The 250,278-nt window shown below is 37.0% G+C and overlaps 8 protein-coding genes across 11 annotated transcripts; 4 read left to right on the plus strand and 4 right to left on the minus strand.

Annotated features, from left to right (window-relative positions):
- The first annotated feature begins 9,968 nt into the window (after positions 1 to 9,968).
- LOC127432172 (receptor-type tyrosine-protein phosphatase eta-like) lies at positions 9,969 to 12,515 on the plus strand. The gene is made up of 6 exons (XM_051683028.1): positions 9,969 to 10,047; positions 10,392 to 10,647; positions 10,773 to 11,039; positions 11,330 to 11,356; positions 11,580 to 11,676; positions 11,951 to 12,515. The coding sequence occupies exons 1-6, from the start codon at positions 10,000 to 10,002 to the stop codon at positions 12,168 to 12,170; spliced, it is 915 nt and encodes a 304-aa protein (XP_051538988.1). The 5' UTR covers positions 9,969 to 9,999; the 3' UTR covers positions 12,171 to 12,515.
- A 15,513-nt stretch (positions 12,516 to 28,028) lies between these two features.
- rmc1 (regulator of MON1-CCZ1) lies at positions 28,029 to 43,631 on the plus strand. Its single transcript, XM_051683018.1, has 20 exons — positions 28,029 to 28,210; positions 28,877 to 28,953; positions 29,043 to 29,127; positions 29,234 to 29,290; positions 29,371 to 29,457; positions 29,569 to 29,709; positions 29,835 to 29,938; positions 30,079 to 30,168; positions 30,330 to 30,435; positions 31,088 to 31,196; positions 31,362 to 31,406; positions 31,488 to 31,541; positions 31,629 to 31,757; positions 32,115 to 32,221; positions 34,132 to 34,251; positions 34,736 to 34,813; positions 37,251 to 37,355; positions 39,286 to 39,354; positions 41,389 to 41,614; positions 41,850 to 43,631. The coding sequence occupies exons 1-20, from the start codon at positions 28,112 to 28,114 to the stop codon at positions 41,927 to 41,929; spliced, it is 1,968 nt and encodes a 655-aa protein (XP_051538978.1). The 5' UTR covers positions 28,029 to 28,111; the 3' UTR covers positions 41,930 to 43,631.
- A 434-nt stretch (positions 43,632 to 44,065) lies between these two features.
- Positions 44,066 to 60,629, minus strand: LOC127432175 (epidermal growth factor receptor). Its single transcript, XM_051683030.1, has 8 exons — positions 60,580 to 60,629; positions 51,768 to 51,931; positions 51,495 to 51,533; positions 50,926 to 51,306; positions 49,095 to 49,189; positions 48,712 to 48,882; positions 48,508 to 48,577; positions 44,066 to 45,247 (listed from the first exon to the last, which is right to left on the minus strand). The coding sequence occupies exons 5-8, from the start codon at positions 49,182 to 49,184 to the stop codon at positions 45,042 to 45,044; spliced, it is 537 nt and encodes a 178-aa protein (XP_051538990.1). The 5' UTR covers positions 49,185 to 49,189; positions 50,926 to 51,306; positions 51,495 to 51,533; positions 51,768 to 51,931; positions 60,580 to 60,629; the 3' UTR covers positions 44,066 to 45,041.
- dnah5l (dynein, axonemal, heavy chain 5 like) lies at positions 57,011 to 151,144 on the plus strand. Its single transcript, XM_051682203.1, has 78 exons — positions 57,011 to 57,169; positions 81,438 to 81,626; positions 82,879 to 82,953; positions 83,050 to 83,124; positions 83,945 to 84,016; positions 84,100 to 84,207; positions 84,661 to 84,847; positions 85,388 to 85,553; positions 85,697 to 85,790; positions 86,594 to 86,692; positions 89,082 to 89,263; positions 90,011 to 90,124; positions 91,004 to 91,205; positions 91,297 to 91,392; positions 91,675 to 91,848; positions 92,513 to 92,602; positions 92,701 to 92,856; positions 101,627 to 101,766; positions 102,204 to 102,355; positions 102,475 to 102,682; positions 103,390 to 103,477; positions 103,674 to 103,797; positions 105,293 to 105,459; positions 105,927 to 106,019; positions 106,131 to 106,334; positions 106,897 to 106,977; positions 107,665 to 108,069; positions 108,690 to 108,808; positions 109,578 to 109,714; positions 110,174 to 110,336; positions 110,432 to 110,543; positions 110,660 to 110,788; positions 110,905 to 111,005; positions 111,084 to 111,182; positions 112,858 to 113,011; positions 113,787 to 114,053; positions 114,357 to 114,485; positions 114,997 to 115,212; positions 115,404 to 115,550; positions 116,227 to 116,399; positions 116,537 to 116,715; positions 117,364 to 117,551; positions 118,229 to 118,423; positions 118,535 to 118,669; positions 118,767 to 118,956; positions 119,410 to 119,627; positions 120,717 to 121,028; positions 121,424 to 121,513; positions 122,249 to 122,485; positions 122,609 to 122,776; positions 123,794 to 124,000; positions 125,081 to 125,410; positions 126,152 to 126,358; positions 126,762 to 127,004; positions 127,684 to 127,838; positions 128,491 to 129,155; positions 129,433 to 129,713; positions 129,817 to 130,032; positions 131,239 to 131,406; positions 132,024 to 132,128; positions 132,599 to 132,712; positions 132,840 to 133,016; positions 133,505 to 133,699; positions 133,971 to 134,126; positions 134,279 to 134,461; positions 134,903 to 135,073; positions 135,700 to 136,078; positions 139,091 to 139,362; positions 140,949 to 141,113; positions 141,371 to 141,638; positions 143,525 to 143,646; positions 144,178 to 144,333; positions 146,837 to 147,028; positions 147,325 to 147,513; positions 148,267 to 148,399; positions 148,489 to 148,697; positions 149,361 to 149,582; positions 150,324 to 151,144. Exons 1-78 carry the CDS (start codon positions 57,011 to 57,013, stop codon positions 150,540 to 150,542), a joined length of 13,857 nt encoding a protein of 4,618 aa, XP_051538163.1. The 3' UTR covers positions 150,543 to 151,144.
- A 118-nt stretch (positions 151,145 to 151,262) lies between these two features.
- On the minus strand, positions 151,263 to 155,849 carry LOC127432170 (caveolae-associated protein 4a-like). The gene is made up of 2 exons (XM_051683026.1): positions 155,370 to 155,849; positions 151,263 to 152,598 (listed from the first exon to the last, which is right to left on the minus strand). Exons 1-2 carry the CDS (start codon positions 155,733 to 155,735, stop codon positions 152,008 to 152,010), a joined length of 957 nt encoding a protein of 318 aa, XP_051538986.1. The 5' UTR covers positions 155,736 to 155,849; the 3' UTR covers positions 151,263 to 152,007.
- A 1,857-nt stretch (positions 155,850 to 157,706) lies between these two features.
- On the minus strand, positions 157,707 to 193,282 carry LOC127432169 (tomoregulin-1-like). 2 transcript variants are annotated; one of them, XM_051683025.1, is made up of 10 exons: positions 192,646 to 193,282; positions 168,375 to 168,484; positions 167,122 to 167,251; positions 164,771 to 164,797; positions 163,885 to 163,984; positions 163,136 to 163,284; positions 161,578 to 161,634; positions 160,858 to 160,978; positions 160,583 to 160,744; positions 157,707 to 160,056 (listed from the first exon to the last, which is right to left on the minus strand). In XM_051683025.1, exons 1-10 carry the CDS (start codon positions 192,797 to 192,799, stop codon positions 159,972 to 159,974), a joined length of 1,095 nt encoding a protein of 364 aa, XP_051538985.1. In that variant the 5' UTR covers positions 192,800 to 193,282; the 3' UTR covers positions 157,707 to 159,971. The 2 variants fall into 2 exon arrangements, with proteins under 2 accessions (XP_051538985.1, XP_051538984.1); XM_051683024.1 differs by having other exon boundaries at positions 168,375 to 168,487.
- A 2,106-nt stretch (positions 193,283 to 195,388) lies between these two features.
- On the plus strand, positions 195,389 to 216,099 carry si:ch73-173p19.2 (V-type proton ATPase 116 kDa subunit a 1). 2 transcript variants are annotated; one of them, XM_051683015.1, is made up of 20 exons: positions 195,389 to 195,570; positions 198,240 to 198,318; positions 198,588 to 198,685; positions 199,994 to 200,122; positions 201,683 to 201,804; positions 202,936 to 203,062; positions 203,745 to 203,830; positions 205,381 to 205,474; positions 205,778 to 205,990; positions 206,405 to 206,555; positions 206,647 to 206,780; positions 206,915 to 207,075; positions 208,580 to 208,673; positions 209,445 to 209,563; positions 210,259 to 210,466; positions 210,540 to 210,647; positions 212,057 to 212,134; positions 212,293 to 212,410; positions 212,711 to 212,882; positions 214,075 to 216,099. In XM_051683015.1, exons 1-20 carry the CDS (start codon positions 195,403 to 195,405, stop codon positions 214,154 to 214,156), a joined length of 2,541 nt encoding a protein of 846 aa, XP_051538975.1. In that variant the 5' UTR covers positions 195,389 to 195,402; the 3' UTR covers positions 214,157 to 216,099. The 2 variants fall into 2 exon arrangements, with proteins under 2 accessions (XP_051538975.1, XP_051538976.1); XM_051683016.1 differs by having other exon boundaries at positions 203,748 to 203,830.
- Positions 216,100 to 218,235: 2,136 nt separating this feature from the next.
- Positions 218,236 to 249,600, minus strand: nrbp2b (nuclear receptor binding protein 2b). 2 transcript variants are annotated; one of them, XM_051683021.1, is made up of 19 exons: positions 249,440 to 249,600; positions 248,955 to 249,246; positions 230,751 to 230,873; positions 230,479 to 230,580; positions 228,307 to 228,396; positions 228,078 to 228,118; positions 227,763 to 227,857; positions 227,468 to 227,491; positions 227,041 to 227,127; positions 226,876 to 226,931; positions 225,372 to 225,467; positions 224,957 to 225,089; positions 222,519 to 222,621; positions 222,303 to 222,353; positions 221,812 to 221,947; positions 221,659 to 221,712; positions 221,492 to 221,555; positions 219,949 to 220,004; positions 218,236 to 219,690 (listed from the first exon to the last, which is right to left on the minus strand). In XM_051683021.1, exons 2-19 carry the CDS (start codon positions 249,072 to 249,074, stop codon positions 219,607 to 219,609), a joined length of 1,515 nt encoding a protein of 504 aa, XP_051538981.1. In that variant the 5' UTR covers positions 249,075 to 249,246; positions 249,440 to 249,600; the 3' UTR covers positions 218,236 to 219,606. The 2 variants fall into 2 exon arrangements, with proteins under 2 accessions (XP_051538981.1, XP_051538982.1); XM_051683022.1 differs by having other exon boundaries at positions 249,528 to 249,546.
- Positions 249,601 to 250,278: the final 678 nt, after the last annotated feature.

The raw sequence follows: 250,278 nt of genomic DNA on the forward strand, positions 1-250,278 counted from the left end.
ATTTCATATATTTTTTTAAATGTGTAATTATGATACATCTCCACTTTATACAGAGCACCCCCACTATTTTCAGAAGCACCCTCAGTGATTTTAATCTGGAACCAGGCCTGAAGGTTCCATTTGTTAACATTAGTTAACCATATTAGTTAACATAAACTAACATTGAACAGAATTTTTAAAGCATTTATTAATCATAGTTAATGTTAGTAATACATTTTTAAAATCTAAAGTTGTATTTGTTAACATCAGTTAATATACTATGAATGTACATGAACTAACAATGAACAATTTTATTTGTATTAAATAACATTACAAATAACAAAGATTAATAAATGCTGTAAAAATATATTGTTAATTGTTTGTTCATGATACCTAATGCATTAACTAATGGAACCTTATTGTAAAGTGTTACCAACAAAATAAATGAATAAAACAAAAAATGTGTAAATATTTTAAATATATTAAAGATTTTATGTTTTATTAATTTAATTTTGTTGAGGATTACACAAATCAATTGGCTGAAAATTTTTATGAAATTCAAATGCATAAATCTTAAAAATAGGGTTAAATATGAATGTAAACTTGGCTAATGTGGTTTGACACCATGTAACCAGCATAATTCATCATGCGTTTATGCTACTGGTTGCTGTTGTCTTCCATATATTTTTGTGTCATTTATTCTCTCATAGTGCCAGATGTACAGAATGTTTCAGTGGTGGCACGCTTAGAGTCTGAATTGACTCTGGAATGGTACTATGACAGCAGTACCTACAGCTTTATCCTGACAGTCAGTAATGGAATACAGCATCAGATTCCAAATCCAAATCCAGGTGGAGTGATGACACACACAGTCTCATCGCTCTATCCTGGGACTGAATACACCATCACACTCTACACTGTGTGTGAAGGAACGAGAAGCAATGGATACACCTTCTCTGCAGTTACCAGTGAGGTTTCTTTCTCCTTAAATCTCTTCTTAAAAAAATTATTCTCAAATCTATTGTAATAAAGATATGAAGCATATACTGGTCTTATAAACGGGTCTAATTCATTCCCATTCCTCATTTCTCATTTGTATGTCTTTCTTCTACAGTGAATTTTGTCTTCACAACATCAAAAGACTCTTTATTTCTCTTTTCCAGCCCCAAAGAATGTTGACTGGGTGTATGTACATGAAGAGGATACAAATATAGAATTGTCGTGGTCTAAAGTAAATTATGACCCCAAATATGATTATGTTCTGAAATATGAAAAAACAGATAATTTCATCCCTGGATATTTTTGGCATAATTATTTCACACATAGAGTTTCATCTCTCTCTCCTTTAACTCAATACACCTTCACTCTCTACACTGAGTTTAAAGGCGTTAGGAGCCATGGATACAACTTCTCTGCAGTCACTGGTGAGATAAAGTGTTTTCATATTTTGCATCAAAATGAATTATTAGTTCACTAACTGACTGACCATAACTGATCATCATAACTGGTTATTAACCTACACTGAAAAAAAAAGGGAAAGCAATACTAAACCAATACACTTTAAATCAACTTAATACATCTGATTGAGATGAGAGCATAATTATATGGCATAAAGTACAAGTGATATTTAACACAGTTGTCAAAAAGTTATATGATCACATTGCTATGGAATGTTTTTGGCTTCAGACTTCTGTGTTCTCTCAATGATATTTTTACTGCTAGCTCAAATTACAATCCATCTACACTCATTGAGCACTTTATTAGGAACACCTGTACACCTACTTATTCATGCGATTATCTAATCAGCCAATCGTGTAGCAGCAATGCAATGCAAAAAATCATACATATATGGGTCAGGAGCTTCATTTAATGTTCACAGTTTGTTGGAACTATGTGAATAATATTTGTTGCATCAATGTATTTCTGAAATCGGACAGGGGATTTCCAGATCCCAGCATGCTTTCCATTGGACTGGATTAGGATAGTACATTTTAAAATTAAGGGGCAGATTCACTAAACAGCTGTGCCACTTCTGCGCGTGGTATTTCAGTGCAAATACCTACTTCTTATTTACTAACCACATGCAAACATGTTTAGTGGGCGCAATCAGTGCTAAAATTGCAAGATCACAATGGTGCATGCAAATTGTGCTCAGCAGCATTTTGTGGGTGCGTTTGCGCCGTTGCCTGATCTGCACAATTCCTTTAGTGAATCGGGTGCTAAACGAGCGCAGTTAGCGCCTGCAAAAAAACGCCGCTTTTAGCGGGTGCAATTCATTCTTAATAAATCTGCCCTTAATTTTAATGTATTTCTACTTAAAATGAAACAAGTAGGGGATTTGTTAGTGTTTAATGTTCTGTTATATTGGGATTTAGAGGAGTTTTTGTCATGTTGAATTTTTTTGGAGGATATAGCTACCATGGTGGATAGGATTGGAGCTAATCGTTAGGTCGAGGATGGGTACATTACTACTGAAACATTTAGCTTTTCTCATGAAGAATATATATATATATATATATATATATATATATATATATATACAGTGTTGGGGAGTAGCAGAATACATGTAACGGGATTACGTATTTAAAATACAAAATATAAGTAACTGTATTCCACTACAGTTACAATTTAAATCATTGGTAATTAGAATACAGTTACATTCAAAAAGTATTTTGATTACTGAAGAGATTACTTTGCATTTTATTGTCATTTGTTTCATTTAATATTTAGTCCTTTCAGATGGAAAACATTTATACATATAAATGATGCGATCCAAAGTGCTTTTGAACAGCAGTGAAACACTTTCTTATGATGTGTTACATTCATACAAGCAGACAGAGAAGTAAGTTTGAAGTAAGTTTGGAGCACAAGAAATAGAAATAAATCTTGTGTAAATTTTCAGCTTTACGCTAAGCTAAAATGATATTTCTAGCCATTTTACATGCACATGTTACCAGGCACAATCATATGTTTTTATCAAGAAAATTCACGTTGGATCATAATTTATTTTTTCTAGTAAGACCTTTAATATTAGGGCAAAAATTTTGTTCTTGATAATAATTTTTGTATTGTTTTCCTGTAAAAATCCTTAATCCTTAAAACAAGATCAGTTGATTGATCTTGTTTTAGAAACAACACTGCATAAGATATTTTGGTTTTTCAGAGAATGTATTTTTAACATGTGTATTTTGTCTTACTGAGTTTTGAGTTTTTATAGTCAAAACAAGTGAAAAAATCTACCAGTGCTGAAGAAGTAATCCAAAGTATTTAGAATACGTTACTGACCTTGAGTAATCTAACGGAATACGTTACAAATTACATTTTACAGCATGTATTCTGTAATCTGTAGTGAAATACATTTCAAAAGTAAACCTCCCAACCCTGTATATATATATATGTGTGTGTGTGTGTGTGTGTGTGTGTGTGTGTGTGTGTGTGTGTGTGTGTGTGTGTTAATGTGTTTGTTTCTAGATTGGACAAATTTATGTCAAATTTATGTCAGATTAACTCAATTCATTTGGGTTTTAGCAACACAAAGTATTTGAGTAGAGCCCACATTTTAATTTCACATCAAAGTAACTCATTTTCATTGTGTGGAACCAATATTCACAATTGAATTAATACAAAGTGTATACAACTGTTAATCACATTGGCTCAAATGCACTCACTCAACAATCATACTGTATCATTTATTATTTTGTTCTTGTTTGTTTCTCTCTCTCTCTCTCTCTCTGTCTTTGTATCATGTCTACATACAGCTCCTTCTAATGTTGATCATGTCTCTGTAACTGTTCGCACTGAAAATGAAGTAACATTAGAATGGAATAAAGTGAACAACAGTAACACTTACTCTTACATACTGAGATATGATCATAGAAGGGATTATATGACTTTCATTGCTAGATCTAACAACGATTCTGTAGTCAAACAAACAGTTTCATCTCTATCTCCTGGGCTAATATACCACTTTACTATCTACACTGTTTATGAAAGAAGATTGAGCAGTGGATACACCTCAACTACAAATACGGGTGAGTTTTTCTTTCATTTCTAGAGTATATAAATTCAGTTAAATTTCAGTTCAGTTACAAAAATATGTTGTGTGTGTGGATGTGTGTGTGTGGGGGCAGGTTTAAGTGGTTTACGAGGACTTTTTTTTTTTTACAAACTGGTAATTACAAGGGTATTATGCTATAAATGTGGTTTATGAGGACATTTCTAGTGTCCCCATAATTCAAATCGCTTAAAAAACATACTAAACAATGTTTTATTGAAAATGTAAAAATGCAGAAAGTTTTCTGTGAGGGTTAGGTTTAGGGGTAGGGTTAGGGTTAGGGGATAGAATCTATAGTTCGTACAGTATAAAAATCATTATGTCTATGGAAAGTCCTTATAATGATAGCTGCACCAACGTGTGTGTGTGTGTGTGTGTGTGTGTGTGTGTGTGTGTGTTTTGGTATAATTCATTCATGTCAGCTAATATGCAGCTAAATTCAGTTGTCACTCCTCTTTTGAGTGCTTTATCCCATTCTGTACACACAAAGTTATAAAGGGGAGTGACAACCTCATTTTACAACCAAATTCGCTCCACAAAAATCCAGGCAGTGACATCAACATTTTTATTAAATCTGCAAAGTAATATCAACCATCACAAGTTCTGTGTAGTAAAAGTAACTCTTGTATTCTGTACACACAGAACGGTATCTCTGATGATTAATTCACACAAATAAATGTGGTTTTCACTCCCAAAACTCTGCAGTGTGTATGTGGCCTTTCGTCTAACAACGTAAAACATTCGTAATGTATATCTCTTTTTCAGCTCCATTGAATGTTGACAAAGTGATAGTAGCACATCAAAGTGACACAAGCGTAGTCCTGTGGTGGTCCAGCATAAAATATTATTACTATAAAAACGAATATGTTCTGAAATATGGAAACAAAGAGACTTTCATCCTAATCTCTGATTATCATTGGCATGATAATCCAATGTATGTAACACATACAGTTTCATCTCTCTCTCCTGGAACTAAATACACCTTCACTCTGTACACTGTGTTTGAAGGCTTGAAGAGTCGTGGATACAGTTTCACAGCTGAGACCAGTAAGTCTTGAGAAATGTATCAGTATTTATAAATAAATATATATGTGTTCACTTTTATATTTCAAAACCGCATAAAGGGATATTCTTATTTGATTTTTATGTTAAAGTGTTACCCACAAAACGAGTGCATGTATTCATATTCTAACAAAACTTTTCTCTACAAGGCACTGTTTACTAGGTTGAAGCAGAATATTGGAAATATATACTGTATTGTGCAAAAGTCTTAGGCACATAAGAAGTTTCACAAAAATATTTGCCTTAAGATGGTTATCTACAGCAAATCTTCAGCTTTAGTGTTTCAATAGGAAATATACATTTTAGACTCCCAAATAATCCTTTTGCAAATAGAACAGAATAGAATAGAAGAACAGGGAGCCCTGCAACAGATGAAATGGCTTTCACAGATCCTCCCATTGAACATCGAGTCAATCTGTGATTACATGAAGAGACAGAAACAATTGAGACAGCATAAATAGATAGAAGAACTGTGGTGAAATCTCCAAGATATCTGCCAACAACCGAGAAAAACTGTGTCCAGGTGTACCTTGTAGAATTGGTGCTGTTTTGAAAGCACACACCAAATATTCATGTAGCTTTTTTGTGTATACTGGATTTAGTATGACGTTAATTGAGAAATGAAAACTTTTTATAGCATTATTTTTGAAGAAATCCTCACTATGCAATTTATTTTACAAGTGTATAAAAACTTTGCGTAGTACACACTGTGTATATACAGTATATATATATATATATATATATATATATATATATATATATATATATATATATATATATATATATATATATATATATATATAAACACACAGTATGTATATATACTGTATATACACAGTGTGTACTGTGCAAAGTTTTTAGACACTTTGCATAGTGAGGATTTCTTCAAAAATAATGCCATAAAAAGTTTTCATTTCTCAATTAACGTCATACTAAATCCAGTATACACAAAAAAGCTACATGAATATTTGGTGTGACCACCTTTGCTTTCAAAACAGCACCAATTCTATTTATGCTGTCTCAAATGTTTCTGTCTCTTCATGTAATCACAGATTGACTCGATGTTCAATGGGAGGATCTGTGAAAGCCATTTCATCTGTTGCAGGGCTCCCTGTTCTTCTATTCTATTCTATTCTGTTCTATTTGTAAAAGGATTATTTGGGAGTCTAAAATGTATATTTTCTATTGACACACTAAAGCTGAAGATATGCTGTAGATAACCATATATTTATACTGTATATAATTATTATTATTATTTTACAGCTCCACCCAGTGTCACTGGTCTTCACTGTGAGCATTCATGGTTGGGCAGGGCTCTGGGTGTGGTTTGGGATTCTTCATATGGTAAGCAATTTGAATATGAGGTGCAGGTAAATGGAGAAATTCAGAAATACATAAATAAATCAAGGCTTCAGCTCGATTATCTGCCATCAGCTGAGCAGTACGACATCACTGTTACATCACTCTCTGGAGACATGAGAAGTAACCCAGTCTCAGCCAGGTGTACAGCCAACCCCATCGGTAAGACTGAATCAATAGAGTTCCATCAATTGTTACTGTTTTACAAAATGACATATGAGGTCCAACCACACAATCTGATTATTCATTTAAAAAGCACAGTTTTATTCACCTGCATCAATGCACTGACTACCTGGACCATGATTTTTACAGTTACTGTAGGTGACACCAATGTTACTTGTGGGGGAACTACATTTTTGTATAAGTAGCCTACACAAAAACATGTTGTATTGATTAAATAACACTTAAAATGAAAAGGCTTGATTAGAATTACATTTCTATGATAGTGACATTATCATTAAAGTGACCTGACAATAATAAAATATCACATTGCAATTATGGCACTACAAGCAACTTACACAAGAAAAACCAGTTATGTGCTATGGTTTGGCATCAGAAGCCAAAAATAATCAAATGTCACAACAATTGCAATTGCAATACTATTATTATTGAAAATGATTTAAAATACTGTCTAAGAAGCAGCTATCGATGGGTTAATTAAAATGTTTTATTTTTGTTTCTTTTCCCTAGGATTCATTACAGAATCTGTGTTGGCTATTGTTTGTATAATGTTTCTATCTGTGTGTATTGGAGTTGTGTGGAAGTGCAGAAGATCTTGTCTCAGGAGGTAAGTTTTGTTTATTTATTTACTTATTTTATAGCTTCTCAGGTGGCCAACAGGAACATTTTCACAGGATAATTCACTGGTTAGTTCTGCAGGTGGAATCAGTTGTATTTTGTATAGTGTTTTCTTCAGCTGAAAGGTAAAAAGATTTTGTTGGGACATGTAATGCAAGATGGTGTTAATGGGTTTAAACTATGCATTAAAGAATTTTTTTTACATTTTTTTTTATTGGAGGGCCATTGTTTTCATATTGTTTTCACAGAAAACCGGGGAATGCTGATAACCAGGAAATGGACCAGACCTATGTAAACACTTCTACTCTCAAGATGCAAGAAAATCAGAATTTGGAATGTCTTGAATCACAGTGTAAAGAAGTAAAATATGAGGAAAACAGTCCCTATGAGGTCCCAGATATGACAACACGTGTAAACGTTTAGTTCTCAGTTAGTCCCTAGTGAGTCATTAAGCAAAAATATACTTCATTAATGGGTAGTAATTGCAGCAGATTCACAAATTTTCACTCAAATAATATTTTGAATGTTTTAATTCCACTAATATTGTGGAAAAAAACATTTCATTTTTTATGTGCTTTTCATGTTTTTCTATGTAACCAGCTAATTTTAGGTGACAGCGTGTTGTTCCCATCCCCACCATAAAATATTAATTTCCTGTTTATGGAAAATGCTCTTTATAACAATAATATAATACTTTTATGGTTTTAAGCAAACAGGGATTATTACTTATATTTTTTTACTTATTAAGTAGGGGTCTACCCCTTAATATTTTAAGTAGTACTTTTCAAAATGTAATGAATTTTGCATGTTCACTTGAAATATTTCTGTTATTTATTCTTATAATAATTTACTGAACATTATTTTTATTTTTTTTATTATTAATCTCTGTTTGTATCACATCATTTAAAACTATGCTAATTTTTGACACTGAACACTGTGTTGATTTATAATGAAATAATGTAAAACACACACAGTACTAAAAATCCTTCTTTGGTTTCTTAGAATAATTTTTCCACAATACGTAAGATTTTTCTGCAATGTCACATATGTTTTTTGTATCTTTGTTCAACTTCTTAAATGGGTCCAAAACTGTACTTGTATAACAACAATGTGCTTAAATTTATTAAAAAATAATACAGTTTCATTATGGTTTGAAATTAAGTTCCATCTCTCTCTCCCGAAACTCTCTACATTGTATTTGAATATTTTTACATTAAATTAAACTAGGTCACACATTAAAAATTGTATGTTTTGTGCAACACATATAATATCATATCTTACAATTTTGTTAAGGGGTTAACTCAAATTATTATGAGTTTAATATGAGATCGTATTAAAAATATTGAATATGTTTATTAAAGTTGTGGAATATCTTGTTTAAATTTGTTTCCCTCATTAGCTGGCAAACAAGGTAACAAGTCTCATGTCTTGCCTACTCAAACTTTTGTAGGTTTATGGTTAATGTAGCTTCACAGGTTTTATTGCGGGCCCACTTCAGGTACTGGAATTTGATCTTGCCAATTTTTGTTGGAAATGCAATCATCACCAAGCCCTGCTATGTTCTGAAAGCAATTTACTTCCTTCAAGGATACCTGCCGATAGCCTTCAATAGATATCCTATTATGCTGTTTTTTTCTCAAGTATGGCATTTATACGTGGCATAAGTATGGGGTGCTGCAGTAATTTAGTTGTCTGTGGCTTCTTAAAGAGGATTATGACTTCAGCATTTAATATTATTTATTACCATCCTTAACATCCTTACTGTTAATGAATTCATGAATAATATTGCTAATATTGCTAAAACTGGAATAAAGTCTATATAAATATTTAATTGTAAATATAAAATATGTGAAAAGAAATAGTGTTCATGTTTACTCTTGGTAATGATAATCTGACCTCAGTCAGGGTAATCCGACCAGGAAACTAGACTGTTTATAAAATAACTGAAACATGAAGGGGAAACCCGAAATACTTCTTACACATTTCTGTTTCAACGAAATACTCTGGGCTATTAATTTCATTTATTGTTGTTTTTTTTTGTTTTTTTTCATATATTTGTGGATTTTTATTTATTTATTTATTTATCTATCTATTTAGTTTTACATACTTTAATTTTCTCTACCCAAATGTAGTGATGGTGGTGAACTGATTGATTTACAGTCTAGTAGTCTGACCACAGTTAAACAGAGTAGAATAAACAAGCATTTACGAGAATAATCTTTCTAGTTTGTCTCATTTTGTCCCATCTTATGCGATAAATTCGGATGATTTTATAAAAGGGCTATTTGCAAAACAATCTTGATAATGTGATATCTCTATTTGCTTATACTCTAATACAATTGATACTACTTGTATTTAAAAACAGTTTTCTGCATGTATAAACTATAGCTCTGTTTCATTTTCACACACAAAAAAATAAAAAATAAATAAAAAATAAAATTGGTTTATAATCTTGTGACTGTCAATATTTCACTATTCCCTGGGGTGTGTACATTGTCGTATTCCAAAACAACCTGAAAATATGGTAAAACTGTAAATCAGTGAAAATTTTTGCCACTGGTCAAATTAAATAGTAAGAGGAAATTCCCAGGCAATTATTCATGTGTGTGTGCGCGTGTGTGTGTGTAGGTGGGTGTGTTTGTGTGTGTGTGTTAACCTTAGCAGGTGTAATATAAGTGGAAGGTGTATGCAGTATTCTGCTCAGTACTTCATAAAAGCAGAAGTTTGTTGACACATTAGATCTGAACATGTGGAGAGTTCTGCTTATACTGTTTGTGTTTGTGGTTCCTATATGGGTGAGTTACTGTAGTGCCTTATGAATACTGTAACTTGTAAATGAATGTCAATTAAATTTGACATCAATTGCACAATTGCTATCCTTTGCATTTATAATCTGAGGCTGTATTCACAAAACATTGTTATGAATAAAATCCTTCTTAAGTAGTATTTTCTTCTTAATTTCTAACTTAAAGTTAAGAAAATTTTGTATTACTGAAAAGACTTTCTTAAATTTTTGTCTAGATTTTCATGAACCCAGCCCCTGTTCTCATTTTCAGAATCTATTTTCAGTCAAGAAGGGGAGATGATTCTCTTATTGTTTATTATTGTACTTATTGCTCTATTCTTTTCTTTTTTTCAGAATTTGACAGAAGTACATAATGTTGATGTGGTGGCACAATCAGAGACTGAGTTAACACTGAAATGGTTTTCTAACTCCAGTAATCTCTATATCCTGAGAGACAGTTACAGAAGGGAAAATAACATATCTGCTCCATATCAGGGTCTTGTTAGGCACACAGTTTCATCTCTCTCTCCTGGAACTAAATACACTTTCACTCTCTACACTGTGTTTGAAGACGTGAGGAGCAATGGATACAATTTCTCTGCAGTTACCAGTGAGGTTCTTTTCTTTGTATGTTTTAAATTCTTTTAGCTTTTAACCTATAAAATGTGCTTCATGTGGTAACATCTACATTAACTGGTTTTATTCGTCAATTTATTTTATTTATTTTTTTTGCAGCTCCATTGAATGTTGATAGTGTAATTGTATCACATCAAGATGATACAAACATAGCTCTGTTTTGGTTCCATGTAAATAATGACCCACAATATGATTATATTCTACAATATGGAGACACTGAAACTTTCATCAAAGGATATTATGAGCGACGGCCTTTATTGATATATACAGTTTCATCACTCTTCCCTGGAACTACGTACACCTTCACTATCTACACTGTGTTTGAAGACGTGAGGAGCAGTGGATACCGTTTCTCAGCCACAACAAGTACGTCTTCAAAAATGTTTTACAACTTTAAAAAAATACTATATACATATTTGTTTTATTTCAAAACATCACAAAGGAATCTACAAATTTGACCAACAAATCAATTCCCAGTATATAAAAAATAATTTCATCCTAAAAATTTTCTTGTTGTTTCACTCTGAAATAAGTTAGAATTTGAAGTAAAATGGGTTGCAAATGCAAATTGCAAATATTTAAGATTTCAGGAATAAAAGATCAAACAGTTTATGTGCATATACTTTTATTTTATTTTTTTAATTTTTTTTTTCCAGCTCCATCAAGTGTCTTTGGGCTTTACTGTAAGTATTTTTCACATACAATTTAAAGTAAAATATCCTATATCAAAGAATTGGCAGCTTGGACTTGAACAATCTACACAAGCAATACTAGTGAAGTGCTAATGTTAGGCCTCTTGGACAAGAAGAACAATATAGGGATGAATATTACAATAACTGCAAGTACTGTTGATTTTCCATAAAGCTAATCTCAGCAAATCAGCCTTTTCTTGTCTTTTTTCCTCAGGTGTCATTGCAATATCTGTGCTGGGTGCTCTGTTTATAATCGTTCTGTCTGTTTGTCTTGGTTTTTTCTGCCAGTTCATGAAACTTGGCCTCAGAAGGTTAGTTTTGTATGACCTTTTTTTTTTTTTTCTAACAATACTGCCAGTGTCCATCAGAAATAAGTGTCTAAGTGAAATGTACTGTTTTTTGTTTTTTTGTGGTGGTGGTGTATTTTGTTTTTTCTGCTGAAAGTAAATGTTTTGGGACAGGTTATTTAATAAAAGAGAATACTGTCAATTGTGCATTTAAGACAAGGTTTATAGTAGCTTAGAGAAGAAGCTTGCAATTTTTGGAGGGCCTTTTAATTCGTATTTTTATTTTATTTTTTTACAGAAGTTCTTCAGAAGAATCGAGGAAAGTAAGTAATGACCAGCCAACGGTGATCTATGTGAATGCATGCAGTCACAACACACAAGGAAGTAACAATCCAAGTCTTCAATCAGAATGTAAAGAAATAAAGACAAATGACTTGGAGAATCATCAATATGAGACCCCAGATATGATAATGCCTGAAAGCACTGCTGATATGAGTTTCAGTCAGCCCTCAGTTTAGTACTTATGTTTATGAGAATAGGTAGAGAAGAGGCCAAGTAACACCGTTGAGCAAATCAAATAATCTACAGTAAATACCACCTAATCACAACAATATTATGTTATGTTCCCTCTTTATTTTTTAATTAAGCACATTTCTGGCAGCTTATGGATGATCAACACCAACACTTTTCCCGTTTCTATGCACCTTACTTATTTGCCTTTCTGCTTGCAAAAGAATGCAGACTATTAGAGTTTAAGACATACAATGGCAATAATAAAATAGCTAATAGATCAGTGAATAGAAATGAAATATGATTATAATTGCATGTAATGTAACAGTCATGTAATTGTTTACTTCAATAAATCAGGAATTTATCATGAATATTTTGTTTCCTTCACATCTTTTAGGAAGAATGTTTCCAAAATTACAAAATCAATTCTTGTCTTATTCCTAAACAAGGTACTATAAAACAGATTTTGGTCTGAAATAGGGCTTTGGGCAGGATTAAAATAAATAAATAATATATATATATATATATATATATATATATATATATATATATATATATATATATATATATACAGTACTGTGCAAAAGTTTTAGGCACTTAAGATGGTTATTTATATCTTCAGCTTTAGTGTGTCAATAGGAAAAATACATTTTAGACTCAGAAACATTACTTTTGCAAATAGAAAAGATTAGAATAGAAGAACAGGGTGCTCTGCAAGAGATGGCATTGCCCCCACAGGGCCCCTACTTTACATCGAGTTAGTCTGGGATTACATAAAGAGACAGAAGCAATTGAGACAGCCTAAATAGATAGAAGAACTGTGGCGAATTCTCCAAGAAGCTCGGAACATCCTATCTGCCAACAACCAAGAAAAACTGTGTCCAGGTGTACCTAGGAGAATTGGAGCTGTTTTCAAGGCAAAGGTGGTCACACTGAATATTGATTTAGCTTTTTTATGTTTACTGGACTTTGTATGATGTTAACTAATAAATGTAAACTATTTGTGTCATTATTTCTGAAGAGATCCTTCCAATGCAACATTTTTCACAAGTGCCTAAAACTTTTGCACAGTACTGTATATATATATATATATATATACACACACACACACACACACACACACACACACATATATATTAATATATATAGGTGTAAGGACTATGGAGGAGGAACCAGAGAACTTACAATATATACAATTTTGTTCTGTAAAGAAATATGTTCTGGGAGGGATGATAAAGAGATGTGTCCATAAATTACTCACTGTATTCAAACATGTGTCCAGAATTGCTGGATGGTTTGATCATAGCTCAAGTTGTTCCGTTGCTATTTCTGTGTTTATTTTCAATGTGGGTAAGTCAGTGTGCTAAATACTGTATACATAGAATATAAAATGAAGTTAAAGTTATGAAATGTTAGGAACAGAGGAATGTTTATCAATCAAAACAGTATTTGTCAACTAAACAGTATTTCTCAACTAAAATGTCGCAGCCCAAAAACTGGTTGCAGGTCTGTTCTGACAGGGTCATGGACAAGGACAACAGTGATAAAAATAGTATTTGTTATTTGCAAATCATAAAATGCAACTAACAAATAATATTAACAGTTTCGATAGTAAACCAAACAGGTTTCTTGACATTTAAAAGGGAAAAAAAAAAAAATTTGGGTCCTAAGTCATAACCTGAAAAAAAAAAAAAAAAAACCTCTGTAAAATTGACTGTAAAATTCCGGCAGTGGTGGTTGCAACAAATTCACTGTAAAAATACAGTGAGCATGTTTTAGGCAATACGAGATGTCATGGACTGCCGTTTATATTATTAAAAGATATAACCTTAATCCACTAACCTTATGGAACCATAGAAATCTGCTTTTCACTTTATAATGTATTGCTAAACACTGTAGTAAATAGAGAAGGTCACATGATGACATAAAGTTAATCAAGATTGGACCTACCAGGAGCAATGACTTCCAGGAGGGAATGCTCAATTATTGTTTTTACCGTAATTTTAACAATAGTTTACTGTAAAGTACATGTTTTCTCTTGTTAGACATGATACATTTTTTTACCGTTAATTATATGGTAAAATCATACTTTATACATCTAAAAAAAACTAACTATAAAACACTATTTTTTTTAACTATTTTTTTCCATTTCACTGTAATATTACATGTATTATCTTGTTAAATATATATATATATATATATATATATATATATATATATATATATATATATATATATATATATATATATATATATATATATATATATATATATATATATTTTTTTTTTTTTTTTTTTCTCGCTGGGTAATTCCCCGTGGACCTCCCGTTACCCAGCACACTCATCTGCCACCGTCGAGTTCCGAGATGAGACCAGCTCGCCTCACGGCCAGCTTAACATCTCTTTTGGGCCTCGCGAACAGGATGAGTCCTTGATCGCTGCGTCAGAGAGCGCATTGACATTGTCGGACGACGAGGACTCGACTGGGCTGCCACCTTCAGGTCTACCTGCCCAGTCTGAGGCCGACTCAGAGCTGACCGCCATGCTTGTCCGGGCCGTCGCGAGTGTCGGGTTGGACTGGAACCCTCCACCCTCCCCTGAGCCCTCGCAGCTAGATGACTGGTTCCTGGGCTCGACCCCTAACCCCACCCCCTGCCGGTTCCCTACTTCCCGGAAGTGCACAACAAGCAGACGAGGTTGTGGAGGGCACCTTTTTCTGCCTGAACCCGACTTCCCAGCTCGTCCGCTCTCGCTACCCTCGACGGCGGGGCAGCCCACGGGTAGCGGAGATCCCTCAGGTGGATAAGGCGGTTGCGGTGCATCTCTGCCCACAAAACGTCACCAACTGGTGGGATTGTCTGGCGCTCCCCTCCAGGGCCTGTAGGACTATGTCGTCTCTGGTGACTAAAGCCTACAGTGCCGCTGGACAGGCCGCCTCCACCCTGCATGCCATGGCTCTCCTGCAAGTACACCAGGCCAAGGCACTAAAAGAGCTGCATGTGGGTAATCCTGATCCTGATGTGATGCAGGAGCTGTGCTCGGCGACCGACCTCGACCTCCAGGTGTTGAAGGTCTCGGCGCGAGCACCCGGGCAGTCGATGTCCACCTTGGTGGTCCAGGAGTGCCAACTGTGGCTGAATCTGGTCGAGATGAGGGACGCCGACAAGGCTCGCTTTCTCAACGCTCCCATCTCCCAGATTGGCCTATTCAGTGACACCTTCAAGGACTTTGCCCAGCAGCTCTCAGCGGTGAAGGAGCAGACTGAGGTGATACAGTACATCTCGCTCTGGCGCGGCTCAAGATCCCATACCCCGTCTGCTCACCGAGGGCACCCCCCTGCGGCGGCGAAAGCCCAGGCAGCTCCACCACAGTCCTAGCCCAGTTCTCGGCCCCAGCGAAGAGCCCCCCGCAGGAAGCTGATGCCCCCTGCCTCACGACCGGGCGCAAGGACCCGGAAGGCTCCTAAGCACCACTGAGATGGATGACCCAGGGAGGGAGATGTCCACTGCTATAATGGAGCTGGTATCCAGTCCACTCCGTCCCCCAGTGGAGGGCCGGGAGGTAAATCTTATGTTCCCTTTTGTTTTGTGTTCACCATTTTCAAAAAAAGAGAGGTTTCCTCACTCCTTGGGTCACACAGTCGGTGTTTGCGACCGCCATTATCACAGTGACTGGACACTGAGCACCTGCGACTTGGACATTGCGAAAGCGGGCCCCCCACCTTCGCGCACCTGACCGCACCACACTCACATCCACGGCTAGGCGGTTGTGACAAGTTAAAAGGATGGTCAAAAAGTCCCTCCTCCCCCGTCGTCGATCCCCCCCAATGCTGGGTACATGGAGCAAGGTAAGTGCTTCGAGGGCCCCCTCAGTGCAGCCACGATACCGAGATGAAGCAAGGCTCCTTGACGTGGCGTCCCCTGCCCCCCCGCCACGAGGCCCCACCCGCAGGTACGTTAGACATGATTGTCCCCTTAGTGCCCCTCCCCCGGAACTTGGATGCATGGTTAGCACTTTCCAACCCATCGCAATGGCTGGCCAAGACCATCCGACTCGGCTACACGATTCAGTTCACCAGGCGCCCGCCCCAGTTCAGCGGCATCCGCTTCACCTTGGTGCAGGGCGAGAACGCCACCACCCTGCATGTGGAGATCACGATCCTTTGGCGCAATAGAGCCTGTCCCTCCAGCCGAGATGAGGAAAGGGTTCTACAGCCCTTACTTCATTATGCCAAAGAAAACGGTGGGTTGCGGCCAATCTTGGACTACGATTTTTGAACCGGGCCTTACACAAACTCCAGTTCAAGATGCTCACGCAGAAGTGCATTTTTGCATACGTCCGGCATCAAGATTGGTTCGTGGTGGTAGACCTGAAGGATGCGTACTTTCACGTCTCAGTTTTACCTTGTCACAGACCCTTCCTACAGTTTGCTTTCGACGGCAGGGCGTATCAGAACAAGGTCCTCCCCTTCGGCCTGTCCCTGTCCCCTCGTGTCTTCACGAAGGTCGCAGAGGCAGCTCTTGCCCCGTTAAGGGAAGTGGGCATCCGCATACTCAACTACCTCACTCTCGAGAGTTGCTGTGCGCACACAGGGACCTGGTGCTCAGGCACCTCAGCCATCTAGGGCTTTGGGTCAACTGGGAAAAGAGCAAGCTCTCCCCGGTTCAGAGCATCTCTTTTCTCGGCATCGAGTTAGACTCGATCTCAATGATAGCGTGCCTCACAAGCAAGCACACGCAGTCGGTGCTGAACTGCCTGAAGTCATTCACCCGCAGCACCCATGACCAGACCTCTGGAACCTCCACGTCTGGCCCTTGGATGGGACACGGAAGACCTAAGTGTCCTGGGCAGCTGTCCCCCTCCACCCTGAAGGTGTATGTGGCCGCCAAAGCGGCATACCACGACGCAGTGGATGGTAAGTCCTTAGGGAAGCACAACCTGATCATCAGGCTGAATCCTCCTAGGCCACGCCTCTTTCACTCATGGGATCTCTCCGTGGTCCTCCTGGGCCTTCGGAGAGCCCCGTTTGAGCCGCTAGAGTCAGTCAAGGTGAAAGCCCTCTCTTTGAAGACGGCTCTCCTGATTGCGCTCATTCCATCAAGAGGGTTGGGGACCTGCAGGCATTCTCTGTCAGTGAAACCTGCCTGGAGTTCGGTCTGGTAGACTCTCACGTGGTCCTGAGACCCCGGCCGGGCTATGTGCCCAAGGTTCCCACAACCCCCTTCAGGGATCAGGTGGTGAGCCTGCAAGCGCTGCCCCAGGAGGAGGCAGACCCAGCCCTGTCATTGCTGTGTCCGGTGCGTACTTTGCGCATCTACTTGGATCGCACGCAGAGCTTTAGACACTCTGATCAGCTCTTTGACTGCTTCAGCGGACAGCAGAAAGGGAACGCTGTCTCCAAACAGAGGCTTGCCCACTGGATCGTGGATGCCATCGCTCTGGCATACCAGGCCGTGCCCGCACCTTTGGGAATACGAGCACACTCTACAAGGAGTCTGGCATCCTCGTGGGCACTGGCCAGTGGCACCTCTCTAGCAGACATCTGCAGAGCAGTGGGCTGGGAAACACCCAATACCTTTGCGAGATTTTACAATCTCCGGGTTGAGCCGGTTTTGTCCCGTGTTTTGTCAGGAATGAACAGGAAAGTTTGGTAATATGGAACAGCTGGCCGGGTGTATCGCTTGCATATAGGGCCTTTCCCCTCTGTGAGGTGAAGACGTGCGCTTCTTCTCCCATGCAAGTTTACAAACCTGACCTGTGGCTCATGAATTCGGCAGAGGAATTCGTAGCTGAACCCACTACGGGTACTAATATGCCCTGTACTAGAATAGGTGCTACACAGGTGCCAGTTACTCCGGTAACCCTCTGTGATGTATTTTCCGCGGTACGGTCTCCCTGTCGGCAGAGCCTTCTCTACCCCCTGTCGCTGTGTTTGTAGAGCTCCTCCCCTTCCAGGCAGGACCTACCACCATGCCTCTTCCATGTGCGGCTGGTGAGCCCACGTGACGTATTGCCACATTTTACCTCCCCTTCTGGCAGGATGTGGTCTCTGCAGGGTCTTTTCCCCCTGAAAGAATAGGAAACGAAAAGAACACCTTCCCCGGCGCATGTAATAGCATTAGATGGCCCCAGCCGAATCTAATACTCTGTGGTGAGAAAATATAGAGAGAAAAGGCCGCGGCTAGCATTACATGCTAGTTACATCGCTTCCCCCCTCTGGGATGTGGAGAACTACATGACGCCTTGTGGGGCATTGGGGGAGGTTACGTGCGGACTGATGCACCTGCTATTACGCATGCAGCAGCTTGCTTGCACCTGCATCGGCTGTTGTGGCATTTTTCTATAGGGACCCCTAGTGTCACTACATCGACACAATGTAGAGTGAGTGACAGAAGGTGAACGTTTCGGTTACTGTTGTAACCTCCATTCCCTGATGTCCCTCTTGCCACAACGCTGTACTATCCGCTGAAATGGCCGGGACCTTGTCTTGGCTCCTCAGCACAAAACCTAAATGAGTGGTTGCGAGCCAGCTCCTTTTATACCCGTATGTCCGGGGGAGTGGCATGCAAATTCCACTCGCCAATTCTCATTGGCCTTTTTTCAAAGATTAGAGGTGTTTGGGGCTCCCAAGAGCGACCCCTAGTGTCACTACATCGATACAATGTCTCATTCCCTCCATCAGGGAATGGAGGTTACAACAGTTTTTTTTTTTTTTTCAAAAATCTAGAATATTACAATAGTTACATATCCCATATAAAGAATTGGTAGTTTGGACATAAAATCTACACAGTAATATTAGTCAAATGCTAATATTAGGCCTCTTAGACAAGAAGAATACTTTATTTTACTGCAAATAATGTTGAATTTCTATAAAGCTTATCTCAGCAAATTGTCTATTTTCTCCTTTTCATTCTTTTCAATACTTTTGTAAATTATGCATTTAGGACAAGATTTACAATTCCATAAAAAGCTTGCCGTTTTGGGGGGCCTTTTAATTTGAAATTATTATCTTTTTTTTTTTGCAGACATTTTATAGGAAAACCAGGAACAGAAGGTAATAATGACCAACCAATGGTGATCTATGTGAACGCATGCAGTCACAACACACAAGGAAGTAACAATCCAAATCTTCAGTCAAAATGTAAAGACAAAGGACTCAGAGAACCATCAGTATGAGACCCCAGATATGATAATGCCTGTAAACACTCCTGGTATGATTTTTAGTCAGTCCTCAGTTGAGGAAATATCGGATGTGTCTTAATCAGCTCCCTAGTTCAGTAGTCAGTGCACTGACCAGGGTCATTTCTAGGGCTGTCATTCACAAATTGTTCCAGTGCACTGAAACATTTACTCCATGAAAATTCTTAGCATGCACCAAAACGTGTTTTTGAGTTCATTTAGATGGTTCATAACAGCTTGCCAACTCAAACTTTCAGGAAAACTTCATAATGGCAGCTAAACACCGGCTTACTGCCATTGATCCATGTTATCGGTAGGCGTGACCTGGAGCTCCACCTATTTTGAGGCCATTCAGGTTACTTTGTTAAGTCAGTTAAAATCAATCATTATGAACACACCGGCATGCAGAGTTATTAGTAAGTCTTTATAATGCTGACTTTAAATTTCTAGTGCAAAACAGACTGATCATCATAGTCTACTTTACCAGAAGTCACATCTAAGATCATGTATATGATCATATCACATATATAGATATATTTTTTAATGCCACATTATCTTCCATAACAAAAAATTCACATACATTTGTATAAAAAGATGCTTTATATATTCAACATTTGCTGAACAGAAATTAGCTTAACCTCCTGAGACCTGAGCATGACTGATGTGTGCGATTTTCATTTCCCTTTTCATTTGTAACTTGTAGCACCTAATAAACATGCAAAAAAAAAGTTTTAGTTTTCCCAAAAAAAAAAAAAAAAATAAATAAAAATGTCCTCTGCAGCGGGTCTAAGTTGTGAATTTTAAATAATACCAAGCTATAGAAAGTGAAAAAGAATTTCTTTTCAAATTGCTTATTTCAGTATGTTTCTAGGACTGTTGGTTTTTCATGTTTTTAAGACATTACAGACATTACAGCTGGTTTTCTGTGAAGCTGCTTTGGAACAATGTGTATTGGGAAAAGCACAAATAAAAAAAAACACATACAAATAAAAATGATTTGATTTTACTTTCACTTTTATGTTACAATGTTTTGGCAACAATATCTCAATGTTCTCTCTTTGCACTGTCAAACAAACAAGTGATAGACAGTGCTGAAGCATTTTACCAATCAGAAATTAGCATAATTAATTCTGATTCAAAGTAATGGCCAGCATCATCCAATCACTGCCAACAATGTTAAAATAAAATTATACATTACAAATTCTGAATCTATGTACTGATTACCATTGTCCCATGTCTGCCAACCATGTTGAGTGGTCCAAACATCATCTGCAGCCTGAAATTGAACTTTTGACCAGAAGTTAGAAGTGAATGCATTTGGCTGCAAAGCTATAGGATGCTCCCTTGCTCCCTAATAAGTGAATGACTTAACCTCCAGTGTGCTGTCTGTCTGCATTGGTCTCAGAATAGGTGAAAGGCACCTTCATCCTAACTTCATATGTAGCCTCTGAAAGCAACATTTTTCCACTTTTAGATGCACTCATTGATTCTCAATGGTCACAGTGAATATAAGATTTCTAAGATAATAAGGCTTATAGTCCTCGCAGAAGGTGATTGTGTTTAACAGTGTGCCATTTCTTGATAAATCACTTGAATATTTAAAATGTCATATCGGATGAAAATAGCAATAAAAACTTATTTAGGTTTCACCAGATGTTGTTATGTTGGGCATTTCTCCCAAAGACTTCAAAGTCTTAGTGCGTCAAAAGTGTTACTGACAGCGCTGAGCCTGAACTAAGATATTTTGGTTTAAATGAAATTAGTTTATGCATATCGTATAGCAAATCTAAAACACAATGCACGTGCATGAGGATACGTGGTCACATGAGGTTAAAAGAAAAAAAAAGGAAACAAAGTTTTAATTTAAAATATTTTAAAACAAATAAACATATTTTTAATTTTTTTTATTTTTTTTTTTTATAATATTATTTTTGTTTGGCCAATCATCCTTATGTTTTTGCATGACAAATTTTGCTGTTTAGCCTTGGTCAACTTGAGGAAAAACTCGGTGTCTGCTGCATTCACCTGAGCAGGTGTAACGCCTGTTTTTATGTTAGCAGTATTGTGCACACATCAGGTAGAAGCAGAAGTTTGTAGGTACAGTAGATCTGATCATGTGGAGAGTTCTGATGATTGTTTTTGTGGTTCCTGCATGGGTGAGTTTCTGTTTTGTCTTTTACTTATTAATACAATAGCAAGTTTATAAATGTTAATTGTGACACAGAAACTCAAAAAAGGCAAATGTACTTTTTTTATTATTATTATTCTCAACAGTGATTCTTGTTACTGTAATACATAAATTTTACTGTTATTCAATACAGTTTGAGAATAAATTAAAGGCAGCACAACAAACACTTCTATAATGTATGTATACACATATGCCGTGCAATCGGCAATTAACGATGTGAGGGTCTTTTGCATTAACTGCTGTTTTCTTTTTTCATTACATCTAGCATTTTCTACCAATGCCAGGTAATGGAATATTTATTTGTTTCTATTTGTTTACATGAAAACATATTTTACTGTGCTCCTATTGAAACTGGAGTTCTTATTATGTATGTGTGTGTTGTTCATTCATAGAGCCAAATCCACAAAATGTTTCTGTTGTGGCACAATCAGCTAACTTTGGAATGGTACAATGACATTAACATCTGTGACTATGTACTGAGAGTCAATGGAGTAAAACATCAAATCTTAAAACCAAAAACAGGAGTTGTGGTGACAAACAAAGTTTCATCTCTCTTTCCTGGGACTAAATACACCATCATTCTCTACAGTATTTGTAATGGAAAAATAAGTAATTTCATCTTCACTGCAGTTACAAGTGAGGTTTCCTTCTCTTTTTAAATAAATTGTACTGCTTTGAAGAAAAAAAAAGCATGTGAACATTTAATAATTAGGCATCTTCCTAATTTCCCATTTATACTTCTCAGTTTTCTAAGTGAGAATATACATTCATTTTCACTAATCATTTGTTCTTTGTTTCCTTATTTCAGCTCCATTGAATGTTGACACAGTGAATGTAACACATCAAGATGATGCAAACATGATACTGCAGTGGTACAAAGTAAATAATGACTCCAAATATAATTATGTTCTGAAATATGGAGATGTTGAGACTCTCATCAATGGATCTGACAGAAATTCTGAAGTCAAACATACAGTTTCATCTCTCTCTCCTGGAACTACATACACCTTCACTCTTTACACTGTGTTTGAAGATGTAAGGAGCCGTGGATACAACTTCACTGCAGTTGCGAGTGAGGTTTCTCAACTGTCCTTTATTTAAACCACGTATCTTGTGTAATTAGAATTTTATGTAAGCTTATGGTGGTTTTATAGAAGACCATAATCTTCTACAGTGCACTTGTAATCTTTATCCTGTATTTTATTTTATTTATTTATTTATTTATTTTTTCAGCTCCATCAAGTGTCACGGGTCTTCACTGTGAGTATTCTTGGTCGTACAAGGTTCTGGTGGTTCTGGTTTGGGATGCCCCATTTGGCGTGTGGTCAGAATTTGAGGTGCAAGTAAATCAACAAACTCCTAAATACGTGAATAAAACAAGGTTTGAGATTGATGATCCTTGGTCGGCTGAACATTATGGCATCTCTGTTACATCACTCTCAGGAGACATGAGAAGTAACCTAGTCTCAATCAAGTGTCAAACTATACCAGTAGGTAAGACTTAATTAATCGTAATACATAATTGAATACAGATTAAACAAGTTATTAAGTTTAAATATCTTCAAGTGTTAAAGTGTAAAAAATAAAAAATAAATGCATAAATAAATTCTGTCATCATTTACTCAACCTCATATTGTTCCAAAACCCATATGACTTTCTTTCCTCCTTGGAACACAAAAAGGAGATGTTAGGCAGAACATTCACTTTCATTGCATCTTTTTTCTTTCATACAATGAAAGTTAGTCAAGACTGAGTATGCCAATCCCTAAAATCTAACATCAACTTTTGTTAAAAAAAGAAAGTCATCAGGTTTGGAACAACATGAGGGTGAGTAAATGATGACAATTTTTATTTTTGGAAATCTCAAGAAATCTCAACAATCCGGTATTCCCCCCATTGTTCTTTTAGTTTAAATAATTTATTTATATCTGTATTTTTTCTTAGGAGTCATAGCAGGATCTGTGGTGGCTTTTCTGTTCATTCTGTTCATCATTCTTCTGTTTGTTGGTCATGGAGTTTACAAAAGGTTCAGAGGATCTGTCATTAAAAGGTTTGTTTTGTAGTGGGTTCACTGTGGTACTATGTAATTTTTGAAACCATATAATTTATAACTACATCAGTAATGCACAATACAAGTAAACAAACTCTTAATCTCTGGAAAGACCAGAAATCTGCTGCTTGCATTTTTTCAATAAGCAAAAAAAAAAAAGTGTCATTTGAGCTGTAAAGTTATCTAAATCATAATTTTAGCATTGCATATAGGCTAATCCATAATGTTTAATCCTCTTTGTATTTTACATGAGTTCCTGTATGTAATATACAGTAGTTTCTGAAGTTTCTTTTTTTTGGTACCCACATACCATAAAAGGCAATGACCTATATTTTCACAGAAGTTCTTCAAGAGACCTGAATGTACATAAAACTGAAGATCTCCCAAACGACCAGATCTACGCAAACATTTCTACTCTCAAGATGCAAGAAAATCACAATTCAATTCTTGAATCAAAGTGTGAAGACAAGAAGAGTGGGGAGAATTATTATGAGACCACAGACACAAGTATATATGTTAACGCACCTTATGGGAATTGCCACCAGCCTCACAGTTTCAGTGAACCTTCAGTTAAGGAAAGAAATACTCCTCAGGAGGATATTTATGAAACTGTGATTTATTAAATAAAGCAATTGTATGGTGAATCCCATAAATCTGCCACAGTGCAAAAAAAATTATGTATACTTTTATTTGATTTTGGGATGAAATATTTGGGGTGAGAGTTTCATTTAATTTTAATATGTTGTGGCCACAAGATCATTTTGTCAGTGTAGCCTTATCTCATGGCCGATGTGAAGTTGTGGCCTCAAAAACCTATATTGAACTTATGACATCCTATTTTTGTGGCCACGGCTTTTTATGTTGGTGGATTGACATCGTTTTCTTGTTGTCACAAGTTTATTGAGTAAAATGTTTATACAGGGATGCGAACTGCTCACCTTTCAATGAAAACCATTCATTTTGTGATGAGAATTAATGCAGATTCAACCACTCTCTGCATCTTTTTTCTTGCTTTTCCAAGAGCTTGAAATTTGCAAATGTATAATTTCCATAGATTTTCCACAACAATAAAACTGAAGTAATCCTATCCTGCTCACCATGTTAGACAGTGACAGAACAAGTTAACCAACATTTTGTTTTTTATAAAGTGTTTTAAAATGACACTGCTGTAGTTCTGTAGTTTCCTAAATGTATGTGCCACTGTTAAAATAGTAAAACATTAAAGGAATATGCTGTGTTCAATACAAGTTAAGATCAATCGACAGCATGTATTGCACAATGTTGATTACCACACAAAATAATTTCGACTCGTCCCTCCTTTTCTTTAAATAAAAGCAAAAATCTGGGTTACAGTGAGGCTCTTATAATGGAAGTGAATAGAGCCAATATGTAAAAGTTAAATACTCTGTTTCAAAAGTATAGCAACAAGAAATAAACACTATACATGTTAACGTTATTTTAGTGTGATATAACCCCTTAAAAACCTTTTCTGTGTAAAGATATATCCAATATTACAAATTTGTTGCTATGATGCCGTAATGCTGTAAACCCTAAAATGACAATTGAAACAACTTTACAGTTCAAATAATACATAGGCTACATTTTAATAGAAGAATTAATGTAAGTGCTTTAATAAAATTATAAGCTTCACATTTTTGACTTAAAACCCTCCAAAAATTGGCCCCATTCACTTACATTATAAATGCCAGTTGCAATGCATTTCTTTTTTGCACAGATAGATTTTGTTTGAATTTGTCCAGTCTGCTTAAATACTATCTTTAAGCTAATTTGTAGAGGTGTTTCCCGATAACAAGTACTGATCTGGAATCTTAGAACAGTATATATATATATATATAAACATACTAATATTTTTTACTAATATTCAGATTTACAATTTGTTGTCAGTCAAATGTGGATTGGGTTGTCAACCATCTCTCCAATATCACTGTCTTTCTAACAAACTATACAAAAATAAATAAATAAAAAATGATTTGGAAAAATGTTTATTAATTGGTGTGACTACTCTATATTATATATTCGTGTATAATAAAACATTGCATCCATACCTTTATCGAATACTCATTCTTTATGTTTTAATTTACAGCTGTATTATAGTAGGCCTTTTATTCTACCCTTACCAAAATTTACTTGCCAAGGCTGAACATTTTAATATACAAATATTTAAAGGGTCTTCCATTGTAGGGACTCATATTCGCCCTATATGTGTTTCATCTCGTAAATATATGCTATTTGTGTATTAATTAAATGTGCTTGCTTGCTGAATATTCAGATATTAAGCACCACATTCCATGTAATTGTAGCTGACCACTAGTGGACATCTTTAACATGGTCGCTGAACAACACAAACAGCATCGCAATCTTTGTCATAATATTCTGTCGTTTTCATGCACAAGCTACAAGTGTGCGGAAAAAGTTTTGATTGGTGATCAAATTACTTTAATATTTTCTGTAAATTATGATTTTCATCTATATTTCTGAATAGTCATGACATCACGTTATGCTGTGATGTAGGCTACATACATGCATTTTGCTGGGTATTTTTGTTCAAACACAACTGAAAGCTATTTGGTTCATTAAATGAAGCTTAACATTATCTTTGTGTTTGTTTTTGAGTTGCCACAGTATGCAATAGACTGGCATGTCTTAAGGTCAATATTAGGTCAGAAATGGCAAAAAAGAAACAGCTTTCTCTAGAAACTTGTCAGTCGATCATTGTTTTGAGGAATGAAGTCTATACAATGCTTGAAATTGCCAAAAAAAAAAAAACTGAAGATTTCATACAAAGGAGTACACTACAGTCTTCAAAGACAAAGAACAACTGGCTCTAACAAGGACAGAAAGAGATGTGGAAGACCAGATGTACAACTAAACAAGAGGATAAGTACGTCAGAGTCTCTAGTTTGAGAAATAGACGCCTCACATGTCCTCCGCTGACAGCTTCATTGAATTCTACCCGCTCAACACCAGTTTCATGTACAACAGTAAAGAGAAGACTCAGGGGTGCAGGCATTATGGGAAGAATTGCAAAGAAAAAGCCACTTTTGAAACAGAAAAACAAAAAGAAAAGGTTAGAGTGGGCAAAGAAACACAGACATTGGACAACAGATAATTGGAAAAGAGTGTTATGGATCTTAACCCCACTGAGCTTTTGTGGGATCAGCTAGACTATAAGGTGCGTAAGAATTGCCAGATAAGACAGCCACATCTATGGCAAGTGCTACAGGAAGTGTGGGGTGAAATGTCACCTGAGTATCTGGACAAACTGACAGCTAGATTGCCAAGGATCTGCAAAGCTGTCATTGCTGCACATGGAGGATTTTTTGATGTGGACTCTTTGAAGTAGTTTAAAAAGTTCTGAACATTATTTATTTTTTTATTTTTTTCAAATTGTATTAGTAATTTTTCACCTTATTAATGTCCTGACTATAAATTGTGATCAGTTGAATGCCACTTTGGTGAATAAAAGTACCATTTTCTTTCCATAAGAGCAAAGCCTGTAGATTATTCCAAACTTTTGGCCGCAAGTGTATGTCTCATATAAAGGGTGGTGTGCAGCCAAGTATTATTTTAAGGTGGATGGCTTGCGCCCTGTTTCACAGAGATATTTGTGATATTTTGCATTCTACATGCATATCACCACCAACTAGGCTGTTGTGCAATCATGGTTTATTTAGGTTCTTTTTGTTTCCTTTATTCCTCCTTTTTTCTACATCCATCTCTAAAAAAAAACAACAACTAATTGACACTGCCCCAACTCCAGATCCATCAAGGCTCAGGTGTCAGCTGGCGCTGCATTTTCAGCTCCTCCAGCTTCCACACAGGACCCCTCAAGGTCCAAAGTGGAGCAGAACATCATCAATCTATATATAAATTCTTACATCCAAACTTGTACTATATATATATATATATATATATATATATATATATATATATATATATATATATATATATATATATATATATATATATATAGATATATATATATATAGATAGATAGATAGATATATAGATAGATAGATAGATAGATAGATATACACACGTATTGTATAAGAATCCTGTACCCTGTATCTCTATTAAACTCTCATCCCAATAAATACCCCAAATCTATATATTTTCGACCCTCTTTTTCTTTCTTTTTTTTTTTTTTTATAGATATAATATTAATGCCCTTCTTCATCATATATTACATGTTCTACTGTTTCTTTTTCACCACAATAAGAATTTTCCGTCTTATCTTTTTTTTTATTTTTTATTTATTTATTTTTTTTTTTTGTGATTTATTTTTATTTTTTGTTTTTTTTTTATTATTGAAAAAAATATCAAAACAAACAAATACAATACAAAATTTTCCGTCTTATCTGGCTCAATTCATTGGGTCGCATGACGTCAGAACACGCGACCGAAGGAGTATCACATGACTGTCTCACGTTGACGGATACGGAAGTAGCAACGCCATCTATAATAAAACAAATTGTTGCGAAATAAAAGTTCTTATTTATTTACGAAACGACATGAGTGACGAATATTATCTCGAGCTCAGCGATAACCCCGTTCAGTTTGAGAACGCGTCGAGTGTTAATAATGTGTTTTTCGACGAGGCGAACAAGCAGGTGAGGACACATTTTAAAAATCAATTGTGATAATATAAATGTATGTGTCTCTCAACTAAGTGCCCTGCACTACCCAGACAACATTTTGGGGCATCATAGAATCCCTTTCGCGCCTATGATACCAGAAAATGTTGTCTAGTTAGGCAGCTCACACGGTTGTTGTTGTTTTTTTTTTTTTTTTTTTTTTTTAACATGTCACTGGTGTAGAATATTTAATGTCAATATATAAATTAATATAACCAAAAAAAAAAACAAAAAAAAACTGGTCAACAGATGATTACTGTTGCACATGAGACAATGGTTTCATTAAGTGCATGCAGATTTACTTGAAACAGTACTAGATCCATTAATGTTAGCAGTATTATTATTAAACTATGTGCATTAATTATCTATCATGTGTCTATCTGTTATATGCTGAATGATTGGTAAGTTCATTTGCAGTGGTATTTATATGGTACAGGAAGGACTTACCATGGTACTACCATGGAACATGTCCAAAAAACATGGTACATTTTGGTACTTTTTGTTCAGGCAATACATATCACTCCTCATCTGTTTTGTGAATTACTCACATTATCACCTTTTTGTATGCTTGTCATCTGTCATGATATGAATTGAATAAATCCTATTTTCTGATGTAATCGTTGATGTTTCACATCATCATAGGTGTTTGCTGTGCGATCTGGTGGGGCCACAGGTGTTGTGGTTAAAGGACCAGATGACAAAAGCTCTGTGGCTTTCAGGTAATCAACTAGTATTCTTGTGTTTATATTCTATTATGAATCCAGACATATGCAAATATTCTCAAATTTGATTCTGCTTTGCTTTACAGAATGGATGACAAAGGTGAAGTGAAGTGTATCAAATTCTCCTTGGGGAACAAAATCTTAGCCGTGCAGCGCACTTTAAAATCAGTTGTAAGTGTCATTGGTGATTGCTGTTGCAGTAGACGCAGTAGCAATAATTGCACAAAGGTTCTTTTTAAAACAATTTCTGTTTTGTTGTTTTGTTTTGTTTTTTCAGGATTTCATGAACTTTATTCCTGATTATCCACACATAGAATTCTCCCATGAGTGCAAGGTATGTCCCCAAACAAACATAAACGTTAATGCCCTTTACATCAGGGTTTTAAATTGTCATTTTTAATTTACAAACCACAGACGAAGAATGCCAGTATTCTTGGGTTTTGTTGGACCAACTGGAATGAAATTGTGTTCGTCACCGACCAGGGAATAGAATTCTATCAGGTGTGATTACGTCTTTATATGATCACATCTGTTAATAAACAGATTTATTTATTTTTAATAATACAAGCCATTTTCTTTACCAATGTTAATATATTTTTTGTCTCCATTAAGGTACTTCCTGATAAACGGACACTGAAGCTCTTAAAGAGTCAGAACATCAATGTGAACTGGTACATGTATTGCCCAGAGACAGCTGTGCTTCTCCTTTCCACAACTGTACAAGGCAATGTTTTACAGCCATTTGCTTTCAAGGTGAGTTCATCCAGAGAGGGAGAGTACTGGTACTTTTATGGATAATTTATAGAAAAGTGTGGACATTAATAGTTCTGTGCATGCAGATGCTTACTATACTAATTGTCCTAATGTATTTTCTACAGAGTGCAACCATGTCAAAGATGTCCAAGTTTGAGATTGAGCTGCCAGCGGTGCCCAAACCAGCCAAACTTAGCCTTTCTGAACGAGACATCGCCATGGCAACAATGTAAGATTTTTGTGAACCACATGAGTAAATACTATCTGAATGTGTACATGTATGCTAATTATACTGCAAATGTCCATTCCATTTTAATCTCTTCTCTACCCTCTTTTTAAATTTTTATTTAAAAAAAAAAAAAAATTAAGCTATGATCAGCTGTATGTGATGTATCTAAAGCATCATTCCAGAACCACTAACAGCCCAGGAGCAGAGGTAGTCCTGTATCATTTACCCAGGTAAGATCATCCAGCTCCAAACTGAGCTAAATAGAAATCATGTTGTACAGTTGTGATAAGGAAATTACTTGAATAAAAGCCTTACCTAATCTTTTATGTTTAAATCCTAAAAATAAAATCCTATATGTTCATTTCCTGTACCTGGGTTCATATCACTGTAGAGAAGGCACCTGTAAGAAGACTCATGTGCTCAAACTGAACACCACAGGCAAGTTTGCCCTGAACGTTGTTGATAACCTTGTTGTGGTGCATCATCAAAGCCCTCAGGTGAGTTTAACAACCATTAAAAACTTTTAATCACATGATATTGACATACATGGAGCATAATTCATTCTGAGTCTTAAATGGTCGATCGAAATGGTTTTTTCAATGGCGATGGCAGTACCGATATCTAGAGAACAGGATGGCCGATATACATGCCGATAAGCATAATACAATTTAACACCACCAAATCAGATGTACACAAATTTTCTAAAGTTAACCAAACACTTATTTTATGCAATATTTACTCAAATATATCGGTCTATCACTACTTATAATTGTTCTCGCATCTCATGATTTTGTAAAATGAATAAAAGGTAGACTAATAAATCGGTTTTACCGATTAATCGCTTCCGATAGTTGCTTTTTGCGTCTATTTTAAAAAAAAATTTTTTATTATAATTACATGTTCCTTCTCATACATTTTGAATAGCTTGGTTCTACATTGTAACAGTAGCCTCTAGAGGTGAAATTAAAATAATAACTGACACCTCGTGGGGATTTGCTGTATCTAAATCTTTTATCATTGACAAACATTATCCATATTTTTATCTTATCTTTTACCTAAAAATAAATACACAGTCTCTATTTGGTAAGTCTGTGTAAAATAAACACCTGATCTTCTCTGTACCTTGTATTGTGTCTTTTCTCATCGCAGACTTCACTCATCTTTGATATTAAACTGAGAGAGTCAGACGGTAATGTAAACACTCATCAGCCTGTGCTTCCTGCTCGATCCATCAACCCTTTCAAGATCCCTCTAACAGGTGAGGAAAATCAGGGCAAGAAACGTAATTAATATAGAAAGAGACACCACACTTTTGGAGATAAGCCATAGCACTGTTCTAAGAAGGCTTACCTGTTTGACTTCTGGTCTTTGTGACACTTGAGAGTGTAGGGAATGTGACTTTTTTTTTTCCACACCCTTACAGGACCTGCGGCTGCTCCGAGTCAGGCCCCTGTGCCCTGTGAACTTTGTATCCTTATGTAGGAACTGTCAACTTAGACTTTTTCATGTGTATTGTACTATATTTGCTTGTCTTTCCTTAATATTCAAGACTCATCTTCTTGGAGTGTCTTTCAACCAGATATCATAATCAGTGCCAGTGAAGGTATGTAACCAAACTGATAAAGCACATATAAAACACATAGTATGATTGAAAACCATTCATTAATGTTGTGTTCTTTGTGTCTATCAGGTTATCTGTGGTACCTCCAGGTGAAATTGCAGCCCACACTGAATCTTCTGCAAGATAAAGGCAAACTCATGGACTTCCTGTTGCGCAGACGAGACTGCAAAATGGTTATCTTGTCTGTATGTTCACAAAGTAAGACCACTTTACAACAAACATGATATCAGCAATAGTTTTATCTTAAATTGTTTTAACCAGATGTCCTATATGAGGCAGAATTATTTTCTTCATTTTGTCCTAAAGGCCTAAATATATTTTTTAAGGTATTAAAGGTTTTATCAAACGCACATTAAAACGGCATGTAGCGGTAAAATAAGTTTTACCATAAAACATTAAGTGTTGAATCAAAGTTAAACATGTTAAAAAAATCTTTGAGAGGAATTGAATGTCTGTGTAACTTTTCCCATTCATAAATTTGACAGCGTGATACAGTGTCACATGATGTTTTAGATGTAATGTTGATATTTAATGACCGAATGTTCTGCTTTTCAGTGCTTGTAGGGGGAGAAAAAGGAAACCTGTCAGTGGTGGCCACAGTGTTTGATAAACTTAACCAAGTGTACAAAGAATACCTGGATGCAGAGCAAGCATACACTGCGGTCAGTATTTATTATTTTTATAATGCTCCTGCATTAATGCATATATTACATAATTTTTTCCTCATTAAAAAAGGTTTACTCCTTAAAGGAATAGTTCACCCAAAAATAAAAATTCTCTCATCATTTACTCACCCTCATGCCATCCCAGATGTGTATGACTTTCTTTCTTCTGCAGAACACAAATGAAGATTTTAGAAGAATATTTCAGCTCTGTAGGTCCATACAATGCAAGTGAATGGGTGCCAAAATGTTGACACTCTAAAAATCACGTAGGTCTGCTTAAAGTAATCCATATGATTCCAGTGATTAAATCCATGTCTTCAGAAGTGATATGATAGGTGTGGGTGAGAAACAGATCAATATTTAACTCCATTTTTGCAATAAATTCTCCTCTCTGCCCAGTAGGGGGCGAATGCATGAAGAATGTGAATCACCAAAAACAAAAGAAGAAGAATGTGTGATTGTCTGAGATGGGAGGAGAATTTAAAGTAAAAATTGACTTAAATATTGATCTGTTTCTCATCCACACCTATCAAATAGCTTCTGAAGACATTGATTAAACCACTGGAGTCATATGGATTACTTTTATTCTGACCTATGTGATTTTTGGAGCATAAAAATGTTGCCACTCATTTACTTGCATTGTATGGACCAAAATAGCTGAGGAATTCTAAAAATCTTAATTTGTGTTCTGCTGAGGAAAAAAAGTCATACACATCTGGGATGGCATACGGTTGAGTAAATGATAAGAACATTTTCATTTTTGGGTGAACTATGCCTTTAAAGGGATAGTTCACCCAATAATGAAAATTCTCTCATCATTTACTCACCCTCATGCCATCCCAGATGTGTATGACTTTTTGTCTTCTGCTGAACACAAAAAAAGATTTCGAAGAAAATATCAGCTCTGTAGGTACAGACAATGCAAATGAATGATGGCCAGATCTTTGAAGGTCCAAAAGCACATAAAGGCAGCATAAAAGTAATCCACACATCTCCAGTGATTAAATCTATATCTTCAAAAGCAATTATGATAGGTTTGGATGAGAAACAGGTCAATATTTAAGTCGTTTTGTACTCTAAATTCTCCCCTCTGCTCACAAGGTGGCGATATGCACAAAGAATGTGAATCGACAAAACAAAAGAAGAATGAGAAAGTGAAAGTAAAAGTGGAGCTTGATAGTAAAAAAAAAAAAAAAAAAGGACTTAAATATTTATATATTTTTTTAACCCACACCTATATATCGCTTCTGAAGATATGAATTTAACCACTGGAGTCTTATGGATTACTTTTATGCTGCCTTAATGTGCATTTTGGATACCCATTTACTTGCATTGTATGGACCTACAAAGCTGAGACTTTCTTCTAAAAATTGTTGTTTGTGTTAAGCAGAAGTACGTAAGTCATACACATCTGGGAATGAGAGAATTTACATTTTTGGGTGAACTACCCCTTTAAGAAATTAATTATAATTTTGAAATATATGTATAAAATCATGAGCACTCACATGAGATGAAGACTCAGTCATATAAATAACCTTATAAAAGCTGTTTTATTCTACATGGAGAGGGTCCCCTCATTAGGGTGGCAATGTAAGGATCACATGACCAGCCGAAAACAACTACTTTAATCTCAGCAACCCCCCATTTTTGCATAATTTCTCTCTTTACTTTCACAAATCATAGCTGACTGTGAATAGTGAATTTCTACAATGGCACTGGTAACAAAAAACTATTGAGTTTGAATGCTGCTGCATCCAAGCCCCTAGGTGTCAGTAGTCCAAGATGACATAAACACACCTTTAATATTTTGTTAATAGAATGTTTTTAAGTTAAAGAATTTCTGAAGTTGCATAAAAATGTCTTTGTTTTATATTATGATTAAGCTTGTTTTATTCATTTCTCCCCAGGCAATGGAATCTGGGCCCAGTCGCTCCAGCAATTCCTATAAAAGGCCTGTCCGGACACAGGCAGTGATAGACCAGTCAGACATGTACACACATGTGCTCTCTGACTTCACTGAAAAGAAGGTGAACAACAGTTTTGTTATTTTTCAGTAGGAAATAGCTTTAGTTGATTTAGTTAATGATTTTCTTGTAATAAATAAAAAGTGTAATAAATAAATAAAGATAAAGAGCTATAAGGTTCTGTATAAGGTTCTGTTTGTTAACATTAGTTAATGCATTAGGTATCATGAATGAACAATAAACAATAAATATTTAAAGCATTTATTAATCTTGGTTATGTTTACGTATTAATACAAATACAATTGTTCATTGTTAGTTCATGTTTATTCATACCGCATTAGCAAATGTTTACCTAAACAACTTTTAATTTAAAAAATATGTTAGTATTTGTTGAAATTAACATTAACCCAGATTAATAAGTGCTGAACAAGTATTGTTCATTGTTAGTTCACATTAGTTAATGTAGTTAACAAATACAACCTTATTTTTAAGTGTTACAGTTATTTTGTTTATTATTATAACACTATGAATTGTCTTCCTTTAACAGGGCATGAACCATAAATTTATCATCGCAGTCCTCATGGAATACATTCGCTCCCTAAACCAGTTTCAGATTCCTGTCCAGGTACAATAGCACTACTTAGTGCACAGGTCTTTAAGAAATCACTATTGTAACCTTTGAATTTTTTGTCAATATTGATATCTGGATTATAATTCAGAGACACAAGATTTTCAGTTCACATCTTTTGAAGTATCTGCAACATAGCCACTCTTCTAAATGTTCCTAAACAATAATCAGAGTTGGCAGTTACACATGTTGGTGTGTTGCATTTGATCTATTCAAACATCTGAAATATTCATTTCATTCATAAACTCTGGGATAACTGTAAATTATATCCCAGGTTAACCTTAAACTGACCCAGGTGTTGGGGCTTGTTGGATGTTTTGCTAGGCAGAGCAGTTGCTTACAGTTGAAGTCAGAAGTTTACATACACTTAGGTTGAAGTCATTTAAAGTAATTTTTTAACCACTCCACAGATTTCATATTAGCAAACTATGGTTTTGGCAAGTCGTTTAGGACATCTACTTTGTGCATGACAAGAGTAATTTTTCCAACAATTGTTTACAGACAGATTGTTTCACTTTTAATTGACTATATCACAATTCCAGTGGATCAGAAGTTTACATACACTAAGTTAACTGTGCCTTTAAGCAGCTTGGAAAATTCCAGAAAATGATGTCAAGACTTTAGCCAATTAGCTTCTGATAGGTGTACTGAATTGGAGGTGTACCTCTGGATGTATTTTAAGGCCTACCTTCAAACTCCGTGCTCTTTGTCAAAAGTAATCAGCCAAAAAAAACATTTGGACCTCCACAAGTCTGGTTCATCCTTGTGAGCAATTTCCAAATGCCTGAAGGTACCACGTTCATCTGTACAAACAATAGTTCGCAAATATAAACACCATGGGACCACGCAGCCATCATACCGCTCAGGAAGGAGACGCATTCTGTCTCCTAGAGATAAACGTAGTTTGGTGCGAAAAGTGCAAATCAATCCCAGAACAACAGCAAAGGACCTTGTGAAGATGCTGGAAGAAAACAGGTAGACAAGTATCTATATCCACAGTAAAACGAGTCCTATATCAACATAATCTGAAAGGTTGCTCAACAAGGAAGAAGCCACTGCTCCAAAACCGCCATAAAAAGCCAGACTACAGTTTGCAAGCGTACATGAGGACAAAGATCTTACTTTTTGGAGAAATGTCCTCTGGTCTGATGAAACAAAATTGGAACTTTTTGGCCATAATGACCATCGTTATGTTTGGATGAAAAAGGGTGAGGCTTGCAAGCCGAAGAACACCATCCCAACCGTGAAGCATGGGGGTGGCAGCATCATGTTGTGGGGGTGCTTTGCTGCAGGAGGGACTGGTGCACATCACAAAATAGATGGCATCATGAGGAAGAAAAATTACGTGGATATATTGAAGCAACATCTCAAGACATCAGCCATGAAGTTAAAGCTCGGTCACAAATGGGTCTTCCAAATGGACAATGACCCCAAGCATACCTCCAAAGTTGTGGCAAAATGGCTTATGCTACCAAATACTAACAAAGTGTATGTAAACTTCTGACCCACTGGGAATGTGATGAAAGAAATAAAAGCTGAAATAATTAATTCTCTCTACTATTATTCTGACATTTCACATTCTTAAAATAAAGTAGTGATCCTAACTGACCTAAGACAGGGAATGTTTTCTACAATTAAATGTCAGGAATTGTGAAAAACTGAGTTTAAATGTATTTGGCTAAGATGTATGTAAACTTCTGACTTCAATTGTAGATACATTTTGCTTCCAGTCCCAAGTAATGATGATAATCTTTGTTGTGGCCTCCAGCGTAGCACTTCAACACATTTGTTTTTATTGGGGGCGTTGCATAAACTGAGCCATTGATCAAAATATGTACATGTATTATAAAGTGCATATTGCTTTTTAGTTGTTACTTGGTTACTTTTCATTTAGAAGTCACTTTACATCCAAAATTACTTAAGGGTAAACTTACTTCAGCCACAGTCCACCCTGGAATGACCTTATCTTTTTAGGCAGCGATGATAGAAAATCTCAGTAAATATCTACCTCTGTACTGAATTTTTGAACGTCTTATGAGCCCTGGCCCATTTCCATTACATTCAGTTTGGGGTGTAAAAATGCATCAATCTGACAATAATTCATGCATCATTTGCAGAATTTAGTAATCAATCATAATTACTACAATAATACATCATATATTATGCATTAATTTCTTATCTAAAATACAATTCTTGACCTAGTTTTAGTTCAAACTGAACAAAAAAATTACATAACTGATTGTTATGAATCGTATAAAGTAGTCATTCCGAATTGTGTCCAAAGAATCGTAATTGAATCAATTTCCTATTCCAATGTTCAGAGCAAATATTTACACCCTTACCACCTGTGAATTGTATTGTATATGGCTTTTATCATTTATCATTGTTCTGTCATGTTGTATCAAGTTCTGATTTCTTTATTTTCCCTGTCCAGCACTACTTGTATGAGCTGGTTATCAAAACTCTGGTCCAGCACAATCTCTTCTACATGCTTCACCAGTTCCTGCAGTATCACGTCCTGAGTGATTCCAAACCACTGGTGAGATTGTTTACAGTTCAATGTAAATTCCATTCTTATTACAAACCTTCTGAGTTTCAAAATACTTGAAGTTATCGTGTGATATTAGGAAAGTTAAAGCTAATTATCAGTAGAGTTTGGTAAATCTGCATCGAACCATTGTGAAACCCAACACTTTGGGTCTTTGATGGGAAAATGTATGTGTTTCTTCATGCATATACAGTGCATCCGGAAAGTATTCACAACGCTTCACTTTTTCCACATTTTGTCATGTTACAGCCTTATTCCAAAATGGATTAAATTCATTATTTTCCTCAAAATTCTACAAACAATACCCCATAATGACAACATGAAAGAAGTTTGTTTGAAATCTTTGCAAATTTATTAAAAATAAAAAACTAAACAAATCACATGTACATAAGTATTCACAGCCTTTGCTCAATACTTTGTTGAAGCACCTTTGGCACCAATTACAGCCTCAAGTCTTTTTGAGTATGATGCTACAAGCTTGGCACCCTATGTTTGGGCAGTTTCTCCCATTCTTCTTTGCAGGACCTCTCAAGCTCCATCAGGTTGGATGGGGAGCGTTGGTGCATAGCCATTTTCAGATCTCTCCAGAGATGCTCAATTGGGTTCAAGTGGCTGGGCCACTCAAGGACATTCACAGAGTTGTCCCGTAGCCACTCCTTTGTTATCTTGGCTGTGTGCTTAGGGTCGTTGTCCTGTTGGAAGATGAACCTTTGCCCCAGTCTGAGGTCCAGAGTGCTCTAGAGCAGGTTTTCATCAAGGATGTCTCTGTACATTGCTGCATTCATCTTTCCCTCGATCCTGACTAGTCTCCCAGTTCCTACCGCTGAAAAACATCCCCACAGCATGATGCTGCCACCACCATGCTTCACTGTAGGGATGGTATTGGCCAGGTGATGAGCGGTGCCTGGTTTCCTCCAGACATGACGCTTGCCATTCAGGCCAAAGAGTTCAATCTTTGTTTCTCATGGCTGAGAGTCCTTCAGGTGCCTTTTGGCAAACTCCAGGTGGGCTGTCATGTGCCTTTTACTGAGGAGTGGCTTCCGTCTGGCCACTCTACCATACAGGCCTGATTGGTGGAGTGCTGCAGAGATGGTTGTTCTTCTGGAAGGTTCTCCTCTCTCCACAGAGAAACGCTGGAGCTCTGTCAGAGTGACCATCGGGTTCTTGGTCACCTCCCTGACTAAGGCCCTTCTCCCCTGATCTCTCAGTTTGGCTGGGTGGCCAGCTCTAGGAAGAGTCCTGGTGGTTCCAAACTTCTTCCATTTACGGATGATGGAGGCCACTGTGCTCATTGGGACCTTCAATGCTGCAGAAATTTTTCTGTACCCTTCCCCAGATCTGTGCCTCGATACAATCCTGTCTCGGAGGTCTACAGACAATTCCTTGGACTTCATGGCTTGGTTTGTGCTCTGACATTCACTGTTAACTGTGGGACCTTATATAGACAGGTGTGTGCCTTTCCAAATCATGTCCAATCAACTGAATTTACCACAGGTGGACTCCATTCAAGTTGTAGAAACATCTCAAGGATGATCAGTGGAAACAGGATGCACCTGAGCTCAATTTTGAATGTCATGGCAAAGGCTGTGAATACTTATGTACATGTGATTTTTTTTTTTTTTTTTTTTTTTTTTTTAAATAAACTTGCAAAGATTTCAAACAAACTTCTTTCATGTTGTCATTATGGGGTATTGTTTGTAGAATTTTGAGGAAAATAATGAATTTAATCCATTTTGGAATAAGGCTGTAACATAACAAAATGTGGAAAAAGTGAAGCGCTGTGAATACTTTCCGGATGCACTGTAATTTAACATGGGCTCATTTACAAATTGAGTTGTAATGTACTCTGCATGAGTAAATCACGTCTTATTGATGTATAGCTGTAAAGTCAAATGTTTTCACATGTGTTCTTCTGTTATAGGCCTGTCTACTGCTGTCTCTAGAGAGTACCTATCCACCTGCTCATCAGCTCTCTCTAGATATGCTCAAGGTAAACAAAAGTGCTTCTCAATCTTTTTGACTCCAAGGCCCCCCAATGTCCAATACCTTTATATGTTTTTGGCCTTCATTTTTATTTTTAGTGCTTTTTAGAATTTTTATTAAAGTAGATTGTTTTAATATAACTTATCATTTTTAGTCATCTTCCTTGGAAGTTTGCTGAGCCACCCTGGTTAAAAAAAAAAAAAAAAACTTTACTCTTACATGTCTGTTGAATGCAGAATATTTTGGGCTCTTTTTTCGTGAGTTAGCAAAGCGCAGTGCTACACGCTACGACCGTGTGTAACGTTTTATCCAATTTTCATGACAGCGCTAATTTTCCGTGCCAGTACAAAGAACAAGTGGCCGTGGGTAGGAGTGTTTGCACTACTATGGGTGTATTGTATGTAAACGCGCAATTTGCTATTTTCCTGAGAAATTAGTCGTTGTGCCAAGACATTCAATACCACGTGTTATCTTAGCGCAAAGTCCAAATTCAGTTCCTGCATTTGCAGTTTGGAAATTCCACCAGCATGTGGTAATAAAGATCATGTCCAAATTCTTAAAATATAGTGGAATATTAAATTAAGTCCCTGGATGTGTTAAAACTAAAGGTCATGGCTTTTTTTTTTTTTTTTTTTTTTTTTTTTATTTTACAATTGTATTTATGATATAATTTATATTGGTATTTTTCCTTCCATTGTCGTAGAGTGATTTTTAAGTCACTGAAAAGGGGGCCAGTGGAAGAAGTTGTATAGTAAACTGTTTGGATTTGTTATGATATTTTGACCACTTCATTATATTATATTTTCGCTTCGTTTGAACTGTAATTTGAATTTAGAAATATATTTGGCTGAATTTTCTAGTGTTTCAGTAAATTATTTTTTTCAAAATCGACCGGTAGAAGTGAAGTACGTTCCGATACAATCACTGTTAACACTACATGAAAATGATTAATAATACTTACATTCTCTATAATTAAACAGAATATACATCCATGACGAGGATCACTTTTTCTATGCAATTAAAAGGAGCGTGTCACTGTCATAGAAGTATGCCTGGCATTTATCAAGGATGCAGTTAATGCACAAATGAACGTTAGTCCATATTTCTAATCTTCTAATTAATTGCATAGTCCATTTATACTACCAACTTCTTATGAATGTGCTGTCTTTGTTTATATCACATGTGCTTGAGGGAATTAACTATATAACAGGATGCAGACGTACCGGAGAAGAACCTCAGAATTAAGTTGTACTTGATCCAGCCTTTTTGCGCATTGCATGCTCTATTTAGTCAAACCTCCTTGCGCCTAGACTTAGCGCATGCTTGCACGAAAATACCAAAACATCATGCGATCTTAACATAGGGCCCTTAAACTTCTGTGCATATAATGTTTTGGCCATATTATCTTTTGATTCTGTCATGTGTTGTCCCTTTTAATCTTTAAGCTAAGACTGAAAGATTTTGAAAAATAAAAGAGTAAAGTCGTAACATTATGAGGTTAAAGTATTAATATTTTGATGATAAAAGTTCAAATTATTGGAATAAAGTTGTAGCATTATGAGAAATCAAAGTGATGTGGTGGAGAACAGCACTTGTTGCCATTTCAGATTGCACAAAAGAGACAATTTCCTGAATGTCTGGTTCTTTTTCCTGAATAAATTACATTTTCCAAAAAAAAAAAAAAAAAAAAGCATTTTCAGTTTTTGGATCCATATGATAACTCTATGCTGATGCGCCAAAGACCAAAGATTATGGAAGTATATTAATGATAAATGTGTATGTAAACTTTTGACCCTCTGGGAATGTGATGAAAGAAATAAAAGCTGAAATAAATCATTCTCTCTACTATTATCCTGACATTTCACATTCTTAAAATAAAGTAGTGATCCTAATTGACCTAAAACGGGGAATATTTTCTACGATTAAATGTCAGGAATTGTGAAAAACTGATGTGTATGTAAACTTTTGACTTAAGCTGTATATATATATGTTTGTGTGTGTGTGTGTGTGTGTGTGTGTGTGTGTATGTGTATTGTGACAGAGGCTCTCCACCGCTAATGATGAGATCGTGGAGGTTCTTCTGTCCAAGCAGCAGGTTCTTGGAGCTCTGCGTTTCATTCGGAGTGTCAGTGGCCACGACAACGTCTCTGCTCGAAAATTTCTGGATGCTGCACGGCAGACAAGCGACACCATGTTGTTTTATACCATCTTCCGCTTCTTTGAGCAAAGGAACATGAGATTACGGGGTAATCCTGGATTTAACCAAGGTATGTCAAAGTGGTAGGACATTTGAATGGCTGTTAGGTGGTGCAGAGTCCATGTTCACATGGGTTAAAATGTACAAGAGTAGAAGTATCCTTAATTGATGTGATTGGAATAAAAAATACGAGATGACACCATCTAAGACATTTAATCCAACAAAAGCAGCACTACATTACCAAATTGCCTCCACACATGATGTTCCATGAGTGGACTTTCTCTGATATCATCTTTCTGTTTCAGGAGAACATTGTGAGGAGCATGTGACCTTCTTTAAACAAGTGTTTGGAGAGAACGCTTTGATGAAACCAGCCACCGTATGAAAAAACGAATGAATGAAAGGTCGTCCTGCCAGATCAATTGATGGTTTGACCCTGGAAGAAACTGAATAACAATGACTACCAAAATTGAAGCTTTCATTCACAAACACTAGAGTGAATCCAGTTTTTATATCTTTTAGAAGAGATAGTGAACTTCTTTGAAACTTTACACAGTCTGTCTGCGCGTTTCAACCATAACGTTTGCAAAACAATAGGTCTATAGTGACAGCAGTTATAAATTGGTCTTAGAATGCACAAATACTAATATCGGCCAATATGATTTAAGCCTTTGCTTTGGCCACATCACAACATAGTGTTCAACTTCTGTATGTGAATGTTGATTATGTATATATTTAAAAAAAGAAATGTCTAAATTTTACAATATAATAAATATTAAGTTAATAATGAATGTTAATATTATTTGCATTGCAAGTTTATTATATGCAGCTTTTTCAACTTACAACAAAAGAAACGTACAGTGTTACAGACTAGGCTACTGGATTAAGTCAAGGCAATTATTTGAAGCATGCGGAAACTCAACAATAATTTTTGGGTATAATGATAATCCTTAGAAATGCATCAACAGTACCACCCACAGATCTTTTTAGGATTGGTAATTATATGTTTATGTATGCTATTTGAAACTTACTTCTGCATTCAGTCCAATTTCACTTCCTTGGGCTATCTTACATCATAGATATTGTGCCAAGAGGTGTTCTTCTTAAACAGTTTTATGGAATTTAACATCACAAGGCCGCATTTTCACATTTCAACATTTAATAACACTGCAATGTTACAAAGCATCCATACAGAATTAAACCATAATTACATTCCTAAATTCTTACAGGTAGTGTCAGACAAATGGATTGACATTCACAGGTGCCTTATACAGAGAAGTACAGTATACTTGTTCTACTTTACATACTAAATTGATGCTAATGCCTTTTTTTGTCTCACATTGGATGCAAAATCAAAGGTGATCGGGTTTTACTGTCATTTTATTTGCATTTAAAGGCAGTGTTATTGAATATTGTTAAAGTTGGTTTTGAATAGTTCTGGGGTGTGACAAATTTATTTTTAAAAGTGCATTATAATTATACAATAATTAGAATTTATTATCTAAAGTATACCAAGTCCTTGCAGGACACTATCCAAATGTCAACGATCCAAAAATGTAATTTCAAAGTACTTGTTGAAAATATTCAGCATTTTCCTTGCATTTCATAATTCAGTGCCTTGTAAAAATGGATGTGGCCGACATATTTTAGGTAACTCAGTAAGAACCTTCAATAATCTTCCAGCTGAACCCTGCGGGAGTTATAAAGAGTCATAATGGCCTGTTCTTTTCAATTCTGACATTTAAAGTAGTTTATCTGAGAAGTGTACACTTGCAGGGAACAAAACACAAGCAGTCTAATTTGTCAACTCAACTCTGATAAGCAGAACGATAAAAAAAAAAAAAAGGATGCCTTTTAGGTTAAAAATGCAACACCAAAAAGGACTTTTGCCCTCTGTTGTTTTGTTTAAATTAGTGTAGTGTGTCAAAGCCCCAGTTAGTGAATTATTAAAAACAAATGCATACGGTTGTCACCAGTCATTTTAAAAATGTATTTTTGTGATGCAGATCTTTCCACTATGTGCAGTCCAACACCGTCCAAATGTATGACCAGCAAATTCTTGATTTATAGTCCACACAATACATAAATGCGTGATGTATTGTGTGGACTATAAATCAAGAATTTGCTCAATGTATTTTAGATTTTGTTGACAATTTATTTTTATTTAATTGTTTTTTTTTTTAATACTGTTGATATTACAGTGCATATTGTTATATCTACAAGTATGCAGTATAATAGTGTATTCTTAAACTGAGAATATCCTATTCATTCATAGGCAGTTATTATTGTACAATTATAAAAGAAACCATACATTTTTTAATTATGTCTGTAGAGCCTTTTTTTGTTTTGTTTTATTCTGCTTCAATAAATTAAGTTCAGCTATTTTTAAAGACAACATTGATCAAAAGCAAAAAAGAATGTTCTTATTATTTATGTTGTTTTCCAGCAAACATACGTAAACACGCTTAAAACAAGACATATTTTCTTAAGCAAAATGACGCTAGATATTAAGTTTTGTTATTAAAATTTTGTGAGGTTTTGCCTTTGGAAAATAGTTTTTTCTTGTTTTAAGCATAAACACCATTAAACAATTCTCAGTTAAACTCAACTGACAGAATTTGTGGCATATTGTTGATTACCATAAAAAAAATAAAGGTTACCGTGAGGCACTTACAATGGAAGTGAATGGGGACAATATTTGGAGGGTTTGAAGTCAGAAATGCAAGCTTATAATTTTATAAAAGCACTTGCATTAATTCCTCTGTTAAAGCTCATGTATTATTTGAACTGTAAAGTTGTTTAATTCATTTTTTTTTTTTTTTTTTTTGAGGGATTACAGGATTTACAGCATTACGTCATCATGGCAACAAAGTTGTATAATTAGATATAACTTAACACTAAAAAGGTTAGTAAGCGTTCTTATCACACTAAAATCAGGTCAACATACATATTGTTTACGTCTTGTGTCTATTCTTTTTAAACAGTGAATATTTGAACATTTACGGATTGGCCCCATTGACTTCAATTGTAAGTGCCTCACTAATCCAGATTTGTGGAGGGGTGGGTCGAAATTCTTTTGTTGTGGTAATCAACATTATGCCACAAATGCTGTCGATTAAGCTTAACTTGTATTTAACCCGGAATATATTTTTGTGCTTTGCAGTTTATGACTCACATTATGAAAAGACTTAAACTATTTAAAATATTGAAATGGATCCTGACTTCATATTTAACACAATACTCACAGCTTAATGTCTAAACAACCACACGCCCTTACAAGAAGAACAAATTAATTACGGCAGCGATGTGTAATTTCAGCCCCATTAATGTTCTCAGAGTAGCTGCAATACTAACACATGTTGTGTGGACTCTGTCAGAAGTTCAAGCAGTGCAATTAATAATTTCACTCCCTGTTTGTCTAACGCAATGGGACTGCAGGGCTGTACTGAGCCCAAGGTACTGTAAGTTCTCTGCTGCAGGCAGGAAAAGAACACGTGTCAGGAGAGGGCAGGAAGGTCTGCTGGCAATCTGGGTTGTTGAGATGGGAACGTGGGGAGCAGGGAAGAGTAGCACAGGTACTCTGGCCCCTCTGGTTTAATGCCGTAGGTGTCTATGTAATCATTCTGCATCTCTCCATTGGCCGTTCCCTCATGGTTTGGGTTTATCATATTGCTTGGAGAGGTAACATCTTGGTTCATGTATTCTGTGTAAAAGAGAATATTAAATATTCTGATGAGATATGATCATTATATATCTATATATCTATCTATATATATATATATATATATATATATATATATATAAATATAAAAAATTTTAAAAAAATTGTATTTAGAAAATTGTTGATTGTTATATTTGTTTACATTATACAAATAATTAAAAAAATATATTATTGTTTTTATATCTAGCTATGTACACTGATGGTCAAAAGTTCAGAATACTGTACAGATTTTGCTGTTTCGGAAGGAAATTGGTACTTTAATTCACCAAAGTGGCATTCGACTGATCACAGAGTATAGTCAGGACATTACTGATGTACAAAACAGCACCATCACTATTTGAAAAAAGTCATTTTTGATCAAATCTAGACAGACCCCATTTCCAGCAGTCATCACTCCAACACCTTATCCTTGAGTAATCATGCTAAATTGCTAATTTGGTACTAGAAAATCACTTGCCATTATATCAAACACAGCTGAAAGCTATTTGGTTCGTTAAATGAAGCTTATCATTGTCTTTGTGTTTGTTTTTGAGTTGCCACAGTATGCAATAGACTGGCATGTCTTAAGATCAAAATTAGGTCAGAAATGAAAAAAAAAAAAAAAAAGAAACAGCTTTCTCTAGAAACTTGTCAGTCGATCATTGTTTTGAGGAATGAAGACTATACAATGCTTGAAATTGCCAAAAAACTGAAGATTTCATACAAAGGTGTACACTACAGTTTTCAAAGACAAAGGACAACTGGCTCTAACAAGGACAGAAAGAGATGTGGAAGACCAGATGTACAACTAAACAAGAGGATAAGTACATCAGAGTCTCTAGTTTGAGAAATAGACGCCTCACATGTCCTCAGCTGACAGCTTCATTGCATTCTACCCGCTCAACACCAGTTTCATGTACAACAGTAAAGAGAAGACTCAGGGGTGCAGACCTTATGGGAAGAATTGGAAAGAAAAAGCCACTTTTGAAACAGAAAAACAAAAAGAAAAGGTTAGAGTGGGCAATGAAACACAGACATTGGACAACAGATAATTGTAAAAGAGTGTTATGGATCTTAACCCCATTGAGCTTTTGTGGGATCAGCTAGACTATAAGGTGCGTAAGAATTGCCAGATAAGACAGCCACATCTATGGCAAGTGCTACAGGAAGTGTGGGGTGAAATGTCACCCGAGTATCTGGAGAAACTGGTAGCTAGAATGCCAAGGATCTGCAAAGCTGTCATTGCTGCACATGGAGGATTTTTTGATGAGAACTCTTTGAAGTAGTTTAAGAAGTTCTGAATACTGTGATCAGTTGAATGCCATTTTGTGTAATAATATATATTACACACACACACACACACACACACACACACACACACACACATACAGCACTGTGCAAAAGTCTTAGGCACATAAGATGTTTCACAAAAGCATTTGTCTTAAGATGGTTATTTATATCTTCAGCTTTAGTGTGTCAATAGGAAATATAAATGTTAGACTCCCAAACATTACTTTTGCAAATAGAAAAGATTAGAATAGAAGAACAGGGAGCCCTGCAACAGATATCATGGCCCCCATAAAGAGACAGAAGCAATTGAGACAGCCTAAACAGATAGAAGAACTGTAGTGAATTCTCCAAGAAACTTGGAACATCCTATCTGCCAACAACCAAGAAAAACTGTGTCCAGGTGTACCTAGGAGAATTGGTGCTGTTTTAAAGGCAAAGGTGGTCACACCAAATATTTATTTAGCTTTGTTTACTGGACTTGTATGACATTAAGTGATAAATGAATACTATTTATGTCATTATTTTTGAAGACATCCTCACTATGCAACATTTTTCACAAGTGCCTAAAACTTTTGCACAGTACTGTATATAATGCATAAAAAAAATTATACTATATCATATTATAATTTTTATATAATTGAACAAACAAAATAAATTATATAAATAATACTATCTGTCTGTATATACATACATTTTTTATTTGTATATCATTTATTATGTTATGCTTTTGTGGTTGATCACTCATGATTTACTATTTCTATGCATGCCGTTTTTGTGACATATTAAAGGTGCAATATGTAACAATTTTCATGTAATATTCGCCTTTTTTGCCAATGTGTGAACGGCTTGTAACGCAACTTAAAAAATAAGCCCTTCCTGGACTTCCTAGGTTGCCTATTAAATCCTGTAGACTGATTTTCATGCGAAGGGAGCGGGTCGCTTTTGCCGGGAAAATCCAAAGGATGTGACGTTTATGCGCTCTCCAGAGCCTTGCCTCAGTAATAGCTTCTGTTCTGCTATTCAGTGACAACAAACAGTCTGCAACACTAGGTAACGTTATCTTAGAGATGGAATCCAGCAAACATCCGGCTCCCAGCACAACACGGACTCCTACACAAACTCAGAATAAGCCAAAAAAAAAAAAAAATGTATCTATTGAATCCCATCTGGCTAAGCAGGAATGTGATCATGGTCGAGCGAAAACTAGAATGAACATCGGCAGGGCATTTGATTCCTGGAGGGACCTTCGTTCGGTTTTGGGGATCAAAACCGACCCTGAATTGGCATTCTTCTTATTGGACAGGTAAGCTTACATAACTGCAAAGCATGTGAAATATAGTGCCAAAAGGATTGATCTGTGCAATTTTAGCTAACTTGATCTTGCCTGCTAACGCTGACGAATTGCAAGCTTCCTTGCTTCGTAACATTCAAATAATTTCAACGATCTTCTCTTTATACTAAATGTCAGGTATACAGGATCAGTTTAAGCAAATACGCTGGTTTCTTATTCGTAGTACAACATATGACATACAAAACATACAACAGTGCAACATAACTGCAGTGCAACAGTAAACTGTCTGGTATAGTTCGGTAGTATGTAGCTGTATGTGTGTATCAGTATGCTATGTTAGCAGATAAGTAGATTTAGTTTTGTCTCAAAGTTTATAGTAAAACAATCATAACTGTGCAATTTCAATTATGCTACCTCATCTATCAGCATGATGCCAGTGAATCACATTCAGTCTCTTTGTACATTACATCATTGTTTAGGCTGATGCTCGCTCTCATCCTTATGGAGTGTGTGCATGAGCACGAGCAACAGGTAGCTGGCTACAGTTCACTTAACGACCACAGGTGTCATTAATAACAAGGGTTTCTGAATGTTACATACTGCAGCTTTAACTAATAGACCAAAAGGTGATAAAAATGGTGAAAATTAAAGTAATTATCAAATTACATTACAATCATAATACCTGGCAACATGAGGTCTTTCTGCATCAGATCCGTTATGTAGCGCACAATCAGACTGTTTGTATAGTCATCCTTAAAACATCACAAACAAAAGATGAATTAATTATATTGCAACATATTAGGTCTAGATATAAACTCAGTAATCTTACAAATATTAATATTCCATAGAAAGACATATTGTCCAGGTCTAAGTCAGAAATACTGACTGTTGTTGCATTGTGACATTGAGACTGTGATCTTTGAGATCCACTGAAGAATCTTTTGTTGGGTAGCAGGTACTCCTCTGCTTCCACTACACAATCCATATATTCTGTATTGATCAGGGACCTATAGAACGTAGAATCTGTCGGGCTGGGCTGGTACATGTGCTCATCACCCTGTGAGCAAAGCCAAAATAATTTGTCTAATTATAATGAAAAACAACTTCTCTCCCCTTGGACAAGAATGATAATGACAAATGTTTGTTAAATTAGTGTATAATTTATTCAAAATTCAGAAAATAGGAATAAAAAGATTTCAGTGCCATTTGAAGTGGTGGATTTGTTCACATGCTTTAAGAAAGTAGTTTCAAAATGCATCAGTGATTTACCTGAATGACAAGGTAGCGAGATGGATCAAGCCATTTTTGAGAATTCTGAAATAAGTTCACGAAAGCGAGGTCTGCTGTCTGCTTTATCATCCAACCTGAATGGAACAAAGTTGAATTATATATATATATATATATATATATATATATATATATATATATATATATTTAAAAAAATCACATGTACATAAGTATTCACAGCCTTTGCCATGACACTCAAAATTGAGCTCAGGTGCATCCTGTTTCCACTGATCATCCTTGAGATGTTTCTACAACTTGATTGGAGTCCACCTGTGGTAAATTCAGTTGATTTTACATGATTTGGAAAGGCACACACTTGTCTATATAAGGTCCCACAGTTAACAGTGCATGTCAGAGCACAAACCAAGCCATGAAGTCCAAGGAATTGTCTGTAGACCTCCGAGACAGGATTGTATCGAGGCACAGATCTGGGGAAGGGTACAGAAAAATTTCTGCAGCATTGAAGGTCCCAATGAGCACAGTGGCCTCCATCATCCATAAATGGAAGAAGTTTGGAACCACCAGGACTCTTCCTAGAACTGGCCACCCAGCCAAACTGAGCGATCAGGGGAGAAGGGCCTTAGTCAGGGAGGTGACCAAGAACCCGATGGTCACTCTGACAGAGCTCCAGCATTTCTCTGTGGAGAGAGGAGAACCTTCCAGAAGAACAACCATCTCTGCAGCACTCCACCAATCAGGCCTGTATGGTAGAGTGGCCAGACGGAAGCCACTCCTCAGTAAAAGGCACATGACAGCCCACCTGGAGTTTGCCAAAAGGCACCTGAAGGACTCTCAGACCATGAGAAACAAAATTCTCTGGTCTGATGAAACAAAAATTGAACTCTTTGGCCTGAATGGCAAGCGTCATGTCTGGAGGAAACCAGGCACCGCTCATCACCTGGCCAATACCATCCCTACAGTGAAGCATGGTGGTGGCAGCATCGTGCTGTGGGGATGTTTTTCAGTGGCAGGGACTGGGAGACTAGTCAGGATCGAGGGAAAGATGAATGCAGAAATGTACAGAGACATCCTTGATGAAAACCTGCTCCAGAGCGCTCTGGACCTCAGACTGGGGCGATGGGTCGTTGTCCTGTTGGAAGATGAACCTAAGCACACAGCCAAGATAACAAAGGAGTGGTTACGGGACAACTCTGTGAATGTCCTTGAGTGGCCCAGCCAGAGCCCAGACTTGAACCCGATTGAACATCTCTGGAGAGGTCTGAAAATGGCTGTGCACCGAAGCTCCCCATCCAACCTGATGGAGCTTGAGAGGTCCTGCAAAGAAGAATGGGAGAAACTGCCCAAAAATAGACCACGCCCCCCATGCCACAGTGATATTTACAATGTGGTGCAGATGAAATATAACACAGAAAGCAGTTAAATTTAAAGATGTGATCTTATGTTTCATCATCAACTAAAGGGAAAATCTTGGATTATCTACTTAAATGTTGAACACTTGAATGACATTGTGCTGGATCACTTTTATTTTATTTTTTTTACTTTGGCAGTGTTACATACTGTTTACATCATTACAAAAGTCTCTTGAAAGAGAATCTGACCTCTGACATATATTTCAGTGATACAGTAAATGACAAAAATAAAATGAGAACAGACAATTGTGTTCATTTGGTTCATATTCTGTTTGTGATAATATTGTTTTAAATCGATATGGTGTGCTGACAATTTTCCTTAAAGATTATTTTTGAGAATGTAGCTCTTAAGAATACACAAGATCATCCACAGTAAGGAGAGCAAATACAGTAGATAAAAAAAAATGCATGATGGTAAAATAAGGATTATTAATCCCTCATACCCTTTTCAGATCAATGTAAATGGAGCCGCTTGATCGTTCGCAATTTAATGAGCCGATCAGAGCCTTCGTTCGACAGCGAGAGCCAAGTAGTTTCTCTTCACAGTGTTCCACCAAACCTAATGGAACAATAATGTTGTTTTATGTTGTAAAAACATGATGAAGAGATGATGCACTGTCGGTCTCACCGCCATGTTTGAAGTTTTTCTAAGTATGACAATTGTAGTCCTGAAGCGAGCGGTCAAACTCCTTTAACCACTGGAGTCTTATGGATTACATTTATGTTGCCTTTATGTGCTTTTGGAGCTTCAAAGTTTTATTACTTATTCACTTGTATTGTGAGGACCAACAGAGCTGAGATATTCTTCTAAAAATCTTTGTGTCCTGCAAAAGAAAGAAAGTCATACACATCTTGGATAGCATGAGGATGAGAAAATGATGAGAGAATTTTCATTTTTGGGTAAATTATTCCTTTAAGGACGTAAACAGGGTCAGTTCTGATTTCATGTTGACTTTAATTTAGGGGCTTCATACTTCAAAGTCTCATAATGGCAACTCATAAACTGCAGTACCTGTTAGATTCACAACCTTCCAGTCCTGGTCCACCGCACCTAAAGTAACAAAAACATTATGAAACAGTTCGTTTTTTAAATGCGCTGTAAATGCGCTGTAAAACCCTATACTTTGAGATTCTTTTATGTTTCAACATTTGATTAATAACAAAACTGGATTGCATTTGACACAAAGCTGTATCAATACTGTTATAAATATAAAAATCATCATAACTGTTATCATCTGAGAGGATGAAATGCTGGTTTGTGTTACCAGGTTTAAATTGTTCCTACCCTTGGGTACAGTTTGCATGACACAGCTGGCACTGTCCATTTTTGTCTGGGTACTTCCAGACATGTCGGTTATTAAGGCCTTGCATACCTTGGGCACACCGAGCAGCACAGTGCAACCCATATTTAAAGTGAGCACACTCAGTACACTGATCAGCTCCCTAGAACTGGAGAAAGAGAGAACAACATATGCTTTATAACCCATTTCATAAGTGATGCATTGCCATTTATGGTTCACATGTTTGAATTAGAGTCCTACGTTTTCTGAGGAAGATGTGAGTTGTGCTTGTCCATGCAAAACTCACTGCCACAATGCTTGTGTTTTGTGGGTGGTTGTCAGGGCATTGCTATTTGGTTACTGTACAAAGTCAAAACAGCCCATTATATTCTAGTGCTAAAATAGGGCTTGGGACTCTCCTTCATTGCAATTCTATAGGATTTTTTTCTGTCTGGGTTACAGTCTGCCGGGTGAAAATCATAAGCGTTTTTGCATGATTATAGCTTGCTGTGCTCAAAAGTAATTAATATGCACCACAGTAAAACCCTGCATGAAGTTTCGTCTCTTTAATGCTTAAAGTTTACTCCATTTATGCACCGCTGCTGTTACAGCCATCAAAGCACCACATCAGTACTGCATTACAAGACGATCACTAAGGGCGTAGATTTGGCTTGAACATTGGGGGTTTGCATCATGAAGCTTTTACATATTTCCATTGATCATGGAATAAATAATGTGGGAGGAGGGGGGTTGTACTTGCATGTTTTGATTACTAGGGGGGGTTACCTCCCCCCACCCCTCCTGGAATATATGCCCCTGACGATCACAGTCAGATGTTAAATCCTCTGCTGTGAGCAATGTTCCCATATTTTTAAGGTGTTGTGGAGAGATTAAAGTCTTTTGCTGATTCTGTCTGAAACTGCTTAAATAAATAGTTGCAGTAAAATATGTTTAAACTGCTTGATGTCATGAACTAGATGTGTACCTGCGTTATCTTGCAGTTCTGCGCTTTTGAGTGCGCAACGAGGATCGCCTTGAGACTCCCAAGCTCTCTGTTTACATTGAAGCAGGTTATTGTGGGTTCAGGATGCGCATGATTTTGTGCTGTTCTTTATTGAAGCCTTTCTTATTTTATTTTTACTTATTTTTTTACTCTGATAGTTTTGTGCAAAAGATTGGTAGTTTTGCACATCCCTAGTTAGAACAGCTTGGTTCTACAGTATAAATCTTTCATCATTGACAGTATTTATCTATATTTTTATTCTCACATCAGTGCATATTTAGATGATACAGTATAATCAAGCATTCTAAATGAAAGCAAAGGCATACAAAGAAAAATGCGTCTATATGGAAATGTGCCCTGTCAGCATTATACATTTTGTCTCTAACTTCATATATTGTGAATAATAATAATAAACCTAATTTCTCATTAAACCTCATCCAGTGAAATATATATATATATATATATATATATATATATATATATATATATATTGATGTGTGCTTTAAGGTCAAATACTTTTTGGGGCCACTGTATAAAAGTACATTTGTAGCCTTCCTAAACGAATCTCAGCTATTTCTTCTGCATACGGTACATATATTAATACATAAGAAGATAAAAGTCTGAGTCTCAAGTTCAAATCCAGGGCGTGATGAGTGACTTCAGTCAGGCTTCCTAAGCAACCAATTGGCCCAGTTGCTAGGGTGGGTAGAGTCACGTTGGGTTAACCTCCTCGTGGTCGCTAAAATGTGGTTCTCGGGATGCCGCGGAGAATAGCGTGTGTGGGATGTTGAGCGCGTTACCGCGGAGAATAGCGTGAGCCTCCACACACGCTAGGTCTCCGCGGTAACGCGCTCAAGTCTTTCATTTGACATGTTATTCTCATATAGGTTCAACACAATCAAGAAGTATAAATTACATGTAAATTTAACCTACTGGGCCATGACTACAGAAAACCCAGGAAGCTATTTTATATGACTGTGGAGGGGGACATGGTCGTGTGTCTGTCAGTGGGGAGAGAGGAAGCGGTAAGAGCCATCACCTGGTGATTATTGACTCTAAACACCTGTGTCTCATTTCAGTGACGGCGGAGCCGGGCTTTAAAAGGCCGGCAGAACGCCAGACTGGGAGAGAGTGTCTGAGTCACACACACAGTGGCGAATTCTCAGGGCCAGCAAAGCCTTCTCTGCTGGCCTAGCATGCCAAATAAATAAATATTTTTCATCCTTTCATTCTCAATCACCTTTTTGCCTATGTATTTTTAATCGCTTTCCACTCTTAATTAATCTACAAACAAATAGAGAAAAATGAAAAGTTTATCCAGTCAGAATTTATTCCTTGATGCTTACAAGCGAAGTGTGACAGCTGTTTCACAAATCGCATGCCCGAAGCTGAGCTCATTAGCAGCAGCAGCACGTGAGTTTGAGCTCCACCCCCTCAGGCCTTCAGAATTTCCACAGAATCCCTCAACAGTTCAAATGAATGAGCAACTAAAGTCAGATTGTCAGATTCATCATCCAGTCAGATTGATTTATTTGTTCTTGATGGGTGTGATCTTTAGGATATGTCCCGGTCAAGGCCTTCTAGCTGGCCTTGAGTGTCGCAATCACGCTTTAAGTGATGTACGTTATTTGAAAGCGAAGAGCACGAGATCATCATCACTGCTGCTATCGCCATTGAGAAAGAGATCCTTATGAATTTAAAAACACGAGATGTTCTGCATGACTGTGTGATTGCTTAATTTATTAAACAGGAAATGAGAACTGATTTTCACTTCAAGTAAACTGGTAAGTCGGATTTTACAAATTCTTTCTAGGAAAAGTGCAATGGAATGCATCCTGAAGTCAGAATTACTACTTGTAGGCTCGTGCAGAAATTCTCAACTCCGATTTCGCCAAGATGCAGGGGCATGATGTCACACAAACATGTCGACACTCAGGAGATAAACAACGTAAGTGATAAACATTCACTTTATTAAGTAATATCGATAAATGAGTTAGTTTCCACATTACATGATTTTAAAGCTTGTTTAACAAACGCCTGCAGAAACAGGTGTATAAAATTATAATCTCTTTTGATAATCGTAAACCTGAAGCACAAATGCTAGCGCTGCAGCATTGTTTATCAGTTGGGTTGCTAGGAGACATCTCTAATGAGAGTCAAACCCCTGCTAAGCTAACGGGAGCGTTGCAGTTCCGAATATCGGGGAATGGAATACATTTATGGTTGAAGATATCAAGTAGGAATATTCCACATCCAACTTGAATGGAATGCAGCATTACCGTGTACCCTGAAGAAATGAAATTTATTGCAAGCAACATTTAAATTGAAAATATTATTAGATATATTTTTCCATGTATTATAGACCTCCTTGGTAGATTCATATAAAAAAATATTATTTTTGACGTTCATTTCACAAAACAGTCATGCTGCATTTAAAATTAGGCTTGCTTGACCATTAAGTGTCGTTTCAAGTTCTGGCTTTCGTGCGTGGAGTTGTTTTTAAAATGTCAGTTGGTATTATTAGTTGAATGCCACGTAATATATGATTACTTATTCATTGTGAAACTTTGTTTTCTTAATGGCATGAATCACACTTAAGGCCTAGACTTAAAATGCACGGCCCGCATCTGCACACATACAACCCTAACTGGAGCTGAATGCTGTAAAGCTGTTTATTTTGAATCTAATAAACAGCTATAGAGTTTATGTTGACTGTTATCACTGAAGCTGATGAGTGTGAACTAAAGTTCTTGTTGAAAGACAAAGTTTGAGTGAAACCTTGAGAATAAAAAGAACACTCAAGCATCCTCCTTTCAATCCTGATACTGAGAACATAAACCCAGGACTGGGAAGAAGGTTTGTCGCCATGGACACCTCACTGATGGGCGAAGTCATCTGCACCTTGGCTAGCATCCAGGAGACTCACCATCAAGCTCTCCTCGCCCAGGAGTGCCGCTTCCAGGAGCTCCTTCAAGCTCAGGCCGAGGATCGGCAGGCCTTACGGAGCTGGCTAGTTGCAGGCAAGTCCTCCGCCATGGCCCCGGAAGCAGCGATGAAGCTGCACATTGTCCTCATAAAAATGGGGCCCCAGGATGATCCAGAGGCATTCGTGAGCCTGTTTGAGCAGTCGGCCACAACCTCCATCTGGCCGCAAACTCAATGGGCCCTCCATTTGCTGCCATTGCTTTCCGTGGAGGCCCAGCTCGCGGTGCAGCAATTACCCGCCGAGGACCACCTGGACAACCTGAAAATGAAGTCAGCTGTCCTGCAACAGGCTGGCCGCACACCGGAACATCATTGCCAGCGGTTCCGATCCCTCACCTTGAGCGAAGCCGGCCACCCATTCACGTTTGCCCAGCAGCTCCGTGTTGCCTGCCGGAAGTGGGTGCTAGCTGAGGAAAGCCATGACATGGAGGGAGTTATCGATCTGATGGTGTTGGAACAGTTGACCGTTCTCCTGCCCCGAGGAACCACGGAATGCGTCCAATGCCATTACCCCACATCAGTGGATGACGCCATCCAGTTGGCCAAAGCCCACATGGTGGCCTATCCGGAAGATGGCGAGCAGGAGTCCACATCTCTCTCTCACTCTCTCCCTCTTGCTGCTCATCCCCCTCTTGTCACTCCCTCTCCTCCCTTTCGCCCTATACCCACTCCCCGAAAAGAGGGAGTTCTTCCACCCAAATCGGCGCCCCGCTTCTGCGAGCTGCACTATCTGCCAGTCCCCTCTACCCCTCTCCGTCGCCATTCCCAGGATGATGTCTCTGCCACCACGAGTGCAGCTGGGAAGCCTGGGCCGGTCTGCTGGAGTTGCGAGGATCCGGGACACGCCCAAGACCGGTGTCCGGTGATGGAGGTGGGGACGTGGGTCCGGGTCCCTGACATGCCACAGATGTTCCCTGATCGAGCAGGGACGTACCATATACCGGTAAGAATACATACCAAGCCCTGGTGGATTCTGGCTGCAATCAAACCTTGATTCACCATGGCTTGGTTCATGACGGGGCTTTGGGTGCAAATCACAAGGTGATGGTGAGGTGTGTACATGGTGATGTTCACAAGTATCCGGTAGTGACATCCATTATTTAACCATACAAAAAGCATAGAGTGGAGGCCGCGGTTAATTCCCGTCTCACCCATCCACTGATTTTGGGGACCAATTGGCCAGGGTTTAAAAGTTTATTAAAAGCATTATGTGTGGATGGGTCCTGTAAACCGAAATCTCGGTGTGTGATGTGTGACACGATGGCTGTGGAGGCAGAGCTGGGGCCGTCTGTAGCTGCTCAGCATCAGAGGGACACAAGAGGGGAATCCTCCAGCATTCCCGCCCTTTGGGAATTCCCAGAGGGGGATTTCCCTCTAGAGCAGTCACGTGATGAAACCCTTAAGCACGCCTATGACCAAGTGAGAGTGATTGATGGCCAGCAGCTCCAGCCAAACGTCGCACTCACATATCAATATTTTTTCAGTCATCAGGGACTGGTTGTATCGAGTGACGCAGGACACTCAAACCCATGAAAATACAACCCAGTTATTAGTCCCGAAGGGCCATTTGGAAACACTTTTCCAGGTGGCTCACCATAATCCTATGGCAAGTCACTTAGGACAAGAAAGGACACTGCACCGGTTAAAGGCCCGCTTTTATTGGCCTGGCATTTGCGGGGATGTTTGCAGATGGTGTGTCAGAGCGCCATTGCAGCGTTACCGTTAATTGAGGCCCCCTTCAAAAGAATTGGATCTCGTCGGGCCATTAGAATGGTCAGCACACAGATATCGGTTTGTATTAGTCCTGGTGGATTATGCAACGCGATATCCGGCAGCAGTGCCTTTGCGCAACATCTCAGCACACAGTGTTGCGGAGGCACTCTTCAAAATTATCTCCCGGGTGGGGATTCCGAAAGAAATCCTCACTGATCAAGGCACAACATTTATGTCATGTACACTGTGCAAACTTTATGAATTGCTGGGGATTAAATTGATTTGCAGCAGTTTTTATCACCTACAAACTGATGGGCTGGTCAAACAATTTAATGGAACCCTAAAAAATATGATTAATACGTTTGCACGCGAGGACGTTAGAAACTGGGACAAATGGCTGGAACTCTTATTATTTGCAGTCCGGGAGGTCCCACAAGCCTCCAAAGGGTTTTCCCCCTTTGAGCTCCTGTATGGATGTCAGCCCCTTGGGGTGCTTGACATCATAAGGGAGGCTTGGGAGGAGGGACCTTCCCAAAGCAAAAATTCAGTATGTCCTTGATCTTCGAGCAAAGCTACACAAGCTGGGTCAGTTGTCACAGGGAAATTTGCTCCAAGATCAAGTGAGACAAATCCGTCTCCATAATAGGGGTGCCCAGCTACGGGAATTTGCACCGGGAAACAAAGTCCTTGTATTACTGCCCCCTTCGAGCTCTAAATTACTCGCCAAGTGGCAAAGACCCTTTGAGGTCACACGGTGAGTTGGGAATCTCGATTATGAGGTCAAACAAATGGATAGAGGCAGAGCAAAATTTACCACCTTAACATCCTTAAATTATGGAGAGAGGTGGTCCCAGTGTCCATGGTGACAGTAGTTCTGGAGCTCGGACCAGAGATGAAGTTCAAAGCCGATCCATTCACCCCGGTCCCTGGCGGAGACCACCTCTCACCGCCCCAGCACGCTGAGGTGGCCAAGTTGCAAAAGGGATTTGTGGGTGTGTTCTCCCATCTCTCCGGTCATACGAAACTCGTACAACACCATATTGAGACTCCGCCAGGAGTAGTAGTACGTAGTCGACGGTACCGCTTGCCCGAACACAAGAAAAATGTAATTCAGGATGATTTAGAGGCAATGCTCTGTGGTGGGCCAATATTTGGCCCACCACAGAGAAAGAGTGCCTGGCCATCAAATGGGCTGTCCTAACCCTCCACTATTACCTGCTGGGGTGGGCCTTAATCCTCTGCTTGGACCATGCCTGCTTCAGTGACTCCACCACATAAAGGATACCAACGCACGGATCACTTGTTGGTACCTGGCGCTTCAGCCATTCAAGTTTAAGGTGATCCACAGATCTGGCGGTTAGCAGGCTGGACATGGCCCAGGCCTGAGTTGGATGGTGGGGGTACTCCGAGTCCCACACACACAGCCCTAACTGGAACTGAATGCTGTAAAGCTGTTTATTTTGAATCTAATGAGTTTATGTTGACTGTTATCACTGAAGCTGATGAGTGTGACCTAAAGTTCTTGTTGAAAGACAAAGTTTGAGTGAAACCTCGAGAATAAAAAGAATACTCACGTGGACTGCAACGGCGACTCCCGCATCCTCCTTTCCACCCTTATACTGAGAACATTACAATGACTAATGAAAACTGCAACACTCACCAGACAGTCTGTGGGTTTGGGTCCAGTGCAGCCCGCAGCACAGTGTTCATTACAGCAGTCGACGTGTAATGATGTAACGCTTATTTTTTTTGTCTGCATCTATTAAATTATTTAAAAATACATTACTTAAGCAATTCACACAAAACAATTACTTGAATACACCTCTACTATGATGAACATATTTTCAATTACTGAGTTCAAAGTTATTTTTAAACATTTTCTGGGGCTTAAAGTATAAAATGTCATGTGGTATAACTCTCTTGAGACAGTAAAAAAATCTAAGTCTCATTAAAAGCTTAAATTCTTGAAAAAGAAATGTGGGCATGACTAGTGCAGAATAATCTTATTATTTCTTTAAAAAATAAGCAGTGAACATTTTTTATTTAAAAATATGAGTAATATTTGAAAAACTTTTGTCCATGTGGTTCATGTGGTTAAGTGGAGTCATGTGGTTTAACCATTTGGTTGTCATGTGAGAAAAAAACAACATAAAATAGAGAGGACCCCTTTAGACCCATTGGCTATTTGTGAATAGACTTGTGAAATTCTTATGAAAAAGCATATTTTGTTCAGGTCATTTGGTGTACCCTGAGAATACTTCTTGATATTTTTGACTAAAAAAATCATGATTTTGTAAAAAAACAAAAAACATTTTACCTTGAAAAATATGTCAGAAAACTTGTGAAATTAATCTGAAGCAAATGTCCCCCACCCAAAAAAACTAAAATTTGAACAAGTTAAAGTTTCACATTTGACTTTTTATCCAACATGATCACACAGGAAAATTCAGACATTAAAAAAACATACACTGATTGTTGCAGACAAAACATTCTACCAGTTTTATATATATATATATATAATTTATTTATTTATTTTATTTTTTTTGGTGATCAGTTTTATCACAGTTTAACCTTCCCAAAAATGATAGATATTGCACAAAACATTTTTTAAACTATACATTTGTTCAGACTGGTCTCTGTGAATTTGGCAAAAGTAAGTCTAAAGTTCTTTTGCTGAAATCGGTCTGTGCCTACTGAAATTCGAACTACTACAGCCCCCAGTGGCCAAAGCTAGAAGTGTTGTTGAATGAATGGGCATGTGTGAGCCCCAGTTTCTAGATTAAATGTCCACAAAGTGGTGCCAAAAGGGAGTTGTCTTTGCTCGCACAAAATGTTATCAGTTGCGCCACAGGAAAAGGTAAGCACATTTTAATTGATGCAGAGATGGCGCCTGTCAATAACTCGGCAGAATAGGGTTGATTTCAGGGTACTGGAACATTTGGTAGCAATATGTTGAGTTCTTGTGTGATGTTGATTTGTTATATTATTCTATTATTAGTATTATTATTATTACCAATAATCTTTTCTTATAGTTGTATACAGTATAAGGGCTGCAAAAATATATTCTGTTGTCGTATATATATTGACTATATATGGTATAAAGTGATGTCACTTACCTAAAGGAAGGAGAGGTCATGGTACTCATGAATGTGAGTTATTTCCAAGTTCTCCAGCACTACTGTACAATTACTGTACATCCATACCATGATCTTGTAGTGGTGGTCTGGATCTCCATGTAGAGTGAGCTCATTACTGGTTCCCTGACATACTATAGAATAAAACATAGATTTTTTTCAGTAACTCTAGGTAGCAGAGGTGATAATTAATAAATTACATAAAAAAAACATCTAGAGCATTTACATTTAAAGAACTCCATATGACACTCAGTTCTAACCTGCTATGTTAGATATAGTCTTTGTTGTTAAATTCTATTGTTTCTATATGGCAATTCTGTGACTAAATGCAGTAATGTCTACTATCTTATAAGGTATGATATTCCATAAGAACAATATACAATTCACACCACTCTAATAAATAATCAGGCCTGGCTTGGTGAAATTAAAATATATAAAATGATATCTCTCAACTGTATACCACAATGAGCTAATGAAAATACAGTAGATGTGACAAATAGTATTTGTTTTAGTTTCATACTGTAGCAGGCAATAACTAGAAATTCAGTAAATATAGGCCTACATATTCAGAGTGGATCAAATCGTGATGGCAACAGTGTAGAGAGAGTTCATTCTTTGATGGTTTCAGATGAGAAGATTATTAATTATTTTATACTAAATATTTGCATTTAAAATGTAAACAAATGAAATGCATACGCTTATGCAGCTATATTTGCAGAGCACCTCTAAATCATCAATGCCACATTACCCAGTTACCCAAATAACTGTATCTCTTACATCACTAGGGACATCTGACCTCAGATAATGATAACATCAGACTATCCCAAGTGCTTCTTATTATGATAAATTTTTAGATCAGAGTATTATTCAGTTCTTCATGCCAACATAAGCTCAGTCTCATCCAATCTCCTCTAGCATAGCAACACCAAAACAGGTTCATATTACAGATATCACATAAATGCTCTACATCCTTGGTAAACATAGAACTTAAAAACCTTTGTGATTAAAAACAAAAAGTGCCCGTTACATTGTGCTCATAGTACCTTAATTACATATTTTCACATATAGTAGCCCCAAAAAATATTTGCACAGTTAAGCCAAACTTAAAAATGCATAACTAAGACAATGTGCTATATCTCTGTCAACTAAACATCTATACCAACTCTCTATGAAAATTTACCCCACATGCATATTTGTACATGACATGTGTTCAGTTCATTAAAATTTTGTACTTTCCAAAATATACAGTAAATTAAATTTAATACATGTATCATTTGCAGTTCCCCTTTAAATGAGCATTCAATTGAAAGTGAGCTACATTAGAGAAAATAACTTATTCAGTCTCATCTGTCTTTCTCCTGTCATCTAAGTGTTGCATTCCTGTAGTCATTGCTATTTGACTCATTGCTAGAGGAAGCGCAAATTCGGGGGGCGGGCGACATCATGATCAGTAATGTGATTCACCAAGGGTGAGACTCAAATATTGCACACAAGTGTTGCTCAGTATGAGAATGGGACGAATTCTTGCCTGCCACATGCAGGACGTGGTTTGTGTTCCCTGCCAACGCTTGTAACGCCCTCAATTATTCTGCATTTCCCCTCGGGGATCAGTAAAGTAACTATCTAAAGTGAGGTCAGGGAACTAATAGAAAGGAAATTCTCAGATTTGTATGGAGGGCCAGTTACTCAAAATTAAACCATTAAATAAATATTTACATAAATCATAAAACATCATTAAATTAATCAATAAATCACTAAATAAAATCTATAAATGTCCTTGTTAGCACTAGTTAGCAACAACCCTGAAAAACACACAAAGCTCTTTCTTAAATGTAAAGACACACCTACTTGCTGGCGATGCCGGTTGGAGGATGGGGACATGGCCCATGTTTTTTGGTCCTGTGTTGAGATTCAGGAGTTTTGGTCTGGGATTCAGAGATTTGTCTTGGACACTCAGATTTTATTCTGCCCCAGACTTTGTATTTTGGGTGAAGGGGCGGGTATTAATATGATAAATATACACATAAAAAACTGGGTCCTGTTTTTCGACACTTGAGATGGTCTTGGGGCCACTGAACACTGTTAAGACATGCAGTTCGTCCATAAATTACCTTCTCAAACCCGAACTAGGGAGAATGTATTCTGTGTGACAGCATGGTTCACAGTTCCTATGGAAAAATAATAACATTAGGTGCCAAATAAATAAAATGACTGATATAATCAACACATATACTGGCTTTTCAGAGCATAACAGACTCTAGGGCAGTTTCAGTTATGGATTAAAGGGACAGTTCACCCAAAAGTGAAAATTCAGTCATCATTTACTCACCCCCATGTTGTGTTGGCATGTACAGATAACAAGGGTTATCGAGTTTTCATCAGTGCAAATAAACGCAAGAACAAAGATGTGCAGTACTGCAAAGTTATTAATCATTCTGTCATTGTCTTGGGACAGTGTTAGCAACATGTGACGGTAACAAAATTACCTTGAGTATTGTCTTGCTCAAAATACAGGGGCCCAAAAATGTATTTGGACACTTAAGCCATGCTTAAAAGTGTTGATAAATTTGATGGTAAAATATCACATCAAGTGCCATTTTTTTATTTATTAAAAAGATTGCACATACACACTTTTCAAGTGAAAAATTTCACAAAGAGGTTTTTAGGTTTTAAATTATGAACAATATTCAGTATACATGTTCAAAATTAATACAACAAGTATTTGGACACTTTAAGGTGTTTAAACGTAGATGCAACATGTCCATTGATAATGTGGTTACTCTGTTAGGTCACCTGAGTGAATTTGTGGGGAACTGAAAGTTAGTTTAAAGTAATTGCAAAAATTGATGTAAAAATGCAGGTAGTCCTGAGAAAAGCATCCTTTGTTTGCAGATGCCACTTGGTTTGATATTTATTTCTAATGCAGTCATATTTAAAATTGTCCAGATAAATTTTAATGGCACTACATTAAAATCAATACATTATCTAAAACATCCTGCATGTATGGCTTATTTTCTTAAATAAAAAAAAAATGCTTAGGCTGGTTATAACGATAATAGATTAATTGGGGATCTTTCTCAAGGCTGTCTACGCATATCATTATTTTTACAAGGCCATGCAGTCGTTCCCATGCAGAAGACCTTCCTCTCTTTATAAGGCTTTCTTTTCTTACTTACTTAGCTTTTTACAGTACGTCTTGTTTTCTCAAAGTTTTTTCTTATTGTTTTAGATATGCCTTTGCAGGAAGTGGATTAACTCTTAAATAAGGTTAATTTTGAAATGGTATTCATTTCACACTGTGTATTTTTAAAACCTAGAATAGATTGATTTTAATGTAAAAAAAAAAAAAAAAAACATTGTCCATACATTCTGAGAATGTATTTGAGAACAAAGGAACTTGCTGTTGCATTGTTATTTTTTTTAAATTAAAGTTGATGCTTGTCATTTTTTTCGATGTTAAAATAATTTCTCCTATCCATGCTTAATGTGTCAGCTGTAAGTAAACTATTTATAGGTTCTCCTGAGAAGTGTAAACACTGTCACTGTCATGTGGTGTTATAAAAATATAGCTCTGTTATGTTTTTGTTGTTTGTTTCTTTTTTTGTTTGTTTTTTTTGTTTGTTTTTGTTTTTTGTTTTTTGAGAATCTGACCAGTCTGACATAGCAACACTGGCTCAACCAATAGCATGAGTTTGAGGCGGGGGGTTGTCTGTTTATCCAACCATTGGTAGATACACTATATGGCCAAAAGTTTGTGTACACCCCCTTCTAATTAACAAATTTGGTTACTCCATTAAATCCAGTAAAGAAAAATCTTAAAGTTTCTTTATGTAATGGCTTGGGCTTTATGTGCTTCCAAATTTGTGGCAACTTTGGTGATAGCCCTTTTCTGTTCCAGCATGACAATACCCCTGTGAACAAAGTGAGGTCCATAAAGAAATGGTTTACTGTGTCTGGCGTAGATGAAATTGACTGGCCTGCACAAAGCCCAGACCTGAACCCCACTGATCACTTTTGGGGTGAACTGGAAGAGCAACTGTAAGTCAGGCCCATCGACCAACATCAGTTCCTGACCTCACTGATTGCCTTGTGTCTGAATGAGAGCAAATCCCTGCAGCCATGTTACTTCATACAGTATAGTGGAAAGCCTTCTCAAAAGAGTGAAAACTGTTATTACAGCAAAGGGGGAAATTGATGCCTAAGGTTTTGAAATCAAATGTTCATCAAGCACATATTTGGTGATACTTTTGGCACAGTAATTAAACACTTTAGCATAGTTATTGAATGTACAGTATATGATACAACGAATGAAACCTGAAATGACACTTTTTTACTAAATCACTCAGAAAGTATTAATGTGTAATACTTAAATGCCTTGTAACTTTGGTGATAATATATATTGACATCTTGCATGTGTGAGTGACTAAAGTTTGAAACAAATCTGGACAGACAACTGGATCGATGTTGTTTTTGAGTAAGTTTGCACTGTTGCAAAAAGTATTGATCTGCATGAGCAAAAAAAGTCAACAGCATTCATCATAATGCATCCTGTTTTCAATCTAAAAGGTCTTTCCTGGAACATACCTGTAGGGAAAATCTCATTTCCAATGTTGATACACGCTCCTGTTTTACCAGAAATACCTAAATGAGTTGGCTTTGGAAAATTGGATTTCAGATGTGTTAAATGCATGTCTTCTCCAAAAAAATAAAAAAATAAAAAGCGGATACTGGATAATAGTGCAGTTGACTCGACAGAGATCTCACCTATCTGTCTGATTCAGAATACTAAAGGAAGAATTATGTTCAAAGGTGATTATTGGCCATGGATATTATGCAATTAACTGTACTTTGATCATAGTAGTGGTATTTACAACCATGCCTATTAGATACACACAGCATAAGAACTGTTAATGTTTTTAGTAGCCATATGTTCCTTACATTATGCCACAACAACATTATGCCACAAATACTTTTGATTGAGCTTAAATTGCTGTGGGGATGGGGGTGTGGACGTGTGTCTGTTTGAGAGGGAGTGGTGTGGCTTGTCAACCTGGTTGGCATATTTTCAAACAGCTTTTTCTCATTACAGTGATGGCGGAGAGAGGCTTTAAAAGCAGCCAAACATACCAGAGAAGACAGAGAGAGAATGAGTCGAGCGTACAGCATTGGTGTCTGTTGATATTGAGTGTTTATTCTACTTTTGTTATTTTGAGAGTGTTACTGAACTGAGTAAAAGCACAGAAAGAGTGCATACGCTGTGCACAGAGGCAAAGGAAATAAAAACCTACCTGAAGCGTGTCACTGCTCCCTGTCTCCTCCTTTCCATACCCAAACCTGAAGTAGTGTTACACTTGCATTGAACCCAGAATATTCCTTTAAAGCTAAAATGTGTAGCTTTTCTAAATTTAAATAATTTCTCCTATTCCAGCTTAATATGTAGAGGCAACTATAAGTAAGCTATTTGTTAACTGATATCTGCAAAAACTGCAATCACTATGACTTTGTGGCACTATCAAAATATTGTTCTATTTGTTTGAGCGTCCCGACCATCCGACACAACACTGATTCAACCAATGGCGTTAGTTTGGGGTGGGACTTTGTTTGGTTGATCAACGGCAGATGAGGGGAGTATTAGAAAGATGTTGGAAAAACATTTATTTTTTGCAATTCCTTTTGATGGTGCAGAAATAACTCACTTCAGATTTAAAAAATGAAAGATAAATGGCTTTTTACTTGGGAGTAACAGTTTCACATGCTTTTGGTTCTTAAATCATCTGTTCACACACACTCACACTGGCATTATGTTCTTTCCACAGTAGAGTGTCTATAAGTTTACTGTTGTCACCCCAAATGAGAGACATGTGGTTACTAACTTAACTGCAGTAAATACAATTTACAGCATCTAAATCCAACAGAGATGTCTCACTTCATTGTGAGTCTCTAAATGAAATAAGCCAACATATTGTCTATTTGTGACTTCACTGTCAAAATACAACCATTGTATAAGTTCTTTGCTGACTGCAAAAATAAATAAAATAAATGGCATTTTCCTGCATTTGGTAAACAGCATGGCTTGTTTAATACAATGCAGATATCTAGATAGAGAAGTCACAAATAAATAACAAGTTGGCTTGTTTGATTTTAGAAAAAAACTATATTTTGTATTGATCACACCATGTTTGTATTTTGCAAATCACTTATACAATTGTACATTTTCTGAAGAAAATATGAGTTGTACAGTACTTGCCCATGCAAAAGTTGCCACTTCTAAGTTAGTGTGTTATGGGCGATTGCCAGAGCATTGCTGAGCAGTTGCTAAGGTGTTCTGAGTGGTTGTTAGCACGTTGCTATGTGATTGGTAGGGTGTTCTGGATGGTTGTTTAATGTTCCAAGTTAAAAGAGTCCATCCCTTAGTATCTGTGAGATTTTGCTCCCTAGATATGTTTCAGGTCCCTTCTTGAATGTAAATCTATGGGATTTTTTCTTCCCATACAGTATGCTGGTAGTTTTTTCCTGCACTGTTTTCAGAATAAACACATTCATATAGCTTCAAGGCAATTACCTTGTTTCATCGTTGTCCATGAATTTTACGCCATCAAAGAATAAGAGGATTACTCCGTTTTGAGGTTTGAAGTTTGAGGTAGGCTATTCATCTCATAAATTACACAAAGCCTAGACTCAAAACTTAAAAATAGGAATATGATTTTATTTGCAACAGAAGTACACTATATTGCCAAAAGTATTCGCTCATCTGCCTTTAGACGCATATGAACTTAAGTGACATCCCATTCTTAATCCATAGGGTTTAATATGACGTCGGCCCACCCTTTGCAGCTATAACAGCTTCAACTCTTCTGGGAAGGCTTTCCACAAGGTTTAGGAGTGTGTTTATGGGAATTTTTGACCATTCTTCCAGAAGCGCATTTGTGAGGTCAGACACTGATGTTGGACGAGAAGGCCTGGCTCGCAGTCTTCACTCTAATTCATCCCAAAGGTGCTCTATCGGGTTGAGGTCAGGACTCTGTGCAGGCCAGTCAAGTTCTTCCACACCAAACTCGCTCATCCATGTCTTTATGGACCTTGCTTTGTGCACTGGTGCGCAGTCATGTTGGAACAGGAAGGGGCCATCCCCAAACTGTTCCCACAATGTTGGGAGCATGGAATTGTCCAAAATCTCTTGGTATGCTGAAGCATTCAGAGTTCCTTTCACTGGAACTAAGGGGCCAAGCCCAGCTCCTGAAAAACAACCCCACACCATAATCCCCCTCCACCAAACTTCACAGTTGGCACAATGCAGTCAGACAAGTACCGTTCTCCTGGCAACCGCCAAACCCAGACTTGTCCATCAGATTGCCAGATGGAGAAGCGTGATTCGTCACTCCAGAGAACGCGTCTCCACTGCTCTAGAGTCCAGTGGCGGCGTGCTTTACACCACTGCATCCGACGCTTTGCATTGCACTTGGTGATGTATGGCTTGGATGCAGCTGCTCGGCCATGGAAATCCATTCCATGAAGCTCTCTACGCACTGTTCTTGAGCTAATCTGAAGGCCACATGAACTTTGGAGGTCTGTAGCGATTGACTCTGCAGAAAGTTAGCGACCTCTGCGCACTATGCGCCTCAGCATCCGCTGACCCCGCTCTGTCATTTTACGTGGCCTACCACTTCGTGGCTGAGTTGCTGTCATTCCCAATCGCTTCCACTTTGTTATAATACCACTGACAGTTGACTGTGGAATATTTAGTAGTGAGGAAATTTCCCGACTGGACTTGTTGCACAGGTGGCATCCAATCACAGTACCACGCTGGAATTCACTGAGCTCCTGAGAGCGGCCCATTCTTTCACAAATGTTTGTAGAAGCAGTCTGCATGCCTAGGTGCTTCATTTTATACACCTGTGGCCATGGAAGTGATTGGAACACCTGAATTCAATTATATAATTATAATTCACACATTTGCACATATACAGTGAAATTCTTTTTTTTCACATATCCCAGCTAAGCTGGGGTCAGAGTGTAGGGTCAGCCATGATACAGCACCCCTGGAGCAGATAGGGTCAAGGGCCTTGCTCAAGGGCCCAACAGTGGCAACTTGGCAGTGCTGGGGCTTGAACCCCCAACCTTCTGATCAGTAACCCAGAGCCTTAGCCGCTGAGCCACCACTGCCCGAAGATGGGTGGGCGAATACTTTTGGCAATGGAGTGTATGTGTGCACTGTAAATAATGTTTTTATTGTTATAAAAACATATTTGTTTCCCTTTATTTAACTTACACAATAATTTCTGTCATTTCTAATGGATATTACTGTGCAATGAACTTATCATTGCAGGTTGTAACTTTGGCACATTTTTTTTACACTGTGTAAATAAATGGAAAACTAATGTTATTACCCTATAATCTGCTTTTCATATTTTTTTATTTTTTTTATTTACTGTATAAGCAAAGAAATATTATGGGTTCAATACAAGTTAAGCTCATTCCACAGCATTTGTGGCATAATGTTGATTACCACAAACATTAATATTGACTTGTCCCTCGTTTCTTAAAAAAAGCAAAAATCTGGGTTCTAGTGAGGCACTTACAATGGAAGTGAATGGGGCAAACCTGTAATCATTAAAATACTCACTCTTTCAAAAGAATAGCCATAAAACGTAAACATTGTTTGTTGAACTTTACAGATCAAATAATGCATGAGTTAATGTAAGTTCCTTTATAAAAATTATAAGCTTCACATTTCTGCCTTTAAACCCTCGAAAAATTGGCCTCATTGACTTTCATTGTATGTGCCTTACTGTAACCTCGATTTTTGCAGGGGTTTTTTAAAGGAGGGACGAGTCGAAATGATATTTGTGGTTATCAACATTATGCCACAAATGCAGTCGATTAAGCTTAACTTGTATTGTTCACAGAATATTCTTTTATCTCTCAAACATGCCCAACAACTGTGGACAGAGATAACCTGGAAGTTATCTTTACATAAAACACACTATTCAGTATATGCTGCCATCTCACAGAGTATGATTGACTTTGCTGTCAATTATCCATCAAAATGCTGTCTATTATACAGTATCTAAACATGTATGACATCTTATATTTTATTGATATTAAATTAGATTGAATTACTATATCCAGCCATAAAATTCACAGTGCAGGGATTAAACTTCACCATGACCTTCCCCTGATGGAGTGGGCCTACTGTAAAACATTAAACATTTCATACCACTTACTAGATCAATAAAATATGAGGTTTAAATGGATGACAAGAACTAAATTGACATTTAGTCAAAATCGAGAGTAAAGATTAATGTTTGGCACAGTTATTCATCTAGAGAATTCATTTAAATTGATTTGTTATTTTTCATTCAATTTACCCTGCATAGCTTCTAGCTGGTGGTCACAGTGGGGGGGCTTTTTCTATGTAAACATGCACTAGACAGATGACTTTGACCATTGCACAGTGTCTCCCTGTTTTTTCAACATCTCGCACAGGAGCATTTTTGAATGCAAGAACACGTTTGGTCTGAACGCCCCCTAATATGATCAGATGTATTTATACCAGCTCAGATGTGCGAGGGTCAGTGTGCCAAATAGATATTTCGGAATGTAACTAAGTTGTTTTTCATTAACAATGTAAAATAGATGCAATTCATAACAGAATGCTAGTACGCCTTGCAGTATGTGTCAGTGTTGCAGAATAGTAAGCATTAGCATAAAAAGTCTGTGGCACTGACTCTTCTCAACTCTTTGAGCAAGCATTCGCATCAGCATTTGCATACTTGAGTGTTTCTGGCCTAATGCTCTGAAGAAACTAGTGCCAAGTAAATGTTCTGACACATTTAGCCAAACTCTGGGCCTGACTCTGCATGCCACAGATTCTGAATGATGAAATCCATGCACATATGAGCGATTAGATAGTGACGCTATGATACCTTACTAAAATATTTAACTTTGTTGCATGCACATTTCCTTTGTTTACTTTCAGTACACAGTGATGCACACTCACGGCAACTCTGGTCCACCCACATTCATGTTTCACGTGAATGGGAACAATTTATTTCCAGTAAATGAAACTTGCTGTCATTCAGACAAAATGGGTCAAACAAATGTATTTACATGTTGCAATGGCCTTTTCTGAGAGAGCTGCCATCGGCTGTGGGAAAGAATGAGATGCCCCTGAGACCATACTGATTGACAGGTTATGCTGACACGTGCATACCATGGGCCCATGGCTGCAGGCTTTCCACACACTAAATTGACAGGTCATTAAGAGGGAAGTCTGTTAAAGGGATAGTCAACCAAAATACACTACCAGTCAAAAGTTTGGATACACTTTACTGCATTTACAGTATATAGATTATCTTAAAAACCTTTTGACCTAAGGCTTGTGCTTAAACACAAAGTTAATTGTATCTGGATGGAAGACCTCCTAGGGAGAACTATGGTTGCTGCTGGAAGAAGTATTAGGGAGGCCAGCAGGGGGTGCTCATCCTGTGGTCTGTGTGGGTCCTAATGCCCCAGTAGAGTGACATGGACACTATACTAAAAGGCACCGTCCTTCGGATGAGATGTTAAACCGAGGTCCTGACTCTCTGTGGTCATTAAAAATACCAGGGCACTTCTTGTAAAGAATAGGGGAGTAACCTGGTGTCCTGGCCAAATTCCCCCCATTGGCCCTTATCTATCATGGCCTCCTAATAATCCCCATCTCTGAATTGACTACATCTCTCTACTCTCCTCCATTAATAGCTGGTGTGTGGTGAGCGTACTGACACACTGTGGCAGCCGTCGCATCATCCAGGTGGATGCTGTACACTGGTGGTGTTTGAGGTGATTCCCCCTATACTATGTAAAGTGCTTTGAGTGCTTAGAAAAGTGCTATGTAAATGTAAGGAATTATTATTATTATCTATGTATGAATTTCTTTACAAAGCCAGTTTTTATTTTCTTTTATTTTTTATTGGCTAAGTTGGACTGAATATCGAAAGAAAATCAGCCAGCAAGTGCCCAGCATACATTTACATTACATTTACATTTATTCATTTAGCATACATGGGAACTCCTTCAATACTGTTTCAAAAAAGCATGTGGATATCTTATGAAGCTGGTTGAGAGAATGCCCAGAGTGTGCAGAGCTGGAACCTAGACAAAGGATGGCTGCTATGAAGAAAATATAAGATAGTTTTAATTGGTTTTGGTCACTACATAGGCTTAATTTTTGTGGAAAATAGACCTTTTTCACACTCCGGGTTTTGGAACGCGGAAGTAAACATATGCAGGGTAAACTTCAACAGTGGTGAATGGGATATCACAGCAAATATTATTTTCACTTACCCATTTGCTCCAAGACCAAAAGAAAAATCCACTATTACATCTGAATGACATTCCAGAAGAGGAAAAAAATAGAAAGCTGTGGATTAAGACAGTACAATGGGAGAAGATGCCAAATTTACTGTCACTCTCTCAGGCAGCTCTAATAGAAACCCCCTCGCAGCTGTGTAAGTCGTTTTTTTTTTTTTTTTACTAATTCCAGTGTAATATAACACAAAGCATAATGTTATAAATTTCCACTCAATATTTAAAAAATGTATAATATTTTTAAAAAATGCAATATATATGCTGCTAAATAAGGCGGAAACGCATCATCACAGTCTGTGCCAAAGGTCTATAGTGATAAGAAAGCATTTGTGGATATGTCCAAAGTTTTGATTTCTAGTGTATGTGAATATTTGCTGCCTGGTTCTGTCTTGAAAGGTTAAACTTTCTCTGTAAACCTGACCCTTTTCATGAGGTCACTAAATGACATCACTGCGTGTTTCTTGACATGGGATGAAGCAAGTGAAATATTAAATGTTCTTATTGTTCTTCACAATTTACAAACCTTAGAGCAGCAAAGAGATCAAAAACTGTAATTTTTTCTAAGTTGAATAAAAAAGTGGCACTACTGCGGGAGGCTGGCAAAAAACAGTGAGATGCGGCGCGACTTTAAAAAACTATGAATTTTACATAGAAAAACTAAAACATTAAAACATTAAAGCTTCTCTCATTGGCTTTATTTAACCAATGTTTTGCCTGATGAGTGTCAGATGCAGGACTGTTTTGGTAGCCATAATCTGCTGTTAATTTCCAAACTGGCAAGAAACCTTCAAATTGTATGCTGAACACAGTGTACCCAAGTAGACCAGATACCAGACCACAAACAGACGCTAGCTAAGGGCCCGGACCCCACTCAGTGGGGCAACTGTCTAGAGATACCATCTGCTGGTGTTGAACTCTTGGCCCTCATCCTGTGGTCACCAGTTTCAAAAGTTCAGCATTTTAAATATGTTTGCCAGTGTTTTATTCTTAAAAACTTTCATTACACTTTGCAACACAAGAGACTCCTTGACTTGGGTCATTTTTTTGAGGTTAAACAAACCTGCAGCCTATGAGTCATGGAGATGACTTACATCACTTCAACTAGGATAGTATAAGATGTAATGTGAGTGACAATAACTGAACTTTATCACTAACAAATAGATCGATCTGTAGGTAACACTTTACAACACAATAAGTCTGTAATAACAATCATAAAATGTGCAATAGATCAGTAGTTGATGGAATTATATGGAATTACTTGAATAAAATCTATCTATCATCTATCTATCTATCTATCTATCTATCTACCATCTATCTATCTATCTGTCTGTCTGGCTGGCTGGCTGGCTGTCTGTCTGTCTGTCTGTCATTCTATCTGTCTATCTATCTATCTATCTATCTATCTATCTATCTGGCTGTCTGTCTGTCTGTCTATCTGTCTGTCTGTCTGTCTGTCTGTCTGTCTGTCATTCTATCTATCTATCTGTCTATCTATCTGTCTGTCTGTCTGTCATTCTATCTATCTATCTATCTATCTATCTGTCTGTCTGTCTGTCTGTCTGTCATTCTGTCTGTCTGTCTGTCTGTCAGTCATTCTGTCTATCTATCTATCTATCTATCTATCTATCTATCTATCTGTCTGTCTGTCTATCTATCTGTCTGTCTGTCTGTCTGGCTGTCTGTCATTCGTCCGAACCTGCGTACAACTCCTAAACGAGAGAGCGCTCCAGCAGCGCAACGTGTCAGAGCGCTTCTCCAATATACAGCTGTGACGTGACGCAACGCTTCAAAATTAGTGTGCGTGAGCGCGCGTGGTTATATAGCCACTTACTGAAACGCTGGTGTAATTTTGTGATGTCATCTGACCCTCATGCACTTTGCCGATTCAGATGTTATCTAAATGAGAGGTACTTGTTAGCGAATATGCTATTTTATTTCCTTTTTTTCACCATGAAACATTGGTAACTATACCAAAAAAAATAAATAAAAAATAAAATAAAATACAAATACAAATAAAATAAAATTGTATGGTGACTTAGTTTCCCCATGTTAAGTTGTAAAACATACCTATTAAGCATGTCTTATTAAATATATACATATTTGCTTATATTATAACAAACACATCATGCCATCCCAGATGTGTATTTCCTTCTTTCTTCTGCTGAACACAAACAAAGCTTTTTAGAAGAATATCTCAACTCTGTAGTTCTATACAATGCAAGTGAATGGTGACCAGAAGTTTGAATCTCCAAAAAGCACATAAAGGCAGCATAAAAGTAATCCAGATGACTCCAGTGGTTAAATCCATGTCTTCAGAAGTGATTATAATAGGTGTGGTGTGAGAAACAGATCAATATTTAAGTCCTTTTTTTTTCTCTATAAATCTCCACCTTTGACCAGCCCTAAACAGTTGGTGACAATATGCACGAAGAATGCTTTTGCCAAAAAAAAAGAAAAAAAGAATAATGTGGAAGTTAAAGTGGAGATTTATAGTAAAAAAAAAAACGACTTAAATATTGATCTGTTCCACTGGAGTCGTCGGGGTTAATTTTATGCTGCCTTTATGTGCTTTTTGGACCTTCAAAGTTCTGGACACCATTCACTTGCATTCTATGGACCTACAGAGCTGAATTTTTTTTCTAAAAAACTTTGTGTTCAGAAGAAGAAAGCAAGTCATACACCTCTGGGATGGCATGGGGGTGAGTAAATGATGAGAGAGTTTTCATTTTTGGGTAAACTATCCCTCTAAGTAAAAGACTACACTACATATACAGCAATTAAAAAGGTAATGAGGATAAAAATGTATACAGATTGAAGGAGAAGTCGTCCTTAGTCAGTGCAGGGTCCCATGGATCAAGTGAACACTGAAAGAAAATAATATATGATCATTGTTAATGTTAAAGTCATGAAGTCATCACATCCAATACTTCCCAAAATCTCCTTTAACTGTGTGGCTGTTCACACAAGACGCGTTCTTTTGCCCAAAACAGCAAGATGGAGCGCAACGCAATAGTGAACACGTGGGTCACAAGACGCATTGTAAAACCGCACCATCTTAAAAACGCAACTCTCACAACGCGAGAAAAAACAGCGAGACGCGACGCAACAAATAAAGACGTACCAACACTTAAAAATAACGCAGATGGAAAGCAAGAACTCTGTCTATGTGCGTGTTTATGCAAATAATTACCGGGATCTATTAATATATATATATATAAAGAGTATGATCACAGAAAGACCTACACCCCTCAGGAAAATACGATGTGGGTTTCGCGCCGATATACATCTACAGTAATTTGCTGTATTTAGTTACAGTTTGTTACTGGATTAATTAGATAAAAAGTCATTACTCTTATTAATGAATGACGTCACAGAAAAAGGCCATGATGCAATACATATTACAGTTAAATACTGTATTATTATATTATGGTAACTTACAGCTCATTTTACAGTTATTTACCCTATAAACTACAGTAAGGGTTAACAGTGTATTTAGTGCTCCAAAATGGTAGCATAATAACTGTATTATTATGTTATGGTAATTTACTGGCCATTTTACAGTTATTTACTGTATCATTATATTATGGTAATTTACTGGCCATTTTATTACCATAATATGATAATTTTGGGAGAGCAAGATGCTTTTATGAGTAACAAAGTAAGATAATGCTTACTCAAAATAACTACTTCAGAAAAGGGTGCTAATTTCAAACACATTTGAAATTGTATAACATCTCAAGTATTCTATAAACAAATCAATCACCACTGTGAATGGATCAATCAATGTGAGCCCACTTTGAAAAAATGTCAAAACTGTATTATTATATTATGGTAATTTACTGGCAATTTTACAGTTATTTACTGTATTATTATATTATGGTAATTTACTGGCCATTTTAAAGTTATTTACCCTATAAACTACAGTAAGAGTTAACAGTGTATTTAATGCTCCAAAATTGTAGCATAATGGAAAATAACATTTTCAAATAAATAAATAAATTACCAGCAATATCATTTAAGAAGCAAAAATACCTGTCTGTACGCATAGGACATGATTAGGGTAGGCTACAACGGGGCAAAAGGCTCCTTTGATTTTATTTTCTCCCAAAATGCTAAATAGAAACAAAAACTACTACAGCACCTACCTGTTTGTCACTATGTACTGCAAAATATTCCTGATCTATGAGATCTTTCCGTGTAATGTCTAAAGCTTGATTTTGAGCAATTTGATCTCATTTTTCATATTTTTTAAATGTTGCAGATTAAATGTAGCTAATTAAAATCCCAAAATTAACACATTTGTTTTGAGACAAAATGCTTGTTTATCATTTTCAGTTTTGATCAATGTCATTAAATCAAGTGTTTTATTAACTGTCCAAAAAGTGAAAGGATAGTGTTTGGGGGTAAAAAAAATAAAAAAAAAAAAAGGAAAAGAAAAAAAGCCCCCTGTTGCAGGGAACTAAAGGCCCCTATAAAACACATTGTTTTTATTAAGTGGGGCAAATAGATTTGTTCTGAAAAATGTTCAAAGTGTGCCCATCACATTGACTGATCCATTCACAGTGGAGATTGATTTGTTTATAGAATACTTCAGATGTTATAAAATGCCAAATGTGTTTAAAATTAGAACCCTTTTCTGAAGTAATTATTTTGAGTAAGCATTTTCTTAATTTGTTACTCAAAAAAGCATCTTGCTCTCCCAAATTTATTTGGGAGATATACAGTATAGTTGACAAATTTTGCACTATACTGTAACTAATGCAACCCAATATCTACACGATATCACTATAACCCTATAGGTGCATTTTACCCCAAGTGTGTCAGCCTATGGGGTGGGGGAAAAGGCTCCCTCACCACCTTTTTTTACTGAATTTTAATCAAAACAACCTTCAGTTATTATTTATTTTCACACTATATATTGCGCATCAATATTCAATAAAAATAAATAATTTTGTTATTATCTTGATTTTGTGACCAGAAAAAAAAGCGAATCTTCCTTAAGGTGTGCCTTTTAGCCCTGTTGTACCCTACTGATATTGATATGCTCTACTGTACACATGATGAAATATGATATTACGTTTAATGTATGAGCAAATGCCAGGTGTAAAAATCTGCATTGAACATGCGAACTGATGTAAAATCATAAACATCAAATGTGTATACATTTTGCTGGCTGTTATGTTTTATGTTTTCTTTCCTATGCAGTTTAAGTATTGTGTAGAGTCAAAATTGAATAACAATGTATGCTTGTACTTAAAAGAGGCTTGTCAAGTTTGAAGGAATCATATTATGTTCTATTGTTGAATTGTCTTTGTGCGCGTGCCTTTTTGCCATGGCAACATCAAACTTGGCCTCAGGCTGTCAGTGCACGCGCACAGATTAGAGTTCCCTCAGGAAAGGTGAGTGCTCTAAAGTACTGCAAGTGAGAAAATAATGTCATTAATTATTCTAAATCGTGTATTTTCAATAACTTGAAGTTAGATTTGAGTGTGTTTATGCAGGTTCTAATATTAGTGAGGTATTAATATAAACAAAACCAACTTTTTATTTAACTTTGACGCGTTTGATTTGTACTTAACAGTCATCGTAAACGGACCTGTCATGTATTTTACATGACATTAGCTTGTTTTTTAACAGTTTAACAGTTTTTGATCAAGACTCCTTCAAATATATATGACTGCAATTCTTTCTTGAGCTTTTAAATTACATCCATCTAACATTGAACAGTACTTCAGTTTAATCTGACTTTTTAGTTGCTATATTTGATCCAAATGTAACTTTTAAATTGGTTTTCGAGACGTCCCATAGACCTTCACTGACAGAATGACCGTTTTTTTGTTTTTGTTTTTTTTCAAACCCCAACTATGGCACAATTCAAATGTTCAAACACATACACGGCCACTGGCTAGACAACGCTGACAAAAGTCTCATTTGAATTTCTTGTCTTTATGAAATGTTTTATTTTTCTCTCCAAGGAAGAGATTCAGAACACGTGTCAGAAAAGTTTGAAGTGAGTGAAGATAAGTTCTCTCCCCCATGGATGACAACAACAGTGAGGGAGGGTCGGTGGTACCTGACGTGCTCCTGGAACAGAACCAGAGCTCTGGATCAGGGCAGGAAAGCGATATGTCAACTAACCCGCTCCAAACCTCAGATCTGGACCTAGAAGTGAAGCCACCTCTAGTCAATGAACAAGGTTTAATTAATGTTTGTGTGTGTGAGATCCAAAAGTGTCATTTAAAAAAAAAAAAAAAAAATGTATTTATCTATATATCAGCCATATATATATATATATATATATATATATATATATATATATATATATATATATATATATATATATATATATATACTTTTTATTTTTATTTTTTTATTTATGAATAAAAATATAAACATCATAGCCTAAAAATATTATCACACCATTCATTTTATGATGCAGAATAATGTTTGTGTGTGTGAGACATGCAGTGGGATCCAAAAGTCTCATATAAAAAAAAAAAAAATAAAAAAAAAAAATAAATTGTTTTTCTTTAAATTATATTATCAGCATAACCATTTAAGTTAAACGTTGAATTGAAAAATGTACATGGATTTTTAGATGTATATGGGCAGTTGTGACATTATTTTTCACTGTCCCTTCATAAAAAAAGATTACAAATAAAATTGTTAATAATTTTAAGAAATTTATGAATAAAAATATAAACATCATAGCCTAAAAATATTATCACACCTTTCATTTTATGATGAAGAATAATGTTTGTGTGTGTGTGTGTGGTGGGGGGGGCAGGTTTGGGTGGTTTGCGAGGACAATTGTTTAGGTTACAAACTGGTAATTACAAAGGTATTATGCTATAATTGTGGTTTATGAGGACATTTCTAGCGTCCCCATAATTCAAATCGCTTAAAAAAAAAAACAAAAAAAAAAAAAACATACTAAACTATGTTTTTTTGAAAATGTAAAAATGCTGAAAGGTTTTTGTGAGGGTTAGGTTTAGGGGTAGGGTAGGGTTAGGGGATAAAATCTATAGTTCGTACAGTATAAAAATTATTATGTCTATGGAGAGTCCTTATAATGATAGCCGCACCAACATGTATGTGTGTGTGTGTGTGTGTGTGTGTGTGTGTGTGTAAATGATCATCTTTCTCAATTTCATCATGCAATTTTGAGCATAATATGGAAATATAACTTAAAGTTTAATGTCCCTAGTGTTGAATGGTAAATAAGAATCTTTTTGTTCAAGTAATACATATTGTTATACTCATATAATAAATATTTCATATTCAATTTTAATCACTTTTTTTATTTTTTATTATTATTATTATTATTATTATTATAAAACTTTATTTCCAGGTTAAAAGATTTTGAGTCCCAGATTGTGGACTCAGACATTTGAACCCCACTGTATACATTTAGATAGATACACTCACTGAGCACTTTATTAGGAACACCTGTACACCTACTTATTCATGCGATTATGTAATCAGCCAATCGTGTGGCAGCAGTGCAGTGCATATAATCATGTAGATATGGGTCAGGAGCTTCAGTTAATGTTCACATCAACCATCAGAATGGTGAAAAAATGTGATCTCAGTGATTTGGACCGTGGCATGATTGATGGTGCCAGATGGGCTGGTTTGAGTATTTCTGTAACTGCTGATCTCCTGGGATTTTCACAGTTGACAGAAAGGGCACGGTAACTCAGATAACAACTCTGTACAGTTGTAGTGAGCAGAATAGCATCTCAGAATGCTAAACACCCCCAGTCCCTCTACAGTTGGCATTACATTTTTATTTGCATGTTATATAAATGTTTACCATTGTGATTATGTTTTCATGAAAAGAAATGCCAGTACTAGGCTACTTATTATGTCTTTGACAGCATGGGGGCCCTCTAAAACAGCCCTGCCTAAAGCCCACCCATACACCCACCCCTATAACTGGCACTGAGATAGATAGATATGATATTACAACAAAAATGCTTATTAAAGGTTGAATTCTATGTGTTGTTTACCTAAATATATTTAATATGGATATATTGAAAATAGGTGTGGTTAGACGCAAAACAGGGAAAAAGAAAAAGGAAAAATACACCAGTCCGACGACATTACCACCTGCCACATTCCCCACCATCAACACTGCTGTGAGTATTATTTTATTTAATTGATCTGAATGAATATATTCAGATTTTTTATTTTATGATTACAAGGCTTTTAATAGTCTCGCCAGAGCTTTGACCTTAAACATATCTATGGGCAGGTTGTCTGAGGCTGAGACAAGGTTATTAAAAACTATTTTCATTATTCAGTTAACTTTTTACTGAGGACACGTATTAATGCATGTGGTGAATTTCCATTTATCCATAGGGGGAAAAAAATCACAATTGAGATCTCCCAGGGGGGCCTGGGTAGCTCAGTGGTAAAAGATGCTGGCTATCACCCCTGGAGTTTGCTAGCTCGCTAGTTCGAATCCCAGGGCATGCTGAGTGACTCCAGCCAGGTCTCCTAAGCAATCAAATTGGCCCGGTTGCTAGGGAGGGTAGAGTCACATGGGGTAACCTCCTCGTGGTCACTATAATGTGGTTCGTTCTCGGTGGGGCATGTGGTGAGTTGAGCGTGGATGCCGCAGTGGATGGTGTGAAGCCTCCTCAGATGCTATGCCTCTGTGGCAACACGCTCAATAAGCCACATGATAAGATGCACAGGTTGACGGTCTCAGACGCAGAGGCAACTGAGATTCATCTTCCGCCACCCATTTTGAGGTGAATCACTACGCAACCACGAGGACTTAAAAGCACATTGGGGATTGGGCATTCCAAATTGGGAGAAAAATGGGAAAAAATCCAAAAAACAAACAAACAATTGAGATCTCCCTATTATTTCAGTTATTTTTCCTCAACAGATTATATGGTGAGAAAATGGAGGCTTTTTCTTATGTCTTGTGCTTCTCAGATTTTTCTTCTGAGAAACACACTTTCTATTGATCTCACATTGGTCTCCTCAATATTCAGAAGAGATCCTAACAATGTCACACTGCCAGTGCGATAATGTTTGCCTCTCAACAGGTCCGTAAATTGTCCTGAATTGGTCAAACTGGTACAAATGTATGGACTAATTATATAGTAAACAATTCATCACTCTGACATCACCACTATCAGTCACGTCCTAATCGATATGAATTTAATCTGTGAGTGAGCTGGTTTTTGGTGAAATCTCAGCTTGACGTCTCAGGTTAAATGAAAGCTATACCTCTGTCTCTGCAATTAAAAGGGATCCTATATTTACAGAGGATTTGTTGACTAATGGTCCAAAAAGATGGCTAATAATAATGATAGTCAAATTACAGTTAGTATTAACACATTAAAACTTCACAAAAAAATATGCTTTTTACTGTATTACTTAAGTTATTATTTTGAAGCAAAGTAAAAACAAATATGTTCATGAAATTTACATCAAGCACTTGAGCAAGGCTGACTTGTCCTTCTGTTTAGGTATCAAGAAAGCGCTCTGTGATACTGTCAAGTGAAGACACAAAGAGAAAGGTTGAAAATGTTAAAGCTCTCAAAGATAAACGGAGAGCAGCTCTTGATGACCGACACAGGTACCTCATCTCTTTGACTGCACTAGTAATCGATGTAGAGGAGGCGGAAGTCGAGGAGGCTTTCATATCTGATGATAAGGTGGGCAAAATATGACACCATTGATCTCTAACGAAAATCACAACATAACAGAACATGACGTTGTCGTATATGAATGAATGTATGGCCCTGTTTACACCTGTTTTTAGCATCCACCTCAGGTGATTAGATCAGAAGTGGTCAGGTGAAACACATCATGTACAGTAACACATCTCAGTTGTGCCTCCTGTGACCACTTGTCTTTGAATTTCATGAGGAGGGTCTCTGATTTTATGACTGCATACTTCTCTCACTACATCAATGTTATTGCAAAGAAAGTGCAACAAACCTGACATTTTGAGCAAAAGTCTCTATTATTGTAGCTTAGCACCTCTATTATCTGAGATGTACATGCACATCACATCAAGGTTATAATCAAGGTATATAATTAACTTTTTGAATTTCCAATTTTACCAGCTACTTTGATTTTTCACACATTTACATATACAGGTATAAACTGTATAAACTTTTGCTAAATGGTTGCATTTTGCATTTAGCTGGTGCATCTAAATTTTGTTTTAGGTCGCACTGGTGCAACTACAGATTTGACCAACTCTCTCTCTGTCTCTGTTAATGCGCTGCTGTTTTCTGTTAAGCAACATCAAATGACAAACGCATAAAAAGCGAAACGATCTGCTATACAAAGCAGATTTAAGCTCCAGTGCACATATTGTAATAAAACATAATTGTTTTGAATTTTAAAACGCACCATGTCGTCCAGTGTGCTAACCCCTTTAATTTACCCTGCTGCTCACACTTTACTAAAGTTGCTTTCAGAAATACAGTATTTTTTAAAGACGAATATTGTGCAACGAGCAGCCTTATACAGTATATGTCTGAATAAATTCCTGAGACATAACGATTATCATCAGGTAAAATCCAATTATTGATATGTGAAAAATGCACCGATCCCAAGCCTAATATTTATATGCCTATATCGTGAATCCCTGTGTTAATAAAAATAGAAATAAAACTAAAAACTAAAATATAATGATAGACTAAAGTGAAGCGAAAACTACAATTAATTGAAAAAATAACTAAAACTGACAAACACAGTTTGCATTTAACTAAAGCTAAACTAAATAATCTTTTGAAATTGGAAATTAAATTAAAATTAAAAACTCAAAACTATAATAATCTAGCTTCACATGATCTGTGTCACTGCATGTTGATATCATAAATTCTAAAAAGGGCCTATGTGCGATTATACAAGGCATTTCCTCACTGCTTCTATAAGAAATGGTTTATTCTGCAGTTCCACATGTTCCAAGAATTCTTTGCAGCCAACGGTTCAAGAAGACTGATGTTCTTCTACCAAGCCATTCAAATGGTAAAACACGTGATGTGATGATAATTGTAAAATATCCCAAAATCGCTTCACCTTCCTGATAATAACAAGCCAATATCTGCCTGTATTTCTCTATAGCTCAACACTGGGAACGAATCCACAAATTTAGCCACTGGACATAAGAAACTGTTTCTTACAATGGGCTCTGAAGAGGTACAATACATTACATGATTTGCATCTTTCCTTGGTAAAGCAACGCAAACAGCACAAGCAAATAAGCAAAGCTATCAGCAGGCACAGTTCCTTCTAAGTGAATTCCTCCATGTGATTGTTTTGTGTGAGAAACAGACTGAAGTATAAATAGTTATTTACTGATAATCTTCCATTCTGCTGTAGCTCTCAAATCTCATTAATGAATGCTCATATTCAAACTTGGTGTGTCAAACCTCGCAGTGCCAGTTTTGATATAACTGACACTAAATGTAGTTGGTTCTTGCATGTCTCACAACCAATCCTGACATGACAAATTTGAATATGATATGAACATTTTTATGAGATAGATAGTAGTTAATAGCTACTTTGTAGGGGAACATTATGAGGGTGAGTAAATGTTGACAGAATAGTCATCATTTTTAGGAGCACTGTTCCTTTAACTGACTTGTTAGGCAGAATGACAGCCTCTGTCACCATCCACTGTCATTGTGTGGAAAAAAAGATGCAAAGAAAGTGAACGGTAACTGAGACTAACATACTGTCTAACATCTCCTCTTGTGTTACACTGAAGAGAGAAAGTCTAATGGGTCTGGAACAACATGAGGGTGAGCAAAATATGACAGCATTTTTGGTGAACTATCCCTTTAAACTTAGCAGTGGTGACTACAGATGTTTTGTCATTACAACCAGGCTGATTTAAATGATAACGGTAGAAGGCACTATGACAAGATAAGTTGGTCCAGATACTGTATATATGCATGTTGCTAAGGAGAAAAACAATGAACCGGGTCACTTCTTCACTCATCTGTATTAACTGCAGAGTCTGAACGGGCTGTGTGTGCTTTTCCTGAGGAGCTCTGAGAAGGCCGTAACAAGTACTAACATATCCCAGGTCAGTTGGTCTTTTTCGAGTGTAACTGATCCTGTCTGATATTGTCTATTAGTCAATCAATTGTCTTGTGACGGTCTCTGCAGGAGGTGACTTTCACAAAGCTCGATGGCACAGATGGCTCGGAGGGCTTGCTGCAAAATTTTGAGTTACTTTTTTCTGGAGTCATGTTACCAGCATTAAAGGCGAAAGAGGTACATGATTTCTAGAATTTTATGAAAGGTACTGGAAAATAAGCCTATACAGGATGTGTAAAAATGTGTACAAAGCCAAAATGCAGTAACTACACCAACACTGAAACTAAGAGAAATGGCTTCAAAGTTTTTTTTGATTGCCCTGCAAATTAAGTCGACCTCATCTCTTACAGGACAGATCATAATTAAAGAGACCCAATTTTAGTCAAAACTCAGTTTTGACAAAATGTGTAGTTACTGCATTTTGCATTTGCATGGTACAGTTGTTTGCTGTACACCTGGCTTCATCTCTGTAAGCTAATAATTGGTAATAATAAAAAGTCTCCAAAATAAAAAATACACTTTGTTTACACTAAAAAAGTGTTTTGTCCGGTAACCTAAAAAATTAGCTTAATCTGTAAAATAAAAACAGCTAAACAAATAATTTTTATGTTAATCAAACATTTCTTTCAGGACTGGGGGGCTTTGCGAGGTGGCCAAACGAACCCAGAGGTTCAAGACTTCCTGAGTTCAGTGGAAAAATTCACTTCTAATCTTTCTTCATTGGTGAGATGCACAGAGCAAAGGTTTCGTCTTCATAGCATCCCATCAGATCCAGATCTGAGTCACTTACAGAAGCCTGCAGACTTTGACAAAGCAGGTAAAGGAGAAAATATGAGAATAAAAGACTTTGATGTGTCTGTGATTATTAATATCAAAGTATTAGTGGTGAAATTTGAGGCCGATACTATCGCCGATATTTTAACACTGTAATCGGCCGATGAGAGCTGAGACAGCCATGTTGTCTTTTCCATACAAAGCTTTAATTGTGTGGAAAAGACAGCATGTATATTCTGCAAGAACATCTTTTTGTTTTGTCAAATGTTTTCACTATAGGGCTGGGCGATATATAAAATGTTGTGATTATTTGAATGCACTTTTGAAAGGCCGTTACATACTGTATATTTAAAGCCGTGCAATTAGCCTAATCGGGAATATTTAATTTTGTAATTTTATTTTTTTTATTTTTTTATTTTTTTGCAGTGCCTATACATAAATATTGAGATTTACTTTATACCAAATATCATAAAAATTATTTAAAAAATATTGAGATATATGTTTTTAAGCTATTTGATCCAGCCCTAGTTTGTGACATTGACAAACCAGTCCCAAAAATTTTTGTATTGGCTTTGGCCCTAAGTTAAAAACTCAGAGCTGATGCAGAGTCTGGAAGCACTGCTGTTACACTGGGCTGAGCAGATAGAACAAGTACTGACAGAGAGTGAACACATCAGGAAAGAATCAGATGACATTGGGCCCTCAGCTGAGCTAGAGCATTGGAAACGCAGAATGTTCACATTCAACAGGTACATACTGTATTTATCTAGCAGTGTCTGTATATTCAGTAACAACTTCTCAACAACATTTGTTTTATTTAGTGTTAATTAGAAAGGACTTTCTTGTTTGTAAATATATGGCTATTAATTTGACCGTGTATGTGTTTTTCCAGCCTTATGGATGAAATAAAGAAACCCGATGTAAGAAAGGTCATTGGTTTATTGTCAGGGGCCAAATCCAAGGCACTAAGAAAGTGGATAGAATTGGTCAGTCCAGTGGATTTTTGTTTTGTTTTTGTTCTGCTTTAGCATAAGCATTTATTTAATACATAATACAACATATAATATTCCAAATTGATTTTATGGGCGAATCTCACCACAAAATCAAAAGTAAGAAAACAAGAAATTATATTTTGCATAATTTTATGAAATTATTTTCATGACAGTTAAAACTGAAGTGTGAAACTTCTGCGCCACCAAACGGAATTGTAAAAATAAACATTGTTTTCAAAACAGCTTTCTGAATATGCCGTTGATCAAATAAACAGATAGAGCCACCCATAACTCACACAGAATTTTCACAGATTTTACAGTTTTCAAGAAAATTAACTTATGAATGGCTTACTTATAGTTGTCTTTTCATATTAAGCTGGGAAAGGAGAAAGCATTTTTAACCAGAAAGGTTACACACTTTAGCTTTAAGCACATTATCCCCCGAATTCTTATTAGTATTATGCAAAAAAATATCTTTCCCATTCTCAACATGAATTAAATTGTGTATAACAAATACACTAAGATGTATAAATATTTAACTAATTAAATAATATATCATTACTTTAAAACATTACAGTAAAGAGAATGTGAATTTTTGGCATTACAGTAATGAGAATTGGGGAAATGTGCATAATTTTCATTAAAATGATGTCAGAATGCAAAACATCTTAATGGTCTTAAAAAAGGCTTAATTTTTTTTTTTTGTGTGTGTGTGCAAAATATAATTTCTTATTTTTAGGGGTGAAATATGAACTAGACCATAACAGAATTTTTATGATGCTATTTTCTATCTGTAGGATAGAAATATCACGGACGTGTCCAATGAAGCTAAAGATAATGTGAAATATCTGAGCACTCTGGAGAAGTTCTTTGATCCTATGGGAAAATGCACTCCAGTAAGGACCAAATTTATATCTATCCTGCAGAAATGCTTTTATTGAAATACTAATAGCATAAATGGCATAGATCTGAAATGTTGGATTCCTGAGGCCCATCTCACAAAGTTTAAGTGGCAACCCATTTAAGTTTCAGTTTAGTTTGAGAAACTCTGATCTTATCCGCTAATCCGTCCAGTATGCGTCCTGGCAGCAGTGAACCTTGCCTGTCAATCAACTGCTGCACTTGAACGAGCGATTTTAAAAGGAATTAACCTTCCGATCTGAACATTTTAAAAAGCGGATACATACACAAAGACGAGAGCTTCACGGATCTTCTTTAGTGTGTCTGATATCAACACAGATGACAAGCACGAACACCTGAAGCTCCTTTAATACAAGTAATCCACTAAAATAACGGATCATTCTGCATGAAATGTTGCATTTGTGCTTAGATTAAATTTCAACTGCATCTGAGAGAAACAGCGCACCATTTTTCTTTGTGCTTTCTTTGTCTTTACTTACTGTACTTTGTTGCGCTTTATTATCATGCATTAACACATTGACACAGTGATTGATGTATGTTGTCATGAAACAGAGACCCTCCCCTCCAAATCCGAACACAAGTGGTCACAGGAGATGCATTTAAGTGACCAGGTGTAAACAGCGATGTGTCACACCTGACCACATGTAATCGGATCACCCGAAACGCATCTTAATACCAGGTGGAAACGGGGCCATGATCTCAAGAAGGTGGATTAATTTTTAACAGGTGATCATCTCCATAGTAACTTGCACTACACGGCTAACCAGCTCCGGAGCAGGTTTTGTTTTGGGTACCAGATCGCTAACAGATACTAAACAAATCAACTGTGAGCAAAGTGACTATGGCTACGTTCACACAGTCAGTGTTTGGGATTGACAACCACATTTACTTACAGGTGTGAGTATTGAAATATCCTGTTAATACAACAGCTTACAGTAGTGGCTTGAATACTGTCTGTATGAATGAACAACCGAAGTCAAGCCCATATTCCAACACCTGTAACCATAGTAACAATGTCAGTATCAAAGATGGTGACGTCTATAACACCAGCATATCTTATCACAATTGATGTTATTAAATAAACAAGTCTAAATGAGGCTCGAGTTCATACATCACATTATAATTATTAACCGACAGTGGCTGGCATGGAGCGTTACCTTTAAGAACGAGTGCTTACTAAAATCAGACTCACTCACAGACCATTTTATGTTTCAAGTCATTTTAATTTGGACATGATCAAAAGTGGTGTTGTTTGTGCCCATTAGTAACTTACTTTGTAAATAAAATTTGTCTCTCACCTTCTATCAATTCTTCCCACTCATAGTGATTTACGGTGACAGATCAGAATGACAAGCTAACCAGCCAATCAGAGCTACTGTAAGTGGAGGCATTGTCTCCTCTCACGTGACTTTTCACCTGTATTTTTGGAGATGGTCATGACGTGTAATGATGTCTTAAAATTTTAATAAAAATAATAAATTGATGTCTATGGTTTACAGTGAAGAAATTATGTGGATTCTTTCAAAATATCGGCAAAACAAGTCTAGACTTGGTTCTATAGGCCTGTATGATTATGTTGGACATGTAGCAGGCTGATAAATACACATCCTCACATGTTTAACACACTTCTTAAGCCTGAAAAATTGGGTATTTATAAAGGAAAAAATTACTTAAGTCTTAATTACTTAAATTATTAATCTGCATACAGTAAATAATATTTGACTTCAGTATCACCATATATTGAATATTCAGATTTAATAACAGCCTTTTTCGATTGAACAATTGTTACTTACTGCATTCAAAATAAATGCAAAGTCATCAGTTAGCAGAATGACATAATTTTTTTTCGCATATCTTTTGATTCCTTTCACAAACAGTGATCCGACGACCATGGTGGAAATTTAAAGAAGTCCAAATCTCCAATGATCTGCAGGAAATGTGATGTTTCAACCCCATAAACAGTACTTTTGGGGCATTTTTTAACTAAATTTGAGCGAAGCGCCCATAGACAACAGTACTTTTCGGAGCTGCTAAAAGAATCCAAGGTGGAGCGGAGCGTTTGTTTATAAACAGTAACTTCATCTATTTGAGCTCACATTTTACAATATTATTTTTTTTAATTTATGTACAGTCGATTATTTTTCTCATCCCAATTTTTTCTGCAAGTTGTTTAACTCTCTTTGTGAGATAGGCCTCTGGTGGATTGCTAAAAACTAAACTTAATAATATGCCTCTTTCAAGAAGCCACATGTCCCTTAATAAAGGCATTATGTCTATTTATGCATCTTTATTCATACAGTGTATTTTTAATTGAATATTGAGGCTAGATACTGTTATGATCCCCTTATTGTTTGTTTTCTTTAGGCCATCATGTTGGAACACATTCCTAAAATGATGAACAACATTCGTATGATCCACACTGTTTCCCTGTATTACAACACCTCCGAACATATGACACCACTCTTTGTGAAAGTCACCAATCAAATGGTCACCACCAGCAAGACTTATCTCTTCCAAGGGGTAATGAAAGTCTGGGACTTGGACAGGTTGGTCTTATGTGAACTGGTGTCAGAGTTCTTTCCATATAGAGCTCCATAATGTTTAAAGTCCTTTACACCTTTAAACCACATTTAGAGTTGGACAGAGACTTATTCTGAACACATTCGACTAATGTGTAAATGTAAAAAGTATATGAAACGTGGTTGTGCTTCAATCAACTGCTTTTAAAGTGTTGTGTTGTGGGTTCTTGACTTTTTTTTTTTTCTGCGCTGACAATGTGAAAAAGACAAAAGTTGCGTTCTTTTGATCAGGTCATCTTATTTTAACATTTGGAAAACACTTGAATCTCTTGTTTCTCTCCCCAAATTTTCATTCAGTGTGTTTTAAAACTGTATTTTCTATATTTGTCTTCACTTTTAATCCCTATTCCTTTACTGTGTGAATGTTTTTTATTCAGGAAACATAAAAGACGAGACCTTATTTATTTCTTTTTTTTACATTATTATCTTTTTTTTTATCTGTCAAAACGACGGACAGCATTTAAATTATCTGACAGTGTTTTTAAAATTTGGTAAATGACAGAGAATTTATTAGTTAATTATTGAAACCTCTAAAGAAATACAGTATGCAAGTGGCGTTTTCTGTATCCGATCACATTAGAGATGCATTGAAATGAAAGGTATAAATGCGTATCCAAATACTATCCGCATACAAAACACATGTTAATGCCAGGTGTGAAGGGGCCTGAGTTTGAATATGCTGTAAGAAATAAATTGGTCTGTATTCCCATTTAGAAAAGAACTGCTCAAGAGGATCACAGAATGTGTTCAGTTAAACCAGAAGTACCAGCAGTGCTTTCACTCAATGAAGGAAAGACTACAGCAGGACAAACGGCAATTGGAAGTTAGGTCTGTAAGCCACAACTTCAAAGTCAACATGAAACCAAAATTGAGCTAATTTAATACGTTCCTAGACCAATTTTTACCAAACGATCTTTAATCAATTCCCATTAGAAAAAAATCCTCCCTTTTATTCTTGAATAAAGTTTTACTCGGAAATGCGTCACATTAAGTAAGAAAAATAGGCTTCAAACACCATTTCATGTTGACTTTAAGTAAAATTACACATCTTCTGTCAAAAATGTTTTAATAGACTGTGTAAACTGTTTGTGGTCATGGAGAAAATATTAATAAACTTGATTTCCAATAATTGAAAACTTAGATGTTTGGGATTAATAATTTTGCAGAATACTTAACCTTTAGCCTTTAAGTGGTTTAGACATTTGAGTAAAGAATGTTTTACGTTCAGTTAAAGGTGCTGATTTCAGCCGTTCTACAAAACTAAGCCATTGAATTAGCCACGCCCCCTCTTTCCAAAACCCAAAACCCCAAAGAAACGGTTATTTAAAACAACAGCAAAAAAAATAGCACCCTCAGCAGACAACTGTTATGAACAACATGACTTAAAAATGGCAGTAAGCCTCAATAATTCACTGCAACTACAATACTATGAGAACGAGCAAAATAATTGACAGGTGAAAAGCATCAGTGTCTGTGGTCCGCGGACACATTTTTGTTTGTTGTTTACAAAGCCTTCAGCTGTCACAGAGGCTGGTGAGATATCTCAGGACACTTCATTAATATCATTACAGTAAGGGAGTAGGAAAATTTTTTGCAAACCTTTCCATGAAAAAATTGCTTACAGCACCTTTAAGCTTATACTTCAAGGATAAGGACATTATATTGTTAAGTGGTTAGATAAAACTGTCTTCTGTTTCAAAACAATAGTGAAAATTATATCTTTGGAAAGTTTGACAAATTCTGCAAACGTCTGGAGAAAATAGAAGACATGGCCACAACTCTTGAAGATTTCTCAAGCCTGCAGTTCATGAAAGTAGAGGGTATTGAAAAGATATGCATGAGCTACCAAGCGATTGTGACCAACATCAAATCCAAGACCTACAATGTCCTTGACCATCGCAAATTAGAGGTACAGAAAGACTTCTTTCTGTCTCAATTGTTTTGTCTTTCATTTGTTTGAGTTCAACAACATCTTATATGACAGGATTTTTCTCTTTCAGTTTGACAGTGACTACACAGAGTTCAAAAGTCAAATCCAGGTCCTCCGTCACTCTCTTGAGGCACTGATTGACAACTGGCTTCAACGTCCACTCACTGTAAGGCCATTTTAGTCACCTAAATAAAAACATTTTTATTGGTTGGTTGGATGACTGTCTAAATACTTGTTATCATCATTTTGAACAAAATATCTATTGTTTTATAATTTGAAACATAACAAACATTTCAAAATAAATGTTTTGCTTCAAAAGTGTTTTTGTGATAATTAAAAAAATAAAAATAAATGCCAGTTGGTTTGATATTGTTTTTTAATGCAAAGACATGTGTTCAAATACTTTTTAAGCATGACATTTTCAGTAAAACATTTACTGCACCCACAGACTCTGCAGATCCTTGAACTGTTGTCCAAGTTTGAGAACGGTGTGGGCAAACAAATAGACATCAGTCAGAAGTATATGGTTGTTCTTGAGCGGTACAGTAAAGACCTTGATTTTGTGCGCAACCACTACCAAAGTGAGAGGAACGACCCCCCTATTCGGCGTAACATGCCTCCGGTAAGTTAAAAAAAGATGTGGAGCAGATAAGATTGCCATTACAGTGGTTCTCAACTGGTTTTGTTCCAAGAACCAGGTTTTACATTGGACATGAAATGGCGACCCAACAGCTGTTTATCATACAAAAGTAAATCAACCCTTGAAATTTGTTAATTTTTCCAAGAACAGCATTGACTCCAAAATGTGCAATATTATTAACATGACATAGGATGATTTAGGAATAGGAAAATTTACAGTTTCGGAAATGTTTAACTGAAGTGGGATTTACAGCCTATCACATGGAACAAACACTAAGCCAAAAATATACTGCTTCTACCAAGTAACAGACAAATTTGTATATTGTTGTTTGATTGGATGTATATAAACTTTGATGGCAACAACAAAAGATAAAGGAAGTGTTTTCTCCTCACTTTAAAAAATGCATAAGCCTATTTATTTTGTTATCCTAACTATGCGCTATTAAATTGTTAGTTGCATTTTAATATTTACATTTAGCATTGTTTTTGTTAGTTTTTTCAGAACAAACCCATTTTTGAATCTTGAACCACAAAGTTGAGAACCTTTGTATATTACATATTTAAGTGAATTCTTGAGAATAGAAACATGACCACTATTACTAGGACTAAACTATTAATATTGTTTCACACACATCTTTCTTTTGCAGGTGGCTGGGAAAATTTTGTGGTCACGCTATCTGTTAAAAAGAATTGAAGAACCAATGTTTATCCTGAAAGACAAAGTGGACGTTAAGCAGGTAATTTACAAGATTACAGGATTGCCAAACTTTACTGGAGTTTATTCCTAAAAAAAGCATGCATTTAGAAACTCAGTTTCCTCCACCTTAACCTTTAGAAGCCAGATATGAAGAAGATTATTCGGGCATACAATCAACTGGCTGCTGCGCTGGTGAAGTATGAAGTGGTGTATCACAATAGTTGGTTTCAGGGTGTGGAACTGAAACTACAAGGTCTTAATGCTTCACTGCTGGTCAGACATCCAGAAACCAAGGTATCTATCTGCTTTTCGATAGTTTGATTTTATAAATTGAAACCTATTGGTAACATGACTGCACTTGGTTGCTGTGTTTTAGAAGAATTTATTTTTTAAATCAATTAAAATGGTAACACTTTACAATAAGGTTCCATTCGTTAATATTAGTTAATGCATTAGGCATCTTAAACTAACAATTAACAATATATTTGTTACACAATTTATTAATCTTTGTTAATGTTAGTTAATAAAAATACAATTGTTCATTGTTAGTTCATGGTGCATTAACTAATGTTAACAAATACAACATTTGATTTTAACATTAACATTAACCAGGGGTGGAAAGAGCACTGAAAAATAATACTCAAGTAAAAGTACTGTTACTTCATAAAAAATATAGTTTGAGTAGAGTAAAATTACCTGTCCTAAAAACTACTCAAGTAAGAGTAAAAGAGTAGCTCATTTAAAAGTACTCATGAGTAGTGAGTATTGAGTACTGGGTTGCGAAAGCTATGCCCCTTTATAATAAAAACTCTATGCTGCAATTTAAAACTGTAGCACACATAACGTAATTTACATTCCCTTTTATGGCTGTTTGCCAGAAAGAATAAAAAATATAGGTATTTTATAGGTGTTTGTGATTGACAGCTTTTAAAATACATCACTTATCTATGATACTGTAAACACTACACGAATTTGATTTAAAAAAGAAATAAAAGGGCGACATGATTACAGAAATTAAAATTTGAAAAAGTTATTTTCAATATCATAATGTATGAAACAATTACATTAAAATCAGTTTATGTGTAGGGTCTAAATTTCCCTTAATGCAGACTAAGAGAGTTATTATTGCACATGAAACTTGTTCAAAACAATGCAAGGAATGCAAAAAAATAACACTAAAAAAGCAGGGTCACTTGGCGCATCATGTCCCGCACGATAGAAGCAGTAGAGCAGTTGTTCCCTATCTGTCACTCACTCGAAGTTGTGTCGATGTAGTGACACTAGGGGTCACTCTTGGGAGCCTTTGATAAAAGGCCAATGAAAATTGGCGAGTGGTATTTGCATGCCACTCCCCTGGACATACGGGTATAAAAGGAGCTGGCATGCAACCACTCATTCATATTTTCTCTTCGGAGCCGAACGGTCATGCTCATTGAGCTGAATACTACTGTTCATTCACCTCTGCTGGATCTGACGGCACATTTCAGTGGCTTCTCCCTCCTCTGCAATGGTGCACTGCAGAGAATGCCCCTGGGCGCTTCGGCAGAAAAACAAGAGAGTATATTCTCTGAAAGAGCTTTTCCTCCTCTAGAAGAGTATATATTTCTCTAAAAGAGTGGCACACACGGAACGTCTTTTTAAAGACGCGTCTTTTTAAAGATGCCTTTCCGATTGTGTGTTATTCCTGGTTGCGGTCGTTATCTCTCAACTTCGGATGGTCATGATCGCTGTCTTTCATGTCTGGGTGCGACCCACATGGAGGCAGCATTTGTGGATGGTTCACGTTCTCACTGCGAGAACATGACCATTATAACGTTGCGGTCGCGGCTTCCCGCCTCGGTCCTTCTACCAACGGGTATGAGGCCAGTGCGGCTAGCACTGGGGACGATTTGGGGACCCCAATGGGATTGTCTCCACCGGGTATTTCCCCTTGGACCTCCCATTCCCCAGCATGCTTGTCTGCCCCAATCGGGCTTCCAGATGAGTTCGCCGGCTCGTCTCACGGCGAGTCTGGCTTCTTGTTCGGAGCCCGCGAAGACAATATGCTCTCGAGCGCAGCATCGGAAATCGGGCTTGTCCAGTCGGATGTAGAAGCCTCAGCTGGGCTTCCCCCTTTGGGGACGATTGCCCAGTCACAGGCCGATGCCGGAATGGCGGACATACTTTCCCTGGCGGCCGCGAGCGTCGGATTAGAGTGGAACCCTCCGCTCTCCCCTGAACCCTCGTGGCTTGATGATTGGTTCCTGGGCTCACGGCACCGCTCAAAGCAGCCACACCCTGCTCCAGTACCATTCTTCCCGGAAGTGCACGAGGAGCTGACGAAGTCGTGGAAGGCACCTTTTACTGCCCGGCCCCGATTCCGCATTTCCCCCGCTCTCACTACCCTCGATGGCGGGGTGGCCAGGGGCTATACGGCGATTCCCCCAGTGGATAAGGCGCTCGCGGTGCACCTATGCCCGCAGAGCGCCGCCACCTGGTGCAGACGCCCTAAGCTCCTGTCCAAGCCCTGTAGGCTTACGTCGTCCCTGACGGCTAAAGCCTACAGCGCTGCTGGACAAGCCGCCTCTACCCTGCACGCCATGGCTCTCCTGCAGATCCACCAAGCCAAGGCGTTGAAAGAACTGCACGAGGGTAGTTCCGCCCCAGATTTGATGCAGGAACTGTGCTCGGCAACCGACCTCACTCTCCGAGCGACGAAGGTCACGGCGCAATCTCTCGGGTGGACGATGGCCACACTAGTGGTCCAGGAGCGCCACCTTTGGCTCAACCTGGTCGAGATGGGTGAGGCCGACAAGACACGGTTCCTTGCTGCCCCCATTTCCCAGGCGGACCTATTCGGCAACACCGTCGAGGACTTTGCCCAGCAGTTCTCGGCGGTGAAGCAGCATTCCGGCACATCCTGCCCCGGCACGGCTCAAGATCCCACACCCCGTCTGCTCGTCGCCAAGGGCGCCCCCCTGCGGTGACTGCACCTGCTCCACCGCAGCCCGCCCTTTCAGCCCGGCCCCGGCGTGGAGCCCACCGCAGGAAGCAGCCGGCACCTAAGAACCCACGGAGGTCCTCAAAGTGCCCCTGAGACGGGCGACTCAGGGATGAAGGAACCCACTCACTTGGAGCTGGTAAAAAGACCACTCAATCCCCTGGTGGAGGGCCGGGCAGAAAATCTTTTGTTGCCTTTTTGTTTGATTTCGCTGCATGCCCAAGTGGCTGCGGTACCCAACAGTTCAGCAAAAGAGTGGCTTCCTTTCTCCCTGGGTCACATACCCGGTGTGTATGGTCATCACCACGACTACCGTCCACAGGTTTTTTCTTGCAGGATTGGCGCTCCAGCGGTGGCCTTTCCGCCCCTGAGCGCCCAGCTGTGGCACACAGCTGCCCCCGATGTGGAAGTCTCCACGGGTTACGAGGACAGGCCTCTTCCTCCCCCTTCCCAGGCTGTTCCGGGAGTGGTCACAAGGAGCCAGGTAAGTGCTTCGATGTCCCTAGACTCAGCAAGGCCACGATGTGGTGTGGTTCACCACGTGATTCAGTTCGCCAGGCACCCGCCCATGTTCAGTGGTATTCACTTCACCTTGGTCAAGAGCAAAAACGCTGCCACCTTGCGCGCGGAGATCGCTACCCTCCTATGGAAGGGTGCGATAGAACCTGTCCCTCCAGCTGAGATGAAGAAAGGGTTTTACAGCCCCTACTTCATCGTACCGAAAAAAGGAGGTGGGTTGCGGCCAATCTTGGACCTGTGAGTACTGAACCGGGCTTTACACAGACTCCCGTTCTGTCCGTTAGTTTGGACAGACAACACGGCAACGGTAGCATATGTCAACCGCCAAGGCGGTCTGCGCTCTCGTTGTATGTCATAACTCGCCTGCCGTCTCCTCCTCTGGAGTCAGCAGCACTTCAAGTCGCTGCGAGCCACTCACATCCCGGGCAACCTCAACACTACAGCGGACGCGCTGTCACGGCAGGTTACCCTCAGGGGAGAGTGGAGACTCCACCCTCAGGTGGTCCAGCTGATTTGGAGTCGATTCGGACGGGCAAAGGTGGACCTGTTCGCCTCCCAAGAATCCTCCCACTGCCCGCTCTGGTACGCCCTCACCGAGGCTCCCCTCGGCATAGACGCGCTGGCACACAGCTGGCTCCCTGGCCTACGCAAATATGCGTTTCCCCCAGTGAGCCTGCTTGCACAGACCCTGTGCAAGGTCAGGGAGGACGAGGAGCAGGTCGTCCTGGTAGCACCCTACTGGCCTACCCAGACATGGTTCTCGGACCTCACACTCCTCGCGACAGCTCCCCCCTGGCGAATTCCCCTGAGGAAGGACCTTCTTTCTCAGGGACGGGGCACCCTCTGGCACCCGCGACCAGACCTCTGGAATCTCCATGTCTGGCCCCTGGACGGGGCCACCTGTGGTGGTAGACACGATCACTCAGGCTAGGGCCCCCTCTACGAGGCACCTGTATGCCTTGAAGTGACGTCTGTTCACTAAGTGGTGTTCTTCCCGACGGTAAGTCCTTAGGGAAGCACAATCTGATCATCAAGTTCCTATGAGGCACCAGGATGCTGAATCCCTCCAGACCGCACCTCGTTCCCTAATGGGACCACTCTGTAGTTCTTCAGGGTCTACAGAGAGCCCCCTTTGAGCCTTTGCAGTCAGCCGAGCTTAAGGCACTCTCCTTGAAGACTGCCCTCCTAACTGCACTCACTTCCATCAAGAGGGTAGGTGACCTGCAAGCGTTCTCTGTCAGCAAAACGGGCCTGGAGTTCGGTCCGGGTTACTCTCACGTGATCCTGAGACCCCGACCGGGCTATGTGCCCAAGTGTCCCACCACCCCTTTTAGGAACCAAGTGGTGAACCTGCAAGCACTGCCCCAGGAGGAGGCAAACCCAGCTCTGTCGTTGCTGTGTCCGGTGTGTGCTTTATGCATCTATTTGGATTGCACGCAGAGCTTTAGAATGTGTGAGCAGCTCTTTGTCTGCTTTGGTGCACAGCAGAAAGGAAGTGCTGTCTCCAAGCAGAGGATCACCCACTGGCTCATTGACACCATAACTATGGCATATCTCGCCCAGGACATGCCGCCCCCAGTAGGGCTACGAGCCCATTCTACCAGGGGTGTAGCGGCTTCCTGGGCCCTGGCCAGAGGTGCCTCTCTAACAGACATTTGCAGAGCAGCAGACTGGGCAACACCCAACACCTTTGCAAGGTTCTACAACCTCCTGGTGGAACTGGTTTCGTCCCAGGTAGTGGCACGCAACACAAGCGGATAAGCCCGGGATAGCCGGCCGGGTGTATCGCTTGCACATAGCGCCTTCCACCTCCTTTTGAGCTGAAGACGTGCACCATTAATTCCCAGTAGTGTTCACAAGTTTGTCCCCTGGTTGACTTCCTCCGAGCCCTGTGGCAGTCGAGTTTTCGGAGAGATTCGCTGCTGGCCCAGTACACGTGCTAACTAAGAGTCCTGTTCTGGGGTAGGTGCTCCGCATGTGGCTGTTCCCTGTAAGGCTAACCCCATGTGATATATATATATCTTCCGCTAATTTGTTTCCCTGTCGGCAAACTGCGTCTTCCTTGGGCAGAGCCCCTCTGCCCCAGTCTCCATGTTTGTAGTAACTCCTCCCCCATTGGGCAGGATCTACCTTGAAGACTCTCCACATGGTTGGAAAGACCATGTGACGTATCCTCCCACTTAAATATCCCCCCCTCTTTGGGTGACGTGTGGTCTCCACTGTGTCTTCCCCTTGGGAGGGACACCCCCCGACTAGACCTGGTGGCCCTGCCAGATAATCCCCCTTCTTTTTTAGGGAGTGGAAAAAAGAGAAGAGGAAAAGAGGCCACGACTGGGTTAAGCCTGTCTCTATCTCTTGGGTAGTCGACTTGTCCCCAAAAAGGGCCGTTCGACACTCATAACTATGTTGGGGGAGGTTAAGTGTCGACCTGGTGAGCTGGCTATGAGGCATACAGTAGTCTGCCCACCACACACCACCAGTTCACGTAACACAGTTCAGCCAATTGTGACATTTTGTATAGGGACCCCTAGTGTCACTACATCGACACAACGTCGAGTGAGTGACAGATAGGGAACGTCATGGTTACTTGTGTAACCTCCGTTCCCTGATGGAGGGAACGAGACGTTGTGTCCCTCCTGCCACAACACTGAACTACCCGCTGAAATGGCCGGACCTTATATCGGCTCCTCAGCATAAAACCTGAATGAGTGGTTGCATACCAGCTCCTTTTATACCCGTATGTCCGGGGGAGTGGCATGCAAATACCACTCACCAGTTTTCATTGGCCTTTTATCAAAGACCAGAGGTGTCTCGGGCTCCCAAGAGTGACCCCTAGTGTCACTACATCGACACAACATCTCGTTCCCTCCATCAGGGAATGGAGGTTACACAAGTAACCACGATGTTTGGTACAGGGGCCACATCAGGCTTTAAAGGAATAATTCACACAAAAATTATCTCATCATTTAGTTACCGTTTTGCCATCCCAGATGTGTATGACTTTCTTTCTTCAGCAGAATACAAATTAAGATTATTGGTCCATACAATGCAAAAATCGGGTGCCAAAATTTTGAAGCTCCAAAAATCACAAAGTCAGCATAAAAGTAGCCTAATCTATGTGACTCCAGTGGTTAAATCCATGTCTTCAGAAGAGATATGATAGGTTGGGTGAGAAACACATCAATATTTAAGTCAATTTTTACTATAAATTCTCCTCCCTGCTCAGTCAATCTCCACTTTAACTTTCACTTTCTTCTTTTTTTGTTTTTGTTGATTCACATTCTTCATGCATATCGCCATCTACTCCTGCAGGGATAAGAATTTCTAGCAAAAATGGACTTAAATATTGATCTGTTTCTCACCCACACCTATCATATCACTTCAGAATTCATGGATTAAACCACTGGAGTCATATGGATTACTTTTATGGTGCCTTAATGTGCTTTTTGGAACGTAAAAATTTTGGCATCTATTCACTTGTATTGTATGGACCTACAGAGCTGAAATATTCTTCTAAAAATCTTAATTTGTGTTCTGCTGAAGAAAGAAAGTCATACACATATGGGATGACTTGAAGGTGAGTAAATGATGAGAGAATTTACATTTTTGAGTGAACTATTTCTTTAAGTAGCACATGGGGGGCCACATTGTACTCCTTTTGAGATACAATGTTCCACATTGATTTAGTTCTTGTATCTTTTAAGCCCAGCAATAGTTGTGTTCTCACTGTAATGCATGATGCACAATTTTCTGAAGTTTGTGACTGGTGGAAGGTTTTGCCTGAAGTATTGCTCTACAAATGTTGATACTTTTCTATCAGACATTAGAAAAAACTTGATAAAGGCTAAGTATAATTATAAATTATTTTATCATCTCTACTTTCCTGGTAATTTATTATACAAATTAACACACTCTCTGCATCAGGGGTCGGTATTATTAAAAAAACTAACAATATTATTAAAAAATAGTATTATTAAATATGTCACTGTTTTATTCTATTACATTAATACTTTTAAAGCTACTCAAGTTATTTAGCCAAAAGTATTAAGGGGTTTTCTTGTTTCCTTGTTACTGTTGTTTGATTAATAGCCTTTTTATGACATAGCCTACTAGAAAGTGCTCAATTCGGTTACATGTACACTTCAAGTCCGACATTTTGATGCAAATACACTTTTTGTCCCACTGTTTACATTCACTTTAGACCAAACCGATTGCGTTTACATTAATGACTCACCAAGATGGGCATTGGCGGAATTATGAAGTGCATTTGACCATTTAGGCGCGTACCCGCATTAGTGCACAAACATTAGCCGCCTGTCAATCAAACAGCACACAGCTACAGGTGCCCTGAAATAAAAAGTCAATCTTTTATATTTTATCTAGATCAACCAACCAGTGGCTGTCTTGTTATCGCGACTGATGTAATGTACACCCCTGGTCTAGATGTAGAACATAGGCTAAGTATAGAAAATTACTCAAATGTTTATTATCGATATCGAGGACATCTCTCCTTTTTTTTTTTTTTCTCAGATAAACATCAAGATTGCTTTATCGCCCAGCCCTATTGATAACATTGCCTTAATCTCTCACATCAACCCAATAATCTCAATGATATATAGTTAAATTACAGGCTACGTTATAGACACGGAATCCAGTAAGCAGAAATATGAAATTTACCTTGATATGTTTCTTAAAATTAGAGGCAGGATTAATGCTTATATCTGGCTTGAGCAAGATAAACTCACATGACACAGTCAAGCAATTGGCATTTTTCACTGCAAAAATCCCTTTCAGGTGCAGCCGTGATGTTCAAGTGTTGAAATGTGTTTGAGGCATCCTCCACATCCATAACAGTTGGTACCCGATCTACAGCTGTCATTCAAGTTTTTTACGTGTGATATGATTTGACGGGAGTCACGAGACTTTCCCTAGCCAATCATGTTGATAGATAAAAATAAAATCAGGACAGGGAAGTAGCAAACACAGACGACGGGAAAATAGCACATAAAATGTACTCAAGTAAAAGTAAAAGTATAAAATTTTTAAACTACTTAAAAAAGTACATTTCCTTGGGAAAACTACTTAATTACAGTAACGTGTGTATTTTTAATTTGTTACTTTACACCCCTGACATTAACTAAGATTGATAAATGCTTAATAAGTGTTGTTCATTGTTAGTTCATGTTAACTAATGTTGTTAACTAATGTTAATAAATGGAACCTTATTGTAAAGTGTTACCATTAAAATATATACAATCCAAATTGTAAGATCATAATGGGCCGTTTAGACAGGACACTTGCGAGATTGAATGCAATAGAATGGAACCGAATGCAGGGGTTTCGAGACTCTTTCTTAAAAATTTTACTTCTTTTAACTTGATGGCAAGATACATAAAAATGGTCAAAAAAGTAGGTCTAGCACATGTATACACAGAAAAACAATTAAAAACAGCACAGACAGACACAAAATTGAATCCTGTGTGAATGGCCCCTGCAAGTATTCGAATTGTCCATGAATTTATAGTATAGATTTGTTAAGTGAATCTTTTGTTAATTGTCATTCAGGTGTTCTATGTGAATATTGATCCCCTGGTCCTGGAGGTATTGGAAGAGGCAAAGTGGATGAAACAATTAGGTGCTGATGTACCCAAAGATATTCTGGACAAGTGTCCCAATGAACAGCAGCTGAAGAAGTGTCGGAACAGGCGAGTGCATAAAAGTTTTGAACCCTATATTAAATATAAAGCGGTTGTATTACAACTGTAACATGGCTGTGCCAATAAGGTAACCCCCCTGCAGCCTAGGTCTCACGAGAATCTCATTCGATGTTACTTAGGTTAGATTTAGGGTTAGATTTAGTGGTAGGGCAAAGGTTAGGCTAGGCTAGGTGTAGGGTTTCTGTAGGGCTCTAAATAAACACAAAAAACACATTGTATGTACATTCAATGCGGCTCTCGCAAGACTTTAGATAACTGGAGGGTTACCTTCTGGACACGACCCTGAAATATTCACCTTATTGCAATGATAAGCTGAACCCACAAAATACATAAATTATTATTCTTTATATTCTGTATTTTGTTATTGAATTAAAATGTAAATGTAATATATTTATTAGAACAAAGTGGAATTTCTCTGTGTTCAGATTGCAGATGATGCTGGATGACTTTGATGCAGCAGTCAAGAGGATACCCAATGTGTTACAACCCCTGATGAATCCCTTCATTGGGCGTGTAGTAAAAGCCCTATTCCCTGGACTGATTGTAATGTCATGGAAATCCCTCTCTATCAACTTTTGTAAGCAATTCATACAACAGAACATACAGCAGGCCGAAGATGGCTCAGAGGCTGTAGTTTGGGGACAACCCTGCAATGAACAATATACTAATTTACTAAGACTGTTTTCATTGTTGCAGTCATAGACGGTGTGTATAAGGCCCTGAAAGAGCTGGAACAAGTAGCAAAGATTGCCATAGATATTCTGGAATGCCGGATTGAAAGTGTCCTAGAATCCATGTCGTCCACTCCTCTACTTACACTGCCTGTGGAGGAACCAATTCCGCCCCAGAACTTCCTGACCAATACAGAGACTACCATCAGCACAGCAAGACAAACACTGAAGATGTGAGTGAATGAAAGCTTTCAGAATGTTTCCACTGATAATATGCTGAAAACAGATGAAAGAGCCTCATTCAGGGGCAACACTATATTTAATTTGACACTAATGAAAACATGGCTGTGAGGAGGTGTCTGTTTAATAGGTGCTTAAAGGGGCTCTGGAACTTCTGCCAGAAAATAGACCAATCATGAATATTGAATATTGATTTTGCAACACACAGACTTGTGCCCAATCAAATGCTCTCTAGTATGAGAATGCCCCTTGCTCTAATACCACTTGCAATTGACTAGCAAGTAGCGAACTCCGGTTTATGGCTGTGACCTAACTAATGCCTATTGGCTATTTTAAAATGAAGTAACAAACCCTTTTATATGTCTCACTCGAACTTCCTGTTTCAATAGGAAATACGTTAACACAGCAAAGAAAACTGCTCTCATCAAGTAATTTCTTGAGTTCTTTAAGTTACAAGGTCGCGTCTGAATTTCATAACTCATGTTTTCCATGTCTGTTATCCACTAGAAATGTTTTAGAATGACAAATTTATGATGTTTCATCAGCTGAATGATCAACACCACAATACAAGACCTTGAACAGACTGTACATCTATACCTTTCAGCCTCATTTTCATTTTATGTCAAATGAAATATGGCTTCTCCTGACTCAGGTCCATAGTTAAGTATTTTGAGGATTCATTTGTCTGTCTGTCCTAAAGTGCAAGTCAGCAGGTGGAGTGCTCCATGTTTGAGATGATTGAGGAACTGAAAAGAGTGATGACACCTTCAGAAATGGTCAACTTGGAGGTGCTGTAACCACATCAATTATAAACTCCTTTTGAGAGTTTCTTGAAGGCTTTTTTGTTATGTATTTTAATGAAATACTTTATTGAGCACTTGTTTGGAAGGCTTGTTCCACATCAAGTGTGACATGTTTAGTGTGACAGAATAATAAATGAGTCTGATGAGAAAATCCTCATGTGCATTTGTACTGTATGTTCAGGACCCGTATGAATGTCTGCACCCCGATGCTAAGCAGAAGACGCGTTGTCTGCAATGCCTGCCATGTGCCTACTACATCATGATGGGACAGTTGTGTCAGAGGAACACAGAGGCCCTGGTCAGAGGTACATATGCATTCACACACCCTTCAGCAGAAACATAGTCTACATGAGTGAATCTCATGAAACCTGTCCAGAATTGTCCAGGTCACATTTCACCCCAAAATCAAAAGAAAAAAGAAAATATAGTCTGCTATTTGGTAAATTGGCAATAAAATTAGGTAATTGTGCTGAAAATAACGTCACAATGCAAAAATCTTAAGGGTCCTAATAGGAAACTTTTTAGTTTATGCAAAGTATAATTTCTTTTTTCTTTTTCTTTGGATGTTTGGGGTAAAATATTACCTGGACACCTTTCTGTGATATTCACCCACCCACCTAGGTAAGCAAATGCAGATGTGAATGCTTGGTCAATGCATGGCAAGCATACCTAAAAGCTTTAAAGGAATAGTTCACCCAAAAATGAAAATGCAGTCATTGTTTACTCACCCCTGTGTTGTTATAACCCTGTTATAACACTGTATGACTTTCTTTTTCTTAACACAAAGGGAGAAATTGTGAGAAAATGTTGTGCTCAGTGATGTCATACAATGGCTGTTTATGGTGACTACCTCAAGCTTCAAAAGAACGCAAAAGTATAATTCAGAAGTCTAATAAATGATTCCACGAGGCTTGTAATTGTTATGAAAGCATTCAATAAGGTTTGGTGAGAAACAAACTGAAATCGAATGTATTATTTAGTGAAAATTTTCACTGACTGTTGATCTCTTGTGCACGTTCATGATAGGGCACGAGAGCAACGGTTCACGCAGCACCTTCACAACTTTGGGGTGTTTTGTTTATCTAAAAACAGGTCCTCCACAGCGATAGCAACAACAGAACACAACACAGCTGCACACAAATCAGAGAACAGAACTTACTAAACATGTCTTAAGAGTTTGTAGTTGAAGAATTTATGCATTTCTATGACCAGCCTTATTTTTTTGAACAGAGTACTTGGAAATCAAACAGAAACACAGAGGAGGCTACAGGCAGCCACAGTCACACCGTGTCCTAAACTGACGGCAAACGATACGCTGAATATTTTCTATGCTAATCAGTGTTTTTGTCCTAACCAGTAGTGACGAGGAATGGTACATTCTATTGATCACTTGTTTTCTATTTTTGGCATCGCGCGGGTAACTCCGTCCACTGTGAACTGGCACCAGTCCAGAAACTGGGCATAGAATGGCTGGGCATAGAAATGCATCAATTCTTCGACTACAAATTCTTCAGACATGATTAGTAAGTTCTTTTCTCTGTTTTTCATGTTTAGGTTAACTAATCCTTTAAACAATGTTCTTAAAATTTTGTACACTTTATGTTTTATTTGGGAAGGTAGACAATGACTTTTCAGGGCACGGATTGCTGAATTTCAAAAATTCCTGAATTTCCCTATGATTCCCTTATAATGAGGCTCTGAATGAAAGTCTGATTCAAATCCAATCTCATGATGCAGTTCTTTATTTGTAGATATCTGTAAGGATCGCTTAGAAATATTTTTGTTTTCCTCATTTGAAAGCTACCAAACTCTCTCTGGATTCTCTGCGGCTTCGACTGCATGTTGCGAGCACAAAGTATCGGTCTTCCACTCAAAGGGAAGCTGCCATTCAAGTTCCACTTTTCAAGGCTTCCGTTGAGCTGGCCATTCCCAACATCACCCTCAGACCAAGATTAGAGGAGATACAGGTACTGATTTGAAAAAAACAGTATAAAACACAATATTGATATACAGTACATAATTAATACATATTCAATAATGTGAATGAGTTGGTATGATCAACACTCTTTGGTCACACTAGACTTTGAACACTTATATTCATTAAAATGGCATGTAAACGCGGGAGAGCAGAAACGCAAGCTCATGTGAAGAAAGTTTGTCTTCCATAGTGTACAAAAAGTTTGGTGAACTCTGATCTGCAGATTTGCATAGCCAAAAGACATATGACCAATGAAGGATCTGAGCATCATAGAATGAATTCAAAGAGCCCAAACTTCAAATCTGTATGCTCAAACCTATCGCGGAATTAGTGGTCCAGTTTTTATATTCCAGTGGAAATAGAAATCCTTGTTAGTTTGCTTTTACAGCTACTGTATATGACATGTATCAATCATCAAACAATTCCTCACTCATTTGTCTCATTTGTGTTGTGCAGGGCATTCTTAATAAAGTTGTAACCACAGTCCTTTCAACGGCAAATGATATTCCCCTCTGGAAATTTTCCCATCTCCAGCTAAAGCAATTGCAGGTAATGCTCTACAGCACTACTATATTTAATATTATGCATGTATTACTGTAATAGAATGGAATGATGGACTTAATACTGTAAGTTCACTATATAAGTCCTGTGACTCCACAGGTAGAGCAGTTAGCAGCAAAGGAGCTGGGAGATGACAATCTGGTCACTAAACAGATCACACAGAGGCCTCTGGACAGACAGTTGGCAGAACATAAGGATGTGACCAAGGCTGTGGCCCAACTAGGCGCTGTGATAGCCTCTCTCAAAGTGGACACAAGGGACATTGTAGAAGGGTTGTCTCACTTTTCTGATCTGTGGAACCAGGTAATGAAAAAAAATAAATAATAATAATAAAAAAAAATGTTTAAATCAATCCAGTCCATTTCAGTTGAATTACTTAATTGAAATACATGCTTTGTTTTGAAACACTGTGACTTTCGCTCTTCCATGGAACACGTATCAGCCTAAGTCACCATTCACTTTCATTGCATCTTTTTTTCATACAATGAATGTGAATAGTGACTGAGGGTGTCAGTTCCTAATGTTCTGCCCAAGATCATCACCTTTTATGTTCCAAAAAAGAATGTTAAATGGATTTGGAACAACATGAGGGTGAATAAAGACAGAATTGTAATTTTCCTTTAAGTTGTAATTTGCAGAAAATCTTGCCCTCAAATCTTAGTCATGCTTGTGCAAGATGCATCTCAATGGTTTTGACAGTGATGTCAAACAGCATTAGTTCTTGCTTGTCTCATAATTGATTGTGGTGCAGCAAGTTTGAAACTGCTCTTCCTCAGATTCAAGTTTTGGGACATAGATTTTATGAGTATAATTCGATTAACATATTGAAATCATATTTGTGACATGACACTTTTTTCCAATCCAGAATCCAACAGAGCAAGTGAAAGCATTTTTGGAGACCAACCCATCTTTGCCAGAATTCAGCAACCAGCTCTCTCTGTACTCTGTATGTAATTGTTAAATACATCACATACTAGCAAAGGCCCTTATTGAAATGTTATAAAGTTTAACGTCAACATGAAGCCAAAAATTGACCCAATTTGCTTTCTTAAATTTTTTTTGTATTTGTACATCTTTCATCAATATGTAATAACAATTTAAACTACTTTCTTTTTCGAGTGACGTCAGCTAGGCCGCATGGCTGTTGGTTAATGTTAACAATAGCCTAATAGCTATTTAGTTATTGTTTTAGGCTACTGTTGTAGGTAACACAGCCTGTCTAAAATGTTGCCATTTGCACAGTTATTTAATGGAGGATAGCATTAATGTAATAAAAGTTATTATTAATTAAGGTTATTATATACCATTGGGATATCAATATGCTCTTGAGGGTTAATTTGACCATTAGCCTCCACATCTCAGACAAAAAGCCTCCTCAAAAGTGGGTGTCGGTGGTGTTTCAGTAGTCCCGCTTAATCAACTGCAAACTCGCATTCAGGTCTGGCTCCATTCTGGTATAGAACACCCACTTTTCAAAAATCAAGTCCACTCGACATTGTTTTCTCTTTGAATATCCTATTTTACTCATAAATACGTCACATTAAAATGGCTTGCGAATGGTGTTTCATGTTGACTTTAAGACCTGCAGTCTACCTGAGAGTGACCCCAACTTCCTCTTCACATATTTGATCAGAAACTTGAGGCCCAGATTGAAGAACTTCCTGCCACATGTGCTGTGGGCTCCATCCTCTACGAGACAGACTCCCTCAAACTGTCACTCACTCAGGAATGCCACACCTGGAAACGGGAGTTTGGGGCAGCTTTAAATAAGCAGGCTTCTGCAGGCATGGCCGATATTAGCTCTTTTGTGGAAGGGGTGAGCAGGCAGCTCCAGAGACCCATCTCTGACCTGGATGACGTGAGGGGGGCCATGGCTGCCCTACATGAGGTGCGAGGACATGAGATACGGATAGACACCATCATCGGACCGGTTGAAGAGTCATTTGCCCTGCTTAATCGTCACGAGCTCTACTTCAAAGATGGAAATGCAGAAAAGATTGATGGACTAGTGTTCACTTGGAAAGAACTCAATGTGATGGTGAGGGAAGTGTTTTTAAGAACCCCACGTAAATTAAATTGGAGTTTTGTATCTTTCAGTCCATGTCTGTATGTTTTGAGCCCATGTAGATGACAGTGTACTTCTAAAAGTTGACAAAACACACTTTTAACAGATATATACATTCAAAATGTGCAGTATTTCTCTTCCTGGAGAACAGACCAAAAATATTGATGACTTTTGTTGATGGGGATATATAGAGATTTTGTCCAATAAATGTTACCTAGAATGAGAATGTCTTTTCCCTCTAAATAATTAATACCACCTGCCCATGACTAGCAATAGCAAGTACCAAATCATGGTTTTTGCTGACTATGACAGAAACTAAATCCTGTTGGCTATTTAACATTTTTTACAAGTCCTTAGATGTGCCCCCACCCCAACTTCCTTTTTCAATAGAAAATATGTCAAAACATGAAAAGAACATAACTTTTATGCCATATACTTGCAGACAAACAATGTTCAGCTGTTCATGGTCATATAATCCCCTTAACTTGCTGCTTTAGGTAAAGGAAGTAGAGTATCATCCCTATCTCCATCAAGTTTTTGTTGTGTAAACATTTACTTTAATGTTTTACATTTGTTCTGATTTTCATTTAAAGGTGAAAAAAACACAGAATAACCTTGAGGAAATTCAACCTCACATGAAGGCCGAGCTTCTTGCTGGAGTTGAGACCTTCCAGAAAACAGTGCAAAATTTCTATACTGACTATGACAACAGGTAACACAGAAAAGTCAGATATTGATATAAATATTGATTATCTAATTTTATATTTGTATCTCTAAAAGCAGTTACAGTGTCTTAAGGTTTGTCTTATCTCACTCCCTGGAGTAGCTCCTTATGACATAAATCACTATATTGCAAACATGAATTTGGACAATGGCAAGGGTGTTGATCCACTGAACATTGGGACACTTAACTCAATTTCCTGTGACACGATTAGGAGGTCACGCTTTTAAATGCAGCTGGTTTTAATCAGCAACATCACTGTATAAATGATACTGCTGTGTGTTTTTGTTATAGATATTAAAACGTACAGTGTTATTATAAAACATAAATTACATAAATGAAGAAATAAATATACAAAGGAAGGTATTTTAGGGTACTTTCTTCTTACAACTCTTATGTTTAAAGTATTGTTTCCCTTTAATGAACGTATTTCACTTTTAAAGAGAAAATAAGGCTTTGACATTGTAAATTTAAACTTGCGCTCATCCTCTAATGATTTGAAGACTTCAGAAGACATGACAACATTTCCGGTAAGGGAACCCTGGTTTGACGGTTCATTCTGGGAATTTTAGAGCGAATGTTTTAGTGTACTGGAACGATCTCACGATTGGGAGAGCCCTAGAAATGTCTAAATCCCTGACCAATGCCCTGACTAATGAACTAGGGAGCTGATTGGGACATACCCTTAATATAACACTTTGTGACTTTGTGCGTTTGTGTGTGTGTCTGTGTGTGTGTGTGTGTGTGTGTGTGTGTTCAGTGGTCCTGGAGTACCTGGTTTGGCCCCTCGTGAAGCCAGTGACAGGTTGCAAGTTTATCAGGCCAAGTTTGAGGAACTGTGGAGGAAATATGTCACCTTTTCCAGTGGTGAAGAACTTTTTGGCCTCTCTGTTAAAGGTGCTTGTTTTTTTCTAAATATATATATATATATATATATATATATATATATATATATATAAACAAGGGTGTTCTTGTAGGTGGTTGCTCAACAGCCCAAGAACACACCCTCAAGTGTCTATGATATTCCGGTAAATAAATATTGCTCAGGTTCCTCTTTCAATGTAAGTTTACGACATATTTTATTTTCCCTGTGTTATCATCCTTTAAGTAAAAATAATAAATTTGATTGCTTAGAAAAGTAATATTACATCTCTCCTACTTAAGCCACATGATTTGAGGTATCATTCATATCCGTAGCACAAATAGTCCAAGATCATTTTTGTGCCAAAGTTTACAATTTCAAACTTGCATTAAAATTGCTGTGACAAGTATGTGTCCTAATTGTTTGTGTACACAAATTCCTGGATCTAAAATCACCAACTTATTTTCTCTCTTTCCTTTTTCTCCTCCTTTCAGAGTATCCTGATCTTCACAGAATCAAGCGAGAGCTCACCCTTCTGTCCAAGCTCTACAGCCTCTACAATTCTGTCATTGACAACGTTACCGGCTACTATGACATATTATGGGCAGACCTCAACATCGACAAGATTAATAGTGAAATGCTGGATTTTCAAAATAGGTTTGTTATGTTTTCAGATTTAAATTTTTTTTTTTTTAATGTTACAAATATGGTAATACTTTTATTTGGGAGCTGAATTTGTCATTATTTTGAAGGATTCGTAAGCTACCGCCGGCCTTGAAAGACTGGCAAGCTTTTAATGATCTGAAGAAGACTATTGATGACTTCAATGAAACCTGTCCTCTACTTTACATGATGGCAAATAAGGTGAACTTAAACCAGCCTCAGTTCACTGACGTCATATCATTTGTACAAAAAGCATGGAAATTGTGCTGTACCTTACAGAAGAAAATATTCTCCTAACATATGCTATCACAAAATAGGCACTGCTGCCCAGACACTGGCAACGCTTAACTGATATAACAGGCCACAAGTTTGAAGTGGAATCTGGGAATTTCAGCTTGCGGAATGTCATGGAAGCACCTCTGCTGGAAAATAAAGAAGATATTGAGGTATTGTGTGGGCAGTATATTATGGTAATATATGTACAGTGCCATTAAACATATAATCAATGGTTGGATTCAGATTGAGACATTTTGAACATTTATCATCTTTTTCTGATTACCAGGATGTGTGTATCAGTGCTGTGAAGGAACGAGACATTGAGGCCAAACTTAAAGACGTGGTGACCGAATGGAACAGCCACCAGTTCACGTTTGCATCATTCAGGTCAGAGAAGGAATCCATCTTTGATTAAATGTATAAAAAATGTTAAGCATTTGATATACAAAATGTAAATCCTCTTAGGAGCCGTGGAGAGCTGCTGCTGAAGGGGTCTGATACCATGGAGAAGGTGGCACTAATAGAGGACAGTCTTATGGTGCTTGGGTCTTTAATGAGCAACAGGTGTTTTGTTTTATGCAATTATAAATATTTTAAATTTTTGTATCGCCCTTGTTTTTTGTTGTTGTTTTTTTTCCAATAATTTAACCCTCAGGTGTCGACAGACGTGCCGGCGCATCCTGCTGTATTTTTTCCTCATAACAGCGGAAACAACTTAAAATACTCCGTCATTTTTGGGCACCACCGAGGGTAGTGAGAGCGGAGGAGCTCAGAGACCAGGTCCGGGCAGTGAAAGGTGCCCGCCACGACCTCGTGGGCTCCTCATGCACTTCCGGGAAGAAAGGGACCAATCGTTAGGCTGCGAGGGTTCGGGGGTTGGAAGGTTCCACTCCAGCCTGACACATGCAGCCGCCTGGGCAAGCATGGCTGCCAGCTGCGCGTCAGGCTGTGACTGGGCGTCCGCACACGAAGGTGGGAGTCGAGTCCTCAGCATCAGACTGGACAGCCCGCTCTCCGATGCTGCAATCGAGAGCTCATCCACTTTGCAAACGCCGAAACCAGATCGCGAACTTGCCCTGAGACGAGCCGGCGGTCTCATACCAGCGGGGCAAACGAGCGTACTGGGGAATGGGAGGTCTGTGGGGAGTTACCCGGCGGAGTGGATCCCATTAGTGTCCCCAAATCGCCCCAAAGCTAACTGACATGGCCTCAAACCCGTAGGTAAAAGAACCGAGGCGGGGAGCCGCTGGGGTGGTCTTTCCCTCTAACGAAGGAAAAACCGCGACCGCAATTTTGCCATGGTCACGCTCTCACAGTGAGAACATGACCCGTCCACAAACGCTGTCTCTGCATGGGCAGCGCCCAAGCACATAAGACCGTGATCGTGGCCATTGGAAGTGGAGAGGTAATGACCGCAACCAGGAAATACACACAAACGGAGAGGCATCTTTAAAAAGACACTCTCCGTTAATGCCACTCTTTTAGAAGGGAAAATATACTCTTTCAGTAGGAAGAATATTCTCTTTTAGTTGCTGAAGCGCCCAGGGGCGTTCTCTGCACTTCACCAGTGCAAGAGGGGGAGAAGCCACTGTAATGCACTGTAAATCCAACGGATTTTCGAGGTGAATGGATCGGCAGAGTAATTCAGCTCGCTGAACACAACCGCTTGGCACAAAAAAGAGAAAATCTGAATGAGTGGTTGCGAGCAAGCTCCTTTTATACCCCTATGTCCAGGAGGAGTGGCATGCAAATTCCCATTGGCCTTTTTTCAAAATCAGAGGTATTTGGGGCTCCCAAGAGTGACCCTTAGTGTCACTACATCGACACAATGTCGAGTGAGTGACAGATAGGGAACTCTAGGCTACAAGATCCAGTTCTCAAATGTCTTGTGAACAAATGTTTAGTATGTGTTATATGGCCTTATTTCAGTGATTGAAAATTTTTGTTTTTTCAAAAACCATGCATAAACGTTATTTTCTCAAAAATACAAACATGTACATACATTTTGCTCACATATTATTGTAGCCCATTTTGTGCTGAATACAGTGTTATCAGACTTTAGACATTAATATGTTTTTAAGCAACTGAAAAAAGCACAAATGTCAAGGCATGTCAAAACTTCTCCAGGGCCCAAAACAGCCTCAGACCCCAGAGGGTTAAAATATATATTTTTTAATCTTGTAAATAACTGTTTGGGTCAGTTGGTTGTTTAACATTAATGGCTAAATTCTTGTGGTAGATATAATGCTCCGTTTAAGCCCACCATCCAGCAGTGGGTGCAAAAGTTGACAAACAGCTCAGAGGTTATTGAAAAGTGGATAACAGTGCAGAATCTGTGGCTGTACCTCGAGGCTGTATTTGTGGGAGGAGACATTGCCAAACAACTGCCGCAGGTAACGTGAATCATAAGTATAGATTTAGGGTCCCCCCCCCCCATTGATTGAAAGGGAGTTACTTGTCCCCATTTTTAAAGGCTTAGTTCACCCAAAATTTTTAATTCTCTCATCATTTCTTCACTCTCATGTCATCCCAAATGTGTAAGACTTTCTTTCTTCAGAAACACAAACAAAGATTTTTAGAAGATAATCTCAGCTCAGTAGGTCCATACAATGCAAATGAGATGGAGATCAACACTTTAAAGCTCCTAAAAGCACAGACAGTCTTTGTAAAAGTAATCCATATGATGACAGTGGTTAAATGAATGTCTTCTAAAGTGAAACGATCGCTTTGGGTGGGAAACAGATCAATATTTAAGACCTTTTCACTATAATTGTGTACTTCCGGTCATTATCCGATGCGTGTCCATGTGTGGACTCCGTTGATTACTATGCCGCTCGCCTGACATAATCGCATTGGCATGTACTCTTCATAAATTATGTGATACAACCGAAAGTGCAGCTCGATTTGTTTACAAGAGAACACTGTTCACAAGCTTCATTGGTTTTGCTTTCATTTGAATATGTCAGCGTGCTTACGTCACGTGAGAGGCAGCATGAACCGAGTCCTCTCATCTGGGATGGCATGAGGGTGAGTAAATGATGATAAAAAAAATATTTTTGGGTGTCCGCACCCATAGAAATGATTGAAGAATTCGAAACAAACATGCTCTGACATGTTGGCCGAAACATACCCATTTCACCCACCTATCTGAAAATGAACTGTCCACAGGAGGCAAAACGCTTCCAGCACATTGATAAGTCCTGGCAGAGGATAATGCAGCGGGCACATGAGATTCCAGGTGTGGTTCAGTGCTGTGTTGGGGATGAGATGCTGATACAGCTGCTGCCCCACCTGCTGGAGCAACTGGAAGTGTGTCAGAAATCTCTGAGCGGATATCTGGAGAAGAAACGCCTTGTCTTCCCTCGCTTCTTTTTTGTGTCTGACCCTGCCTTGCTGGAGATACTAGGACAGGCATCTGACTCGCACACCATACAGGTGGGTTCATCTAACTGGGTTTAGAATTTGGTATTTTAGCACCATATAATGGTGCCATGAAATAGTTCTCATGTCATTATGGTGGCCATAAGCAGCATTCAGTGAATATGAATATGTGTGATTAAGGTCATTCAAATACAATATGGGTTTTTATCAAAACTGTATGAAAAGGAACAGACAGTCGCTAACATTCTGCCTAACATCTCCTTTTTTAATTTTTAGATGAATAAATAAAAAGTTAAACTTTTGCTTTTTAATGCTCTTTTATGCATCCTCCTTATTTTTACTTTAAATGCTTTTCAGAGTCACCTGTTAAATCTTTTCGATAATGTGAACAGAGTTGTGTTTCATGAGAAGAACTATGACCAGATACTCAGTTTTCAGTCGCAGGAGGGGGAAACCGTGGATCTGAGTGAACCAGTCAATGCCCAGGTGCAAACCCCTGACCCTCTGACCCCTTTAAACTTTGCCGTGTAACTCATCCCCCACCAATGTACAATGTACAATGTACAAGAGTTGTTCCCAAATTGTTTCCCAATAGCAGCTTGTTGAGGAGAGGTGTGCTATTAGTTTGCTAGGAAACTGGGCTTGTGATTTTTTCCTGGTGGTTAATAAAATGGGTAAAAAAAAAAAATCATAAACTTTTCAATTGACCAGAAAAATATCATGGAGACTTAGGCAGTAAGAAACCATCTTGCAACCACCCAGAACACCTTACCTACAACCAAGCATCTCCTTAGCAACCACTCAGCAGCCACATAGCAATATGCTTACAACAACCGGATAGGAATGCCATTCACAATTTATTGACAAATATTGACATTACATTAGGGTAATATAAAGTACATCACTGCAATGAAATTGTTTGATGTTAAAGGTTTTATTTAAATATATTATAATGATAAAGATCATATGTTATAAAGTTATTGATGTCATACCACAGGGTAATGTAGAAGCCTGGCTGGGTCTGTTGCTGAATGGAGTGAAGAAGACTATTCACAACATCATCCGACAGGCCAACATGGCCATTAGTGAATCTGGGATTAAACTAGTGGAGTTCCAGTCCATGTTCCCTGCTCAGATCGGACTGCTCGGCATACAGCTCATCTGGACTAAAGACGCTGAGGAGGCACTTAGCCTTAGCAAGACAGACAAAAAGGTTCAAACTTTGTTCTTGTTTTGGTGTTTTCTTTTTAAAATCAGTAGGTTGTTGGATTTATGCATGAATAGCCTTTTTTCTTGTTCATTTATGGTTTAACCAAAAAATGTATTTGTGTTCTAAATAGTTCTTGAGATGAAGTACTGGTTTGACAATGTGTTGTTGTTGATCATGTTGTCATCTTTGTACAGATAATGCAGACTACTAACCAGAAGTTCTTGGACCTGCTGAACGAACTGATAGACATGACCACCCATGATCTGACCAAGATGGACAGAACCAAATATGAGACGCTCATCACCATACATGTCCATCAGAAGGACATTTTTGATGACCTGGTGATTTATCTTTAAATTTACCTTAAAATACCTTTGCAATTTCATGCACTTACAAGATCCTTGCTGTCTACTGCCTACATTTCAGTGCTAACCTTCATGGAACCTCATAAGTAAACAATTTGTAATGCTCTACATAGGCAGATACTCTGCCGTGCATGATAACGTTCCACATGGGAGATGCAACACACAATATATTTGGACATTAGCTGTTAAATGTTATTAAAACTAATGTCACGGTACTCTAATAAGCATTATTGGCTAAAATGTTATTACACTGAACTATTTTTAAAAACTTTTCAGTGTTGAATAACTGAGCTTGTCATAATTTGTTCTGAGATCCCTTTTCTGTAAAGGATACGTGTGATGCTGTCTTAAAATTTGGGTAAAACAAGGTATTTTAGGAGGTAGCAAATAAGTTGCATACTTTTTGGAACAGACTTTGTGTCATTAGTGCACCTACAGTATTATGTCAAAAAAAAATTTGGTCTCTGTAGGCATCTCACTATGTTTTCTAACAGAGCAACAGACTTGACTGCACTTGCGCACAAACAGCACTTGTATAATTGTTGGGAATTATTTCTGTTTTAATGATTAAGAAACCATAAACAATACAAGTCAGTTTGTTGCACTTCTAACCTTCACACTGGAACACTAAGCTTTTTATTTCCCACTCAAGGTGCGAATGAACATCCGGTCAACCTTAGACTTTGAATGGCAGAAACAGTCTCGCTTCTACTTTGAAGAGGAGACGGACAGATGCCTAATCCAAATCACTGATGTGGAATTTGATTACTGCAATGAGTATCTCGGCTGCACTGACCGACTAGTTATCACCCCTCTCACTGATAGGTGAGCATAGAAACATTGAAGAATTGATGCATCTCTCTCAGGTTTAGATTGGAAAATAGAGTGGAGTCAGCAAAATGGTAGTTAATGAGTGGCACGCATTGTCTCCAGATTTTTATTTTCAGTTTGTCCCTTTGCAGATGTTATATCACATTGGCCCAGGCTTTGGGGATGAGTATGGGAGGGGCCCCCGCTGGCCCTGCTGGCACAGGAAAAACTGAAACCACCAAAGATATGGGCCGCTGCCTGGGAAAATACGTAGTTGTCTTCAATTGCTCAGACCAGATGGACTTCCGTGGACTGGGCCGCATCTATAAAGGTTCAGTGACTTGCATGAATAAAGCAATCATCCTTATATATTTAAAATGACTCCAATAAGTATTTGGACACTTAAGCCACACTTAATAAAAATAGATTTTTAGGGTATGTATGAAATCAGTGACTCTCAAGTTCACACAGGTGTTTTAACGAGTAACTACAGAGTTCATCACATTAACTACGTACAAAGTTCCACTAATGTTTGACAAACAGGTGTCCAAATACTTTTTGTCTTAATGTTAACATTATAAAAATTATTTTAGCATTTAGCAAACCTACTGAATTTTGCTTGTAAAGTGTGCTTGTGCTAACTTTCTTTAAAATACATGCCATTTGGTTTTATATTGTATATCTAATGCAGTGATGTTCACACATTTTTAAATGTGGCTTAAGTGTCCAAATACTCTTTGGGGCCACTGTTGAATAAATATTTCACAAATGCCATTTTATTGACACTTTATTTACTTTTTGAGCAAACACAGAAGAAAAAATCCCCTGCAAAACTGTCTAGAAGAACAGAATAACAGATTAACCTTACTAACCTTAACAGAGCCCCTTTTTTTATGCTTAATCAGGATAATGGTCTACATATTTAAATTGTGTGACCATTCTTACATGGCTCTTCATGTTTATAATGTTTGTCAAACAGGATTAGCCCAGTCTGGTGCATGGGGCTGTTTTGATGAATTCAACCGCATTGAGCTGCCTGTGCTCTCAGTGGCTGCTCAACAAATCTACATCGTCCTGCAGTGCAAGAAAAACAAGAAGTCCCAGTTCATATTCACAGATGGAGATGTGGTGGACATGGACAGAGAGTTTGGCATCTTCCTTACTATGGTAATGTGGAAGAATAAATTTCAGCCTCCAACTTGTTCATTATGCAATATTGCAGTCATCAAAGTAGTTTACAGGTGATACACCTAATACAGTGGTTATCAACCAAAGGAATAAAGGAATATTCTGGGTTCAATACAAGTACAACTCAATCAACAGCATTTGTGGCATAAATTTGATTACCAAAAAATATATATATTTGGACTTGTCCCTTCTTTTCTTTAGAAAAATAAATAAAAAATAAATATGGGTTACAGTGAGGCACTCAATGGATGTGAAAGGGGCCAATACGTAAATGTTAAAATACTCACAGTTTCAAAAGTATAGCCACAAGACAATATGCTTGTTAACATGATTTTAGTGTGATAAAATGGCTTACTAACCTTTTCTGTGTACAGTTTTGTCCAATTGTACAACTTTGTTGCTGTGACATAACAAAATAAACCTTAAAACCCTAAAACAACAATAAAAAGGATAGTTTAAAAAATGTTATAGCTCGAATAATATACAAGTTTTAACAGAAGAATTAATGTAAGTGCTTTTATAAAATTATTAGCTTCACCAAAAAATGGCTCATTTACTTCCAGTGCATTTACTTCCAATATTGAGTTTTCAGTCTTGCTCTTTAATCATTTTTTCCACCACCGAATTTCTATCATGTTCCTCTTTTCACATCACAGAATCCAGGTTATGCCGGTCGACAGGAGCTTCCAGAGAACTTGAAAATTCAGTTCCGCACGGTTGCCATGATGGTACCTGACAGAGCCATCATCATGAGAGTGAAACTGGCCAGCGCAGGCTTTCGTGATAATCAAGTTCTCAGTCGCAAATTTTACACCCTGTACAAACTATGTGAAGAGCAGCTTTCCAAACAGGTGACCAGAACACATTTGAAAGATAAACAGTATTTGCTAATGTTTGATAATATGGTCATTTGTGGCTACAGTTTTGTTAATAATTTTTTATAAATTGTAATTACTCAACAGGTCCACTATGACTTTGGCTTGAGGAACATCTTGTCCGTTTTGAGAACTCTTGGTGCTGTAAAGAGATCCAACCCAACTGAGCCAGAGCAGACTGTGGTTATGAGAGTGCTCCGTGACATGAACCTCTCCAAACTGGTGACTATGATAGATCCCAAACTGATCTGAAATAACCTTCAAGCATGAGAATAAATGTCACATTTGCATCTCTGTTCCCACCTTTTTCCTCATACAGGTGGATGAAGATGAGCCTCTGTTCATGAGTCTGATCAATGATCTGTTTCCGGGCATCAATCTAGATAAAGCAGGTTACCCTGAGCTGGAAGCTGCTATCACCAGACAAGCTGAAGAGGCCGGACTAATTGCACACCCACCCTGGATTCTCAAACTTGTGCAGCTCTATGAGACTCAAAGAGTGAGACATGGTTAGTAATCATCCATTTTATTTTTCATTCATTGTATCATTCCCTCATCCTCATGTTGTTTTAAACCTTTATGTCCTTTTTTCTTCAGTGAAACTCAAAAAGAGATATTAGACAGAATGTTCACCATTCACTTTCATTATATGTAAAAAAAAGATGTAATGAAAGTAAATGGTGACAGATGTTTTGGAACAGTGAACAGCAGGTAAATAAATGAGGACAGAATTGTAATTTTTAGGAGAAGTATTCCCTTAAAGATTAAGCAATAGAGGTTGTTGATTGTGATAAGCAATGTTCTAGTGTGCTGAGAACATTCCTACAAACAAACTGCTGTTGAATTATTAAAATTATTACCAAGCTACATTCAACTAATAAGATGGACAAGATCATTTTGAGGCACAGCACGTTTTGTCCATTGTCTCACGTTTTGGCCATGTGTTTTTTCTCTTTGTGTAGGTATGATGACTCTTGGCCCCAGTGGAACAGGAAAGACCACATGCATCCACACTCTAATGAAAGCCATGACTGACTGTGGAAGTCCTCACAAAGAAATGAGGATGAACCCCAAAGCCATCACTGCCTCCCAGATGTTTGGCACCCTCGATGTGGCCACAAATGACTGGACAGATGGAATCTTCTCTACACTGTGGAGGAAAACTCTGAAGGCCAAGAAGGTGAGATGGTGAACCTCTTAATGACTCTACTGGCAAAACTTTCTTTTTTAGGCAGAAGCTATTTGCATTAAGTGTGCAAACTTAATACTATGACTTCTCCCAAAAAACGTGGTTACTACAATATTACTATAGTAAAACCATGGTTAATTTTACCCAGATCAAACATTTTTCTCAAATCCTAGACCTTCTCTGTGATCAAATCACTGTGAGGAAATCAACCTTTATATTAATTTTATTAATTATTATAACAAGTATTACAGAATAATATTAAGAGTGGAGACAGAAAACAGGATGGGGAAAAGTGGGACAAAAGGGGGAATCAAACCCGGGTCATCCACATGGAAAAGCATACCTACACAATTTTAACACACTACGCCATTGCAGCAACACTTGAGGGTGCATTTTCTCTTTTATATCTTTGTGATAAAATTTCTTATCTGTGTAAAGTTATATTCAATATTACAGGTTTGTTGCCATGACAACGTAACACCAGAAACCTTGTGATCTGGTAAACCGTGTAACGATTTTATCACACTATAAAACCACGTTAACCCGTATCATGTATATATCTTGTTGCTATACTATTAAAAAAAAATTTATTTAATTTTTATGGACTGGTCCCATTCACTTTCATTTTAAGTGCCTTACTGTAACCACAATTTTTTTTTTTTTTTAATTAAATGAGGGACGATTCAAAATAATATATATATATATATATATATATATATATATATATATATATATATATATATATGTGTGTGTGTGTGTGTGTGTGTGTGTGTGTGTTTTTTTTGTGGCAATCAAACTTTATGCCACAAATGCTGTTGATTGAGCTCAACTTTTATCAAACCCAGAACAATCCTTTAACATGGGGTCAACTCTTATTGCTGTAATAATAATGGTATATTACTTATAATCATAGTAATGAGTGATGTGAAATTTCAATTAGCTTGACACAACTTCAATTGCATAGTATGCATTTATTGTCTGGTTTCATGTACTGTACCACTAAATAGCCTGCTACACATGACATTCACTTGTACCAAAAAAATTGTGCAATTAATTTGCATTATGGTAAACATTCCACAGGGCGAACACATATGGATTGTTCTTGATGGCCCAGTTGACGCAATCTGGATCGAAAACCTCAACTCCGTTCTAGATGACAACAAGACCCTTACCCTTGCTAATGGTGATCGTATACCAATGGCACCAAATTGCAAGGTGGTTTTTGAGCCACACAACATCGACAATGCATCTCCTGCCACTGTGTCCCGCAATGGAATGGTCTTCATGAGCTCCTCTGTTCTGGACTGGCAACCCATACTACAGGCTTGGCTGCAGAAGATTCCAGCAACACAAGCTGATGTGCTTCTAGCCTCTTTCAACTCTGTCTATCAGGTGACAGCTAGACATGCAGGCAGTGTAAAAGCTGCGTTGTAATTCATCCAAAAAAGGTTTACTCAGCCTCATTTTGCTCGACACCTGTACAACTTTCTTTGTAAAGCGTTTAAGCCACATGTGCTGTTAAGTGGTTTATGAATATGAAAAGATCCATTGATTTATATATATATATATATATATATATATATTGTTTTAAGTGTACATTGCCTAGGGGAAGGTCAGAGAGGACATTTTGTACACTCTGACTATTGACATATGATTTGAACATAAAGAACAATTCAATGTCTAACACCTAAAATGTTAAAAATTAACTTTGGATTATATTTTCCTTTTCGTTTTATTCACATGCTTATTGTCTGCCTGCACATGCTAAACATCTATGTTTTTCACAGGATCTGATGAATTTCATCTCCACTGCAGTTTCCCCCAAAATGCAGCTACTGGAATGCATGTACATCAAGCAGACCATTGATCTACTACAGGTAAACTGTGATGCTAAGTCACAATAATTTTCATGCATCATGTAATAAAGCATTTAGCCACAGGAAACAGTGGTGAAAAATAATCTTAACACACTGCCTCATGTGACGGCAACAGCAGTATGATAAAAACACACATTTTTTGTAAATATTTTCATTTATTAATCATTTATTAAAAATAATCGTAATAAACAATTCTTCTGCTAATAATAGGTACAATGCATTAGCATAACTGTAACTGATGAGGATGTTGTACATATACAGTATAGACTTGTAATGTTAATACAGAATTCAATTGATATGCGATCACATGTGTGCGTATATCATTTTAACCAGATTTGTAGCTCATCCAATCACATTTTAGAGACAGAACTATCCATTTTATAAGTTCAAAGGGATAGTTCATCTAATGATGAAAATCCTCATTTTCACTTTCATTGTATGGAAAATATGCAATGGTGACTGAGCCTATCCATATCAAAATTGAAGGAAATAACGAACTGAGACTTACGTTATGCCTTACATTACCTTTTGTGTTCTATGAAAGAAAATAAGTCATATGGGTAAAAACATGATCATGAGTAATCATGAGGGTGACAGTAGAATTTTAATTTTTAGGTGAACTATCGTTTTAAGTTTTCAGTCTTCAACAGAATGGAAATTGTTTGACTGTATTATGTCTTTATATGCAACTGAAAGCACACTGCTCTTTATTTGTTTTACATGCTGAAATTACAGGGCCTGTTGCCAGCTGTTGAGGAGAAACACCTAACAGCGGCTCACATCAACCGTCTCTTCCTATTTGCTGTCATGTGGTCTGTTGGTGCTTTGCTGGAACTGGATGATCGATCCAAGATGGAAGCGTTCCTTAAAAAGCACTCTGCCAGTCTGGACCTGCCCAACACACAGGGGGAACAGACTATATTTGAGTTTGTGGTCAATGAGACTGGAGAATGGGAACTTTGGTCAAAAAGGGTAAAATCATGCTATTGATGACCGCAAATATTAATCAGTGTTTTCTGTATAATGTATGGATCATGCTTTGGCATGTCATTAGTTATAATTAATTATATATTTTGATTGTAATGTCATGATTAGGTGCCAGAGTACCACTATCCCAAAGACATGGTTCCTGACTATGGCTCCATTCTTGTACCGAATGTCGACAATATACGGACTGACTTCCTGATGCAAACCATAATGAAACAAGGCAAAGCTGTCCTGCTCATTGGTGAACAGGGAACTGCCAAGACTGTCATGATCAAGGTGTGTGTCTTTTTTAAATAATCCATTTTATTTTATTTTTTTATCAGCAGAGTAAGCGGCCGGTCACACCTAACTAATTTTTGCATTCGTCTGCACTATTTTGCATTTTCCTTCACTATACACTCCTTAAAAGTTAAAGTGAGTCACTTACAATGGAAGTGAATGTGGCCAATTTTTGGAAGGTTTAAAGCAGAAATGTGAAGCTTATAATTTTATAAAATCACTTATATTAATTCTTATGTTAAAACTCATGTATTATTTGAGCTGTAAAGATGTTTAATTTTTACAGTCATTTTAGGGTTTTAGGTTGTGTTGACATTATATCGTCATGGCAACGAAGTTGTAAAATTGCCTATAACTTTACAAAGAAGAGATTAGTATGCGATTTTATCATTCGAAAATCATTTTAACACATATTGTTTACTTCTTGTGGCTATACTTTTGAAATAGTGAGTATTTTGATGTTTATGGATTGGCCCCCTTCACTTCCATTGTAAGTGCCTCACTGGAATCCAGATTTTTCCTTTTTTTATATATATATATATATATATATATATATATATATATATATATATATATATATATATATATATATATATATAAAGAAGGGGCAAGTCAAAATGAATTGGTAATCAATATAATGCCACAAATGCTGTCGATTGAGCTTAACTTGTATTGAACCCAGAATATTCCTTTAACTGAACTCAAAAATAAAATTAAAATAATTCAGTGTGGATCGAGCATTTTAATGGCTATGTTCTAAAAAGTAGTAACCTTCAGTTGTTACCTTGAGGTTCTATTTCAACTTGAACCATTAAAAATGTGTAACATAATGGTTGATTCAAGTTGATTTAGTCTTTTTAAGTTATATTTTGACATGTCTAAAACCAGTTCATTTATACGTTTTAAATGAAGCATATTTTTAGGTCACTGTGTATATTTTTGTATAGTGTATATTTATTAAAGAAAAAGGCATCTGAGTAATGGGTGAATCATGTTATCCAAACCTCTCTGCAGGGCTACACCAGCAAGTACGATCCGGAAACATATTTAAGCAAAAGTCTGAACTTCTCCTCTGCCACCCAGCCTGGCATGTTCCAGCAGACCATTGAGAGTTACATAGACAAACGCATGGGCACCACCTATGGACCTCCTGCAGGGAAGAAGATGACCGTCTTCATTGATGACATCAACATGCCAGTTATCAATGAGTGGGGCGATCAGGTCAGGTGTCAAATGCTGTTATTTTGGTCAAGATCAAAAAGCGTCCATTGAAAGCCCAAAATAAACATACTTTGGGCCTAAAAGTATTTAGACACTTAATCCACACTTAATCATTGCATTTGATAAAATATCAAACAAAGTGCCATTTATTTTCAAGAGAGATAGCACAATCACACTTTTCAAGCAAAACATTTCACAAAAAGAAGTTTGTTAAAGGTGCTGTAAGCGATTTTAGCCATTCTAGAATTTCCACAAGCTGAGCAGTTGGATTAGCCACGCTCCCCCCCCCTTTCCAAAACCTGCATTTTCAAAGAGACCAAATGATTTTTATTGAGACAGATATCGAGCAGAAACGGTTGTAAAAAAACAACAGCAGCAAAATAGCGCCCTCAACTGACAACTGTTATAAGCAGCATGGCATAAAAATGGCTTTAAACTTCAATAATTCGCTGCAACTACAATACTACGAGAATGCGCAAAATGATTGACAGGCAGAAAGCGTCATTGACCGTGGACACATTTTTGATTGCTGTTTATAGAGTCTAGAGCTGTCACAGAGACAGGTGAGATATCTCACGACACTTTTTTCATTAATATTTTTCAGGGAGTGTGACATTTTTTTGCATACCTCTTCATGAATCACTTACAGCACCTTTAAGTTTTAAAGGTCCACACATTGGTTATTTTGCTATTGCTAAACTTTTAAACAGAACGAAATAGAAATAGTAGAATAGTATCAGATGACACGACATATCAGTCTAAGAGAAAAAGCTGCTTTATTTTAATTATGGTGCTGTGTGCATATTCATGAGCATCGCCATGTTGAGTTCAAATGACCAGCCGAATATTTCTTGCTTGATCTTATTAATCCCTTGTAATTGGACGCTTTTACTTGTGGAATAAATTAATCATGACTATCTATGAGTCCACCCTTAATGATGAGAGCAAAAATGTCCCCTTCTGATTGAGGTTATATCAACTCTAAACAAGCAATCTTTTTCGTTTGCCTTAACTGAGCCTCCTTATTTGTGTGTGTGTGTGTGTGTGTGTGTGTGTGTGTGTGTGTGTTTCATCTCTCAGATCACTAACGAGATTGTTCGTCAGCTGATGGAGCAGGGAGGCTTCTACTGCCTGGAGCGGCCCGGTGAATTCACCAGCATAATTGATCTACAGCTGGTGGCCGCTATGATCCACCCCGGTGGCGGCCGCAATGACATCCCCCAGCGACTCAAACGCAAGTTCAGTGTGTTTAACTGCACTCTGCCCTCCAACTCCTCCATAGATAAGATCTTCGACACATTGGCCAGTGGTTATTTCTGCCCGGAAAGAGGTTTCTTACAGGAGGTGTGCTCACTGGCGGCTGCCCTCGTGCCCACCTCCAGGAGAGTGTGGCAGGCAGTCAAAGCCAAGGTACTGCCATAATCAAAAGTCTTTATTGAAGTGTAAAGGACTGCTCACCCCGAGCTGTGTTTTTGCCTCTGTCTGCGCTGTTTTCCAGTTGTTTATTTCCATGTAAACAAGCGCTAGAAGGACAACTTTGATTGTTGCCATTCATCGTGTAGTTTTTTCAGCGTCTATTGCAAGACTGTCAGATGTATCTGAAGGCTCATGCGTGTGTTTCTTTACACAAACACCATCGTGCTATAGCCTATATGCAGCTTCATATGCATTCTTCTATATGGCACATATCTGTATCTGTAATGTTTTCTCCTCCATATGTGTTTTCCATTAACAGAATTAATAATAATGGGTTTGAAACCTTAATTATGAGTATTCAGAATAGATACAGGATCGTTTGAGAAAGAATATAGATATACAATACAATATAGGTAAAACATTATTATTGTTATTGTTAAATATTATTAATAAAGAACATGTATATATTTGGCCAAAGCATCAGTATGTCCAAATGATTAGAGAATGGCTCCCTCTTGTGGTCAGTCTGCTTCAAGGTTAGCTGTGAGCTCCAATACAGTGCTCAGCTTTAGTTAAACTCCTGATCACCCTGTTTGTGTTATTTTGCGATAATGACCGGTTGACTGTACATCATTCCTTAAATTCTTGACGACTGGCCAGAGAGCTCTGCAGTAAACAGTGTTTTTACCAAAACATGATGAAAAGTTAATATTATCTTAACATGTTTGTTCTCAGATGCTGCCTTCCCCGGCAAAGTTCCACTACATTTTTAACCTGCGTGACCTTAGCAGGATATGGCAGGGCATTCTCACTGTGGGAGCAGAAGTGTGTTCGACACCTCAACTGCTGGCGTCTCTGTTCCGCCATGAGTGCTCACGAGTCATTGCAGACCGTTTCATCGATCAGAAGGACAGAGACACATTCAATTCCATTTTGGAGAGGGTGAGTCAAGTAAATCCTAAAGGGATAGTTCACCAAAAAAAAAAAATGTAATTACTCACCCTGTTTGTCATTTACAAACCATATGAGTTTCATTCTTCTATGGAACATAAAAAGCTGAATGTTAAGGATTGAACATCTCAGTCACCATTCACTTTTGTTGGATCTTTTTACATGCAATGAAAGTGAATGAAGCCTTAGGCTAACATTCTGTCTTACAACTCCTTTTGTTCTCCACGGAAGAAAGAAAGTGATACTGGTTAATTATGTATATAACAGAGAATATAATGGAATAACAGTATACTATATATTAAATTATGCTAATATTACTTTTATCAGGTATAGATGTACAGATGTTTTAGTTATATTAATTGTGTAATTTCTTTTCTGCTTTGATGTGGTTTAGATCACAGAAAAGGATCATGGTCCTAGTATTTTGGAGTGTGGGTCATGGGAAGAGTATTTTGTGGACTTCCTGCGGGACGCTCCAGAGATGACGGGAGATGAACCTGAAGATGCAGAGGCTGAGACACCGAAAATCTATGAGCCCATTCCCTCCTTCAAAGCCCTGTCAGAGCGCCTCTCTGTATTTCAACAGCAGTATAATGAAACTGTTAGAGGAGCGGCCATGGATCTGGTCTTCTTTGAGGTTGGTAGAAAAACATTATAATGTTTCTCAAGTTATTTTATAATAATAACAGCACTTATTACTTATGATTTTTGATAGCTTTTGAATTGTTAAATTATAATTGACAAACTATAATTTATTTGTCTCTTTTTAAACACTTACTGTATATTGTACTATTGGAAATATGCATCTTAATTTTCTGCATATTTGGGGTGAAACAATTATTTAAAAAAAAAATTATTTTGACATGAAGAAAACTCCCTTAAACTCCAAATAATAATATTATATATATTTACAATCTTAAGTCTTAAGACTTTTTTTTTTTTTTTTTTGTCCTAACTTTGTAAGCATGTTATTTCTGGTTCTGTTCATTGCAAAAAGTCTTATTTCATTCCACTAGATGGCAGGAAGTACTAGGATTTTTTTTTTCCTCTATCACCTTTCATCACAAAATGCAGATCTGAAATGTAGGTGGCGCTCTAACACATCTCAGCCATCACAGATGTGCTCATCCATAGACATTCTGCCTATTTTTAAGTTCATGCACCACCCCCATTGTTTCATCCAACATTTCGGCCCAAGTGGACTAGAAGCTCAGTCTAGGTGTCATTAGAAAGCTGAGATCCTCCCCTCTGCGATGAGATACTATTTTATCATCAATAGTTGATAATTGCAAGCATGCCTCCTTTTGGTTTTACAGGATGCTATGATCCACTTAATGAAGATCTCTCGGATAATCCGGACACCTCGAGGTAATGCTCTGCTGGTTGGAGTTGGGGGTTCTGGAAAACAGAGCCTCACCCGACTTGCATCCTTCATAGCTGGATACCAGAGCTTTCAGATAACAATGACACGGTGAGAACACTACAGCTGCTTTTATATTTGAATTCCGCTATTCTCAAAGACACAAATAAAGTTAAATTAATATTCATATTTAAGATGTAACAAGAACTTCAAGATCTAAAAACACGTCTTGTGACACCTGCATTCTGTTCCATTTTCTGCGCCGCATCTAGCTTTGTTTAATGGAAGAATGTGTTCTGTCTGAACGACCTCTGCCCTGCTGAAAAGACCAGCCTAGCTGGTCACCAGCTTATGTTGTGTTTTTGGTGCTGGTCCGCCAGCATGGGATGCTGGAGTGCTGGTGTCCCCACCAGGCTTTTAAACTAGCTTGACCAGCTGTATTAGAAAGACCATGCTGATCAACCAGCTTCACCAGTTAGGTTTTGCTGATGAAAAGCATGGCTATGCTGCTCCATCAGCTAGACCAGCACCAAACCAGCACTAGCCACCATAAACCAGCCTAGACCAGCATGGTAATTGCATGCTGGTTAAGCTGGTCTTTTTTAGCAGGGTAAATGGCCTCTAAATCAGAGAACCCATTTTTACTCATTTTTTGGTACCAAGGTAACAATGCAGTAGCTTTTTACTTCATTGTGCTACTAAAATTATCATATCATCAAAACAACATCTTTTAACAGATTTAACATAATTTCATCCCTTACAGAACATATAATGTGAGTAATCTAATTGAGGACCTGAAAGCCCTGTACAGAATTGCAGGTTTGGAAGGGAAGGGTGTCACTTTCATCTTCACAGACAACGACATCAAGGACGAAGCTTTTCTAGAGTATATGAACAACGTGCTGGCATCTGGAGAAGTTTCTAACCTGTTTGCTCGAGATGAGGTTGATGAAATCACACAGAGTCTTATTCCCATCATGAAGAAGGAACTCCCACGCTGCCCACCAACCGTAGACAATCTTTACAACTACTTCCTGTCCAGAGTGCGTAGTAACCTCCATGTGGCTCTTTGCTTCTCTCCGGTTGGTGAGAAATTGCGTTCCCGGGCCCTGAAGTTCCCCGGGCTCATTTCCGGCTGCACTGTTGACTGGTTCCAGCGTTGGCCCCGAGATGCTTTGGTGGCCGTGGCTCAGCACTTCCTCTCCAACTATTCACTCAAATGTTCAGATGAGGTGAAGAAGAGTGTTGTAGAAACAATGGGAATGTTCCAGGATATGGTGGCTGAGATCTCGACAGAGTATTTCCAGCGCTTTAGACGTCAGACCTATGTGACCCCCAAATCCTACTTGACATTTATCAAGGGGTACCAGACGGTTTACTCTGAGAAAATTGAGCATGTGGGAATGCTGGCAAGCAGAATGAACACAGGTTTGCAATTATGTCTGTTTTAATTTTGTTTTTGCATTTATTTTATTTTTTTCTTTATCGTGATATGGATTAAACAAGGGCGGCAATGCTCTCAGTTTGGTTTCTTCAGCATTTTCACTGTCAGATTTATGTCTAGAGTGGTGTACTTGTGATCATTTCAAAACAGCAATTCAGATAGATACAGTTGATAGAGATGGATGGATGGATGGATGGATGAATAATTGAGCCTTCTTGACTTCATCTGTTTATTTGAGAAACTCTACAAACTCATCTGCAGGTCTCGAGCGACTCATGGAGGCAGAGCAGTCTGTTAATCAGCTGTCTGTAGAGCTAGCAGAGAAGGAGAAGGTGTTGGATGTGGCCACCCGGAAAGCAAATGGGGTTCTGGAGGAGGTCACTGTCAAAGCACAGGCCGCAGCAAAGGTGAAGACTCAGGTACAGAAGGTGAAAGACAAGGCCCAGGCCATTGTTGACGAAATAGAGGGGGAGAAGAAGGTGGCTGAGTCCAAACTAGAGGCAGCCAAACCGGCATTAGCAGCAGCTGAGACTGCACTGCAGGTAGGTGCTAACATGCACTAGATGGATTTCTTTGACCATTTCATGTTGACTTTAAGACCATAAATGAATTTGTCACCAACTTCATTTTAAATGCGGTTTCTAGACTTTAAAGCCCGCTGACATTGCGACAGTGCGTAAGCTGGGGAAGCCTCCACATCTCATCATGCGAATCATGGACTGCGTGCTGCTGCTGTTACAGCGACGGATAGATCCTGTCACCATGGACCCTGAGAAACTTTGCGTGAAACCTTCCTGGGCTGAAGCCCTCAAACTGATGAACAATACAGGGTTCCTCAGCATGCTGTTGAACTTCAACAAGGTCAGGCAACACTGTGGTATTGATCAAATCTTCATTAAACATGTAGGTAGGGCTCTCTATAAAGGGATCTCTATAAAAGTACCCTAAATTTAGTCTATATGACCCATGCTCTGTATTCCAAATCTTTTGGTCTGTTCCTCAAACAAAGCCATGGTGTTGCATCAGAAGACTTGTAACACATGTGTAGCACATTCGTCTAATAACCTACTTTTAAGGTGCTTTTCTGGTGCCTTTTTTGGAGGTTGACAGCCCCTAGTAATTGCCTGCTTTCGTTGTGTGGAAAAGATCAGCATTAAGATGTACAGTGTACAGTGCATCATTTGGGACACAGCTACAGTATAATGTCACCAATATGGAACTCCATGAATTCTTTTGTTACTGCCATTCAATATCTTCAAAGCTGTTTCAGTGGAAACCCCCCTTCTCATATTTATCATTTATTATATATAGACTTCTGCCATTCAATGTCAGCATGTCTATTTTTAGAAGGGGTGCATTTTGGGAAATGGATTAGTGGTTTCTTAAACATGCATCTGTTTAGACTATGTAAACAGAATTATAGCGGCTGTCATCTGTAGAGAGATGAACACAAAGTGCCCTGGTAATGATCCATGTATAGAGCAACCTTAGGCCAGTGTGACAGTGTTTTATATATAAAGCCATCAAAGTCACATAGTTTGCACAGTTGAAGTGAAATCAAGCAATGATTAGACATCTTGATTTATAGCTGACTTTTTTCAAAAACCCATACACAAAATGTTTAACTTTGGCTCATATTTTGAATCATGCAATCACTGAGGAGAGGTTTACAAATGCTTTTCAAAGCGTTCACTTTTTTCACCTGCTGGATGAAAAAGTGGATAAAAAAAAAATCTCATAGACTTACATTGAAGGATGGACCTTTGCCATATAGAAACTATAATATCATCAAGATCATTTGGGTAAGCCAGTAAGCAACCATCTCAACACCAATTCCCTAACAACCATCCTGAAGCCCTAAAAACCACATAGCAATATGCTTAAAGCCACTCAGAAAACCCTTGTATCCATGCACAACACTGTAGCACTGTGGTGGCGATTTTCTGAAAAAAAATTAAAATCTTAATATGGTTACTAATGATGTTCTGAATTAAAAGTCTGATTTGAAATGTTTTCATAATGCAACGCTATTGTACCATCAATTATATTTTTGTTATTTTTTTAAAGGACACTATTACAGAGGAGACAGTCGAGCTGCTTGCTCCATATATGGCTATGGAAGATTTTAACCTAGAAACTGTCAAGAAGACCTGTGGTAATGTAGCGGGACTCTATTCCTGGATTAAGGCAATGGTGGAATTCTATGGCATCAATAAGGAAGTTCTGCCCCTAAAGGTAATATCATATTCCACAGTCTCACTTTGAGTAGTGTATTTATTAATAACTAAAGAGGTATTTGAAACATATAAAAGTGTCTGTTTTAGGAGTTGCACTTGAAAAACAAAGGACATAAAATCTATTTAAATTTGTTGTAAATGCAAAGAATCTGCAATGTTTCCAAAATTTTGACATGTTTTTCTTTAAAGTAAGCATAAAATTACGAAAGATGTGTTCTCTATCGGCCTGTCTTACCTGCAGTCTTGATGGTTGTTAGCGGATGCTTGATGTTTTGTAATGTATATTTGTTAAATGTTTCTCGGTTGAATGTTTTATGTTTAATTTCTTTATAGCGTCCTTGAGCTTTGTAAAGGCGCTATACAAAATAAACGTATGATTATTATTATTGATCTACTGACACACAAATCATGGTTTTAAAAGTGATTGATAGCTCTTTAATATCATCTGCTGGTGGAATCCCCAAACTGCAAATGCAGGAACTGATTTTAGACTTTGTGCCGAGATTAGACGTGCTTCTCAGACCTCTAAGCACAGTGAAACTACTTTTGAAATATAGGTAAGAGATTTTTGTGAGTTTATGAGCATGATTGTATAATAATGACCATGTATTGCAGGCTAACCTAAAGCTTCAAGAGGCACGTTTGACCGTGGCACAGGAAGAACTGTCAAAGGCTCAAGAACAGCTGGACATGAAGCAGAAAGAGCTGAACGATGCTCAGGTAATCACAGCCGTGCTGGTATTCAGAACAACAGCGCGATCAGGATTTAAACAACAGTTCTACACACAAATGAATAATGTAGAGTAACATACAGTTGTGTTCATAAGTATACATACCCCTTGCAGAATCTGTAAGACATGTAGCATTTAAAATGAGAGATCACAAAAATTGTCTTTGGATTTTTGTAATTTAGTACTGCCCTGAAGAAACTGCATTACAGATCTTTAAGTATATTCCACATGAAAAAATAATAAAATGAAATCAACCAAAGTGTAATTAAAAGAGTACACACTGAGCATCAATGAATGCCTGCAGCATTTTGTGATATACTGTTCTAATACAATATTCTGTTATGCTTAATATTAGAACTCTTGGAATGCCATTATACAACTGTTGTATAAACAGTTTTATAATGTATATTTAAATGATTGAAATCTCAGATCAATGTTTATATACATTTGTTTGCACAGGCTATTTATGATGCTGCCATGGAGGAGAAATTGGCCCTGCTGGAGGATGCTGAGGCATGCAGGAAGAAGATGTCCAATGCTGTCGCACTTATAGATGGACTTGGTGGAGAAAAGGTTTGCAAATTCGCTATAGGATTCCAATTGTTGCAGAAGTCACTTTTATTTGATATTTTGTGAAACTGATACACTTTTAAGTGTAACTTAGAGCCACTGTATTTGCATGCTTTCATGTGTGTGATAGGTTCGCTGGACAGAGAGCAGTACTCAGTTCCAGAGGCAAATCACAGATTTGGTGGGCGATGTGTTATTGGCCACTGGATTTCTGTCGTATGCTGGGCCTTTCAACCAGGAGTACCGCAACCTTCTCATGCAACAGTGGAAGAAAGAAATGAATATCTGCCACATCCCTTACAGTGAGGTATGACTTTAGGAAAAAAATAGTTATATTTAACTGATTTGTTTGTTTGTTTGTTCATTTCTGTATTCGTTCATTCATTCATGCTCTTATTACAAGAAACTTCAAGCTTGTTATGAGAATAGTCTGCTACTGCTTGATTGATTGATTGATTTATGCATTTGTTTGTTAATTTGTTCATTCATTTGTGCCCCAATTACAAGAAACTCCAAGTTTTTGTTAGGATTGTATGTTATTCCTTCTTTGATCCATCATCAAATGCTTGATCCAAAGCTTGATTCCATCCATCCATCCATTCATCATCCATTCATCCTCTATCCATTATTTGCCTCACTTAATAGAAGCTCTGTTATTCTGTCATTGGTTCATTCATTGATTGATCCAGACATCCATCTTTCTATCCATGCTCTAATTACCTGGAAGAAAGCTTATGTAAGTAATTTTTATTATTTATTAATATTATGAAATTGTATTAATGTTTTCCCCCACAGAACCTGAATTTGATCAGTATGCTGGTGGACAACGCCACTATAGGAGAATGGAACCTGCAGGGTCTTCCTAACGATGACCTGTCCATTCAGAATGGCATCATCGTAACAAAGGCTTCTCGTTATCCTCTGCTCATTGACCCTCAGGGACAAGGCAAGATCTGGATCAAGAACCGTGAAAATAATAATGACCTACAGGTACCAGTTTCTGTTTTTAGTCTGAGCCTGACTGTAAATGTTTGTCTAGGCATTTTTGTATGAATATATTATCATAAATAATATTTATATCAACACCATAGTTACTAATAATTCAATGTAGCTACTTTGAATGAAAGTGGTGGGCTCACACTTTACTTCCAGTAGGCTTTTTGAGGAGGTTTCTGCTTTGCTAAATAGCTGTCAATTAAGCAAAGAATCTACTTGTCAGTAAATGTTCAGTCACTTTAACTTCTATTTGTGTTGCCATCAGGTGACATCTCTTAACCACAAATATTTCCGAACTCACTTGGAAGACTGCCTGTCTCTGGGCAGACCTTTGCTCATAGAGGATGTGGGGGAAGAGCTTGATCCAGTGCTTGATAACATTTTGGAGAAGAACTTCATAAAGTCTGGGAAAACTTATAAAGTAGGTCCTGTGATTATTCTGGATCACTGCTTTAAAGACTGAACTTGTGTTTTTACACTGCAACATTTCTGAACCTTCCATAATACCAGACACATGGTCTCCAACTTCGCTGGGTGTTAAGAAACCAATTAAGACCTTTTCTCCTCTTTTAGGTGAAAGTAGGAGACAAAGAGGTGGATGTGATGAAGGAATTTAATCTCTACATCACGACTAAATTGGCCAATCCCGCGTACAGTCCAGAGATCAGTGCTAAAACTGCAGTGGTAGATTTTACAGTCACTATGAAGGGCTTGGAGGACCAGTTACTCGGCCGAGTCATTCTCATAGAGAAAAAGGCAAGTCTGAGCCTGTGCAAAACTTGGCACCACAATGCTTTGGTGGAAACTTAGTGGAAACGGTGCGAGGTGTGTTATGCACCTAAGTTTAATACTTTAGGTTACTTATAGAATCTCAAGGCACTGTTTAAGGGTCTTCAGATGCCACACTGTTGGGCGCCTTCTGAGGAACTTCTAGACACCATTTTAAGGAGTCTCAAATATCTGATTATGTCCTTAAGGAACCTCAATATATATCTTAAGTCCCTCGAAACTTTGATGGGGTTACTGAAGGAACCGTTTAGTCCTTAGAGTTCTTGGAGGAACTAAGAGCAAGTTTCTCAGAGTACTGAAAGGTGCCTAGATGCTCTCCAAAGAGTTGTACCATTGTGTGATCTCAAAAATCTTTTAATGTTTCCAGTGTAGTCTTCAGACATTTGATCAAATATTTTTTCAATCAAGGAAATGGAAGCCGAGCGTGTGAAGCTCTTGGAGGAAGTGACATCGAACAAGAGGAAGATGCAGGAGTTAGAAAACAATCTTCTATGCAGGCTGACCAGCACTCAGGGCTCTCTGGTGGAAGATGAATCTCTTATTGAGGTGCTCAGAGTCACAAAGACCACAGCAGAGGAGGTACGGTATTTAGTGTCATGATTTTTATAGGGACTGACTCACAAAAAACATCTGTCACTATATTTGTTATTTTGTTCTATTGGTAACACTTCCTGTTATTCTTAATCTGGTTGCTACATAGTTTTGATAACATTAACATGAAGCAGGTGACTTTCTTCCCTTAAACACGAAAGGAGATGTTAGGCAGAATGGCAGGCTCATCTACCATTCATTTTCATTGCATCTTTTTTCCTATGCAATGAAACTGTCATTCTGCATCTCCTCTTGTATTCCACGGAAGGAAGAAAGTCATACAGGTTTGAATCAACATGAAGGTGAGTAAATGTTGACAGAATTTTAATTTTAGTGTGAACTATCCCTTTAATTAATTTATAAAATGTTTGTTTATTCTAAGAGTAATCTTCTTTTGGGATATTCCAAACTGTCATCACATTATATATAGGGGAAGTATGAAATAGGATTAACCCTATTTTGCCTCATTATCCTTTTTTAAACTCAGTCAAATCTTGCATAAATGTTGTCTAAAAACAGTGGGAAATTAAACAGATATTTTAATTAGATTCTAACAACAAAACAATGCACCAATTAAGTATGTTTAATGGCTTAATTCTTGCACTCTCCCCCAGGTGAGTGACAAGCTCGCAGTTGCTGCAGACACAGAAATCAAGATCAATCTCACACGAGAGGAGTACCGTCCAGTGGCCACCAGAGGGAGCATCCTCTATTTCCTGATTGTGGAGATGAGCCTGGTCAATGTCATGTACCAAACCTCACTACGTCAGTTCCTGGGCATTTTTGACATGTCCATGGAAAAGTCTCCAAAGTCCCCAATCACAGCTAAAAGACTCAGTTCCATCATGGAGTACCTCACTTACGAGGTGTTTCGCTACACTGCTCGAGGACTTTATGAAAGTCACAAGTTCCTTTTCACGCTGCTGCTGACCTTGAAGATAGACCTACAGGCCAAAAACATCTCCCACAGCGAGTTCCAGACATTCATCAAAGGTTTGGATCATAATGCTTTTCAAATGATGGGTTGTCTATGTTTACTCTAACATTTAAAGCACACAATAATCCCACTTAATTTTAAGAGCAGTTAGCTTTAATGTGATTAAGCAACAAAGCACAGAACAACACAGCATAAAATAAATAAATAAATATAAATAAATAAATATATATATATATATATATATATATATATATATATATATATATATACAAACACACATACACTATCGGTCAAAAGTTTTGAAACACTTGACTGAAATGTTTCTCATGACCTTAAAAAATCTTTTGATTTGAAGGCGTATGCTTAAATGTTTGAAATTAGTTTTGTAGACAAAAATATCATTGTGCCACCATATTTTTTTCATTATAAAACTAAAATTTAATAAAAAAAAAAAAAATTGTTTTTGAAATTGATGACTTAATAAAGAAAAGCAGCCAATAAGTGCCCAACATAGATGGGAACTCCTTCAATACTGTTTAAAAAGCATCCCAGGGTGATACCTCAAAAATTTGGTTGAGAAAATGTCAAGAGTACATGTCTGCAAATTCTAGGCAAAGGGTGACTACTTTGAAGATGCTAAAATATAACACAGTTTTGATTTATTTTGGATTTTGTTTAGCCACAACATAATTCCCATAGTTCCATTTACGTTATTCCATAGTTTTGATGACTTTACTATTATTCTAAATGTGAAAAAAAAAATATATATAATATATATATATATATATATATACAAATAAATAGTTGAAGTCAGAAGTTTACATTAGGTTGAAGTCATTAAAACTCATTTTTTAACCACTCCACATATTTAATATTCGCAAACTATGTTTTTTTTTTTGTTTAGGACATCTACTTTGTACATGACATGAGTAATTTTTCCAACAATTGTTTACAGACAGATTGTTTCACTTTTAATTGACTATATCACAATTCCAGTGGGTCAGAAGTTTACATACACTAAGTTAACTGTGCCTTTAAGCAGCTTGGAAAATTCCAGAAAATGATGTCAAGCCTTTAGACAATTAGCCAATTAGCTTCTGAAAGGAGGTGTACTGAATTGGAGGTATACCTGTGGATGTAAAAAAAAATTGTGGACCTCCACAAGTCTGGTTCATCCTTGGGAGCAATTTTCAAACGCCTGAAGGTACCACGTTCATCAGTACAAACAATAGTACGCAAGTATAAACACCATGGGACCACGCAGCTACCATGCCACTCAGGAAGGAGACGCATTCTGTCTCTTCGAGATGAACGTTTGGTGCAAAAAGTGCAAATCAACCCCAGAACAACAGCAAAGGACCTTGTGAAGATGCTGGAGGAAACAGGTAGACAAGTATCTATATCCACAGTAAAACAAGTCCTATATCGACATAACCTGAAAGGCTGCTCAGCAAGGAAGAAGTCAATGCTCAAAAAACCACCATAAAAAAGCCAGACTACAGTTTGCAAATGCACATTGGGATAAAGATCTTACTTTTTGGAGAAATTTCCTCTGGTCTGATGAAACAAATATTAAACTGTTTGGCCATAATGACCGTCGATATGTTTGGAGGAAAAAGGGTGAGGGTGAGTGGCCATCACAAAACCCTGATCTCAGTCTGATAGAAAATGTGTGGGCAGAACTGAAAAAGCATGTGTGAGCAAGGAGGCGTACAAACCTGACTCAGTTACACCAGTTCTGTCTGGAGGAATGGGCAAAAATTCCAGCAACTTATTGTGAGAAGCTTGTGGAAGGCTACCCAAAAAGTTTGACCCAAGTTAAACAATTTAAAGGCAATGATACCAAATACTAACATATTGTATGTAAACTTCTGACTCACTGGGAATGTGATGAAAGAAATAAAAGCTGAAATAAACCATTATCTCTACTATTATTCTGACATTTCACATTCTTAAAATAAAGTAGTGATCCTAACTCACCTAAGACAGGGAATGTTTTCTATGATTAAATTAGTTTAAATGTATTTGGCTAAGGTGTATGTAAACTTCTGAATTCAACTGTATCTCTCTCTCTCTCTCTCTCTCTCTCTCTCTCTCTCTCTCTCTCTCTCTATATATATATATATATATACACACAGAACAGACACAGCATCAAAACCACCTGCCTAATTTTGTGTAGGTCCTCCTTGTGCCACAAAAACAGCGCCAACCCGCATCTCAGAATAGCATTCTGAGATGCTATTCTTCTCACCACAATTGTTCAGAGAAGTTATCTGAGTTACCGTAGACTTTGTCAGTTCGAACCAGTCAGGCCATTCTCTGTTGACCTCTCTCATCAACAAGGCATTTTCAGATGGGCTGGTTTGGGTATTTCCGTAACTGCTGATCTCCTGGGATTTTCACACACAACAGTCTTTAGAATTTACTCCGAATGGTGCCAAAAACAAAAAACATCCAGTGAGGGGCAATTCTGTGGACTGAAATGCCTTGTTGATGAGAGATACAGTATCAACAGCCAGACTGGTTTGAATTGACAATGTCTACGGTAACTCAGATAACCGCTCTGTACAATTGTGGTGAGAAGAATAGCATCTCAGAATGCTATTCTGAGATGCAGGTTGGCGCTGTTTTGGCGGCATGAGGGGGATCTACACAATTTTAGGCAGGTGGTTTTAATGTTGGGGCTGATCGGTGTATATATATTCTTAAATTGTTTGTGTTGTTTCTTAGTAAAAAAATAGATAAACATTCTTAAAACAATCTGTTTAATATATCTTAAAATTAAAACTAAATTTAGTGAGGTTTATGCTTAAAATAAGAAAAAGCTAGTTGCCAATGGGGTAAGAAAATCTTTTTTATTTTTTATTTCAACATATATCTCTGAAAACAAGTCTTGAAAACAGTTGATTTTGTTTTAAGGAAGTTTACTGGAAAACAAGAGAAAAATACTGTGTACAGTTGGTGACCTGTGATTCCCTATACAGTTTTCGAGCCGCTTATGAAGTTGTTTGCAGCAAATTGATTTTGTTCTGTAAAATCAGCAGTCATCTTTTCCTCTCTCTTTTCAGGTGGAGCATCTCTCGACCTAAAATCTGTCGAGCCCAAGCCAAAGCGCTGGATCCTGGACATTACATGGCTAAACCTGGTGCAGCTCTCCAGCCTGCCCCCCTTTACTGCTCTGCTTACCCAGGTGGGCCACAATGACCGCGCCTGGAAGAGCTGGTTTGATGAAGCAGCCCCAGAGGAGACCCCCCTGCCTGATGGTTATGAGAGCCAGCTGGATGCATTCCGTAAACTACTGCTCATACGGAGCTGGTGCCCTGACCGCACCATTGCACAGGTGCAAGTAAAATTGTACTTACACAGATAGATAAGGTAGATTTGAAGAAAGAAAGAAAGAATCTTGCCTGCGTTATCCAGTCCTGATAAATGAGAGCACTGAGGCACAGGAGAGTGTCAACTCAAATCTTTTTTAACTCAGAGGCAACTAAGGTTATTTCTCTCACGAGTCCCTCCTATCTATAAAAAGATCTTCTGAAATTAATTTGAACAGCTGATTGGTCACCGAGCTCCAGATTATCAGTAAACATTCCATAATTAACCTGCCTCTTATGACGTTTAATGCAGCTGGGTGAATCTCATGAAACCAGTTAATTATATTTTGCATAAAGAAAATGAAACCTGTTTTTAGGACCTTTTTTTCTTCTTCATTTTTTCATTATTTTCATAACAATTAATAATACCCACCCGCCCCCATTCTTGCTGGTGATTGTCATTAGATTCTAATAAATGTAATAAAGTATTTTTTCAACATATTTTATATGTTCAAATCAACAAAAAGGTATTAAAACAAATACCATGATGTATACTGTACATGCTTGACTATTTAAATTATATATGTTACAATAATGAGAATTTGGGGGGAAATATACCAAATTTTCATGACAGTAATGTCACAACACTTCATTTTCTTTATTCAACTAAAATGTCTTATTTTTACTTTTTATGGGGGGAATATGACCTGTTCTTGAGCTTCACCTAGTTATGTATAGTGTATATAAAGTGTATTGTTGTTGGTGTTTTGTCATATGTGTATATTATGTTATCTTAGATCTGCAACTGCATAGGTAGATTGTTCATAGTAAACGGAGAGTAGAAGGACTGATGATGCTCCCTTACTAGTTTACTGGATGATTTCATGCTATATAAACTCTAGGGCTTTATAATTTAATACCACAGGCCTGATTTGTGGTCATGGATAGGCACATGTTATTCATCGAGTATGTCAGTTGTCAATTGTCATTGGAGTGTAAACTGCTTAGTCAACCATAGATTATTGTACTTAGGTTGACTGATAATTTAATTGGTCTTCATTGGTTTTCTAGCCAAATTTCACTGTTATCTGTTCTGCAAAGTTGTTTTAACCTTTTTCATAACAAAACACTGACAAATGTTGATTCAACTACTTTGTTCCTAAAATGACTAAGGATTATACACATGCTGTAGTTTCCCCTGGTACACCTGTTCACTCCCGTCACTCACCGAGTTATGTGGCATACTATTTAATTGCAGCACTCACATGTTGTACTGTAGCGAACTGTAGGCCTACATGTTAAGATTTCAAAGATGGCTCATAGTTTTGTTTGTAAATTCTTTTAACATGTAAATAACTATTATTTGCACAATATGAATCGTAAAGGGATAGTTCAACCAAAAATGAATATTTTATCATCATTTACTCACCCTTATATTGTTGAATGAATCTGAATTTGAGCCTCAGTCAGCTTTCACTTTCATTGCATCTTTTTTCTATACAGTGAAAGTGAATGTTGACTGAGGCTAACATTCTGTCTAATGTTCTCCTTTTGTTTTGACCGAAAAATCTTGAATTTGAATATAATTTGTCTCCTTGTAATTATGTGCTAGGCACGCAAATACATTGCTGAATCAATGGGGGTGAAGTACGCAGAGGGAGTGATTCTGGACATGGAGGCCATGTGTTCAGAGAGTGAGAAGAGAACACCACTGGTTTGTTTCCTGTCTATGGGCTCTGATCCAACTGAGAACATAGAGAGACTTTCCAAGTCAAAGGTATAAATAATTATTATTCATTATGTCTCTTTCCATAATGCCTTGTTATTGAGGGTCACTATTAATTCATTGTAGCATTATTGTCTTCTGTATCCTCTAATATCCCATTTCAAATTAACTGCACATACATTTTTTAAAAGCTGATGTTGTTGCATTCTTATTTTACATTGAGGCTTCTAGAAGGTTGTAACATAGAATGATTCGATTCATTTGGGTTTTTGAGACATTTCTCAACAGTTTTCTTGTTTCTTTTGCAGGGTGTTCCTTGCAGACCCATATCTATGGGGCAGGGACAGGAAGTGCATGCACGAAAGCTTCTGGCCCAGAGTATGTCCGATGGAGGTTGGTTACTGCTACAGAACTGTCATCTGGGGTTGGACTTTCTGGATGAACTTCTAGACACAGTCACCACGGTTGAGAACGTCCATGACAGCTTCAGGATATGGGTGACCACAGAGGTCCACCCCAAGTTTTCCATTAACTTCCTGCAGTCTTCCATTAAATTCACCAATGAGCCACCACAAGGTAGAGAGCTTTATAATAACCACCGAATATGACCTGCTGTTGTCCTGAGTTTTTTTTATTATTATTAATATTATTTTTATCATTAAACAATACTCACACAAAAGTTCCATGGCAATGACAAATGTTGCCTTTAGGCTACATTAAGGTATTCTATTCACACCACATTTGTATTTCCTGAATGAAAAACATGCACAACAAGATTTTAAAATAGACAATGCATCTCTATGAATTCTTTCACACAGCGTCCAAAATGCTGTACTATGATAATCCATCCATTTTTATTATTCTTTTTTTTTTAAATGTTCAGATGGCAAAATAATTAATTCATGTATCCAAACTTGTTTCAGTGATTTGTTCACAAAAATTCAGTAACAGGCCTTTATTGTAAATTAAGGCCAAATATTACTTTGACATTCTGCATCTTTTAAGCCGCATTTACACTGTCAACCAATTCAGAACTTTTTGTGGATATCTAGCACAGATCAGATCTTGTTTCATACGGGTACACAGCAAATACACTTATGATATCTGATTTTTTCGCATACGATCTGAGCCACTTCCAAATGATAAATCAGATACAAATCCGATATCTGGACATCTGACCTGCCTCATATCTGATTCTCCTTGCTCTTCTGACATCAAAATCTGCTGAAACAAAATTTTCTTATATATTTGTACATGTATAACAACATTAATCTGGAGATACGCTCATTTTGCAGCGAGCAGACATTTCAAACTTAAAAAGAAATGAGCATAAATCAATATCCAAATGGGTGAAAGCTTCGTAAGTCTATCAGAAAGTTTTGCGAAACGTTTAAGTCTTATTTTGTGCACACTTTACCATAATAATTAGGACATCATTGATAATCATTGAGTTTAATTACATGTGCAGAATTAGCGAGCCTCTCTAATATTTCCAGAACAGAATAGCTGTAAAAGTACGAGCATGTTTTTGTTTATCCATAACAATATTAACAGGAATATTTTAAATAGATGTACACTCTATAAAGCATGTAAACTTCTTTGTGGAATAAAGTCTTAACCAGTATAATTAACCAGTATAGCTGTGAAATCATCACTTGATAGTGCTCAGGTTGGTGAATGTATGCTTGCACGGGAATTCTTACGTGCAAATCGTCTTGTCCTTTCGAGTTGTCTTCACCTTTGAAGAATTAATTGTAGGCAATTCTTGTGATGTTTATCAATATTTCTAAGAACAATGGCATGTAAAATGAGGGCACGTACCATTCATGTTAATCACATATTAGGACTACTACTAGAACAACGCTAAATAGTTCTGACATTTTCAGACTGACAGCCTAGAGAGTCTTGGTGGGTAATTAATGTAAACACAGTCAGTTATGTTTTTATTAAATTTAAACAGGCAGGACAAAACATTTAGACATGGTTAAAAGATGGGATATGTGCATTAAGCCTTGTAGTGTAGCATTAGATTTTATTGTGCTTTTACTCCAGAAGTAAATTAAAGCAATAAGCTACAAGAAGCAGTGTGTTAATATGTTATCATGGCTTTTTGCTTTTATAAAATAATGGCAACAGCAATATGATAAAATACACCAATATTTATTTGTTTATGATTGTCAAGCAATGTGGCAACTTGGCTAATTAATATAGAAACCGTCACAAGTGTGCATTTATCAGACTTTTTGGGGTGACAATGACTTCATCTAATCATATTTTTGAGACGGAACTATTTAATAATGATACTTTTATATTTTGCTGTTGTTATTTTATCTTTTGCTAGATCTATCACTATCAGAACTTTTTGGTCCTTTCTGAAAGGTCAACATCAATGTGTCATTAAATTAAAAATGGAAATGGTTGATAGATAATGTGGGGTTAATGATCTGTGTGCCATGATGCAGGGGTAAAGGCCGGACTCAAGCGGACGTACACCATCGTCACACAAGAGCAGTTGGAGATCATCAACATGCCTCAGTGGAGACCTCTGCTCTATGCTGTAGCCTTCCTTCATACCACAGTCCAGGTCAGGACAGCTGCTTTACCACATCAGTGCTCTGTCACAGATGCTTTAAATGCCCATAGCATTAGATGATTTTAAGAGTGAGTCATGTACAAAAGCAATTCCGTGTTTTCCAGATATATGCCTGTAGAACTGTTTATTATTGCATTAGAATTCAATTACAATATAAACATTTGTCAGAAGTAAATGGATTACTGTACATTTTATAATTGGGCTAAATTTTAAATAATTGAACATACATTAATTATACATAAACAGTCAGGGGAAATCATTAGATAAATATTTTTGCTAAGTAGAGAATAGACGTCCCAATAGCAACTGGCACTTTTGTTTAGATAGTTACTTTCTTGAAAAAAAAAAAAAAAAAAAGTATACAATTATATTAATTAGGTATTTATAATATATTTTACAAATCATTTTATTGAATATTTGATTTTATAATCACATATTAAAATTATAATAAAAATTGTAATGTGCTAGTTCTGTTCAGAGCTATGTAGAATGTATTTTTTACTTACTGTTATATCTCAAAAGGAGAGACGCAAATTTGGTCCACTTGGTTGGAACATTCCCTATGAGTTTAACCAGGCTGATTTCACTGCCAGCATCCAGTTTGTACAAAACCACCTGGATGATGTGGATGTCAAGAGAGGCGTGAACTGGAGCTGCCTGCGATACATGCTGGGAGAGGTACAGCATGGGCTCTTCACTGACCATGTTTACATGCACTTACTGTAAGAAAACGGTTTATTCCAGGGTTTTTGCAGAAAGTGGCGGTCTGAAATGTCATGTAAACAAGAACGCCAAGGGAATAAAAGAAAGCAATTTAACACACCCAGGTTTCTCCCGGAGAACTGGGCTTTTGTGGCCATGTAAACCCATTAGCAGCGTTCTTACAGGTCTTTGAAGAGTGCGTGGCACAGACCGAATAACTAACGTCAAAGGATGGATCAACAAGTCAACACAGCAGAAAGAATTCCACATTTCTGGGAGTACAGTGGGAAAAGGGAAAAGCACATATACAGTTGTGCTCAAAAGTTTGGAGAATTGGTAATATAGGTACCATTTTTAAAGAAAACATGAGTGAGCAGGCAAAACACATTTCTTTTATTTCTTATGGGATTCATATTCAACTGTAGGTTATAACAGAATGGCACAATCATAAAACAAAACATGGCAACAAAGAAAAAATGAAATTACCCCTGTTCAAAAGTCCCCTTTAGCATCAATGACAGCATGCAGTCTTTGGTAATAGTTGTCTATGAGGCCCCAAATTCTTGCAGGTGGTATAGCTGCCCATTCGTCTTGGCAAATTGCTTCCAGGTCATGCAAAGTCTTTGGTCATCTTGCATGAACCTCAAGTTTGAGATCTCCCCAGAGTGGCTCAATGATATTAAGGTCAGGAGACTGTGATGGCCACTCCAGAACCTTCACCTTTTTCTGCTGTAACCACTTTAGGGTCAACTTGGCCTTGTGCTTAGGGTCATTGTCGTGCTGGAAAGTCCATGAGCGTCCCATACGCAGCTTTCGTGCAGAAGAATGCAAATTGTCTGCCAGTATTTTCTGATAACATGCTGCATTCATCTTGCCATCAATTTTCACAAGATTCCCCATGCCTTTAGAGCTCACACCCCCCCAAAACATCAGTGAGCCACCACCATGCTTCACAGTGGGGATGGTATTCTTTTCACTATAGGCCTTGTTGACCCCTCTCCAAACATAGCGCTTATGGTTGTGACCATAAAGCTCTATTTTGGTCTCGTCACTCCAAATTACTGTGTGCCAGAAGCTGTGAGGCATGTCAAGGTGTTGTCGGGCTATCGTAACCAGGCTTTTGTGGCATTGGCGCAGTAAAGTCTTCTTTCTGGCAACTCGACCATGCAGCTCATTTTTTTCAAGTATCGTCGTATTGTGCTCCTTGAAACAACCACACCGTCTTTTTCCAGGGCAGCCTGTATTTCTCCTGAGGTTACCTGTGGGTTTTTCTTTGTATCCCGAACAATTCTTCTGGCAGTTGTGGCTGAAATCTTTCTTAGTCTACCTAACCTTGGCTTGGTATCAAGATCCCTGAATTTTCCACTTCTTAATAAGTGATTTAACAGTGCTGACTGGCATATTGAAGGCTTTGAATATCTTTTTATATCCTTTTCTATCTTTATAAAGTTCCATTACCTTGTTATGCAGGCCTTTTGACAGTTCTTTTCTGCTCCCCATGGCTCAGTATCTAGCCTGCTCAGTGCATCCAAGTGAGAGCTAACAAACTCATTGACTATTTATACACAGACACTAATTGCAATTTAATAAGCCACATGTGTGGGAAATTAACCTTTAATTGCCATTTAAACCTGTGTGTGTCACCTTGTGTGTCTGTAACAAGGCCAAACATTCAAGGGTATGTAAACTTTTGATCAGGGCCATTTGGGTGATTTCTGTTATCATTATGATTTAAAAAGGAGCCAAACAACTATGTGATAATAAATGGCTTCATATGATCACTATCCTTAAATAAAAGACTTAAGACAGTTTTTTTGCATGATCAGTCATATTTTCAAAATCAATGCCAAAATTTCACCATTTTTGCCAGGGTATGCAAACTTTTGAGCACAACTGTACTATAAAATATACCCATTCATACACACCTATTTAAAATATAGACTACTGTTCCTTACATTCGCATATACTGTATTCCTTCAAGTATATTGGGGAATATTGTTTTATGTAAGAGGGAAACCCCACTATTGAAGCACAATTCTGCTGCAGCTTGTGATGGAAAGTTAAGGAAACAAACATAGCAACAATTCTGGAATATCTGGAAATAAAGCGAAGCAACAGAGAATAAAATAGCAAAGTCTTCCTCAGATTCCTTGTTTGTTATTTATAAGTGTCGCAGGGAAAATACATTGCTGTGGAGAAAACTGCTTTCTGACCGAGTCACATGTATACAGGAGTAAAGAGAAAACAATGCCGATTTTGAGTCTTAAGTAGCTCTCTTGCAATAAACGGCTTTCAGGTGCCCATGTAAATGAGTTCACTGTTTTTACCACTTTAGAGTAATGCCACCCCAATACCCCATAAATGTACATTGACACAATATTAATTTGCTCCACTTGGTTCAACCCAGTATTTGCAATAAAAATGTCTATGAGTTGATGAAAATAATTAAATATTTTTTCTGCCAATGTTTGTCTTTTAGGTGCAGTATGGTGGACGTGTTACGGATGACATGGACAAACGGCTTCTCAATACATTTGCTCGGATCTGGTTCAGTGAGAACATGTTTGGGGAGAAATTCTGCTTCTACAAAGGATATACCATACCAAAGGCCAAGATGCTACAGGATTACCATGCACATATTGATGCTCTGCCATTGGTTGACACACCCGAGGTGCTACAATTATTTTTAAGACATGTCTATGTAGTATATGTATATTCTGTTTTACATTTAACTTCAGTAACAAAATTCTGACTACCAACAGATAAAGTAGTAGAACAACCAAAAGTAAATGAAATTAAGTTACCATCATCCTTAAAGATTTCTGTGTTGTAGTACCAAGTGCTGTAGCTAATTATCAGATGACATCACCTTTCATGTCAGTCTTTTGTTAACAGAATATCTAAATGAACCAAGATCAAACAAGCCAGTAGATCAGTTGAGCAATTGTTTCTAATTAAATCTAACAGGTATTTGGCCTCCATTCCAATGCTGACATCACTTACCAGACAAACATGGCTAACGAAACCCTGTGCACCATACTCAACATCCAACCAAAAGACAGCGGCAGTGGGGAGGGAGAGACCAGGGAGGCATCTGTTCAGCGACTGGCCAGTGAGATGCTGGAAAAGCTTCCTGCTGACTATGTGCCTCATGAGGTGAAAATGGCATCAGGGTCACCTGCAACATTATGATGCCACTTCATTTTTATTGGTGTAAAGCTCAAACCACATCTCAGAGATGAAAATAATCATAGTGATTCATAATGCAGTGTTTAAACCAGGCCTTATCATGGCATTCAAATTCAAATGTGTTTGTGTAGTGCTTTTCACAAATTCGCTGAGTTAGGCAGCATTTTAAGACATGCACCCGATGCCTAGGCTGTTCCAAATGGTAGAAAGCACAATAATGTTTCCTCCTTAGAAACGTTTTTGCCCCAATTATAAGGCTGTATCACATGTGTCCTTCATAAAGGCGATCCCAGAAAAAATCCATCCAAGATGACAGACGAAGCAAGTAAAATTTTGAAAATAAATACTTACATTTCATTCAATACTGAAAATTATTGATAAAAAAATTGTTCAGTCTAATTAAAAAGACTATAGCGTTGTTTGCTTAGCAACATACTAATGTCAAACCCTATAGGAATCAATTGAGAGTCTCGTGTGTGGAGTGACTTTGCAGAGCGTTCCAAATCAGTCACTTATGAGGTTCCATCTTGGTTCGGAGGCTGCCTTACTGTAGAAGGCAGCTTCCTATGTAAGCAGTAGACAGCGCCTCTCGCTATGTTCTGGAACAGACCTATTGTTTCATAGCAGCAGTATCTTGGTATAATAGTATTATATAATCTTATTTAAATGTGCATAGACCATCATATTAATGATCTTAACCTTTCAAATGACTATATGTAGGTGAAGAGTTATCTTCAACAAATGGGTGCATTCCAGCCCATGACTATATTTCTCCGTCAAGAGATTGACAGGATGCAGCGAGTCATTGGCCGTGTGCGCAATACCCTCATGGACCTAAAACTCGCCATCGATGGTGAGTGTTAGAAATTTTCACCCACATTTCAGAAAGGCAGTGTTAACACTGCTATTTGTATTGTAACACAACAATTTCATATTCCTAAGGGACAATCATCATGTCCGAGGATCTCCGCAATGCTCTTGACAGCATCTATGATGCTCGAGTTCCAGATACCTGGCAGAGGATATCGTGGGAATCAGCTACTTTGGGGTTTTGGTTTACTGAACTGCTCGAGAGGAACCAGCAATTCCACAACTGGGTGTTTAATGGTCGACCTCATCTGTTTTGGCTCACAGGGTTTTTCAATCCACAGGTGGGTCAATATGACTGTCAACTCAAAAGAAAAAATTACAGGGGACCTGGGTAGCTCAGCGAGTATTGACGCTGACTACCACCCCTGGAGTCGCGAGTTCGAATCCAGGGTGTGCTGAGTGACTCCAGCCAGGTCTCCTAAGCAACCAAATTGGCCCAGCTGCTAGGGAGGGTAAAGTCACATGGGGTAACCTCCTCGTGGTCACGATTAAGTGGTTCTCACTCTCAGTGGGGCGCGTGGCAAGTTGTGCGTGGATCTCGGAGAGTAGCATGAGCCTCCACATGCTGTGAGTCTCCGCAGTGTCATGCACAGCGAGCCACGTGATAAGATGCGTGGATCGACTGTCTCAGAAGCGGAGGCAACTGAGACTTGTCCTCTGCCACCCAGATTGAGGTGAGTAACCGTGCCACCATGAGGACCTAGTAAGTAGTAGGAATTGGGCATTCCAAAATCGGGGAGAAAAGGGGATAAAATTAAATAAATAAAAAATTACACAAATTAACAATTTAGAGAAACAGATTCAGATTCTTAATCTTTTGTTGAACTGATTTGCCTTACACATTTTAAGACTTTGGCTTTTACTATGTTTCATTTTACACTTCCATCACATGCAAATTATCACTCACCAGTCATACTGATTCAGTTTCTGTCTTTTGATTTAAGGGATTCTTAACAGCGATGCGTCAAGAGACCACCCGAATGAATCTGTCTAAAGGCTGGGCTTTAGACACCGTCATCCTTGTCAATGATGTCACAAAAATGTTGAGGGAAGATGTCACAGGCCCCCCGCCAGCAGATGTTGGCGGAGTCTACATCTACGGCCTCTATCTGGATGGTGCAGGTTGGGACAAGCGAAATGCAAAAATAACAGAAGCACCTTCAAAGGTATAATGCGGGAGTATATTATATATTGCAAAGGAAATACCCTACATGGACAAAGGTGTGTGGACCCCCACTTCTAATTAACAGGCTCTAAATTCTGATTAGACAAGCCACATTAGAAGCCGTTGTAAACTGACCATAAACCTACACCTGTGAGTGCACATTTTGTTTGAATGCATGCATATAATGTATTAAGTTGCTACTTTGCATGGCAATCGCAAATTCCTACAGGATAGGATTCGGTTAGGATAATGAACTATATTGCTTGCTTGAAGAAGTTTATTTTGAATATGTCCATGATCAATTTAACTGTTTATTGAACATCAGAGACTTTTATCAACAGTAAGCCACTCGAGATGTGTATTACAATGATTTTACGATTGGTAATGGGAGTTCTTACCCACAGCGCAAAGTGGAAACAGCCTTCCATAGCTTATTGAATTTTTTAATGCCCATGAATTTGAAATTAAATGTTCAACAAGCACATATAGCTATGGTGTTCAGGTGTCCACATACTTTTATCCATGTAAGGTACTGTATACTAAATATATATACTAAATGCTAAATTGGAATTTAACAAATTTGTTTCGGAGCTAGCCAAAATAGGCTTTGAAAGTATGCAACAACAATATCCAGATCAGTCTTAAATGGATTAATCTTCTGAACACAAAGCCAACTAATCAATCATGTATGACTGTTATCTTTTTATTTACAAACATTATATATTTATAACCTTGTTGGTAGGTTCTCTTCACACCGTTGCCAGTTGTGCATGTTTATGCAGTTAGCAGTGCGACCACAGAAACCAAGAAGCCACAGCCCTTCAGTCTGTATTACTGTCCCGTCTACAAGAAACCCAGACGAACTGACCTCACGTTCATCTTCTCCCTAACGCTCAGAACAAGCCTGAATCCTGACCACTGGGCACTGAGGGGAGTGGCTTTGCTTTGCGACTGCAAATAAAAGATGCTGAATACAGAGCTGATTAGACATAACATTTTTGTTTAGTTTAAAAAATAGAAAAACTTAAAAAGCTATATGACTCTATAAAAATTGGTTAGCTAAAATGTTCGAAAATATTAAGACATTGTTTTTAACATAGTAGTTTATAACAGTACCAAACCAGTTTTATTTATTAATTCAAAAATAAAAAGAAAGACATTGCAAAGATTACCCAAAAGTTTTTTTGTGTAAAATTACCTAAGATAACTTATGTAAAAAAAAAAAAAAAAAACTGAATAAAATATACAACCTCCGTAGTCACTTTAATGAATCTTAAGAATCTAACAAATATCTTTTATGAATTTAGTCTATATAACTGTACTAAAATATGAATAAAATGAGAGCAAAATTAATGCACAAACATGCAAGAAATATTTCTCCTCATGGTGGTCATACATTTTGCATAATTACTTTTGCAGTGCATTGTTATTGATTGATGCTTTATTGGAAATGAAGTGCTGCACAGCATCAAGATCCTTAAAGCACATCTTGATTGCAAAGCTCTTTAATTATTATCAATGAAAAAACATAATCATTAGAATAACTTGCTAGAATAATTGCTTAAGGAACATTTTGATGCTAAAACTTTATGAATTTCAAATTCATCTAATTCTCAAACTATATGCATTTTATTATTATTATTATTTTTTTTTTCAGAGACTTCAGAAACCAGCTGATTTAGTTAATATGTTTATTTAAAAATCCTACAACTGAATAGTGATGTTAGATCACCAAGGTTAGACTGCAAAAGTTGATTTTTTTTTTTTTTATGGTTGACACGTTTTATAGCACAGAAAGGCACAGAGAATGTTTACAAATGGTTTGCTTGCACAGTAAATGCATTATAATCTAAAGAAAACAGCTACAAGATCTAAATTTAAAATTAAATTCTAAAATCATTTATTGTTGTATATAATTTCAAAACCATTTAGAATATATTAGACGTTCTCCAGAAACAAATCCATAATTTACTTGTTTTCCCCAAAGCATATAGATGGTGGGATAGATTAGATGGAAATTCAGCTATTTTTGGAAATTTAGTTTGCTTTCTAAATGTATCAATGTAGGCTTTACAAATCTTACATTGAAATAAGCTGAATTTATATATATAAACCATACCCTGCTCATCTTAGTACACTAGTTGAACATTCACAACCCTTGCATCTTTCAGAGTGCATGGTAGATGTAAACAAGAAAATCCTAAAAACAAAACAAACAAAAAATAATGATCTTAACAGATATTGTGTGTAACTTCCTTGATTCATACATTCAGTTGTTGTAAGCACAATCCACTCAAAATCAAGACTGGCCCAATCTTATCACCTTCAAGTTCTTTAATTCCATATTCAAATCATATTTGTACAATAGTCTTTTCCAAATGTGACTCAAATCTGCCAAGGTTCCCTTAGTTAGTCAAACTTGCAACTCAAGAAAGCTGCTTCATATCATACATTGGCACTTCCGATTCCTCGCCTTTTCCTTCGTCTGCACCTTCTTGTTTCTCTGTTGGCTCTGTATAGGCCACATCAGGGTTGGCCCTGCGACCCTTTGGTGGTGGGACAGGAGCCGTTCCCTCTGTGGTCCCCTCTGCTCCTTCTTGACCTTCAGCCACCGTCCTCTCCTTCTTCAGGTTCAGCTTGGCCGGCACGGTTTTGGTGATGGTTTCCTTAAAACGTTCACCAGATTGTTTCAGGCGTTCCCCAGACAGGCGGATTTTCTCACGACGCTCAGCCGTTACTATACGCTCACCCAGCTTGTTGACCTTGGTTCCCAGGTTCTCCTTGGTCCTGGTCATGTTCTCTCTTGAAAAGGTTTGCTTCAGGCTCTCGAAGCGTTTCAGGCCGGTTTTTTTCAGCCTGGCGGCAGTGGAGGAGTCGGCCTCCTCGACAACCATGTATTCCTCATCGGAGTCAGGGAGTGGGGCCTCCGGTGCATCAGGGTCTACGGGGGCATCTCCACCCATTGCTCCCTTTGGAGATCTTTTAGGGGCAGCTACAGCTGGGACCTCATTATCTCCCTGTGGGAGGAGAATAAATTTAACTTTAATTGACCGTGCGTAGATCATCTAAGACCTTTAATCAAATGGTTTCAAGCTACTTGAAAGAGAAAACATGTACATATCAAACAGCCCCACCCCAGTAGTGATTTTGCATTTGTAAAATGTATTTGTAATGGTGAATCAGTAGTGTACAGTATTAGTCAATATAATTTGATTGTAGTGTGATGTTTATAATAATGTGATCAAAATAAAGCAGGTCTGTTCTGAAATAACGATGTGAAATGCAGATAAACAAAAACTAACCATATAATCATGCATAATTAGGATAGCAAAATACATAGACATATAAAAAATATCTTGTTGTTGATGTTAAAGGCCTTATGTCCAATCAAACTTTGCAGTATTTTGGCACAAATTAATCTGTTTATTTGTAGAATCATGCAAAATTAGGCAGAGACCATCATGGACAAGTCGCATGACATGGTCTCATTCTTGAAACCATGAGCAAATCTATGCAATGCATATAAAAATACGTTAAATACAGGTTACATTTCTTACTGTACTGGGTCGTCACTTGATTAACAAATGTTAATTCTGAAGTCTGAAGCAAATCCACTTGAGAACCATTGTCTTAGGCCACGTCCACACTAATACGTTTTCGATTTCTCAACGTCATCCTTTTTCAAAGTATGTGCTACTGGATAGTGTTTTTGAAACACTCTGTTTTCGGTGGAGGAAAGCGCTATTCTAGTGTGAATGCAAGGTGTAAACTTACCGAAATTAATGATTTTTTAAAACAAATGTATTAATGTGGAAATGGCTTTAGAGAAGCTTATTATTGCACATGACTCACATAATGTGATTTTAAAGACACAAGCATAACATACGTGTATAATTTTGATAACAGAGTATTATTCACTTCTATCACAGGCCAGTATATACCGACTTACTCAGAGTTAATGACTTGAAACTTATATAGAGTTAGTGAATCAAGTTGCATGGCTCACTGTGGATCATGGACTAAAGCCAGTTAAGGTTGACCTACACTTTGCTTGTCCACACTTCCACAACATCTGATAATTTGTAGCAGTACCGTACACTAACAAAATGTTTTCAAGAAGAAAAAGACTATTGATATCAACCGGGCAGATTGAGATTGGTCATGGTTTAAAGACAGCAGCTTTTTTAACCATCACTCAGTCAGACACGATAGTACTATATTAGGACATGAAGCTTCACCACGTTAGCTCTCAGAATAACCCTGAACAAATCTGTCAGCTGTTGCATGCTCACAGTACAGCCAGACAAGAGACGATCAATCCCAGTGCACAGTAATTAAAAAAACATTACATTTGCATTATTTGAGAAAGATTATACGAAAAGAGTTCATTTGGGAAAGAGGATAACCCATTTGTCTCCAAGATTTTCTCTAGCTTGAACAGATGAGCATGATTTCCACTTTTTATTGCCTTTTTTACTTATTGATGAGTGCTTTTGCATTTGCACCCTGTGGGCTCTATTGAAGTGATTTGATTTCTTGAATTATACAGTATATGCATCAGTATGTCCCAGTATACACCATGCCAAATAATTCTCAAGCTAGATATCTGACCTTGTTTCCAATTTTAACAAAGTAAAATTGGTGTGTGATATCCACTGTTGGATAAGTAACTCAAACAAAGTAATTCACTACAAATTACTAACTACTTCTTTAAAATTTTTAATCAGATTACATTGCTGACAACTTCTTCGAAAAAGTAATCACACATTACTAAATATGTAATAACACAATACTAATTACTTTACATTTAGGTTACTAACTTTTCACAGAAATGTTTGTTTTTCCGCTCATCAATTTCAAAATAATGTCTATATATCCTCCTTGTTTGTTGTCATGTACCCTTCAGCTGTCACAGAAATGCAAACAGATGTACAAATGATAATATGAATACACATTTTAAATGTATTATACATACTGTTATTTTTTAAATATATGTAATCCAAGTAATGTACTTAAAATTAATTACCTTAAATGAAAGTCAGTAACTGCACTACTTTTTGACTTGAAAAGTAATTAGATTATAATAACTAATTACACTGTAATCACATTACACCCAACACTGCTGATTTCATAATTTCTGTATGGCTTCACTTGATGTTGAGTATTTGCTAATTTCATTTCAGAAAGCTAACCTCATTTTAATCAACAGCTTAAAATATTGTCTATTCAGTTTATCCTGGATTAGTCTCTAAAACTCTTAAAATGGCTGGATATCAATGCCTTTCTATGAATTTATGGATCAAATTGCATGGTCTATCAGCTTGTTTCTCTAAACGTCCTTCCACATATCAGATAAAAAATAAGGCAGACAACGTAATCCTCTATCCAAGTACCAGTCTCAGTGGGGACTGGCAGTACATTCTCGCTGTGTTGCTTTTGGCTGTAGGCCATGTACTTACTTACGTTAGCGTGATGTCTGACTGTGGTGAATCTTGCTTTATATCTTGTGTCTTGAAGTAATCAGGCTATCACTGATGACCTCTCTCATTCAAATTGAAATGTAGTAGGGCAGGCTGAATGTCAAACATAATGTGCAGTTCGGATCATAAGCAATTAAACTGGCCCAATTTCAAATCAATCTTTGTCACCTAAATGTTACTGAATTTAAGATACTTTTCAAGTCCAACTGGCAGACCCCATATTAAACACAAAGTATGAATTTTCTTCATCAAGAGGCAAACAAGCATAACCTTTTTGCAACTTTTTACCAGAGAACATCTAGTCTTACCTGGTAGATGACTACACGGAACTTGTTCTTGTTCAGCAGCTCAACTTGGGTCTCCTCTACCTTCTTGACACGAATGTTCTGCTTCTCCACACGGACACGGACGTCCTTGACATGGCAGCTGACCTTGCGTGTTTTCTCCAGAAGTTTCTCCACAATGCTACTTGTAACTGTGTGCTCCTTTGTCAACTTCACGACGTCCACCTGGATGGTCTTCACAGTGCTCTCCAGCTCCAACTGTCTCTCCTCCATGCGTTGCTGGCACGCCTGAACATTGTCTATGATCCCAGACACCCTCTCCAGCAGAGAGAAGATGTTCAGGGCACTGGGCTCATCTGCCGCACCTGCAAGTCCGAGTTTATCAGTCATGCTTTTCCTTGTGAGGACACTAAACTAAAACTGCCAAACGTCTCAGAGGGGGGTGTTGGGTTATGGGGTGGGACGGGTTGGGACGCTGGATCATGGAGCCGTGGTAGGTCCTGGAAGACACTTGAATGAGATGGACTCTCCTTCTGACTGGAGTGCCTTCACGTTCTGGGTTGAAGAATATAGAAGCTCCACCCTTCCTGTATATAGGGAACACAAGGTTCAAAGGGCAGACAGACAGTGAGAGATTGAAAAAAAGGGTCGAGGGATTGGAAGGGGGGCACCGAACCAGCTTGCCATGAATTTAGTGTTATAAATATCCACTGTAAGGTGACACGTTGTAATTTTTAGAAGACGTGTGTGTGTGCAGCTGAGATAATGGAAACCCCCTTCTTTATCAACTGTATAACCATTTATTTTTAAAGAATGAAGATGAGTACTAAGCATCTTCAAACAAATATTGATGACAGATTTGTTTAAACTAAGTTTTACCACCAATGACCTTCTAATCTCCCAACTCCCGACCAAAATGTTTCAGCTCTACCTTGCCAACATGATCACACAGGAACACAACATTGGCAGCCTGACATTGGCCCTATTCTGTTGAGTTAGACATGTGGCATTTTCTATCACTCATTTTTGCATCAATTCATATGTTTACCTTTTTCTGTGGCGCAAGCAATCTCCAAGACGTGTTCTTTGGAAACCAGCAATCGCATCCACATAATCAATGATGAGCTTCGAGTTTGCATTTTCTCTCTAACATTACATTTTTACTCCATTGACGGTTGGGTTTAGGGTTGGGATTTGGGTTATGGTGTATGGTTAATAAAATATGCATTCCTGTTGTCTGTATTACATAATTTACAACTTACTCTGTGGACATTTTACCCGGAAACTGGAGCTCACTCATGCCCATCCATTTAACAACACATCCAGCTTTAACCACTGGGGGCAGTGCTTCGAATTTCGGTACAGGCCGATTTCAGCTGAAGAACTTTCAACCTGCTTCCGCCGATTTCACAACAAGATCAGTCTGACCTTGCAGCTTTCTGAATTCTGGATTGAGAAGTTCAAGGGTACTATTTGCTACAACCCAAATCTCAGATAATTAGCCAAAACATTTTGTATGTGTGAAAACCAGGATGTATCAAGCACACGTTTTCCCAGGCTGCTTTGGACGAAACATGTTGGCCTCAATCATTTAGTGGCCAGATTCACGAAAATGTTCTTAAGAAAAAAATGAAGAAAGTTCTTAGGATAAATTATAAGTTTGTAAGAATGTTCCTAAGTGCAGTTCTTGAAAAATTCTAAAATATTGAAAATGTTAATCTCAAATATTTTCTTAAGAACATCTTAATTTTTTTCTTAAGAATAAAAAGACAGGCTTTGACATTGTCTGATCAGCCTGCTAATGGAGTTGCCTTGTCTAATAGACTACAACAAATTCAATACTTCAACACTGGTAAATTGTAACAATTTATCTATTAACCTTTTTTTAAAAGTAGCAAGCACCTCGCGATAATTTTTTTTAATGTAAAGTGCGTGAGATATGTTAGTTTAACAACATTAACCATCAAAGGAGAATTTACTTGCTGCTAACCATTTGATAACTTTTAATTTGACATGGAGGAAAAGAAAAGAAACAAAACCTTTTAGGAGACAAGAGCTGGATGTTCTTGTTGAGGAAATTACTGCAAGAAAAAAGTTCTCCTTAGGAAGCTTGATAATAATATCACGTTGGAAAGTAAGAGGTGGGTAAATGGACAACTCCGATAGGGATGTGGATGGGGGGTGAAAAAATAAAGTCTCAGCTTTTTAACTATATAATTATTAAGTTTCTATGAACTCTAAAGATCACAGAGAGAGAGAGTGCTATATGAATTGAATTAGCATGATTGGTCACCAAATTAAGAAGCTTCAAAACAAAATTTATTGTTTGAATTTGGTGATAACATTAACATGGTTTACAAGTTGAAAATAAAAATATAATTAAACACAAAACAGTCAAAAATGCAACTTGAGACTCAACATGAAAAACCCAGTAAATTCATTAAACATTTTACCTTTTAGAATTTAAGACAACTGTGAGGTTATCCTAACTTTAAGATGTTATTTATGACGATTTTTAAGAAAAAAAAAAATCAGAGAATCTGAATGCTTCTTAATTTTTTTCTTAAGAACAATTTTAAGAAAAAAAAAATTTTTTTTTGGGGATACAAAATATTTTTAACTTTTTTCTGAAGTTAGAAATTAAGAAGAAAATGGTAGTTAAGACGAAATTTCTTCTTAAGAACGTTTCACGTATCCGGCCCCTGTGGAAGATGATCCACCTTAAGGAGGAGGTGCCATCATTTCTCCTTGGGGCTAAGAGGACTGTCCAAACTGTGAAATGATGCCACCAGCTGCGGCCTATTCTTAAACCTCAGGCCCATCTATAATTACTCATCTGTCGTGTCATTGCTGACTGAGGCTTATTTAATTCTCAATAACTCTTAATTCAGTTGATACTCAACACCACTTTCTTGCACACAAATCTCATATGCATTGTGAGACTCGCATGACCAAACATTTAAACATCTGCAGTTTGCTCTTATTTCTTTTAACTGCTGCCACTCATTACATTCTTCTTGCAATCTATGCCATTTTAAAACCCAACAGCTCATCACTATTTCTATTTATATAGATAATGTGACGTTGTTGACTCTTTATTATTGGAAAGGTAACTCAAGAAGTCTTTTTAAACCGCAAAGATGCCAAAAACACTTGAAGTGGATTCATAAGAGCTAAGAGAAACACAATGTTATTATAAGATTACTCTGTGAGATTGTATTACTTAGGCATAATTAGAATGGCTAAGCATCCTTTTAATGACAAGCTACAACTGAATGACTCAAGCTCTAACAACTAACTTTGCAATGCAATGTGTTTTACAGCAGTTAATTCCTTTCTATTTAAAAAGTTAAGTGTGTAATTTCTTCGCCATTGATGTAACCTAACGGATTGTAAAAATTATGACTGTTTTCTGACAGGTTTCCCAACACTCCTCCCATCTCCTGTTGGTCAAACAAAACAGAAATACCAAAAATGCATGCCATTGATTGAGCCAATGTTGATGTGTCAAGCTGTTTACACTTTCCAATTGAATCAATCTACAAATAGCTTACTTACAGCTGTCTCTACATTTTAAGCTTGAATAGGAGAAAGTATTTTAACATTGAAAAAAATTACATCACCTCTAAGGCCTTTCTTTGGCAAATCATGTGATTAGCTGTAACGTGTTTTATTGAATGTAGTGAGACATACAGCAATACATTTAATAGAACAAGGAGCTTCATATATAAGAATAAAATTAGGATGATTGATAACTATGATACTCCATGATTCTCGTAATGAAGATATTGTAATGACAGATACAAAAAAGTTCCCTTTGTTCATTAATTAATTGTCCTATCACGAAGTTACACATTCTTTTAACTTATAAATGTGACAATTGTGTACAGGTGACAAAAAATGTGTAAGACTGAGAATTAAATTTTATTAAATCTACATCACTGGACACAGTTTCACAGGTCATGCGATATGCAGTTCGTAGAATTAAATTAATGACAATAATGACTGTTTCAACATTAACAACACCGATAACATTAGAACATAAAAACTACAAACATTTCAACATTGATAAAATTAGCTAGTCAAACACATTGCATTTCATTCTCTGGAATTCCTCTCAAAAGAAACTGTAAACGTCATCACTTCGTCGGCGCGCTTGTTCATGTCCAATTAAATTTGGTGTTCAGCTGTGTTTGATTTAAGTAAATAAAATTTAAATAAATCAAATGGGGTTAAAGACAGACTTAAGAGTTAATATTTTCAGTTAGAAGCACATTCCATTCCAAGAAAATCAAGGACCTCTGTTTTTGTGGTACAGTTTGTGTCCCGAGAGTTACATTTAACAATACGTGAAAAATGGTACCACAAACTAATAAAAATACGACAACAAAAACAAACTCGACAAAAAGGAGCTGGCTTTTGTCATTCATTTGACAGTGTTTACCACTGACATCAAGTACCTTAAATGTCCTGAAAAAAAGAAAACAATAAGGCACCATCCATTAAAATAATCAAATAACATGTAATCGAAAATAACCTTATTGTCCAGTCAAGAAAGCCCAAAACAAAAAAAGTACATTAAAACTGTAATCCACTCGGTACAAAAAGTATAAAAATAAAAACAAGCTACATCATCCTTGAAGAGGGGTCTGATGAAAAATGTCCCAAGTTCTGCTTTTGTCGTCTTCCACGATTATTCTTTGGACATTTCCTTTAAAGAAATAAAATAGAATTAACACCCACATAAATCACATAACTTTAAATAAGCAGTGCTTGACTGTGATTATAAGAATAGCTGTAAAATTTGGGTAGTGCTTTGCATTAATATTTAACCATAAACAGTATAAAATAAACTATGACACTATTATACTAGTATTCACTCTGTTATTTGTACTAGACAAAAGAGAAGGTTTCTGCTGGTGTCTAATTCATAAATTAGCTCAAATTTAACAATGGAAGCACCATTGTTAAAGAGACAGTTCACTAAAAAATAAAAATTCTGTTAGGCAGACTGACAGCCTCAGTCATTATTCATTTTCATTGCATCTTTTTTCAAAACAAAGAAAGTAAAGGATAACTGAGGCAAACATTTAGCCTAATATCTCAAGCCTTCAATATAGCTACTTTTTTACCTTGACTTATAGTGTAGCAAACCACTTTTACAAATGTAGCTTCCCCAACAGTGTATTAATGAAACTCAATCTACTAAAGGCGAGTGAGATTTATTAGGCACTTACCTGGTAATGCACATTACAACTGCCACAATAATGGCAATCTGCACAGCTCCAATGATAGCAGCTATAAGCACATAATGAAGTTTCTGACCGCTGGGTACCACATAAAGGATGTTAAAGTCTGCAATCTCCTCACACTGTGTTCCCGTGTAGCCTGAATCACACCTATGGAAATACAAGAAACTATATAAAACTTCTTTGTTGAAATGCCATTTTATAACAAACAAATAAAATGATTAACATGATTCCATGCAACCAAATTTCCATCAGACACTCACCGACAGGAGGCGATACCATAATTAAATTCACACTGGCCATGAACGCAGAAGTTAGCGTAGTCGTCTGTGCAGGGGACAGGCATCCAACCATATCCTTTTCCATCACCAGCTTTTGCTGGGTCTAAAAATAGGACAATCAACTGTAAACCACATTGCTGACAGTGTACCACATTTAACCTCTTGTCTTATATTAGCATTCAGCAAAATATACAGAACTATAGCTTCAAAACTGCAAATTATCAAAGGATTGTAGCTATTTGAAGCATTTTTGCACATTGCTGGAGAAGATTTCATAATTTTTTTAAATCAAAAATGTACATTAAAGCATTTATAATGAAACTCAACCTTCACTAGATTAGTTTAATGAACCCTTTTCACAGCCTCTGATAACGCATTTCCACCTTATTTAGCAGCGTAAATCTTGCATACTAAATTTGGCATTTGACTGTTGTATTCCACTGCTATCTATTTTTTCCTCTTTTGGAAGTTGTGCTAACATAATAGTGTTTTTTCTTTTTTTGGGAACGTAAAAATAATATTTACTGTGGTCTCCCATTCAGGGCAATTGAAGTTTACCCCACTATAGTTTACTTCCACGTTCTAATCCCCGAAATATGAAAAGGGTCCATTATGTTGTTTGATTATATGAGTATATCACTGCATGAAAAAGCATTAATTTGACATGTTTTTATGGAAGATCATAATTTTTAGTGTGCTTACCGGTAAATTCAGGCTTGTAAGGAATTCCAGCATCTGTTTTTTTGCCTTTGTCTTTATCTGGGTGATGGGGAAAAAAACATGGATTGGTTTTGGGAGATGCAATCACTTTGGAACATCTAACATACTACAAATACCAGGGTTCCCACACCTTTTGACCAAGTATCAATGACTTTTCCAGTCATTTGTGATTACTGGAGAAGGATTTTTATTTTTTTTATAATTTTATACAGATCTTAATAATTAAATTTATAAATTAAAAATAAATTTATGTTAGAGCTGAGCACAAGTATAAAAAATGTATATTGACTATTGGAAATTCCATGACTTCCAAACATCTTTGTTTCCATCTATCCATTTAACTTGTTATAAAAAATCCTGTCATTTCTACTCGATTAGTGAGTTTTCAGAGTTTCAATTACATTTTCTGCATCAGTAATAAAATTCAAAGTGTTTAAAAAATGTATCACTGATTGCAAGTTGTAACATTGGCACCACTATATAAAAATGTAAGGCAATTAAATTGAAGAATTTTTTTTTTTTTTTTACAATGTGTTCATTTAATTATGCTGATTATTATTTTAGTATTATTTCGATTGTAATAATACATTCATTTGGTTGATTCTCACAAAACCTGTCAAGAAAATGTCCTGCACATATTTAACCCCAAATCAACACAAAATGAATATGAAATTATATTTCGCATAAAGAACATTAAGCCTACATTTATGACCACTAAGATTTGTTTTCATTGTGACTTTATTTTCAGGACATTTAAGCAAATTTTACCCCCCCAATTCTTATTAACACAACGCGTCTGTGCATTTAAATTTTATTATTACCAGTGTTTTCAAATATGATTTTATTTCCGTAACACAGTCATTCTTTTTTACTATATTACAGTAAATAAATACGCTATTGTACAATGATTTTTTTGCTATTAAAATCAGTGAAAATTAAAGGCAGTACTACAAAAAGGAAGTACTACTATTATGTATAAATAATTTACAGTTTAATAAAAAACAAATTCACAGTGAATATCATAAATAATTTACAATTTAATTAATATATAATTGTTTTATTATATTTACATATTATTATAGAATAATTCGAATATCATAATGTCTTTTTTTTTTTGCAATGCAGTTATAAGAAATGGGGGGTAAAGTGTGCGTAAATTTCAAGAAAATAAGGTCACAATGTAAAAAATCTTTATGGTCCTAAATATATCTTTGTTTTCTTAATGCAAAGTATAAATTCTAATTTGTTTATTTTGACTGTGGAGTAAAATAGGACCAGAATATTTTCTTGACAGGTTTCGTGAAAATCACCCATTTATATATATTTATTTTATTCAGAAAATATTATTCATTTAAAATTCCCTGATATTTCCAAGTTCTCCATGACTGTGGGAACCCTGAAATACATATTACAAAAGAAATTTCCAGCATAATTAATGTTCAATCCAGTGGTTAAAAATAGTCAGTTACGTATGCCAATCCGGCTTTTTTCAATATTAATATAACAGTCTTTCTGATTATGGCTATTGATAGGGCCTGACCTGGGCATCTCCCCAGATGTTTCACGTCTATCTGTTCCTGCTTCATGCAGGAAGCCTCTCGCACAAGGCAGGGGTTGTGGTACGAGTTTCCGTCTGTACCGCATACGGGATTCTCATTATGCCCACTACAGTCGATTTTACACGAACAGCTGCAACAAAAAGAATGAAAGACATAGTTAAATGCTGTAAGTTACATTTGTGCTATGCATAATTCACATAATGCCCTACATAAAAATTTCTGGTACAAGCACCTCACGAGTACTTTTACTGGTACTTTGTGTAATTGTTGTCTCCCCCTGGTGGTTCATTCATTAATGGTGCTCCATTGTAAGGCCGTTCTATTTCAAGCTATAAGCGTTTGAGTGTTGACGTAGGAAAATTTTTCCTTGGGCTCTGTAAGTCTCATGTCTTCGGAGGCTACAGTGGTTCCTGGACCTAGTCCATACTGTTTATTAGCACTTGGCATTAAAAAAATGCAAGAAAACTTTACACTTTACTTTGCAGTGCTGCTTTCGCAACCCAAGGGTGTAGTTATTTTCTCTCTTTGATAGAGCTGAATTCTTTCCAAGATTGTTTTTATATTATAAAGAATGGCAGTTGTTTCCAATAATAATAAAAAAAAGCATTCATTACCTTCATAAGCTGGTATGAAATAGCATGGGGACTCATTATATACCAACTCTGAGTAATCTCCTAAAATTGGCAAGACTACATAAGTGGTAATTATAAAGGAATTAAGCAGCACGTACGAGTCTTCGTCCTCTGCGTCTTCGTCACATTCCGCGCCGTACTTACAGCTGCTGCATTTTGTGACTTTCTTGACCGAATCTGTGCCTGATCCCTCATATTCTGCAAGACAATTATAAAACAAATTCAGTTACATTTTAATAAAAAATGTACATATCATTTATGGCAGTTATTACTGAAAAACACAGCACTGATTTTTTTTTAACAGTTTTGAAGGGTTTCTCATGAATGCTGGGCACTTGTAGACTGCTTTTCCTTTACTATCCATTAGAATTTTAGTTTTGAAAAGAAATTTGTACACCGGCACAATTTATATTTGTCTACAAAAATAATTTCAAGCATTTAATTACAAGCCTTAAGATCAAAATGTTTTAAAGATCACGAGAAACATAAATTCAGTCAAGTGTGTCCAAATGTTTGACTGGTAGTGTATTTTGCCAAACATTTTCCCTTCTAAGTTATCCACTTGATTTACAACTTAAAATTCAATAGAATAGCATACATTTAAAAAATGGACAGACTCAACAGCACTTGAGCATTTTTGCAGTGCTCTGTAATTTGCTGTAATGACAGATCTACAGTGGCCTCATGCGCAAATGCCTTCATCTTTAAAACCCGAACCAGAGGAGGCTCAAACTGAGCGCAGTGCGGGGTCACTCTTTTATCACTGAACTGGCAAATTCAGCATGACGGAGCTAAAAATAACCTTAGATGGTGTGTTTTTTTTTTTTTTTTTTTTTTTTTGGGGCTAATCTACTGAGCTCTGTATTGCTGGGAGATGACCCATTTTTGGGATAATTTGAAGTCTGTAGGTCAAATTCCTAGAAATGTTACGATTTCCTCTATATTATTGTCGTTTTGATTTGGTCCAAACAGGAGAAAACATACCTCCATCCCCAGATCCCGAGCTGCTGTCTGGAAACAAAAAAATAAGTCATTTTTAACTTTCCATCTACAGTATAAACGCACATACAACCCCAATTCCGAAAAAGTTGGGACAGTACGAAAAATGCTGATAAAAACAAAAAGGAGTGATTTGTAAATTATATTCACCCTTTGCTATATTTAAAGTGCTACAACTAAACATTATATGATGTTTTACCTTGTGAATTTCATTGTTTTTTGAAAATGAACAGTAATTTCAAATAAGATGATTGCAACACACTCCAAAAAAGACAGTCGAGTGTTTACCACTGTGAAACATCACCATTTCTTCTAATAACACTTATTAAGCATTTAGGCACAGAAGACACAAGTTTGTTAAGTTTAAAAAGTGGAATTTTCCCCCATCCATCCATTATGTAGGTCTTCAGCTGCACAATTGTATGGGGTCTTCGTTGCTGTATTGTGTGCTTCATAATGCACAACACATTCTCAATTGGAGATGGTCAGGACTGCAGGCAGGCCAATCTAGCACCCGCACTCTCTCCTTACTCGGCCAGTATTGTAGTTGTCCTGCTGAAAATGCCAGGACGTCCCTGGAAAAGACAGTGCTGGATGGCAGTATATGCTGCTCCAAAATTTTTACATATCTGTCTGCATTAATGGTGCCCTCACAGATGTACGAGTTACCATGCCATGGGCACTGACACACCCCTGGCCCATACAGACACTAGCTTTTGGACCTGAAGCTGATAACAGCTTGGATGGTCCTTTTCCTCTTTGGCCCGCATAACACGATGGCTGTGTTTTTCAAAAACTATTTCAAATGTGGACTCATCGGACCAAAAAACACTGTTCCACTGTTCTACTTTCCATCTAAGATTAGACTGAGCCCAGAGAAGTTGGCAGCACTTCTGGACAGTGTTGATGTAGGGCTTCTGCTTTGCATAGTGAAGTCTTGACTTGCATCTGTAGATGCAGCGGTAAGTGGTGTTGACTAATAAAGGTTTACTTAAGTAATCCCAAGCCCATGTTCATGATATCCATTACAGATGAATAATGTTTTTTAAGACAGTGACGTTTGAGGGATCAGAGATCACGTGCATTCAGAAGTTGTTTTCGTCTTGCCCTTTACGCACCGAGATTTGACCATATTCCCTGAATCGTTTAACTATATAGTGCACTGTAGAGGGTGAAATGCCCCAAATCCTTCCAATTGTTTTGGAAACATTGTTCTCAAAGTGCTGGATTATTTGCTGAAGCACCTGTTGGCAAATTAACAAGTCTCGAATGATCCTTGTGCTTGAAGGACTAGGCTGTTTTTGGAGGCTCCTTATACAGTATACAGTACTATGACACAATTGCCTCATCTGTTTAACATCTCCTGTTTCACATCCCCTTGTTATTTTAACTGGTCAAATTGTTATTAGTCTTAAATTGCCCCTGTCTCAACTTTTTTAGAGTGTGTTGTAATCATCTGATTTGAAATTACTGTACATTAAAAAACTAAAACAATGAAATTCACAAGGTAAAACATCATATAATGTGTAGTTGTTGTGTTTTCAATTTAGCAAAGGGTGAATGTAATTTACAAATCACTCCTTTTTGTTTTTATTAGCATTTTTCATAATGTCCCAACTTTTTCAGAATTGAGGTTATACATCATAAAACATTAAATCACATACTGTTAATTAGAATATGAATTATAATCATATGTAGTATATTAAAACTATGATTATACATTTGGTGTTTGCAACATAAGCACAAAACTACCTGCAAAACTTTTTGAAATTAGCATATTGGGTCATTTGGGCCGCTAAACAATTTATATAATGAGTAATATTAAACTTTTTGTGTTTTGAACTGCAATTTGGCAAAATGTTTACTGCAACATCTTACAAGGAGCATTTATCCATATCCATAACATAAATACAAATATACAATAGATGTAGTACCAACACATAATATTGAGAATAGAATGAAACAGAGCTGCGTAAGGGGCCGTTAACACCAAACCCGTTTTCAAATCCATCTGTGCTGTTTTTCAACAGTTTTTCTGTGTAAATATGCACTAAACGGACATATTTGACAGTGCCTCACTATTTTTCAGTGTCTCCTATAGGAGCGCTATGTTTTTTAGGTGGCTTGTCAAGTTAAAAAGAACTTGAACTTTTAAAAACACGTCTCAATAATTTTTTTAGCACAAGAACTGGTTTGATTAGAACAGCCCCTGAGGACATTTTTCACTATTAAGTGTGTGCAAATGTCTGAGATTTGTTTTAATAAAATTAGCACAGTCATTGTAATATGAACTGAGCCAGAATATGTTAGGCTTTCATTTCAGGAAGTTGACTCACCAGGATAGCAGGGGCCCTCAGAGGCCAGAGAAATTGGTCTCTGCTGCGTACAGGCTGCCTGTCTCAGATAGCATTCATTCTGATAGGTGTCTCCGTTAGAACCACACACGGGGATGTAGTTCTTAGAGCACTGCGACAAATAGGGATAGATGATACATGAGAAAGGCTTCTCAGATACAGAACGGAAACAAGAAGTTTTGAAGAACAGGGTGTAGTATTTAGTTGCGATCACTGGTGTGATTTTTCAGACTAGTATGTTTGAGATATGGGCTCATTGATTAAAGTAAAAAGAAGTAAAATGCTAAAGCACTGATCCTGTAGGATCATTTGAACAATTTCCAGAAGCGCAAAGAAAAATCATAAGGACCAAGGGCTACTAGGCATAGTGGACTGAAGCCATTGGAGGCAAGGCAAGTTTATTTATATAGCACATTTCATACACAATGATAATTCAAAGTAATTTAAATACACTACCGGTCAAAACTTTTGAAACACTTGCCTGAAATGTTTCTCATGATCTTAAAAATCTTTTGATCTGAAGGCGTATGCTTAAATGTTTGAAATTAGTTTTGTAGACAAAAATATAATTGTGCCACCATATTAATTTATGTCATAAAAAAAATAAAATTTAATTAAAAAAAAAAAATTGATGACTTGGACCAAATAATAAAGAAAAGCAGCCAATAAGTGCCCAACATAGATGGGAACTCCTTCAATACTGTTTAAAAAGCATCCCAGGGTGATACCTCAAGAAGCTGGTTGAGAAAATGTCAAGAGTACATGTCTGCAAATTCTAGGCAAAGGGTGACTACTTTGAAAATGCTAAAATATAACACAGTTTTGATTTATTTTGGATTTTGTTTAGTCACAACATAATTCCCATAGTTCCATTTATGTTATTCCATAGTTTTGATGACTTTACTATTATTATATACTATACTATTAAAAAAAATTATAATAAAGAATGAGTTGTTTCAAAACCTTTGACCGGTAGTGTATATGAACAATGTTACAAAATAAATACTAATATTTAATATAAACAATCCTAATAAATGTAATAGCCTAACGGTAGGCTGTTCATGGTTGCCAAGCAACATAGCAACTTGCCGCATCAATATACAGTAGAATACAGAAGTGATAAGTGCTCACAAGTGTGAATGGTTTTAAATGGTTTTGGACACGGTCAAAGAGCTAAAACTACATTTTTATTTAAAAAAGAACAACATTACAAATTATATTTAAAATATGTGTACCTGAAACTGGCATACGCATTTGAGGTCAGCACCGTTGTCTCGACAGGTCCCATCATAACGGCACGTAGTAGCATCACACACACGCAAGTCACTCTTCTTTTCCGACAAATCTGCTGGGGTAAAACAGAAGCCAAATTTTAAAACAAAAAAGGATGAGGATGATTAACCCTCACAGACCCAAGAATAGAGATTGATGATGTATTCTTTTTTCCACTTTGAACAATTTTTTTTTTTTAGGAATCCACTGATTACAGGAGCATATTGATGATTTATATATATATATATATATATATATATATATACCAAAACTACTGTTGTGAAACAGTTCATGGTGTCAGCCATTTTATTATTTTAAATGCTGTAAACAAACCATACCTCTCTTAAAGAAATTTTAATTCATTGTCATTCAATGTCATTTACTCACACTCATGTTGCTCCAAACCTGTGTGACTTACTTTCTAGATTTTTGGCAGACTGTAAACCTCATTTCAGTGTTTCCCATATATGCATTTTATGAATTATGAGCGCCGCTCTTGGGATTTTACATTATTCATTTAATATTCTTGATGCAACATAATGCTTGCCAGTCCCAGTCAGCTTTGCGCTGTCTACACTGCAAAAGGGACCCCACCACACACACACAAATACACACACTTACTCACAGTGACGTCGACGCATAAAAACATGTGTCAAACTTGCTTCATTTCAAGTGGCCCGTGAGCTAATTTCTGAAATGTAGGATGGCAGAGGATCGCAACTTTTCACAGAACAATCAGTTAGCGCTTTCCTTGTGAATATAAATGAGCCTGCTCCTGTCATCTGTATGTTTTGGAGCGCATTTTGCTCACTTCAAAAGTGGAATGAAACAGCGCTACACAGGTCAATTATCAACACGGCTTAATCATAGCAGCACGAGGGCAGAGCAGGTGCGGTGCGGACTGGTCTCAACCACACAGACTATTTTAAATGTGCCTGTGAACCAGTGAGATTTGCAGCAGGGATCGCGAAACACGTTTGAATGCGGTACAGAATTTTCTGTTACAAAACTCTTATGTCTTGGTGATGAAACTAGTTTAAAACAAACAGCCCCCACTTTCTGAACTGACACTGACAAAGAAAACCAGACAAAACACAAATTAGAAAGCTTTTCAATTCTCAGATCACAACGCTTATAAAACTTTACCATTGATGTACTGCAATAACACTAACTGTAATCTATTACCTATGGTAGTTGTGGCAGAAAAACATTCTAAATTTATTTAGATGCTGTGTTTCATTACAAAAATGTCAAGTTCTTTATATAGAAACCATAGTTACTAACCATGGTAGAAAGGAGCTATGGATGTTTTTTCCTATAGTTACCATTAAATATTACAAATGTAATTTTTAAAACTATGAATACTATGGAAGGACTGTGGTGCATTTTCATAATTATGGACCAAGCTATCAGTTTTCCATCTGTGTAAAATCTGTACTCTTGTAATGCTCTCTGCTTGTAGGAAAATGAAAGTTGTTTTGTTTGCCTTCAGAAATTCCAAGATGTGACTGTAGTTTAATTAGTAGGAGCCTGATTAAAGGAATCTGTAAAGAAGACCCAACTTAGTTGCACTGTCAGAATATTTCAATTTAGCCATATAAAAATTAGGTGTTCATTTTTTTCCACAGATGTTACTGTTGTTAATATCATAATTTTCATCTGCATCCCAACCTCAAAATCAATGCTGTACTATCAAATGTGCTTTTCAATGCACATAACATGTAATGTTATTTGCATGGGTGCTACCAAAGCAGGTGCTGGTGCCACATTTTCAAAGGGCCCTTTGAGGGTACAAATAAACTCTGATGTGGCCCAGGCTGAAATTGAGTTTGACACTCATGTTTTAATCTATTCTTTGACCAACACGCGTTAATACGGGTCCGGCGTTGTGGGCTTGTGGATGCGTGCACAACAGCACCGCTGCAGAAAAAAATCCTTGGGGAAACACTGCTCATTCACTTTTTACTTTCATTGTATGGAAAAAAGATGCAATGAGACTAAAATTATGCCAACATACTTTTGTGCTCCACAGAAGAATTTAATACAGGTTTGGATCGAGATTGAGGAAAATGATGACAGATTTTTCATTTTTGGGAGAACAAACACTTTAAGAGATGCATTTGCTCTGCCTAGTGTCATTTCCAAAATCAAACAGCATTACAATGCACAATTTCTGTTTTCAAATATTTTTGTGAATTTCAAATAAATAATTTGTAAAAAAAATAAATAATAATTTTTACTGTCAGCATGTAAGTGTACATCTCAATGGCTAAAATAAAATTATATTAGCCAATATCACATACACTCGCTGAGCACTTTATTAGGAACACCAATACACCTACTGTATACCTAATCATGCGATTATCTAGCCAAAGATTTTCATGCGAAAATTTCAGCCAATCATTTGGCAGCAGTGCAATGCATAAATCATGCAGATACGGGTCAGGAGCTTCAGTTAATGTTCACATCAGCCATCAGAAAGGGAAAAAAATTTGATCTCAGTGATTTCAACCCTGGCGTGATATTTGGTGTGAGACAGGCTGGTTTGAGTATTTCTGTAACTGCTGATCCCCTGGGACTTTCACACACAACAGTCTCTAGAGTTTACTCAAAATGGTGCCAAAAAAAAAAAAAACATCCTGTGAGCGGCAGTTCTGCGGATGGAAATGCCTTGTAGATGAGAGAGGTCAACGGAGAATGGCCAGACTGGTTCGAGCTGACAGAAAGGCTACAGTAACTCAGATAACCACTCTGTACAATTGTAGTGAGCAGAATAGCATCTCTGAATGTACAACATGTCGAACCTTGAGGCAGATGGGCTACAACAGCAGAAGACCATGTAGGGCAATTTATAGGACCATAGTGTTCCTAATGAAGTGGTCAGTGAGTGTATATCAGCATTACATTGGCCATTCCACTCTCTAGTTATCAGTATTGGCATTCACCATTCAAAAACCCAATTCGGCTGACCACTATTAAACAACAAGCATTGACAAACTTGTTGTACAATTTCAGTAATTTTGCAGGGCACAAAAACAATCATAATGTCTAATTAATGGTAGATGGTGTTCAGATGGTCAACAAACGTCTTTTTAATGAGACTGGGTGTGATAAAGCTGCAAGAATGGGGGGCCATATGGATGTTCTGCCATATACATATTCCCAACCCTCACTGGTACCAGGAAGTACCTTCAAGTACCAGTGCCTAGTCTGCCTAGAGACTAAACTGATCTGAATTCAGTTCCTCCACTAAGAAGCAGCACCCACAGAAGGAACATGTGTCCAACAGCTGTCCACAGTCTACTGCCATTCATATTCCAGACTGCTAGCTGAAGGTGTGATGCTTATCATCAAAAATTAGGCAAGGGCAATTCCTCCATCTGACACACAGCTGGGGTTGAGAGCATTTGGAGACAGGGTTAATAGGACTAATCTTGTGGCCCAATTCTTTGCTTCTACCCTCACAACAAAGGCTGCTCAAGGAATTCCGTGTGGTGGAAAACTATGAATTTTATCTTTAATTCAGAGTTTTTAAATAGCTTTATAATAACCAATCATTTCTAAGGCAAGTTAGAAGGCCAATAATAACAATTCTTACTGTTATCCCCAGTATATAGAATATTTGAAAGATTTCAAATAAATTACAACAAATCACCTCAAAAAAGGTCATTGCGCATGCAAATTAAAGGCACTGAGCAGCCGTAACCCTCGTGTAAATCCAAGTAGATGAGAGGAGGCGTAAGGCAGCTGTTAATGAGGAGCAGACACTTGAAGCCACTTCACACGATTTCTGGCATGTGGCCGAGCCATGCATTTGGAAAATGGCTTGAACACTGTGGCCACAGAAACCCCGCCAAGTGGTTTTGGAAAGAGGAAGTGTTACAGATAAAAAAAGAATGCATAGACTTCAGACAAGTGAAGTTTGGTGGAGCAGCTTAAGAAGTTCATTAATAAGGGTGTTTAAACAAGATGAGAGGTTAATCTATGGATGTGTTAAAGTGCTGTGATAAATTATGTATTAGGTCTAGTAATAAGTTCACTATCAAATGTAGCTACATTTCAGAGCTTGCTGTTTATTTGAATACACTAATGTTGGTTTTTACAGTAACAATAAGTTCCAGAATATGGCTAACAAAATAATAAAGTGCATGTACCATATTTACATACCATGGCAATCTGAAGTACAAAGAACAGATGTCCAAAAAAAACATGGTATTACCATGATGACATGCAAAACAAAAAAACACACACACAAAAAAAAACATTATATTACAATAGTAAATGTCCACAAAAAAAAAACATGGCATTACCTTGGTAAAAAAAAAAAAAAAAAAAACAGTATTACATTATGTCATTAAAAAACTATAGTTTTGGCAATTCATTTAGGACATCTACTTTGTGCATGACACGAGTCATTTTTCAAACAATTGTTTACAGACAGACTGTTTCACTTTTAACTGACTGTATCACAATTCCAGTGGGTCAGACATTTACAAGTTCACTGTTCCTTTAAGCAGCTTGGAAAATTCCAGAAAATGATGTTAAGCCTTTAGACAATTAGCCAATTAGCTTCTGATAGGAGGCGTATTAAATTGGAGGTGTACCTGTGGATGTATTGTAAGGCCTACCTTCAAACCCAGTGCCTCTTTGCTTGACATAATGGGAAAATCAAAAGAAATCATTTTTTTCAGAAAAAAATTGTGGACCTCCACAAGTCTGGTTCATCCCTGGAAGCAATTTTCAAAGGTACCACATTCATTTGTACAAACAATAGTAAGCAAGTATAAACACAATGGGACCATGCAGCCATCATACCGCTCAGGAAGGAGATGCATTCTGTCTCTTAGAGATGAACGTAGTTTGGGGCGAAAAGTGCAAATCAATCCCAGAACAACAGCGAAGGACCTTGTGAAGATGCTGGAGGAAACAGGTAGAACGAGTCCTATATTGAAATAACCTGAAAGGCTGCTCAACAAGGAAGAGGCCAGTGCTCCAAAACTGCCATAAAAACACCAGACTACAGTTTGCAAGTGCACTAGGGGACAAAGATCTTACTTTTTGGAGAAATGTCCTCTGGTATGATGAAACAAAAATTGAACTGTTTGGCCATAATGGCCACAATTATGTTTGGTGGTAAAAGGGTGAGGCTTGCAAGCCGAAGAACACCATACCGACAGTGAAGCATGGGGGTGGCAGCATCATGTTGTGGGGGTGCTTTGCTGCAGGAGGGACTGGTGCACTTCACAAAATAGATGGCATCATGAGGAAGGAAAATTATGAAGCAACATCTCAAGGCATCAGCCAGGAAGTTAAAGCTCGGTCGCAAATGACCTCAAGCATACCACTAAAGATGTGGCTAATGGCTTAAGGACAACGAAGTCAAGGTATTGGAGTGGCCATCACAAAGCCCTGACCACAATCTGATGGAAAATTTGTGGGCAGAACTGAAAAAGCGTGTGCGAGCCACGAGGCCTGCAAACCTGACTCAGTTACACCAGTTCTGTCTGGAGGAATGGGCCAAAATTCCAGCAACTTATTGTGAGAAGCTTGTGGAAGGCTATCTAAAAAGTTTGACCAAAGTTAAACAATTAAAAGACAATGCTACCAAATACTAACAAAGTGTATGTAAACTTCTTACCCACTGGGAATATGATGAAAGAAATTAAAGCTGAAATAAGTAATTCTCTCTACTATTATTCTGACATTTCACATTCTTAAAATAAAGTAGTGATCCTAACTGACCTAAGACAGGGAACGTTTTCTACGATTAAATGTCAGGACTTGTTTAAAAATGAGTTTAAATATATTTGGCTAAGGTGTATGTAAACTTATGACTTCAACTGTGTGTGTATATATATATATATATATATATATATATATATATATATATATATATATATAGTATGTATATGTATGTGTGTGTGTGTGTGTGTGTGTATATATATATATATATATATATATATATACACACACACACACACACGTATGCATACATATATATATATATATATATATATATATATATATATATATATAACAGTATTACAATAGTTAATCAAAAGATGTTGATGTGGCATTACCATAGTACAATAAAAATTAAAAAAACTAGTATTACAGTAGTATGTCAAAAAGTATGGTACTACCATGGTACATATCCACCTTTGTACATATCCACACAAAAAACCTAGTATTACAATAGTACTGTATGTCAAAAAAATGTGGTATTACATTATAGTACATATTCAAACAACTGTATTATAACAATAGCATCTCAAGAAAATTGGTATTACCATGATACGTTCACAAAAAACAGATGCAACATACAGTTTTATTTTTTGCCAATGCTGGATTTTCTAACATCATATAATTGGTGTTAGAATGCTCTCCATCCACACTGCCCTTTTCAAGCACTTTCCAAAAGTTGCTTGTCCACACTAAAACACAAAAACTCAAATTTATCCACTTGGAAGAGATGTATTTTCAAATGAAAACGTATTAGTGTGGATGTGGCCTTAAGTTCAAATAGTTTGCTGTTTCGGATTGTGCATACAATTAATACTCTTTTGAAACTGCAGAATTACCTACTGAAAAAATGCTCTAAGAACCACAGGTCTTTCTGTTTCAGTCATGGTAACAACACGTTCTATAAAAAACAACCAACATTGCTACTTACTTTACAATAACGAGTTCACTCTAGCCTGTATTTTCCCATTACATAAAACATTCCTAAATTGAACTGACTGAGATGTGCAAATGATGAATACACCATGCGATAAGGCCTAACCTTAAAAACGGACCTCATTCAACTCTGAACTCCCAGTTCCTTAAACTTCCCTCATCTGAACTGACCCAGTTCTGATCGCCTATCTCCAAACAAACACAACGCACAATGTGTGTGGTGCTAAAGTTGGGCAGAGGGGAGACCCAGATCTCATACTGAACAAAGATAATCAGAGCCGCGACAGAAATCAATGCCATTTGAAAGATAAGGACATCAGTCCATTGCCTGTAGCCAAACAGCTCATCCGCTCAAGAGCAGTCAATACTCATCTTCTCAATGGGTCAATAGAGCCTGCACAGTCTCATTAAAAAGGAGGAAGCTGTGGCATTATATATCTGAACTTCAGGCCTAAATCTCATCTAAAGGACTTTTTAACTGCATCCCGTGCTAGTTTCTTTCTCACTTGTCTAACTTTAACAGATTAAAAATGTTTTGGACGAAGTTCAATGCAATACTCTCCAAGATTCAAAATACTTTAAAGGTAGCCATGCAACTCTTCTTGTGTTATGCCAATATAACTTTCATGATGCTTCTGAAAAGACCAGCAAATGTTGTGTTTTGGATGCAGAAGCCCCCCACCAGGTTTCTTAACTAGCTTAACCAGCGAGACGTCTTTGGTCAAACAACTTCACCACAAAGATCATGCTGGCTGACACCAAACAAGTACTAACCAGCATAAATTAGCAGCACAGACCTATTTTGTTCAACAGCTTGTTGGTGTGATTACAGGGTCAACATATAGCTTTACATTGATTACAGTTTACAGGTAGTAGTAAAACCACAGCACTGCTCTCAAATCTTAGAATTAGGAATAAAAATAAAAATAGACATTTAAAAAAAACATTTAAAAAAATGAAAAAAGGAACAGCAAAACTGACTATTATATTATATGTACTGTATGTTAAGTCCAAGGTCTCAAATTCTTTCTAGATAATTCTAGAATTGAAGATTACATATGATTCATGAAACTACGCAACATATTAACAATATTCTCTTTAAAATTAGGGCTGTCAATCAATAACATTTTTTAACTGAATTAATTACATGGTATGCCGATTAATCAAATTAATCGCATATATAAATATTTGCTGAGACAGCCCCTCAAATAACAATAATTCAATATATAATGATTAAATAATTATAAATAAAATATATATATTAACATTTTAGGGTCAATGACACATCACAACTTTTTTGTCCATATCTATTAAATTATTAAAAAAATACATTACAAATGCAATTCACATAAAACAATGACTTGAAAACACCTCTTCTATGATTAACGTGTTTTCAATTACCAAGTTCAAAGTCATTTTGATATTTTTTCTGCATTTAAAGAAAAAAAAAAGTGATGTGGTGTAACCATCCAGAGGCAGTAAAAAAAAAATAAAAAAAATAATCTAAGTTTCATTAAAAGCTGAAATTGTTGAAAAAAATACATTTTGGCAAGAGTAGTGCAGAATAACCTTTCATTATTATTTCTTACAAACAATAAGTTGTGAAACAAATGTATTTTATGAATATGATTAATATTTGAAATACTTTTGTCCACCAAAATCAAAGTCATATGGTGTAACTAACATGCACTGTAGGTAGCCAATTTATTTTCATAAGACAAAAAAAAAAAAAAAAAAAAAAAAACCTTTGGACCCTCAAGACTGTTGGTTAAATTTGAAAAAAAAAAAAATTATTATTATGTCATATCATTAAATACCAATCTGATGCTGGAGGAAACAGGCAGACACGTATCTATATCCACAGTAAAATGAGTCCTACAGCACTGTGCAAATGTTTTAGGCACTTGTGTGACCACCTTTCCTTTAAAACAGCACCAATTCTCTTAGGTACACCTGGACGCGGTTTTTCTCGGTTGTTGGCAGATAGGATATTCCAAGCTTCTTGGAGAATTTGCAACAGTTCTTCTATCTATTTAGGCTGTCTCAATTGCTTCTGTCTTTTTATGTAATCTCAGACTGACACGATGTTTGGTGGGGGGCTTTGTGGGGGCCATGACATCTGTTGCAGGGCTCCCTGTTCTTCTATTCTAATCATTTCTATTTGCAAAAGTAATGTTTGGGAGTCTAACATTTATATTTCCTATTGACACTAAAGCTGAAGATATAAATAACCATCTTAAGACAAATTATTTTGTGAAACATCTTATGTGCCTAAGACTTTTGCACAGAACTGTATATTGACATAACCTGAAAGGCTGCTCAGCAAGGAAGAAGCCACTGCTCCATTACCACCATAAAAAAAAAAAAAAGTGCACATGGGGACAAATATCTTTTTGGAGAAATGTCCTCTGGTCTGATGAAACAAAAATTGAACTGTTTGGCCATAATGACCACCGTTATGTTTGGAGGTAAAAGGGTGAGGCTTGCAAGCCGAAGAACACCATCCCAACTGTGAAGCATGGGGGTGGCAGCATCATGTTGTGGGGGTGCTTTGCTGCAGGAGGGACTGGTGCACTTCACAAAATAGATGGCATTATGAGGAAGGAAAATTATGAAGCAACATCTCAAGACATCAGCCAGGAAGTTAAAGCTCGGTCGCAAATAGGTCTTCCAAATGGACAATGACCACAAGCAATACCTCCAAAGTTGTGGCAAAATGGCTTAAGGACAACAAATTCAAGGTATTGGAGTGGCCATCACAAAGCCCTGACCTCAATCTGAGAGAAAATTTGTGGGCAGAACTGAAAAAGCATGTGCAAGCAAGGAGGCCTACAAACCTGACCCAGTTACACCAGGTCTGTCTGGAGGAATGGGCCAAAATTCCAGCAACTTATTGTGAGAAGATTGTGGAAGGCTACCCAAAAAGTTTGACCCAAGTTAAGCAATTTAAAGGCAATCTACCAAATACTAACAAAGTGTATGTAAACTTCTGACCCACTGGGAATGTGATGAAAGAAATAAAAGCTGAAATAAATCATTCTCTCTAATATTATTCTGACATTTCACATACTTTTTTTTATTTTATTTTTTTTTATCCCCTTTTCTCCCAATTTGGAATGCCCAATTACTTAGTAGGTCCTCGTGGTGGCGCAGTTACTCTTTATATGTCCATGAACCTTTAAACAACTTAACGAATTTCCTTTGGTCTAATCTTGATTTAAGAAGAATGTTTGTCCTGTATCCTTGAGAGATGTAACCCTGTCTTTTATTGTATTTGTGTGTGTGTGTGCGTACGCTCTGTGCTGTGCTTTAACTGTATAACTGTAAACTGCTGAGAGGGACATGAGTATTATAAAGGGGTTTCTCTATTGATTCTGTAGTCACTCCTCTTTGCCTCCGGCATATAAGGGACACACAAAGAAAGACAATACATGTATTAAGACAGAACAGAGTGATATAGAAGAGAGGCAGTGATGTAAGAGTAATGTTTATTGGTGGGTGAGAATAGAGATTTTAAAAACAGCTTGAAAGAGGACAAATGTACAGTGGAGTCCAAAAGTCTGAGACCATTAATGACTTTGCATTCTTTTCAAATTGAATAACATTTTTCATCAGAAATAATATTATCAGCATAACAATTGTGAAAAGTTAAACTGAAAAATTAGTATTAATTTTAAATCCTCTTAGTATTTGGTATTATGACAGCATACACTCGAGCTGGCATGGAATCCACAAGTTTGTGCAAAACCTGATGATCCATGTTATCCAGCAATCTTATCCAGCAAACTGTTATCCTGTGTGCTTCAACAGAAGCATGGAAACATGGCATATGTTTGATATGGTAAAATGTCACAAATTTGCTTAAATGTGATTAGTCACCAGGAAAAGTGCAGAATCTTAAAACATTTCTTAGACATTTGTACCCCACAATATATTCTGCCAGGCACTGCAGGGCACATTTGGGTTGATAGTTGTGGTGAAGGCTCTAAAAAGAGAGTAGACGACTAGAGCTTCTTATTTTTGTTAACGACTTCCAACCAGAATTCATTGCAGTAGAGCTGAACTCTTGTAATTAGTTCAGTTGGAACTTTGAGATCAAAAAACGCTATGAAACATGTCTTATAGTCTTGGGCTTTAAGATCAAAGATTCTAAGGTATGAAGCTATCATACCGTTACACTTTGAAGGAGTACAGTTGATGCAGTCTAGTGGTCAGGAAATGACACAGCTTTGATCTGTAGGACTGTTAGTTCATTAAGTTTGATACACTTGGTTCAACCTCAGTTTGGCAGTGGATGGTGTACGTCTTAAGACTTAATTTCGCTGCAATCCAAACAAGTTGATTTGTAGCTGCATGCAACCACTTACTCGAAAGTCCACTGGACCAATGGTAAAGAATATATACTGTATGTATATACACTCACTGAGCACTTTATTAGGAACCCTGTGGTCCAAATAAAGTGCCAGACGTTGTATTTTGCTGTTGTAGCCCATCCGCCTCAAGGTTTGACATGTTGTGCATTCTGAGATGCTATTCTGCTCACTACAATTGTACAGAGTGGTTATCTGAGCTACCGTAGCCTTTCTGTCAGCTTGAAGCAGTTTGTCCATTCTCTGTTGACCTCTCTCATCAACAAGGCATTTCCGTCTGCAAAACTGCCACTCAATGGATATGTTTTTGTTTTTGCCACCATTCTGAGTAAACTCTAGACACTGTCAGGGTTGGGGAGTAACGAAATACATGTAACGGGATTACGTATTTAAAATGCAAAATATAAGTAACTGTATTCCACTACAGTTACAATTTAAATCATTCGTAATTAGAATACAGTTACATTCAAAAAGTATTTTGATTTCAGAAGAGATTACTTTGCATTTTATTGTCATTTGTTTCATTTAATATTTAGTCCTTTCAGATGGAAAACATTTATACATATAAATGATGCGATCCAAACCATTGATATTAGAGCAAAAATAGCATTCTTGATAATTATTTTTTTATTGTTTTCCTGTAAAAATATCAAAAAATCCTTAAAACAAGATCAGTTTGATTTATCTTGTTTTAGAAACAACACTGCATAAGATATTTAGGTTTTTCAGAGAATGTATTTTGAACATGTGTATTTTGTCTTGCTGTACTGGCAGAGTTTTTATAGTCAAAACAAGTGAAAAAATCTACCAGTGCTGAAGAAGTAATCCAAAGTATTTAGAATACGTTACTGACCTTGAGTAATCTAACGGAATACGTTACAAATTACATTTTACAGCATGTATTCTGTAATCTGTAGTGGAATACATTTCAAAAGTAACCCTCCCAACCCTGGAGCCTTTTGTGCGTGAAAATCCCAGAAGATCAGCAGTTACAGAAATGAACTGCAGGAAATGAAAATGAAAATCTTCATGTGTCTGATATGACTCAGAGAGTTCAGCTAAGCAAGGGTTGTGACAGGACAATTTATTGTGGCTCCAAAGCACCTTTAGACTATAAATAATTTTTCCTCCATCTAAAATTAGCTTTATTATTCAACATGTTTCGAGCCTATTGATAATAAACAAAATTATTTTTGTTTAAAAGTATGGCAAAAAAGTCGACCAAAACTTTGAAATTATGAGTTCTCTGCATATGATGAAAAACATTTAAACTGCCTATTTGACAGTCAGTCCATTTATACTTAACTATAGCAAATGTCCTGGTTACTTTCGTAACCTCCATTCCCTGATAAAGGGAATGAGACGTTGTGTCGATGTAAAGACACTAGGGGTCACTCTTGGGAGCCCAAAACACCTCTGGTCTTTGAAAAAAGGCCAATGAAAATTGCATACCACTCCCCCGAACATACGGGTATAAAAGGAGCTGGTATGCAACCACTCATTCAGGTTTTGTGCTGAGGAGCCGAGACAAGGTCCCGGCCATTTCACCGGGTAGTCCAGCGTTGTAGCAGGAGGGACACAACGTCTCATTCCCTCCACCAGGGAACGGAGGTTACGAAAGTAAACAGGACATTCCCTATCTGTCACTCACTCGGCGTTGTGTCAGTGTAGTGACACTAAGGGTCCCTATACGAAACGCCACAACTAGCTGAACTGTGTTACGTGAACTGGCGGTGTGTGACGGGCAGACCACTGTGTGCCTCGTAGCCAGCGCACCAGGCCGACACGTAACCTCCCCCAATGCTGTTATGAATGTCGAACGGCCCTTCGGGAACAAGTCGACTGCCCAAAAGATAGAGACAGGCTAGCCCAGTCATGGCCTCTTATCCTCTTTTTTTCTCTCCCCCAAAAAAGAGTGAAACTTGTTAACCGACTGGGGCCACCAGGTCTACGTCAGGGGGGTGTCACTCCCAAGGGGAAGACACCGCGGAGACCACACCCTGCCCGGGGGGGGGGGGGGGGTGTATTTTGAGTGGAAATACGTCACATGGTCTTGTCAAGCCTTGTCGGAAGTATGTCATTTGGAGAAGTCCCATGGTAGGTCCTACCCTATGGGGGTGGAGTTCCTACAAACATGGTGACTGGGGCAGAGGGGCCTCTGCTCAAGGAAGATGCAGTTTACCAACAGGGAAACGAATTAGCAGAAGATATACGTTGCATGGGGTCACCTATGGGGAACCAACACATGCGGAGCACCTACCCCAGTACAGAGCTTAGTTAGCACATGTACTGAGCTGGCAGCGAGTTTCTCCGCAAACTCGTCTGCCACAGGGCTCGGAGGAAGTCATCCAGGGAACACAGTTTGTGAACATTACTGGGAGTCAACAGTGCATGTCTTCAGCCCAGGGGAGGTGAAAGGCGCTATGCACAAACGATACACCCGGCCAGCTGTCCCGGACTTACCTGCTTGTGCCTGCCACTACATGGGATGAGACCGGCTCCACCCGGAGATTGTAGAACCTCGCAAAGGTGTTGGGTGTTGCCCAGCCCGCTGCTCTGCAAATGTCTGTTAGAGAGGCGCCCCTGGTCAAGGCCCAGGAGGCCGCTACACTCCTGGTAGAGTGGGCTTGTAGCCCTGCAGGAGGCGGCACGTCCTGAGCGTGGTATGCCATTGCTATGGTGTCAATGACCCAGTGGGCGATCCTCTGCTTGGAGACAGCGCTTCCTTTACACTGTCCACCAAAGCAGACAAAGAGCTGCTCAGAGACTCTAAAGCTCTGCGTGCGATCCTAATAGCTGCGTAAAGCGTGCACCGGACACAACAACGTCAGGGCTGGGTCTGCCTCCTCCTGGGGCAGCGCTTGCAGGTTCACCACCTGATCCCTAAATGGGGTCGTGGGAACCTTGGGCACATAGCCCGGTCGGGGTCTCAGGATCACGTGAGAGTAGCCCGGACCGAACTCCAGGCACGTTTCGCTGACAGAGAACGCTTGCAGGTCTCCTACCCTCTTGATGGAAGTGAGCGCAGTCAGGAGGGCAGTCTTTAAAGAGAGTGCCTTAAGCTCAGCTGACTATAGGGCTCAAAGGGGGCTCCCCGTAGACCCTGAAGAACTACAGAGAGGTCCCATGAGAGTCCCGAGAGTGCCGAGAGTGAGCTTGGATTAGCCAGTCGTCGAGATAGTTGAGGATGCGAATGCCCACTTCCCTTAACGGGGCAAGGGCTGCCTCTGTGACCTTCGTGAAGACGCGAGGGGATAAGGACAGGCCGAAAGGGAGGACCTTGTACTGATACACCCGACCCTCGGATGCAAACCGCAGGAAGGGTCTGTGTCGAGGTAGAATCACCGCAGGAGGACGCCCTTGGCGACGAGCAGACGGGGTGCAGAATCTTGAGCCGCGCCGCAGCAGGATGTGTTGGATAGCTTCTGTCTGCTGCTTCACCACCGAGAACTGCTGAGCAAAGTCCTCGATGGTGTCACCGAACAGGCCAACCTGGGAAATGGGGGCACCAAGGAACCGTGCCTTGTCAGCCTCTCCCATCTCGATCAGGTTGAGCCAAAGGTGGCGCTCTTGGGCCACCAAGGTGGACATCGCCTGCCCGAGAGACTGCGCCGTGATCTCTCTGGGCGAGGTCGGTCGTCGAGCGCAGTTACTGCATCAATCCCGGGGCGGAACTACCCTCGTGCAGTTCCTTTAGTGCCTTGGCATGGTGGACTTGCAGGAGAGCCATGGCGTGCAGAGCGGAGGCGGCTTGTCCAGCGGCACCGTAGGCCTTGGCCGTCAGGGACAACGTAAACCTACAGGCCTTGGACGGGAGCTTCGGGTGCCCGCACCAGGTGGCGGCGCTCTGCCTTATCCACTGGGGGGATCGCCGAATACCGCTTGGCCGCCCCACCATCGAGGGTAGTGAGGGCGGGGGAGCTGAAAGATCGGGACCAGGCAGTAAAAGGTGCCTCCCACGACTTTGGGCGTGACCAACATGACCAAGGCAATGTTGCCACGGTCATGTTCTCGCAATGAGTACATGACCCATCCACGAACGCTGTCTCCGTGTGGGCAGCGCCCAGACACGAAAGACAGCAATCGTGACCGTCAGAAGGCGAGATATAATGACCGCAACCAGGAATAACACACAAACGGAAGGGCATCTTTAAAAAGACGTTCCGTGTGTGGTGGTCTTTTAGAGAAATATATTCTTTTTTAGAATATACTCTTTTATTTCTGCCGAAGCACCCAGGGGCATTCTCTGCAGGTATCTGAATGTAATATATATATACACAGTTGTGCTCAAACGTTTGCATACTCTGGCAGAAATTGTGAAATTTTGGCATTGATTTTGAAAATATTACTGATCATGCAAAAAAAAAAACTGTCTATTATTTAAGGATAGTGATCATATGAAGCCATTTATTATCACATAGTTGTTTGGCTCCTTTTTAAATCATAATGGTAACAGAAATCACCCAAATAGCTCTGATCAAAAGTTTACATACCTTTGAATGTTTGGCCTTGGTACAGACACACAAGGTGACACACACAGGTATAACGGTAGAAGATCCCTCGTAGCCCAGTTCTTTGATTGTCTTTGGGCCCCCAATGTCCTCATCCTTGCCCAGTTATTAAGAGACTTTATTGACTGTTTATGATTTATGATTTTTTATTTTTTTATTTTACAATGTACTATTGCTGCCGACTTGGAAATGTATAATAACTATTCCAAAAAATGTGCAATTCTTACACAATGTCATTAGTCCGAATGGTTATGAAACAGTTATTAATGTCCGGACTTTTGGTGGGATGGAAATGTTGAGACCGGACCTCTTGGAACTTTAATTAAATACTCCTGGTGTATACAGTTATTGCTGCTACAAATTTAACAAAACATTTTTTTTAGATATTACTTAACCAAGGTAGAGCCGACTTTTGGATAATCCAGTTAATACTTTAAAATGAAAAGTACTTAATCTCATTTGATTTTCTCTTATTATTCAGAAGTTGATGGACACAACTCAAATTGGATGAGCCACACTTGAAGCCATTGCAAAATAGCCAATCTGTGCACACCTATGACTGCACATCAGTTGCATTATATATTAACGAGTGCGTTTACATGCACAGCAATATGCTGAATGCTTATGCTATTAAAATCAGTTTGTTCAAAAAAACAACAACCCAAGAAACTGAAAGTTTTTAAATCATCAAAATATTCTCTGCTTTTAATGTCAAAACATAAACAGTCAGTAATCCACACAATACTTGCGCACATTGGATAAGCTGGTAAGAACGCCATGCAAAAATCCATGTGTGTTTATCAGTTTGTCCTTAAACCATTTATGGCCTTAACCCGAGAAAGGAAAGCCGTTTAAATGAATAGTTCACCCAAAAACGATAATTTTCTCATATTTACTCACCCTTGTGCCATCTCAAACTTGTATGATTTTCTTTTTTCTGTGGAACACAAAGCTATTTTCAAGGATATATGATGTGTATACATCCATACAATGCAAGTCAGTGGGGCCCACATCCATCAAACTCCATAAAAGATATAAAGGCAGCATAAAGGTAATCCAATCGACTCGATAAGACTCGGAAAAAGGCAGTGGTGTAGTAGTGTCTGAAGAGGTGGGCATACTGTGAATTTATGAAGGGGTATTCATAAATTCACACACACACACAAAACATGCATCTGGTCTCTAAAATTCATATATTTACATTTATATACAGTATATATGTATAATGTGTAAAAAACAAATTTTTTTTTCAATTAAATATTGTAATTATGATTGTAATTGTAATTATAGTCCCACATGAATTTACAAAATGTATATCAGGGTAACTTTCTTGCTGGCATGGTGTACAGAACAACTAAGAACCATGGTATGGTAACTTGATGTTAAATATGTATTTAAATGTATAGGTCTTATTAATGTTCCTTTCATTAGGCTACTACAAAATTTACTCTAATTAATAAACTAATACATACATAATACCCAATAAACTGTTAATCACTGTATAGCTAATATGTGTGTAGTAATGTTCATGTTAACACATTGTGTTATTTTTTATTTGCGTAATATCTATAAAAATGTGCTTTTCTGGGTATAGTGAATTTTTTTTTCCAACTAAGAAATATAAATTTAAATGATTTGATATCATGAGAAAAAGGTAACACTGACAGCAGTAAAAGGCAAAAAAAAAAAAAAAAAGAAAGAAAAACAAAAGACATTTGATATAATTACTGGACACAGTTGCCCAGCATCTGCAAAGAGCATCAAAAACTAGTGCGGGTGCAATAACATGCAGTATTTTCACAAAGTCTAATTGCATAAGTTACATTTAAATGTATATATGTATATTTACGTTTAGCAGGGAAATAAATATACAGTGCAAATTATGGTTACTCCAGGGTTGCTTGTGCATCAGCATTAGATGGAAATGTCCCACCCCTTACTGAAACGGAAAATATTATTGGTTAACAAATATCCAATCGCATCCCAAATGAACATTCTGATTGATGGATCAGCTTAGTAGGACTGTCTGTCTTGTCTGTGCCATCAGTTGCTGTACGCTTTTTAAAATAATAATAATTAAAAAAAAACACAATTCACTCAACGGTGCTGCGGCATCGTGTTATTAGATTGAAAAATGTCCATTTTGGTTTCTCACCCAAAACCGATTGTATCACATTAAACCACTCGAGTCGTATGGACTACCTTTTAGATGCCTTTATGTCCTTTTTGGAGCTTGAAATTTTGGACCCCATTGTATGGAAATAAACACCATATCTCATTCAAATTATTTTTGTTTGTGTTTGTGCTGCAGAAAATAGAAAATCATACGACTGTAAGACAGCATGAGGGTCAGTAATGATGAAAGAATTATTTTTGGGTGAACTGTTCCTTTAAGGTGTTTATATGACCTTATTTGTTGCCGGGTTGTTAAGCATTGGTGTAAGATGGTGCATTTAAATGCGCTCATTGTGTCAAGTTGCCACACTGCTTAGACTTTATAAACAACTAAACTCTGCTTCATGTTGTGCCCAACAACACTCCTAAATAACAAGTTGACTTAACAAGTTGAATAACTTAATTTGTCCCATTCTGTATTTTCACATAACTCCATGTTTCTTTGTCTCTCTCATGTGTAAATAACACACACTGATAGATTTGCAAATATCTGAAATGCTATAAATGGTGTTGCAAAATCTCTGCCAGTTTTCTACCTTTGCATGGTATATGCTGTCATAACATCCAGCCTTCATACTGGATTTTTGAGAGTCAAAGGACATCTTAAAGACAATATTTCAGCTGTAATCCAAGTCAATTTATAGCCGCATGTAACCACTGAATATAAGTCAGCAATGCCAGTAAGCACAAGAACTATAAAAAAAAACAAATACCAGAACCATATCAGTATAACTTGAGGAAGGAACTGGTTCTTGAATGAGGTCTTCTGAAGTATGCAAGGATAACTTAGTCTTGAGTTTAACCATCAAAGTAATGATATAACTACAGGCAAAGAAAGAAACAAAGGTCTACCCGCTTTGTCCACTTAGCAGTATATGTGGGTGGGAGTAATTGTGGTTTACTGTGGGTTGGGCCTCTTTGAAGGCACCATCTGTGAAGGGGTTCCTTAAAATAATTGCCTCTTAATTATATGTTTTTGTGGAACTGACAGAATCCTAAAGCATGACATCAGAGTTACTTTAGGAGGCATTTCAGGACCAAAACACACCTTAATGGTATGAGGCAAAATGCACACATGGTTGTACAAACAAAAGCATGAAGGTTCAACACTATATGAAAGAAATAAACTTCTATAAGAAGTGGAGTCCAAATATCTGTGACCACACTGAAAATGTGGGATTTGAAATTGTATTTAAACTTGGAAATAAACAAAAATTGTAAGAAAAGTTATGTAAAATGTACAAGAAACATTTGCATTTTTTCTATGTCACTGAACAAATGTAAGCAAATTTGTGTCACTGACTATGTTAACTCCTATACTGTATGTGAAAGGTGAGGTCAGATTTCCTTGATTCCACTGATGCACGCCAGGTTCTCAAATCATGCTGGGATAACATGGATCATCAAGATTTGCACAAACCTGTGGAGTCCATGCCATCCTGAGTGCATGTTGCAATTTAAGTTAAATCGGGGAAAACCAAACACAAACACGTTTTTAAATTAATGCAACTTTTCACTCAAATTGTTATGCTGATAATATAATTTGCAATAATAAAAAATAAAAAATTTAAAAAAAAAAAGCCAAATAGAAGCATTTTCTCTAGTGGTCTCAGAATTTTGGACAAGTCTATACATAAGAAATCCAATTAAATAAATAAACAATTAAAAGCAACGTGTCAGATTAGAACTTCAAAAGGCTTAAAATGTGTTGCCAAGTGAAGGACATAAACAATTAAAGCATTTTAACTTACATTTGATGCATATATTTTAACATTTTCAGCTTAAAACAATAGTCTGGGTTCAATACAAGTTAAACTCAAATCGACAGCATTTGTGGCATAATGTTGATTACCACAAAATATAATTTTGACTCGTCCCTCCTTTTCAGCAAAAATTGAGGTTACAGTGAGGCACTTACAATGGAAGAGAATGGACCGATTTTTGGAGGGTTTAAAGGTAGAAATGTGAAGCTTATAATTTTATAAAAGAAGAATTAATTCTTCCGTTAAAATTTGTGTACTTTATGAGCTGTAAAATTGGAATTACAGGGATTATGGCATTACGTTGTCATGGCAATGAAGTTGTAAAATTGGATATAATTTTACCCAGAAAAGGTTAATAGGCAATTTTATCACACTAAAATCATGTTAACATGCATCCTGTTTACATCTTGTAGCTAAACGATTGAAACTGTGAGTATTTTAATGTTTATGGATTGGCCCCTATCACTTCCATTGCAAGCACCTCACTAGAAGATTTTTGCTATGCGGAATGCATAAATATTTTGGGGGGGGTAATCAACATTATGCCACAAATGCTGTCGATCGAGCTTAACTTGTATTGAACCCGGAATATTCTTTTAACTTTTCAGCAGAGTGCAGTATTTTGAGGTGTAAAACTGAATCCACCAAAGACGGCCTTTAAAATAGCATGACAACATGCAATGTGAACATATTGCTTTAAATAAGTTTGCAAGCACCCAAGCTTTCCAATACTGCTTCCCTCCAGTCGACCTCTCACCCCGCTAAGGCAGACGCCATTGATTTTACACCTATAGGCTACGGGGAAGCTATGTGCATAAAGCATTTCTCTCACACCTGACTGATTTGGAGGCAGTTTGTCTGTTCAATGGAAAGTCATTAAATTGACTGATGAGTTTAAGAGTTGGGTTTTCATATACAGCCTTGGTTTAGAGCACTGGCATCCTTGAATATAAAATGCCGGTTGCATGTCAATTGATATTCTTTCAGATCTGTGCGCTTTGTGCTTTGAGGGATGTGTGTTTCAAGAGCGGTCTTGAAATGGGCTGAAGAATACTAATAGAAATATACCAGGTTCAATACAAGTTAAGCTCAATCGACAGCATTTTGTGGTATAATATTGATTTCCACAAAACATAATTTTGACTAGTCCCTCCTTTTCTTTAAAAAAATGCAAAAATCTTGGTTCCAGTGAGGCACATACAATGGAAATGAAAGGGGCCAATTTGTAAATATTCAAATACTCACAGTTTCAAAAGTTTAGCTACAAGATGTAGACAATAAGCGTATTAACATAGTTTTAGTGTGATAAAAATGCTTATTATATCCAATTTTACAACTTCATTGCCACAGTGATGTAATGCCATAAACCCTGTAATTCCAATTTACAGCTCATAAAATACACAAGTTTTAACAGAATTAATTCTTCTTCTTTTATAAAATTATAAGCTTCACATTTCTTCCTTTAAACCCTCCAAAAATTGGCCCCATTTACTTCCATTGTAAGTGCCTCAATGTAACCTTGATTTTTGCTGAAAAGGAGGGATGAGTCAAAATAATTTTTTGTTGTACAGTACTACAGTAAGGCACTTACAATGGAAGTGAATGGGGTCAGTCCATAAATGCTAAAATATACATAATTTTAAATTATCGTCACAAGATGTAAACAATAGACATGTTAACGATTTTAGTGTGATAAAATAGCATACCTTGGCTGCGTTTCCCAAAAGCATTGGCGCCAATGTTTTCTACGTTCAACTTAAGATTGCATTGCTTTTGGAAAATGCAGCTCTTATCTGTGTGAAGTTATATCCAGTACTGCAACTTCATTGTCATGACAACACAACCCTGTAATCCCAGTACTGGATAAAACTTCACACATATATGGTTAGTAAGCAGTTTCATTACACTAAAATCATATTAACATGTCTATTGTTTACATCTTGTTGCTAAACTATTGAAACAATCTGCATTTGGCAGATGCTTTTATCCAAAGCAACTTACTATTACAGGGACAATCCTCCTGGAGCAACCTGGAGTTAAGTGCCTTGCTCAAGGACACAATGGTGGTGGCTGTGGGGATCAAACCAACAACCTTCTGCTTACCAGTTCAGTGCTTTAGTCCACTACACCACCACCACTCCATATTTTAGCATTTATGAACTGTCCCATTCACTTCCATTGTAAGTGTCTTACTATAACCACATTTTTTGTTGAACAAGAGGCGAGTCAAAATTACTTTTGTGGTAATCAACACTATGCCATGAATGCTATTGATTGATCTTAAACCCAGAATATTCCTTTAAGAAATCATTCTATGTAGCTTTAGAGGTTCCTAATTCATGAGACAGTTCCTGTCAAGGTAAAACAAAGATGAGTGCTCTGATTGGTAAGTGCACAGGAAGTGATCCACAGTAAATGCTATTTAAAACATTATTTAATGACATCATCTAAAATTCAAATGGGTGAAATCAGATAGAGTTGGTTCACAGTTCACATTAGGTCTTCACTTAAAGGTAAATTGTCTAATTTCCATGCCACAAGTACCAGTAAACATAATTGCAAATTGCAAACAGGTCTTCCAATCTGCCATTAAACAAACAGATCAGAAAAAAATGATCACATTAAAGCATGTAAACACCCACCATCTGATGAGGTTACATATATTTTCCATGTGAATTTATTTAAAAGTCTATTACATGCAATTTTTGACTGCAAAACTCTCAAGTAGACGTGCCAAAAACATCAAGGACAGCACTGGGTTCTATAATAAAAGAAGGCATGCCATTAACACACCTTGCATTAATGTAATCCATCTGCAGTGTTTGTAAGGCCAAAAATAGGATGTCTAGTGAATTAGTGACACCAAGAAGAGCATCAATGAAGTGTGCATTTTCTGGTTGTGGTCAGTACTATCCAACTGCTCAGGGCAATTGTGATGCCCCTGAGACTTGCCCCATTGTGTCCCTGCCTTTTACAAAACCAGCCCCGCATTTATGCAGGACAGCCACTGATTAAAACTCTGGTGCCTGCAGCTTTGAAATCTGAAAACACTGGTGCACAATGGCAGCTATTGTAAGCTGCTTTTCCTTCTCTTAATTCTAGGTGACAAAAAGGGTGTCAGGACAGCTAGAACAAAAAAAAGAAAAAAATACTCCAGCCCATCTGGAGAGTTAACATTATATATAATGACCCAAAAGACAGAGACGGCCATTCTGTTGAAAAGGTTACATTTGAAAAGGCTACTTTGATATTTCGTATGCATTATGCAGTCAATTAATTTGTATCAAGTCATCAGCTTGCTAATTTAGTCTTCAGTTTTTGTGCGCTGCACCTTAACAAGGCCTCGAAATGTGGACAATGCCCTTAAAACAATATAAAGTAATATGTTAAAACCACTTAAAAGGATAGTTCGCCCCATAATGAACATTCTGTCTCCATTTACTCACTCTCGTGTTGTTCCAAACCTGTCTGACTTTTTTCTTCTGTGGAACACAAAAGCAAATGTAAGCCTATGTCACCATTCACTTTCATTGCATCTTTTTTTCCATACAATGAAAGTGAATGGTGACTGAGGCTTGCATTCTGCCAAGGGCGTAGATTTGGCTTGAACATTGGGGGGGTTGCAGCGTGAAGCATTTACATGTTTCCATTGATCATGGTATAAGTAATGGGGGGTTGTACCTGCTTGTTTTGATTATTGGGAGGTATGTATCCCTCCCAATCAAAACTAAGTAATCATCAGACTATAACAATAAAATATAATACACTAAATTCTAATAATAATAACTAGGCTATAACACTAACAAAATTACTGTTGACAAACAAAGTCAATTATGGCAAAGTGGAATGTTTACATATGAAGACCTGAAACAAGATTTGGCCATTTATCTGCAGACTTGATATTAAGGACCCGATAACCGATCATTGGTCAAACCGATTATTGTTCTATCCCTACATATTTATATATGTAAATAACCCAAACCGATCAAAAACCATTAGAAGAATGCATCAAGAATGGTTCAATCGAAATAGCATGACAGAACATTAACCCCTGCACTAAAAGTTGGTAACATCCATTATCCAATCTATAGTACAATGAACACGTGTCTAGGGCAATGGTAGGACATAAAAGACAAAAAATAATGTCCTATTGCATTCAAGTCTTAAAAGACCCCATCGATAACCATTCAGCACAGTACAAGCAGGGGGGCTCACCATTGCATTCTCAAGCTGCAGTTGACAAATCCATCCAGGATTAACCATGTGGCTTTAAACATTACACTTGGCCTATCCTTGCCCATGCGTGGACGGATAACCACACATAGCTTAAAAGGCCAACCAGCATCTCATTTATTAAAACCCATGGTTTCAAATCTGTGGAATAAATCATCACCATAGTCCCCTGATGAGAGTGATGTTGTAGGGTGGGGTTCATGTTTGCCTTTTATATTGTCTCACCTGATCTGTTCTATCAGAGATGGATACCTCACTTAAGACTATCCAAAGCATTGAAAGAGTACCGTATTGCATGGACACAGATAAAGATACCCCCATGCATCAGTTTATTGCACTGATTGGTAGTCACATTTTAGCATCCCTACACTGCCTGTATGTTGGAAGCCTCTGGAGGCCATGCTTGCTGCTCCATCTTCAAGATGCAAACAACACATCTTCAACAAAGATACACAGTGAGCATGCATTAATTCCCATGCAACAAATTAAATTCTAGAAGCATACCTAAACAGCCTTTGCCTTTGCCGGACGCACAGTCAGTGTTTTGCGGGTGGGACGACTGGACAGATCCCAGTACAGTGCTGAGGGCAATGGTCAGCAGGCAGAAAAAAGACCGTTTTGGTCCGGTCCACCTTACAAGCCCACTGCCCACCAACATGATTCAATGCAACAGCAGTCTATATCTCCGCTTTGACCTGTTAAATAAAGATACCGCGTAACAAAAGAGGAGCGACCTATGGATGATGCGTTCCCTTTTAAAACGTGTTTGTGTCCCAGGAAGGCAGATCGAGCCAAGCGAGCATCACTCCGGTTAAAAACAATCGCGCATTTCGATTACAAGCACATTTGCATGGCTTTGCTGTTGTGTGTGTATTGCATTGAGCTCGTGCGTGCATCAATAACAGCTCGCGAATGTCTTTGTGTGCATCTCTTGCGTGTCTTTTTGCTGGTTTGTCAAACTCCGAGGAGACCGAACCCGACGCGCATCGATTGTTTTGCTTCGTTTATAAGTCCTTCTTCATCAGTGCCGTTTGCAGCGATTTGCAGTCCTTTCGTGTCGGGGCAATATAGCAATTCTCCTTGCCTAAAATCCCTACAACAAAGGGTCGGCACGAATGGGTTGCAGTCACGTGACTCCACAACCACCTCCCCCAATTCTTGGAGGAAATGCAGGACCCCTCAACCCGACAGTAGGGTCATAACCACTATGCAGTAGCCTACATTTTAATGTCCCCAATGTGTTCATGCGATGTGAAATATATATATATATATTCAATAAAATGTTAAAAGATAGAGATTATTTTATTTATCTCAATATCAAATCTATGAAAACAGGGATAAATGAACTAATTAAACTTTTTTCTGTTTGAGCATGTTGCTACTTGTGCCATTTTAGTTTTCCTGGCACTTTTAATTATGATCCAAATGAATCTTTGAAGACCCTTGTTTTGACCAAATCCCAAAATTTTACTGGCAAAGTGGTACACTTGTATTGTGAATGTGGTACACTTCATTCTTCCCTCATAAACAAGCTTGAGGTCAAACTGCAGTGAGTATTAGTGTATGAAATTCCCACTGACACATAAATATAGTAAACAGTTTTATGTTTTTGTCACATTTTTCCTTATTACTTCCTGAAATATACATATAATATAGACAATGACATATTGTAACTTACAACAGACAATCCCAATTCAAACAAGCCCAAACACAACATAATATGCTAAACAGATCTTGAAATAATCCTCAAAGAGTGTACTTGGAAGGACGATGCACAAGAGGGCATTCAACACATGTCCGAATACTTTGTGTACAAACACACATCCACATTTGTTCTCATCTGAAGTATTGGGATGTTCGTGAACACTTAATATTTCTGTATTTTGTGTGTATTCAGTTTTTGTGTGTTTTCATAGACCACGTGTGAACAAAGACAAGGAATTTTATTCCAATTGTATTAAGTAATGAAATTTCATAAAAATAAAAAAATTGTCCATGTCATACACATATGCATTTAATTTCAATTATGTATTTCAATTATTTGAATCATATTTGTAATATACAGTGTATTATATTTATTATTATTTAAGCATGTGTTGAATTACTGTTATTTGGGGGTTTTTCTCAGCTAAAATTTATACATGCAATTAATTTGATTAATTAATCGGCATGTCATAATTAATTTGATTTTAAAAAATCATCAATTGACAGCCCTAATTATTTCGATAGTACCGTATATCATTGCTGGTTTAACAGCACATATCCTGAAAGTTTATGTCTGCTATAGCACCCCTTGAGGCAGCTCTGAAAAAGCAACGTGTATGTTGAACATGGACACCTCAGAGCAGAAGTTAAGCCCAAAAATGCAGTATAATGGACTATTTTGATCAGATGCTCTACAATCATTATTTAAAGTTTCATCCACCCTAGAGATTTGGCCTGTTGGGGCATATTACTGTATACTCTTTGATTTGTAAGGACAGATCTGTTTAAATGCAGTTGATTGAGTTGTAACACACACATACATACACACACACACAGGAATATTAAAGGATTACAATACATAAAATGTGGTAATATGCAGTAAATCCACATGAAATGTAAAGGTTGCAGGATTGCTCTTGGCAATTAGTGGTGAACACGCCTGCCAAATTGCCAAGGAATCATAGGCATTCTGTCATGATGATGAGGGTGAGAAATGTGATTTGTAACATACAGTAAAAGAATATTACTACTGTTGCAACATAGGCAAAAGCAGTTATTACACATATAATATATAGGGGAGACTGGGACTAGATGTCACTTTTTACTCCAGTGACTATTTCATAATGTAAGTTCATTTTTGTGTATTATAATATTAGTTTAGAGGAAAAAATTACAAAAATGAATTTAAAACAGTTTTGAACTAGTTGCCTGAAGTCAACATGCAAGAAAAATATACATTTCTAGAATTAAACTTTTGACTCATAACCTTATACTTTCTTAGATATAGTCCTTGTGACAACTTCCCCTTGTGACAGTTAGTTCCGGTATCCCATATATAATTATATAGCGCTTTGCAATAGATGCATATCTAACCCTGGGGCTACAGCAGGATTGCTAATCATAATTTGGGCTGGATGCCCCATCCGTGCTAGTGCTGTCAATATTGATTCTGGGGCCACACAAGTACACTATTGATTTCTGTCAGACAGACATTTAATAGACTGAGTTACAAAAACCAGACAATCACTGCAGCAACCAGCAGCATGTGAGCTGTTTATGTTCATCCTTTCTATCAAGAACAGTCTTCATTATTTTAAGCATTTGAGAATGAGTTGTTTATTTCGAAGTGAGGAGATGTGTCTTGTGCAGCTGTTTTTTCAAAAGGAGTCGGCCCACAATTGTATCAATGAACTTGGACATCTTGGATTGGTTCAGTTTAAAGATGTGAGTAACCACTGTATTGCTTGTGTGTTTATATTATTACAGTTTGTGTGTACTACTTCATGTGCAGGTGTTTGTGTTTTTTGATACTTAGCTATAGTTTGGGGACACATTTGTCCCTGGAAATCTGACAAATACATCCCCTTGGGAAGATAAATAAAACTAGTAATGTTTATTTTTATTCCAAAAATGCAAAAAAAAAAAAAAAATCTTTTAAGGGCAGAGTTTTGAGTAGGTTTAGTTGATTGTAATTAGCTTTTTACAGAAACAATAGAGGCTCTATTTTCATGAGTGTGCAAAGTGCAGCGCTACGTGCTACTGTACACAATGTCTTATCCAGTTTTCATAAGAGTGTTAATTCTAAGCACAATTTTCATGCCAGTGCAAGGAGCAAGTGGGTGTGGGAGTGTTTGCGCTATCTGTGGGTGTATGTGCACAAACTGTGGGTGTATTGTATGTAAATGAAGTGGCGCAAAGTGCAATATGCTATTTTCCTTAGAAATAGGTCATTGCACTAAGACGTTTCAAAAGCAGGTCTGTTTTCAGTGCAAAGTCTTAAGTCAGTTCCTGTATTTGCAGTTTGGAGATTCAACCAGCAGGTTAACTCTTAAAATATAGTGGAAAATCAAATTATGTCCATAACGATCACTGTTGTAACCTTTTTATGAAAAAATATTTATGAGATTTGTGTTAAACTATCTTTAGGTCATGGTTTATTTTTCAGTTATTATTATTATGTTTATATTTACAATTGTATGTATGGTCAAATTTGTATGGGTATTTTTCCTCCTGTTGGCGTAGAGTGATTTTTAAGTCACTGCAAAAGGGGCCGGTGGAAGAAGTTGGACAGAGTAAAATGTTTGGATTTGATATGATTTTTTTTTTTTTTTATCACTTAGTTATTTTGATTATATTTTCTTTTCATTTAAAATGTAATTTGAATTTAGAAATATTTTTGTTTTTATATTATTTTTTGTTTCAATAAATTAATTTAATTTTTAAAAATGAAAATCAACCGGTAGAAGTGAAGTGCTTTCCGATACAATCACTGTTAATACTAGCCTTGATTTGTGTGTCAGTAGATGAAAATGATTAATAATACTTACATTCTCTATAATTTAACGGAGTGTAAATCTAAATCCTGATGCAAACCATATTTTCCAGTGCATGTAAAGGAAGTGTGTCACTATCATAGAAATATGCCTGACATTCAGGGACGCAGTTAATGCACTAAAGAACGTAAGTCCATATATCTATTCTTATATTTCATTGGATACTGTCCATTCACATTACCAACTTCTTATGAATGTGCTGTCTTTGTTAATATTGCTGGTACTTGACAGGGAATGGACTATATAATAGGATGCAAACGGTGCCGCAGAAGCCCCTCAGAATTAAATTGCAATTTCGCCAAACTCACTTGCGCCTAGACTTTGCGCATGCTTGCGCGAATATACCAAAACTTCATGGCCATGCCCATTGACATTGCGTATATTACTTATGGCATAGCACTGCACTTAGCACTAGCGCGCTTAAAATAAGGCCCTAGAAGTCTTACTGTGTCCTCATTTACATAGGCGAGGAAAAGTGTGTTGTTTTCACTGATTTGCTGAATAATTAAAAGTTATTGTCATTAGAAAAAAAACAATTTGTCACTAGGCCTACAGTACATTGATCTGTTATTTTCTGTATATATGCTGTATACATTCTGTGTAAAAAAAAACAAACATTGGCTACATAAAACTTTTTAATTATATAGCCTACTAAAAAAATATCAAAAAAATATAATAAATAGTGATACTGCTCACAGGAGTAATTTTAATATGTAATAGCTCATCTAAAAATGTAATATACCCTCAATTCGTTTTTCATTTATCCTCTATGTTTTATTTATTTGACCGAAGTGGTCCTGATTGAAATATTGTTTTGATTAAAATCTTAAAATGCTCAGAGACAGGGTTAGGGGATAAAAAAATATTATTAGCTCAGTATAAAACAATAGAAGTCAATGGAAAGTCCCTACCATAATAGAAAAACAAACGCATGTGTATGTAAGTGTCTCCAGGCCAATTCGAATAAAAATATGGACAATCCATTTGGCAGTGTAAAGTGGCCACAAAGTCTGCACTGTTAAACTTGTACAATATGAAATGACATCATAGTTGAAAGTGTAATTGAGGATCACTAGGCCCATTAGCCATGATTACATATATAAATGCTCTTTCCAATCTGGTTTGATTTTGTACTTTTATTGTTGTAATGGAGGATTAATTTGTTACAGTAGATGCTCAGGGCTTTTGGCACTCAAGCTGCCTTTAAAAACATTCCATTGATTTCTAAATGTAATCTGCTTTTAGTAGCATGCACACATATTCCAGTGTGTATCCTCACTCTCTACTTAATTGTTAAGTTCATATTGGACTTTCATTGTCACAGAATTTGATTTCTCACCATTGGCTGAATCGATGCAAAATGCTGCAGAGAGAGAGAGAGAGAGAGAGAGAAAAATGTATGTATACTGATGTCCTCCAATGAATAAAGGAGTTATTTCAGGGGCTAATTGGGCTAAAACGAGTCTAATACTTAACAACTCCAAAACTGATAAGTTGTAGAGACTCTGCCTTGATATGTTACAATTATGAATTTAACTGTTTTTTTCAATGACTGTCCAGCTGAATCCTGGTGTAATGGATTTTCAGAGGCGATTTGTGAAAGAAGTGAAGAAATGTGAAGAAATGGAGAGAATTCTGCGTAAGAATGTGGTGTTATTCAGAAAGCTTTCACATTATTATAAGTTTGATTTATTTTTAATATTTTTAATCAATTTTAAAGCTCAACGTTTATCATTTTTCACTTGTTAAGTTTGAACAACTTTTTGTTTTTAATCTAACAGAATTACATTTGTAAAGATTACACTTGCATCATGTTCCTTAGATGTATTTAGACATTGCACACCAAAGAAAATCTTTGATATGATTATCTTTCAAGCTTTCTTTGTCTCTTGAAATGTTATCATTTAGGGTATCTCGAGAAAGAGATGGTGAAATCTAACATTGTTATTGCTGCAACAAAGGAAAAGGAGATGGTCCCCTGTCCCAGAGATGTCCTGGAGCTAGAGGTGAAAAAATAACTTACTATTTTGTTATTTTTATTTTATTTACATGCCCAAAATTTGGACACTTTAAAATGTCTGATTGATATTGCATTAGATGACTAATGCTATCTTTCTTTTCTTTTCTTTTTTTCTTTTTTCTTTTGTTATGCAATGCAAAGACATTCATACATTAAGTGTGGCTTCATGTCCAAATAATTTTAGTGCCACTGACAATATATAAAATTAACTTATACCTCAACTTAAAGAATTAGTTCACCCAAAAATGAAAATTCAGTCATTGTTTACTCACCCCTGTGTTGTTATAACCCCATATGACTTTCTTTCTTTTTCGTAACACAAAGGGAGAAATTGTGAAATAATGTTGTCGAAGAATTGATGCATTTCTATACCTATCCTTATTTCTTTAAACAGAGTATTCAGAAATCAAACAGAAACATAGAGGAGGCTACAGGCAGCCACAGTCACAGTGACCTGATGGCAAACGACACGCGATAAAATGTATATGTTCTATGATAATCAGTTTTTGTCCTAACCAGCAATGATGTGCGATGCTACATTTTATCGATCCCTTGTTTTCTATTTTCAGCATTGCATGTGTAACTCTGTCCGCTGTGAACTGGCACCAGTCCAAAAACGTTCAAACAAATCAGGCTGGGCATAGAAATGCATAAATTTTCCAACTACAAACTCTTCAGACATGTTTAGTAAGTTCTGCTCTCTGTTTTTGTGCAGCTGTGTTGTGTTCTGTTGTCACTATCACTGTGGCGGGCCTGTTTTTAAATTTTCATTTGAACGCCCCAATGTCGCGAGGGGGCTGCGTGAACTGTTGCTCTCATGCCCTTTTCATGAAACTGCACAGGAGATCAACGGTCAGTGAACGTTTACACTAAATAATACATTCGATTTCAGTTTGTTTCTCACTAAACCTTATCATTTGCTTTCATAACAGTCATGACCCTCGTGGAATAATTTATTAGACTTCTGAATTATACTTTTGCGTTCTTTTGAAGCTTGAACTATAAACTGCCATTGTATGACATCACTGAGCACAATTTGTTTTTCACAATTTCTCCCTGTGTTAAGAAAAAGAAAGAAAGACATACAGGGTTAAAACAACTCAGGGGTGAGTAAACAATGACTGAATTTTCATTTTTGGGTGATCTATCCCTTTAAAGCTGAAGTGTGAGGAATCAGGTGAGGAACAATTGCACTCTTTTAACACAAAGTTGATACACCAAGATGCATTTTACTGTATAACATAAACCATAATATTAATTTGATGCACTGTTACTCTTGCCTCCAAATCTTTAGTCCACCTTTGAGAAGTTGGAGCAGGAACTGAGAGAGATCAACCGTAACCATGACGCACTCAGACAGAACCTCACTGAGCTGATGGACATTGACTCTCTGCTCAGGATGACTGAAAACTTCTTTGAGGAGGTAACGAAGATCTTGAGATGAATCACCTCCCTGTACTCAGAATAATTTTCTTCCTTATCTAAACCCACTATAAGATCTTGCAGAACAGATTGATACTTTAGAGCCAGGGGGCTGGATAAAAAAAAAAAAAAAAGTTCTTAAATTAGATAAATCAGTAAATTAGAGGAAATTCATAAGAATGTCCAGTTTCAAGAATTTGAATTTTCAAAACATTTTTTTTTTTTTTTTTTTTGACTGTTTACAAATGTTGTATCTGTACATACCTAGTTTTAACCACACTAAATGTTGCAAAGGAAGGCTTCGGTACGCATATTACATTCATACAACATACATTTTGCAGATTTAGTGCCGCTTCTATCTGAAATTGGTCTTTTAAATATTGCTCCACACGTTCTTTGAAATAATTGGTCTATTAACTGCTCTTGAGAGACAATTGAAACCTTTTTAATTCAGATTAACATCATTCTCAAAACTTAGCTTTTCGTTTATTTATTTTTAAATGATTTTAAAATAAAGCTATCATGCTTGTAAATGGCACTAATGGTAGCCTTATATGCCTTGTTTCGTGGCTGTTTGTTTCATCATTTCTTTTAGTTATGTCATAGTAATATGTGGATGATGTTAGACCTGACCTGATTTTGAAGAACAGGAACTCCATCAAGCAGGGGTTTATTCTGACAAAATATTTCAAAATGTTCTTGAAGTTGCAATTTCCTTGAGAAATGAAGTGCTCCTGTCAAAATCTTTCTTTATTAGAGACCATGCTGCAATATGTCAAGGTAGCTTGATGTACTTAATGGGATAATTCACCCAAAAATGAAAATGTTTTCATAATTTCTCACCTTCATGTCAGATGTGTATGACTTTCTTTCTTCTGCTGAACACAAACTAAGATTTTTTAAAGAATATCTCAGCTCTGTAGGTTCATACAGTGCAAGTAAATGGTGGCCAGAACTTTGAAGGTCCAAAAAGCACATAAAGGCAGCATAAAAGTAATCAGTGTGACTCCAGTGGTTAAATCCATGTCTTAAGAAGCGATATGATAGGTGTGGGTGAGAAACAGATCACTATTTAAGTCCTTTTTTAATATAAATCTACACTTTCACCAGCCCTCCTATGCAATTTCACCAGAGTTCTTCTTTTGCTTTTTGCTGATTCGCATTCTTTGTGCAAATATGATTTAATTATTATTTTTCTTTGATACATTCCTCCCTTTTTTTCTTTCTTCTCCCTGCCCAGTTGGTGGCGTTATGCTCAAAGAATGTGCATCAGCAAAAAAGCAAAAGAAGAAAAACTCGGGAACGTGCATAGGAGAGCTGGTGAAAGTGTAGATTTATATTAAAAAAGGACTTAAATATTGACCTGTTTCTCACCCACAACTATCATATCGCTTCTGAGGATATAGATTTAACCAATGGAGTCTTATGGATTACTTTTATGCTGCCTTTATGTGCTTTTTGGACCTTCAAAGTTCTGGCCACCATTCACTTGCATTAAATGGACCAACAGAGCTGAGATATCCCTTTAGTTATGTTGTCTTTTTAACCGTTTATGTTCTAGGCTGAGTCTCTGCTGACCTGTTCAGAGCCTCCTTCTGAAGACTCTGTGTCTATGACCATCTCATCCCACATGACCAGCCGCAGAAACAGCAACACCAGCAACACTGGACCTCTAAGTCTAGGGTACATTAGTTACCGTTGTTGGTCACACTTTATATTAGGTGGCCTTAACTCCAATGTACTAACATTAAATACATACAAGACTATGTATTTACTGTGTAACTACATGCTGTTCTGCAAAATATCCACATTTGCTGCTACTAAGGTTGAGGTACAGGTAGGTTTAGGTGTAGGGTTAGGGTCAGAATTAGGGGTTAGAGTTAGGTTTTGAGGTAAGGGTTGGGTTAGGGGTAAAGTTAACAGTATAACTACAAATGTAATTAAATGCAGGTACTTTAAATGTAATTACAATGCAACAACATGTATATACATAATAAGTACATTGTATCAAATGGTTAAGTACATAGTTGTTAAGGCCACCTAATATAAAGTGGGTCCCAGATCTTTTTTTTTTTTACAGTGTTGACGTATTACTTATTAAAACAGGAAGCTGCTCAATAGTTGTTTTTTTAAAATAGCCATCATTTTATGTTACAGCCGTGAACATGATTTGCTACTTGTTTTGCTTGTCAGAGACAGGTGTCATTAAGGGGAGGGACTTTTCATTTTAGAGAGCATTTGGACAAAATGAGATAGTGTAGTATGGGTGGTCAACAATATTGGTCTTTTTCCTGGAAGAAAAAGACTTAACATTTTAAATGTGTATATCTGCTAAAAGAGCATTTTATCAACGTTTAGGAGTACTAATGTGTAGATGCATATAGACGGACATGGACTAAAAGCCATAAAACTCCAGTTTTAATTACATGAGGACTGCTTATCTGTGTTTATCAACCTTGAAAGGGAGGAGAACATGCTTCCCTTGTTGACATCAAATGCAGTGTGTCCAATCAAACTGTACAGTACTTTGGACAAATTCATCTGTCACTAGGTAGAATTGATCTAAATCAGCAGATGGCAACTTAGGCAGGTTGTGTGACAAATATATGCAAGGGAAACTATGACACAAACTACATTAAATACTGATTACATGTCGGATTGCCACTTGATGTCCAATGTAAAGCAAAATCAGTTCTATGCTTTAAAGAATCCAGAAACCAATACATCGAAATCTGTAATTAAACTTCAATTACTCTTTTAATCCCCAAAGAACCATAGAAATAACTCAAGCTCTATATTTCTACCCACTGTTAGATTTATTGCAGGTGTTATCAAGCAAGAAAGGTTTCCTGCTTTTGAAAAGGTTCTTTGGCGGCTTTTTCATGGAAATTTCGTCCTCCGACATGCCGAGATTCAAGACACTGAAGAATTCCAAGCAGAAGTGAGAGAATCTAAAGGCTGCATATTTTTCATGAAGTATTTTCAGTCTGTTTTATTGCTTCACTGATGTTCTTTGGACTACTAAATGTGTATAAAGGTTTAAGACCATAAAATAAAGTTATGAAGTAAAATATTTATAGATATTTCTGATTCTAGATCACTTATTTATTGTAAACAAATATGTTTACACATTGACCATGTTAACAAGATGATCTTTGGAACATTCTCAAAGCATGCTGGAATAACATGTGGATTTCAAAATGTATTAAATCAGAAAAATGCGAAATTGCATTTGGTCTCAGACATTTGGACCCGACTGTACATGGCAATATTCTCATGCTCCTAACTCCAACATAAACATAATAATTGCTGACAACATAATCCAGAATCCATTATCAGAGTGTATCTATATGTGCTCATGAATATTTAAAGCAATCAATACGCACTTGATCATGATTGTCAATACACACCACACATGTGGCTTTAATGCTCTCTCTTGAAATGCACATTAGCCTTGTCAATATAGATTGTTCTATTTAAGGCATTGTGAACTAATGCACAGACTTGGCTCTATGTTCAATTTATCTGAACACAGTCAGCAAATGTGTGTGTTTATTTATTTATTTATTACATTTATAAATGTATATATTAATTTAATTATTTATTATTATTATTATTTTAAGCAGAGGGGAACTGTGAAGAAGGATGTGTTCATTATATTTGTCCAGGGAGATCACGTGCGAGACAAGATCAGAAAAGTGTGTGATGGGTAAGTGACATTTGTTTCTAAGCACAGAAACATTTTAGAATGCGTTAAGATAATTAAAAGTAGAAGTTTAACTTAGTCAAAAAATCCATGCATAATGTATAAGTATAGAATGATGGCTGTAATACTTAAGCCTATTGTGATAGACTGATATATGAGTGTTTCTTCAACAGTTTTATGTACCAAGTGTTGATTTTTATTCAAACAAAGATTTCTTCGCAACTTTATTTATTTATTTATTTATTTATTTAAGTGAAGATCAAATTAAAATGGACTTACTAACTACTAACTAACTAACTTAATTTTTTCCAGGCCTTCATCAGTTATTTTTTTTTACTTTTCAAAGGTCTTTTATGTATAGATTTGATTGTTTTAGCTTTGTCCCAGACCCAGACTTTCAATATTATAACAATGAAATTATAACATGTTTACATGTAGGAAAAACCAAAAAAACCAAAAAACAATTTCAATATTTATTGTGTGAAAATGATATATATATATATATATATATATATATATATATATATATATATATATATATATATATATATATATATATATATTATGTCTGTCCAACAGTTGTGGTGTCATTTCCACCACATCAAAAAATGTTTTAAACATTAGTGTACTTCTAAACCAAGTCAACAAAAGTGTTGATGAAAAGCATGCTTGAAATGAAATATGAGACATGTGACATTTGAAGAAAACAAAGAAAATCCAAGGTAAATATAACTTATGAGCAGAGTAATTTTATGGCCGTAATTTCTAATAAAGATGTAATTTTGTCAGATTATGGAAAAAGTGAACTGTGTGTAAAAAATTAAATTAAAAAAATAAAAAGTAATTTCCATCATCCTAATTAATAGCACAGAATTATTTTAAACACTATACAGAATTTGAAATGTGGTGGAAATTTTAATGACTTTCATGAAAAATGACAAAAATGACAGAAATCTGATGTAATCCATGTACATAGACTGTTGGACATTGTTAGTAGACTAATTAAATAATTGTGAGAGTGTGAAAAAATTTTTATTGACACTTTACTTTCTAGAAGTTTACAGTGCTAAAAGCTAAAAGAGTTAATGAAACACTCATATCGGCCATGCTGATTAATCAGCTGATATTTGGCCATTTTGAAGACATCTGGCACCATCGGCTGATTAACAGAAGAGTTATTGTTCCTATATGTCATTTCCAAAATCTACAAGCCTTGACAAAGGATAATTAACAAATTCTATTTTCAAATAATTTTAGTGAATTTTGAGTAAATTTTCTGTAAAATAAAAGAACATTGCAATCTATATCATTAAATTCTATTAGCATAACATAAATATCATCATTAAAAGTGCATCAGCCACCCTGCTCTCTACAAAGATATCGGCATAAATAATTGACAAAATCATATCGCTCAGCAAGCCTATACTACTATGCCAGCATACTTAAAAATGGTGTTAATATGGTTATATTTGCACTGGCTTTATGTTCCGTTTTAAATGAAATTCTCTCATCTTCTGAAGTCTGAAAACATTTCGTTTCTACAATCCTTAAAGGTTTCATGCCAATTTGTACACTTGCCCAAAAACCTTGCATGAGCGCAAGGAGATGAGAAGCAATGTAATTACACGAATGGAAGATCTTCAAATGGTGAGTTGCATTACCGATTTTTAGTTAATCCAAAAATGATGCATATTGTTTTTTAAAAGTGCCTTTTTTATTTTTTTTAGCACCACAGAGACACAGTGTACAGTTTTCGAGAACATTAACCTACAAATGGCTTACTTATGATTGTCTCTGCATATTAAGCTGGGATAGGAGAAAGTATTTTAACACCAAAAAAGTTACACACTTCAGCTTTAAGCTGTTTTAAGCAGGGTAGTGAGAGACTACATTTCAAAAAAAAAAAAAAAAAAAAAAAAGCAAAGTGTGCTTTTGCGTCCATGTCTAAAGATCCAGAAAAGAACCGAAGAGTATCGTGCCAGTGTCTTGACCAAAGCAGCAGATCACGTCCAAGAGTGGGGCAGTAAAGTGAAGAAGATGAAGTCCATTTACTACACACTGAATCTCTGCAACATAGACATCACACAGAAGCTGATAGTAGCAGAGATCTGGTGTCCTGTTTCAGATCTCACTGTTGTTTATAACGCTCTGATAAAAGGATCTGTAAGTATTGCAAATGATTGTTCACTATCTTAAAGAAATATTCTACAAGCCATTGTAGCTAATGCAAAATTAAGCTGTTGTTTAAAGTTTAGAATGTATAATGAGTTTCTTTTTAGGGTTGCTGCAGCCTTATCTGACAATGACTGTGGTTACATTTTTGCAAAATTATATTACAAGGTTGCGGACACGTATCACGGCAGTTCAAGGGTAAAATGTCCACTGTATGGCGCTAAAAGCGAGTTAAGTTTTTTCCCAAACAGATGTGGTTTTTAAGGTTAATGCTCTTAAACCTAACCGATAGAACCATAAAAGTAAATGTAACATGAAAAATGCAATTGCTAAAGCAACCATGTAATTTTGTGGTGCTTCTATGATACTTGCGGCTTGACTTCAAGACGTAATATGTGTTTTTAGGAGCAGAGTGGTTCCAGTGTAACCCCAGTCCTGAACCGTATCCAAACCCAACAAACTCCACCAACCTTCAACAGAACCAACGCCTTTACTGAGGGATTCCAAGCAATTATTGATGCCTATGGAGTCGGTACCTATCAAGAGATCAATCCAGGTGACTGACTAGAACTCTCTAATCACTATAATTTCTGATAAACAACAAGCTTTACTTTATATTATTTTGTGATTTTTTTTTTCTTTCTCAGCTCCGTACACTATTGTGACCTTCCCCTTCCTGTTTGCGGTGATGTTTGGAGATTGTGGTCATGGACTTGTGATGACAATATTTGCAGTCTGGATTATAAACCAGGCCGAATGTTTAAGAAAGTGGAAAAATGAGGTATGGAGTGCTATTCTGTTTGCATAATCAGTCAGACAACTTTTCGTCTTAATTCCCACAATTAATCCAGATTTCAATCTGCTTTAGCTTCAGCAATGTTTCTGTTGAAGTCCATAAACATCTTTTTCTCCCAGATTACAGATGTCCTGGTCAGTGGACGCTACATAATTCTGCTCATGGGAATGTTCTCTATTTACACTGGCCTGATTTACAATGACTGCTTCTCCAAGTCCTTCAACATTTTTGGCTCTTCCTGGTGTGTTCGACCAATGTTCCATCCCCACGGGCCATGGCAGTACGTACATTGGACGCATGCAGACCTTAAAGTAGCAGTTTAGCATACTTACATTTTTATTTTCTTGTATGCAATCAGCTGTATACTTGCTTCTAGATGATTATGGAAATTATTCATGATTTGTTTTTTGTAAATATATATTTCAAGTGTAAAAAATTGTTGGTAACACTTAGCAATAAGTTTGTATTTGTTAACATTTGTAACATGAATAACAAATTAAATATACATTTAAATTATTTATTTTTTTAATATGTTATCATTAGTTCAAATGCAATATGAATTAACACGAACTAACAATGAACAATTGTGTTTTTATCAATTAACATGAACCAAGATGAATAAATGCTGTTTAAAAATGTTGGTCATTGTTAGTTCACTCAAAAATGAAAATTCTCTCATCATTTACTCAACCTCATGCCATCCCAAATGTGTTTGCCTTTCTTTCTTCTGCTGAACACAAACTAAGATTTTTAGAAATATATCTAAGCTTTGTAGGTCCATACAATGCAAGTCAACAGGGTCCAAAACTTTGAAGCTCCAAAAAACATATAAAGGCAGGAGAAAAGTAATCCATAAGACTCCAGTGGTTTAATCCATGTCTTCAGAAGCAATATTCAGCAGCACTTTCAAACAGCCCTCCTAAGTGCTCTTCTCTCCTAAGAGTTTTTCTTCTTTTGTTTTACTGGGCAGGGAGCAGAAATTATAGTAAAAAAGGACTTCAATATTGATCATATCACTTCTGAAGACATGGATTTAACCACTGGAGTTTTATGGATTACTTTTCTGCTGCCTTTATATGCTTTTTGGAGCTTCAGAGTTTTTAACCCTGTTGACTTGCATTGTATGGACCTACAGAGCAGAAATATTCTTCTAAAAGATATTAGTTTGAGATCAGCAGAAAAAGAATTTTTGGGTGAACTATCCCTTTAACTTATATTACCAAATGGAACCTTAATGTAACTTGTTTAGTTAATGCAACAAAGATTTTCATAATCAATATCTTTCTGGTTTTCTGGTAACATATCTAAACATGCTTCAAACAAGATAAATCTACTTGCAAATCAAAACTGTATTTAAAAGATAATAACAGTTGTTTTCAGAGAATTTATCTTGCATAAAATATATATCTGGCCAGTTGTTTTGTTCTTGTTTTAAGGAAAAAATATACTTAATTTTGTTAAATGAAAAACAAAATGTATTTGATAAATAATAAAAAATAAAAATAAAAATAAAAAGTTTGCCAATGGGCTAAGAAAAATCAACAAAGTTCGAGATATATTCTCTTATTATCTTACACAGTTTTGCTTGTAATGTCTAATTTTTAAGAATGTGATCGTTTTACTGGAAACAAGACAAAAATACAAATAAAGTAAATGATTTTGAAATTGAGACAGCTTGCTTGTTGTCCAAAATTGCTTACTTTTTACATTTTTGTCCAAAACATTAACCAAAAGGCTAATGACATCTTTAATGAAAATTATTATTATAATTTTTTTCTTTTCAGCAACAAGTCACTGCACAAATGCCATCATCTTCAGCTGGATCCGGTCGTTTCAGGGGTTTTTTCTGGTGATCCATATGTGTTTGGAATTGACCCGGTCAGTATATGCAACATTTTGTGTGTGTAGTATTTTATACAGTTATCTTTTAAGTAGCTACTATTTATTTAGATAGTCTAACTCACATTTATGTTGTATTTTTGCTTTCGCCTATCTTACTTTGCTTCAACTTCTGTGACCCTGGCTTGTCTTTTATCTGAGCTCCATTTCATAGATGCATAACTGTGTTCTGAGAGATGAACAGCAGTTTTGTTGTCTTACTGTGTTTTATTCACTAGGTGGAGTGATTTAGCTATTCTGATGCTGTAAATGAAGAATCACAGTTTTATTTCCATAAAATGTGCAAGGGAATAGAGGAGCAGCTTTAGTAGCAATCAGTTAAAGTGATAAAAATCTAGGTTTATTGTAATCCACATATTTCTAAACCTATAAGGCATGACGTGTTGTATCAAAAGGTGCACACAGTAAGACAATTGATGCTCAAAGTTCATATAGGTCTATATTTTCAGTGTACCACATACATTTCAATTGCAGAGCCTGTGTTAATCAATCGGATGAAAGCATTACAGTCTGCAGGCTGAAGACTAATGAGAGAAAGTTCAATGAGAGTTCAGTGAGGCAGAACATGCTCTCATCTAGAGTGATTATGAAATATGACTCCCAGTTAAAGTTATGTGTTAATATTCAACATTTAAGTTCTCACAATGCACACCTTACCTATTCAAATGTAATTCACAACATACCAACCTTGTTTTCATTTGATATGGTCATTTTAACTTGATTTCTTCTACAATTGTTTCTGATTTTTAGGTTTGGAACATTGCATCAAACAAGCTGTCCTTTCTAAACTCCTTCAAAATGAAGATGTCTGTCATATTGGGAGTCAGTCATATGCTCTTTGGTGTGACCCTGAGTTTGGTGAACTATGTGTGGGTATTTGGTTATTTGATATAAATTCAGCTAGAATATATATATATTTATATATATATAATATACTGTATTTACAGTATGTGCTTTTACTGGTTGCAAAGTGTATCATGATTGAAAAAATACCTTTTTTATTGAATATTGATGGTGCAACATAGTTTTTGTGAAAAGAAATAAAAATGGTGGGTGGTACGCTAGGGGTAAAAGGCCCTTGGGCCTATAGTGTAGATATAGGGGCAATAGTTATACGGTAAAATCTCAACTTATGCAAATACTTTTACAAATACAAATTACTTTTGCATTAATATAATAACTACAGAAATTGTTAACCATTTCCTGTGTATGTCAATCACATTTTCCATTTCATAACATCTCAAGTATTCTACAAACAAACAGATGAACATATGATATAATTAATGTCACAGATCTGTTCTAAATAAATAATATTATTATAGAAACGTGTAAGTAATGTATTTAAATGATATGAATTTAAGTAAATTAAGTAAATTTAAGTCAGTAACTGTAATCTGATTAAAAGACTCATTGGAGTTATGCTACTTTTTAAAAAGTAAAATAATTAGATTACCGTAACAAACAACTTTGTAATCAGATTACATCCCAAACTGATTGTAATATACTTTTCTGCTCTTATGGAAACTTCATGAAAATATGTTATTATTCACATTTCCTTTTCAAGGTATTTCCAAAACTTCCGGGACATCGTACTTCAGTTTGTTCCGCAGCTGATATTCATACTCTCTCTTTTTGGATATCTGGTCTTCCTCATCCTCTACAAATGGAGCATCACTCTACAATCTGACAAGGCTCCAAGCATTCTGCTGCTCTTCATCAACATGATGCTGTTTGATTATCAGTCTCAACATAATCTCCTTTATGGAGGACAGGTTTGCATTCAGGTTTTTCTAAAACCCCTTGTCCAGCAATAGATAATGGCTAATACTGTAGTTCTTTCTACAGAAAGCCGTGCAGATTTTCTTGGTTGTTACGGCTGTCCTCGTGGTTCCTGTGCTGCTCCTGGCCAAACCCTTATTTGTCTACAGGACCCGCATGAAAACCAGACACCAGGTATGTGAGTAAAGCGACACTGTCTTAAGATCAGGCAATCAATTCTGTTTCAACATGGAAACAGAGTTGTATTTTTAATCAAATTAATAAATTTTTAAGTGATTTACCTTAAATATGTGTTGAAAAAGTTAAAAAAAAATGCAAATAGTTTTTAATATTATTAATATGTCCTCCCATTTATAAAATGTATATAAATAAAATAAAAATATAATACAATAAAATATAAATAAAATATACTATTTATACTGTAGATTAAATAGTTTATAAAGTTTGGCTAGACATTTAAGATGTACATTTCCTTTTAACATTTAGATTTATATTATATATTTATAATTGATAGATATTTTAAATCTAGATTAACTTGAAATGTGTGTTGTATAAGTTGAAAAATATGCAAATATTTATAAATAGTTCCTACCATTTATTAAATGTATATAAATACAATACAATATAATACAATAAAATATGAACATCATAAATATGTAAAATTGTTTATACAATTTAGCTTGATATTTAAATGTACATTTTCATTTAACATTTCGATTGATATTTTATATTCAGATTTGATAGATAATTTAAATCTATATTTGTCACATATTCCCTGATTTTTGCATTGACCTGTGTTGAAATTCTTGTTTAGTTCCCATGTTCCTGTTTCCTGTTAGTTTGTAGTCCTTTTGTAGTTTCATTTTATGATTGGTTTTCCCCGATGGTTTCCACAGGAGTTCCTCGTTCCCTTGTTTGCCTCTGTGTATTTAAGCCCTTGTTTTCCCTGTTTGCTTTGTCAGTCTTCACATGTCTTGTCATGTTCTGTACCCTGTGTTTTGTTTTCATTTTTATTCTGAGTTACTTTATTTACCTTTTGTTTCCAATAAAAGCTGCACTTAGATCCTCTATCCTCGCCTGCCGCGTTACAATATTAACCAGATTAACCTGAAATGTGTGTTGTATAAATTAAAATATATTCATACACAGATTAACCTCTAGATTTAATTAGCCTTAAATCTAGAGTAACCTGAAATTTGTGTAGTAGGATGCAAATATTTATAAATATGTCCTCCCATTTATAACATTTTGATAAATAAAAAAAATATAAATTAAAATAAAATGTTTGTTATTTAAGATGTACATTTTTATTTTAAGTTGTTTTATATTTTATATTTATATATAATATTTATTAAATGAGATGTTTAAAAACTGTGCATTATTTTTTGTCTAGGTAAATCTGACTTAATTGTTTTTTTTTTTCTTTTTTTTTTGAGAGAGCACAGATTTTTTTTTTTTTTACCTTATTTCACATTTGGCCCCAATCATATACTTTGGACTTTGAATACCTTATAAAATTGAACTGTGTATTCAGGGTATTTTTTTCAAGTGGCTGCAACTACTGTAATAAAGTATCTGTGCAGGTTTTTGGAAACTCTCTGAATGATCCGAGTAGAACAGATGCACGTTCTTCGTTCTCAAATCATCAGAGAGATGAAACAGTTTGTCAAGTCTTTTCATTTTGTTCTTGAACACCAATGAACAATGTTACTTTATCTAATAAACATATTTGAAGTACAAAGCCCCGAAGTATTTTGTAGTTATTTATGCACCAACCAATAAAAATTTTTGTTGTTGTTTTTTTTGCTTCCTGTTCCAGGTAAGCATGGGTGACATATTTGTGTATCAGGCCATCCACACAATCGAGTACTGCCTGGGCTGCATTTCCAACACGGCCTCGTACCTTCGGCTCTGGGCACTGAGTTTGGCTCATGCAGGTTTGTCCTGCTTCAATATTTCCACATGCCCACAAATAAAAAAATTAGGGAATAATAAAACCTGTTTGATTGTCCATTTGTTCTGATTTAAACTGTTTCTAAGTGATTGAATGTGCTCTTTATGAGGCTACTGTAACTATAAAGCTCAGGAAACCTAGAGCGTGTTTTAGACATTTTGGTCGTCACTATGTGATTGTTTGTAACTCTTTTATAGTTTTCATTTTTTCTAAAACATTTCAATACTGGCAGAATTAAACACTATTTGAGGTGAATCAAGTTCTATCTGCTTCTCTTTTGCAGAGCTGTCAGAGGTGCTTTGGCGGATGGTTCTACAGGTGGGACTGAAGTTCACATCTGGGATGGGCTCTCTCATGCTTGCACTGCTCTTTGCTGCTTTTGCTCTTCTGACAGTGACTGTTCTTTTGTTGATGGAGAGCCTTTCTGCTTTTCTGCATGCTTTACGCTTGCACTGGTATGAACAACCTCAAGTAATTCATAACCACTGACTTTCAAGCTTCTCTTCAATATGTATTAAAGGCATAGTTCGCTGGAAAATTATAAAATTCAACACAAAAGGAGATGTTGAATGTACAGAACTCTTTTGAGGACAGGGAGGGATTTATTTTCTGAAACAGTTTAGTGTTAGTAATATTGTAGTAAATATGACTGTAGTTAGCATGTTTTATTATAGTGGAAATCATGATTTTCCCATAGTAATATTGTAGTAACAAAGACTGTAGTAAACATGTTTTTATTTTTATTTGTTTTGGGAGGAAACCATGGAAGTTATTTTCTAAAGTAAACTGTAGCATCCATATAGTCACCTTAGTTTTATACACTCTGAAATATTTTAGCTTATTTTTAAGATTCACACATTTCAATTTCTTAACAAAATTTCATCAAATTAAATTGAGTCATCTTTAACAAAATTGAATTACATTTAATTGAATATATTTAAGTTTTATTCATTTTGGTAAACATTACTCCATTCAGTTTTATGGAATTTTGCTAATTGAAATTGAAATGCTTAAATCCAATTTTATTGTATTATTTATTTATTTATTACTACAAATAACATGATTAAACATAGGGAAATTAATGTGTTTTCAAACAAAAAACGGATTAGTGTGGACATGGCGTATGGTTTCACTACAAATATTGTGGTTAAAATAAGATAATTGTAGTAAAACCATGGTCAATTCTGTGATTGTTTTACTACAAAATAATATCATAGATGAACTATAGTTACCATAGTAAAACCATGGTTAATTTTGGGGTTATTATGGTTTTACTTCAAATACCATAGTTCACTAATGGTTACTTGGTTGATACTGTATGGTTAATTTATTACAAAGGAATGCAAAATAATTACGAGGGAACGCAAAACCTTTTATGAGGGAATGGAAAACTGTTGCGAGGGAACGCAGTCTAGCTTTTTTTTTTTTTTTTAATCTATTAATGTTTAAGTACAACTGGCCCAAAGATTACTAATGTCTCTGTTATAAGTTTTAATAGAAAGGTATCCAAATTTCAGTATATACTACGAACTTTAATAGCATACAAACTAATAAAACTTTGTTTACAGAGGAATTTTATAGAATCATTTTGAACATAGTGATATAAATGTGTTAAAATTAAACATTCTTTTATTCTTTTGCTTTCAGGGTTGAATTTCAGAACAAGTTTTACGAGGGATCTGGCTACAAGTTCACACCCTTGTCCTTTGGCAGCCTGTTAAAACAATGATAGTTACTGATTATTTATGGCCTACTTACAGTTTAAGTCCTAATTATGTTTTAGTGAATATAAGAATATAAGAAAAAATGTAAATGTAAATAATTATAGATATTTAGATTTTATTTATAAATAAATGCGTAGTTATAGAGCAATGTTGTGTCCAGACTTTTTTGACTGGGGTGGCCCATGTGGGGCACAGACTCATTCAAGGGCGGCATGAAGCGTAACTCAACATCCCTGATATTAATAATAATAAGAAGAATATGAATAATAAGAAGAAGATATGCACATTTTCAGGAATTTTTAATTGTCGAATGTTACTTAGCTTAATAATTGATTAATTGTTATTAATATTGCAAAACACAGAAGACTCCAAATAGCATTTATTTATTTATTTTTTTCTGTATAATTTTAAGTAGCGTCTCTTTAAACTGCATAAATGTTATGGACACTGCTAATATGAACAAATTAAGAATAGCGCATCATTGAACACACGGTAGTTTTGTGCAGTTTTGTGGAGTTTGGAGTTGGAGAGATGATGCTACCGTGACATTATGTAATAATATCTAGTAGGCTATTGTTTTATTTTGAGACAATAAAGAAGATATTGAAGATATTTCTTAATCTTATCAATGGCCTACACATAAAGAATGTGCAATGTATAATGTGAACGTGTATTCAGTTTAATGTAAGCTACTCAATTTAGCCATATATTGGGACTCCCAACTGGAGTTTGATTATTTAATTAATCAGTGCTTTAAAAACAACTTAATTTGATATTAAAACTGTTTTCCTGATCTCCATTTTTTTTTTTTTAAATTTTGCATCTTTGGAAAAAAGCAGAGAAGGCTTTGCTGGCCCTGAGAAATCGCCACTGTTCATCATTTTCTGACACTGCTTTCCGCCCAATTGAATAAAACACATTTGCTCTCTTTCACCAGTGTTTGTTATTGTCTTCCTTTTATTTCTTTCACATATTCTCCACACCACACCGTAAGAGCTAAAACAAGCAAATAAAGTAGTATGGATATTTGCAGGGGGTAGTATGGATATTCTATCCAGAAGGGAGGCATGGCTCCAGTCCCCCCTAGAATTGATTGGCCACCCCAGGTGCCACCTCAAATTCGAAACTGTGTCACTTCCCAAGTTGGAGGCAGGCTTTCAATAAAACCAGGTAGAACCTTGTATAGGTCTCTGCAGAACAGTAATGGGTGTTTTCAAGTCTGTGGGCGTTTTCAAAACGGGATGGGCATTTCTAAACTAACCAATGAAACTAGGGAATCTCAATGGTTTGAAAACGCCCACTGATTGGGAAAAGCCTATTTTGTTCTGCAGAGATATAAGCCTCTAAATAACCCTCAGTTATTTATAGCTTAGTTTTTAGTTGATTATATTAGTATAACATTAAAAGCCACAAGATGTGTGTTTTTATGTTTTTACTTTTGATCCTCGAGACTGCGACACTAAATTGCAGCTGTGAAGAGGGCTTGAGGAAACCAGGTGAGGGACCATTTCACTATAAACAATGGTTACATTCACTGCAAACACTGTGCAACCTGACAAAAAAAGCGCTATGATCATATGATAGTGGTCTGCGTGGGACTGTTTTTTCCATCCCTCTGCCGCAAGTTTCTATCCCACACCAAAACTCACCCGCTGAATTTTACTCCATGTTTACCCGCTCTCTGCCCACAGTGATGTTCTTCCCGATCGCTCCTGGTCCCTCAACCCAGAAATTGTTTCCACGCTGGGCGAAAGCCATACAAATAGACAACAACTGTAAACAAAACGTTTTATTTTTCTGTTATTGCTATAATCAGATTCATATGGCCATGATGCCCATCTGACTTGCCTGAGGTTGTTTTCTTAACACTAAATTGGTTATTTTATTGTCTGAGTTACACATACGTTGATGACACAGTGTACCTACGCTTTGCTCTGCCATTCAAAAAAATACTAAATGTAAAAAAATAAATGCTATTTGGAGTCTTCTGTGTTTTGCAATATTAATAACAATTAATCAATTATTAAGCTAAGTAACATTCGACAATTAAAAATTCCTGAAAATGTGCATATCTTCTTATTATTATTCTTATTCATATTAGTATCAGGGATGTTGAGTTACGCTTCATGCCACCCTTGAATGAGTCTGTGCCCCACATGGGCCACCCCAGTCAAAAAAGTCCGGACACGCCACTGTCATCACAACAGTCCTTTCAGCAGAAACATGAGTTAACACCAGAGAAAAAGACAAGATACCTTGGCGTAATCGGACTGGAGTGTTGCTTGCAGGGCTGTAGCTAGCGGGGTGAAAGGTGGTAATGATTCTAGGGGCCCACAGTTCCAAGGGGGCCCCACATTAAATTCTATACTGTATTTTTTAATAGGAAAGGGGCCCAGAGCAATATACAGTCAGGGGGCCCAGGCCTTGGCTATTTGTATTGGTATTCATGTTTTAAGGAATCAAACATTTCTCAGGGGATATTATGCTACTGTTTACCGTCCGGTTTGGCGAAGTGTTCAATTAATAAAGTTGCTGTATAATGTTTAGGTACATAGTACTAGGTACTGATCTCCAATCATTAGGAAAAGATTTGGAAAAATTGCCTGTGATTTTATATATATATACTGTACATATTTTGTTGTTATATTGCTGCATATTATTTTCGTGTTTAATAAAATATATTTTATTCCATCATTATTGAACCCCCTTCTATGTATTTTTTGTTTACAGTTTTATTGTATTGTGAACACACACACACACAAACACACACACACATTTAAAAAAAAATTACATTTAAAAAGCTACAATGTGAAACAATGTGAATCGAGTGTGAATCCCATTTTGATACACATATAATCAATACATTCAGCTGTCATCAATCTCATGGTATCATGTTTTGAAATAAAACATTTCTTTGAAGAGGTATATTTACCTTTATTCATACTTAACGAAATGCTCATGACAAAGTTTATATTTTCCCACTGAAATTTACACCTTAATACATTCAACAAAGATCATCACCAAAAACCTTGTAGTCAGACAGCATCTGTTCCATTGGTTAGCTGGTAGACAAATTGTGTTTGTTTAGCCCAGTGTTATTATAGTTTTGGATTTTTTATTTAGTTTTTATTTCTATTTTATATTCAGTTTGTCATTACAATTTAGTTTTCATTAGTTTTCACAGTTTGTCTGTTAGTTTTAGTTTAGTTTTCATTTTCCCAGTGTTTTTTAGTTTCAGTGTAGTTTTTATTTTAGTTTTATTATTTTTTATGGCTGCCAAAGCTGAGCGTTTACTGGTGTAATTTTCTCTGGGCAGTCTTGTGTTATGTCTATCTAGTGGTATTTTCATGTTTAATGTGGATTGTAAATGTTGCAAATTTTATAATATAGGGTGAATATTGGCAAAGTGACAAAAGGCTGATCCACACTGTATCCATATGTATTTCATTAAATGATTATAAATCATTACTAAACTAATCTTTGGGTAGTACACAATTAAAGGGATAATTCACCCCCCAAAAAATTAAGTTCTCTAATCATTTACTCAACCTCATGCCATCACAGATGTATATGACTTTCTTCTGCTGAACACAAAAGAAGATTTTTAGAAAATATTTAAGCTCTGTAGGTCCTCACAATACAAGTCAATAGGGGCCAAAACTTTTAAGCTCCAAAAAGCAGATACAGGCAGCATAAAAGTTATGCATACGACTCCAGTGATTTAATCCATGACTTTAGAAGCGATATGATAGGTGTGAGTGAGAAACAGATCAATATTTCAGTCCTTTTTTACTGTAAATCTTGACATCAGTCTCCTTGGCAATCATGATTTCAAGCTCAATTATATTTCCCAGTGCCATCTAGCACTCTGCAAACTGTACTAGTAAGTGTAATCGAGCTTGAAATCATGATTGTTCCAGTAGACTGCAATTGCAAGATATGCAGTGAAAAAGGAGTTGCATTTTGGTCTGTTCTCACCCAAAACAGATTTGTTAACTTCAGAAGACATGGATTAAACCACTGGAGTCTTATGGATGACCTTTATGCTGCCTTTATGTGCTTTTTAGAGCTTAAAAGTTTCAGACCCCATTCACTTGCATTGTATGGACCTACTGAGCTGTGATATTCTTCTAAAAATCTTAATTTGTGTTCAGCTGAAGAAAGAAAGTCTTATACATCTGGGATAGCATGAGGGTGAGTAAATGATGAGGGTTTTAATTTTTGAGTTAACTATCCCTTTATCTTTTTGAGGTCTAAAACTGATGATTGGTGTGGTAGAACTCATTTCATGACCACTGGTGGGAAAAGCAATGGTAAAGAAAATTACAGAAATTTTAGGTAAATCTAGGTATGCTTATAAACAACTTGATGTTATGATGTGAAAGTGTAGAAGAAAATATAAAAATTTATTTCATTTAAATTAATTTTAGTTAGATTTGGAGTTATGAAATAGCATTTTAGTTTAGTTAAATTTTTTTTCCAATAATTTCATTTTTTATTTGAGTTGATACAAATTATTTTAGTTTGTTTTCTTGAACTATAATAACACTGGTTTAGCCTCATGAGACATAAGTGAACAGCAAAGTTTATATAAGGCAATACATTCCTGTACATATACTCCATGTAAAACACTCCAACGGCATATTAAGACATTCTCGTGATAACTGACAAGAGGACAATACGTGAAATCTACAATTGTATATTCTTTTGATTGCCATTTCTTAAAGTTTGAAGAGAATCTTGCTGAGCAAGTTAAATTTAGTTAAACTATCGGCAGTCATATCTAGCCACCTGAAAAATAACAAGACATCTGGTTTACTGGGCACAGACAAGGTAACTATCACCCCCTTAAGGACTGAAATTTGTGACCGCCACAGTAATGCAAGAACACACGTTAAGTATGTACAACAAGCATTCTCATTGGTTTCTGTATACTTGCGTAGAGTATGTTTCTGGCCTAATGATCGTTTTTTAGTAGAATAGTGTTTAAGCTGCAAAGGAAAGATTGGCAGTATAAAGTTGTTGTTTTTTGTAAAATTGTGTTTTTCATATATCATCAATAAAACTTTCCACAGCATGCACCTCCTATACAACACGCAACTCTCTTAAATAGAGCTGGGGAAAGTTGTGATGTGGCCAACATGCCCCTGAGCACCTCATGGGTTTGTGGGAAGGACCTCTAAAAATGCCAGAAAGTGCTGTACAGGAACTCGGGGAGGTTAGTACAACCATCTTAGTCCGGCATTCCTAGTGCCCCCTAATCTGGTCATAAAAACCAGTGTCATTATGTCAACTCTCTTTCTCTTTTGTTATTTTTTTCAACCACAGGTTGCATTCATTATCTACTATAATAAATGACAAACTGAATCTTTCTTTTCCATTCTGTTGCCAGGCCTCCCTCTAGGGTTCTTCTGGCTTGTAAATGTCCATTGCCATCGCTAAAGACCACTGTCGTTCATATTGTCGTTATGGCACTAGCAGACCCACGGTGGCGGTTCAAGGCGTCGTCCAAGAATGCCACCATCTTGTCACCATCCTCCTGTGAAAATTGAAGGTAGAATTGGGGATGGGAGATCAAGTGAAACCGAAACATTTTATTAGTGCTTCAATGAGTTTTTATTTGCAAAAATTAAGAAATGACACGGAGATGCTTTAAGATGCTAAATGATGAAGAATACAATGAATAGAACAATACAATTAGCAGATAAATGTAGTATGTGCAAAATGCACAAATTAAATGAGTGCTAGCCTTTGGTAAACATGCTGGCAGCAACCCAGTCTTTGCGTTTTGTTTTACCTCACTGATGAAGGCATGAAGGATAAGTTCATTGACCAAATCTCTGGAACTGTCAGCTGCAATTACAGCAAGCACACACTGTTTTAAAATGTAAACCAATCCCAAACACCAAAAGATTATTGCAAAAAATGCCTGTGCGATAAAATGCTTCATGTTATTTCAAATCATCTATGTTGTCAAGGCTTACCCATATGAGGCGCAAATGAGATTTCATTAATATCTGTGTCTACTAAACAGCAACAAGATTAAATGGAGAGCAAATGGAGACATCTGCATACAGTAAGTCTCCTGCTTCTTATGTTTTTCTCCTGAGAAATAGCCCCCCGTGATAAAGAAATGTCAACAATGTATCATCTGTGATTTTTATTTGCCAAGACACTAAAGTCTGCATTTAGAAATCGGAGAAACAATCAAATTCTTCCAAGATCAAATTATCTCAGCTACACTGCACAAAACAATTTTCTTACTGAGTATTTTTGTCTTTGTTTGTGTGTGTGTGAAAAAATAAAAATACAATTCTTAGCATCCTTAAAGGAATCAAACACTTTTAAGCTCCAAAAAGCACAAAGTCAGCATACAAGTAATCCATACCACTCCAGTGGTTTAATCCATGTCTTCTGAAGCAATCCAATAGGTTTTGGGTGAGATCAAACCAAAATTTAATTACTTTTCCAACAGTACATCTTTCCATTGCAGTCTCTAGGCGCTAGATGGCACTAGGAAGTGTAATCAAGCTTGAATGTCAAGATTTATAGAGAAAATTAAGCTGAAATTGAGGTCTGTGCTCACCCAAAATCGACTGGATCGCTTCAGAAGATACGGATTTAACCACTGGAGTCTTTTGGATTACATCTGTGCTTCCTTTATGTGCTTTTTGGACCTTCAAAGTTCTGGCCACCATTCACTTTCATTGAAAGGACCAACAGAGCTGAGATAAACTTCTAAAAATCTTCGTTTGTGTTCAGCAGAAGAAAGAAAGTCATACATATCTGGGATAGCATGAGGGTGAGTAAATGATGAGAGAATTTTCATTTTTGGGTGAACTATCCCTTTAATACAAGAACAATATACTTTTGAGAAGCAGAATGTCATGTGATATTAAGATATTACATCTTTTTACCCAGAGATATCAAACAAAAGGGGTTTAGTGGGGTTTATGCTTAAAATAAGAAAGAAAAAAAAGAAACTGCCCTTTGAATCAAGATTTTTCTTATCCCACTGGCACATTTGTTTTCTTTTTTTTTTTTTTCTTGTTATAAGCGTACATATTACAAAATGTTTTAGATTTCTCTAAAAACAATATACATTATTTTGCTTCTCAAGTAAATTTATCTGGTTAATGTGTAGATATTTGTTTACTGGAAAACAAGACAAAAATACTCGGTAAGAAAATTATTTTTTTGCAGTGTATCCACATTAGTATTTAGAGCTCTATACTATTACTGTATTTTTAATTTTATTAAAATGTTTATATATAAGTTGCTAGAGCTACAAAAGAGCAACATCTGAGCAAAACGTTGTTCCTTTGGAAGGTTTCACTCACTTGGCATTATATCACAGCTGAGCTGCCGGTGGAGTTTATCATCTAGCTTTAAGAACAAGGTGAGCTGTAAAACACAGAGAAAACAATGAAAGCTATCCATGTGTTTTTCCCCCCAAAGTATAACAGATGTTGCCATAAGTGTCCATAGGAACACAGCATGAACTCACATGAGTTTTAGTCGTTTCTTCAATAAACTCCAGGTTACAGTGCATCTGTACCACCTAAAACATATCAAAGATAGCACATTAAGGTAATGTAAGAAATAATCAGAACTGAACTGAATTATGACAAGTGTATGTTTGTGAAATAGAAGCACACACCTTCCGGGTTTCTGCCTCTTGGGGTTCAGGGGTGGGCGTCTTCACTGTCTCCACCTGTTCTTGGGACATGGAGAGGGCACGGGGTACGGGATGTGGTCGAGCAGAGGCAAAGTTCATCAGTGGGTAGATGCCATTCCTGAGAATCACATCAGACAAATGATGATTGGAGTTAAATGATACAAATGCTTTTAAATGAAAAGAATTCCCCCCAACTTCTCTATAGTCATATAGTGACATATTAGACATATTTTATAAATCTTATCTATATAGGAATTATTAAAAAAATAGTTCATCCAAAAATGACAATTCTGTCAATATTCCCCCATTCTCATCTCGCTCCAAACCCGTATGACTTTCTTTCATCTACAGAACATAAATGGAGAAATTTGAAACAAGTGACGTGACGATTCGTCACATATTTTTTAGGCGAACTATCCCTTTAAATTATTTCCTCTAAATTCAAATAACAACATCCGATGGGCAACACTCACTTCACATCCTCTAAGAACTTGTCCAGCTCTAGAGGAGAGACATGAGAGTATCTGAAAGACAGGAGAGAACAAACAACATAATTTAACGAGGGAAAGAAAGAAACAATAATAAACAGAGCAGTGATATGGTTTAGATCAGACGTTTGCTACTTTCTAACAAAGTAAGTAGCCTAAGGTGGGATAAAGTTTCTCCAGACTGTAACATGTGTGTCTTACTTGAGCTGAACGCGAGGACGATCTTTGTGAATTATCTCTGCCATGACCCCGTTTGGGTCGAATGATTTGGTCTTCTCCTCTACACAGTTCTCTGGGAGCATGTCTTTGAAACCAAGAGGTTTTACAAGAAGAGTTGTAAATGCTACATTCTGCATACCATTGAAACAGTGAGATAAAACAACATTTGACCATATAATACAAGTTGTGTTTATTTTATTCATAACCATTCTGTGTTTTTCCTAATATCCCATCAGCTTAGAATGACCAAGTGTGTTTACATGCACTTTAAAAGTCTGATATCAGTAGGATTGAAGCAGTAATTCGTCTGGTTTTTGCGAAATCGAATGAACAGACTTAGATAATGTGATTGTAGATCGGTTCCGTCCAGCATGTATACAAGCCAAATGGACCACAACAGTCCTCGGTGTTAAGCGCACGCTCCGAAAAACTCGAGACGTGTTTTTCTAAGTTTCAAACCATGTTTAACTTGACATGCTGTTTTTAAGGCAAAATAACCAAAGTGAGCCGCTCCAAATGCATCCGTCTGATACACGTGTACATAAACACCTTAGAAAAGCCCATATAATAAGTCTATCTCAGACAGATCTACTAATTCAAATGAAAATGGATTGCTGTGAACTGTAGGCCAATAACTGACTTATGTTGAATGATATGGAAAGAAACCATATATTGCACTCTAAGCCTGTTTTGTATTGCCTTATCAGTGCTTTACTCATCTGCCACAATAATGTCACAAATTTTAATAATCTGTATTATTATATTTATTATATGTTATATTTATAATTATTTTAATATAATGATTTTTTATTATTTACTATTGGTAGCCTTTCTCAGCAAATATTAATAGGCATCTCATGGAATTCAGATTGACAGCCCTACTTTAAATACATAATATATTGAGTATATGATTGAATATGTTGATACAATCAATTAAACATTGGTTATATAAAGAGACAAAAAGAGGGGAAAAAGAGATTTAGCATTTTTGGCAAGGGGGATGGATGAGCATAATGATAAAGCAGTATGCTGTTACAATAAGTATTTTATTTTATGGGGTGGTTTGTTGAAGCAGTAATATTGGAACAGTGGACAGGAGAATATAATTTATATTAACACTGGTGGCCAAACGTTTGGAATAATGTACAGATTTTGCTCTTATGGACAGAAATTGGTACTTTTATTCACCAAAGTGGCATTCAACTGATCACAATGTATAGTCAGGACATTAATAACGTGAAAAATTACTATTACAATTTGAAAAAAAATGTTCAGAACTTCTTAAACTACTTCAAAAAATCCTCCATGTGCAGCAATGACAGCTTTGCAGATCCTTGGCATTCTAGCTGTCAGTTTGTCCAGATACTCAGGTGACATTTCACCCCACACTTCCTGTAGCACTTGCCATAGATGTGACTGTCTTGTCGGGCACTTCTCACACACCGTACAGTCTAGCTGATCCCACAAAAGCTCAATGGGGTTAAGATCCATAACACTCTTTTCCAATTATCTGTTGTCCAATGTCTGTGTTTCTTTGCCCACTCTAACCTTTTCTTTTTGTTTTTCTGTTTCAAAAGTGTATTTTTCTTTGCAATTCTTCCCATAATGCCTGCACCCCTGAGTCTTCTCTTTACTGTTGTACATGAAACTGGTGTTGAGCGGGTAGAATTCAATGAAGCTGTCAGCTGAGGACATGTGAGGCATCTATTTCTCAAACTAGAGACTCTGATGTACTTATCCTCTTGTTTAGTTGTACATCTGGTCTTCCACATCTCTTTCTGTCCTTGTTAGAGCCAGTTGTCCTTTGTCTTTGAAGACTTTTGTGTACACCTTTGTATGAAATCTTCCGTTTTTTGGCGATTTCAAGCATTGTATAACCTTCATTCCTCAAAACAATGATTGGCTGATGAGTTTCTAGAGAAATCTGTTTCTTTTTTTCCATTTCTGACCTAATATTGACCTTAAGACATGCCAGTCTATTGCATACTGTGGCAACTCAAAAACAAACACATAGACAATGTTAAGCTTCATTTAACGAACCACATAGCTTTCAACTGTGTTAATATATTGACAAGTGATTTTCTAGTACCAAATTAACAATTTTGATTACTCAAGGATAAGGTGTTGGAGTGATTGCTGCTGGAAATGGGGTCTGTCTAGATTTGATCAAAAATTACTTTTTTCAAATAGAGATGGTGCCGTTTTTTACATCAGTAATGTCCTGACTATACTCTGTGATCAGTTGAATGCCACTTTGGTGAATTAAAGTACCAATTTCCTTCCAAAACAGCAAAATCTACAGTATTCTGAACTTTTGGCCACCAGTGTGTGTGTGTGTATATATATATATATATATATATATATATATATATATATATATATATATATATATATATTTAATCACTTCTGATCATACTTACACTGGTTATTGATGAGGCAGTGTGCTGCAAGCAGTTTCAGCGAATGCACTTCAAACAACACGCGATGAAACAGCAGGTCATGTGCGGTTGGGCGGAGTCTGGGGTTATGACGCACACATGACTGGGTGAACTCCTGTCGAGCATGGAAGAGCATAACAGTGACAGGAAGATTGGGTTACAATATGAAGAGCTAGACTTTTACATTTTCTCAAGAAAATGTGATAAAACATTACTGCAATGGTTTCCAGGGCATTGTTATGCAGTTATTAGTGTGTTCTGGGTGGTTGCTTACTTGCCCAAGTCAAAAGAGCCCACCTCTAAGTTTCTTTAAAATTCTGTTCCAGATATGGCTCGACTCCCTCTTTAAATGTACGTAAGTCTATGTTATTCAAAAAAATCATGTCTTCACACATACCCTCATGAGGGGGTCCTCCAGTGATTGTCCAGCATTGGTTATAGCCTCCTTTGACACAACAGAGTCCCCATTGGCTTGGATCTCCAACACGGCCATCTAAAGAAACAGTATATCAGTAATCTATATATGGGTGTTTCTACAACTTCTGGCAATTTCATGTCCCGGGGGTTGATTTTTACAAACATATTTCATTTATTTTATTTTCTTTTTGTTATATGAAGGTCGTATTAAAACTGAAACTTTTTACCATACCTATAACATACAATTTTGGTACTTTTCATATGCCTTTTAGGCATAGATTTGACAGTTTTATCATTGTCTCAGACTTTTAATATTACAAATACAAATTATTACATGTTTAAAACTATGATTATCTTAACAAAGAGTGAAATGAACACAAACCATTTCAATATTTATTGTGTGAATTTTTTTTTTTTTTTTTATTTTTTAAGGTAAAATATCACTTGTGAGTGGAATATTTTTATTCAATCATGCAGAATTTTTTCCCAAATCATTAAAAAAAATGTATATATTATTTTTTGTGTGTATATAGAATACATACAAATTTAGACTTGTTCCCCCTTTTCTTTAAAAACAAAAATTAAAAATGCAATAATCGCAGTTACAGTGAGGCACTTACAATGGAAGTGAATGGGGTCAATTTTCAGAGGGTTTAAAGGCAGAAATGTGAAGCTTATAATTTTATAAAAGCACTTAAATTAATTCTTCTGGTAAAACTTGTGTATTAATTGAGCTATAAAGTTGTTTATATTATCATTTTTACAGTCATTTTAGGCTTTGTTGACATTACGTTGTCATGGCAATGAAGTTGTAAAATTGGATATAACTTTGCACAGAAAAGGTTAGTAAGCAATTTTATCACACTAAAATAATTTTATAAATTATATAATTAACACGCATATTGTTTATGCCTTGTGTCTATACTTTAGAAACAGTGAGTAATTTACGTTTACAGATTTGCCCCATTCACTTCCATTGTAAGTGCCTCACTGGAACCCAGATTCAAGGTTTTTTTTTTATTATTTAAATGTTTTTTGTTGTTGTTGTTGTTGTTGTTGTTGTAATCAACATTATCCCGCAAATGTTGTCGACTGACTTGTATTGTATCTTGGAACATTCCATGAACATATAAACAAACAATGCAGAATTTGAGATGTGGTGGAAATGACACTGTGGTGGGAATTTCCATGACTTAAAAAAAAAAAAAAAAAAAAAAAAAAAAAAAAAGGACAAAAATTACATAAATGTCCTGTGATGCTTGTGTATACACTATTGGAAATTGTTAGTAGACAAATAATAAAAAACAAAATAATAATGTGAAAAATGTTTTAACAGAATTTCACTTTTTTGAAATTCACAGGGCTGAAAATACCCAAAGTTGAATAAACACCCATAAATATGATTGCTGGAGTAAGATGACTTCTTTCTGTTCGATAAAAAGCTGTCTGGCCAGGTTATGCTGTCTTAGTGTTAGTGATCTCACCTCTAAAGCACAAATCCCAAAGGAAAAGATGTCAATGGCATAGTCATCCTCACATGCTAAGGAGAAAGAAGAAAATATATGAAATATATAACTTTATTGCTATAAAGCAATATATTCTGCACAAACATCCAGTCAAAAACAAGGTAAAAAAGTAGCCACACTCACAGCCATACTCTGGAGAGAAGAAGTGCAAATTTTTCTTATCATCTCGATGTTGGTGTATCTTGCCATGGACACCCCCCTCAGGAAACACTGGATAAGAACCACGATCAGAGTGGGTCAAAGAGAATTCTTGCTGTCATACTCTAATACATTACTATAAAGGCTTCTATGCAAATAAATTGGTTGATAGGTTTAAAACATTTTAAATGTGTGAATATTTTAATGAAAATATTTCATTAGAAAATTTATCTTAGAAAATCAAATATTTCATTATAAATTTATATTGTTATTTGTTTTATTAATGATATGTTATTTATTATTATTTTCAATAATAAAAAAAAAATATATCAGTGTATGCTGCATAATGGTAAATTGATACATATTACATATGCAGTAACATGTAAAAAAAAAAAAAAAATCTTACTCTTACCATTCACAAAGAGTCGGTGCCAAACTACAGAATGGACAGAAAGAAATGCTGTGATTTATACAGATTGTTTTGTTCCATTACATCTATATATGCAAAGTAGCCATCACCTCAGTTTGTCATTTGTGTGAGCAAAAATTGATTGTGGTTAAACCACATACTGGTTTACTTCTCAGTCAAAAGATCAGATTGTGATTTTTAACTTTGTCAGGAAGGTGATCATGTATTTTATGCATTTATATGGTCTTTCAGTTCAAAATTATATATATATATATATATATATATAAAAAGCATGTACCTGATCCAATTTTAATGAGGCCATTATGCTGAATGAAGATGGTGTCACAGGTGAGGTTGCCGTGAATTATCGGAGGGTCACAGGAGTGCAGGTAACTGACGGACAGAAGAGTGTGTACCATCAGTATAATTTCTGCATGCTGCATGCATTTTAACCCTGTTGAAAAGACCAGCATTGTTAGTCACCTGAATATGTTATTTTTTGGATGTTGGACCAGCATGAAATTTCATTCTGGTCACAGCTGGTCTTTTCACCAGGGAATGCACAAATTCTAATATTTGAACACACATACACGCATGTAATGTAGTGTGTCACCTTAGGGCAGACAGAATCTGTGTGCACCAGCGTTTCCAGGCCTGAAATACAGCAATAAAGCCAAAATTCACACAGATATTTCACGGCATTGCATAAACACAATAACACATTCTGCAAATGTTACAGACAAAGCATAAAGACAGTAAAGAATGACAGTGTTTATAAGTGGCATACCTGTACAAAATATTATTATTAATTCATTGTTTTTGAAATCATATGGTAGGCTGACCTTGACATTCATGGTCTTGTGGTTTTTCTTGGTCTTCTTAAGGAACTGTTTCAGGCTGCCCGAGGACATGTACTCTGTGATGAAAACAACCTGTGAGGTGAATAGGTTAAAAGTGGACAACTAGGGGTAAATCAAACTGCATTTAATGTGAATATGTGTACATTTTTATGTAATGGCTTTGTTGGAATTATACTAAAGGTTCACAGTTTTTTAAATAATAATTTAAATGTACTTATATTTTGGCTATCCTATAATATTATCCTATATATAATGTATATATATATATTTTTTTTTTCCCTTTTTCTCCCAATTTGGAATGCCCAATTCCCAATGTGCTTTTAAGTCCTCATGGTTGTGTAGTGATTCACCTCAGTCTGGGTGGCGGAGCACGAATCCCAGTTGCCTCTGAGACCATCAACCTGTGCATCTTATCACATGGCTTGTTGAGTGTGTTGCCACGGAGACATAGCGCATGTGGAGGCTTCACGCCATCCACCGCAGCAACCATGCTAAACTCACCACGCAAGGAGGTTACCCCATGTGACTCTACCCTCCCTAGCAACCGGACCAATTTGGTTGCTTAGGAGACCTGGCTGGAGTCACTCAGCACGCCCTGGGATTCAAACTAGCGAGCTAGCGAACTCCAGGGGTGGTAGCCAGCGTATTTTACCACTGAGCTACCCAGGCCCCCATATACTGTATATCTGTATAGATTTGTATATTACATTCTTGATATCCTTAACCCTTGTACACTTAACAATAGAGAACCCCGTTCCATCTGTTCGGGTCAAATTTGATGGCTTTAGTGCTCCGTGCATTGACTGATCTCTATAAGCCAATGTTTAAACAAACTTCATTTCCACATATTATCACAGTTACATATTGGATGTACTGTATATTTAGACATTATAAAAAAACATTGTCAAATTGAAGCTTTTTTTTTTAAATCACTTGTGTTGAAGTGTCAGATTTTGCAACGATGCCCTAATATGCTCTCAAACCTGACCAAATTTTGTGTTACAAAGAAAAGACGTTGTTTGTGCACATGTTTGTGTCATGGTTAGATTTAGGGGTAGAGTTAGGAAATAGAAAATAGCATTAGCCTGATATGAAATCAATGGAAGTCTATGAGAAGTCCTCTCTAATATAGTCAAAAAAGCTGTGTGTGTACATGTGTGTGTGTGTGTGTGTGTGTTCTGCATTGTGAATGTTTAATACTCTCACCCCTTCATTTATGTGTGTGTGTGTGTGTGTGTGTGTGTGTGTGTGCTCTGCATTTTCTGATGTATTTATTTTTATTTGACAAATAAAAAAAATGCTCTGTGTTTTAGTCTCACCCATTTATTTCCTATGGTGGGTCAAATTTGACCTGAATAGTAGAACCGGGGAACAGTTTGATAAAACCACATAGACTCATCGCATCCAGAACAAATTTTTGTGGGTGTTTAGGTGGCCATGTACTGCTAAGGTTAAGGAAACAAAAATGATTCGGTCAAAAATGACCCAAACAGTGATTAATGGTTAAGAGATTTATATGTTTTTTTTCTAACCAGTGTTGGGTAAGATACTCAAAGAAAGTGCTATCCACTACAAATGACTAATTACTTCACTGATTACTTCATAGAAAAAGTAATCACATTACTAATTACTTTACTTTTAAGTTACTTTCCAAATTACTTTTCTTACAAAAGTTTTTGTTTTTCCCCTCAACAAATTTTAAATAATGATTCTTTTATTTAAAACAAAATTCAGCTGTCACAGAAATGCAAATAGATGTACACGTGAACATTCGAATCCACTTTTTAAATGCTATTTTAGAAATATGTGTAACCCAAGTAAAGTAATCACTTTAATTGTAAGTAATCAAATCTGATTACAAGAATATGTAACATGTTACTCTACTTTTGTACTAAAAGGTCATTAGATTACTTTGTAATCGGATTAAATCCAACATTGTTTAAACTACATTGCTGTAAACAATTTGAGTTTTTGTAAAACGATCCTTTTAAAATAATTAAATATTATATGTTTTAAATACTGCAAATATTTTCCTTGTGGGTTAGGGTTAAGCTGTGGGTTTGGGTCAGACTATATATTAATTCGAATTAGCTTTGTGTAAAAACCACAGAAGCCTATTGTATGTCCCCACTGAGGTGTGTTTTTGTATGTTACCCGAGCGTGTTTATCTCCAATGTCCAGCCAGTATTTGTGAAATTTCACAATGTTGGGATGGTCAACCAGCATCAGATTCTCAAACATCTCTTTCATTTTGTCCTTTACAAATAAACACACACAAATGGACATAATAAAAGCAGTGCACAATCAAATTTCATGTGAATTATTTGAGCTATCACACACAAACTCCGCCAACATTTACAAAATAACATCAGAAAATATTCCGAAATGGTTTATTTTAGCACATAGAAACATACACACACACACACCTCCACTGTCTTGAAGACCTTCTTGTCATGGAAGAGAACCTCGTTCCACACCACCTCTACTCCCTCTTCAGTGTCCATAGCCAGAGAGGCACTCTCCACGCCTGGAACATTCCCCTGACTCACCTGCAGGGGGAGACAAACAAACACTTTTCACAACACTTATTGCACTTTTCAGGTCACAGTGACTGATCGGTCTAACGGTGACTCTCAAAATACGTAATTATGGTACACGCGTAGTGAGGTTTAAAAGTCTGCGTGATTGAAAATCTAAATTAAGTTTCAGAAAAAGTTACACAAAGAAATGTTATGATGACATAGACTGCATAAGAAATATTTAAGATTTCTAGGTCACTAATTAAGCAATTACCTAGGGAAATTTAAAGTGGCACTTCATGTCAGAAAGGTTGCCGACCCGTGCTCTAATCTAGTGAAAGGATGTGAATTTACTTCAACAAGAATTGCTTTATAAATTTGTTTAATAAAATATAATTTTCATAAAAACTGGTGTGCTTAATATTTGTATTATTAAGTAACCATTAACAGTAACCAAGGCACTTGCGGCCATGCTCTTTTGTGAATATAGTCACCAGTGGCGGTTCTAGCTTGTATGGCGCCCTGTGTGAAACACACTCTGCTGTCTGAGTGGGTGCCTCGTGGGGTGTCTGTGTGGGTGCCTCGTGCCGCCCCCCCACAAGATGCCGCCATCCCCCCGCAAGATGCCGCCCTGGGCAACTGCACATGTCGCCCATGACTAAATCCACTACTGATAGTCACGTATAAAGAAGTTACACAACTGAATCTTCTGATAAATTATATTAATAGAGCACAGAGTGAGACCACTGAATTAGGATTTGGCTTAGAGAGAGACACACAAACAACACCAAAAGCTTAGGCGCAATGCCAGAGAGACATAACAAAAAACATCAAGCCGAAAGAGAGAGGATAGTAAGTGAATAGATGACAACTAGATTTGTTAGAGGGAAGACCAGGAAGTGCACACATGTATGCCTTTGCGGAGTCATGTTATCATGCATAGCAGTTTTGCCTGTGTGTGTGTGAATGTGTGAAGGCAAAAGTTTGGAAACACTGAGACATTTTTGTTCTTGAAAGACACTGATGCTTCTCTTCACCAAAAACACTACATTATACCATAGTAAGGCTGCAAATTATTATTACTGTTTGAAATAACTCTTTTATATTTTTATATATTTGTATTTTTTTTTACCAGTGATGTCATTGCCATGTTTTTAGCAGTCATTATTCCAGTCTACTAAGAAAATAATGTGTCACGTAATCCTTAAGAAATTATTCTAAGTTGCTAATTTTGCACTCAAGAAACATTTCCTTTTGTTATAACAGTTGAAAATGATTGTGCTACTTAATAAAGTATAGACATCACAATACAGTCTTTTTCAGTTGCTGAAGTATTGAGTACACTTGCAATTCCTGCAAGTCACTTTACCCTTGCAAGTCGACTTTTGGTATTAAAAATTGCCAAAAAGAAATAAGTCTCACTAGAAATTCTTCAGTCTATTGTTCTTTTGAGAAATGAAGGATTTTGACTCATAAATGTGTTTGTCTTCTTTATATCTTTAGCCTGCTGCTGTAAGACAGATACGGCTAAGCTCTTAACACTCTAATGCTGAACATCTCCAATCTGAATGCATGATACACTTTAATATGCCGCCTCCTTTTACACCTACTACCATTGCTTCTCATGCATGTTTGCGAGGCACATAACACCAAATCTTTGTGAGATATTAATATATTTTGAGACACTCAGTAACTTAGTATGTCTGTGAAATAATCAAAGCCTTATATTAACCGATAATCAATTGCTTTTGAACTGACAGTAAGTATAATTTCAAAGTCAATTATACGTCTAATAAAACAAACTGTGGTTGGTAGCTTAATACAGTATCTTGGTCAGAATAACCAGCAAAGTGGTCCAAACTTCATACGGACTGCCTAAAGTATGCATAATTTTAGCATGAAATACCCTGATTAGAATGTAATATGTGTCTCAAACAGGTTGGCAATGTACTTCCCCCTAGTATGATGTCAATGGCTAAATACATTTCAAGGTCAAGAATTGGCTGAAAGGACCATATTACCATGTATACTGAAATCCCTGTGGGTTGACTGAGCTAATAAAGATGGTCACCTACATTAGACGTTTTACGGTAACCCTACTGCAGGATGGAAAATTGTGCCAAGGGGTCTGTTTCTAAAGATATGAACTAGGATCAAAAGTAATGTCTATTACATACGCATTTCAAAACTGCTGGGTATCTTAACCGACCATGTGTGCATGAATTCAGGATCATCTGAATTATTATATGTTCAAATGACAACCCATATTTTGGGGCCCTAGCAAACTGGTGCTAATTTAAAACATGTTTGAAACCTGTTATTTTTCTGACATCATAAATCATTCTTAAATACAAAACCTTCAAAGCAAAGATTTTCAAATACCCCTTTTGAATCCAGAATTTTGAATGGAGGGGTTAAATGATTAAAGGCATACTGTCTTATTACTTATGTCTTAAACCAGGGGTTTTAAAACTTTTTATTCCAAGGACCGCCAAATATGATGATCCCTATGCGAGGGACATCCTTCCAAAAAACAATAAAAAGGCAGCGATATATTTTCATGTATAAAGACCAATTTATACTGAGTGAAAAAATAGTGTGATATTGTTAAATAATTGAAATGAATTATTCAATAAATATAAAATAAATAATTTATTAAATAAATTATTAAATTTAATATACAATCTATATAAATAATTAGATTTTTATTGTTACTGTATAACAATAAATAAAACAAATAAATAAATATATGGAAAATATTTACTTTGTATTAAGTTGACCACATATCTTTTTTCTACCCTCTATTAAAGTAATGTTACATGTAAAAACCTGAAGAAAAACATTTTCAATTCAATTCAAATGTATTTGTGTTAGAGGTAGACCGATAGTGGATTTTGCTGATACCAATAACTTAGGAGGTGGAAAAGGCCGATAACATTTTAGTTTTTATAATCAATTAATAGAATGTTACAACATATTCTTAGTCGACACAGACATAGAAGTCAGAGTCCAAAATGAATAAAATCCCAGATGTAGTTTATTTGTCAACCAAAATCCCAATAATAATCAGAAAAAAGAAGATTGGGTGCATAATGTGGGACTTTTAACACTAAACGAGACTGAAACACACCAGGGACTCTTATTTTGAAATGACGTAGACTTGGCTCCATTACAATGATTTATATTTAATATTTACACAATTAAAGGTTTCTTATAGCCTATATATTATTATTATTAACAATATGAATTTAGAGACAATGTATGTGCTGACGAGGGACGTTTCTATATAGTCTGCACTTCAATTTAAAAAACATAATTTTCAGACGAACACGGAGGAATAAAAAACTATCAGCAACTATCGGCATAGTTTTTTGCAGATAAAAGCAACTTTTGTCACCGATTAATCGGTAAAACCAATATATCAGTCTACCTCTAATTTGTAGTCCTTACAAAATAGAATGAAACTGCAATAATATCCAATTTGATAAATTTTTTACTTTTGTATTCACTAATTTAAAAACATTTCTCAGAAAATTTCCGCGGACAATAGTAATATTAAAACATTTAATTATGCCCATAAAATTAAATACAACATAAAATACAAATTTTATGAAAAAAATCAGATACCATTAAAAAATATATTTATATTTGATTACACTTCACACTTTTCAGTTTTCCTGCTGTGTCCAGGTGTAGCCTACTTCCCTAAAGTTAAGATACATTTTTTATGACAAACTCTCCATGAGTTGTTCTTTTCACATTATATTTAGTATGAATAATAGGTAAATAGAGACTTCTCCCCTCACTTGTGTTCTTCATTGTATTTTCTGACTTTTTTGTCATTGAAACAAGTGCCAGCTTTACAGGTAACACACAGAGGCTGCGCTACAAATATGTAATGGACTGAGTTGTACAATTTCCACCAAGGTCTATTTCATCTGCGCATCTTATCACGTGGCTTGTTGAGTGTGTAGGCCTACACTATTCTCTGCACACAACTCACCACGCGCCCCACCGAGAGTGAGAACCACACATTATAGCGACCATGAGGAGGTAACCCAATGTGACTCTACCCTCCCTAGCAACTGGGCCAATTTGGTTGCTTAGGAGACCTGGCTGGAGTCACTCAGCACACGCTGGATTCGAACTCGCGACTCCAGGGGTGGTAGTCAGTGTCAATACTCGCTGAGCTATCCAGGCCCCCCCCTGTCATATTAGTTTTAATATCCCTGATACGTAGCATATTTGATTGTGTCTCGATATAGTCAACATTTTCAGTTAGAAATGGCTTTGTGTAGTAAGCGTGAGTCTGATAAAACATTTGTTCTATATAATAATTTGTAGAGTCAGGGAACGTACTTTTAAAAGTGTACTTATGTTATTGATGCTTCTGGATGAGAGTGGCAGAACACTGTGGTGATCTCTTTTGCGCACACATACAGCACGCGGTGGTGATTTCTTTCGCGCACACACATACAGCACGCACGCGGCTGAGAGAGACAGTACTTTGAAAGAGTGCACACTGCCGCTCTCAGCCAGAATAATCACACGTAAAGACATATACGTGTGAAAACTGATGTGCATTATCAAATACACAGAATGTATGATAGTACTAACTGTAGAGAGCACATCATTATGAAGACAAAGCCAAATCCCGAACATTTAGAGGTAATTTTGAAATCCTGGCTGGATGCTTTTTTCAGGTCTGAAAAAGAGGACATTCAGAGTCAAGTCCGAGTAAAAATGCATCCGAGTCCGTGACAAGTCCAAGTCCATTAAAATTGGACTCGTGACTCGAGTCCGAACTCGAGTACCCCAACTCTAGTGGGTGGTTCCCAAGACTTTGTTAGGCGGTTAATAGGATGTTCTTGTTGACTACTTATTGGCCAGGTCAAAATAGCCCACCCCCAAGTCTCTTTGATATTCTGATCCCTAAATATGGCTTGTGGGTTTGCAGTAAGGGGTTTAGCATTAAAGTATGAGCAAAAGTAATACTTACCTTAAAAGTTACCACTACTGAGCGTCAGTAATGAATCATGCTAATGTACTAATGGATTATCCCTTCTGTGTAACATGATGACAGTAAATTTTAAAGGAACAAAAACAAAACAATGCTAGACAAACTTTCGACTGAATGGCTTAAAAAAGACTGACCAGTTGCTCAAACATCTTCACGCTTAGTATGGTATATTTAAATGAAGCGTACTGAAAAGGCAGCTGCATGCAAGCATCAGGCACTTGGGGAAGATTTGCTTATTAAACTGCATTAAACTTGAATTTAAAATATTTTAATCTTCAAGCCTAGATATCTCTTGACTTTGCATACCATTGTTGTTTCACAGCTCAAAGGTTTGTTTTGTAATTTCCCTTAATGGGTTGAGTTCAACTGGTTGATCCAAGGACACCATTAAAGAAGCAGTACGAAACACCAGTCTGAGTCCTGATTTGTATGGATTACCCACAATCTCTTTTTCTCGTGTGACATGTGGGCTGCAACAGCTTAGCGGACATAGGAGATTATAGGATATAGGAGCTGTTTTGGGGGGTTTTAACACATGCCGAAATGCAAAAACGCCAATAAATGATGTGTAGAAACCTTTAATGAAAGCAGTCAAGTAAACGGGTAAAGAAATATAATTCTTATAAGCTCTCTAACAAACAACAAAATAAATGCAATAAGTCCGTAAAAACTAAACAATGGTGTATTTTTACGGCTGGGTAATAGACCCAATAAAAATTAAATACAAATAGCAAATTGCCAGCAACTACAAAAGACATGATACAAGAAAGTCAGCCTAATCTTGAGAAAATTATGAGATTGCGACAAGATTTTTGCAAAATGTTATAAAGTGGTTCCTTACGCAGCAGTTTCGAAGTAAAATGTCCACTTTTTGGAGCTAAAAGCGAGTTAAATTTTCTTGAACAGATGAGGATTGAAGGTTAACATTTTATTGAGTTTTAAATCAACAAAACCTACCTACCTCCCTACCCTAAACCTTAAACCTAAACCTAACCTGTCATAAAAGCACATGTGACATGAAAAACAAAATTGCTGAAGCAACGATGTCATTTTGTGGCGCTTCTATGACACTTTCACCTCGCATGTCGACTCACGCGCTCTTTAGGACTCGTACCCCGATCCTTTGTATTGTAAGTGCAACGCTCTATCAGTTGAGCAACAATGCAATTTGACTGCGCCCAAACAAGCTTAAATGTAGTTAATTATATAATGCAAATGTTCGAATGTATCGCCAACAAGTCATAAACTTTAGTGAAAGTGTTTACATGTCATAAGATAGCATTGTGTGAAAAATGGAGCAAAAAGTAAGTGTTTATGAACTGATAATCTGCATTTTATTCTTAATTTGTGTGAAAGGGAATAAATGTCATTGTTGTTGTAGCGCCTCTAGTGTTCATTTCACCACGAAACTGCCACGATACGTACAACGAGGCAGGTTCAAATTATATTGCAAAAATGTAGGTATAGTAACGTGATTCTGCGAGACCAGATTGAATAAAGTATAAAGATGTAATTGTTAGCACTCCTGTGAAATGTAAAGTTCCCTCTTATGCTGATCTTCAATACAAGAGTATTATTTAAGGTATAATTACACCTGCCTTCTTATACTAAGATATTTTAACACATTAACCCACACAAATCTATTCTCAAGACTAGAAAAATATTGAGCCTTTATATGTCTCACTGTGTATGCTGCATTAACATTATTTTATATGGCAAGTAAAGATTGTTAATGAGCAACGTAGGGAACTGAAATACATAGTAACGAACAGATACCTCATACTGTAAATATGCGTTTGAAAAAGCAAAGATGGCTTTGTTAATCAGTGCACTATAATAGGTCATTATCCTACTTAATTATTTTACAAATATCAAACATTTTTAGCCCTCTACAATACTTGATTATGGTCAATTGCAGCAAATATTTTTGTATAATGACCACTGAACTGTATTATTGACCGTTGTCCCAGGAAACCAATTTCCTACACACTGTAGCTGTCATGTCTCACTCTGTGGTCTCTTTCTTCCCACATAATAAAATAATGTCACATCCAATCAATATTTCATATACTACTGTACAGTTAAATTGCTACTCTACACAAAAAGTAATTGTGCCGTAACTTCCAGAAGAGAATGTTTCTTCATCAACCTGCTCTGTCAGTGTGGCCCATATGCAGTAATAAGCCTTAACTCTTGAAAATCTACAGAAGGGTGCAATATAATCCCACATTCACAGCTTCTGTTATGCAAGCCATTTTCCATCTGTGTCACGTCTGGTGTGTGTGTGTTTTTTCAGTTAGCTCAGATGAGCAGCACACTCAGCCCTCCTTTATGCTACCACAAGCGAAAGAGCTTTGTGGATGAAGGACAGTGTCCCCACACTGACCCCTTACAACCAGACTCTGCGGTCAAACCATGTCTGTCCTCTTTCAACAAGAAAACAGCCCTGGGTTCATCCCTGCACTGCAGCAACCAAGAGGATAGTGTGGGTTAAATCAGGACTATGGCTGGCCTGGTTTTGAACTTAATCAGACACCAAACAGCCATCAGTCAATGGGAAGATATTGTGCATCATGCATCATTTTATTCATTTATATATATGCCATAATGGAATTATATAAAATCAGTTATTAAAGCTAGATTTTTACATTTTCTGATGAAAATGTGAGTGTTGCTCATCCATGCAAAACTCAGTTGCTATGTTTGTAAAGGTGTTCTCAGTGGGTTTTAGTACATTTCAAGGTGGATGGTAGGGTGTTCTGGGTGGTTGCTAGGGCATTTCTTGGTGGCTTCTAGATAGTTGCTTAATGTCCCAAGTCATAAGTGCCCATTCCCAATGGCTAGCCTGATCTCATGAAAATAACGTGACAGTGGCGACATTTTTGCAAAATTATATTACGTGGTTTCTTTGTCTTTTGGGGGGGGGGGGGGGGTATTTTCTCCCCAATTTGGCATGCCCAGTTCCCAATGCACTCTAAGTCCTCATGGTTGCATAGTGACTAGCCTCAATCTGGGTGGCGGAGGACGAATCTCAGTTGCCTCAGCGTCTTATCACGTGGCTTATTGAGCGCATTACCACAGAGACCTAGCGCATGTGGAGGTTTCACGCTATTCTCCGCGGCATCCACGCACAGCTCACCACGCGCCCCACCGAGAGCGAGAACCAAATTATAGTGACCACGAGGAGGTTAACCCAATTTGACTCTACCTACCCTAGCAACAGGGCCAATTGGTTGCTTAGGAAGCCTGACTGGAGTCACTCAGCATGAATTACGTGGCTTCTTATACCTATTGCGGAAGTTCCGAGGTGGTATGTCCACTGTGTGGTGCTAAAAGCGGGTAAAATGTTCTATCATGTTTTAAATCAACAAAACCAACCTAAACCTTAAACCTAACCTATCAAATCTGAGATGAAAAACACAGTTGCTGAATCGTCATTTTGTGGCACTTCCACGACACTATTGGCTCACATGTCGATTTGTGCGTTCTTCGAGACTCGCACCCTGGTCCTTTTAATCGCAAGTGCAACGCTCTATCAGTTGAGTTACCAAACAATTTGATCACAGTTGAACTAGTTCTTAAAAGTAGTTATTTATGCAATGCAAACATTAAACTGCATCGCCTTCCAAGTCATTCACTATAGTAAAATATTTTGATATCATAAGATACATTATATGATATAAGAATTTAAATGAGAAATAAAAATTTTAATGGCAGGGGTAACCAAGCTTTTCTCTCTACTTCTCTTTTAACAAACTAAAAACACAGTAGTTCACCGAATATTTCATCAACTACAAACCACTTTGTTACGCTCTTGTAACTCTGGAAGTTACAAACCTCCAATGCGACTGTAATTTACCAAGTAATATTAGGCTCTAACAGACCAACAGTTTAAAAAAAAAAGAAAAAAAAGAGAGATGTATTGAAAACAATGGAAGTATTGTTCTGAATTAAGAGAAAAGCTCTTTTGTTCCAGGAGCCGACAGTTACAGAAATAGACTTGTGTTTGCAAACCCTGAGAGAAAAAGCAACCTGGCAGGTTGGCATGCATTTGTTTTCTCAGTTAGAAGAGTGTTGAAAGTGAATTAGGGCTGTGATTGCACCTGAAGCAAGCACAGGTACATCAAATGTTCTAATAATTAGTCTCTGGTGGATTGCACCAAAGGTACAGGTATTGGATATGCTATAATAAGAAGCTAATCATTATCCTGTACCTACAGTACCTGGAAATAAATAACATAAATTCACATAACAATGTCAACTGTGCAAATGGCACGATGCCTATTCAAAAAAACTGTACAGGTATCACAATATTAAATACAGTAATTAAATAATTCATTGACTGAGTCAGAATAACAATCCTGGTTCAGCTGTGAAACAAATTACTGAGTCGTTTTTATTGGAAACGTTGTGTAATACTCAAAGGTCAGTCTGTGTGTTTTTTTGTGTATGTGTTTTTGAGACCTTCAAAAGCTAGCAAGCAACGAACACACTGAACTTACATTTGGTAAAATATTTACTAGTTTGTCTTGATCTCTCATTAGAAAACACTGAAACAATACTGAAGTATTAAGAAGCGACTAAGGAAACAAATAAGACTACGTCCACATTAATCCGGATACATTTGAACAGCATTTTCGTTTTCAAAACGCTCTCCATTTGCACTGCTGTTTTCAAACGTTTTCCAAAAGTCGCTCGTGCACACTGAAACGTCTAAAAATTCCCTTACTCTGCATGTGGGAAAAAAACTAACTTTAGAAGCGTGGCCCTGTGTCATTTCCATGTACGGTCTGAAACGCAATTGTCCTCGTGTTCCACCGCCGGACAGCAATTCCGAGTAAACATCTGGTCGCCTTTGAAGGAATGCAATGTGAAGGTTTTACAAAGTAACATTTATCTTGAATAACGCTATCAAAGCGGACAGCAGTCACAACAACGGTGCTACAACATGGGCTGCCATCTTGATTGTGGATCACATGACTGCGTCACATACGTCATCGTTTTCAGATATCTCCGTTTCCCTCACTACAACACAAAGACTGAGTTTTCAAATGTATCCACTTGGGAGAGATTTTTGTAAAAGCTCAGTTTTCACAGGACAAAACCGCCATTTCAGTGTGGACAGAAGGCCAAAACGTAGCGAAATGAATGCGTTTTCAAACGAAAATGTATTACTGTGGACGTGGCCTCATGTTAAAAAAAAAGTTGTACCATTCAGAATAGGGGGTTTTAGGCAGCATGATCTCGTGAAATGTATGTGACTGTGGCAACATTTTTGCAAAATGATATTATGTGGTTCCTAACATGAACTGCGTCAGTTCTGAGGTGAAATGTCCACTGTGTGGCGCTGAAAGCGAGTCAAATTTTCTCCCGAACAGATGAGATTTTTAAGGTTAATGCTCTATCAAGTTTTAAATCAACAAAACCTTCCTCCCTAAACCTTAAACCTAAACGATAGTGTCATAAAAAAGCAATTGTGAGATGAAAAACACATTTTCTGAAGCAACCATATCATTTTAGAGTGCTTCTATTATACTTTCAGCTCACTTGTGGACTTGCATGCTCTTCAGGACTCGTACCCTAGTCCGTTGCATTGCCAGTGCAAATTGAGCTCCCGCGCAATTTGATCGTGCTTGAACAAGCTTGTAAATTTAAATGTATCACTGTTCATGCACTATAGTAAAAGTGTACTAAGGTCATCAGAACAGGATAAAAAGTGTTTATGAACTGATAATCTGCCATTTTACTCATGATTTGTGTGAAAATTATAAAATGTCATTGTCGTTGTAGCAGCTGTAATGCTTATTTCACAGGAAAACTGAAACAATACGTACAAGCCACATAAAAGTCTTTCGCAAAAACGTAGGTATAGTAATGTAATTCTATGAGACCAGGTTGGTTTTAGGCTATTCTCTTCATACAAACCAAATGAAAACAGTAAAAATTAGACACTGAGTAGATTATCACGTTTGATGGTAGGATTATCCCAAAGCTTTTGTTCCAATCTGTCATCAAGTTTTATGTTCTGCTAGTACAAGCTTCCTGCTTGTGTGCACATAATCACAGTTAACAAGATTTGAGTGTTGTTTACTCAAATTTCTCCTGTCCAAACAAGACCATCGGTCTGTATTGTTAAAACTCAAAGAGAGAGGACATCAACCAATGCTCAACTCTGTGAGAATATGGAGTCCTTACATATAAATAAACAAAAAGTGCATATTTATTATTGCAATCTGGTGTATTTCTCGATTATATACTGGGTGCTGCCTCCTGGCCCAACTGTAAATCAATACAAGGACAATAAATAAATAAATAAAGATAATAAAAAACAGATACATTATAAATTGAATTATCAATCATTTATTTGATTTGATTATTGCACGTATGTACTGTATTTATATACACATGACCATAGTTGATTTATGGATTTTATAGATTTCTCAATTGGTTTATCAATTATTTATAAGCATAAATGGGCATAGAACTGTCTGAAAGATCTGTGTGTGACTGTCTAACGTTGTGTAACCCATGATACTTTCTTAGAAATTCAGGAAAACACATTCTAGGAAAAAGAGATCCTTCAAATTAAAAAATATTTGAAATTTATGAGAAAAAAAAAGAAAAAAAAAAAGGTAAGACAAGAGTTTACATTGTACAAAGAGGTGTTGAGAAATGCATTGCAGCCAACCAAGAATGTGTTGTGGCAAGAAATGTGAGGCCACTGCAACAGTCATTAAAGGCATTTGGGTTTGGCTTATTACTGAAATGTTCTGGCAATACAGACCTTTGTTTCAAAAGCCCTAAAAAGAGACTAATTGTTACACACTGTATTACCTAACCGGACCAGTGAAAAAGAGGAAACAAGCTTTCATTTATAAACTGCCAGTTTCTCGAGTGTTAGCGAAAATCCTTTTGGATGGAAAGTTCAACGTTGGCCCCTCCAGGCATAAAATTCCCAGTTTACTGAGTTTTGTAGGAAGCAACAAGAGGCTAATCTGCCCAGAAATTCCAGTGGGAAAAGTAAAGTCAACTATTATTTCCTGAAATACAATTTTATCAGCATCACTTATCTAACACAATACTTCCATTTTGTAACTTTATTTCTGTTTTATTGGGGTCGTAGATTAATAAAGATACAGTAAATGTGTTTGTAACATTACATTTTCCACTTCCCTGGAAAAAAAAGAAATACCCAAAAGTATCATAAAAGTAGTCAATGTGATTTGTGTGTCATATTCCAAATCTTCTGAAGGCATATAATAGTTTTAAATGCTTAACAACATGAGTTTTAGCATGAACATGTGAAACACTGTAAATGAGCTTCTCTCATGCGCTCACAAAAGTGCAACAGATGTCAAGATTTTCACAGAAAAATGACTTCAGTTTTATTGATAGTTTCTCACAAACACCGTAAGGCTTCAGAAGACTTAGAATATGATGCACGAGTGTTTGGGTCCTTTTAAACCTTAAAGTGAGGCACTATCCACTGCTATTGAAAGAGGTGGACTGCGTCTGCAATATTCATCAAAACATCTTTTGTGTTCCGCATAAGAAAGGATACTTACTAATTATATTTGATTCGTTTTTCATAATTTTGGTCACATTTTAGCTTTTATAAAATGAACAAATCAATGTATTTAATCAATAAATATGATATTATATATTTTGTTACGTTTATAGTTTATTCCATAATTTGTACTATTAACAGGTATTTACATTGCTTTGTTGAACACGTGCTTAAAACCGGTCCTATCTCTTTATGGAAACACGGCATTTCTGTAAACAGCGTCTTTAAATTAGCGCATGTAAACGGGAGAGACTCGAAAGACTTTATCTCACCTGTGCTAGGCCTGATTAGAATTAAATGTTTATTTATTTTTATTTCTGTAAATAACAGAAAGTGTATTAAAAGAGACATTATTCATTGACAAATCGGTTGCATGGATCTCGTCTTTGGACACACAGAACAACTTTTAATCTCAACACGTAGTGAAAGTGAAATCGAAACATTTACCAGCCGGTTGCCAAATATACACATTTCAGTCGCATACAGCGAAATTTGGTTGCAAATGCAAGTGATTTCCTCTCATTGTAGTGGAGGGTTGCGTACAGAGTAAAAGATCGATCTTGGGATTTAAGAATTGATATCGAGATCGTTCAAATGAAAATCGCGATGCATATAAAGTATGACAGAAATTTAATTTTTGGGTGAATTATTCCTTTATGACTCATTAGTTAACTAATTGTACAGGCAAACCACAGACTATTAGATTTTTAAATTATGTCGTTTTGTACAATTGTACAGAGCGTTTATCTGAGTTACCGTAGACTTTGTCAGTTCGAACCAGTCTGGCCATTCTCTGTTGACCTCTCTCATCAACAAGGCATTTCCGTCCACAGAACTGCCCCTCACTGGATGTTTTTTGCTTTTGGCATCATTCTGAGTAAATTCTAGAGACTGTTGTGTGTGAAAATCCCAGGAGATCAGCAGTTACAGAAACATTTAAACCAGCCCATCTGGCACCTCAGAATGCTATTCTGAGATGCGGGTTGGCGCTGTTTTGGTGGCACGAGGGGGACCTACACAATATTAGGCAGGTGGTTTTAATGTTGTGGCTGATCGGTGTAACTCTCAATGCTAATTTCTAGAGTTATAATTATGTTGTGTGTTTCAGCTGTTTTAAGTCTGAATAGCTCTGTGTAATTGACTGAGAATGCTGATGAGACGCATTTAAATCGCTTTCTTCAATACCATTAGTGGGAAATGGAAATAGTGGACTGTAACTTTAATTAACACAAACCCGAGGAGGCTGCTTGTTCAGCTGATAGCTCCAGAGGGATCTGAGCTCATAGTGTGTGTTGGCGACAGTATCTTGTGCACCTGTCACAGACTGATCTTGACCCCACAACATTCATGTCCAAATCCACTCTCATTTATACGCAAGATTGTGAAACATAGGCTTTCACAAGGAATTTAACATTGCTCCCAAAAACAAACAACATGGTCTGTAACTACCAATATACCTTTAAATAACCATGCAGGCTTCAGAAAAATATCAAGGATCAACCAAACTTGAGTCAAATTTAAGAGGAAAAATTTTTATTTAAAAGGCAAAAAGGCCTAAAGTTTACCATATGTACTGTAAATATAATTAAATATGATTTTTATTTATTATAAATAATAATAAGGTATAATAGTAATAGTAAAAGTTCATGAGACCTATCAAACATTTGAGTTTTACCTTATCTGTGCGCTAGATTTGAATATATATAAATATTTGGCTAATTTAGACAGCATTCTGTTTTGCAATATGGAAATGCATGAGTTATTCTTCAAACACTGCCTAAACATTAGTTTTCCTCTTTCTTTCTTTCTTTCTTTTTTTTTTTTTTTTTTTTTTGACACATACAGACAAATGTAACTGATGCCAAAATAAATTATGGATGAAATAGTGCAATCAACTGTTTGAAACAAATCCCAAATGAGTTAAAAAGTTCTACATATATTTGTTTTTTCAACTCTTTGTACAGTAATTCTTCTGAAGCTCTATCATACATGTTGCATCTTTAATGCCATAAAAGAACAATCAATATTAACATAGTCAGACATCATCATGCTAAGTATACGGCCTTGACTGAGATTACTGTTCCGAGTGACCTAATGGGAAAGCATCACTCAAGCAGACAGGGATACTGTGCAATCATAACATCTAAGTGCTACGCTCTTCTTGCATCAAACCAGTAGAACTTGGTGCAAACTGTCTACGGTGTAATTGTGCAGGAATTTGATCCTCTAATAATTATGGATGTCAACCAAATACTATTTAGATCACTGATCTAAATGCTTAAAAGCAGCTTCACGAAGTCTGACACAGTGGCTAGGGTGTCTGTGGGTGCTCGAGTAGGGTTATAGAAGGGTAGAATAGGGTAGAGTAGGGTAAAGTAAGGTCATTCAGCCTTTTGTAAGGAACTGTAAGTGTAATTGCATTAATAACTTAAATATTCATGGTTGGTTGATAAATCAAGTTGCATGTCATGCCTTGGTTTCTCTTGTCACTACAAAACAAAACTCAAAATAGAAGAAAAAAAAAATTATAATAATAATAATCTAAAGAATGCAGAACTCTTTCCAAGAGAGCCCACATGCTTTCCCTGTGTTTTAGAAAAAGGAAATTGTTTTCCTACTTTATTCATGATTTCTTTACTCGCATCTGTGATTCAGAGTCAAAGAAAAATAAACAGGCTTTAAAATAAGTAAGTACTAAAATAAAAAATGATGAATCTATAAACTTAATGTCAGGAGAAACCCAGACACGTGTTTCCGCAAGGCAAAGATTTATGAGTAGCATTAATCATACTTTTTGAGAAAACAGTAACACAATACTATGCCAAAGGGAGGCTTGGTTTTAAGAAGTTGGCTGTTCATGGTCATACTTTACACAGCCATTTGCCAACAAATGGAAAAATACCATTAGGGGAGGGTCTGACTAATGCACTAGTCAATATAAATGAGAAAGTGTGAGATTGTGATAACATTCAGTAAGTTCTTATCTTGTTAGGTCCACTCAACTTTAATGTCTAAAGAGCACGAAAAAACAAAAACTTGTTTTTACGTTGACTTCTTATCCTGAGATAATAATGCTCAAATAGAAGCATGCCCAATAGACAGCATTTTTGGGCATCATAGCAAGCTGTATACATAGTGTGGTGTCTACTGTACCTCAAAAGCATTTTTTAGGCATTATATACAGTGAGCTGCCGCCAAAATAAGCTGCCTACCTAGACAGCATTTTTGGACATGAAAGTGAGCTACCTACTAGGTATCATAGTAAGCAGCATACCAAGACACATCACAGTAAATTCCTAGTAAGTTGTCTGATGTACAGCATTTTTGGCCTACATAGTAAGTTGTCTACAATGTGAGCTGCCTAATAGACAGCATTTTTGGGCATCATAGCAAGTTGTCCACATAATAAGCTGTCTAATGGAGAGCATTTTTGGGCATCATGGCAAGCTGACTACATAGTGAGCTGTCTACAGTACAGAATTTTTGAGCATCATAGCAAGCTGTCCACATAGTGGGCAATCTACAGCATTTTCGGACGTCATTGCAAGCTATATGCATGGTGAGCTGTCTACTGTATAGTGTGTTATATGTATATAATGTGTTATATATATTTTAGTCTGTCATATAATGACAAAATAATGCTGCCTACCTAGACAGCATTTTTGGACATTAAAGTGAGCTACTAGGTATCATAGTAAGCAGCATACCAAGACAGACTTTCATCATAGTGAAATCATAGTAAGCTGCCTACACAGAGAGCTGCCTACATGAGCATAACAGTGAGCTTCCTACCTAGACAGCATTTTTTTTTTTTTTATTCAAGTGGGCTATCTACTTAGGTATCGTAGGAAGCAGCATACAAAGACAGAATTTCATCAAAGTGACATCATAGTTAGCTGACCACACAGTTAGCTGCCTACATAGTGAGCTACCTACCTGGACATCACAGTGAGCTCCCTACTAAGAGCTCCCTTTTTGTAGGTAATAGTGAGCTGCCTACATCATAAGTTGCCTACCTAGACATTTTTGAACACTATAAAGGGGTAGCTACATAGACAGCAATTCTGGACATCATAGTGAGCATTTTTGGACAGCATGGTGAACTGCCAACATAATGAGCTGCCTACTCGGGCATTACAGTGAACTGCCTACAAAGACAAAATTTGTGGGCAGCAGAGTATCTGCCTACACAATGAGCTGCCTACCTGAGCATCACAGTGAGCTGCCAAACTAGACAACATTTTTTTATTTTTTTTATTTTTTTTTACATCAAAGTGTGCTACCTACTTAAGTATCATAGTAAGCAGCATACCAAGACAGAATTTCATCATAATGAAATCAGTAAGCTGCCTACACAGTAATCTACCTACACAGTGAGCTCCCTACTAAGACAGTTTTTTTTAAGCTGCCTACCTAGACATAGCATTTTGGGAACTAATAGTGTGCTGGCTACCTAGACAGAAATTCTGGACATCATAGGGAGCATGTCTGGACAGCAAATGGATAACTATCTACATAATGAGCTGCCTACTCAGGAATTACAGTGAACTGCCTGCAAAGACAAATATTTTGGGCAGCATAGTAAGCTGCCTACACAATGAGCTGCCTACCTAGACAGCATTTTTTTTTACATCAAAGTGCGCTACCTTCTTAGGTATCATAGTGAGCAGCATACCAAGACAGAATTTCATCATAGTGAAATCAGTAAGCTGCCTACACAGTAATCTACCTACACAGTGAGCTCCCTACTAAGACAGATTTTAAACTGCCTACCTAGACATAGCATTTTGGGCACTAATAGTGCACTGGCTACCTAGACAGCGATTCTGGACATCATAGGGAACATGTCTGGACAGCAAATGGTGAACTGCCTACATAATGAGCTGCCTACTCGGGCATTATAGTGAACTGCCTACAAAGACAAACATTTTGGACATCATAGTAAGCTGCCTACACAATGAGCTGCCTACCTGAGCATCACAGTGAGCTGCCTACCTAGACAGCATTTATTTATTTATTTTTTATTTATTTTATTTTTTACATCAAAGGCGCTACCTACTTAGGTATTATAGTAAGCAGCATACCAAGACAGAATTTCATCATAGTGAAACCAGTAAGCTGCCTACACAGTAATCTACCTACACAGTGAGCTCCCTACTAAGACAGATTTTATTAAGCTGCCTACATAATGAGCTGCCTACCTAGACATAGCATTTTGGGCACTAATAGTGCACTGGCTACCTAGACAGCAATTCTGGACATCATAGGGAGCATGTCTGGACAGCAAATGGTGAACTGCCTACATAATGAGCTGCCTAATCGGGCATTATAGTGAACTGCTTACAAAGACAACATTTTTGGACATCACAGTGAGCTCTCTATATAATGAGAAGTCTAGACAGCATTTTTGGGGCATCATAGGCGCATTCCAAAAATGCTGTCTGATTCTGAGCTGTCTAGGTAGGCAGTTCATTAGGAAGTAATGATGCACGCATCCTCGCGGACTGTCATGTGTTTCATGTACCTGTTCCTTTCTCTTCTGCCATCGACCGCACGGACTCTCCTCCACAATCTCACTCTCATCCTCGCTCTCCTCCTCCTTCTCCTCCGAGCCAGAGTTCCTCTCCGGGACTGACATAGTCATTATATTTCACAAAAACGACAATTCACCCCGTTCACATAAACACTGCGCAGCCGTTGTGAAGAAAGTACGTCAAAACATTGTCGAAATGACGCGCTGCTCTGTGGATGTCCACACAGAATGACTCAATGTTCAACACGCCGCTGTTCAGGGACATCTATCTTCTGCATTGTATCTAAAAAAAAAAAAAAAAGTTATATTGCATTCAGATAAATAGTAGTAGAAGTAGTAGTAGTAGTAGTAATAATAATAATAATTATTATTATTATAATTATATATATATATATATATATATATATATATATATATATATATATATATATATATATATATATATATATATAATTTGTTATATATTTGTTTTTTACCTGGGTGGCTGATTAATATTAAAGTTCAATGAAATCCATTACAAGATATTCTCTATATTAGAAAGGAAAAGATCATTTGCAGACATACGTGAAGCGTAAAAGAGTTGTTAAAAATGTTGTAAGGCGACACACACAGAGAGCGCAACCGTTGGCTTACAGATGACCGTAATGACTGTAGAGTGAGAACATCCACGAGTACATTATGTTGGCTTTTACACCGTCTACACTGTAGTAGGCTCATTAGATATTTTCCAAAACCCCTAAACAAAGCTAAAATTTACTCACCCTTATGCCATCCCAGATGTGTACGACTTTCTTCTGCCGAACACAAACAAAGATTTCTAAAAGAATATCTTTTTGCTCTGTGGGTCCATACAATGCAAGTGAATGGTGACCAGAAACTCAAAGGTCCAAAAAGCATATAAAGGCAGCATAAAAGTAATCCAAACGACTCCAGTGGTTAAATCCATATCTCCAGAAGCGATATCATAGGCGTGGGTGAGAAACAGATCAAGATTTAAGTCCTTTTTTACGATAGATCTCCACTTTCACTTTCACATTTTTCTTCTTTTGTTTTTGGCAATTCACATTCTTTGTGCATATCGCCACCTATTGGGCAAGGAGGAGAATTTATAGTAAAAAAGGACTTAAATAATACATAAGTGTCCTAATCTTGTGTTCGTAAACTTTCTAGAGAGTATTAGCAGACAGCAATTTTATAGCAATTTCCTATCCAAAATTTACAAATATTACTTTATTAAATGCAAATATATTAAAGAGCTGTGGGGGCATGTGATAAATAATAAGATTTAATTTCACACCCTGTGATCACTATGAAT

Source organism: Myxocyprinus asiaticus, chromosome 41 (assembly GCF_019703515.2).
Source record: "Myxocyprinus asiaticus isolate MX2 ecotype Aquarium Trade chromosome 41, UBuf_Myxa_2, whole genome shotgun sequence".
Lineage (NCBI taxonomy): Eukaryota > Metazoa > Chordata > Actinopteri > Cypriniformes > Catostomidae > Myxocyprinus > Myxocyprinus asiaticus.

Bases quoted from the DNA above. Each gene is read 5' to 3' on its own strand.
- LOC127432170 (XM_051683026.1), bottom strand. From the start codon at position 155,735: ATGACTGATAAACTCGGACTTGCAGGTGCGGCAGATGAGCCCAGTGCC. The intron at 152,599-155,369 runs GTAAGACTAGAT...CTCCTCCCACAG, and splicing joins TCCGTGTAGTCATCTACCAG to GGAGATAATGAGGTCCCAGC.
- LOC127432172 (XM_051683028.1), top strand. From the start codon at position 10,000: ATGTGGAGAGTTCTGCTTATACTGTTTGTGTTTGTGGTTCCTATATGG. The intron at 10,648-10,772 runs GTGAGGTTCTTT...TTTTTTTTGCAG, and splicing joins CAATTTCTCTGCAGTTACCA to CTCCATTGAATGTTGATAGT. The intron at 11,040-11,329 runs GTACGTCTTCAA...TTTTTTTTCCAG, and splicing joins CCGTTTCTCAGCCACAACAA to CTCCATCAAGTGTCTTTGGG.
- nrbp2b (XM_051683021.1), bottom strand. From the start codon at position 249,074: ATGACTATGTCAGTCCCGGAGAGGAACTCTGGCTCGGAGGAGAAGGAG. The intron at 225,468-226,875 runs GTGAGATCACTA...CTGTTTCTTTAG, and splicing joins TTGGGATTTGTGCTTTAGAG to ATGGCCGTGTTGGAGATCCA. The intron at 225,090-225,371 runs GTATGTGTGAAG...CATGCTCGACAG, and splicing joins TGGAGGACCCCCTCATGAGG to GAGTTCACCCAGTCATGTGT.
- LOC127432169 (XM_051683024.1), bottom strand. From the start codon at position 192,799: ATGTTGGTGGGCAGTGGGCTTGTAAGGTGGACCGGACCAAAACGGTCT. The intron at 164,798-167,121 runs GTGAGTCAACTT...TTTTGTTTCCAG, and splicing joins TGAGGGCCCCTGCTATCCTG to ACAGCAGCTCGGGATCTGGG. The intron at 160,745-160,857 runs GTGAGTGTCTGA...GTATTTCCATAG, and splicing joins TATGGTATCGCCTCCTGTCG to GTGTGATTCAGGCTACACGG.
- rmc1 (XM_051683018.1), top strand. From the start codon at position 28,112: ATGAGTGACGAATATTATCTCGAGCTCAGCGATAACCCCGTTCAGTTT. The intron at 29,291-29,370 runs GTATGTCCCCAA...TACAAACCACAG, and splicing joins AATTCTCCCATGAGTGCAAG to ACGAAGAATGCCAGTATTCT. The intron at 31,758-32,114 runs GTAAGACCACTT...TCTGCTTTTCAG, and splicing joins CTTGTCTGTATGTTCACAAA to TGCTTGTAGGGGGAGAAAAA.
- LOC127432175 (XM_051683030.1), bottom strand. From the start codon at position 49,184: ATGATAAAGCAGACAGCAGACCTCGCTTTCGTGAACTTATTTCAGAAT. The intron at 48,578-48,711 runs GTCAGTATTTCT...TGATGTTTTAAG, and splicing joins AATGTCACAATGCAACAACA to GATGACTATACAAACAGTCT. The intron at 45,248-48,507 runs GTATTATGATTG...TCTTTTACACAG, and splicing joins GAAAGACCTCATGTTGCCAG to AATACATGAACCAAGATGTT.
- si:ch73-173p19.2 (XM_051683015.1), top strand. From the start codon at position 195,403: ATGTTCATCCTTTCTATCAAGAACAGTCTTCATTATTTTAAGCATTTG. The intron at 201,805-202,935 runs GTACATTAGTTA...ACCCACTGTTAG, and splicing joins ACTGGACCTCTAAGTCTAGG to ATTTATTGCAGGTGTTATCA. The intron at 206,556-206,646 runs GTGACTGACTAG...TTTCTTTCTCAG, and splicing joins CTATCAAGAGATCAATCCAG to CTCCGTACACTATTGTGACC.
- dnah5l (XM_051682203.1), top strand. From the start codon at position 57,011: ATGGCTGTGGAGGCAGAGCTGGGGCCGTCTGTAGCTGCTCAGCATCAG. The intron at 129,156-129,432 runs GTTTGCAATTAT...ACTCATCTGCAG, and splicing joins GGCAAGCAGAATGAACACAG to GTCTCGAGCGACTCATGGAG. The intron at 141,114-141,370 runs GTATAAATAATT...TTTCTTTTGCAG, and splicing joins AGAGACTTTCCAAGTCAAAG to GGTGTTCCTTGCAGACCCAT.